Genomic DNA, 212,783 nt, shown 5'->3' with positions numbered 1-212,783 from the left:
ATCACATGGACGCACGCAAGTAGATTTCAATCTCAACTGATGTAGACTAAATGCAACTCTAAAAAACCCTAGAATGGTTATATTGAATTTAAGTGTTTGGTTTCGCTTGTGTTATTAAATAGCTTTAACTTATTGAAACCGTATAATAATGATTAAATGTTACATTTTTAAGAACTTAACAAATAGCCTAAATGACACTTTAATCAGTAATAATATTAATAGTAATAATTATAAGTAAAAAAAATATTAGCCTAACGGTAACAATACAAGTCAGATGTTTCAAAAAACAGAGTACGTTCTCTCCACCTTTTGTATTCATATTTGAAATTATTTGCCAGAAAAACTGACATGTTGAATTTGCCCGGTTTAAGTGAAGAATGGGGTTATAAGGTTTCCAGCAATACACGTTCAGACGGTGTGCTTGTAGCGCAAATGCACAGATAGGCTACTTTTTCACAACCATGCAAGAGAGGGTTTCTTGCTTCTGTTCCGCCGCCCGCATTTCTTGGAAAGCAGGTTCTCTACACTGCGGAGCAGCTCGTTCTTAACTAGTTACCAAATATGTTTCTCCATTTCTCATGAATGTCTTCCATTTATCACTTTCTCTTTTGTATCTGGACAATTTTGGAAATGCCTCAGCGATATTTGACTAACTAGCTGGTCGTTTGCGTTTTTTATAAGACAGGAGTTGATTATAGCCTACGTGGCTTTTTTTCCCTCGCCGCTGTCAATCGCCACTGGCTTGCATGGTTCGGGACCCATGGAGCTATGCATCGATGGATTTGCTTTTCAGTGTTTGGACTCTTAGCAGTGAATATTAAAACACACTATAATACTTAAAAAAAAAAACCCTGCAAAAAGCTTATTCCAAATTAATTGGGATCACCTTTCTCGGTCGGAACGAATCCAAAATGTTCCCAGATGTAAGATTTTGTTTTCTAACAAGATTCATGGTTGAACTTGAATTTGCTGAATCGCGCCTAATGTTATATGCTAATAGACATGTAATACTTGGCAACATAACGGTATTTTGTCTTTTAAAGTGCGTGACATCACGTACTACCAATGGACAATGGCAATGGACAACCGCGGTGGTGACACGGTTGTCACCGTGACCGTCACAGCCCTAAGTAGGAGGTGTTGGAGGTGCTGGTGGCTGGTGTTATTGGCTGGTGAACAGTAGGAGGTGTTGGAGGTGCTGGTGGTTGATGTTACTGGCTGGTAAGTAGAAGGTGATGGAGGTGCTGGTGGTTGATGTTACTGGCTGGTAAGCAGTAGGAGGTGTTGGAGGTGCTGGTGGCCGATGTTATTGGCTGGTGAGCAGGAGGAGGTGCTAGTGGCCGATGTTACTGGCTAGTGAGCAGGAGGAGGTGTTGGAGATGCTGGTGGCCAATGTTATTGGCTGGTAAGTAGGAGGTGTTGGGAGGTGCTGGTGGCCGATGTTACTCGCTGGTAAGTAGGAGGTGTTGGAGGTGCTGGTGGCCAATGGCATTAGCTGGTGAGCAGGAGGAGGTGTTGGAGGTGCTGGTGGCCGATGTTATTGGCTGGTGAGAAGGAGGAGGTGTTAGAGGTGCTGGTGGCCGATGTTATTGGCTGGTGAGCAGGAGGAGGTGTTAGAGGTGCTGGTGGCCGATGTTGTTGGCTGGTGAGCAGGAGGAGGTGATAGAGGTGCTGGTGGCCAATGTTATTGGCTGGTGAGCAGGAGGAGGTGTTAGAGGTGCTGGTGGCCGATGTTATTGACTGGTGAGCAGGAGGAGGTGTTGGAGGTGCTGGTGGCCGATGTTATTGGCTGGTGAGAAGGAGGAGGTGTTAGAGGTGCTGGTGGCCGATGTTGTTGGCTGGTGAGCAGGAGGAGGTGATAGAGGTGCTGGTGGCCAATGTTATTGGCTGGTGAGCAGGAGGAGGTGTTAGAGGTGCTGGTGGCCGATGTTATTGACTGGTGAGCAGGAGGATGTGATAGAGGTGCTGGTGGCCAATGTTATTGGCTGGTGAGCAGGAGGAGGTGTTAGAGGTGCTGGTGGCCGATGTTGTTGGCTGGTGAGCAGGAGGAGGTGATAGAGGTGCTGGTGGCCGATGTTATTGACTGGTGAGCAGGAGGAGGTGATAGAGGTGCTGGTGGCCGATGTTATTGGCTGGTGAGCAGGAGGAGGTGTTAGAGGTGCTTGTGGCGGATGTTATTGGTTGGTGAGCAGGAGGAGGTGATAGAGGTGCTGGTGGCCGATGTTATTGACTGGTGAGCAGGAGGAGGTGATAGAGGTGCTGGTGGCCGATGTTATTGGCTGGTGAGCAGGAGGAGGTGTTAGAGGTGCTTGTGGCGGATGTTATTGGTTGGTGAGCAGGAGGAGGTGTTGGAGGTGCTGGTGGCCGATGTTATTGGCTGGTGAGCAGGAGGAAGTGTTAATGGCTGTTATTACAGAGTCTTCACTCTTTCCAATATTTTATCTCACCTTCAAGATCTAAAGAACCCTGATAATTTGCCATCATGCAGCAAGACCACATCTGATTGAGAGTGTCTGCTAAAGTAAGGGGAACAGTGGAATCCTAAATGTGGTACTCTTTAACTCGTCTGATTGCATGTTCAACAAGTATGCAAAGTCTGGCAATGGCCTGGGTTCTTTCAGTTTCCGCACAGCTAAACTGATCAAAGTGCTTATAAGGGGGGATGGTTAATTTTGCAATAACGTCCTCCAACAACTTCCCAATGAGGAAGCCTTTATCCGCCATCACCTCATCACCTTGCTCCAGTAAGCCCTTATTCCAGTAAGATTCCTGACTGCTTGGTCAACTCCTTGTCTGAAATAGCGCCAGTAAAATAGCTTTGATACAAATGTGATTGTACCACAGGGTGCCACTCCAATTAAACCTTTTAAGGTGGTATGGGACTTGTAGGCTGAGCAAGTTTCAAAGTCGAGGGTAATTGCCTCTGGGCATTCACATCTTAACTCTGTGCAGTCAATAATGATCCTCTCATTTTGGCAGTACCGCTGAAATTTCACAGGCATTGTCCGTCGCACCTGCTCCTGGGTCATCCAGATTTTAATTGATCCCAACACAAGGTACAAGTAGTTTGACCATGTTATTACAATGTGACTCACTGTAGAAGTGCTCACTTTAAACATTTCAGCCAAAACTCTCTCTCTAAGACCAACAGCAACACGCAGGCGAAACATGAAAAACTCATCAATGAGTTGCATCTTGTGCTTGGCATCACAACCTTTTCCCCTGCAGTTGAAATTCCAATCCTCTTAGCTTTGGAAAAGTACACAATATAGGATGCTGATAGCTCAATAGATCTCCGAAAAACAAAAAAGATGTTTTTGTTTGGAAACCTCGTGAAGTACTTGAAGTCTTCATCAGACACGCACCATGTATCTAGCAGGGCTCAAGAGATAGTAAGGCTTGTCACCAGTTCCTCCAGCTCCTTTATTTTTTTCCAGTGCCTTATCAACAGCACCTAATTTTTTAAAAAGTGTATACGGTAAATGTTAAACATGAAAATGTATTATTGGGGAACATTTCTCATAAAGCTAAAAAAATTGGTATTTTATTATTACAGTTTTGTGCAATTTTACAATATAAACCATGACTGTAAATACTTAATTAAATTATTGTACTGTTCAATTCAATTATTATACATTTGTTTTCAACTTTACATATCTTTGCTGTCCCCTATCAGTGTATGTGAATATTCCCCAACATTGCAATATTTGCATGTGACGTTAAATGAACTGTTTACTCCAATCTGGCAATTATTTCATAATTAACTCACCCTCAGGTTTTTCCAAGCCTGTATTTATTTATTTATTTGTCTGAACACTACAGAAGAATTGGGTATTTTGAAGAATGTCAGTAAACAAATAGACATTAAATCCGATTTACTACTATAATTGATGCATTACTGACATTCTTACAAATTTGCCTTTGTGGAAAAACTGGGCATGAGTATATAATGACGATTTTAATTCTGAACTATGCCTTTAATTAAAATGCCTGAAATGAGTGGTTCAGGTAGTTTAAAGCAGAAATGACGAAAATGTTATAAGTAAGGTTAAATGTACTAATGGTAAGTTACGCATTTTAGCTGGAATTACTAAAATAGTAAAGTAACGTTTATGCAACACATTACCAATGCTCCACGACATAACTATGCTAGTAATTTCATATTGCTAAATATAATGTAATATACTTTCTGTTTAACTAACAATTAATTACTGTGATATCACTCTTGACGGTGGCGTTTTTAAAATTTTTGTATTAATGTGCTGCTGCACTCACCCGGAGAAGGGTGGCTGTTGTTATCGTGCCCCTGCCCCTGCAGTGCCACATCAACACACTCCATTTCAACGGATTTCTTCCACTGCTCATAGCTGACCGTGTTTTTCGCAGTCCTCGTCTGGCGCGATTTAACCTCTCCATAGTTGTTCCATGAAAACTTTGAAGGCACAGCCTGTGGTGTAAGAAATTTGCGACCGGACTGTGGATGGACGCGAACTTCATCCTCCGTTAAATGCAGAGCACACACAAAAGTGCTGCCCTTCCTCACAGTTAACTAAATTCCACCCCTCATCTCTCCAAATAGCTCAAATCCAACGCCTCTTAATAGTTTAATTGCTGGGAAAGCTATGAAATGACAAATATGGTTGTTTCTTTTTGGAAATAGAACAAAAACGTACGCTGCAAGATTGGTTACTTTTATTCTTCTACCGGAACAAAGTTTTCCCTACTTCCGGTCTCGATCGCCATTTAAAAAAAAAAAAAACTTAAATGGTTTTCTGCAATGTTTTCTCAAACAGTTTGAGTTAACTAATTGGGTTTACAGAGTATGTAATGTCCTCTTGCATTTATTGACTGATTAAAGATGAAGCAATTTTCTCTGGAATATATTTCTGGTGAATTTGAAGAGGGCAGTCTTGTTCTTGGCTGTATAATGTAAATAGATACATGTCAGAAGGAGCCCACTTGCCCCCAAAATAGATCCAGTAGATCTGTCATAGACCATGGCTTTAACAACCATGTTTAATTATAAATTAAACTTAATAAATAATACATACATAATAAATATATAATAAATTATACATAATAAATTATATATTTAATTAAACATAGTATATAAACTGAATATACTAAGTTATACACACATATATTATTTGTGTTGATATCAGCAAATGTTTAGAGTATTGGTAACTTAAACATTTTAAGTTCAGTTATCAAATCGAGTTCAGTTAATAGAACAAATTAAGTCCAATTAGAACTATATAGCTACTCAAATGGCTTGGTATTGCTTCAAACATTAGATTTAAGCAAACACAAAAATATAATTAATCAATTCACAACTCATTAGGTTTGAGTTCTGCTTAATATAATCAGTTTATGAGTTACCATAACTCATTTTCATTAGGTCAAAGTAGCGTTTTTTTAAATTCTATGTTAAACTAACTTATTTCATTTGGTGATTTTCACTGTCAGGTTTTACATTGTAGAGCTGCCAGCAATCAACTTAAATAACTAATATCAAAATGTATTTTTTTTTTGTGCACAAACATTGCACTCCACTTACCATTAGGAAATTAAAGTGACGCAACTGAATGCTATTCAACCTATTATAGCATTGAATACCAATATCATCTTTTTTTACAATGCAGCCGATTCATTCTTAAATTTAAGGGTTAGTTCACCCAAAAAAAATAAAAACCTGTTATTAATTACTTACCCCCATCATATCGTTTCAGACATTCATTAATTACCGGAAAACAAATTAAGATACTTTGTATAGCCATATATGATATACTCATACAAAATGCGCACCCTGATATGGGACACAATACTTTTTAGGCGAACAGTAATTTTTTACAGTTTGGTGCACAAAATTGTTTGTAGATCTTTGTATGAATATTGTTAAACTACTTGTGACAATTTATGTCTTTAGAGGGTCAGAGAACTCACTGATTTCATCTGAAATGTCTTAATCTGTGTCCCAAAGGTGAACAGAAGCCTCACAGGATTGAAATGACAATAATAACATGAATGATCTAATCCTTTAAACACAGCAAAGTGTTGCTCAGAAAACCACAACAATTCTGCTGTGGATTTATTTGAAAGTACTTTCACAAAAACATTGTTGGCTATTGTGTGTTTACAATCATGTTTATTTCTGTGAAAATGTCTCACAGGCTCTTGTGATGTTGCTTTTTTGGGGGAGAAATTAGACATGAACCGAGACCATAACATAACTCGTAAGATGCTTTGGATAAAAGGATCTGCGAAATGAATAAGTGTAAAATGTAATTGAGACCAAGACCAATCTCTAGCACAACAAAACCAGTGTGCATAGTGTAACTGAGGTTTTAATTTAACACTGATTCGGGTGTATCTGAATCCCTGCAGACAGTCGGTCAGAACTGTTTACTGTCATCTATAAGAAATTCACTCAGACTCCATTTCTTAGTCGAACATTTACTGATGATAAGTTGTGTTAATTTGCATGCAACGTGAGCAGAAAAGCAGATAACTTTAACTTTGCAGTGATTTCAGTTTGGGCTCTTTGTCTGCTCTGCACACCTGCTTCTCTTCCTTCTCTAAGTCTCACCCATTAAAGTGACGATGCACTTGCGTATCAGTCAGCAAGAGAATGTTCCAGAAGCCTTTTGAACAGCCGCCCCCGAATTCAATAATTGAATTTGCACATTTACAAAAGGTTCTTTCCTTAAAGTGGATCAATCTTCAACAAGGGTTGGCAGCTTAACTAAACGTGCTACGGGTCGGGTATATGTTTTCCTTCCAACTTGTACAGTGGCTGATCTTACTCTGTCATCAGCTCCTGGATGTACTTGCTCAATTTTCCCCACTGGCCATAGAGCTCGAGGGAGCTGAGGATCGACAATCATCACTACTTCGCCAACCTGCAGGTTTTCCTTTTCTGCTTTCCATTTCTGCCGAACTTGGAGACTGGGCAGGTAGTACTTAATAAAATGCCTCCAGAAGTGGTCGGCTAACAGCTGGCTGTGTCTCCAGCGGCGTCGGCTCATCACTCCAGAGTCCTGATACACTACCTGGGGCAGTAAGGCATCTCTGCGGCCAATGAGGAAGCAGTTGGGAGTGATTGGATCTACATCAGAAATGTCTGATGATGTGTAGCTGAGCGGTTTTGAGTTAAGTACTCCTTCAATCTCAGTTAAGACTGTTCTCAAAACTTCCTCTGTCACAGTCTGTGCCCCTAGTGTAACTTGGAGAGCTGCTTTAATTGAACGTATTTCTCTCTCCCAGCATCCCCCGAAGTGGGGTGCTCCCAGTGGATTGAAGACAAACTTAATTTGTTGGGAGGCAAGATGACTTTAGAGCTCGCTGTGCAAGGCGCCAAGAGATTCCTTCAACTCTCGTTCTCCACCTTTGAAGTTAGTGCCTTGATCACTTAGTAACTCGTATGGCTTTCCTCGTCGAGCGATAAAACGTCTTAAGGCCATTAGGAAGGAATCAGAATCTATACTGGTCAAAAGATCTATATACACTGCCCTGGTCGTGAGGCACTTGAATATTATGCCCCACCTCTTCTCATTTCTCCGTCCAATCTTAATCAGGTAAGGTCCAAAGCAATCCATCCCTGTTGAGAAGAAGGCAGGTTTAAAGAGCTGTTGTCTTGCAAGTGGCAAGTCTGCCATCAGGGGAACTTCTTGTTTACCTTTCCATCTACGACACTCTGCACATTGATGCTGATGTCTCCAAACTGCTTTACGTCCTTGTAACACCCAATATGTTCTCCTCATCTCTGCGAACACTCGTTGTGATTCAGGGTGATGTAGCTTCTCATCATAATCCTTAATAATGAGTTTAGTTACAGGATGGTGGGAGTCAAGGACTATGGGGTGAATACAGTCCAGCTCTGCTTCTGTGCTATGTCTTAAACGACCACCTACCCGAATGAGACCAGTGATAGGGTCAAGTTCGGGAGAGAGAGAGGCCAATCGGCTTGTACCTGATACTGGTTTCCCGGACTTTAGTTGGGCCATCTCAGTAGGGAAGGAATCAGTTTGGATTTGACAAAGAACAATTTGTTCCAGTTTTCTTTGTTCATCAGCACATGTAATGTTGGCCGCCCCGTATAGCTGCTGATTACACGCTTTTATGAACTCAGTCATTGTCTCATACTGCTGTGGATTTGGCAAGGGTGTGAATGTAATTGCTCCACAAAACACAGCTGGCCATAGTTCGTGCTTCTGCTCTTCAGCAAGCAAGGATGGCTGCTCTGGCCAAGTCTCTACAGGCAACTTAAGAAATAAGGGGCCTTGATTCCACTGGTTACATTTGACTAGGTCACACAGCTTTTTTCCTCTTGTGATACTATCCGCAGGATTGTCCTCTGATCGTAGGTATCGCCAGCTTGCAGAAGCTGTGAGTTCTTGAATTTCCGCTATTCGTGTTCCCACAAACACCTTGTAACGACAAGAACTTGACAATAACCAGGTAAGTACAGTCGTGGAGTCTGACCAGAGGGTTAAGGAACAGATGGGTAATGTGAGCTCTGTGACTAAGACCTTGGAGAGCTGGGCACCACTTAGAGCTGCACACAGTTCAAGGCGAGGTATAGACTGTTGCTTTTGGGGAACAACACGTGACCTGGCTGCTAGAAAGGCAACTTCAACCTGTCCTTCTGTGCTTTCTGTCCTCAAATAGGCCACAGACCCATAAGCCTTCTCCGACGCGTCACAGAATACATGTACATCTCGTCTGCTAGTTGGTACATCTATGTCTGGACTGGAGTAGCATCTTGGCAGTGTTATCTTGTCTAGCTCACACAACTCTTTCTCCCATGAATTCCATAAACCGAGCAGATCTTCAGGCAGTTGTGGATCGTCCCAATCACGCTTTTTATCCAATAGACGCTGCACCAGTAATTTTGCTCTTGTGGTGTAGGGGATAATATAGCCAAGGGGATCGTATTGGCTGGCCAGGATAGAATAAATGCTGCGCATGGTTACTTTAGTACAGTTCACTTCCCTTTGCTTGTAGTGCAAAGTGTCTGACTGACAGCGTTAGAGCATTCCCAGGGTAGATTCCTGGGTATCTTGCAGTCCCTGACTAAGCCAGAGCTCACAGTTATTCGATCTTCTATCACAGGGAAGGTGAGCGACCACTGTTGGACAATTGCTGGCCCACTGACGCAGTTCAAAGCCTCCTTCATTCAATAGGGCACAGAGCTGATCAACAAGATCTTTGGCTGCATCTTTGGAGGGGAGACTGTAAAGACAGTTGTCAACATAGAATGACTTTTCGATCACTTCCCTCACCTGATCTCCGGGTTGACTGTGGTCTTGTACGTGTTTTTGGAGAGCAAATGTGGCACAGCAGGGACTGCAAGTAGTCCCAAAGGGAAGTACCTGCCACTCATACACTTCTGGGGCTTGATCTACAGCAATGTCTCTCCACAAGAACCGAAGCAAGGATTTGTCTTCCGGGAGCAGCCTCACCTGATGAAACATCCCTCGTATGTCGCTACTCAGAGCTGTTGAGTGTTCACGGAATCGCAGTAACACTGCTAGCAAGGTGGGGCTCAAAGTGGGACCTGGTAGTAGCAACGTATTTAAATTTTGTCCCTCATACTGAAATGAGCAATTGTACACAACACGATTCTTGCCATTGTGGGTGACCATATGGTGTGGGATGTACCATGATTCTGCTGATTTCTCAGCTTCACCTGGTTGTAGTTTCTCCACATAACCAGCATTCTTGAGTCTCTCAATTTCAGCTTTGTAAGCACATGCCTGATCAGGTGTTTTCATCAGCTTACGTTCAATGCTTCTGAGCTGTGGCAGTACAGCTTCTTTAGGCATGTGCAGAGTCGGCATATGTTGTACACGCAGCAGTGGTGTTGCATATCGCATAATTCCATCCACATTAACTCTTACAGTTTTCTCTTGTAGGAGTCTGATGGCCTCATGATCAAGTTTTGACTTGAGTATTGCGACCATGCTTAATCTCGTGTGTTGGGCCTTGTAGTGTCCAGCCTAGTCAAGTTCGTACAGCAGCGGGTCCACCTGGAGGGCCTAGATGAACAGGCTAAATTGGGGTCACCAAGTGTGGACATTCTGAGCCAATGAGCAGTACAGGCTGTACTCTGTCTATTTGCTGCAAGGGTAGCCCTGCTAAATGGCAGTACCTCTTTTGGAGGGAAGCAACGGGGTGAGATTGTTTGGCCAGTCCAAGTCTTTCTGCTGTAAAAGCACCTTGAATGGAGAATTTTTTGTGTTTGTTACTGACAGGGGACACTGTGAATGAGACTGCCGCCCCGTGAAGAACCTGTTGGTCCTGCCTCACCGTCCGCAGTATTAGGTCCTCTGGCTGCCCTTTCAGATTTAATTCCTGTGCTGCGGTATGGAGCAGGATGGTCCTCTCCGACCCGTCGTCCAAAACAGCATATGCCTCAATGGATTTGTCTCCATTGGTAATGATGACTTTGCTCACCTTCAGAAGTACTTTACGGCTATAAACTGGGCGGTCAACATATAGGACATCCTTGGTGGTGTTAACTAGACAGGAGTTCTCTTTAGTGGCTGTTTCAGTGAAATCTACAGTTCGTTCATTTACGTCATGCAATATGCATAGGTGTCTCCTGTTGCAAGTCTTACAGGGGGATTTCAGGGTGCATTTTGAGGCATGATGGCTGCGTCCGCAACACCAACATCGATTGTTTTTCCGAATCCAGGACTCTTTCTGCTCTTTGGTAAGGTCTTTGAAATTAGCACACCCATTCAAGAAGTGATTGGTATTGTCACAGTAGGGGCAATATGCACTTAACCGTCCTTTAAACCTGGCAGATTTAGGTGTCACCTCTGAGGCTTGTGGTTGGCTTATTCTCCCACTCATGGGTTTCTCTGTGCCTAGCAGGATGGTTGTGGGTTTCCTGGCAGCCTTAGGATTACGATACTCCAGCCTTTTCTTGTTGCTGGGGCCTGGTGTGAAACCTGAAGTTTTGGCGCCATCATCCTGAACTTGTAGCTCATACTCTAGCCAGTTAGAGAAATCGATGAGGGTTGGTATGGCTACTCTCATAGGCTGTATATATTTCTTGAAACTAGTTCTCAGCTCATGAGGGAGTTTGCTTTGCAGTCTTGAAACGTGACCCACAGTTCAGTTCAACATTACCTTCAGGACCCAGCTGTTCTAGCATGCTCACCAGAGAACGCACTCGAAGTGCAAACAGCTTGAATGCTTCAACATCTCCAGTTCTGATATTGGGGCCATCCATGACTAAGCGATGTTCTGCAGGACCAGCTTGTGTGGCTGACCATACAAGTTAATGAGAGCTTGCATAGTGTCCGTATAAGGGTGTGTTGAGTTGCAATAAGAGTCTGCTACCAGCAATGCCTCCTCTAACTGTAGATGATCTGTGAGGATTTGATATCGGAAACGTTCAGATGCATCACTGGGTAGGAGATTCTCTAAAGCCATGCTCAACCTTGAAAACTCTCGTGGATCCGATGTTAATAAGAACGGAATAGAAGGCTTAGGTCCTCGGTATGTTCTCTCTTGAGAGTATGGCACTGCAGATGGAGGCACAATCCCTGAATGCTGCATATGGTAGGATTCTCGTTGGTCTGAGTGTGAGGGATAATTCTCTCTGGGCTCATAGTAGTGGATGGGTTCACTATGTGGATGAGGCTGAAGATGAGGAGCTAGTCTTGGATTAGGGGTACGATACCTTGGCAGTGCTTGGGGCTGCTCTACTGGTTATAGGAGAGACATTGCAATCTCTCATCTGCTCTGTTATCTGCTTAATCTGCCCAGAGGGGTACTGGGGGAAATCGTTGCTTTGTGTGGGGGACAGAGGCTGGCTATGAACTGTTAGAGCTGGTAACCGAGCGACTGGCTTATGCTGAATGGCTACGTTTGAGGCTAGCTGCTGGATCTCTTGCTTCATTACACTATTCTCCTCTTTAAGACCCCTTAATGCACTTAAAACCTCTAGCATGTGTCGGATGCAGCTACGAAGCTCATCATTCTCTTGTTGCATCTCCTCCCAGGCTGACTGCTGCGACTGATGATACTGTTCATCCTCTTCTCTCTGTAACACTCCCTGTGTACTTTGCCATTCATCCTGTAGCACCAGATCACTGGTTGGTGAACGTTGACTTATAGGTGTGGAGGCATGAGACTCACGTTCAGTAGACAATAGAGCATATTCTGCATTAACTTCTTCATCACTTGAATATGTAAGTTGCTGGCATCCCCTCTCAGATCCAGTCATACGTACTTGGAAGTCTGCTAGATATGCAGGAGGCTTTATATGTCTTCTGGGGCGAACAGCTGGAGGCTCTTGCTATTTATTCAGCATCCGGCTCGAAGGACCACTTTGTAACTGAGGTTTTAATTTAACACTGATTCGGGTGTATCTGAATCCCTGCAGACAGTCGGTCAGAACTGTTTACTGTCATCTATAAGAAATTCACTCAGACTCCATTTCTCAGTCGAACATTTACTGATGATAACTTGTGTTAATCTGCATGCAACGTGAGCAGAAAAGCAGATAACTTTAACTTTGCAGTGATTTCAGTTCGGGCTCTTTGTCTGCTCTGCACACCTGCTTCTCTTCCTTCTCCAAGTCCCGCCCATTAAAGTGACGATGCACTTGCATATCAGTCAGCAAGAGAATGTTCCAGAAGCCTTTTGAACACATAGGCATGTTAATATAGCATTTTTTTTACACTGTACAATTACTGTTTTTAGGTTGGGATGGAGGTAAAGATTAATAAAATACAGTTAGTGGTTGCTTTAATAATATAATATTAACTTAATATAAATATATATACCTTCTAGTAACAACCGTGTGCACATTAGCAACTGTTCTTTAAAGGGCCATTAAAAATAACAACACCAAATTTATTTGCAGGTTTCAATGTGTAAATGTTGAGTCACAACATGCACACATGCAGTTGGTGCTCTGTTAGTCCCGCTCTCTTATTCAGTTTTGACATTCACAAGATATTAAGACATTGCTGAAAAAAAGAGAACATCTTTAAAGAAATACAATACATCTTTCTGAAAATACCTAATTTATTTATTGTGCAAGTCCTCAAACTTAATATGAAGTATGAAATATGTTATGGGTGTTAAAGGTTAGAAGTTTTTGTTAATTGTCAGATTTGGCTGTATATGTAACAACAATACCCACTGTAATAGAATTATAACAGACGTTTAAGAGCAAAACATCACAGTCAAGTATTTATATAGTTTATTGTGAGGCTCATCCATAAATTATCCAATGGCTAAATCAAACTATGCCAAAAAAAGCTCTCCAGTTTTAGAGGAACCTGAAGGTGTACAATCCCAGCATTCAGCGGGACTTCAGCAGTGTCATGTTGAAGAGCAGCACATGGGAAAACAAGGTGGCAGATGTGAGCACAACTCAATACAACGTAGGTTGAATGTGTTTGTGACTTTTGAGTGAATGATGATGATGATAATAGCGGAACAATTCTGAAAGCTACAAACGTGGAGGAACCGCTGAAAGAACAATAAATATTTAACAGCTGTGTGACCAGGCAGCAATCTAACGCAAAAGAGGAAGTGGACATAACTTGAATGAGATGTTACACAGAGCTCACTGTGCACCTGAGCAGAGAAGGCATGTCTTGTACAATCCATTCGCCGATCCATTCATAACACTCCCACCAGTTTTTAAGCAGTACAGAAACACAGACTAATCTTTTTCCATGGGATCTTCTCTTTATTGTCTCCTCTCCATCATTAGTGCAAAGATCTCTTCAGAATCTTCTATTGCGTGCGACCAGGACATAAGCTTTGGGAATGTGGATCAAAAATAAAGTATTCACTTGTGTTTATTATCTGAACAAACACTTGCGCTTCTTTGAAATGAAACGGGTCCAGTTCACCATGCTGGCAAAATGTAATCCTCTCTAAAAATTAAAATACAGGTCTGAAGAAATGAAAGAAAAATGTTATTCTTCTAAAAATCAGAAGATCAGTTCTACTGTCCAAGACCTTTTCTCTCTATTTGTGTAAGTGACATGTTAACATTAGCAGTCATTCACTTCCACTATGAATTTAATCCTTTTTTTTTATTATTCATCACACTCTTCTTCCTCCTCTTCTTCATCGTCATCCTCAAACTGGTCTCTTGAATCCAGTTCATCCTCATCTTCAATCTGCAAGCAGGACAAAATAATGTCAAAACCTAATACATATAGTAAGGTTATTTTCAAAATACAGCATTATATGAATATAGACCCCCTAGTTTTTCATATTTTTTTGTGCGATTTTTCACGATAAACATTACTGATTTTGTGGTGGTAATTTCCAGACATATGCGGACAATTTTTTGATTAAAAATATATATAAATATAAAAATTCACATTAACAAAATCCGTTAGGGCTTCTTTTACAGTAATACACCTAAAACACAGATTGCCGTAAAAACCTGTGAATGGCAAGCAAGTGTTTTCTCTTGTCAACGGCAGGAAAAGAGTTCAGCTAAATCATTTATTGATTTGATGCACATCATAATAGACTACCAGCCATACATGTAAAGAAAACTGTTCTTCAATTCAGTCACATTCAGTGGCCGTCATTCTTGAACCAATCTCCATCATTGTAAGCTCAGAGTATATGCAGGAATTTCAATACCTTTTAGGACTTTTTAAAGACCTTCTCAGAATATTTAAGACCTCATCACCACTTCAAGTTCTTATCAGTAGCAAACCTTTAACTTAATAAACAGTTTTAGTTAAATAAATTAATGGAGCACAACCATGCAACAAAACTCAGATAAGATTGGAAGAAACAAAGCTTGAAAGAATAAATTATGCGGTTGTTTTCAGCGACAGGCTTCAGCCACTGGGTATACCTTGTCTTTCTCCAACCAGGAGTACACACTTTCCTATTTTGCCGTCTGTTTCGCTCTATGGTTTCACTACATGTGGAGAGTGTCACATCACCTTCCCTCGTTTGTCGCAAATTACGTGACATCACGCGGATGGAGGAGCATGGCTGGACGCGCCCCAGCCTGAACCAATTGTGTGGACTGAGCATGCCGTTGTTAACATTAGGAGGAAAATAAATATATTTATGCTTTATTGGAGTCAAACACTTTGGACAACGCTTGAAAAAAAATTTAAAAAGCGTTTTAAAACCTTTTAAGGGCCTTAATTTTCTCATAAATGATTTATCAGCTTTTAATACTTTTTAAGACCCCGTGGACACCCTGAAGCTGCTTGCTGTTCTGTTTGTTCCATTGCTCTGTCTCTTAGATGTTTGCTCCCACTTTCTTTTGCAGTCTGAAACTCGTTAAACGCAAAATACGCCCAATTCTCGCTATGTTATTCATTTGATTTGCACCACAGGATGTCTAATCGCATCTTTGCATTGACTTCACATGTAAATCACTCACTCACTGCACAGGCTGCAAAACAATTCCACTCCCACCCAACCACCTCCATGTGATGTTTAGATTGTGAGAGCGCAGGTGAGACATAATGTTTCGAGACAATCAAATACATCAATATGCTCAGTATGCTAAGTCATGTAAAACAAATAATTGCAAACTGAAATAAATATAATTTGATTATATGTAGAGGAGTCAAAATTAATTCTTCGGTGCACCGTGATGCAGACACGACAATTTGGCATCGGATATCAGTTCAGCATATCGTCAATGCACCATGATGCACTGAGATATCGAATTGAACCGAATCGATGGCATGATAATAGTAACTGCACCAAACCATGAGACCATCGTAGATTAACTCCTCTAATTATATGGTTTGGAATTGGATGTTTTATGTGATTATATTTACATTTTTTGAGATTATGTTGTGGTTAAATTAAGAATTTTGTAGGATAAAAAAAAAATTGCGACTTTTTGTTGATTTTGCATTGGATTAAGCAATAGCAAAAAAAACATGAAAAACTAGGGGGTTTGATGTTGTGAGTAAAATTATACTCTGAAGAGTCACAAAGCAAATGTACCGGCTCTCCCAAGTCTTTGAGTCTCTGTTTGAGGTTCAAAATCTTCTGGTCCTGGTCAGCAAGGAGCATGAGAAGATCATCTTGTTCTTTTTTGGACTCCTGCACCTCCTGCTGTAACTTGTTTTTCTCTGCCTGCAAGATGGCGGATGTGCTTGTGGCCGAAGCAAGGTCTTTCTCCATCGATTCTTTACTCTCCAGAAGAGTTTTAACTTCACCCTGAAAGACAGCAAGGGGGAGAGAGAAAACACAGAGCGTGGTTTAAAGGTAAATTATGTAACAGAAATCAGTAAGAAAGTGAATGATGTTCACCTTGAGCTTCTGGTTCTCTGTTGTCTGAGCAGACAGTCTGCTCTCCAACTCTGCAATCTTCTCTTTATAGACGCTTTCTTCTGCTGGGACCGCAACCTAAAAGAAAGATCACTCGTATTCAGATCACATTCATATTTGTATTCGGGAAGGGCTCAAGTAAACGCTGCTAAATCTTTTAAATCTTGAAGATTTCTATACTGCTATTTCTGTAAGAAATAAAAAGATTTCGATTTACACATTTTTAGAAAGTAAATATTGAGTATAATTTATTTAATAATATAAATCATCTATTATTCCCCACAGTGCAATTTTATATGAATTACATTACATTATTAATAATTAATACACTGCCTTCATTCCCTTTTAATAATATCCTATACTATTATGCATACAGCACACCTGCATTTACAAACCTATTTTATTTATGTACACATATGCCTAATTTACTCTTCTTATTTCAAGTATCTTCATTTTTTATTTAATTAACAGTTTGTCAGCAAATTTCTTGTGCAAGTAAATATACTTGGCAATCAATCTCTTTCTGATTCAGAATAGTTCTTGTGTGCAGATTGGGAACAATATAGCTGACATTCCAATGATGGGTGTGTAAGAGGTTTTTGTCATTTTTGTAATTGCTTACCAAAAAAAAAAAAAAAAAATTCCAAACACATCTAGACATTCCAAAAACATTCACTGCATGATTAACCTGTTTAAATAAAGTATAAATCAAGTCAAGCATACAACTTATGAAAAAGACGTACATCGCAGTATAGGTTTTTTGTGTTTTTATGACATTGTACGGTTAAGTACTATCACACAAGTGTCTAGCTGATTTTACAGTTAAGACTGAGTATTAAAGACACAAAATGTATGACTTTAAATAAAGATTAAATTATCTAAAAAACACTAGAACTGTGTTTTATATATTTTTGCTGGCTTGTGTACTTACATTGTCCCAAATGTTTTAAATCTGTAATGTTCAAATCCAGAGAAATAAACTCTTTTCTCAGGGCACGCGTTGCAGATTTGCAACAGTTAAAAATTAACTACCTTATTACTCCAGATACATATTTGATGAGTTTTTTTTTTACTCAGAAGTACCACTGCAGGACTTGGTTGTCCATTAGCAACAAACAGTTTCCCCACTTGCACACCAGATGACACAAAAGACAAAAACTGTTTCTTGGAGTACCACATGACAAAGTGACTTGGAAACATGACCTACTCAATGAGGATTTGAGATATTGGATTTGGATCCCATATTGTTTTTGTTGTTGTTCTGCCACTGAAAAGTTTTTTGTTACATTGTTTGAAAAGTTGTATATAAAAAGTTATTGTTCATATCACATTCAGTCGTCAGTGTCTAATTACCACACTGGGCCAATGTTGCAAATCTGCAACATCCCAGAATGCCTTGCATGTGAAGGTCTCTCTAAAAAAAAGTCAGGATTCTATTGTACTACCCCATATGATAATTTTCCCCAAATATCAGATTTTTCCTGTTTCTAAAACTTAATTTGAGCCTGAGAGGGTAAACTAGTGACACAGACCGTGTCCTGTGTAACCATGCTAATGACATCATACATGCTTGATTTCCTGTTTGGATTTATAGAAACTGCAAAACACCAAGGAAGCTTTAATATGCTGTGCATTTTAGTTGTTATTATTTTATTATTAACAGAAGCTTACAATGATTTTAGTAGGATAAAACAGCTCTGCTTCTTTCCCGCATAATCATGACCCAATTATAATCATCAACTCAACAGCTTTTAGCCTGAAATTCATTGCATGCTGAGTCTAAACCTTTCATTAGAAATTTTCACATGTTAAAAAATAAAAATCGCATCTGTACGAAGTGTTTGGAGAGGTGTTCTGACATTTCAGAGCCACCGTACACCGTGAAAGCCAAAATTTATAATGCAGCACTTTATGACAAACTAAGTACGTAATATTAAGGCAGAATGTGGCAGAGGATGGAGAATCAGTGCTATAACATATGCTGTATGTGATTTTGAATGTATGGCGCACACCTTTTCCGTGTTCATAATTTGAAGCCTGAATAGAAACTGACAGTACTTCATGTACAAAAACTTTGTCATGTTACTGCCTTATCACATGCAAAGTACCAAATTGCCACTGATTTATTGTAAAAAAAAAAATGTTGTTTCGGGATAATCCCACTCAGCTTTTTCATTAAACGAGACGCCAACTGTGCCATGGATAAACAATATTTCCCCTTTCTTTTTCTTTTTTGAAAAGAGAAAAGAAAAAAAAAACATCACTGCTTGAATTGACTTGTGAGGAACTTTTCAGATACGCATTTAAAAATTTCAGATTTCAAGGCTGATTTAAACTTCTGCATCAAGTGCACATGTACGGTCCGGTGCAGCCTTTGGGCCGTCACAGCCCCTTGCAAGGTCTGTGATTAGTCGGCTTGGTAGCAGTGACGAGCGCGGGCGGTGCTGAGAGCTGCAAGCCCGATAGAGTGTTTGTTTACAAGTGTCAAATCAAGTGAAGAAGCTCCAGATGGAAACTTTTGTTTTGTGTTTACCTTATGGTTAAAGTTGCTGCACGTCCGCCGGTTCCCGCTGCTAAATGAGTTGAGTTTAAGTTACTTCGTTAGCGTTCACAAAAAAACAACACCAGTGAAGACACTCGACACAGAGGAGCATAAAAACCTACTGCCCCCTAGCGTTTTGGAAGTATTGCAGAGCAACACAAACAGCACGCAGAAGTATAAATGTACGACTACGTGCAAGACAGATGCCATGGGTCAAGCCGATCACTTGACGCAGAAGTATAAACGAGCCTTTAATCTGCTTCATTCTACCATGATATTAAGTTTTAAATATAAACATGATTTTTTTTAACTGTCCTATAGGATGCAAGACAACAACTCCCCATGACTTCACACACTCAAGGTGTCATCAAAATTCACCTTTGTTTGTTGTGAACGTGTGCCCTTTAGAGGTTAAAATGACATAGTGCCTTTAATATAGAGCATTACATTAGCTACATTTCCATCCACCTATTTTTATGCGCATTCTGGAAAAGGCTGAGCACACTGTAAAACATCGCAAGTGTTATTTTGGTCATTCTAAAACGGTGTAACCATCTCAGTATTAGTGTTACTATAATATTAAATACCTCCAGAATCAAGAGCATCTGTGCTTTGTGTCTCACGCCTTCAAACGTCACCACTCATTCATTGCATGCCGGCATCATTTTCTGAGTAAGTAATTTATTAAATAAGGAAAAGATTTTAAAAAGTTTCTCTTACCACAGCAATATCAGTTTTTACTGTTGATATTTGGCAACAGTTAATTAGAAAGTGATGATTTTGTTCTCTTTGACTCATTGAATGGAAACGCTGATTTATTCTTACATCTTTTATGCAATATTCCAGTTTTGCGCATAAAGGTAATTCACATTTTTGGATGGAAACATAGCAATTGTAGACATTAAGCCATTAAAAAGTAGTTCTAAACCAAAGAAAGAGTAGAATATTGGCTTGTCTGAGAGCAACACTAATGTGAGTTTGAATATAACCTTTTTTGAATAAATCATTAGAGTAAGTTCATTGGCTTCTAAATAAATCAGCTGTTTTGTGATTTTACAACCAGATGGTTCACAGGTGGTCTGTAGGGTGGGCCACGTGAGGCCGAGACTACAGTGAACTGGACTGTTCTTTCTGGGAAGATCAATGAGTGCAACACACGTACTGTGGGCTCAGATCCTCGGAGAAGCTCCTGTCTTTCATTCTGCAGTTGTGTGATCTCCGCAGTCTGGCTCTGCAGCTGAGCTTTCAGCCCCTCTACCTCCTGCAACCACACATCAAACACTTTAATGATCTCCGTTCAAAAAAAAAAAAGGTACACAATGTTATTATGAAGACTTTAAGGAATATAATAAAAACTTTGGATCTTGACCTTTCGTAATTCTGTGACCTCTGATGTTGAATCCTCTACCGATGGCACACCCTCAGCTTTCTAATAGGCACAAATCAAAATTTAAAGAAACACTTTTATTACTTTTACTTTATAATTACTTTTAGCATGGATGCAGTCTATTTATCAAATGTGATGGAAGACATTTGGGACATTACTAAAAAAATTTTTTATTCTTCTAAGAACCCTCAAAAAATGTACCATGATTTCTACTAGGACTGGGTGTTATAATATGGTATATATCGTTACTTCTCAAATATTTTCTCGACTGTAACAGATTTTTTAAAACTAAAGCGTTCATAGAATATCACATCAGAAATCTGAACTTTAACCTGTGATTTATAATACTGAATACAGAATAACTCCGTGTACAATATCCCTCAGCAAATTAAACAGTCAAATGTGTTGCGCTACAGCCCCTGCTGAACAGCCTCCCTCTGGTCCTAATGCCTGCCTGGTAACACAACTAATTACCCGAAGACTAGGAAAATTAGTGAAAAATGCACAAATAACATGAGGATCTCATAAAATCCTTAGTCTGCTTTGATTTATTGGTCAGAATATGCGAGGAATTAATTATTTATTTATTTATTAACTGTGACACCAGTCACACAGAGCTAAATTCAGTATCTGCTCTAATAATCTTTTTTGGGAAAATAAAGATTCCAAATCTTACTCTTTATATAACACTGCACAAAAAACACACAGATCCAAAAGATATTGGCATCACAGTATAAAAATTTCTGTATAATCCAATATTGTTATATATATTCATTACTATAATTAACGGTCCAAATAAAAGAAAAATGATTTAAATTTTTTTAAGTATTTAATAGAACCCTTTTATTTTCTAAATCAACTACCTATTCAAAAACTATATTGTGAAATGGATGACTATTGTCAAATAAAATGACTCCTGATAACAAAATGATACCTTTAAACAGAATTTTGGTTGTACCACGCACCAAAACTACTAAACAGCACAATGGTTTTCATCATTGACAACAGTCATAAGAAGGTTTGCTTGGGCACCAAATTAAAATAAAAAACTTTTTATGAAGTATCATAAGACACCGAACATTGGCGTAATGATGTTAAAAAAAAAAAAAAAAAAAAAAGGAATCACAGCTTTTCTAAGCCAGGAAAAAAATTACACATTTAAATATTTTTAAAATAGATTTACAACATTACCATAAAAATATTACAGTTTAATAAATAAATAAAAAAATAAATAAATTAATAAATTAATTCATTAATTCATTAATTTTCAACTGCTTTTTCGGGGCTGGGTCACGGAGCATTAGTCTTAGGAGAGAACCTCAGACTAGTTTTTCTGCCTGGAACACCTCGCTAGGTAGGCATCCAGGAGACATCCGAAACAGATGCCCGAGCCACCTCAGTTGACTTCTCTCAATGTGGAGGAGCAGCGGCTCTACTCTGAGCTCCTCCCGGGTGACATAGCTCCTCACCCTATCTATATGGGTGTGGCCTGCCACCCTGCGAGGGAAACTTATTTTGGGCGCTTGGATCCAAGATCTTGTGCTTTCGGTTATGACCCAAAGCTCATGACCATAGGTGAGAGTAGGAACGTAGGTTGACCGGTAAATCGAAAGCTTTGCATTTCAGCTCAGCTCCTTTTTTACCACAACGGACCGGTACATCGACCACATTACTGCTGCCGCTGCACCAATCCGCCTGTCAATCTCACGCTCCATCCTTCCCTCATTCGTGAACAAAACCCCAAGATATTTGAACTCCACCTGGGGTAAGATCAACCTGGAGATGGCAAACCACCTTTTTCCGGTGGAGCTTCGTGGCCTTGAGGGTGCTGATTATAATCCAAGCCGCATCACATTCGGCAGCAAACTGCCAAAGTGCATCCTGAAGTCCCATGTTCGATGAAGCCAACAGAACAACATCATCTGTGATTAACAGAGATGAGATCCAATGGTCCTCGAACCGTACCCCCTCCAGCCCAAGGCTACGCTCTCTCGGCAATTCCGTTCATAATTTTTATGGACAGAAATTCAAAGGACAGCCCTACTGGAGTCCAAAATGCACTGGAAACAAGTCCACCCTCTGGTCCCCCTTCATAAAAATTGGAACCACCACCCCAATTGCCCAGTACAGAGGCACTGTCCCCGACCACCATGTGATATTGTAGAGACGTGTCAGCCAAGACGCCCCCAGTTTAATTGTATTTTTTTTTTTTAAATGCTAAATGCATGAATAAAAATGCAAATGGTTTCATATTAGGGTAACATACATTATAGCCATATATATAAAAAAATCTATTTCAGGAAACAGACACACACATACCAGGCTGGTTATTAGAGAGTCCTTCTCAGTCAGTTGTGTCTGCAATAGCTGGTTTTGTCTTTGCACTTCCTCGAGTCGTTCTCTGAGCTGACTTAGCTCTTCTGGCTGGAGGCCATTGACATGAGCTGCCTCCGCCTGATTACCTGCCTGCTGCGTATCTTTACCTGCACAATGTGAAGGAGTGAACATACGTTACAGTGATTCTGTTAAAATTGGTTTAAATACTATGGATTTCTATTTAAACACTTCTAATTCAATGGACATTTATCTGATGTTTGCTCGGTACCTAGTTTAAGTTTGAGGATGTTGTACTGATCTTTGTGCTGCTGGATCTGAGAAAGCTGTTGTGTTATGGTGCTCTCCAAATTTTCAGTCTGGGATGTAAGAGCGGTCACTTGTTTTTTCAGCTCGTTTATCTGAGAATCCTGCAATTAAAGAGGGATAAAGAGGGTGGTTTAACAAAGTATGCCTGTTTTTTTTTTTTTTTAGAAATTCTCTTCCAGAAAGCTTGCAGATGAAGGAGAAAGCACTGTTTAATAAGGAGAAACCCATTTTCTTAAGACCTATATTGCTTTTAATACAGAAAAATTGCATTTCAATATGGTTAAGTGTATCAGCTTACAGACGACAATCAGATACTCAAAGAAATAATCATTTAATAAACTCACAGCATGATTACTTATAGAATATTTATAGAAACAAGTCTTCTAATAACACTCAGTGACACTTATTTTAATTTTCAATGAGTGAATAAGATATTGAATAGTTTGGTGCATTTTTACCTGTTCTCTGATCAACTCTTTGTATTGGGTTACAATGCTGTCATGTTGCTCTAGTGTTTTCTTAACCTCTTCCTCCTTTTTCTCTTCTTCGCTTGACCTTAGCACTGCTTTTGTTATCATACCTGTGAACAATCAAAGAGCACCAGATTACGAAAATAGAAACCTTCTGGCCCATCCTAAAGGGTTGCAGTAGTCAAATTTCACATAGTGTTGTGTCTTTAAGGCTGTTTAAAATGTCCCAAAGGGCTTTTTTTTTTTTTTTTTTTTACCTTTTGTGAGTTTAATTTAGCCATTTAGCCACTTAAAAGATCAGCTTCACAAGGGTAAACAAATTCAAATATGACACTTACCTTCCAACTCTTTGACAAGTTTGGTAAATTCATGATCAAACAGCATGTGTTCTGGTGTGGAAAAGGCTGGCTGAGGTTTCTGAGCCGCCCGGGAATATAATTCGTGTTTCGTTATAAAGGCCAATTTCTCCACAAAGTTTTCCTTTCCTATGCGCTTCTCAATCAACTGCTTCAGCTTTTCTCTGTGAACAGAAAAAAAGATATTTTGTTAAACAGAGTGTGAGGTAGAACTGTAAATAATGAGAGAGAGCATTTTTAAGTTTAGTAGTTATAAATATATGTGATATTTTAGGGGAAAGTTCACCCAAACATAAACATTTACACACTATTAACTCACATTTAAGTGGTGTCAAACTTTTAGTTTCTTTATTCTGGTAAATGCAAAAGAATACATTTTAAAGAATGCTGAAAACTAGTAAAAAATTGACATCCATAGTATGAAAAACTTACTTCAGCTATCTTTAAATTATCTTCTTTTTTGTTCAACAGAAGAAAGTCAATAATGGGAGAACTTTAAGGTTTGGGTCAACCATCTCTTTAACATCAATTTAACATCAAAACAAATTTTGCTTAGTTCTGCAAATGAGTTATATTTTTAAATTTGCTTTCTATTGCTCCATGTTCATTACTTAAAGGTAAAAGTTCTACCACCTGCCATTTTATTTGGTTCTCTATCATTATTGTTACATTCCTGTACATTTCTGTGTTGCGTAATTATTATTTATATATATATATATTTTTTCTCGCTAGTCTCTCTCTCTCTCTCCGTGCTCGCTTGCTCTCTACCTCTCTCCCGCTTCCACCTATACAGTGGCTCCGATTGGCTACCGCTGCCCAGCTGTTTGCCGTGCCCCCCTTGACGTCATCCAAGGTCTCCAATCCAGCCGCTGCCACCGTGGCATAAAAGTGGTGACAGGACGCTACACTGGAGGCCCTGAATTGCTGTGTTGTGCTGTGTGTCTGTGGTTTTTGATATATGTCTACTGTGTGTAACAATTTGGTATCTGTCCGTTATTTGTTCTCCATTTGTCTACCGTCGATGTCATGCGCATCTGAGGTTGGAGAGTGGGACAGGTAAGAATGTCGTGCGACATACATTGTGCACAAGTAGCTTGAATATCTTTGTATTAGACACACTAGGTAAGGGGCGTGCTCCACCCACTGTACTTTTGGTTTTTCCATCAAAGATCAGCGTAGGTTAGGTAGTGCGTATTAGACGCGAAGATTCTTTTCAATAACTTCTGCATTTTTATTTTGGATAGATAGGGTAGAGATTGGGCCAAATAGATTGTTTTTGTTTTATTTATTTTTATTGTTTGGATGCCGCCCGCGTCTCATTTCTCCAACTCTCCATATCTGGTCAAACGTCTTATGCATTTGTTATCTGTGAAATTCAATGTCTCTTTGTAAATATTCAAGAATCTTTCTATATACATTTTTTTTGGCATTCATTATTATCACTATTTTTGTAAATAAAATCACGTATTGCATTTAGCTGGTCTTGGTTTTTGTCCCTCATTTATTGATGTTGTGTGGTTGCTTATGTGTTTCACCCAAAAGTTAATGTTACTCCTCTTCCCCTTTATTTAACATCATTTAAATCGTAACATTAAATGGGGGCTCGTCTGGGATAAAGAAAGATTCCCAAAAAAAAAAAAAATTGGAAGTGAAACTATTTGCATCCACACATATATCTTAAGTGTTGGGTGGTGTTGTGTGAGATAGCTGACGCTGTGTGCAGGCATTATGGTCGTATTTGATTTACAGGCTTTTATTCTCAAACCGAGTTGGGAACAAATTGATAAGTGTAGAAAAGATGACTTATTGATTATTGCAAGCCATTATGACATTTCTGTTGAAAAACAGGCTTTAAAGAAAGAGATCAAACGTTTGGTTGAGACACGCTTGGTTGAGCTGAAAATACTGCAGGGGAGTGATGAAGGCGGTGAGGGCATGCGACATTCCAGCATGGAGGCGCGGCCTGCTGATTCCTTGAATGAGCTGGGTGAAGGTTTGGGTGAAGGTTTGGATGAAGTAGATGCCGAGGCGGAGGCTGATGGTAAGCCTGCTCTTCCTCCCTTTTATCCTTTTTCCCCTGAGTCTAGAGAAGACGTACGTTTAAAGGTACGTCTGGCCCGAATGCAAATGGAGACGCAGGAAAAGATGCAGGCTCGCCAAGCTGAATTAGACATGCGTGTACAAATACGTAAGCTGGAGATCGAGGCTGATACGCAAGTAAGGCTAAGACAGCTTGAGCTGGATGCTGCGAAGGCTGCTGCCAGCCCAGCTGCGCAGTCAAGCACTGCGCACAGTCCTGTGTCCCCCCCGCCGTCTGAACCATCCTCGCTTGCCTTTGATGTCAGCCGTTCTGTAGCTCTTATTCCCCAGTTTAGAGAAAGCGAAGTTGATACATATTTTAACGCTTTCGAGCGCATTGCGTCTGCTCTGCGTTGCCCAAAAGATGTCTGGTCTCTTCTCCTCCAGTGTAAGTTGATAGGGAAGGCTCAGGAAGTCTGCTCGACTCTTTCATTAGAAGATAGTTTGCAGTATGACACTGTCAAGTCAGCAGTCCTTCGTGCTTATGAGCTGGTACCAGAAGCTTATCGGCAAAGATTTAGAAACCATAAGAAAAATAGCCATCAGACATTTGTGGAGTTTTCACGGGAGAAATCAGTCCTGTTTGATAAGTGGTGTGCTGCATGTCAGGTAACTGATTTTGCAAAGTTACGAGAATTGCTGTTAATTGAGGAGTTCAAGTCGTGTTTACCAGAAAAGGTAGTAGTTTATTTAAATGAACAGAAAGTGTCCACTGTGTCTCAAGCAGCTGTGCTTGCAGATGAGTTTGTGCTAACGCATAAAAATGTGTTTACTTCAGTGCGTCCCGAAAAGAGCTCATCTGGCTCGCATGTGCAGTCACAACCATCTAGTTCGAATTTCAGTCCACAAACTACTAAAAATGACCTTGAGTGTTACTACTGCCACAAGAAAGGGCACAAATTATCTGACTGTATTAATTTAAAAAGAAAACAGCAACAGCCAAAAAGTGTTGGATTTGTGAATTCGGTTACTGTGTTACCGAGTGATGCTTGCAATAGCAGTTTTGCGCCTTTTCTAATGAAAGGTTGGATTTCTTTATCTGGAGAGCCGCATGATCAGAAAGAAGTTCAAATCTTGCGTGACACTGGCGCCGCTCAGAGCTTTATTCTTTCTGATTGTTTACCGCTGTCAGATAAATCGTACTGCTGTGCCAGCGTTTTAGTTCAAGGATTTGAGATGGGTATTGTAAATGTGCCTTTACACCGTGTACATTTGCAATGCGATCTAATTACAGGATTTGTGAAAGTTGGTGTGCGTTCTTCTTTGCCTGTAAATGGAGTTGACATCATTTTAGGAAATGATTTAGCAGGAGGGAAAGTGATGCCTGTTGTGGAAGTGTTAGACAGTCCGACTGTGTCCTCTTCACCTGACATTTTTACAAAAAACTATCCTGAAGTGTTTTCTGCGTGTGCTGTCACACGAGCGCAAATGCGCAGAGCTGGCGAGGACGCCGCGTTGGATGACACTTTTATGGCTTCAGTTTTTGCAGACCAGTTACCTTCTCCTCCCTCTGATTCAGAGTCAAGTTCAAAGGCTCACTCAAGTTCAGTGTCGGTAAGAGCGCATGCGCCACTAAATTCTAATGCTTTACCATTAAATATCACCAGAGATCAAATGTGTGCTGCGCAACGAAAAGATCCTAATTTGAGTAAATGCTTTGATTCGGCTCTGGATCCTGAGGTAGCTAAAAAGAGTCAGGTTGCATATTTTGTTGAAGATGGTCTGCTGATGAGAAAGTGGAGTCCTAATAACAGAGGAGACTTAGACTGGAGTGATGTGTATCAAATTGTCATACCTGATCTGTACAGACAACAAATTATGAGTTTAGCTCATGATCATCACATGTCAGGACATTTGGGGGTGACAAAAACGTATGATCGTATCATTAGACATTTTTTTTGGCCGGGCATGAAAAAGAATGTGGCTGAATATTGTCGCACCTGTCATACTTGTCAGGTCACTGGAAAGCCTAATCAGGTGATTCCCCCTGCCCCTCTTGTGCCTATTCCTGTGATTGGTGAGCCATTTGAAAATGTTATCGTTGATTGTGTCGGACCCTTGCCAAAGACTAAATCAGGAAATCAATTTCTTCTAACTATTATGTGCCGCGCAACCCGTTTTCCTGAAGCAGTGCCACTGCGTAAAATTACAGCTTCTGCCGTCTCAAAAACACTCGTTAAATTTTTTTCTACATTCGGACTTCCTAAAGTTGTTCAAACAGATCAAGGAACTAATTTTCTCTCTAAATTGTTCTCACAAATTCTAAAAACCCTTGGCATTTCCCACCGTCATTCTAGTGCATATCACCCCGAAAGTCAGGGTGCGCTTGAGAGGTTCCATCAAACCTTGAAAAGCATGTTAAGAAAATATGCAATGGACACTGAAAAAGACTGGGACGAGGGTGTGCCACTGGTTTTGTTCGCAGTGCGTGAAACCGTTCAAGAATCGCTTGGATTTAGCCCCGCAGATCTAATTTATGCACACGGGTTTCGGGGACCTTTGAAAATTTTGAAGGAAAATATTTTAAACACTGACTCAAACGTTAAGTGTAATATTCTGGACTTTGTTAGTCGATTTCGAGAGCATTTGCATGCTGCGTGTTCTCTCGCTCGAGAATCCCTCTCTGTTGCGCAATCAGGCATGAAGAGACGGTATGATACAAATGCTCTCTCTCGTTATTTTCAACCTGGTGACGAAGTTCTTGTTCTGCTGCCTATTCCTGGCTCCGCTCTTTCTGCTAGATTTTCTGGCCCGTACCGAGTTTTGGAAAAGATAAGTGATACTGATTACGTTATTGACACCCCTGACAGAAGACGTCAGTCACGCGTATGTTACATCAATATGCTTAAACCATATCACTCCAGAACTTCACCTATTAAATCCACAGTTCAGATCGCAGGGCCCGCGATCTCTTCTGCTGCAGTCTGTGATGTGTTATCCTCCTCCCTTCATTTGCCCAGTGCAGATGATGATGGAGTGGTTTTGCGCAAAGCATCAGTTCAGTCACCGCGCTTAAGCAATTCAGATATGCTGAAACTTTTGTCCACGCAATTAGTTCACTTGTCTATCGAACAACAAAAAGATGTTGAGTGTCTCATTTATGATTTTCCACAATTATTTGGAGACATTCCTACGCAGACCACAGTATTAAAGCATGACATTAAAATCAACTGCTCTGCTCCGATAAAGCAACATGCTTATAGAGTGAATACCACAAAGAGATCCATAATGCGAACCGAAGCCGAATATTTGCTTGATAATAATTTGGCGGTTCATAGCAGTAGTCCTTGGAGTAGTCCGTGTTTGCTCGTTCCAAAGCCGGATGGAACTTATCGATTCTGTACAGACTACAGAAAAATAAATGCCGTCACTGTACCGGATTCATATCCGTTACCGCGGATAGAAGACTGTATTGATAGCCTTGGTACTGCACAGTTTGTCACAAAATTAGACTTACTTAAAGGGTATTGGCAAATTCCACTTAGTCCACAAGCTTCTGAAATTTCTGCATTCGTTACTCCGGATTATTTTCTTCAATATTCCGTTATGGCTTTCGGCATGCGAAACGCCCCCGCAACATTTCAGAGACTCGTCAATATTGTTTTAGCCGGTGTTCCAAATTGCAACGCATACCTTGACGATTTGGTGGTATATTCATCTGACTGGAAAGAACATATTGCTCTTTTAAGGACAGTGTTTGAGAGGCTAGCAAATGCATCACTGACCCTTAATTTAGCAAAATGTGAATTCGGCCAAGCTACCGTTACATATCTGGGAAAGGAAGTTGGTAAAGGTCAAGTTCGTCCAGTTGAAGCTAAGGTCACTGCCATCTCTGAGTTTCCCATCCCAAAAACCAGACGCGAACTGCGCAGGTTTCTTGGCATGTCTGGCTATTACCGTAGTTTTTGTAGAAACTTTTCAACTGTGGTTAACCCTCTTACTAACCTTCTTAGCCCGGCTGTGCCCTATGTATGGACAGAGGAATGTCAGCGTGCGTTTGACAATGTGAAAGCACTCTTGTGTAGTAAACCTGTATTAGCTGCACCAGATGTGACTAAAGCTTTCAAATTGGAAGTTGATGCCAGTGGAGTTGGTGCAGGTGCTGTCCTCATGCAGGAAGATAATTTTGGTATCGATCACCCGATTTGTTATTTCTCCAAGAAATTCAATAAACATCAGTTGAATTACTCAACTATTGAGAAAGAAGCTTTAGCCCTTCTTCTTGCAGTGCAGTATTTTGAGGTTTATATCGGATCCACCTGCATTCCGGTTGCAGTCTATACAGATCATAATCCGCTTGTGTTCTTGTCAAGGATGTTCAATCAAAATCAACGCCTTATGCAGTGGTCGCTGATTTTGCAGGACTACAACCTAACCATTTTCCATAAGAAGGGAGCCGAAAACGTGGTGGCAGATGCTCTTTCTCGAGCTTAAGTTGATTGCATTTTTCTTAAAATGCTTGTGCTTATTTATTTATTTATTTATTCATTTGTTGTCACGAGTTACAAACATAATATGTTTGTTCTTTAGGGTGAGGATGTTACATTCCTGTACATTTCTGTGTTGCGTAATTATTATTTATATATATATATTTTTTTTCTCGCTAGTCTCTCTCTCTCTCACCGTGCTCGCTTGCTCTCTACCTCTCTCCCGCTTCCACCTATACAGTGGCTCCGATTGGCTACCGCTGCCCAGCTGTTTGCCATGCCCCCCTTGACGTCATCCAAGGTCTCCAATCCAGCCGCTGCCACCGTGGCATAAAAGTGGTGACAGGACGCTACACTGGAGGCCCTGAATTGCTGTGTTGTGCTGTGTGTCTGTGGTTTTTGATATATGTCTACTGTGTGTAACAATTTGGTATCTGTCCGTTATTTGTTCTCCATTTGTCTACCGTCGATGTCATGCGCATCTGAGGTTGGAGAGTGGGACAGGTAAGAATGTCGTGCGACATACATTGTGCACAAGTAGCTTGAATATCTTTTATTAGACACACTAGGTAAGGGGCGTGCTCCACCCACTGTACTTTTGGTTTTTCCATCAAAGATCAGCGTAGGTTAGGTAGTGCGTATTAGACGCGAAGATTCTTTTCAATAACTTCTGCATTTTTATTTTGGATAGATAGGGTAGAGATTGGGCCAAATAGATTGTTTTTGTTTTATTTATTTTTATTGTTTGGATGCCGCCCGCGTCTCATTTCTCCAACTCTCCCATATCTGGTCAAACGTCTTATGCATTTGTTATCTGTGAAATTCAATGTCTCTTTGTAAATATTCAAGAATCTTTCTATATACATTTTTTTTGGCATTCATTATTATCACTATTTTTGTAAATAAAATCACGTATTGCATTTAGCTGGTCTTGGTTTTTGTCCCTCATTTATTGATGTTGTGTGGTTGCTTATGTGTTTCACCCAAAAGTTAATGTTACTCCTCTTCCCCTTTATTTAACATCATTTAAATCGTAACAATTATATTAAACACTGTTAAAGGACATAGCATTTAATAATTACTACTTTAATTACCTAAATGAAGAGGAAATAAAATAAGACTGATTGTGACTAATTTGAAATCAACTGCCAGCCCTAGTCATAAGACTCGTCAACAAAAGGAAGCGTTGAAGGAAACAAAGCAAGAAAGTAAACATACTTAGTGTAGTTCTCTAAACTGTTGTCGTTATAGTAGATACAAATCCCCAACAACAGAGCACAGAGACCCTGAACCAGTCGCTCATCCTCACCCAGATTTTCTGAGATTTGTCCTGTCAACTGAACACAGAATTTAAGGAAACAAAACAAAATAAATACTAAATAAACAATAATAATAAATAAAAAAAGCGAACATTCGAACATGTATATTTGATCTTTAGTCAATTTATTTGTCTTCCCTTTGTACAAGTGGAGGTTTCATGGCATCTGCTTGTATAAAGTTTTTTAGACATGTTTTCTTGATTTTCGCTTTGTTTGTTATTAACAGGGAATAGTCATGTTTTTGTCTGACACAGTGCATAATTTAAACAAAATAGTGATCATTAAAATAAATAAGCAGTGTTAAAGTTGCTTTTAAATGTCTTTAAAATCCTAGGTCACTTTTATTTAAAAAAAAAGAAACTAAATTATTACTTAGTAACTTTTTAAGAAAAGTAATGTGAAAGATTGTCTTGTTATTTTTGTTTCTTTGTTTTAAGGCCTAAGATTATATATCACTTTTAAAGTACAAAAAAATGTAGATAGACTTCAGTGGATTTACTGTGAAGTTTCTCATAGAAATACGATTAGTACAGTAAAGTAAAATTAAAGTAAATCTTGAAACCTAGGATTAGTTTGGGTTTGTTCACTACAAAAAGGGTTAATGTCCTTTTAAACCAATAGGACTGAACACAAATGAACATTTTGGGTATAAAGAGAATCATTAGATTTCTGTTCTTACAGTGTCTTTCTGTGGTTTCTCTAATGCTCTCTAATTCTCTAATTCTTATATATAGTTTATATATCATATTTATTTAGTCATATTTGTATCATGTGTTCAAACCATCTGAATGGTTTGGAACAATTAACACAATTCATGTTTTAGTAAGCCACCTTTAAGCATTCACAGAGAGTTTAATCCGTCAATTATTAACTACGATTTAAACGTTATCATCAAAGTGCAGAACGATAAAACAAGCGGTATGTGTGTATATCAAGTAAATAAATCAGGTTTATCAAAAGGATACAAAGGGAACATTGTCTTGATTGTGCAGGAAGTGCATGACAGCGATTGGACAGTTACTGATCCAGGTGCAGAGCAACATGAGGAGACCGACCTTCGTCTGCACCCTACTGCCCTGTACACAGAAGAAAACATGAAATTATTTACTCACTTATACTGTAGGACACATGGTGCAAACATTCACTTTTAACATCTAAGAAATAAGCAAACATGTTCAGAAAAGACTGTGCTGCAAGAACTCTCATTTCACAGTGTAAATGTCAACTTCCAATATTCCAATATTTCCAATGTTAACCAAATCATATTTGCTCATTCTTAGAGAAAAGTAAAAGAAAAATAGCAAAATTGAGCAGGTGAAGCCCATCTAACCCTTGTCTTTGACCTGTTTTGCTTGCAATTAGATGTACTGTACAGTACAGTAAATAAACTTAAATCATGTAATGTTCAGTACATAAAATAAACTTAAATCAAGTATAAATTTGAATCATTATGTAGCTAAGAGGGTCAAGTTGTATTCATATTGAATCTAGAGCTAAAGAAAGACAGCTTACATTCTCAATGAATAAGCTTAAAGTATCCTTTGGATTTTACAAGTATGAAAGGGTCATTTACTGGATGACCAATCTCATCAACAAAATAGTACATGGGTACTGTACGCCCTTTTAAATATAGGATTTTTTCGGTTTACAGTCCAAAAAGACATGGAGCTGCTTATTTATGACAAATATCATATTCATGATAATTATGATTATTTTGTTATTATCCATGATTTAACATGACTTAAGTGGGCCAGACAAGCAAAAAAAAAAAAAAAAAAAAAAAACAATAAAAAAATAATATATATATATACACACAAGTCATTTATTTAATTTGTGAGATATACATATTATACACACACACACACACACACACACACACACGCACGCACGCACGCACGCACGCACGCACGCACAGTTGAAGTCAGAATTATTAGCCCCTCTGAATTATTAGCCCCCTTGTTTATTTTTTTCCCCAATTTCTTTTTAACGGAGAAGATTTTTTCAACATTTCTAAACATAATAGTTTTAATACCTCATTTCTAATAACTGATCTATTTTATCTTTGCCATGATGACAGTAAATAATATTTGACTAGATATTTTTCAAGACACTTCTATATAGCTTAACGTGACATTTAAAGGCTTAACTAGGATATATAGGTTAACTAGGCAGGTTAGGGTAATTAGGCAAGTCATTGTATAATGATAGTTTGTTCTGTAGACTATTGAAAAAAGGATATGGTTTAAAGGGGCTAATAATTTTGACCTTAAAATGAAGTTTAAAAAATTTTAAACTAATTCCAGCCAAAATAAAACAAATAGGACTCTCTCCAGAAGAAAACAATATAATCAGACATACTGTGAAATTTCCTTGCTCTGTTAAACATCATTTGGGCTAGTAATTTTCAAACCATTATTGTACATTATTTTGTTAGATTAGCTCCAGATTTGGCTTCGGTACTGACTAAACTAATGTATATTGTAAAGCATCCTATAGAACACATCATTTAAATGAGAAATTTATGAGGTGTGTACTCATATGCTGAGCACTGTATGTTTTATGAGACTGCTTTGGCAAACAATTAGATAGAAAACTATATAAAAGATATTAATTAGTGAAAAAGACAAAGCAGACGGTTAAAAGCCAAGCTTTAAGAATTTTCTGTAGTATCTACAGACACACACACACACACACACACACACACACGCACACGCACACGCACACACACACACACACACACACAAACACACAAACACAATTTTTTTAAAACTAATTGGCTTTTGCCGATAAAACGACAACAGGGTGATCTAACAACAATGATTTTAGATTAGCTCTATGACTTCCCATGAAAAAAACATCTAAGTGTAAAATTTTAATAGAGTTTTGTGAAGAAAACACAGCAGTAGGAAACATCAAAGGCAAGCTCGGATCCACAGAGATACTCGCAACACAGAAACAAAGTTTGAAGTGCCTCAGTGTGAAATGTGGTCTAAATACAAAAACAACCTCTAAAGTCAAGACAAGAGTCGCATCGGAAATCAAGTACTTGTACTGCTCAAAACAACAAAGCATTCACCAGTTTTAGTTGACGTCAAGAAATGTCAAGTGCATGTGTTAACATTAGCATCAGCATGATTAGCCTCTCGCATTCTTGAAGAAAGCTGTGACTGCTAAAGGTTTGAAACTGTATATTTTTAAAAGAACTACACAGTCTAGGTAAGCAGAGAACTTCCTTTAGTTTTAAAGATTACAATCAGAGACCTTATTTTATAATTTATTTTAAATAGAAAATAATAGAACAGGCTGCTGCATAATTAGACATTTTTCACAACTTTCACCTCAAAATGTCAAATTCTGCTTTAAACACAACAACCCCCTATCATAAGTGAAACAAAAAACCATAATGTGAAATATTATTACAATTATAGATATATATATATATTTTTTACACTAATTTGATTTTTTATTTTATTTTAAAATGTATTCCTATGAGGGCACCGCTGAACACTGAAGCAGTTTTGAGCAATTTTTTTTTGTCGGTCCATCTCTAATATGTTGCAACAATTCTAGTAACATGTATTATTTGTATTTATTATTATCATCATCAACACTGAAATCAGTTCTTCTGCACAAGCTTTTGTGGAAATCCAAATCTCGCATTTATTAGACGAGAAAGTTTGGTAACTAAAAATGTTTTTCTGCCATTACTGATCAATCAACTGCATCATTGGTGTAAGTTTTAAAAGGGCACCTATTATGTCCCTTTTTTACAAAATGTAAAAAGTCCCTGATGTGCCTAAAATGTCTATGTGAAGTTTCAGCTCAAACTACCCCACAAACTATTTGAACCTGGCCCTTTTATGCGTTGATCCAAATTGTGCTGTTTTGGTGACTGTTGCTTTGAATTCCAATTGGATTGTGCTCTTTTCAAAAGCGGGTGGAGCTAGGCCTGTCACAATAATCAATGTATTGACTTATCACACAACACATGGACATGACCTCAATTATTTTTGGTGATGCAATATATATCACCCATACATTAAAAACAATTCTAGCAACATTTTAGCTGATTATGTGAGATCTCTGTCTCTATTGGAGTGTCAGTATGATTAAAAAAACACTATAGTATTTACTATAAATGGTTTCAGTATTTTTCATGTGGGTGCCTTGACAACTGAAAATATATCTGTCAGCAGATATGGCAGCTTCTTTTACTTTTTACCTTGCATTTTTTTTTGTTAACATTTATTATTATTTATTTAGGATATGCATTTTCACATTGTAATTTCAAAACCTGATAATTTAAATGTTAAAATGACTATAATTAGATGAATTTTTTTTAAGAATGAAATATTATGTGTTCTTTAGAAGAGTGTACTTGCATTGTTTTGCCATTTTATTGTCTCTCTAGCAGACTCATATTTAATGAGTGGCATTAAATGGTATTAAAATGACAATAATATAATTTATCTTAGTATATTTTGGTGCAATGTATTGTACAAAAAAAAAAAGATATCGTGACAGGCCTAGGTGGAGCTACAAATGTCTGTGCTTTGATTTAGCATAGCAGCAGATTAAAAATAGGACTAAAATTTTCTTTGTGAAAACCTGAAAATGTAAAAATGAGGTGTCTCAAAAGAAGGCAGTCCTAGCAGAATCCGGAGTTTGTAATTGACATTTATAATGCTTCTTAGTCTCTGATATTATCTTCAGCAGGTACAGTGTGAAAAGCTCAATGGTGGACGGCTGCTTCTCACTTGGGGCTGTCTATGCTAATGAGGAAGAGATTGTCACTAATGGGCAAATAAATGTTTGGTTGAAGCACTATGGAGAAGATTTAATTTTTTAACTGTTAGTAAAACAACAGAATCCATAAGCACTAGTTAATGTGATGTAAAGCCAAATTTGCTAGTGTTAAAATGCAGTTCTAAATCATGACTCGACAGAAATGAAACTGAGTTAATTATAAAAAAAACAACACTAGGTAAACATATTCATTAAAAACAATTTGCAAACAGCAAAACAGGAAAGTGCTGGGCAGCAGCAGAAGCAATCAGAAATAGTAATTGAAATAGTTTTGAATACTTAATACAACCTAATTAGATTTAGCCTCCACCTTAAAGGGGTGAATATCAGTACAGATTTTACAGATCTAGTCCGAAACATCTGTATCTTCCAGAACCAGCCCGAAAGACCTTGTGGTCCGAAAGAGCATGCGGTCAGCAGTTGAAAATAAAACCGTCAAAGCCAGGGCTGCCGGGGTCAGTAAGGAAACACAACAAACAGGGCAGAAACAGCAAACAGAAGGAACACAAAACACCTAAAAAAGCCCCAATGTGGAAAATGAGGCCAAGCCACACCATCACATTGCCCACGCTCAGATACTCACCCTTCGGTTGAGCTTATCACCCTGCAAAAACCACAATACATTTCACTTTGAAATTCACTCACAACCAAAAGCTACCATTCCCATATGAGCTGCACTACTGCTGGGAAACCTAGCCCAGTTTTGCTGAAAACAAAAAAACAAACAAAAAAAAAAACACAAAAACACCAGAGACCAACTTTTATGAAGGTCCAAGGCTGCTTCATGCTGGTTTGGTGCTGGTCTAGCTTGTTGGAAAGCCATGCAGCTGGTTGAAAAAGGGGGTTTTGATGGTCAGCTGGTGAACAAATTAGCAAAGCAGCGTTCCGTGCTTTAGACCAGCAACCAAAACACAACATGGCATTCAACAGAGAGAGTGCATTATTGACAGGAAAAGGTAGAATTACTGATGTAAAAATGAAAAACAATAGTTCACTAGTCCTGACTGAGTTACATTATCCCATAGGGCTTGAACCCAAATGTAGAGATGCACCGAATGGAATTTTCTTGGCTCATTCTGAGCATTTACAAACAAGAAATATACTTTTAATTCAATTTTTTTATAAGAAAAAATATTCATTAAAGATTTATCTAAAGTGTAAAACAATATATATTATTAAAATAAAAGATTAGCTTCCCCCAAACTGCAACAACACTAACAAAACATGTCATTTTCCCAAATTGTATACATTATGTCTTAATTATTTATATGTATACTTTTTTACTATTATCTTAGACACTTTTTTATTTGTTTTATCTTGTTCTGGTAAAGCATTTGCTGACAACCTAAAGGTAACTACTGTTTTTTTCTCTGTCTCTGAAAGCAGTTATGACTGATATGTATAGCAGAACTTTAAATACCCAGCAAATGTTTCGAAAATAGCTTGAAAGAAACCTTTCTGACAAGGGCCCAAATATGATTTTAAACTACTTAACTGACAGTATTAATCTGTCATAATGAGTATAGCTAATATAAAGGCAAAGAGGTCAATTCGACCAAAGGGAAATAATCTCTGTTGATGATGGACGCTAAAAATAAAGTCCGACTGAAATTGGTCAGCCAGTCACCAGTCAGGCTTCTGATTCTGGTTCGGGTTCTTGGACAGACAATCGATGCATCTCTACCAAAATGTCAACAGATGGATTGTAACAGTCACTGAAAAATCTTGAGATTGACAGATGGTACCTGGGAGAGGATGTTAGTGCACTGCTGAAGAAGAGAAACCGGTGGTTTGCCCAGACTGGTGGCCAACTGTACCCGCAGTAGCTGCTCTTTCTGGGTGAGATTATCCTGCAGTGCATGAGCCAAAGCAACAGCGGCACACCAGTTTGACAGAGAGTCTGCAGAGAACAGACCTCCACACAACAACTGGCCTGCTGAGATAGAGTTTGCTGAAGAGAAAGAAAGAGAGAAAGACATGTTGTGGGTAATGAAGTACACAAACAAGAAATAATAAAAAAAAAATTGAGCATAGGAGCAGATTTGCTCTTATTTTCTGTTTTTGGTTCACTTAATAAACCACATTTGCTTCATTTGGATCAATGTCTCCACATCATTGGCCACAATAATAAAATCATATGTAAAGGGGCAGCACGTTTTACCGATATTTAATTCAATTGATATGTAAATATTAGTCATGTCATTGTCATGTCATTTTAATCTGCTTATCCGGGGCAGGGTCGCGGGGGCAGAAGTCTTAGGAGAAAACTCCAGACTTCCCTCTCCCCAGACACTGCCTCCAGCTCCTCCGGGGTGATCCCGAGGCGTTTCCAGACCAGCCGAGAGACATAATCCCTCCAATGTTCCCCAGGGCCTCCTCCAGGTGGGACATGCCTGGAACACCTTCTAAGGTAGGCGTCCTGGAGGCATTCGAAACAGATGTCAGAGCCACCTCAGCTGAGTTCTCTCGATGTGGAGGAGCAGCAGCTCTACTCCAAGCTCCTCCTGGGTGACATAGCTCCTCACCCTGTCTATACGCGTGCGCCCTGCCATCCTGCGAAGGACACTCATTTCGGGCACTTGTATCTGAGATTTTGTGCCCAAAGTTCATGACCATAGGTGAGAGTAGGAACGTAGATTGACCAGTACATTGACTGCATTAATGCTGCAGCTGCACCAATCCGCCTGTCAATCTCACGTTCTATCCTTCCCTCACTCATAAACAAAACCCCAAGATACTTGAACTCTTCCACCAGGGGTAAGGACTTTCCTCCAACCTTGAGATGGCAAACCACCTTTATCCGGTGAAGCACCATGGCCTCTGACTTGGAGGTGCCGATTCTTATTCCAGCCATGTCACATTCAGCAGCAAACTGCCTTAGTGCATGCTGAAGGTTCATGTTCGATGAAGCCAACAGAACAACATCGTCTGCGAATAACAGAGATGAGATCCTGTGGTTCCCGAAGAACCCCCTTTAACCCAAGGCTGCGCTTTGAAATTCTGTCCATAAAAATTATGAACAGAAATGGTGACAAAACTTAGGATTCAACTTTTTTATTTGATTTTAGATTTGATAGTTTGGTTTATAGTACAATAATATCATTACAAAATATTTATTTTAATTTAATTATCATTTTTAATAATATAGTATTTCTAAATAAATTAAAAATAATTATTAATTTTAGTATATAAATATATTATTTATCACATAGAGTATTTTCCTACCCTTTCGAGCAAATCTATGTAATGAAAAAAAAAACTGCATATTTTACAGCATACTTTTACTTAGAAATTGAGAGTAAACATCAGTCAGAGGAGTCAATTTTGGAAATTGGGATTTATGCATTATGTGACAATTAGGAATCTGAAGATTAAAAAGAAATACAATAGTCAAGGCAAGTTTATTTGTATAGAACATTTCATACACTGTGGCAATTTAAAGTGCTTTACATAAACAGAAAAAAAGAGACAAGTAGAAGATTAAACGTGTTAAAACAGGTTATAAAATAATGAAAAAAAAAGAGAAAAACAATAGTGTGATCTGCCGGACGTAGCACAGTGCTCATTCAGTAAAGGCACAGCTAAACAGATGTGTTTTCTGTCATAATTTCAATTTTAAAGGTGATTTTCTCAGTATTAAATTAAGTTCTTAGCCATGCATATTACTGAACAAAAGGGTTTTTATCTATTTGTGAAAATAAATCTACCAAATGACTTTTCTTAATATTCTAATGATTTTTGGCAAAAAAAGAAAATGTAGACCCATACCATGTATTTGTGGTGTTGGCAAAAGTATCCCCAAGTGATGTAACATTGGGTTTGTGGAACCAGTAAAATGGTATTTTCCTCCTCTGGAAATCTTTTATTTACAACTTTGCAATTGCAGTATTTTTTATTTTTTTCTGGTATTTTGAAAAAAGTAAGAATATTGACTAAATTACTTACAATTTGTATTATATCATGTTTGATAAAATTCTAAATAATTAATGATGTGTTTAGGTGAGAATGTGTACTACAGCTTTCCATGTAATTCTGAATATATTTGGTTACAGATCACTGTATAAGTATGATAATACACATTTTGAACATTTTGTCCTCCTGTTGTCAACGTGTCAAAAACAGTGCAACTACATGCAATCCATTAATCATGATGATTCAAGACCAATGCACTAAACTCAGAACTAGTTGGGTCAAAACTTACCATCAATAGTGGAGGGCAGCAGTGTGGCAACAATCTCCCCCTGTCCTTTTTGATTCTTATAAAGAAAGCACTGAAAACAGTAAAGTACAGCACAGCGGAGAACAAACGGCTGTCTCTCATTCACCATGGACATGAGAAGGACCACAATTGCAGGCCTAGCAAAAAAAAAAAAAAAAAACAGACGTAAAATTCTCAACTCTTCACAAGAAAATATATTTTTTGTTTTGATAATATATTTTTTTTGTATGGTTTTATCAAATAGTGTAAAGAACAAAACAGACCTTGGTGGGTTAGATGGTGCATTAACAGATGCAAAGTAGTCCTGATTCACTTCAGAGCCTCGTATGACCTCTGACACAGTATTGATGGTCTGCACAAGGACAAAGAACATCTTAAAACACTTTTGGTCAAACAGTCAGAAACCATGTGTACACAGTTTCAAACAGAAACATTTCTCGTTTTGATGCTGAACAGTTAGTGAACATTCATACACAACACCTTTTTAATATTCCATTGCAATACTTTTCAGTTGTTTTTCTAAGACGTTTGTTAGCATTGCGCTCACATCTTTAGCAGCATGTCACATAAGGACGCCATCACCTTAGAATGCAACGCCAAGTCAAAAAGTATTTTTACCATTTCCTTTAGCTAAAATGGTAGTTGCTACAACATGCAAGTTGATTAATAGCCTTTGTTTCCTTATGCCAAAAATAATGGTTTTATTTAAATATATTTATTCATTCGTCAATTTTCTTTTCAGCTTAGTCCCTTGATTAATCTGGGGTCGCCAAAGCTAAATGAATCGCCAACTTATCTAGCACGTTTTTATACAGCGGATGACCTTCCAGCCGCAACCCATCACTGGGAAACATCCATTCACACACATACACCACTGACAATTTTTAGCTTACCCAATTCACCTGTACCACATATCTTTAGACTTGTAAGGGAAACTGGAGCACCTGGAGGAAACCCACGCGAACGCGGCGAGAACATGCAAACTCCACACAGAAACGCCAACTGACCCAGCCGAGCCTCGAACCAGTGACCTTCTAGATGTAAGGCGACAACACTACCTACTGTGCCACCGCGTCGTCCATTTGAATTTATTTAAAAATGTAATTTAATCCTGTTATTTCAAAGATGTTTGATTCCCAGAAAAACAAACAAAAAAAAACTAAAAAAACTAAATGTTTTCCCTCTAAGAAGTGCAAGTCATTTTGGTGAAAAGTGTGTGAATGTATACAATGTAAAAAATATATATATTTTTAAAATTGCCAAGTGCTAGACAATGATCCACTTTTATTGAGCAGTGGACTCACTCGAGAGCTGGTGATCTACATTAGTAGCTATAGTAATGACACAGACAAGATAACAAGTGGACTGAACAATGTAGGAGCAGCAAGAATGATAAGAGCAGAAAGACTGGAATTTTTTCCTTTTATTGCCCATCATGGCTTCTCATGAATTATATGAGAAAACATGGAGAACTAAATTAACTGAAAATTCTGAATTCTGAAAATTCTGAAACACTAAAAACCCCTTCACAATGTGAGAATCAAATCATTGTGCACGTGGCCACTAAATAGTTGATCCTGCCGAGCACATACCTAGATAAGGATGCACCCCATTTTCGAAATGATGTACTTTGTTGCTGACTTATTCAGTATTGGGCAAGAAAAGTGGCAGATCAAAGCCCAGCTTTTATGTATTACCATGGGGAATTTGATTTCAGCAAATCAGTTCGCATGAATACAGACAACATGATTTATATATAATATTAATTAATATCTTATCAGTATCATTACTCTTTTTTTATTTTTAAAGAGCCCATATTATACATGAAATAGGGTCATATCTTGGTTGTAAGGGTCTCCAACAACAGTCTAATATGCATGCAAAGTCAAAAAACACTTTCATGGTCTTATAATCTGCATTTATTTTTACCTAATTATCCCAGCGACTCCTGTATGAATCGTCCAGTGATTCATTTGTTCCCAAACCCCTCCTTAGCGCGAAGCTAATCTGCGCTGATTGGACCGATGACAGTCTGTCACGATTGGTCGACTGCCTTCAGTCAGAGAATGAAATGCCCAATAGCTAATCAGCAATATAAAAGTAATCACAGTTCATACGCACTCCATAGTGTAGGCGTGGATTTTAGCTGCCACACACACACACACACACACACACCTCTGGACGACAACGCTCCCGCTTCCGCCCGCACCCGCCAGGTTTAGCCTGAACCCGACCGCTCCCGCTTATATTTAGAATTTCTTGTCCCGGTGCCCGAACCGCCCCGTTTTCTGCCCGCCACGCCCGATCCCGCTAAAGAGCGGGGGAGAACATAACCGAAAATCACCCAGCTAAACAGTCCAGAGACAGCCAGACAGAGCTCTCTCTCTCTCTCTCTCATACGCGCGCACTAACACATACACACAAGCGCCAAGCAGACACACAGGCAGGCAAAGCTCTGTCTCATTCGCATAGCAATATCCACGATATTGCTAGAAAGCCCGCTCCCGTCCCAAATTAAACCTGTTACCGACCGCTCCCGCGATTGATTCGGAAATGTATTCCCGCGCCGCAGAAATCTGGCGTGGGGACAGCTGCGGGAATGCAGACCTCTACCACGGAGCTCCGTAAACAAACAGTACGCGTCGCGTTTTTAACGTGACTTTGCACGCGATAAGAGAATATAGCCAGTTAAGCTGATACAGTACACGCGGTTACAAGTAACAAATCACAACTAAATACATTTGCAAGCTAGAGTCAACGAGGCAACTTTAATCGCACGTACTTACATTTGAGAAATGGAGGAAGAAACTCATCCTGACGTCCATTAGTAAGTTACTCTTTACTGATCCTTACTTTAACAAACGCAGATGAAGTATTCTTTGTAGCCTGTAGTTTCCAGAAGTTTCCAACTGCTTGGTTATAATGCTGAGGTTTCATCTCTGGGTAGAGAATCGATAATGTCCATCTGCAGTGTGACTTCAATCGACCGGCATGTTTGTGTGTGTGTGTGTGTGTGTCTGGGTTTCTGCGTCAGAGGGCGGGACCTCAGGTTTGAAATCTCCCGGGTTTGCGCGTGCACGTGAATAACTTGGTTTCGTTCGTACGTCATGGCGAAACACCTAATGAATCGGTATCAAGGCGACTCGTTTGAAGCACTATGAGTCGACTCTTTTATAGATGAATCAACCGTTTTAAACACTGTATTCTTACAGATTTAAGCCTTAGCTGGATACTTCACTTCACTTAGAGCTGTGTTACACACTACATGGAGGGGAATTTTCAAAAACCCATAATATGGGCTCTTTAAAATTACCAGCAATTAGGCTTGCAGCTGGAAGGGCATCAGCTACGAAAAACGTATGCTGGATAAGTTGGCGGTTCATTACACTGTGGCAACCCCAGATTAATAAAGGGACTAAGCAGAAAAAAAAAAAATTAAATGAAAATGGCTAGCGTGCCCCAAAACAGTGACAAAATTCACATTTAGAAGATCTAAAACTGATATAAACATGTAAAGCTTGTAGTTTGTCACTTCAGTTTAATTAATTAATGGTTTTATTTACATCACTTATCACACAGATTCTTACCAAATAATAACCAATCAAATGCTGTCTAGTATCTGACATGCCCCACCCCCTTCAAGACACTTCTCATCTGCTTTTCTTTTGATGCACTTGAGCTCAACCACTCTCACTGGCATAGTAATGATCAAACAAAATGCTATTAGCGTTTTTTTTTTTTTTTTTTAAACGAGGAGGGTCTACACTATGTCCCACCCTCTCTTCGTGTTTCCATTGAGATTATGTCAAACATTGAATAAAAATGCAAATTTTTAAGCCTTTTTCACGGCACCTTAAAAGGGATATTTCACCCAAAAATTATTCTGCCATTATTTACTCACCCTTTACTTGTTAAAGTTCTATTTGAGTTTCGGTCTTTTATTCTAGACAAGAAGATATTTTGAAAAATGCTGATTGCTGGCTCAAATTGACTTCCATAGTATTTTTTTTGCTATTATGCAAGTCTATAAGTGGCAGCAACAAGCATTTTTTCCAAAAATCTTATTTTGTGATCAACAGAACACACTCAGTATTGATGACTTCCTTTACATTAATCCCTATAATTACAAGAATCACAAACATTCTATCTACAGTTCATTTGACAAGTTGAATCATCATCAGAGTCTGCTTCTGCATGTACACACCAGTACAGCATGCAAACTCAAAGGTTGTACAAGCACAAACTCGTGCGCATGTTTAGATAATATGAGAAAAAAACAGCCCACTAGATGGGTCTGAAAGCAGTCTGACCTCTGTGAGGATGTCTGCAGGAACTCCTGTGGCCATAAGGATGGTGCAGAGCTGCTGGAGGAGACCACACTGGAACATGGCCTTCTGACAGCTGGCTGTGGCCCCTGGAGAGTTCACTGGAGAGACCAACACTCGCACCAGCTATAGGCACAAAATAGATTTCAACTTAAACACTCATGGACTAATGAGCTGTATCGATAAAATATTAATATTATTAAAGTTATTTCTACTACTACTACTACTACTAATATAACCAAAAACATTCATTTAAATTATACACAAATCCATCTTTATTTGTACATTGCTTTGTTTTAAAGCAGCTTTACTGTAATAAATGGCAGCTCTGAAAAAACAAATGTCATTGTAAATAAAAATCTGTTTAGTATTGACAGTTTAGTTGAGTAACTGTGCAGTTTATGACCATTCGCTAAGCCACCCCAAAAAAACGCCATCTACCAATCGTGGCTTAGCAATCGTAGCTACGCGCATGGGTTCTGTCAAGCTTTCTGTCGAGCGAGGGAAACAGACCAACGCGTTGTGCATATGGATTGTGCAAATCTGATACCCGGTATCCTTAAAGTTTGGACAGGGTGGTAGAATTTTCTCCCTTCAAAACCAAAAACCCAAATGAAGAAATGCCAGCGTGGATCAAGCTCTGTGAGGGGTGCTAAAGGAGCGGAATTTAGTTGGTTTTGTTCAGATAATCCTGACACATTCAGTGATAGACAGCAATAACTCACACACCTCTTATCCTAAACAGATCTAAACTGTTTTCTACAAAAATACAAAACAGGTTATGTTTCACAGCTGTCTTTTTCTTTTTTACTCGATATTATGAGTAATTGCTCCGTTTAAGCCTTCGCCATAGTAACTTAGTCATACTAATATCGAATGGGTCATAATGACACGAGTTATTGATCCGGCAAAAACGAATCTGCAAAATCTGTTGATAACTTTACAGAACTTCATATTTCCATCTATTTCAAGCTACGAATATTTGAAATTACAAATCAGCAGAACAAAACTGAGATATAATCACAAACTGAGCCCTTGCGATCAATATACTTTACCTGCAGCTGTTTTTCAGTAATTTATAAAGAGCACACAAAAATACTGACAGCTATAGGTAATTTACTGTACGTTGTTATGAGTCAATGATGCTAATATTCAACACAAATCCATCAGTTTCCCCTTTCTGGCGGTTCTTTCCATGAATGAACTATGTAAAAGCACTGTCCATGCGTGTTTCCTCGTCGGTTAGTAACGCTATATTTCATTGCACAACAATTAATCTATCAGTTTTTTTGGCTAAAAATAGAGAAATCATTTCACCTCTCCTTCTGAGCATGAGCTAAGCTGTTGAATGGTTAGCGTATGAGGCGGCTAAGCTAGCTTCAATTTTGATTTAATTATTCTCTAATCGGTTGCCTATTATGTCGCGAATATAACCTGTAACGCATACTGCAGTCCTTCTTTGTCTGGTTTTCTCAAATCTTTCACTCGTCAAAAATGACATTATATTCTTGGCAATGTCTGACACCAGCGCACACACATTGTAAAAGTCGTGCCAGGCATGAAAGCTTGACAGGCATGGCAACAGTAACTAAGTAGGGTGGGACTTAGCGAAGAGTCAATTCAGTGACAATCATCTCTCTACATAAAAAAGCCACAGAGTAAAGTCAATGCTGATTTTAACTGCGTCATGATTCAGCTCAATTCAATTATATTGTCCAGTCCTTCCAGAATTATGTAGTACATTTTTGTTAGATATTTAAAGCGTAAAATGACAAAATTTGTCATGGTGTTTCTCAATTTGCAACTTTTCTGTGGTCATAAAAAACAGACATTCAAAGTTTAGTTCTAATATATCAATTAGAAGCTTTGAATGTAAATATGACGTGACAACATGATATTACATATGAGAACCATCAGAATGACTACTATGGATGTTAATATATAATTCTAGTAGTTCCAGTGTTGAATTGCTGACATAACTTTACACAGGTTTACCAATTTAATGCAAATATCACTGATTTTAAAAAGCTAAACTTCCATGACCTGTAGCCAATGAAAAAAAGGCTTTAAAACATTTTGCTTAAACATCTTTCTGCATGACCCTAATAGCCACTATGAGAACAGCAGTAGATATTTTAACTCACTGTTGTGACAATGCTCCCTTTCCCATATTTAATAGCTCAATTGTAGCTTTACAAATGTTATTTTTAGCTTTTTCCTTCTCCTATTTTTTGACACCCAATTTTTGAAGTGGTCATTTTGAAGACAAAGCTCTTAAAATGTATATTATCTTGGCATACTACGCCTAGCTAACAGGTATAGTTTGGTGACTACATATAATTTAAAAGAGCCCTGAAATACCGCAACTTTTTTTTTGTACGGTTCTCTGTGGTCATCTAGTTTTGGGCGTGGCAGCCTGTTGACTGAGGTAACTGCCCACTTCTTTGATTGGCTGGCTGTTTTCATATTAACAAGGATGAACTGGCAGCGAAGTAGGTGTAGATGTTGATTGTCTGTGGACGCGAGGCTTATCCACTATTGCATCGGTGGAGAACATTACATTTCGCATTATTTTAGCAGACGGCCATTAAAATAAGCTGTTTCTAGTGTAACAACCAAGTTTTAAGCTCTGAAACTTACAGGATATTTTTATAGTACTAGTATAGTCTAGTACTGTTTTCTTAGTTCATGACCCTTTTAAGAGATAGACTGTTGATTAGCAAGAACGAAATGAAAGGGAGTAGAAAAACAGACTAACCATAACAACAGGTGTGAAACAGTGGGATAGAAAAAATACATTTTAATAAATGGAAATTAAATGTATAATAGAGCTGGGCGATTAATCTAAAAGTAATCGAAATCGACATTCAGAACCTATGATTGATCTAATTTTTCCAGGTCAATTTTTCTATTATTTTCCCTACCCCGCTCTGGCTGGTTGATACTTCTGCATCGAGCGCACATGTATGATCCAGAGCAGCCTTTGTGTGATCGCATACCCTACTATACTATAGGTGCCCTATATCTTCTCTGTTTAATATGAAAAACATTGAAAATAATTTATTTGTTTTCAAAAGTGTAAGTTATTTATTTTTATTTTCAGTGACTGATGGTTTCAGGTAATGTGTATTTTAATTTCATTTGTTCAAAGTTGATGTTCAGTAAATAATCATAGATAGTAGATAGTGTGTGTTTCCTTCAATTATCTTAAAATCAATTAATCCACTCTTCATTCAAAAAATGTCTTACATGTAATATATATAATAATATTTACAGTACAAAACCTGTCAGTGAACAACAAAGGCAAAAAAAAAATTTATAAAATAATTGTTTATTAATCGTAATAGAATAAAAATGTTCAATCAATTGAGATTTTGATTTCAGGCCAAATTTCAGCCAGCACTAATGTAAAGCGACAAACACAAATTCATGATATTCCATGACTTGGAAAAATAAATAAATAAAATTCTTGAATAATTTAAAATATATATTAATATCTGAAAAATTCCAAAATTTCCATGACCCATTGAAACCTTGTTCACAATCATATAATGTCATATTGTGAATTTAATATTATATAATAAAGTTCTATTTCCAATCCTGCTGGTGTTTTTTTTTACAATTCATTTTAAGCATTTTTATGCTTTGTAACACAAATCAAGCACAAAAAATGTAATGTTTTTTTTTTAAATCAGACCTGCAGCATTAGATGGAGGTTGGTGACTTTCTGTGCCGACCAGCCAGAGTTGTCATCCCCCACCTCAAACCACGGCTTCATCTTTTGGATATAAGAGCCTTCCTTGAAAAAATTCTGGTTGGAGCTGTTGTTCTTCAGCAGGTTTAGCAACAACAGTAGACAGTCCTCCACCACAATACCTGTGAGGCGAAGATAAAGCCTAATTAACAATCCTGCCATTTCTGGAACATTTGTGGTATACTTTTCCATCTCCAAAACAAAATGGGTTTGTTAACCGTTTACCTCCATCACTTGAACCCTCCTCAGTGATAATATCAAGAAGCCTCTCAAATGCATTTTCAAAAGCCACAATTTTCTGAATTGCAGCATTCCCTTTGGTAAGCTGCTGCAGTAAAAGGAGACCCTTAATGGGGAAAAAGCATAATGGTTAAATTCAATTTCAACAGAGACTTCCTGTAGAAACACTCATGTTAAAGTGCAACAAAAACACTTACATCATTACGTATAACTTCTCTGGAGTCAGCAAGAAGATCCATTAACCTGGATACTCCTGCATTGAGACAACATTAAGATTAACAATACAGTATAAAAAGAATCACAGCTTAAAAAAAAAAAAAATGGTTTAAATGCAGTGTCAAATCACCAATCATCACAGATATCTGCACAAATTAAAGTAGATAATAAAATACTCATATGAAGGGTATTAATAGTTCAAATTACACAAAAAATACACTTTTTTTCATATTTCTAGTGGCCAAAGCAATGGGTTGTGAATATTTAACACAGGGGTCATATAACATGAGGCTGCAGAGGGTCTGCAAGACCTTAACTTCATTCTTTTGAAACAAAAAAAAAACACAATAAACATTTACAGAGCTTGCATTTGTTTTATTTAAACACACATTTGATTGAGACACATTAGACTAATTTATATTCTATTTGCTGTATTCACATTGTAGGAGAAGCTGTCACTCCAGACACACCCCAATCAGCATAAATTAAAGCCTTTAACCACTAAAAGCTGCCCTCCGGGCTCATATTAATGACACCTGTAGCTTCCTAAATTTTTGGGAGTGGCGCCTATTCAGGGATTAACCAAACAAAAGGGTGCTGCAGTTTTGTTGCATGCAGTACAAAACAAAATAAATCGCAAACCACTTTAAAAAAGGCCACAACAGCTTTTGTTGTCAAACTTTTAATTATCACAAGAAGATGTTTTTAAATGTACAGGTTTGTAAAAGTAGATTACTAAATGCAAAGTTTTAACATTTCAACCTTGCTTAAATGTTGTAACTTGAACATTTTGTTAAAGGTGAGGTTAGGAGTCAACAAAGAATTGAATACTTTGTTTGAGAATCAAATACTTTTAAAAAAAAGTAAAATCTTGATTTCTCTTATCGATTCCTATGTGCACGTTTTTATTTTTTCACTTGACAATTGGCCAAGACCTTCTGACTAATGAGATACCAAGACCTTGAACAATGATCTAAACATTGATTAGATGGACCACATAAAGTGCTTAAAAGTTTGGCTACATTTTGTGAAGAATAGTGGCAAATCTAAGTGTAAATATTGTATAATATGTTGCCAGCAAGGTGTCACGACCAATATGACCAAGCATCTGAGGTTAGTTCACCCCACCAAATGAAAAGAATGCAGTTAAATTCATTGCATATCCCAAGTGCAACGAACAAGTGTTGTGTATTTTAGTTTTTTTGAATGTGTAGCTGAGCAGTTCAGCACTGGTTTATGTTTGTAATTTGAAGTGAAGCTAAACACTGCATTCTCTTCTGCAGATTTAAACTGTCAATGATAATCTTAGGTGTTGTATTGAAGTTGAAAAAAAAAAGTAGAAATAAGAATGTTCCTTTAACATTTCTGAAATGTTTAATCTTACTCTTTTGCAAAAAAATAAATGCTTATATGGCTGCTTAATTCTTTTCAGCAGCTCTCCAGCGGCCCTAAACTAGAGCTGTACAATTTTGGATAAAATGAGAATCACCATTTTTTTGCTTTTAAAATAAAGATCACAGCTTTTTAATTTGTAAGATTTACCCCTCAACATTAGGTTTTCAAAAAAATAAAAATATGGCCATAAAATGAATACAGTGCATCCGGAAAGTATTCATAGCGCTTCACTTTTTCCACTTTTTTTTTAATGCAGCCTTTTTCCAGAATGGATTAAATTAATTTATTTATTCAAAATTCTACACACAATACCCAACAATGACAATGTGAAAAAAAGATTTTTTGAAATTGTTGCAAATTTATTAAAAATAAAAAATCTGAAAAAAAAATCACATGTACATAAGTATACACAGTCTTTGCTCAATACTTTGTTGATGCAACTTTGGCAGTAATAACAGCCTCAAGTCTTTTTGAATATGATGCCACAAGCTTGGCACACCTTTATTTGGGAATTTTTGCCCATTCCTCTTTGCAGTACCTCTCAAGCTCTATCAGGTTGGATGGTAAGTGACGATGTACAGCCATTTTTTGACCTCTCCAAAGAGATGCTCAATAGGATTTGGATTTGGGCTCTGACTGGGCCACTAAAGGACATTTACAGAGTTGTTGTGAAGGCAATCCATTGATAATTTGGCGGTAGGCTTTGGGTCATTGTCCTGCTGGAAGATGAACCGTCGCCCCAGTCTGAAGTCAAGAGCACTCTGAAGCAGATTTTCTTTCAGGATGTCTCTATACATTGCTGCATCTTTCCCTCTATCCTGACTAGTCTTCCAGTTCCTTCTGCTGAAAAATATCCCCACAGCATGATGCTGTCACTACCATGCTTCACTGTAGGGATGGTATTAGCCTGGTGATGAGTGGTGACTGGTTTTCTTTAAATGTAACCCCTGGCATTTACTCCAAAGAGTTTTAGTATAGTCTTTAGACCAGAAAATTTTGTTTCTTTTGGTCTGAGAGTCCTTTAGATGTCTTTTAGCAAATTCCAGGAGGGGAGTAGCTTCCGCCTGGTCACTCTACCATACAGGTCTGAGTGGTGGATTGCTGCACAGTTCTATAAGGTTCTCCTCTCTCCCCAGAAGAACGCTGAAGCTCAGACATCAGGTTATTGATCAACTCCCCGACTAAAGCTCTTCTCCCCCGATCGCTCAGTGTAGATGGCCGGCTAGCTCTAGAAAGAGTACTGGTGGTTCCATATATCTTCCACTAATGGAGGCCACTGTGGTCGTTGGAACTTTCAGAGCAGCAAAAAATTTTCTGTAACCTTCCCCAGCCTTGTGCCTCGAGACAATCCTGTCTCAGAGGTCTACAAACACTTTTTTTGTCCTTTTGCTAGGTTTGTGCTTTGACATCCACTGTCAACCCTGAGATCTTATATAAACAGGTATATGCCTTTTTAAATCATGTCTAATCAACTGAATTTACTACAGGTAAACTCCAATTACGCTACTGAAACATCTCAAGAATGATCAGTGGAAACAGAATGTACCTTAGCTCAATTTAGAGCTTCACTGCAAAGGCTGTGAACACTTATGTACATGTGATTTTCAGGTTTTTTATTTGTTTATAAATTTGCAACAATTTCAAAAAATCTTTTTTTACAATGTCATCATGGGGTATTTTGTGTAGAATTTTGAGGAAATCCATTAATCTATTTAGGAATAAGGCTGTTACATAAAAAAAATGTGGAAAAAGTGAAGCACTATAAATACTTTCCGGATACACTCTATGTCGTTATGTAATGTAGTAAACAAGTACATAATTGACATTTTTGAGTGAATAATACCTTATAAATAATGATTACAAATGAATCAGGAAGCTCTACCATGGGATGAACTGGTGTTTTTCAGACAAAAACTCTTTGTAAATGTTTTATTTCATGTGTATAGTCTTTAATGTGCTTTTAATAAATTTTCTTCTATTCAAAACAATATTCAGGGATGCGAATATGTCAGATGATGGCTTTTCATGTGCTGGACGATAGGTATTTTGTTTGGGGGTGATCAATAATTAAATCTGGAAAAAGCTAGGCATAGGTGAAGAAGTTTAGCACATAGCAATGACATATCACAAGCCTCAGTTGTTTATTCGATCTGCAAAATCCCAGCTAAAAAAACAAGGAAAATTAGAACTAAAAGGTTGCACACAGTTTGATTAGCCACAACATTTTCTAGTAATATTACCTTTTTTTCATTGTGTTACTATGTATATGGGACTCTTATTTTGAAAAGAAAGGCAGGGAAACTTAAAGCTTGCTGCACCACATTTTTAAATTGGGCACGGCTGGTCAGAATGACAGATATGGCCATTTTAGTAGTTAATAAAAGTAGTAATTAAAATTCTACAGAACTTCCAGAATTTTAACTACTAAACTACTAAAATTGCTATGGCGGTCATTCTGACCATACGTGTTAAACAATCTCATATGCGAATCTTGCACTGATATTTCTCTAAATACATGAGAAGAGGAGATTCTCAAACTCACCCATTGGGCTGACCAGGACGATGCCCTGGACTTGAGCACACTGGCTTTTCAAAAGTGCAGTTAAAAGCTTCACACCTGGCCAGCGAACATGGAAGTCAAACTCCTAACAAAGACAAAACAGTCAACATATGTCAAGGGAGTATGGAAAGCAACAAGAGATCTCTTCATCTGCCAGCTTTTCTGTCTGATAGAATATCAGTTGGAGCTTACCTCCAACAGTGTAAGAAGAAGAGTGATGTTTTCTGGCTCCTGAATGAACTTGTCAGTGAACTGAGCTCCCAAATCATCCTCCTGCTTCTGTTGGTTCTCTTCTGAAAGAGAAAATTATGTGCAGAGAAATGTATTTTTGTTGCTTTTAACTTATCTGATCAGTTTAACAGAGACACTACAGAAAAAAAGGAGGAGACAGATATGGAAAGATACCAAAACATACTAGGAAGGGCAGGGAGGATTTATGATAAATCTTATCACACTTTAACCGCAAAGAGCCAGAAAATGAACTTTTCAGTGCATGTTATCAAGCATTCAGATGGAAGTGCAGTGTAACAACTGCTGACAGAAAGTGTATTAATCCAAACAGAAAAAGCACATAAACCCACAGATTAGAAAACTGAAAAGCAGTAAAAAGCAAACAAATAAATAAAATCAGAAAGCACAAAAACCACACCAGCTATAGCTTAATACTAACCCAGTGCTTGTTCTGAAAAGACTTATATTCAGCCTCAAAGAACACCATGCAACGGACTGACCAGCACAGATTTTACAACAGAAATTTGATATGAATTTCTTAATCAAAAGTAAATAATAAGGTTATCTACCTATAAAGAGGACAAATAATTGTTGATCATGGTCAAATTATTGTTATTACATTATTATTTCTTTATTTTCTAATATGAAAGTGACATTTTTATATATACACAACTTATGAACCGGACAGTCCATGCAATCAGTGCAGACTGGGAGAACAAATGTTTTAGCAGATCTGGAGTTAAATTAGCCAATTAAAAAAAGAAGGGAGGACTAAAATAGAGGTCTGCATTGCCGCTACTGTCCTGCGGATGCCGCAGGACCCGACCAGATTTGTACGGCGCGGGTATAAATTTCCGAATAAATCACGGGAGCGGTCGGTAACGGGTTTATTTTGGGACGGGAGCGGGCTGTCTAGCAATATTGCTCCCGACTCCCGAGTGAGCATGTGTATGTATGTGTGTAAATGAAATAGCGCGATGCTGTGTTTAGCTTGTTTGTTGCAGTGTGTGTGTGTGTGTGTGTGTGTGTATGTATGTATGTATGTATGCACGAATGAGAGGTGTGTGTGTGTGTGTGTGTGTGTTTGGTGCTTATGAGTGTGTGTTAGTGGGCCGCGCACGAATGAGAGAGAGAAAGCTTTGTCTGTGTGTGTGTGTGCTTGGTGCTGTGCGTGTGTGTGTTTATACAGACAGCTTGTTATAGGCTGTCTGGACTGTATAACTGGGTGATTTTCGGTTTTGTTCTCCCCCGCTCTTTAGCGGGATCGGTCGCGGCGGATAGAAAACGGGGCAGGTCGGGCAGCGGGACAACAAGTGCTTAATATAAGCTGGAGCGGTCAGGTTCGGGCTAAAACCTGGCGGGTGCGGGCGGGAGCGGGATTCAAAATTTAGTCCCGCGCAGATCTCTAGACTAAAATACCTATCGTTAATAAATTGATTTTGGGTTATTTTCTCATCTACCAACAATCTTTTATTCACCCTCATGATATTTCAAATTGTATCTTTTATTTCACGTCATGTCAGCTTCATTCGCTTTTTTCACAACAAAAACAAACACTTTATAATATTACAAATATAAAAATATAATTTAAAAACATTCAAGCAAACAAAAAAGTTGTATTACATGAAACTTTTTTACATTAATACAAGATGAAAAATTTCACTAGGTTCTTTAAGCGAGTTATTTATTCTTTTTCAAACAGAAATGAAGAGATGTATATTTAAATCAGAGAGATTTCTACTATTCCACCTAAAGTCTATTAATACAAGTTAGCTGATTAATGTTTACATATAATAAAATCTTGTCTTTTTAAAATCATGGTATTAAACAGCTCATTTCAAGTAGAAACATTTTTGATATCTGCATACATTGTGAAGAGTCACAGTTTTGGGTGAACAAACATTCAATTCAGACATGATTTATTTTAAGGATGAACAAAAGCCACATGGATTTGGAATGACATGAAGGAAATTAAAGGATGACAATTTTTTTAAGCGAACTACAACAACTTTGACTAAACCAAGCTAAACCAAACTGCTGATGTCATTACACTGTAATACAGTTCTCCAAAATTAGCTGTTTTATGGGATTGGTGCCAAACATACAGTAGGGGAGGTATTCTACAGGAATGGTTGGGCTAGTGGTTAGACAGCATCATGCACAAAAAAGTGCTTTACCTTCAGAATCATCTGGCGGATTAAACATGGAAAGAAAAAGGAGGAGGATCAGATATACAATATTTCCCTGCTCATCAAACAGTAACTGTAAAAGGGAGACTGGTAAAAGACTGAAACAAGGCTTCTTAAGAAAAATTTAAAGAAAACTAGGATCTTGGAATTAAAGAATAAGATGAGAATTATCCCCATGATGCTTTATGGACAATGAAATGACTCAGAATCCCAACAGCAATGTCAGAGGCAGACTTAATATAGAATCAAAACATACCTTGTTCCTCTTCTTCATCGTTGCAAACAATGTTGTACAAAGTGTCCAAAGCATAACCTAGGATTTCAGTGTCTGACCTGTTTCAAATAATCATGAAGTCAAAAAAATAGCACAAAGCAATTCACTAACAAAACACAAAAACAAAACACAAAAAGATCCAATGTAATGACTTAGTTACAATCAATGTATTAGTTTGAACCTACCGGTCAGTTTGCAGTATACGAACCAAATGGTCCATTGACATTGTCCCAACCTCCAGACGATATTTCTGAAATAAAAAAAAAAATTATTTTACATGTTCCACAAACAACTATTGCATAATAAACAACAAGCATCTATATATATATATATATATATATATATATATATATATATATATATATATATATATATATATATATATATATATATATATATATATATATATATATATATATATATATAATTTAACAGTTTTAAAAACTAATTTCTAATAACTGATTTATTTTATCTTTGCCATGATGACATGAAAATATCTAGTCAAATATTATTTAAAGACACTTCTATACAGCTTAAAGTGTCATTTAAAGGCTTAACTAGGTTATTTAGGTTAACTAGGCAGGTTATTGTATGACAATGGTTTGTTCTGTAGACTATCGAAAGAAAATATAACCAAAAAGGGGGAAAATTTTTGACCTTATATAGGTGTTTAAAAGATTTAAAACTGCTTTTATTCTTAAATAAAACACAAAAAAACTTTCTCCAGAAAAATAAATATTATCAGACATACTATGAAAATTTCCTTGCTCTGTTAAACATCATTTCGGAAATATTTAAAAAAGCAAAAATCAAAGGGGGTTTAATAATACTGACTTCAATTGTATATATATCGTGCTGCACAATTGGAAAATTCTGACATTGCAATATTTTGTTTTGCTGCGATATTTATATTGCGATTTAAATATCATTTCACCCAATGATTTGAATAACTTTATTTGGGAAGATTTTATTAATTTAGATCAACTGAGACGATCAAGTCTTTTTCTATGCAGTGCGTCTGCATAAATTATAATAAATTGCAAGCATATATAAACATGACAAAAACAAAAGTTAACCAAACAGCGCTTTATGGTTTTCTGGGTTGTCAAACCATTTTAAAGTACAGAAATGTAACTTCAATTTTTTGTGTATATATGTGTATATATGTGTTTATATGTATGTATATATATATATATATATATATATATATATATATATATATATATATATGTGTGTTTATATGTGTGTGTGTGTGTGTGTGTGTATATATATATACATACATATATATATACACATGTATGTATATGTGTATGTGTATATATATATATATATATATATATATATATATATATATATATATATATATATATATATACACACATATATATTAGGGGTGTAACGATACACAAAAGGCACGGTTCGGTTCACGGTTTTGGAGCCACGGTTCGGTACAGTTCGGTTTCTGTTTGCTGTGGGGTTAGGGTTGATGTCATGTTAACAGCAATGCTAAGGGACAATTCACTTAATAACAAGAACATCTTACCTTTTTCTTTATTAACTTTGTCATCGCATTTTTAGTACAGTCAGGATACCCGAGTAAACAACTAGAATTAAATAAATACCTCCAATATAGACTAGTCAGAAAAAAACTATTCTCTTTAGTGCAGCCATCTTAACTAAGTAAACTAAAATTAAATAAATAACTGCAGTGTAGACTAGTGAAAGATCTTCTTCAAAAACACCATAATATCCACATTCTCCGATGAGAGGCTTGATCTCTCTGCTGACACAGACGCTCATTTTTGATTATATGGTTTCATTTAGATAGATAGGTTTCCGTTTAAATTAATGAAAAATATACATATAATGTGTTTGTAAAGTGTTTTTTCATGACATATTCACCAGTAAAATACATTGCGGTTGTGTCTGAAACTAATGTTAGGGTTGTAGCCGGCTGTATGTTTGCCTAGAAATCTCTCTCTCTCTCCCGCTCCCTCTATGCCGGTCATTTATGTAAGTCCGCCTTCATGACAGCTGATGCCTGTCATTTCTGTAGGCCCGCCTTTTTGACAGCTGATTGGTCAGGAGACTGATCTATCATCATTTGGCGACGCAGCGCGGGAATGTAAAAAGCATGTCAGGAAGAGCGGGAGAGAGAGCGTTTTTCCTTTGATCTCGTTTTTCGTGTATTTTTCTCACATGATTATGATTTTCGTTGTTTTTGCTTAACTTCCGTTTGGGTAAAATTATTTTGCATTACTTTTGCCCACTTTAAGAAATTTTGTGAGGTTTGTACATTTTTATTTCAATTGATTTGTATATTATTTTTAGCTCCCCTCCTTCCCGACAATATAGCTGTATCTCCTCAAGTTCAGTCTTAGTGTAAGGTGGATAGGGAAAATGTCATACGATTTCCATTTTGCAAACACGTAGAAAATGTATTGTTAAAGACATCAGGTAAGAGGTGAAGGTCATCTTTGTTTATTTTATTCAGTATAGGGAAGAATGCGGCGCATGGCGCTGAAGACCTTTTTTTTCTTTTCATCAGTTTTAGCGAGATAAGAGGGGTTATTCATGAGTAAGAATTGTTTTATTATATTTATTTCTTTTGTTTGTCTTCACTATCACCCCCTTGCTCGAGTTTAACTAATTTTTGTTTGATACTTTTGTTTGAATTTGTTACTTCATTATATTATTTTTATTAGTGTAAATATTTCTCTTTTTTGTATATTTGGGCATTATTCTGGTTTTACTTTTGTACATTAAATCACTTTTGTTGGCAGTTCTGTTGCTTACACCCTCACACTGGGAAATTACCACACTTTTTAAATGTTTTTCTTTACAAGTAAGTTTCGTGAAACAGTTGAGACAGACAGGCAGGCGCTTTGTCTACGACACGAATTCTATTCCTGTACTCAACTGGAAAACCAAAATGTTTCCACACAGATAACTTAAATGTGTCTGGGTGATCTGCAATTTCAGTACTATGTGAAGCAGCCATCCTGCGTTCAGTAGTAACGAGTGTGATGCTTACTCAAGTCACATGACATAACATGGACTAAAATACTAACTTTAGAATATAATATTTAGAACAAATCCTCATCATTACTAAAACAATTTTATCAAATATGATATTAAAGATGTGTTTAAATTGGTTCAATTAGTTAGAGACAAGTGACCTCAACCTCAACAATGGGCAGCAGGGGGCGTGAGAGTACCGCGGTACGCCACGAGAGTTTCGCGATACGTATCGTGGTTGGTGTATCGCGATATTTCGGTTCGGTTTTAATATAGTTACACCCCTAATATATATATATATATATATATATATATATATATATATATATATATATATATATATATATATATATATATATATATATATATACGTACGTACGTACGTACATACATACATACATACATACATACATACATACATACACACACACACACACACACACACACACACACACACACACACACACACACACACACACACATATATATATATATATATATATATATATATATATATATATATATATATATATATATATATATATATATACATACATACATACATACATACATACATACATACATACATACATACATACATACATACATACATGTATATATATGTATGTATGTATGTATGTATATATTTACACACATAATTACCACCTGTCAATCACTTTTTTTCTTGTGAATAGGCAGTGATCTGTGTCGTTATAATGGTGTCGGTAAAAAAGGTGCACAACCAACAGGAACCAGCCAACAGTATCTGAGGTGTTTGCTAAAATGACTAGTACTAGTGTGAAAGTAAAAGATTAAAGCAGTCTTAACTAGGTTAATTAGGTTAACCAGACAGGCTAGGGTAATTAGACAAGTTATTGTATAACGATGGTTTGTTCTGGAGACAGTCTGAAAAACAATTAGCTTAAGGGGCTAATAAATTTGACCTTAAAATGGTTCATAAAAAAATTAAGAACTGCTTTTATTCTAGCCAAAATAAAACAAATAAGACTTTGTTCAGAGGAAAAAATATTATCAGACATACTATCAACATTTGCTTGCTCTGTTAAACGTCATATAGGAAATATTTTAAAAAGAAAAAAACAACAAAGGGGGGCTAAAAATTCTGACTTTCACTGTATATATATTTACAGTATTTTTTTTTACGTTTTTAAGAAAACTTATTCAGTTCATTAAGGCTACATTTATTAAATGTAAAAAATGTTAAATTGTTAAATATTTTTTAAAACTTTAAATAACTGCTTCGTTATTGTATGTAGTTTCAAATAAAATTATTACTCCAGACATTATTGCTTTTATTACTATAATAAGTATAATAATAATTAGTATTAGTGATTTCTGAAGGATCATGTGACTGGAGTAATGAAGCTGAAATTTCATCTTTAAAATCACTGGAATAAATGAATAAATTAAATGATAAACTACTTTTGAACAGTTATTTTATAGTGCAACATTTCATAATTTGTATTTATGATGAAATAATTGCAGCCTTGGTGAGCAGAAGAAGCTTAGTTTAACATATTTAATCATAATCATACAAATGTCTATGTGTCAAAGCACCATAAGATTGTATTTGCACACAATTGACAGACAGTCGCAGCACGCAGCTCTGGCTCGATCTGTCAGGCATCAAGGCACCACTGTACACTGGCCCGAGCGTCACGCACGCTGGCTCCGGGCTATCGGGCAGTCCTTATTGTCGAGCCCTGAAGGTTTAAGCTCTGTAGATGGGTCACCTGCGTCTGCACAGTTCAATGAGCACTTTAACAAGCGTGTTTTTTTACGCTTGGCAAGCCAAGCTGACGTGACATGGGGGCGTGGCAGCATCGACGATTCTATTTTTTGATTCGATAATCAAAATCGAGCATAAATTGATCGATTTCGATTAAAAATTGAAATCGTGACACCCTTAATAAAATATATATATATATATATATATATATATATATATATATATATATATATATATATATATATATATATATATACACACACACACAATTGAAGTCAGAATTCTTAGACCTCCTGAATTATTAGCCCCCGTTTATATTTTTTCCTCAATTTCTTTTTAATGGAAAGATTTTTTTCAACACATTTCTGAACTTAATCATTAATAACTGATTTCTTTAATCTTTGCCATGATGACATTAAATAATATTTTACTAGATATTTTTAAAGACAACCTTTTAAATTGAAATTTAAAGGCTTAACTAGGTTAATTAGGTTAACTAAGCAGGTTAGGGTAATTAGGCAAGTCATTGTATAATGAGGGTTTGTTATGTAGACTATCGAAAAAAATTGCTTAAAGGGGTTAGTAATTTAAACCTTAAAACTTTTTAACAAAAATTAAGACTGCTTTTATTCCAGCTGAAAAAAATAAATAAGACTTTCTCCAGAAGAAAAAAATAGTATCAGACATAATGTGAAAATTTCCTGACTCTGTTAAACATTCAGGAAATATTTAATAACGGAAAAAAAATTCAAAGGGGGCTAAAAACTCTGACTTCAACAGTATAAGGGCTGCACGATTAAAAAATTCTGTCTTGCACATTCCATTATATTGCACAAAAACATTTTTTCACAATGTCATAGCTCAGACCTCATAGCAGATTGCAATTTTAGTTGCATAGTAACATTGTGTTTAGTCAGGGATGTTCTTTAAGTGGAATGATGACATTAAATTAACTTGTTAAGAATTTCAACAAAGCAGCATTTAAAAGCTACAATACAATCACAATATGGCATGGAAAAAGAGGTTGTTGTGCATTAATGCAAACAACAGTATTTATATTCCTCAACTGAACTATGCTGCAATTTTAGCAAGCATAGTTGCTATAAAAAGTAGTGTATGATTTTAATTCATAACAGATTTTGAACTTCTAATTATCTATACTGAACAGTACTAGTTCTAGGCACTGTGGTTTTGTAAAGATTCTTTGAATGAAACAGATCAAAAGCATTTGACAGACATTCTACTTACACTATTGCTCAGTTTAATGGAGTGTTATTGTGTATAATGCTGTGTATAATTAAAACACCTCAATGACAAGCATCAACATGACAAGCATTAACTTCTGGTCACCTTGGACAGGGATTTTAGGGCACGAACAGCATCTCTTCGATCCTCCAACAGGGTTGATGAAGCCACACGATCACACAGCTTCTGAATCTGAAGATTAAATCAACAGAAAGACACAAAAGAATGGTTCGTAATTGCCTCATCATAGTGTGGCAAACCTTACTTTATTTCAAGTATCCAATAAGTTCACATAGAATGTATGTATGTATATATGTATGCATGTATGTGTGTGTGTGTGTGTGTGTGTGTGTATATATACATATACACACACACACACACACACACACATAGAATGTATTTATGTATATATGTATGCATGTATGTGTGTGTGTGTATATATATATATATATATATATATATATATATATATATATATATATATATATATATATATATATATATATATATATATGTGTGTGTGTGTGTGTGTATGTTAGTATGTATGTATGTGTGTGTGTATACACACACACACGATGGAGAACATTAAAACCATCAAATTACTAAAAACGACTGTCATATATGCCATTTAAACTAGCTTTACATCAGGGTTGTTTGTCATTTGATTAACAAGCAGTTAGTCTCAGTAATCTGCAAGCTGAGTTCATTTTTTATTGGTTTACACGCATAACGTCAGATGTATGTGTTTATGCAGTAAATTAGCTCACTGTTTCTGCTCCAGTCGGCTGCGGGCCTGCTGGTTTGCTTCCCATTACTCCCCTCAGGAAATCCATCGTTCTGTGTCCGCTTTACTAATATTTTCAATGTTGATCACAAGGCAGACTAAACCTCAGGTGAAATAAACTGATTTTCCAGGAGAGATAGACAGCAAATGTCATTAAACAGCAGCTGCCTGATGTTGATCTCACAACACACCAGCACCCAGCCCGGAACTGACAAGGACACGCATGCGCATAAACGTGGCGATACGTGGCTGACCACAGTGTCAGTGACGATGTCTTAAAGAGACAGATGACACAAAAACACGATGTAAATGAGTAACTTCTAGTAATAGAAAAACGCCTTTTCGTGTGCAGTAGTGTTTCAAACAAGCAAGCAAACAAACGAATAATAAATAAACAAAACCACACATTTTGGAAATATGGTAATAACTTCATTAATAGAATAGAACAATAAACAGGAATTTTGCACAGGATTGAAATTCATTATAAAATGTTATTAATAGTTAGACCGCGATCCATAAAGGCAGCATTTCAATTTGCTGCTTTTGTCATATCTTTTTTTGTCAAAAAACATTTCATATTTTAAAAAAATGAATCTGCTAGCAAAGTGTGATTAAATTTTCCAATTTTACTGTTGACCTTCTGAAAAAATGTCTAATTAATTTTTTAAATATTTTATAACTACAATGTTGTGTTGCTAAATCTATCCGAAAAATATATTCTGTATTTTCAAGAAACGGGTTAAAAAATGAGCTTTTCTTCAAACATTTTAGCATGTTTTCAGTTATCAGTTTAAAACAATCACAATTTAGTCAGATTAAATCACAAACTGTATTCCAATACAATAGGTGTTTTATCTATCTAGCAAACATTGCATAGGTAATAACAAAGGCCAGACAGAATCTGTAGACATTGTTTGCTATTTCTGCTGAAAATATAGTAAAAAAAATCTGTGGATTTATGCAAAATGATTTGAAGAGCGTCATAACTAAAAACGTAAAATATATAGTAGAAAATAAATTTTAAACGTTTTATTAAACACTTACAATTCAAATCCATCTAGTTCCCCTCATTTGGTTAACAAACCAACTCTTATATAAAATATGTTTTAAAAAAAAAGAAAATATTACTTTACAAACTGTATTGTAATTAAATCATATGAACATTTTTATATTACTATTAATATTATATCACAGTAATATTAGAGGGGCATATATATATATATATATATATATATATATATATATATATATATATATTTATGTATGTATGTTAACAATACAGGTTCAATCCTATGGCAAAATATTCACTGTTAGAAGGTAATTAGAGGCAAAATGTGCTACACAACACTTAACCTTCATCCTACATTTGATGGTGCACTGGACAGTTTAATAAAAAGAGAGCAATTAAACTTCAAAAAATGTTGTAAGGGTCATAACTCGGGTAGCGTGAGTGTATTTGTGACATAACTAGCACATCTTTAATTCAGCCACATGACCAACATGATTTGAGATATATATATATATATATATATATATATATATATATATATATATATATATATATATATATATATATATATATATATATATATAAAATAATAAAAATATTGGATTTCAGAAAAAAAGCATGATCTCCTAAAATCAGTTTGTGAATTTTAAAAATATAAATTGTGTTAAAAACAGCAACAATGTGAATAAAAACTTCCAAAACAACAGCAAAAAGCAACAGTAATAAGCTCATCATGAGCCTGCACAGTACAGTAAGGTGGTAAATTAAAGCCATGACACTTGTAATGAACAGCACAGATTTCTGTTTATTGTATGTGAAGTCTAACACATTGAAACTGAATGAAAACGAAAGAAAAATTACAAAACGTAATAAATAAACACCCAGCTGCAACGTATTCTACTCACACAAATATGCAGTCCAAGTAAAATAATGTTAACCATCTGCTAATACAAGTCCATGTTCTTGTTCCACCAAAATAAAACCACATCAACGAACCGAGCCGCTATAATAACTTTTAGAGAAACTGCACGGAAACCAATCAAAACAGTTTGCATTAGGATCAGAGGGTTAAAAGAATCTGATTATGAACTAAACAAAATAAATCAGAAGTCTGATGCATATTTTGGGATGAAAAGCACAGTTATTTGACCAAGCCCTATTGTGTAATGTCTTATTTTTTTTCTCCCCTGTGAATCAAACGCTCAACGTATTTGGCTGATTGAAGTGCTTTAAGTCTAAACAGAAAGGCCATTGTGGCATTTATATACACAGTAATTAAAACGTACCAGTTCCCAAACTGAAAACATGTACGAACTAGGTAGAATGGATGGGGAAAGAAGTCTCTAGGCAGGAATTACTGATATACTTTCTTCCAAATAGTAAAAGTATCTGTAACCAAAATGTCTTAGTGTGGAGAACAAGTTGTCCCCAAAACTACTGAACAAATCAAAAATGCAATGTCCCTGATGAGGATTGTCCTAGAAATACTGCAAATAGTGCAATCTACCTGACACGGAAGACATTAAACATCAAAAATAGCGCTACATCAAACTGTACTTACAAAATCAGTGCAAATTTAGACTTTTGAGTAACACTGCAAAAAGAAAACAGTGTCTACTCTACTGTACCTATGGTTCCTCCAATTCATGAAGAACGGCATTTACGGGTTCTTCATTATGACCAGACAAAGATGGACATTTGGTGTAGATATTAAAATAAAAACTCTACTTGAAAACACAAATGTATAAAACGTTCATTAATGAAGCCTCTTCCATCTCATGTGTTTCAAACTACGTTTCTAATCAGTTCTGTTTTTAAAATGCTATTGATAACAATAACTTCAGTTTGAATGCAAAACTAGTCTATTTGGGACAATCAGAAATACACCAGCAAGGTTTCTCTGTACCCTGTATGAATACTGTCATGAAAAAACAACAATGGCTTGGATGTAATCTGAAATGCACATCACAAAAAGAGATTTAGGCTATGAAAACTGATATAAAAAAAGAGATTGAAAATTTAAACTTCATAAAGTGACTCTGCCTTAAGAAAAAAAAAAAACATTCAAATCTGGAACGCATTTGCACAAAAATCATGGTACCTTTACAAACGCACCTATTACTGCTCCATTTACTTTTTTCAGGCAGACACGAACATAAATGCTGCCAAACCTGTACAATAAAAAGAAAGATTTATATAGAAACAGAATTGGAGAGGACAGTGTATTTTCTCCTCCCTTACGTTTTTTTTTATTTCAGATTACAAACTTAAATCATTTCTTTTCTTTCTTTACAGTTTTATAAAGCTGAAATCGTGTTAGCTCACAGTTACAACTTCAGGTAGCATTTAGCTTATTAATGAGCTATTCAGTGTAATTATTTAAAATAATATGGATTAAAGGCTAGCCTGAAAAATAAAACAAAATCAATACGATGAAAAGAAAAGGCCATCTCTCCATCTGCACAGTTTGCAGAAACTAGAAGGTTATCTAATACAAAATGCCACAGAGCAGAGGTTAAACTTCGTACGGCACTAAAAACACCCAACTTCTTTCCCCACAAAGTTTGCAATTGTTTCCATTTGATAATCAACAAACCAGAGGATTTGCAGCACGATTCCAATTTAAAGTGAATAGTGTGTTATGAGTCATTAGGTTGTTCAAGTTGTTGAACTGCTTCAACGGAAACAGTAGACATTCCAAAGGCAAAAATGCAAGTGTAAAACAAAGAGTAAGGAAGATTATATAAAATAAAAAAAACCTGAAGTATGTATATGTTTTTTTACATAGACTTCTCAATATCAGAATAAATGAAGACCGTACTACTTCCAAACTACAGGGAGAGCTCCTCTCAACGCCTCTGAGCATTAAAACGGCCCTCATTGGAACCCGAGCCCCTTCCGGAAGCCAAGCCTGGCTTGGGTACAGTGGCAACACGTGAAGGCGGGCCTCTGCTGTCTCGCTCTCGCATCATGTTTCCTCCAGCGATGCCCCGCGGCCCACCCGGCCCGCGATCACTGCGCCTGACGTCTCGACGATCGTCTCCTACTCCACTTCTGGTTTCCCGCTCACGCATCGCTCTCGTCTTTTTCTCCTCAACATTCAGACGAACTTCTCCACGGAACATGATTGGCTAAAGACAAATGACAGAAACAAGCACAAACATATTTACACATGAAGAAACTTACAAGCAGGGATGCATCGATTGTGGATATAACAAAGGAGGGCCGGTGCCCTGCACAGTTTAGCTCCAACACTAATCAAGCACACCTGAACAAGCTAATCAGTGTCTTAAGGATCACTAGAAATCTATAAGCAGGTGTGTTTGATTAGAGTTAGAGCTAAGCTGTGCAGGACACCAGCCCTCAAGGCCCGAGTTTGCCCACCCCTGGCCTAGGGCCTCAATACATTACAGATATGCTGACTGAATACAAACCTAACTCAGATCTTTAGGATCAAATAAACTAGAAATTCCAAGAGTTCAGTCAAAGCAGGTTGAATCCGTCTTCAGCTACTGTGCACCCCGATGCTGGAATCAGCTTCCAGAAATGATCAGATATGCTCCAACAGTAGGCACATTCAAATCAAGACTGAAAACAGATCTGTTTAGCTGTGCCTTTACTGAATCAGCACTGTGCTACGTCCGACAGATCGCACTATTACGTCTTTCTTTTTTTTTCCATTCTTTTATAACCTAGTTTCAACACATTTGAATCGGTTAATCATTTTTATTATTTGTTTTTTTATTTTGTTATACGGGTCTCTTTTATTCATGCTTATGTAAAGCACTTTAAATTGTCACTGTGTATGTAATGTGCTATATAAATAAACTTGCCTTGCCTATAGAAACCCCCATACTAAAATTTTATTCAGTGTAACAATATTCATTTACCCAAAAATATTGTCAGCCAATTTTTAAAACAATATCTGTTTGATGAGATAGCAAGTTTCTATTAGCCAAATAATAATAATAATAATAATAATAATAATAATAAGAGTAATAATAATTTGATTAACCCTTATGTACAAAGGCAACGTTGTTTCTAATCTTTCACGTTCAATACTGTGATTAAAGAAAAAAAAAAAAATAAAAATCCAGTCCGCAACTACTTTTTATATTAAATATATGTCTTTTTGTGTGTGTGTGTTTTTATGAATTTGCCAATTGAAGGATTTAAATAATGTAATTTTAAAACCATTTAGTAGTTTTGACCAGGACTGAGCAAAGGACTTTGCAACATCAAGCAGCGTAACAACCACAGGGCTGATAGTGGAAAAAATTCCTGAGCCTGAACTTTTTTTCCTTGCCCCTGAGGTGAGTAGGGGTGGGGGTACTATGTATGCAACGCACTTTTAACACATAACTTGTGGGCCCCTGGGCCCAAATATATTAACAGCCTATGTGTAACCCTGATCATCATTATTGTCAAGTGGCTCTTTTTAGATATTTTCCTATTTGCATTATGCCCCCAGTATTATTCAAGAAAACAAAGCATTTTCTTCTCAATATGTTCAGTGCCTAGATTGACATTATTAGCCCATCTTAGAACAATCACTGGAAGTAAATGCTACAGATGCTACAGCCATACCAAGACAGGTCAGTAAGTGGCAATAATAGTACTCCAAAGTACACAGGAATTGATTAACTAAAGGACATGAAAATGACACACATTCATTTTTCTTTAACAAATTTAATTGCAAAATATGCACCATTCAACTGAAAAACCATAATAAATAAATATACTGTAAAAGACAGTATGGGATTAACAAAAAAACATGTCTCCTTTCCTTTATTTTTTCCTTTCTGAACTTAGTTTTTGGTCCAAAACATGCAAATGGTGACCACTGAACTGAAAAAACAAAATAAATAACTCAGAGACACTCAGAGTGTCGTGCTGCATGTCACTGCAGTGACATCGACACCCGGCGAAGCTTATGACATTAATTAACACGAGCAAAACCATATTTAATCATTACGTGACTTTTAACCTAATTTATCGCGTCGCAAGTTAGTTTATTTGCTGAGCTACTCCACGATGTTTTAATTTAAACGCATTTATTTTATGTATTCGTAGTCATACTTCCGTACGTAATATAGTCATTTGACAGTACATGTCACTCAAATTTATTGTGGCATGCTTATGTATGGGAGGGGTAACACTTATCTGTTGTACTGTATATTATTGCATCCTGGCAGTTCCTTTGTTCTCTACAATATGGACTTCTCTGTTTTTAATTCATTCATTTATTTTATTATTTAACTTATTTTCATTTTAAGGTATTTTAAATAATATCCTTTAAAAAGTTATAATAAAATGCATGTTGAAAACTCATAACATATATGCATGTAAGATAACAGGTGTCATTTGCCTAATGATTTTTAAATATTAAAGCAAAGAGACTTATAAGATTAATGTGCTTATAACGTTCTTATACTGACACCTACTGGCACATGTCACAAGATCACTGACACTGACATGTGTCACTGACATTACTGGCATGTGTCACTGACATTACTGGCATGTGTCACTGACATTACTGGCATGTGTCACTGACATTACTGGCATGTGTCACTGACATTACTGGCATGTGTCACTGACATTACTGGCATGATGTGTCACTGACATTACTGGCATGTGTCACTGACATTACTGGCATGTGTCACTGACATTACTGGCATGTGTCACTGACATTACTGGCATGATGTGTCACTGACATTACTGGCATGATGTGTCACTGACATTACTGGCATGTGTCACTGACATTACTGGCATGTGTCACTGACATTACTGGCATGTGTCACTGACATTACTGGCATGATGTGTCACTGACATTACTGGCATGTGTCACTGACATTACTGGCATGTGTCACTGACATTACTGGCATGTGTCACTGACACTGGCATGATGTGTCACTGACACTGGCATGATGTGTCACTGACATTATTGGCATGTAGCTGCAGTGTCAGCAACACAGCGTAATGATGCTTATAAACAAATCATTAGGATGCTGTCAAACATCTGATTTATTGCATCGTGAGTTTGTATATGAGATAGTCTTCTATGTCTTTCAACTAACACTACAATAATTATTTAACCTTAGTTAATGCATTAGTTTACATGAACTAACTATGAGCAATGTTATGCATCGTTTAGTCTTTGTTAATATCTAACTAAACTTTTAAAAAGTTATGCAGTTTCGTTATTAAACAATAACTTCATTCATCATTACATAATCTTTACCATTTTTATACCTAATATCTGAAAATCTAAAGTTGCCCCAAGCACCGGCAAAAACAAATAACAATGAATGTGTCGAGGAAAGAGTAAGGACATCTCTTAATTGTTTATTAATAAACTTATTCCCAGTCAGTGTCGCAAAGATCCTGACCGGCAATCTCCTCTTGGACTCGCCTTTAGAGAGAAATTCATCTTTACGGATTACATGAAGGAGTTTTTTTGTTTTCGATTTGTTTTATTTCGTTAAGTAATAATTTAAAGCTTTCTATAAATATATTTATTATGTCTGTGAGGCATATACATTTTGCTTCATTTTGTTAAGCGCTCCTGTTCAAAAACCAGACGACAGAAAGCGCATAATTTTGGTTTTCTTTATTTTATAAAAACGCTGTAAAGTTTTTTGATGTATTACTCGTACTTTGTGAGCAAAAATGACGGATAACTTTAAATTGCTCCCACTGAAAAAATGCAAGTGATTGCTCTGGCGCCTCGATGTCCTGCAAGCTTTTCATAAGCAAACTATGCGCCTAATAGCACACATTCTTTAACGTTTAAGCTACCATTGTTTTATACTTGAACTGTTTTATATATTTTATTTTAGGCAAGTCGTGATGATCTGAGAAGGCAAACTGATCAAACAGACAATGATGGTCTTCCGCTGGGCGCTGTTCGTTAAAAAAACAAACTTATTTTTAACGAATAAAAAATGCTCCAAACGTTTTTCTAAATAAGCTGAATAAAAAACAAAACTAAATATAAACACTTTGCCATTAGGCTACATACAAAACTGAACTATTTCATAGCTGAAACACTAATATGTTTAAGGAGAAGGGGGAAATATATTTTTGTTCCGTCTATTGCTTCACCGTTATTTCGAGAATAAACCCAGCGTAAATATGCAGATGTCATTCCCAAAACATATCAGCGTATATGTGCCGAAAACGAAAGTTTCATACAAATTCTGAATGGATTATAGCCTGGAAAGTGCAAAGCACGCTCCTCTTATTATCACTAAAAAGCGTCACTAATCTTAGTTCATAGAGATCTCAAAGATCTGTTATAATTTATAAAGCTCTCTAAATTACACAATTAATCTTTTATTTACATGGCGTCTACACTCAAAAGATGATTCACGAGCACACAAAATGGCACTTAATAAAAACCAATTCGGCGCTTTCAGCAGTGAGTGAATTCTGTGAATCTAGAGAAATTACAGATCAATATCCGTGAACCTGATTTTTTTTTCCCCCGCAGCCACAGTACGCCGGAAATCCGGCGTGGTGCCGGAACGCTATCACCCCTGCAACCAGCTTTTAATGTCTAAAAATGAATGTAATTGAATGAGACCGGGAGTCTCGAGCAAGAAAGATTCAAATGGCTGTGCCCGCTCGTCGGCAAAGAATAAGGTGAATAACTGAAATAAAAGTTAATCAGCAATTTCTAGTTTACATTAACTTTAAAGGTCATGGTACAGCTCCAAATCTATACAGCTCTAAATATCATTTGAATTCTTTATAATTTGCAAGTATGCTTCAAACCATTAGGTTTTACAGAACTCTTAGAAAGTTAGAAGATTTTAATGACATGAAACATGACAAAATCTAGCATGACAGTTTATTGTTGTATTTATTAGTATCTATACAAAATATATAGTTCATTTTTACAAAAACATGATGGCTTTTTATGTACATGAATTCACTTTTAACTGCAGACACCATTATGTCATGTTTGTAGTGATTATTCTAATTAAGGTTTTTGTTGTTTACATTTTTTTATAATTAAATGTAATGAATATTTCATTTTAGTTATTTTAATACTTTAATACTTAGTTCATGTTTTGCTTTGTATGTCAGCTCTGCAAAACAATTTTAATATGTTTAAAAAATTCAATTAAACAACTTAAATTAAGTAAAAATGTTGGTTTTGTTAGCAAATGTTGGCAAAACCTTCAATATATTTGTAATGATATTTTAAAGCAGTGGTCTCAAACTCAATTCCTGGAGGGCCACAGCTCTGCAGATTTAAGCTCCAACCACCTCCAACTCACACCTGCTTATTGTGAGCGTACTCACAATATGCTATCCAAACCATGCCCAGGCCTGTTTCCCGAATCGTTTAAGAAGTGTGAGTGCTCTGAATAAAACAATATAACTAAAGAAATCTCCACTGTGCTGAGCGAAAGCGCTTACTGATCAGCGCATCATCGATGACGCAAGCATGCTCAGGCCCAAATGTAATGTGAGTGTAGGCCGTCAGGGGAGACATCAGGGGGACAAGCGTGCTTTGGCCCAGTTCAAGGCAACTGTACATAGTGTGAGGGCCTACTCGCACTATGCCATCCGTACCCTGCCCAGGCCCGTTTCCCAGATCGTTTGAGAAGTGTGAGTGCGCTGAATCTGGCTCAAGCACGGTTCACTTGGCCGGCCCTGGCCCGGTTGGAAGAGGTGGGCCTAAGCGGTTCACTATTGCTTTGGTACGTTTGTAGTGTGAGTGCAAAGCGCGCCAAAGCCCGAAACTGAAAGCGAGACGTGACTTTTAAGGGACTGTTTCATATGGATTTATTAATCATTCTGACTGTTCAGTGAACACAAACTGCCGTAGTTTATTAAAGACGCAAACCTCTCACTGCACGACAGCTGCGCACCTTCAGCAGACCTCCTCATTCCTGCAGCACGAGTGCTTTATGATTATGACCGCCAAAAGTGGCGGATCTGTTCGGCGAAATATCTGACTGCGTCACCACATCCCTAAGGACTGTTTGGCGAAATATTTGACTTCATGTCACTGCATATCAAACGACTAAAACGATACAACTAGAGAAATCTCCACTGTGCTGCTGAGTGAGAAAGCGCTTCTCACTGAACAGCACAGCAGCGATGACGTAAGCGTGCCGAGGCCCGATTGTGGTGTGAGTGGGGGCCGTTGGGGGAGACGGGAGGGGGGACAAGCGTGCTTTGGCCCGGTTCGAGGCAACTGTACCTAGTGTGAGTACGGCCTTAGTCTCTAGTACTCTTGAAGACCTTGATTAGTTGGATCAGCTGTGTTTGACTAGGGTTGGAGCAAAACTGTTCAGAGCTGCGGCCCTCCAGGAATCCAGTATGAGACCCATGTTTTAAAGCAAGGATATATGTTGTTGCAGGTTTACTAGATCCATTTAAAATTATTTGATGTTTTATTGCTGTATCATTTTAATATTTAGAGAAAATAGTGTGAAATTTAGTTATCAAATGGACAGATGGATGGATGCTTTAAAACTTTATTTACCAAAACATAAATAGCTTTTCCTTACCTTGACTCCCAAAATTCTTTGCACCGGCTCTGAGTCATCAAAGACAACGAAGCCAAAGTTGGGAATCTTTCCTCCAGTGCTTTTGGTGTTGATTCGTAACTCAACAACATTTCCAAAAGCTTAAAAAGAGAGAGATTCAACAAACAAATGTTAAGATCAAGAAATATCGGAGACTCTGGATTAATGCAGGGGTTACCAAAACTATTTCCGACAAAACACACACACACACACACACACACAAAAAAACACATACTCATGAAGAAGTCTTTGAGTTCACTTTCATCTATGTCATGAGGGAGATTTCCAACAAACAGCTGATGACTGTCTGGATAGCGGACCACCCTCCTGCTGTCCATTTCACTCGACTCGTCAGCCCTTCCTAGGTAACAAGATTTCACCTGCTTTGACTTTGTAGGGATCAACACCATTTTGTCGGCATATTTAAACAACAGCACTGAGCAAAAAAAGATGACATTTACCTTTATTTACGAAGCTGAAATGTGGTTTTCCTGCTTGAGGTTCAGAAGATGGGACACCATCTAATGGTTTAGGAAAAAGAAAATCTAATTAGTGTTAATGAAGTGATTGAAATCAAAACTAATCTCAGTATTTTGAAAAAAAAAAAAAAATTAGTGAGAGGAATCCATTTATAATTTTGTGCATACTGAACATTACAATAAACATGTCACTAACCAAAGTTTATTGAACTTAATTTGATACACAAAAATTTGTTCCAAACCTGTCCAATTAGTGACCGAACGCAGTGACCATATTAACTCATCTAAATAAACAACATTTGCCGATTTTTTAAAATGAAAATCAATTTGGTTAAACCTTCAGTGCTTTAATAAATATGACATTTAAAACTAACTGAGGATGTCAAGTCCCTGTCATAAATGATTTCATAAATGTATCAATCAAACAGTTAGTTCAAAATGGCTGATTCCTTTAGAAATGTTCCAAATAAATCATTGTCTCAAATGCTCACTAAAACAAAAACCTGATTAATGGGTCATTCAGTGGAGAGGAGAGAGTGATAGAGCCAATTCAGTGGATGGGGATGATTGAGAAGCTGTGATGGGTAAGGGCAGATGGAGAGATTTTGGTCAGAATAGCGGGGTTACAACCCTAACTCTTTACGAGAAGTGGCATGAGATATTAAATGACCACAGAGAGTCAGACTCATCTAAAAGACAATGCTCACTGACAGTGTATTGTCTCCAGCACATAACGTGTCTCCAGCTGACCTCACTAACACCACTTTTCAACTGCAACATAGTTTTCCCATATGATCTCCCATCCAGGTACTAAATAGGTTCAGCCCTGCTTAGCTTCAGCGAGTAACTGGTGGGTGCAGGGTGATATGGCCGTAGGCATTTCTGACAAATAGAAAAACCCTCTGACAAAATTGTGTCTAAAATGTTTCTCACTCAGTAACTTGTGTGTATGATCGTAATATGGAAACCACACTGATACTTACACACTGGTATTAAGGAAAGTATGCTCTAGATGGCATGAAATTTACCAACTACATATTTATATCAAACCCTATAAAAAGTAAAAAACTTTTTGGTTTCATAACCTCTGTAGCTCTTGCAGAATCCAACAAAGGATCTGAAGGTTCTGATGGTAACCTGTTGCGAGTGTTGCTTCAGTAAAGCAATTCTATTGGGTTATGTTGTATTTTCTTTCTTTATGTTAATTTATCATTAATTTATTTAGTTATTCACTTATAATTATTATTTATATAATTATAATGTAATAATTATTAACATTTAACCATTTGATTATTTGTCTTTTTATTATGTTTTTGTATTTTTTAAAATGTTTTTTCCAGAATTAATGTTTTGTTATAATTGCCTATTTTGTCTTATTGTTTTAATCTTCTGATTGAGTGGATTCAAGAGAAACTTGTTTTTTAAGGGAAACTTGTGGATTTAGACAATACTCAAGATATTTTATTTTAGAAAAACATTTCAGATCAACTGCCTAAAAAACAAAAATACTGTTAAAGCCTTGATTCTTGTTAAAAATGTTAAATTAATACAACAAGATCTATAAGAAAGCCACATCAAGTACAGAGAATTACGACCCAAGTATTCTAGATTCTTACCAGATCTAGGTCCTCTTGAGGTTACTGGAGGTCTGTCACGGATTCGCTGGTCACGTGGACGGATTGAAGCTGACAACATCTCTGGCTTGGTCTCAACTCTGGGCTAATCATAAAAAAAAAAAATCAAAAACACATGCAGATGAAACATGGATCAAGTAACTTAAAATGAAAATAAATGATATTGATGCATTTATAAATTGGCCTTGACAAAACACCCATAGAAACAATCCTCTCTCTATGCACCAGACACTACTTAAACTCCATCTTACAAGCACTGAAGACAGTAAACCATGTTTACTTGTGAATGTAGCAAAAATCAACTTGCACTATTTACTTTTTTAACCTGAGAGAGCTATTTTGCACAATATTGTTTCAGTTATATGTAAAAAACTTATATATTATGTCTTATGTAGGTTACGTATGCATTTAACAATTTATAATGCATATATAATTAGATTACTGCTCCATGTTACTTATGCATAGGCTTAAAAATTTCTCTCATGTCCAGTGTTATGTTTGCATTGAATATTAAATATAGGAATGACAACAAACCTCAACTTGACTTAAACGTATAAGGACTTACCTGTGTGTTAGGTGCTTTAACAACATGTGGTTGACCTCCAGCAGATGGAACAGTTCCACTAAGAGGCAGATTTTTGCTGGTCACAGAAGCCCAAGAAGAAGTCTGGCAGAGACAAGACAATTTAATATAACTTCTCAGTAACAAATGCAATGATACTAAAAACTAAAAATCGCAATCATTTGGTCAGCTTGGATGTAAAATAATCTACGTCTAAATTTGAAATGTCAGAAAAGGCAGTAAATGTCTAGATTTACTTTTGGTGGTTCTTGTATGTTGGGTGGTGATTCCAGTGGAACAGGAGACAGGGCTTTCTCCTCAAACTCCTCTACATCCTTCTCTTCTACCTTGAGCTTCGACTCCTCGATCTTGGGATCTGGAGCAACTTCAGACTCTAGGTCCATAACAGCTTCCTCATGAGCTTCTTCCACACCATTGTTACAGCTGAAAGTAAAAAAAAAACATATTAGAGTAGTGGTGTGTATTATTGGCTTAAATATAGTCAAAAATGATTTTTTATCCATTGATTTTTAAAATTTATTTATGCTGGTTGCTTGGCTGTTTTAAGCATAGATAAACCCATATAAAACTAAAACCAGTTGTAACCCAGGTTACTAGTGGGTAGTATACAGCAATAGAGCAAATAGAAATATAAGGAAAAAACATTGGCAGAATACTCGATTAAATAATATACATTAAAATTATTTACTTATATAAATAATTTATAATAGAGTATTATACAGCATTCAAGGGAATAGTGCTTTAGAATGACATCATCGTGCCTTACACTACAGCAGCAGATCAGCTTTCCAAACAATAACAAATCTCGCTTGTCTGTTAGCTTGTGTTTACCGTTGCTATGGTGATTCAGTGTTCGCAAGGGAAAGCAGAGATGTAAGTTGTTATATTAATAACAGCAGAAAACTATTAGATTTACATCTTTTAATGTTTTAATGCGTATTAACTGTGAAAATTGACCATTAATAAGATGCTGACATGATTTCAATCATATATTTTTAATGAAGGATTGAGAGAAAAAGACAAGATTTGTCTCTGAGAGTGAAATCTGCACACGAGTGCCACCTGGAGTTTTCCTATTTTTTTCGCTTTGATTTTGAATGATTTCCTTGGTGAGTTCGTGTTTTTATTATTTATTATTGTATTCATTATAACATGATTTAAACTAGTGTCGAAAAATGTGTTTCATTAATTAACCATTTGTTTGGTCTAGTAAAAACAAAGTATTATACAGAGTATTATACAAGTGATTGTGTAAAGTTTAAGTGAGAGAGTTTAAGTAAAATGCTGTCATTTGTAAAAAGAAAATGCCAAATAGGAGAGAGAAATAGGAAAAACACAGAAATTCAGCAGAGAGAAGCATATACATGGTTATTTACTGTTGCTGTTTATTTAGAAATGTGTTTATCTGAGATAATGCATACACTGTAAAATGCTAATGGTTTCTTTGGCCTTGTGTTTTCAAGGCCAGGTTTTTTTTTTTTTTTTTTTCTTTTCCTTGGTTTTGTTCGTTTGTGCATCTTCTTCTGATTTTTCATCGGTGAGATGTTCTATTGACGTCAGTTGCTGGATGTGATCTGCTCTGGATTCGAATTAATTGAAGTTTGAACTCTTTTCTGGATTTGGATTGTCTCAACTTCCATCGGTGCGTGTCTAATTGTGGAGTTGGACTGGCGAGCCTCCCATTGAGTGGATTCTTTGGATACACCTGTTGAAAAGATACAAAGTAAAACCTATTCAGCGTCATGGTAGGAGTGTAAATTTACAACACACTCACAAGTGTAACATCCTGGATCTCTGGAACTGAATTTGCAACCTAGTTGTTTTGCAAAAGAATCTTTTTGAAAGTTTATCACCTTTACTGGACCTTTGGAACATTTTGAAATGTTTTAAGTGAATGTTTTATTTTCATTTTTATTTTATTTGTACATTGTTCCTTTAGAGTGTTCATTCGTTGAAATTTTTGAATCTTTATAGAGAGAGGTTAACTGATTTAAGAAGGGAAATCTTGATTATATGTTAAATAATAATACAATTTTAATATTGTATTATTAACTTACACTTGCAAACCTTTAATATAGTACTGTTATTAGCATATTAATATTATATTATTGTTATAATAGTAACCAAAATATAATATTAGCCTTAACAATAGAAAAACAGAAAAAACAACAATATTAACTTACCTTATTAGTGATATAGCCTGTGAAGAAAGAGAAGTGTTATTAGAGAGTGTAAATAAGATTGAGGTCATTAGATAAGTGTGAAAAAACCTAGAATTTGTTTTATTTATTTATTTTTATTTATTTATTTATTTTATATTTCTGTGAACATTTTACAATACAATCTTTTAATATTCTTACCTCTGTGTCCGAGTCCTTCACTGTTGTTGTATCTTCTCTCTCTTTGGAGGAATTTAGACTTCTGAGCATCTGGTCCATTGATTAAATCTTATAATACATTTGTGTACCGAGGGTTACATACCAAAAAGTGGCGAGAGCCAGCCAGGAGAGAGATTGCAACAACAGTGTATAATTACAGTATTCGAGTTCACTATAAATATTACAAATTGGAGAGAACTTTAACGTCATGGATATCATAGAAAAAGAGAATGTAAATATCTCAAAAGCAGTAATTGTGGGTGGAATGACACTGACTGAGGCAGACTCAGATTTAGAGTCATGGCTTTTAAGATATGGTAGTATTAACCGACATCTTCTCATTGATGACCCTGACTGTGAGTTTCATCGATATGCTATCATAGAGTTTACACATAACTCCGCGATAAAAACATTGATGCCTCTTTTGCCTTTAACTGTAGTTAGTATGTCAAACCCAAGTACCACTTTTATGGTACGTGCTTTAAGCTGCGTCTACCCCCATATTGCTAGTGATAGTGCTACTAATGGATATCTGGAGGAATTGCAAAACATTGCTAGTTTTAGTGGGAAATCCATTGAGGAAGTACTCCAAACAGAGTTACTGAAAATTAAATTTGGTCCTTCTCATGCTGAGTCACTACCTGTTTTGGATAAAAAGCTTGAATTTTCAAATGTAGCACGTTCTCAAATACTTGATCGTAGCACAGTCAGTTCACCAAATAGACTGCTGTCTCCAGTCATATCACAAAGTATGATTACTGAACAAACAGCTTTTCCTTCATCCAGAATTTCACCATTTCATGAAGTTGAATCAACAAATTCAAAAAACCTGCCCAAGGAAAACCTTAACCATAGAAGTACTAAACCCACAGTAACAGTGTCATCCCATCCAGCACTTACCATGGATATAATTGATCCTCCTAGCGTGCAAAAGGTAGTAGTTGAGCACATTGTCCGCACAAATGACACAGCTCATATGCACTATACCTCTTTTCGCCTCCGATCTTTCTCTGGAAAAATTCCTAGACCTGTTAATGAGCCAGACTTTGACACTTGGCGTGCCAGTGTTGATCTCCTACTGACAGATCCTTCTATATCTGACTTAAATCGAGCCAGAAAAATCATAGACAGTCTGCTTCCCCCTGCTGCAGATATTGTTAAACATGTCTCCCCTAACAGTTTACCTGCAGTATATCTGGAATTGCTGGAGTCTGTATATGGCTCTGTAGAAGACGGAGATGAGTTATTAGCCAGATTTATGAATAGCTTCCAAAACAATGGTGAGAAGCCTTCAACTTACCTGCACAGATTACAAGTACTCTTAAGCACAGCTATTCGACGAGGTGGGATATTTGAAGAAGAGAGAAACCGATATCTTTTAAAGCAGTTTTGTCGCGGCTGTTGGGACAGTTCCCTCATTACTGACCTTCAATTAGAAAGGAGAAAAGCCACTCCTCCTTCATTTGCAGAATTAGTAGTTCTCATCCGTACAGAAGAAGATAAAAATGCCTCTAAAGAAGAAAGAATGAGAAAACATTTAGGGCTAAATAAACACTATCCTGCCCCCTCGAAATTCAGACTGTCAGCTCACCAGATATCTGCCCACCAATGTGAAACGCAGGATGATCAAACTGACACACCTCTCGCAAAGCAAGTGTGTGAACTCCAAACTCAAGTTGTTGCACTGCAAAACCATTCAAGCCAGAAAGAAAAGAAAAAAAATGCAAAACCAGATGAAGTGAGTGAGCTGAGAAATGTTGTCACTGAGTTACAAGCACAGATTACAGCCATGCAAACTACAGCCACTCCAAAAATTAAAAGTGATGTAGAAGCAACTGAAATTGCTGACTTAAAGAGACAGATTGCTGATTTAAAGGTTCAACTGACTGCCCCTGATATGTATAGAAACCGCACCAGAAACTTGCTGCCTGAACCTAGAGCAACAGATTGTTACAGAGCTAGTAAACTACCTGAAAGTAGACCTCGTCCGGGGTATTGTTTTAGATGTGCGGAAGATGGTCATCTTGCCAGCAGCTGTAGTAATGCTCCTGACCCTACTAAAGTTGCTGAGAAAAAGCGCAAGTTAAGGGAGCGACAAGCCCAGTGGGATACCCAACAAGTAGCAATCATGAATCCTTTAAACTGAGGATGGTCTCTGTAGAGGGGCATACAGAGACTAAAAGAAATAATAATTGCCCTGAGAAACGTAAACAATTGTTCAACCAAAATGCGTGTGACGCACCCCCTTTGAGAAATTTACCAAGAGGATTAGTGGGAGTGAAGTGTACTGCCCAAATAACTGTTGGCAATAAAAGAGTTTCCTGCCTTCTGGACACAGGGTCCCAAGTAACTACTGTTCCCTGGTCATTTTATCAAGAGAATTTATCAAATTGTCCACTTAAATCATTGGACAACTTGCTGGAAGTGGAAGGGGCAAATGGTCAAACAGTGCCTTATCTTGGATATGTGGAATTGACTCTTAAGTTTCCCAGAGAGTTCCTTGGAACAGAGACAGAAGTGCCCACTTTAGCCCTGGTAGTCCCAGATTTGATGAACACTCCCCAAGTTCTAATTGGCACAAATTCATTAGATGCTCTTTACAGTAACTATGTCCAACAATCTGCTTCCTTTCCTCAATCTAACTTCCATGGTTACCGTGCAGTGCAAAAAGTTTTAGAAGCAAGATACAAACAAGCAAGTGCTGATGTAGTGGGCTGTATCAAATTCAAGGGACATGTTCCAGAGGTAGTACCTGCAGGATGTACAGTGGTTCTTGATGGACATGTTCTAGTTAATTGTCCTCACGTAGGAAAATGTGTAGCTCTAGAGTCACCAACTTCACCCGCTTTACCTGGTGGTTTGCTAGTTGCCAGCTGTTTGCATTCCTTACCCAGCAAAAGGCATCAACAGTTACCAGTTGTGTTACGGAATGAAACTCAGACCGACATTACCATCTATCCCAGAACTATAATTGCTGAATTGCGGGCAGTCCAAGAAGTAATAAAGAGTGGGCCAGTAAATTCCAGCACTGTCAATAAAGAACTTTCTGCTTGTTCCAATCTCAAATTTGACTTTGAAAATTCCCCATTGACACCTGAATGGAAGAAACGAATAACGGATCAATTAAATTCCATGCCTGAAGTCTTCGCCTTGCATGACTTAGATTATGGACATACAAACAAAGTCACTCACCGAATAAAGCTTAATGATGAGACTCCTTTCAAACACAGACCTCGACCCATACATCCTCAGGACATTGATGCAGTACGAAAACATTTGCAAGACTTGTTAGCAGCTGGAATTATCCGAGAGTCAGAATCCCCCTTTGCCTCCCCCATAGTAGTTGTAAGAAAGAAAGACAATTCTGTACGTCTTTGCATTGACTTCAGAAAGCTGAACTCACAAACCATTAAAGATGCCTATGCCCTGCCTAATCTGGAAGAGGTCTTTTCAGCACTAACTGGTTCGAAATGGTTCTCTGTCCTTGACTTAAAATCAGGATATTATCAGATTGAGATGGAGGAAGCTGACAAAAGTAAAACTGCCTTTGTGTGTCCCTTGGGGTTCTGGGAGTTCAATAGGATGCCCCAAGGCATTACCAATGCCCCAAGTACGTTTCAAAGGCTGATGGAAAGATGCATGGGTGACTTGAATAGGAAAGAGGTATTGGTCTTCATCGATGATCTGATCATTTTCTCTGAAAGTTTAGAAGAGCATGAATCAAGGCTGATGCACGTTTTGAAAAGGCTCAAAGAATATGGACTGAAGCTATCGCCTGAAAAGTGCAAGTTTTTCCAGACTTCTGTTCGATACCTTGGTCATATTGTCTCAGAAAATGGAGTGGAGACTGATCCAGTGAAAATTGAGGCCCTAAAAACCTGGCCAAGACCTAGAAATCTCAAAGAATTAAGATCTTTTCTGGGATTTTCTGGATACTATAGGAGGTTCATTCAGGATTATTCCAAGATAATCAAACCTCTTAATGACCTCACAGTAGGGTATCCACCTCTTCAAAAACGTCACCTACAAGAGAACAAGAATAAGCAATATCTGGACCCCAAAAAGGAATTCGGAGACAGATGGAATCAGCCCTGTCAACAGGCCTTTAACATGATTATTGAGAAACTCACCTCTGCACCTGTTCTGGGATTTGCAGACCCAAAGCTTCCTTATGTTCTGCATACTGACGCCAGTACCACTGGGCTCGGGGCAGCCTTATACCAGAAACAAGAGGGACAAATGCGGGTCATTGCTTTTGCAAGCAGAGGGTTGACAAGAAGTGAAAGCCGGTATCCAGCTCACAAGCTAGAATTTCTAGCTCTTAAATGGGCAGTCACATCTAAATTCAGTGACTATTTGTATGGAACAGAATTTGTGGTCGTAACTGATAGCAACCCTTTAACTTACATTCTGACATCTGCAAAGCTTGATGCTACCAGTTATCGCTGGTTGTCAAGTCTGTCCACTTACAATTTCAAGCTCCAGTATAGGGCTGGAAGTCAAAACTGTGATGCAGATGGCCTTTCAAGACGACCACATGGTGAGCTTTTAGATGACCCTGCATCTCAGAAAGAGAGAGAGAGAATTAAACAGTTTACCCTTCATCATTTAGATGAATTTGGAGTTGAAGATTCTCTTATCCTCCCAGAGGCCATAAAAGCCATCTGTGATCGACATCAGATTGGAAATTCCTCAGATAAATGCAAATTTTCCAACCCTTCCATTGCCCTTGTTGAGTCCTTAGCCCTGCATGCAGATGTATTACCAAATGAGTTTGAACAAGAAAATGAGCATGGTCTTCCAGTCATTCCTTACCTGTCTAACGAGGAGTTAAAGAGACAGCAGAGAATGGATCCTGATCTCAAATTCATTATCGATTGTTTACAGCGGAATGAAAAACCTTCTAGTTCAAAAGACCAGTCGCTTGCTGTTACTCTGTGGATAAGGGAATGGAACAGATTAGAATTAAGGGATGGATTGCTTTATAGGAAGAAGCAAGATCAGGAAAGCACTCACTATCAATTAGCCTTACCTGTAGCTTTACGTGGAACAGTGTTGAAGAGTCTCCATAATGATATGGGACACATGGGCATGGAGAGGACACTTGACCTTGTCAGGACCAGATTCTTTTGGCCAAAAATGTCATCATCTGTGGAAGAGAAAATTAAGACATGTGAGAGATGTGTACGTAGAAAAGCCTTTCCTGAAAAAGCAGCTGAAATGATGAACATCAAGACTACCAGACCATTGGAGTTGGTCTGTATGGACTTCTTGTCTTTAGAGCCAGATCAGAGTAACACCAAAGATATATTAGTTATTACAGATCACTTCACCAAATATGCGGTGGCTGTGCCTACCAGAAACCAGAAGGCACAGACTGTGGCTAGATGTTTATGGGAAAACTTTCTAGTACATTATGGATTTCCGGAAAGACTGCACAGTGATCAAGGACGAGATTTTGAGTCAAGCCTCATCAAAGAGCTATGTCTCGTCGCAGGTATACACAAAGTGAGAACTACTCCTTACCACCCAAGAGGAAATCCAGTGGAGAGATTCAATAGGACCCTTCTCCAAATGTTGGGTACTCTTGAAAACAAAAAGAAGTCGTGCTGGAAGGAGTTTGTCAAGCCTTTGGTGCATGCCTACAATTGCACTCGAAATGATGTAACAGGATACACTCCCTATGAACTTATGTTTGGTAGACAGCCCAGGCTGCCAGTCGACTTAGCCTTTGGGTTACCTGTGGATCGTTCTACCAAATCCCACTCTCAGTATGTAAAAGATCTGAAAGAAGGTTTAAGAGAGAGCTATGAAATTGCCATCAAAAACTCTGCAAAAGTAGCCCAACGTAACAAGCGCAGATTTGACAAACATGTGGTTGTTTCTACTCTTGACGTGGGAGATAAAGTCCGTGTGCGAAATTTGAGGCTAAGAGGCAAGAACAAACTGGCAGACAAATGGGAACCAGATGTCTATGTAGTTATCCGTAAAGCTGGAGATCTCCCAGTATATGTAGTCCAGCCTGACGGAAAGACCGGTCCAGTTCGAACTTTACACAGAGACTTACTTCGACCTTGTGGATATTTGTCTGAAAATGAAATTGAAGAAATGAGTCCTCCAAATGTTCAACGTAAGCCCAGAACTAGGTCTAGCTCTGCTCTAGAATATGCTCCCAAAGAACATCAAATGAGTGATCAGTCAGAATCTGAGGATGACTCTCTATATATTAGAAATGCAGGACGCCAGTTGGAATCCATTACAACGACTGTGTTACCTTCATCACAAAGTCCAGTGCTTGTAAGGAACTTACCTGGCATAGAGCCCATTGAACCACTCCCTGTCGTGGTGAACCCTGAAAAAGAAACCTTACCTGATTCCAGACTAGAAGAAGACTTAACAGAAAATCAAAGAGATGATGTCAATGAGAATTTCTTACCTGTGCTGAACCCTGCTGATATTGACCCCAAAGAAATTGAACCTGAAAGAAGTGGAAATAGTGTTGAAGGACAGATCCATAGAAGGGCGCTTGAATTAGATCCTGTTGATGTATCCCATTCTAATGATCAAAATCCACATGTCAAAAATGTTTCAAGTAACCAGCCAATAGTGGATGAAGACCTAGATACAAGTGGCCCTAGACGCTCAAAAAGGCAATGTAGACCTCCTAATAAGCTTGAATATCATAAACTAGGAAATCCCTTGACACTAGTCATTCAGTCCTTACTACAAGGTCTGAGTTCTGCCTTTACCACATCGTTAGAAGAACCCATACTCACTAGAGATCAGCCCTTTGTTGTGCCAGACCCTTTTCCAATTGCAGTGACAACCCAACCCCGTACATGCCCGAGGACGTGCCTGAATTCAGGGGGGGAATGTGTAACCCAGGTTACTAGTGGGTAGTATACAGCAATAGAGCAAATAGAAATATAAGGAAAAAACATTGGCAGAATACTCGATTAAATAATATACATTAAAATTATTTACTTATATAAATAATTTATAATAGAGTATTATACAGCATTCAAGGGAATAGTGCTTTAGAATGACATCATCGTGCCTTACACTACAGCAGCAGATCAGCTTTCCAAACAATAACAAATCTCGCTTGTCTGTTAGCTTGTGTTTACCGTTGCTATGGTGATTCAGTGTTCGCAAGGGAAAGCAGAGATGTAAGTTGTTATATTAATAACAGCAGAAAACTATTAGATTTACATCTTTTAATGTTTTAATGCGTATTAACTGTGAAAATTGACCATTAATAAGATGCTGACATGATTTCAATCATATATTTTTAATGAAGGATTGAGAGAAAAAGACAAGATTTGTCTCTGAGAGTGAAATCTGCACACGAGTGCCACCTGGAGTTTTCCTATTTTTTTCGCTTTGATTTTGAATGATTTCCTTGGTGAGTTCGTGTTTTTATTATTTATTATTGTATTCATTATAACATGATTTAAACTAGTGTCGAAAAATGTGTTTCATTAATTAACCATTTGTTTGGTCTAGTAAAAACAAAGTATTATACAGAGTATTATACAAGTGATTGTGTAAAGTTTAAGTGAGAGAGTTTAAGTAAAATGCTGTCATTTGTAAAAAGAAAATGCCAAATAGGAGAGAGAAATAGGAAAAACACAGAAATTCAGCAGAGAGAAGCATATACATGGTTATTTACTGTTGCTGTTTATTTAGAAATGTGTTTATCTGAGATAATGCATACACTGTAAAATGCTAATGGTTTCTTTGGCCTTGTGTTTTCAAGGCCAGGTTTTTTTTTTTTTTTTTTTCTTTTCCTTGGTTTTGTTCGTTTGTGCATCTTCTTCTGATTTTTCATCGGTGAGATGTTCTATTGACGTCAGTTGCTGGATGTGATCTGCTCTGGATTCGAATTAATTGAAGTTTGAACTCTTTTCTGGATTTGGATTGTCTCAACTTCCATCGGTGCGTGTCTAATTGTGGAGTTGGACTGGCGAGCCTCCCATTGAGTGGATTCTTTGGATACACCTGTTGAAAAGATACAAAGTAAAACCTATTCAGCGTCATGGTAGGAGTGTAAATTTACAACACACTCACAAGTGTAACATCCTGGATCTCTGGAACTGAATTTGCAACCTAGTTGTTTTGCAAAAGAATCTTTTTGAAAGTTTATCACCTTTACTGGACCTTTGGAACATTTTGAAATGTTTTAAGTGAATGTTTTATTTTCATTTTTATTTTATTTGTACATTGTTCCTTTAGAGTGTTCATTCGTTGAAATTTTTGAATCTTTATAGAGAGAGGTTAACTGATTTAAGAAGGGAAATCTTGATTATATGTTAAATAATAATACAATTTTAATATTGTATTATTAACTTACACTTGCAAACCTTTAATATAGTACTGTTATTAGCATATTAATATTATATTATTGTTATAATAGTAACCAAAATATAATATTAGCCTTAACAATAGAAAAACAGAAAAAACAACAATATTAACTTACCTTATTAGTGATATAGCCTGTGAAGAAAGAGAAGTGTTATTAGAGAGTGTAAATAAGATTGAGGTCATTAGATAAGTGTGAAAAAACCTAGAATTTGTTTTATTTATTTATTTTTATTTATTTATTTATTTTATATTTCTGTGAACATTTTACAATACAATCTTTTAATATTCTTACCTCTGTGTCCGAGTCCTTCACTGTTGTTGTATCTTCTCTCTCTTTGGAGGAATTTAGACTTCTGAGCATCTGGTCCATTGATTAAATCTTATAATACATTTGTGTACCGAGGGTTACACAGTCAATAGCAAGTCACGGCTTAATGGGCTATATACATGGCAAGTGTTGTTCTGCACAGCAATAAATGCGTGTTGAAAGGTTAATGGGTCGGTTTTCAATGTAATCATTGTAATTGAATTCAAATATAACTGCAGTCAGTCGAATAGACCTAAGAATTTATTTAGTTATTCAAGGCTAAAACAAGATGAAAGCTGTTTAAACACAAGCATCTTTAGGAGCAACAGACAAGCTTAAAAACCATTGAAAAAACTATGGTAAAATTAATTTCTGTATTTTAAATACATGGTGTGAAAATAGTATTTAATGCAGTGCTTCTTTTGCAGGAGGTGATCTCAATCAAGCTGTCACGTCATTGATTTTAAATGAACCAGATCTTAATGCGGTGAGTTTATAATAACAGGACAGTTCACCGAAAGTTCCTGAGTGGGCTTATTCAAAATGGCAAGTCTCTGTGCATATACTCCATTCATTCAGTCCCAATTTACTTTAAGGGTGTACTCGCACTAGGCACGGTTGCCTTGATTTTTACCTTCTGAGCCAGAGCAGACTTACGTCATCGATGATGCGACAGTTCAGTTTAACAGAAAGAGAAGCGCTCTGGCTCATTACAATGGAGATAACTTTAGTCAGTTTAGTTGAAATTGTTTTGTATTATTTTCATTTGTCATTTTTTCATTTATTATTTTCATAGAGTCATTTGGGATGCGATGACGCAGTCAAATATTTTGCTTAATAAATGTACCACTTTGATGCTCATAGATTTTGTATTAGGTGGTTTGCTGAAGCTGGTAGCTGACGTGCAGTGAGGGGTTTGCATATTTGATATACTATGACACACAAAGGGCTTGACATTAACACCTGCCAGAACGCAAAACGTGGGTAGATTTCAGCAGTGGCTCGTTAGACAGACACCCCCCACTAGCTACTTTGGCTGGTTAAAAATATTTTTTTAAGTTGCCAGAGCTGCCTCTTCCCTGAAGATTAGAGTTTAAGACTGTTAAGATCTTTAGTTTAAGACCGGTCGTCAAGATGCATGAAAAAAATATATATTAGAATTAAGAAGCAGCACATTGATAACTGTTCGCGTGAGCAAAAGAAAGCAGGTGAATACTGAATGAGAGGGTGATTGGGCACACGTTGAGACACAGGCGATCCTCGCTCACTGACACTGTGGGCGAGGCACAGCTGATGAGAAGCACGTGAGTGCTTTAAATCTCCCGCTTCCTTGCGCAAAACAACTGTGCCTAGAAACGCAACTGGTGCGATCGTTTCTTTGAAACAGATTGAAAAAAAGAGGTAACACTTTAGAATAACTATCCTTTATAACTAGTTAATAGTCCATTAATAAACTGTTATTTAATGAATTATAAAGGACTTGTTAAATAAAAGTTAATAGTTTGTTAATTATTTATAACTGTGCCTTATAGATAGCCAATAGATAACTTACAAGCAGTTAGTTAACAAGTTATAAAATGACTTGTTAACTGTATTTTAATGATTTATAGCTATACCTAATAAATTAGCAATAGATCATGAACAAGCTGTTCAAGCTGTTAAGTCATGTATAACTCATTAACTAACAGTTTATTAATGGACTTAACTAGTTATTACGGATAGTTATTCTAAATTGTTACCACATTTCTTTAATAGAAGATTAACTTCTTTAGTCTGGACAAACTACTGTGTATAGTTTTATAGCATTTTTTTAATTGGCAATTAATTTTAAACAACATTTTAGTTGATTAAAAGTTTATGCTTACAGCTATATTTAGCTTGTTTTGACTAAAATTGTGGCAAGGAAATAATTAGTTGAAAAAATGGTAAACCCTTAGTGTTGAGCCCTAAAAAGTCATGTGAAAAAGTTAAGGAGGCATGTGGACATGACACACAATTTAAATCAAGTAATTTTGGCAAGCCTAAGTGTAATTTATGCATATAAAATATATTTTCCTAACAACAAAATTGTGGCTAGTGAAAATGGTGAGCGACTAGTAACGTTGGAAAACTACTAGCTACTGTGGCTGGTGATGAAAAAAGTTAGTGTCAAACCCTGACTATGACTGTTCACATTCATTAAAAAGAATGAATGATTAATAAATCCATATGAAACAGTCACTGAAATGTGACATTGCAGCTTCAGTTTTGTGCCCAACTTAACTTCTGACCCTCCTCTTCCAACCAGGCCATCTGAACTGCACTCAGGCATGGTACAGAGCACTCACACTTGTTAAATGAACTGTGATATGGGGGTCAAGTGAACTGGGCCTGTTCAAATACCGACACTTGTGGTCAACTCGTCTACTTAAATGACATCTTTCTTGTGTTTGGCAAGAGCTCAAGTGGGATTGAAGGATTGAAGCCCCAAACAAAAATAAACGTGTTTTCATCTGTTCAGTAGTTGCTATAACATAACTTCTACTTCATATGGCTTCTAATTCACATAAAAAGTACATAAAGTTACAAAAACAGAAATGTACAAAACCTTTGTATGAATATTAAATGTAAAACTTTAACCAACTTATATTTAATTTACATAAATTAACAGTAGAATGCTTTTACTGACATCACCAAACTTGAATTGTAAGCACACACACGATCCTGAATGCAGTCAGATGGCATATGCTTACTACAAAATGCCAGGTATAAAATCAGGTAGAGTAGATTTAATGCATGCCGGGGTATTGAACTAGTTTCTAAAACCTGGGACAGTGTTGCTCATTTTCTGTTACCAGTACCTGCTCTAAAGGGCCAACATTGAAACTGTGGGTTTTTGGACAGATCAAGTTCATTTTAGAATGAATAGAACATAAAATGTAACTCACGTAATATTCATTAATTTGGTAAACTGTGGTATAAAATCACGATTATAACTGTGCACTGAAAAGGTTTGAAAAACCCTGATAAATAGAAAAACCACCCATCCATACAGGGATATTTCTGCTTTCAAAGATGTTCAAACTGCATTCTAATAGGTTTCATTTTTACAGTTATTGTTTTCAACTCCTCAGACACACTTCTGTTTTTTTCTAAAGTAAGTGAAATACTCAATTACTGTATGTCAGCTTGTGCACTTAGAACAACAATTACAATATTTATATATGATAAATAGCACACACCTCTACATTACACTACTGTGAAAATGAGAAGCAGGTATTCAAACAGAGCTGGGAATGAAGATTTTCAAGAGAACTACCCCAAAGGTGTAGAGTTAGCATGGACAAGGGTGATGGGCCCCCAGCAATATCCACCAATTAATAAATCGGTCCCCACCTATACTTTAATACCAATAATTTAATAAATAAAAGTCTGTCAACAGTCATCAAACTAAATGTGCAGAAAGGATTAAATCATGTTCTCTACTCAAGTCCTACCTCTTCCAAACACACATGACACTGTGAGTAGCTGCGTCTTTCCCTGATCTCATGTAAGGTTGTAGCTAGTTTGGATGTAAGCAATGCCAAAACTGCAATTGAAATGACACAGTTCCATACGAGACATACTGTGCACAACATGTGTAACACATAGGTGTCAAAGTCACTTGAAGTAAAGTTAGTTTTATTTAGACCTACAATAATAAATATGATAAAAAAAACTGATTCAAAAAAAAAAAAAAAGATTACTGAATCATAGCTTGCTCCCTTTCCAGCAGTCAGCATTTGTTTCTCTGCAAAGCCTGATATCATGTAAAATCATGTCATGTGACTTTTGCAGCATAGGACACAGTTATTGACATGTATAAGATATAATCATATTTTTAAATGTGTAAAAGAGAACTTATGCTGCGGGAGGGGTTAGATTCATAAGTGCACACAAATATCTGCTAGATTCCTACTGGACTAAGAATCCTCTGTGATTTTTAGCTCAAGTAGGTTTTCATTCAAGTTCAAACTGAAATGTGGGTTACCTCACAGGATGGGGTTCATAGCAGTTTGCATTACTGGGACTGTCCTGGAGGGGTTCAGGCGATGGTTGTCTGTCTTCTGGCTCATCCGTCTCCTCCTCTGACTCTGTCAGGGTATATTTTGAAAAAGGTGAACCATTGGGTGAAAAAAAAAAAAAAAAACTAATAAACAAACAAGCTAGCAAACACCATCCATAAGGCAAAATTAATAGTTTATATGGTTTTATTTCCGGTCATCCACACAGAAATAAAGTTGCGTGAATTCCAAGAACAATTTATTTAGACTCAATTTGAGGTGCACATGCAATAATTAAAAATGTTCTTGTTAACTCCTAGTTCTAGTTTGGTTTGTCCAGCCCCTTCAGACTTTCTTTGCAAAAAGTAATAAATAAACAAAAGTTTTTTTTTAAGATATAACAATGGCGTTTAGTATACAGAAGTATTTTCCTTTGTTCAAACTGTATCAAAATAAATGCATAATGTATCTAACAAGACTATTACATTTTTACAAACATAAACATCTAAGAAAGAGGTACATAATAGATCAGATTCATTAGGTGAGAGATTCATTAGACGATTTGTAAAGCTTTGATAGAAAATGGTACTTACGCCAATTTGTAGTTCATATAGAGAGAGATTTTTGAGTGAAAAAGAAGTTTCTAGCTCAAATGCAGCAGCAGTGCTGATGTTTGGACTATTGCAATTTTAATCACTAGTTGCTAGGCAACAGTACATCACATCCATTTCAAAATGACACAAAATATAAATAGCCACAGATCATTTATGCAAGCACGCAAAGTAAAGTGAAGTGAACTGAACCAATTGGATAAAAAGTTCAAAGTGAATAAAGAATAAATGCAGACACAAATGCAAATCACGGGTCACAAGTGAATCACAAGAAGAATGTAAATATGACTTAAAGGTGCAGTTTACCCAAAACTCTATATTCTGTCATCATTTACTTACCTTTTACTTATTCCAAACCTGTTTGACTTTCTTCTGTTAAACACAAATTAAGATATTTTGAAGAAAGCTGGAAACCTGTAACCATAGTATCAACTGTTTTCTACATTGAAAGTCGATGGTTTACTCTTACCCAACGAAGGTAAAAGGTTTTTAGCTTTCTTCAAAATATCTCCTTTTGTGTTCAGCAGAAGAAAAAAATCTTCAAGGTTTTGAGGTAAATGTTCAACTATCCCTTTTAAAGTGTAACAAGGTTAGAACAGCTTAGCCAAAAACAACTGGGTGGAAATATCAATGCCAAGACACGCATGCTACAATTCTTTTTTAGGATAGCCTGCCTATAGACGCTTTATCTATGAATCAAAGTAAATGTAATAATCTTTAATAATTCTCAACAAACCTTCATCAAGTTCAGCCTCAGAGTCCCCAAAGACCTCGTCCTCATATCGGAAGATGTCGTTGTGAACATAAAACTTATTTGCGACAGAACCCTAGACACCAGTTAAGACAAAAGTCAGTAAATTTAAAGAACAAATTATTATTAAATTGATCATTTAAATATTACTATGCTTATTATTAATAATTCATTGATGAACATTCTTATTATTTTTTTTATTCGTGTTTTTTATTTGATGACAATATTCAGTGTTTGTCGTAATGTATCTGTTACAGGCCGCTATAAAATACACTATGCATGAAAAGGTCTTTTTCCAAGTAGATTTGTTTTACAAAAAGAAAACAAGCCTAAGAATACTTAATAAAATCTTTAAATATATTACATGTTGTAAGATCAGGAGCATAAACTGCTAGTTCTAGTTAAAGGAATCAATCAGTAGCTACTAAAGGGATAACTCACCCAAAATTAGACACTAATAATCATTTACTCACCATGGTATTGTTCTAATGCTGCATGCCCTTCTTACATTTTTAAGAAATAATAGCTCAGAATTTTTTAAACTGCCCTGCTTGTGTTCTGTGTTCAGGATCAGGCCAGTTAAAAAAAGACCCACCTCTCACTTACAAAAGGTCAAAAATTTGTCTCATTCATGAGATCATTTGTCTAATTTTGACTGCTATGCAATCATAAATTGTGAAAATAATCCATCGAAAAAAGGGTTTAAGACCAAGTGGAATCCTTGGCTCTTGGCTTCGATGTGAAATCAGCTAATCAGTTTTGATCAATGCAACCAATCATTTTTCTTGAGTCCAACATCCAGCCGAGCAAGAAAACATACAATCTGATGTAAGTGAAGTCATCTTTCACGGCTGCATTGTTTTAAATGGAAAAAAACATTTTACAAACAGCTTTTATTCCAAATCTTGGTCCTTATTCCTGAAACAAATAAATTACAAATAAAAAGGTATGAAGCACCAAAAGGGACCCATATAATAATTTATTTAAATACTATTTTGGTGAATACTGTTATTGATAAATATTAAAATATACTTTTTTTAAGATAGAAAAATTGAGAAGCTCTACATTACTATTATTATCATCATCATCATGTTTTAATTTGTATTATTCAAATGGCTAAATGTAGACTGAGAAAAGTTGAATGTGTTGGCCAGTTTGTTATTTGCCTAATAAATGACAACAGACCAGATTCTTATTTTCTTATTTTTTTCTAATGATAATATGATAAATTTGTATTTTAAAAATTGTTCATATTTCTTTGTTCTAAATCTTTAGGCAATGTTTTTGATACATCAAAACATGTGGTTATGAGGACAACTCGACAAGTTAATTCAGCTGAAAGTAGTGCTTACAATGTCACAAAAATGCACAATTGAATAGAAAATGAGGAGAATATCCCAAAAAAGGTCTACTTTTTCAAGGAAAAAAGAACCACCCCTTTAATCAGGCTGGCTACGGGCCTGTAAATAATGGTAGTTAATAGTAAAAAGTATTTTTTGGGGGGGGAATATGATAGCGAGACTGACACTGTCATCAGCTGTTGTATATTCATGACAGAAAACAAGATTTTAATTGGTCTTTGTCTAATAATCTTGATTTTGACTGGATTAATCTTGAAACGGTGTATGGTCCTTTTTAGTTATTTTCTGGTCTAAAAAAGGAGAGGGCATTCAGCATTACAACAACACCAGGATCAGTTAATGGGTTTGGTTAAACAATCCTTAACACAGACAACCTTAATATAGTGGCTGTTTACACAAGTTAAGACCTATAGCAAAGTGAGAGTTCAAATCTCTTTTTTAATTGAGACTTTATGGGTGTATTTGAAAAACAAAACAAAACAAAAGGCCTTACTTGCTTTCTCTTACTAATCTGACAGAGCTTCAATAGTTCTGCAAAGAAATTCCAGTGGCCAGATGTGCAAATCTCCATTCATACTCACAAATTCAAGTTTGTGCTTTAACAAATTAAATACTAAATGTTGGATGAATTAATTAAAATATGTAATAATAATGGTATATTGTAATCCTACACACCTCTGGGGCCAGCACAAATGTCTGTAGGAATTTCCTCATGGGTTGTCCATTATTGGAAAGCTCTCCCATCACCTGAACAACCACACCATCACTCAGCGTGGCATGGGCATCCACATGCCGGATTTTAGTGTGGCATTCGCTGAACTGCAAGGACATAACCTTTTTGTGTATCTCCTGTAGATGGGAAAAACAAATGAGTAGACGTACAATTCAGCTTACCTGAACACACAACAATCTTTTAAACTTACTGCTTGCCCATAGACTGCTTCTGAAAGTTTCCCATTCGAATCCAGTCCGCCATGGACGTAAGATGAGTTTCGTCCATAAAATCTGCATCACAAAAATGTTTTGAATAACTTGTATTTTAATATGATAAAGCCATGTGAGGAGACATTATGAAATTATGATTTTGTAAGGCATACCTGTGCAGAAAGTCCGGTGCTTTATTTAGCAGTGTGTAATACTGTCTCACAAACTCCCGCCCTACCAGCAGGGGACTGGGCTTCTCCATCACCATTTCCTTCCTAAAAAAATATTTTTTTCTGAAAGAAAAAATATTGTTACTGACAACCACTGTAACAACAACAATATATAAACAAACATAAACTACTGACAAAAATAAAACAATTAAGAAATAAAAAAAAACAGGTCACTTTCACTTTTGCATTTTCATTTATGTATTTAAATGGAATCAATACTCCAAAAAAAAGGCTTTAAATGCATCCCGTGTCATTTATTATAATCATGCCTACATGAGGGCTGTATTCAATGCAATTAGATAACAAAGAAACTGAGCATTTTAACTTTACAATCTGAAATCTGTCAATAGCGTCACAATCAACCTTTATTACCCGCATTCACACAAATTTATTTATGACTGATCAGAATGAATCCAGTTAGACTAAATAGAAGTGAAGCATGTCGAAATCAACAAAATGCTTAGAAGACCTATAGATGTGTGGCACTTACCTTTTTTCTGGGATGTATTTGATTGGTCTAAGTGACTGAATAATTCTGAAAAATTATTCGATTCGTCTGATATATTTAGAACAGCTGTTTTAGTGACAGCGCCAGCTACTTGAAACCACAGAGAGATAGAAATAGCATCTATGCGGTGTTATTATTGGAAATGCTGCTGTTTGGATTCTTATTGTCTAACCCCTGCGATCTGGGACAAGAACCCCCGTCACACCAGAACAGCCAATCAGCTTCTTACACTCGACAACACAATTATGACGCTCCTACAACGCATTCTTTAGACCCCTGTCAACAACGCCATAACGGGCAAGATATGCCGTTAAATTCGCGCAATAAATGGTCTTGGATGGTTATAGAACAATAAGGTTTTGAGAGTTTGTTACGAGACGTTATTTACCTATTTGGTCAAGGATATTTCAATTTTACGCACTACGTAGCATTTCCTTGTGTTACATTTATTAGTGTCCGGCTGATATTTTTAAGCTGGTTGATAAGCTCGCATTCCTGATGATTTTAATATATTAATACATAGTGATATTTTTAAAATAATTTGCAGGCTGAAATTTCATGTCGAGGCGCTGTTGGTGAAAATGACGGCGGAAACGAAGCGCTTATGTCGGTATGATTTAGTAGAAACACAAAAGCGTCATTAGAAAGAAATAAAAGAACAGTCGGCAAACATCATTATGATCACCAGTTATCCAGTAGGGGGCACTTGGTGGCTCAGAATGCAAAGCGCTATCAAGCCATCAAAATCCTGCAGAGAAATTTAAGAAATTTACAAATGTTAGTAAATAGAAAACATGTGTCTAAGGCAAGTCCATTAATTTCTAATAATTTGGTACATAATTCTCACCAACAGGTTATTTTTAATCTAACAATAAGAACTGACAAGCAGTAAGAAAAACAACAACTATCACGTGACAAAACCGTTGGCGTGTTGCTTCATCTTTTATGTGAGCAATAGTTTAAATAGGACACTTTTTAAAATAAATATTGTTTTTACAAACAATTTTTAAAACATGCCAAAGAGAGATAAATTAAAATGTAAATTAGCACAAAAACAGAAAACAGATTCATCCGACCAATTAGAGACAACCTCATGGCCACTAAGCCACGCCCTATTGAGGTCCCCATACTTTTCAAGCGCTTTCTTTCTACTTGCTCTATTTTAATTCGATACTATAGTCGGATCATTTCAAGCATTGCTAAGTTAGTTAATTTCTGCTAAGGATAATATCTTGTTTTTTTTTTACGGTTTATAAAAACGTTCCTTAAACAAAAGCTTGAGCACAATCCGGTGTCAGTAAGTTCATGTTGCTTTTGTTAGCTCAGAAAGACTAGATATTGTAGAGTCTGAAATGAAGCTTTTCTAGTGTTATCCGAGAATATAACATCGTAAACTCCATAAGTAGAGGGCCGGGTCATTTTCTTATGTTAAATTAGATAATAATCGCTAAACAATGGCTGGGACAGTAAGTCTAGAGTTAGACCCTATCTTTCTGAAGGGACTGGGGTATCTTCACTCCAAGAGCAAAGACTCGGCAGAGAAACTCAAGGCCCTGCTAGATGAGTCTTTAGCCAGAGGCAGTGACTCCATCTATAGGAATTCAATTAAGGTGATCAAATCAAGAAGGTATTATTTTTTTGTTTTTTATTAGTAGATTTTAAAAAAAATATTTAACTCGTTATCCATTGAATAGGAAGCTGAAGTGAGCAAAGTGTCATTGCCAAAAATGACAAAACAAGACTCCAAATCCTCCTCAAGTTCCTCAGTGTCATCATCCATCACCACCAGCAACAGCAGTAAATCAAGCATCTCAGAGAAGTCCAAGAAAGAGAGCGAGAAAAGAACTTTGGAAAAAGTCAGTTTGCACTAATATTCATTTATGATTGTAAATGTGACATGACTGGAAATTCTCAGCATAATTCACTTTTGAATATTTGTATGATTTAAAGATTAGGGTTGATCCTGGAGAAGGAGTGGAGCCGCCTAAGAAACCTCGTTTAGAGAAGCAGGACAGTCATTCCTCTCCGATTGCTTTTCAAACCAAGGACATTCCCATTCCAGATTTCACAGATATTGATGAAACCAACGCTGATGACTTTGCCATGGAAATGGGTCTTGCTTGTGTGGTTTGTCGGTGAGTGATGCCACTTCTGATGGAGTTTTCTTCGAATAAGTAGCTATATGTAGTGGGAATGTGAGTGTGTTAAAAGTTACAAAAACACACAACTATTGTTGTTTACTAACAGGCATTAATTTACTCATAAAAATCTGTATTCATTTGTTTGTTCAATATTCATCAGTATCTTTCTTTATGTTTATCAGAAGAAAGATACTTCAACTAAAGGTTTAGAGCAAGTAAAGCATGAGTAAATGATAATTTATTTTTTGATGTTATTTGTGAGTGTTAGATAAACTTTTTTGGATTTTTTTTTTTGTGTCATTACACTGATGTCGTTGATGTTCTCTGAATCTTTAATTTATTTTCGGCCATTTTAATTCGAAATGTATCTATATTTCTCCTCTCTCAGACAAATGACCGTCACTTCTGGGAATCAGCTTGTGGAGTGTCAAGAATGTCATAATCTTTATCATCAAGAGTGTCACAAACCTCAGGTTACTGACAAGGATGTGAATGACCCGCGACTGGTGTGGTACTGTGCTCGGTGCACCAGGCAAATGAAACGAATGGTGGGAAGTGTATGACAATGAATTTTATGCGTATCACTGAAATAATAATGAAATATTAACTGTTATGTGTTTTTAATATCTCAGGCCCAAAAGACTCAGAAACCACCACAAAAGCCAGCTCCTGCTTTGGCAACAACAGTACCTTTGTTGAAAGATCCGCTAGTCAAGAAAGCTGAACTAAAGCCAAAACCTGAAACGACAGGTTCATTCCAGGCCTTTAAGAGAACAGAAGTAAAGGTAAGTGTATTCACAGCAGCATAGCAATATTAACTTCTTTTCAATGATCTGATCACAAGTGGTCAGCAGAAGGTCATTTTCACCTGGTATTATCTTAGGTTATAATGTGTTCAGACTTATCTAGATCCATTCTTTTCATTTTGTTGTTTTCTTCACATTGTTCACTTTAACAGCATATTTTGATTACATTTTTATTCCTAGTCTTTTGATTAAAATCAAATTTAGTATTACTAGTCATATTACTAGTAGTATCTATATTCTACTGTAGATTTATTTAACTAAATCTAATAGTTGAGTTAAATCAAATAAATTACACACATCTCAAATTTCTAAGCTTATTATATACTTCTGGAGAACACACTTATAAACATGAACAATATTAAGGTTTGAACAAAAAAGTATTTTGGTGTCGCTTTAGCCCTGTGCAATGGCAAACCGAAACAAGTTCAAGTCTATTCATGTCTAAAACACCAAGTCTACACAAATTTACATTTTTTAAAAACTTATTTTTATAAAAGCGTAAAAACAGGCGAAAGACCATTTAAACCCCAGGCACTGTTATGGCCCGTTTCCACTGAGTGGTACGGTACGGTTCGTTTTGGTACGCTTTTATGGCCGTTTCCACTGTCAAAAGGCATACCGAACCAAACCGTACCGTACCACTTTTTCGGCACCCTTTCGAAAGGGTCACAAACTGCAGAAAGGGTCCCAAAAGGTGGAGCTACATGCGCAGCTGAATGCTATTGGTTAATAGAGATACGTCATTTGTAGACTCCACAAGCCAGAATGTAAACAAAGGACCTGCCATGTTTAAAATACACAGCGAGAGATTACACAAAATTATATCTACATATGCAGCCATAGTCGATCCGGGCTCAAACAAACCCTGTCGCCGTCTTGTTAAACAGCCACAAAGCCATGGAGAAGAGCAGATTTACCCTGTGCCGCGTAGTTTTTTTACGAGCCAGTCTGAAGCCTGAGTGGTTTCACTTTTTTTCCTTGCGCTCGACGCGCGTTATCTGAAATAACTAACTTCTTTAGCTGATAATAATAACATGCGCTTGATTATTGACAAGCTTTGGAAACCCGATCCTGTGAGAAGCTGACAAACGCGAGAGTGACACATTCAGAAAGAAAAGGACAAACGCGGGAGTGGAGCGCGGATAAAACGGCGAAGCCAAGGAGCACGTTATTTCTTCAGCAAACGTGAACAAACTGCCTAGTTTTAAATCTTTATTATTACATTTTGGACTAATATGAACTGGGAATGATGGAATGACTCTCTAACAGAGGCTACATGTGCTGCTGAAGATTACAGACACAGATGAGAGGTTTTCACTGACTAGGCTATACTTTGTGTTGTTATGAACCTAACTAACGACGAAATGTCTGCTTTGTGTAGTTCTTCTGTAGTTGGTAACATATCGGAGACTGTAAGGGGCTGTATGTGTTCATATATGTTCATTTATTTATTTATTTATTTAATATAATTACAGACGTTATAGTAGGCTATTTTGCACTGTCATTGATCTGCAGTTATAATCAACTCCTGTTTATAGAAAAGTTAGTAATAAACATTTATACACAAGTATTTTTGTGTGTAAAGCATCTGTTTTATGAGAAGCATCTGTTTAATGATATGTGAATGACCTGTGCAGCTTTATTGTAGACATTTTCTTGAGCGAAAATGACGTCGACTGAAACTTTGTCATACACCACGCCCACCAAAAGGGTACCCTTGGTAGTAAAACGCAAGCCTGATAAAGGTGACCCGTACTGACCCGAACCGTACTGTACTGTACCAGTCAGTGGAAACGAGCCATTTGCAGCAAGCTAGCACAGACACTCTATTAAGAATACTGGGGTAAAATACATTTCCATGTTTTAAAGACATGGCACGGGAAAAAAAATGTAATGCAGTGCTTCTTGCTTGGGCTGACACCCACTTTATATCATATCTCAATCAGGTAGTGAGGTTTGCTGTTTTGTTTTTATTTAAAGAAATCAGATCTTAAATGCTACAATTTTGTATGGGATGACAATTAATCGGAAGCCTGATGTAAAATTAAAAGTACATGAACATATATCTTATTATCATCCCATACAAATTCACTTTAAGATCTCATTTCTTTAAAAAATAAAACAGCGATCTTCAATCCCTGGTTGTATTTTCAATGGAGTGTCTGTGCTAGCTTGCTGCTAATTACTTTCTTTTGTCTCTTTTTACGCTTTAGCAACCAAATGAATGCTGAAGTCAATTTAACTGATTATATTTGAATTAAATTACAACATTGAAACTGTAAAAGGAACCTTATGAAATTAAAAACAGTAAAAATAAAGCTCCCACTAGAAGTTCATCATTGGCTGAAAAACACTAGCTGTGCATATACAGTAGTCAACATTTGAAGTGGATCATCACCTTTTACCAAAGTTGTCTCAAAACTATTGAACGACACCCATTCCTGTCCTAGGACGATTTTGAAAAACGTTTTTAATTCACTTTGAATGTTGACTACTGTAGTCTGTTCTTATGTTATTTGTTCCGTTTCATACAGTTCCCACACTTTTTGAATCCACAAATGTACATTTTAAATCAACAGTAGATTTTAGTTCACTTTTCATCATTTGTCTTATGATCATATGTCTGATAAAGATCATTGTAGTATTTTAGCATGACTTGTGTCATGACATGAGTGCATTGTAAGACTTTAAGTACACAATTTAATAAGAGTTGCAGAGTGCAAACCCTTGATGTTAAAAAGCTGCTTTTTTTCTTATAATACATCTCTATTATTTATTTAAAAATCTTTTTTTCCCTGTGCAGGCAACTGCAGCATCAGGAAACTCATCCAGCAGCAGTAGCAGCAGCTCGTCTTTGCCTCCGGGTCTTACAGGATGGGCCGCCTTCACCAAGGCAACCTCAAATGTAGGACCTTCCAGCACCAAGTTAAGCACCAGTCAATCAGGTAACAGTAAAACATCCCCAGCTGCCTCAGGCTCCAAACCTGTGGGTCTCTCTGCTCTGGCCAATGTTAAACCAGCTCTGGCCACTAAACCTTCAGGGGGAAGCAGTGCCGGAAGTGGCAATGGAAACAATGGCTCTGGTACGGTACCCTTAAAAGCACCTCCTCCGCTTACTCTAGGTAAACAGGTGTTGAGCCGCTCAGCGAGTGGAGATAGTTTGGGGAAAATGACTGTGACGGGATCATTGTCACCTGGAGCTGCACCTTCTAGCAGCCTGGGTGGCAATGGTGGGTCAGGAGGCAATGGAGCGGGCAACGGTGGCAATAGTGCTGGGAGTAGCAGCAGCAGTGGCAACAACAACAACAATGGAGCAAAAGCCTCGGCTGATGGCAAGGCACCCACTTCCCAAGAGTCTCAGCTCAATGCTATGAAACGCCTGCAGATGGTGAAGAAGAAAGCGGCACAGAAAAAACTGAAGAAATGAGGAGGAAGTAGGCAGAATGTCACGATAAAGAGCACGTCAAATACTGTTTTCAGATCGCATACTTGAATTTAAATGTTACTGGTCGTTCTGAAGCGCTTTGGTTTGGAGATGTGTCTCTTTCTTTCTAAACCAGCCACATTACTGAAAACAAGCTGCTCCTTTTAATGATGTGTTGAATAAATAACACCTTTTTTAAAAAAGAAATTCTTGTTTTTTTTTTTTTTTGAATACAGGTCAGAGATTAAATTAGGCTTTAAACATCCAACTTAAATACAGCTTTATTTTAATAAAACTAGCTAATGAAATATGTAAATTTAAAAAAAGTTTCTCTTCTTGTCAGAATGCATGTTTGCTAAGGGTAGGGTAGGACGACGTGTTGCTGTTAGAGTCAGAGGCGCAACACACAGCATCGTAATGCTCGTAGTTAGCACACACCCTGACCTGATGTCAAAGAAATAGACAAACAGCCATTTTTTTTCTTTTCTTTTTTTTTTTTTTTTGGGAGAAAAGAAATATATTTGGAGTTTCGTATGATTACTGTTTTACCGCTATAGTCACCTGGAATTTAGGTCTCAATTTTGACCATGTCTTAATTTTCCTATGTCCATGTAAAGCTAACTAATCACTTTTAACAAAACTTAATATAACTCTATTTGCCAGTATGGTTTAATTTTCATCCCTACAGTAATGTTTGTTTAAAGGATCTCTGTGTATTTATAGCCCATATGGTGAGGACAATGACCTAGTTTTTAGCGCTGGACCAACTGGGCTATTAGAAAAAAACTCATGTATGAGTCTGTAACTTCATTCATTATGGTCTTAAAAAATCTTTAAATTTACTTTGTGAAACCTGCAGAAACCCTGGGATAGTTTTGCAAATATTTTTGATTTCTTTTCTGGACTTGCTCTTGAATTTCATAAAATATATTTATTTGTGGTCCAAAACGAACAGGTCTCAGTGGGTTGCAACAATCATAACAGAATTTCAATTTTTGGGTGACCTTTTTTTATTGCTTTGGTTCTTTTAATGTTTAATTATTTATTTGCAAAATAGAAGTATTACAGATTTGACCATGTTTAGCAGAACACATCCACTATCTCATCATTATATAAAAATGAGATATTTGATATACCTGTACTTGTACCTGTACCTCCCCTCACAAACAAACAAGGACATTTTTTAAATGGTTATAAATATTTTATTCACAATAGAGCTTTTTTCATATATTATTATCATTGTATTTACACAAAATATATATATATATATATATTTTTTTTTTCTGATTAACAAGTTGATAATTTGTATAGAATTTAAGCAAACACTGTTGGTAGCATCATTTGTAGTGCAAAAGGGTTGTGCATGATTGACCTTCATTAAGCAGTTACCTTCATATTTAAAAAAAAAAATAAAACTTCACTTTTAAATATTGCATGTAAAAAATAGCTTTAGGCGTATGACATCTTTCCAAGGTAGTTTGCTGGAACGTAGCCTTTCTGTCCATTAGATTCAGCAAGCCACCAGTCTTTGTTTCCGCCGAGATCTGAAAACTGAAGGATACGAACGTGTTGGTACTCCTGAAGTGTGAGCTCTTGTTCACAGCGAGCCTTGAATGCATAAACGGCATAGAACTGTGGAGAAAAGAACAAATAAATCAATCTCTTTTTGTTATCCACTCTTTATCTCGGAAAACATGAAAATACAACTTTTAAACATCAGCAGTCATTTGTGTTTTAACTTGACTGACACAAAACCTTGTAGTGTACAGATGAAAAAAAAAATTGTAAGACAGAGCAGCAGATGGCGCCGTCTGACCAAATTTGGAGCTGTTTGTCATCCATTTACTTTTTTTAAAATCAACACTCTTTCATCAAAACATATATAAAGTTTCAGCCTCTGAAACCTTTTTTTTCTAAATATATAAAGTAATGAAAAAAATGACACCATAGCCTATATGTTTCACCCCCTTAATTGTACAGTATGTTTCTGTTTCAGTAGCTATATTCTGTTTCACTTTACATGCCTGTACAACTGTCAGAAAGCTACTTGACATTAGGCAAAAAAACACACACAAACACACACAAAAATCCTTCTGTGATATTGGCTTAGTTTTACATTGCATTCCTCATTTCTTTAGGAAATGGTATATAAAATAAAAAGTTCTAAACACCAAGGATTGGTAATTTAATCAACATCAAAGATTTGTTCAAAATGGATGATTCATTTAGAAATGACGCAATTACTAATGGATCGTTAATTTGTTAACTTCAAATTCATTGACTTTAAAATTAATAATAAAAAATAAAAACAACAGGAAGGAAGGAAATACTGCAGTGTACTCCTGAGATGCGCAGGTGTTCTGTTCTAACTTTTTGTGGAACTATTTTTGTTGGCTGACTATAATTATTCTGTTTAGTAATCAATTTTAAATTTGTGATTGTTTTCTAGTGCTGACATTAGGAACATTTCTGTGATATTAATTGCTAAAAGGTTTATTTCCCCTTTTTCTTTCATTACTTCAGATGTGAAACGTAGTTTAACACTTTTCTTCCAAGTAATATATCTCACACAGGGTTCCCTGAATACAGGGTTATTCTATCACAGGGTTCCCGCAGGTCATGGAATTTCTGGAAAATCATCTGGACATTGAAAGTCAGAGAATTTTATTTATTTATTTATTTAAATGTAACTTTTCTATAAATTCATTAATTAATTTTCTTGTTGGCTTAGTCCCTTTATTAATCCGCGGACGCCACAGCGGAATGAACCGCCAACTTATCCAAGTTTTTATGCAGCGGATGCCCTTCCAGCCACAACCCATCTCTGGGAAACATCCACACACACATTCACACACACACACACACTATGGACAATTTACTCTACCCAATTCACCTGTACCACATGTCTTTGGACTGTGGGGGAAACCGGAGCACCCGGAGGAAACCCATGCGAAGGCAGGGAGAGCATGCAATCTCCACACAGAAACACTAACTGAGCCGAGGTTCAAACCAGCGACCCAGCGACCATCTAGCTGTGAGGCGACTGCACTACCTACTGCGCCACTGCCTCGCCTTTTCTATAAGTTAGCCATAAAAGCTCATTTTTATGCAGTCCACTTCCACTGAAGGCTAAAATCCCCTAAAAATAATTATAAAAAAATGTAATGACAAAAAGTGACGCAGTGGAGGTTGCATGTTCTCCCTGCGTTCGCGTGGGTGTCCTGTGGGTGCTCCGGTTTTCCCGACTGTCCAAAGACATGCAGTACAGGCGAAGTGGGTAGGCTAAATTGTCCGTAGTGTATGAGTGTGAATGGACGTTTCCCAGAGATGGGTTGTGGTGGGAAGGGCATCCGCAGCGTAAAAACACATACTGGATAAGTTGGTGGTTCATTCCGTTGTGGATTAATAAAGAGACTACGCCAAAAAGAAAATGAATTTAAAGACAGAAAAGCTAAATTGTAAAATTTGTAAAACTACTATTGAGCTATCAAATATGGCAGTGGATGGGAGCAATTCACAGCCACTCAAACAAAGTACCTCAGTTTGTAAATCTGAGATGAATAGTTGTTCATTTTTGTTCTCAAAGTGGCAATTACGATCACATGAAATTATATAATGAATCATGTGTCTTACATGTTGGTCATCTGAGGTGTCCAGTTCATCCTGTGGTGCAGACTGGGGAGACACACTGTCTGAAGTGCTAAAGCTCCTCATGCTGCTGCTTCTGCTGGCCGACACAAACAGACTCAGATTGTCAAAGTCATCCGGCCTCTCCGTCACCTCCCGCTGGGGGTTATAAGCCTTCAGGAATGAGGAATACACATATCCCTGCACACCTAAACACACACACAAAGAGAGACACACAAAGAGAAATGTCATTATAAGCAGCAGCAGGAGTCAGAATCACCTAATAGGAGCAAAAGAATGGCGGCTTTGTGAGACTGTAAAAGTGAATGTGATCTCCGACAGATCAGTTTCATTCCTCGAACACACTGGCTGTGGGATCTCTGATTACACTTTGTACATTCTTTAACGAATTAAAAGATCAGTTTTGTAACAAAGTGCTGATAAAACATTCTTTTTAGTATTGCAATTTTGAAATATTTGAAGTAAAAAGTCATTTCAAGGGCTTAAGTGACTTTCAGTTGGTTTATTCTCCATTGTAGGCTTATGATGGTTCAAATTTTCTTTTCAGATTAATTGCTGAAACTTTTGCATCAATACAGTAATATTACGTGAATGATAAAATACCTCATAATGTATTGCTTAATTGTATTTTTTTGTTTATTATATATATATATATATATATATATATATATATATATATATATATATATATATATATATATATATATATATTATACACATAAGAGTTTTAGAAACAACAAATATTAACTTGACATCTAGTTGATCATTTCACAAATAAAGCAGCACTTACTAGTTATTTACTCCATTTAATAAAATGAAATTAGATTATGACTACAATTTTAACATGGTATTATGAGCCATTAACTAAGAAAATAATGTCATCTAAGATTAATAAAACTTGACCTAAATGTTAACTATTGGAGCCTTAATGCACAATGTTAACATACATTAGCCCTTTAAATAGTCACAGAATTTTCAAGTAATATTTTTGCATGTTATAAGCCTGATAACCATAAGAAAATATTATTGTTTGAACTATTAGGCTAAACAATGAAGTGTCCAATCATATGGTGCTGTCATGAAATTAGAATCTGAATATTCTTAAAAAGCACTCTAAAAGTTGAAATAATAAATAATTATTAACTTTTGTGTTTTGAAGTGTCCACTATATCAATATTGTGCATGTTAATGATCATGATATACTGAGTTGTTGAATATCGTTATATGTCTGCTCCACTGACCTGAGCTACCACTATAGATGATAACAGACAAAAAGTCACCTGACATGGCAAGCTTAATGGCGGTTCTGTTGGGAAGCAACAGCTCTCTGTGGAGCTGGTGAGAGGCTAGTTCATGTAGCCTATGTGACTTAGGCTTAAAACCTTACGGGATTTCTTTACTGTCTGCTGTAAGGTTATGGTGTGCTACAGCTACCAACAGATGCATCTAAAGTTTACACTTATTAATGCTTTAATGACATCTCCTGAAAAAGGTCATCGGTTTATAGGTTGTGCTTTAATAGTGTAAATAAGCAGTTTTAAAACAAACAAAAAAAAAAACTGCCAACATTTGTTTTGAAGTAACATTTGTATTAATGTGTTTGATGACAGCATAAATGTATAAAATCTTGGATTATACTGATCAAAAATAATTGAAAGATCAAAAGACCTGAGCTAATATTATGAACAAATACTGATTTATTAATCTTGATAAATCTTAACTTCATTCAGTTTTAATGTTGTATTTCAATAGGCTAATTCAAGCTTTACAAACTAACAGTATGTGTACCACAAATTAATATTAGCTAACAATGTAGAACAGCATATACAAATAAAATAGCACTAACCTTCATTCATAAATGCTGTTACTATACAAACTTACATTTCTGAAGAATCATCTAACCCTGCTGAAAACAACTGCTGGCAATTGAGCTTAGCTCAAAATGAAAATAAACTCTATCCATCCATCCATCTGTCCACACATTCATCCATCCATCTTCTGTTGTCTTATAAAATTAATGTAAATATTCTTTGTTGTTCTAAACTAAACTAAACTAATAGTTCTGAAACTAAAATTACAGTGGTGAAAAGACTTCCACAGCCAGTGGATACTGTTTCCCAACATTCTTCAAAATATCTTCTTTTATGATTAACAGAAAAAAGAATAATGATGATAAAATTTCTGAAAAAGAAAAAAATCTGCTGCTTGTTCAAACTACTTATTTAAAATTACTGTAGATGAATCAACACAAATCGAAAGTTTTTTGGGGGGAATTGATTTATGTTCAATCCACTTAAATCTGTAAAAACAATTAAGTTAATTTAATTGATTTGTGTTGGGACAACATGAAGGAACTGTGTGGAAACCAGCATTTATTTACAGTGTTCAGTGATGATGCTTCTACTTATAGAAGTCTGACAAACTCAAACATACTCACTCCCAGTGTGCACTAGCCAGCGGCTGCTGCTGCCCATCGGGTCTCTGTCCTCCAGCAGAGCCACCAGCTCTCCCTCCAGCAGGCTGATGTCTTTTTCCTGACAGGCATTGCAGTTGCGCTTGAGTTGGTAGAGCTGTTTCACAGGATACTCTTCCAGGAGCCGAGCCCTCTGTTCCTCTGTCTGTCTGAGGATCTCTGGAGCCTAAACAGAACTTTGTCAGACTTTAAAGTTCAATTGAGTTTACCTGTATTTACCGTTTTGCTCTCCTACCATTTTCTTTTCCCGTTTCTCAAAGCTCACTTTGCGCTCCATCAGCTTTTGGGAATTTTCTTTGAAGAATCCAAGGTTGCTCAGCTCTTCCATGATAGAATTTTGGACTTCATTGAAGTTTGACAAGGGAACCTAAGATGGAACAAGCAATATGGTAAATATGAAGAGTTCAGGTGCATCTGAAATGTTATTCTAAAATGAGCATTTTCCTCAGCATCCTGTGTTTGTAGTAGTTATTTCACTTTAAAGGCAATGCAAAATGCATATTATTTGCCATAACAGTGGATTTACTGAACATACACACAGGAGCTAGAGAAAAATTTCAGACGGCATTTAGAGATTTTTTGCATCTGAACTCTTCATATCGTCACCTAAGATTTATACGATTCCATCTGACATTTTTGTCAAAATTGCGTTATTAACATATTCGTATTAAATGACAACTTATTTACATTATGGAATGTTTTTTTATAAATTGTTTACATTTTATTACTTTTTATTTAAAAACAAATGTTACACACATGTTTGCTATGTGGAATGCAAAAACTTTGAAGCTTAATATCTCAAATACATTCAGAATGCAGACAGAACCTTATAATTCCAAGGTGACGATATGTTACATTTAAACATGAGAGAATCAGATCAGTGATTCTCTTCCAGTTCCTCTGAAACTATTCAAATGATGTAATGTATTTGTTCTAACATAATCTTAATTAAACTGCTAAAATGCTCAAATTAATGACATTCCTTTACAATAAGCTATAGAAATAACAACATTATGCTTTCTATTTGTTTTATTCAAACTAAAGTCTCATAGTTAATGGTGAAAAGAACATTGAAAAATTATACTCAAGTAAAAATAGCATTATTTGCCAAAAAATGTAGTGCAAGTAAAAATATCTGTTCTAGTAAAATGTAGTCCTTCTAAAAGTACTCAAAAGTAGTGAGTATAATGATGTGAAAATTATTTCACATTATATCCTTTAAATTAAAAGTTTAGCTTAAGATTGATGCATTTTACTTGCAAAGCGAAATCAGTATTTAGGCAAAAATCTAGCAGTGCCAATATATTAACTCTCAGGTTTTGCACTTTGAACCCTAACTAAACTCTAACTTTGAAACCTTGCTAAACAAGATGCTACAAACCAAGCTCATGCAGCACTAATAGAATACATCAGATTTGTGCATGTGCTTAAAAACGTAACATTCTGTACTGCTTTTAGTTGTTTAAAGCCATTTGGTGATTTCAGTCTTAATTTTCTCATCATGCAGTCTAAACAGCCTCTCAGTCCTTGTGTGTAATAATTTGGCATCTTCTTTGATACATGTAATGCTTCCACAAATCCTAAGAAAAACTACTCAGGTAATATGAGTATATGTAATTCTCTACTTTACACCGCTGCCCAAAGGTACATACTGTATAACAAATGGATTTTTGAATATTTTCCTGTTAAAGGGGGCCTTTGAATTCACAGGAAACCACTGCTATTGATTGAACAATCACAATATTGGTTAAAACATCATTTTAAACTAGAGGTGTAGTTTCAAAAACTTTTGAAAATTGTTTAAAATTGTACGTTTTTAAAAACAATACCATTATAGTATGTGTGTGAACTAAAAAAAAAGAAAAAAAAGAAAACGGTGACATCATGTGCATGCGTATTTCCAGAGTCATTTTAAGGGTAAGTGCATTCTATAGCCTTTGGTTTTTGTATTACAGTTATGTACTTTACGGCATCAGAAGAATGCAGAGTAGGGTCAATCACAGCAAAATCTCCACCTACAACTAAGTTGCATTACAATGGAATTTTCTGGACATCCTTTAAGAATTGGCTGCTGTCTACTTCACAAATTTAAGAAACACTAGGCCACATGCCTAATGATGAATGAAAGTATGTTTACCAAAGCATTTTAGGCTGTCCAGCTTCAAAATGCCAGGATCACCTCCAAAAATTGATGACACAGCATTTTCCAACTGAAATGCTTTCTATGCTATGATTCGGAATTCAATACAGTATTACTAGTATAATACGAGTAATATGTTACTGTCTTGAATTCCAAATTTGAAAAATTAAAAAAAACTTGAAGAATTTTACTAAATTCCAGTAATCAGTAATATTGACTAAAACTCCTTTGTTGTTCAATAGTTGTACAAGTACTGGACAACAGGGTAAAACAATGACTGACAGTGATGATTGCGTTGCTCTACCAAAGTTTTAGTTATCAACTCTTAGCTAAAAAAGAAATGAAACAAAGACAGACCAAACAAACTGCCAGTCCCTCAAAATTCAGTAATTGGTCCCTAATTAGCTAATTAGCAGGTGTACATTTTTCCAATGAAGCTAGTGCCGTCACTGTGAGGGTTAGGGGTGGGGCTAGGTGTATGCATTAAAAGCATTGCATGCAGAGTCATTTCCTTCACACCACCTAACATTAAGATATTACACTTAGAAAAACCATGTTAAGAATCCATTTTTTTTTTTTTACATCTGAACAACTTTATGAAAGATTTACAGAAAGAAATCATTCTGCTGGGGTTTTATAAATGAGGCCCATAGTGTTTCTTTACAAAGTGGCCAGGTATGCACTTAGCATATTTTGAAAATGTTGCTATCTCTTGGTGAATCTTTTTAAAATGACAGATTACTCTATAATTTTTAATACATCGTTGTCATGTGAATTGTAAAAAAAAAATGGGTATACAAATGTCCAGTCCCCATAATGAAAAATCTGCAATGAAAAGGGCTGGGCACAGTTATTTTGCTTGCATATGTATTGCAATACAAATGGCAGGATATAAATGAATTGTGCAACAAGTCATTATACTGGTAGCTGCACCATTATTTAATGCCCCTGAAAAGCAGGTCTTAAGTCATGTGCCTTAACCATTGAACCTGCTGCAGCTCTACTTGATTATCATCAGCTTTGCTATTTTGTGACATAATTTGTGCTGCTTTTGGTTGATTGTGGTGGTTAAATATGCAAATGAGCTGCTGGGTCTTTTTAGTTTGCACATTGTCATTTGAATCATCTGCAGAACTGTCGACTCCCCTCTACACTTTTACGGAAAGGTGGCATCACACTAAATTGCCCTGTTTAATAATAAAGCCACATAAACCCAGAAATCATCATGTAGGCTAGTTATTAACAGAGATGTATAGTAACGAAGTAGAACTACTTCACTACTGTACTTAAGTACTAAAAGGCAGTATCTGTACTTTACTGGAGTATTATTTTTTTCTTCTACTTCCACTTTTACTTAAGTACATATTTTCCATGAGTTTAATACTTTTACTCTGATAGATTTTTTGTGTGCTGCATCGTTACTCGTTACTAGGGGTGTCAAAATGATTGAAATCAGTTCAGTAATATTAGGTCATAACCGGTTATTACGTGATGACGTCATTTATCTCCTAGGCGCGATGTCGCAATACTATGGCGAAGGACGGAGGCGCGAGGGCGAGGCGGCACAGCACTCCAGCCCCTAGTTTACTATTAGGGAGAAATGTTGTAAAACTTCACCTCTGCCTATCTCTCGCTCTCTCACTTTGGACATTTGACCCGCTGGCCAGTTTTTAAGGTAACTTTTCCTCTCTTCTTAGCTGTTAAAGCTGTGGATCTAGACATGAGCGTGCCTCATGTGCAATTAAGTTTTCTCCACTGTGTCTATTACCTGTGATAAACGCGTATTTTTCCCGCCATGGGTGAACAGCGCTTATATTTCTAAAGCCCTTTCTAACCAATCATAGACCCGCCTGTCAGCGCTCAATAAGCAGGCGGGATAATATTGACATGAGTTTATTAGCTGTAAATGCTCGTGCTGTCTTCTGTGCATGAGTTTTGTTTGATACATCCAGAAAGAGTGTTTTCTTTGAGCAGGTCAAATTAAGGACACAGTTCGTATATCTGACTGCTGTATTAAAGGACAAAATTTTATTACAAAAAAAACCCTTTAACTGTCACACCAAGACAAAAGCAATAGATTTTTTTTGATTGCATTTCTTAACTCCTAATGTCGCTAGTTAACACAATCAGTGCATTTTTATTCAACACATCACATTATTTCTAAAATATCAGCCTCTACCAAATGGTTGAGATGTTGGTTTATGGTAAAAGTACCAGAATTAATAAATATATACTACAGAAAATATGAACTGTAAGACCAATTTCATTAAAAACATAATAAAAATAAATAACAATTATTACTAAATCATAGCCATAAGCCATAAAATATTTCAGATTTTCATTTAACACAGTAATATACACATTTTCCTGTTTTTTTTTACAATAAAATCAAAATCAAGTGAATTTGTGAAGCAGGATTTAGTTTGCTTGTTTAGTTTAGTTTCACGAGTGCTTCCAGAAAACAGAACTCCTGTTTATTGTGGTATTAACCAATCAAACTTCAAAACTCCCAAAGTGTGAGTGTGTGTTTGTGTGTGTGTGAGTGAGATTGAATAATGTGTGAGTAAGAGAAAACAACAGTGTGATTGTACCTGTGTGTGCGTCTCTGTGTGTGTGTGTGTGTGTGTAAGAGAGAGTGTAAAAACAATTGCAACCTATGTAATGTCCCCATAATTCACAAAAATGTGTGTGTGTGAGAGAGAGAGAGAGAGAACTGTGTGTGTGAGAGTGTATGAATGTGTGAGAGTGGGGAGAGAGTGGGAGAGAGTGTACATTTAGGTGTGTGCAGGGCAGTGTGTGTGTGTGTGTGTGAGAGAGAGAGAGAGAGTATGTATGTGAGTGAACATGCTGAATTATCTCATCAGTGAAGGCATTTTCTGTGAAAAGGGCCTGACGATGTGAGTTCTTGTACCATAGAAACTATTTACAGAGAAAAACAGTATCATAAGCCATGTTTCTTTTCGTTCTGCTTAATCAAGTACCCCAAAAAAGATATTTAAAATAAACAAAACAATTAGTGTATTTTGACTGCTTTCTTTAATAACTACATTACACAATACTTGTACTTTTACTTTCAGTACTTGAGTAGTAAATTTTGAAATAAACTACTTGCAATACTTAAGTACAAAAAATGTTCAATACTTTTGTACTTCCACTTAAGTATGGTGCTTAAAGAGCACTTCTACTTCTACTCAAGTCAATTTTTGATAAAGCACTTGTACTTTTACTTAAGTATGGGTCTCTAGTACTTTATACATCTCTGGTTATTAAAGTGTTTAATAGTAACATTCTTGATTTCCAGGTTCTGTGGGACCCTATACTCTATATGGATTCAAGATCCTTTATGGTACCAGTATAATCGACTAATGGTTTGTACAACAAAACATTGTAGACTGTAAATTATGATATTTGACAACAGAAGTAACCTGATCAATTTTAAATTAGTTTTGCCATTAAGAAGGACCTTGAGCCCATTGCACAAAGCTGGTTTGGGAGTTTATCCAGGTACGTTTAGTTTGAGCAAAAAGTCAGTTTTCCAGTTTATGATAGTGGGTTAGTTATGATCTGGTTTCATAGCTTTGGTAACTCACATTAAACATGTTCCAGATCAGGTTTAAATATGGGTTAGAGATTCCTAACCCAAACTGGACCCATCAGCTGACAAATAAGCGTAAAGTGATGTTTTTTTCGATACAACAAAGCCACTCCTTGTATCATGCATATTTTTTTGCTCCAAATAAAAGCCCTTTTTTAGCCAAAATGATCTTTTATTGCTAACAATTTTTATTTCCTGATTTATAATTATTTATCCTTTATTATTTATACTTTATTATATTTTCAAATAGTTTTGAATTGCCAATCAATATTAATAATTCCTTTAAATTTTAATTTACATTAAATATTTACATATGAAGTTGCTTTATTTTGTCTTTTAGAAGTTTGTGAACTTGATGATTGTATTGATATGCATCGATATAACTTAAAGATCCCTTAGATTTTTGCTGCATCAACAGTGTTTATTTCCACCTTGTAAGTGTATTAAAATTGATTTCATTATTGATTGATTAAAATTCTGATATCAGTGTCCCTTAATCTTCAGCAAATTAGTGAATAGCTGACTTTAAACTGATCCTCTCGTGTGTTGTGTGATCGGCTGTACGTGTCAAAGTTAATCACAAACTCTGGGTGAAACCACAAGTAAACCGAGAAAGTTTATATCTTGGATTTGTTTGGTTTTGTCAACCCGAAACTTACTCTGCTATACCCAGAATTAGTTCAACAGGCCTTGTGCTTTTCTAGCATGAAAAAAGGCCTCTGTTATTTTCTCAATACTACCTAACAGGTTTGCGATCTACAACAAAGAAAAAGTAATTGGGCCTCAACTCACCGGTAGCTGTTGGACAGGCGGTTGAGCTGCGTCCATCAGCTTTCGTATTAATTTCACTATACAAATCAAGCAGTTGGTGAGTATGGTCCTGGCGGCTTGGTTGAAGCATTGCAGCTCCTCTAGCAGTTGAGCATTGAGGGCCTCGTAATCTCTTTTAGCAAGGCCCTGTTCCTCATTTGAAGATCGGGAATCCAGCTGACTGCAGTAGTCCAACAGTTTATCATAACGCTTCTGTATCAGCTTCTGCGGCGACGCAAACATTCCCAGCAAGCTAGACAGAGGAGCCACAACCAAATGCTCCATGTGTTCTTTCTGAAAAAGAAATATATACACATTGTCTTTTTAATGAGAGAAATTGATATATGGTTCATAGAAGAGGTGTTTAATTTCGGTGTCTGCAACAATTAAATGTAAACATGATTTCAAATACATTAAAAGCATGTTAATGCATTTATCAACTTTATTGTTTCAAAGAAGCTTTGTGAAAATAAAATTTTATATAATTGATCACTGCATGCAGGTATACATCCACAAACCTTGAATTTTACTCACAGACACTACATACACTCACATGTAGAATTTATTGTTATTTATGTTCATTTGTAAATGTTGTCTTTATGTGTGTTTATTGTATGAACGATTCTTGAAGCTTGTTGGTTTCAATAGGCTGTGAGAAGTTTGAAAAGAGATTCATTGTTGATTTAGTCAATGGTAACGTAAAATCAAAGATTAGAGAATTGAACTTTTTGTTTGTGTATCTCATTGAGAAAAGACTTAAATGTGTATCTTTTTGAGAAAAGACTAAATTATCATCTCTCACGTGAAATTTCAATTAATTTTCAAATATTTCATAAATGCTGTTTAACAGAGAGACAGTTGTAGTTTGAACAAATCGTTTATTTATTTTGTCTTTGCTACGATGACAGCACATACACTAATATTATATTAGTTATTAGGAAAGATACTAGTATTCAGCTTAAAGTGTAATTTAAAGGCTTACCTAAGATAATTATGGGAATTAGGAAAGTCACTGGACAACAGTGGTTTGTTCTTAACAGGCTAATGGTATTGACCTTAGCAGAAAAGAAAAGAAATAAGACTTTCTCCAGAAGATAAAAATATACAGTAATAAAGATATTTTGAAATTTGTATCGCTCTGTTAAACATCATGTGGGTATTTGAAAAATAAAACTGTATGTATGTTCCAATGCATTTCAGGCAAAACCGATATGTTTCCGTAATAATTATCCAATATAGGACTACTCATTCCAACCTGGACTTTTTTAAATAGGTAAAAGAATAAGTGATCATGTTAATTTGATGAAAAACATCTTTCTGACAGGTAAACCTTGTCCTTTGAATAACATTGACAAAGTATAAACAATAAACTAAATAAATAAATATACTTTTTACTGATTTGATTATTTGGTATATACCCATAATGCTGTGACAGAAAAGGAAGCATAGTATTTTACTCAGAAATTATATCTTGGGAACAGTTATCACGAAAACCAAAGGGACCACCAATGAAAACTATCTTTGGGCTAATTTGGGTACATTTACGTTCTTGGGGTGCACTGATTATTGTACACGGTCCCTTATTGTGAAAAATAAATAAACTTTAGAAACAGAACATGACTATAACTTAAATCAAAATAGACTCTAGTATTTAGTGTTTAAATCAGAACAGTTGAAAATATTTTTTCAGTGTAGTTAAACTAGTGTCTGGTGATCACTTTGAGCTTGTGCATTACTCTACTTCCCATTGCTGCCAGGTAATGTTAAAGAGGAACTCGGCTCATTTATAAAGAATTGCAATGAATGTGAGATAGTTGTGGTTCATCATAATGGTTCATTTTTGTGGACAGAGAAAAGACTTACAAAGTGTTTGTATGGGTCGTTGCCATTCTTCTTTTGATGAAAGCCATTTGTGTCTATTTTATCCGGATCCTTCATTATAGATTCAAGATCCTGTGCATTTTGAACAGCAACTGATATCATCTCCTACAATATAAAAAGAAATACATTAAAACAAACAAATTAGGATACAGTACTATTTGGCTTTTGAATCATTTAGTGCAATTTGACATCTTAAAAAACTGTAGTCTAGTAGTAGATTTAGATTTTAAAGTTACATAAAGGAGTCTTTATTTAAAATGTTTTAATAATAGCAATGCATTTAGAAGCTTTTGGATTTTTTTCTTCCCAAAATGCTAAAATCATTGCTTGTTACTTTAGCACTGCAAAAAATTAGATTCTAAAAAAATCAGATTTTGAGATAGTTTGGAATTGCATTATTTTGGCTTATATTAATAATTTACATATTTATTAGACTTTATCTCATAAGAGTGCCTAAAATCACATTATAAGCTAATCAATTTTATTTTGGTCTTTATAATTAAATTATTGTTTTCAAGAACTGTTGCTTTAGAAGAAAAATTGTATTTACAGTGCCGAAAGGCCTATTAAAACATGTTATGGGATGTTATAAAATATGTTTAAGGTTTTCACAGAGGTGATTTTATTTTTTTCCCATTTACTTTATAAAATGTGAAAAAACAGTCATAATTGTACACCGTTGGAAAAATAACTGACTAAATAAGTGTTCTATTGACATATGGTTTGTTCTAGGACAATATTTGGCAGAGATACTGTTCAGAAGTAAAAACTATTTTAAAATCTGGAATCGGGGAATTAAAAAAAAAATGAAATACTAAAAAAACATAGGTTTGAAATTGTCCAAATTGAGTTCTTAGCAATACATATTACTAACAATAATAATAACAATCAAATATTAAATGTTTATTTGTTTATACTAAGAATTTTATTAAAGAAAATGCCATCATGGATCTATAGATATGTTGATATTTGAATTATTTTTGGCTTTAAATAAAATTGATATAAATATACCCATAGAACTTGAAGACTGATTGTGTTGTTTATGTTTTGGATATTGTCCTTCAGTTTGTTATGAGAGCAAAATCTCAAAATTAGTCAAACTGATGCTTGCAAAACTCTGGTTCTTGCCTTTATGAGTGTTATTTTTTTGGATACTTAATTTGTAAGTCAGTCACATATACCTGTGTATAGAGCAAGTAACAGCTGATGTTTTTCACTAACTGCCTCACGGCTTTCTCAAGGTTACGGAAAAGTTTTTCCTCCTTGTCAAAAGCTTCATCTCTCACCTGTGAATAAGACAGAAGCCACAACAACACATTCACACTTACTTTACAGCGGCTTGTGTAAAAGCAAACTTAATTTTCTTTGTTTCTTTACTGTACCTGTGGCTCGACACCAGTGAGAATTTTAAAATAGCTGGTCAGGCGGTCAGATTTTTTCCTGATGGAATGAATGTTGAACTTGTTTAGTTTACCCATCAGTGAGGTTTCGTCATCACTCCTCTTATACTTCAGCACTGAAACAACAAGCAATGTATTATTTGCACACTCAAATTACTCCAAAAGAAAAAAAAGTGGATGCAAACTAAATAATTAAATATTCATCAGTGTTTTTGAGAACTTCTATTGAAAAGGTCAACGAAGCAATAAGTTACAATAAGTTGTAGCATGAACAAAGCATTTTGAGTTGATTTAAAAAAAATGAAGTTGATCCAATAGTTTGAGTTGTGACTCTGGCAGCAATTAATGTCAACAGAAAGCACATTCTACAAATATACAAATATTTGAAAATCTGAATCTAAATTTTAATTTTGCATTTAAAGTTGTCTAAATCAAGTTTTGATACATACAGTTGAAGTCAGAATTATTAGCCGCCCTGAATTATAAGCCCACTGTTTTTCCCCCAATTTCTGTTTAACAGAGAGATTTTTTCAACACATTTCTAAACATGATAGTTTTAAAAACTCATCTCTAATAACTGATTTATTTTATTTTTGCCATGATGACAATAAATTATATTTTTTTTAGATATTTTTCAAGACACTTCTATACAGCTTAAAGTTACATTTAAAGGCTTAACTAGGTTAATTAGGTTAACTAGGCAGGTTTGGGGTATAAGGTTTATGTAGCTTAAAGGGGCTAATAATATTGACCTTAAAGTGGTTATTAAAAAAATTAAAAACTGCTTTTATTCTAGCCTAAATAAAACAAATAAGACTTTCTCCAGGGGAAAAAATATTATTAGACATACTGCAAAAATTTCCTTGCTCTGTTAAACATCATTTGGTAAATATTTAATAAAGAAAAAAAAAATCAAACGAGGGCTAATTATTCTGACTTTAACTGTATATGGTATTACATTTACAAAACTATGGATCTTTACTTAATATTTTAATGAACTTTGTCAGAAAAGGAAAATTGATCATTTTGACCATATATCCAACATAAGACCACATATCTCACCTATGTCTTTCCTTCTCTTAAACTCATTAATGTTGATGTTTATGATCTTCACTGTTGTAAGAGCTTCCTGTAAAGGCCTGTGGTCAGGGTGATCTGTGGGTGTCGCATTCCACAGTTCAGCCAATAGAAGTGGGTATTTCATGATGCGCTGGACTGGTTTAATGAGTAGAGAACCCATGTCAAGCAAATTAGGCTTCCCTCTAAATAGGATATTAAATGAAGAAACGGGGAGGGGGAGCAGAAACATTAAAACTTTTTGATTCAGTGGCTAATTTGTATCAATTTGTATGATCTCATTTGTATGTTTTAGTATGATTTTCTCCTTCCACAATAAGGTGTGAGTTAAGGGGCATGCCTCCTTTAAAAAATTGTAGGTTAATTTGAACCGAATCAAATTTTTACAAATTAGCCAAAATTCTTACATTAAGTAAAATAGCTATATTTCCTTGTGAGATCCTCCAAGCCCAATAATACGTTAAATTAAATTTAAATGACACTTTTAAACATTATGGTTGTTTTTGTCCAAATCTGACTCAATGTTGTGTTTTAAAACAAAGCAGAATTTTAGTGGAGTATATTTTTAAAAGTCACAAGTTTAATTACAGTCTTAAAAATGTATTGTTTAAATATGTTCTGCTGCATAAGTATAAAAGCTAACATTTGTGTTGATTAAATATCTATTGGTTCTTTATAACAGTGTTTAGGTCAAGAAATGCATACTCACTCAAGGTCATATATTTTCCTGTGAGAGAAGATACAACACATCATTAAATGTCAGAATTAGAGCCTGAAAAAGACCTGGACTTTATACATATCTTAGAGATGAAGGCAGTTAAAATCATTACTTGAGTGCTGATATGCATCTTCTGAACTGCTGCTGAATGTCTTCCTGGGCTTCATAAGACTTAAGTGAGGCATTAGCTTCATCGTGATGATAGCAGTAAATTTTATATACCTCCTCTATGACAGCTTTGGTTTGGATAAACACTTCTCCTAATAGAACAAAATGAAAAAGTATAGTTGGAGACAGGGTTGGGCAAAAATACAACGAAATGTTTTTATAATAAAATACCAAATACTTTAAGTGTAAGTGTATCAAAATAAACTGCAAAATACAGCAAACAAAAAATGTAGCAAAATAAAATACTGTATTTGTATTTTAAAATACTGTTGTGACATCTATAAGCATTTTTGTCCTGTTTTTGTGTATGTTTCTGGATTATTTCTGCATGCCATGACAGTTTGCTGCCTGACTCAGTCTTTTGCCTATTTTAGGATTAATCTTTTGTGAATTACCTTGGGCACTACTGTTTGCTTCTGTTTTACCCCTGCCTGTTAGATCAATCTATTTGATTAAATATGCATTTGGTCATCACCCCAATTCACAACAAGAGGGTCACTTCTGTGATTTAGCATAATTGCATTAACATTAGAAGTAAAATATTTCCCAGATTTATGCAGACGTAAAGTTCACATGGACACCCGAGTTCATAAAACAGTGTTTACTTAGATAAAACAAACACATCTGATGAAGCAAACAGATATTAAATGAACCCTGGTGAGCACCATGTGAACATGACTGAGAATGCAGTGCAGACTGCGATTTAAACAATTACACAAGACAAGTTTCTAAGCTCATGAAAGTAGATCAGATACATTTATGTTAGTCACATGAGGAGTACAACTTCTGTGATTATATCAAAAATTGCTGTGAAAGTGCATAAGGTCATGGTCCCATTGTGTAATTGTAGCTAAAAATGTCATACCATTTCCCCAAACACAAATATACATATATATATATATATATATATATATATATATATATATATATATATATATATATATATATATATATATATATATATATATATATATAAACATATATATATATATATATATATATATATATATATATATATATATATATATATATATATATATATATATATATATATATATATATATATGTTCTATAAATCAGCATATACATTTGTAAGATTTCAAGAATATTTTATACCATTTGCCATTACATTATTAAAGAAATAATCCATATTCAAATCAATGTATTAATTACTGTTGTAATCTATTAAAGGGATAGTTTATCCAACATTTTTATTCTGCCATCATTTACTCACACTTCAGTTATCTTATGCCTGTTGACTTGACTGTCTTCTGTTAAACAAGACATTTTGAAAAATGTTGAAAACCTTTAACCACTGATATACACGATCCCTGTTTTTCCAATAGATTCCCAGTACTGGGTTGCAGCTGGAAAGGCATCTGCCACATAAAACATATGCTAGAGTAATTGGTAGTTCATTTTGCTGTGGAAACCCCTGATAAATCAGGGACTAAGCCAAAGGATAGTGAGTGAGTGAGTGAGTGAGTGAGTGAGTAAGGGAGTGAGTGAGTGAGTGAGTGAGTGAGTGAGTGAGTGAGTGAGTGAGTGAGTGAGTGTTTCTACTACAATATATGTTAATGGCTACTGGTTTCCGACCTTCTTCAAAATATTTTCCTTTTTGTTCAACAGAGAATTGGAAGCTCAGCGAAATTTGGAACCACTTGAGAAAGAGCAAAAGGTCAGCAAATATTTATTTTTGGAGAAATATCCCCTAAACAATTTAAAATAGTTATTTATACAGGCATACTTGTTTATGATTTTAGGGATATATGCTAAACTGTCTGTAATCCTGGGTCAAAAAGTCTATGTCCTGTGTATTTTACTGTAAAGTACAGGCATTTGTGTGGCATGTTATTGTAGGGCTAAAAATGAATTTTTACATGCATGGACATTAAAGATAATTTCTAATCTAAAGGTAATTTCTAATCCTAACCCTAATCGAATCTAATAATCAAAAATAACAATCAGATTGAATCAATAACACACTATTTATACTTAAAGATTAGCTAATTATTGATGCTGGTGGAATACAATAATATATGTAATAATAATATATTTGAAAATGACCTATAAGCTGTGTTTCAGGGTCAGGGTCAGCTATGGCATCTTGGAGCCTTAGGAGCAGATCGTTAGAGACATCACACACAGACTCAATGTTGGTGAAAAGTCGATCCACATCCACAACCTACAACAAAGTAAATTCATTAGACTCCAATTCAATTAATGCATCAAATATAGAAATGGCATGTCGATGCTTAACAATCCACTATGTTCTAAACCTGTTCTAGTTTTGCAGTTAAAATATAGTGTGTTTAGCATGTAAAGGCCCAACAAACTATCGGTTCAATTAAAATCCACATGAACCAGAAGCTGTGACCATTTTATTTATTTTTTGTATTGTAACACAGTTAAAGAAATAGAATATTAAATGAAACAACAGTGGGCGTGGCTTGTTTTTCTTCAGCGAGCTGAATGGATGTAGTAATGTAGGCATTTCATTCAGAAAGATTGGGAAAAGAGTTTGGGGAGAGTTATTACAACCTAACAGACGCCTCTTCCTCACCATTCCTCTGTTGTCAAACCTGACAGTTGCAGCAGCATGGTTAAATAGGTTAGCCACGCTCATTTGCCAAGATATACGTAATCTGACAATGTAACTGAAAAAGGAGTGCTTTTACAGATATCAATTAAAGATTACAAGGGCAACCAATTTTTTTTCTTTAGGTCATGCACAGATTAATTGTTCACCACAAAGCTAGCAATGTGAGCTGACAAAATCACATGGTTAGTTTTGATTTATTGGGGACTCAACCAAGACAGACGTTTTATGCACAAATCTGTGAGAATGTGGAACTGTGAACATGCCTGTGCTTCTCTCAGAGGAAGCAGAACTTCATTTATGCAAAGCTCTAAGTCCCGTTGATAATCTCCCTCCGTCCTGACCAGCTCCTCAATGACCTTTGACCTTTTTATCATCTTCCTGTGACGGATCTCTTCTGGATCCATGGCTGGAGATGCAAGTAAGGAGAGACCATGGGGGGACATTTTCTCTGATGTTAGGAAGAAAAAGAAGATCAATTAATTTCTGTAGTTTATATTTACAATGAGAAAAAGAGACATTTAAAAAGGTAAAAGAAGATAGTAAATAAAAGAAGGCCCAAGACAAAGCCTTGAGTAACAGGTGAAGAATATGATGATTTAATGATTTAAATATTATAATTTGGACAAACTGAGTGTTAAATATAAACTGTAACAAAATGCTAAGAACATAAGGGTTGTTGTTCAAAAAGTTTTTTTTATATAATTATTTGAGTGTTGTGGTGTTTTGTATTTATATTTTATTTGTTTGACATTGTGTGCAAATTCTGCAATCAGTATTTACACTAGCTTGTGGAAAAGCTGCTTGTGATGAACTTTGCTCCATCATGTGGCTTTCTCCTTCCTTTCTCCTGTTTATTATATTTGTTGTTGGCATACATTAAAGGTACTTAACCGATTTTACCCAGCAGACACACAGGGCCCTATTATACACCCGGCGCAATTGCTGTTTGCTAGTTTCAGCCTGGCGCAAGAGTTGCTTTGTTGTTTTGCGCCACGCTGTTTAAGTAGTAAATGCATTTGCGCTCATATGTGCACCCATAGGCGTTCTGATCTGAAAAGGGAGGCGTGTTAAGGCGCATTGCTGGCGCGTTGCTATTTTGAGAATCTATAATGGTCTGTTCTATAGACCAGAACAAAGCCGGTCTAAAGTCCAGCGCAGAGCGCATTAGTTGAGCACCTCGCTTACACATTGCTTAATACACACAAGATGTAGAGCAGGGGTGGCCAATCCTGTTCCTGGAGATCTACCTTCCTGCAGATTTCAGTTGCAACTCTTATCAAACACACCTGTCTGTAATTATCAAGTGGATTTCAGGTCCTAATTAATTGGTTCAGGTGGGTTTGATGAGGGTAGGAGCTAAACTGTACATGATGGTAGATCTCCAGGAACAGGATTGAGCACCCCTGATGTAGAGCAATACGCAAATATCTTTACATAGAGACATCACACTCAATGTTGGTGAAAAGTCGATCCACATCCACAACCTACAACAAAGTAAATTCATTAGTCTCCAATTCAATTAATGCATCAAATATAGAAATGGCATATTTTAATGCAAAACAATTAAAACACTAAGTGTATATATATATATATATATATATATATATATATATATATATATATATATATATATATATATATATATATATATATATATATATATATATATATATATATATATATATATATATATATATATATGATAAGAATTTAAAGGATATAAATATAAAGGATTAAAATATTCTAAAACATTTTTTCAAGCCTACATAAATACAAAAACCATACTTTCATGCCTTCTTCATCTCGGGGGGATTTTTCAGTTTACTCATAACAATTTGCTTTTGTTTAATGTTATTATTATTAGCAGTATTTTATATTATATTTATATTTATATTTATATTTGTTTTATTAAAAATAAGCTTAGATTTGCCCACCTGTCAGGTTTTAGACCATATGGGGCATAGCATGTGTATTAGGATATAACTTTTTTATATATAAAGTTTTTGAACACACTTCGTTATTATTGTTTACTTTTTCATTTGCTCGAAATTAGAACTGAATTTAGAAATAGTTTAGAAACAAATCTTTGCACTTAACAAACGAAATTAATTATAGGCTAATTGATGTCTGTGGTACAAGGTTTCCCACGAGAGCGAAAGTGAAATTAAACAATGAGGAAGCTTATCTCTCATTCTCACGCTGTAGATGCTCTGTTTAACTGTGTTCTTGCAAGTGAAATGCTCAGTTTTTCCACTTACAAAGTCTGTCATGTAAATAGCAAATGCGCTATGGCGCGACGCAACTGGCTCTAAAAGGGAATGGGAGATGAGACTGACTGGTTTAATCTCATAACACATCTATAACTCATTAAGAAAATAAGCTCAACCCTTTTAGGCGCAAAGCAGATTTTTCCGTCCTTATATTAGCAAAAGTGGATTCTGACACGCCCTGAAAGAGTTTGTGCCCTGCGCTTTGCACATTGCTCATGGATCGTCAAAATAGAGCCCTTAATGTCATAAGACATTAATATTAAGTTATGTTTAGGTCAAGTGACCAAAATTCAATATAAGCCAGCATTTAAGGACAACGTTATTTTGATGTCCAATAATGAAGTCAAATAATGTTAATATAGCCGGTAACACTTTACAATAAGATTCATTAGTTAATGCATTTACTAACATGAACTAATCATTACCAACACATGTACAGCATTTATTAATCATAATTGAACATTTACTAATGCATTATGAACATCCAAGTCCGTGCTTGTTAGCATTAGTTAATGCACCGTGAGTTAACATGAACTAACAACGAACAACTGTATTTTCATTAACTAATGTTTACTAACATGAATAAATACTGTAGTAAATGTATTGTTCATTGTTTGTTCATGTTAGCAAATATATTAATTAACATTAACTAATAAACCTTATTGTAAAGTGTGACCATATAGCCTATGGTTGATTTTATGTTTTGTTGGAAAGTGACCAAAATCCAACATTGAGCCAACATCTTAAATATTGATGTCAAATACTGACATTTATTTGTCAGGTATGGCAACAAAATCCAATGTCTGATAGAACTCATAGTAGTAATGTCCACAAAAAATGTCAAGCTGTAACATCATTAGATGTTGATATTTGGTTGAATTTAGATTGGATGTTGGATATTGATGTCGGCCAGACGTTGGGTTCTGACATCAACCTGTTCTTCATTTCTAAACAAAATGCAATGTCCCCATGACATTGGAGTGCAACGTCAGTTGGACATCATGTGGGTGTTCTGTGCTTGCTAGTAGAAGCATGGCCTGCAGAAAAGGGTTCTTGGATGTACCTGTGTGTGTGTAACTTGTTTTCAGTGGTGTAAAGTAACTAATTACAAATACTCAAATTACTGTAATTAATTACTTTTTATCAGGAATTGTGATTTATTGAGTAGTTTTAAAAATGTGTACTTTTACTCTTACTGGAGTACATTTTTAGTGCAGTATCTGTACTTTTACTCCACAACTTTCCTTCCTCCTGCAGTCACTACTTTTTTTCTTGTCTATGGAGATTAACAAAATCAGTCCTGTGATTTCTGTTCAATCAAATCACATATAGAAGGTAAATAGCATCATAATGAGCGATAGACGATTTATAATTGCAGCAAACTGTTTGGAAGCATTAAAAGTGTCCAAGAAGATGTCCAAAATCAATATCAGTATTTAACATCAATAGGTTGGTTTAAGATGTTGGCTCGACATTGGATTTTGGTCACTTTCTAACAAAACCTAAAATCAACCAAATATCAACGTCATTTAACGTTGTTATTAGACATCAAAATAACGTTATACTTATAGACACTGGCTAGACATTGAATTTTGGTCACTTGACATCACAACCTAAATCTAACCTAATATTACGTCCTATGACATTGTGTACCTGCTGGGCACTAACTACATGCACTACAGAATGTTACGTTTACACACATCCACAAATTACATGTAAACGCATTAGCTTTTCACAGCGTAATATTCACTACTCACTACTCATGAGTAATTTTAAAAGGGCTACTTTTTACTCATACTTTGAGTAAAGTTGACAACATATACTTTTACTCTACTCACACTACATTTTTAGACAAGTAATGGTACTTTTACTTGAGTATGATTTTTCAGTACTCTTTCCACCTCTGCCTCACATTATGCCCACCATTAATGCAGCAATGTCAGTAAATCTTAACCTTGTAGGGACTGTTTTTTTTTTTTTTTGTCCACATGAGAAAAATTGTTCATAAATTATAAATGTAAAAATCCAGAATGTTTTTGTGATAGTCTGGTTTAGGGTAGGCTTGTGGTGGGGGATATAATATACAATTTGTACAGTATAGAAAATAATTACGTCTATGGGAATTCCCCATGAAGTTAGATGTGTGTGTGTGTGTGTGTGTGTGTGTGTGTGTGTGTGTGTGTGTGTGTGTGTGTGTGTGTGTGTGTGTGTGTGTGTGTGTGTGTGTGTGTGTGTGTGTGTGTGTGAAAACTTGAATTAAAGGTCTGATCAGCAATGTGATTTGGTATATAGTTTTTTGTACACATAGATTATAAAAGATGTAAATATAGATTATAATTCGCACACTTTTGCTATAATCTACATGAAGCTAAAAAATGATGTAAGATGAATAAGTTAAACAATGCGGGCATGTAGTCTGGGAAGTGAGATTATTCTTTCTAATCACCTCCATGTGACACTTCCTCCTGACAGAGACAGTGAAAGACAGAGGCCACAGGCAAAGGTGGGGTCAAGTGTCATATTACTTTTTGACACGGTATTACTATGCTGTAAAAATCTCAACCAGGACTTTTATATCTTTACTCCAATCTCAAAAATGATTTAGCATTTAGACTAATCATTATATATAATTTTAATTTTGTCAAGTATGCAAAATGACTACAGTAAGGTGCGTAGTTTCCCTTGCATTTAATGACAATCATATATGAAAAGATCCACATTTAAATGAATGCTTTTAACATTAAACTACTAAACACTAAATATTTTTTCTTCAGGTGAAATGTTTTTATTCTTTTTCAAATATTTCCTATTGTATTTATTACAAAATCATTAGTCCCCATAGTAAATTATGCTCTTCAGTCAGTTACAGAACTGTTGTCCAATGATTTGCCTAATCATCCTTGCCTACCAGCTGTAAATAACCTAGTTATGCCTAATAAATGCACTTTAAGCTGAATACTCGTATCTTACAAAATATAACTCCATGTACTGACATATAGCCAAAGACAAAACAAATTCTTATTAGAAATTAGTTACTATAAGCACATAAATATTTATCAATTATTTATTATTTTTAATTAATTTGTTTTCAACTGTAAGTTTGATTTAATTAAATGTAATTGTAATTGAAATGTTGAAAGATATCATTGTTTAGTAAAGTAGTAAAGACCAAATCATCCTAGAATTTAAAGTCAAAGGTCATTAATTGACACTTTCAGTAATCCCAGTGTCTCTGTTTGATGTTTATTGCATTGAATATTACATTATTTTACAGTAAAATTAACAGCAATGTTAATTCATTTATAAGTTGCCACTGTACATGTAACAGTAGTTTATCTTTATCATCTATTTTTTTACATTTGCATTTTACATAAATTTTTTTCTGTAAAAAAATACAATTGCATTCTTTCCAGGACACAATACTCTCACTCATATGTTCAAGAAATGTGCAACACAAGATAAAATTTGAGGAGCAAATCTTAGACAAAGAGTTTGCTTATATGACAATAGAGGATTGTGTTCCACTCATCTCATTCACACAGACTTATATAACAAATCGCTGCCCTGCAATTTACCTACAGTTGATGTGCTTACTGATGCAGAATAAGTTTGAATATGACACCAACCTAATTTACTACAGTTCATTCAAAATTATAGCAAATGTTGCATAATTCAAATAGTATTAAAACATTCTCCAGTGAACTTGAATTTATCTGACTGAGCAATTGAGACAGGTAGAAGGTTCTCATGAAAGGAAAGCACAAAGCCTTTCATGAGACTTTTCACTGAAGGCAGACTAATGGAAACCTGTGCCGCGCAGAACAGATCACATTTCTGCAGGTAAACGTGACCTGACTAAACTTGATTTACTGAAGTCGAAGTTGCCTTTGTATTGAATCCATAACTATTTAAAAATTATTTTCAATGAACTAAAAGCCTCAAGCAAGACTACAATCCTGCACCTTCTCCGCTTGGTTTGTCTTAATAACACAAAGCAAACACGCATCAAATATATCTCTTATCCACACAAGTGGAACCTGCCCTGCAAGTGCCCATTAAGAGCTTCTGTCTCATGTGATCAAGTGTTTGCTTAGGACATTGTTTTTTTTGTTTTCTTTTTTTAAAGGGAATATCATATTTCAAACACATTTACACAATCATACATCAATAAGCAACTATTACACTGTCATTTTATTTAGTTGATTGTTTCATTACTTAGCATGAGACTTGAGGGATCCAGAACAATCAGGTTTATAAGCGTTTCCTGTTCAGGGATCAACATTTCCTCAATGATGTCATCATATTTGACTTTAAATGTGCCTCATGATAAACAGCTGGCTGTCAATGTCTAATATGTTGTAGAGACTAAATCTCTTGAAAATAAGCTGATGTAAACAGTAATTCCATTTTTTTTTTTTACATCAGATGACCAAAACTAAAAATTAAAGACATTTGTTGCATTACTTATTAATCTGTGTTAACTAATGTTATTTAATAAAAATACACCTTCATTGTTAGTTCACATGAGGATACACTGTAAAAAATGCTGGGTTCCACATTATCGATTTGTTCTGGGACAACATGAAGGAATTAAGTTCACTGATTAGTTTCTACAAGTTTAAGTGGATTAAACATAAATCTATTTTAAAGAGTTGTCTTGTTTTAGCTCATTTAAAATAAGTAGTTAGTAAACAGTGAACATTTTTTGAATGATCAGTATGAGAACATTTAGAAAATTATTAAAGAAAAATATCAAATAATAATTTTTATTTAAAGATTTTTTGTTGTCACTGCTAATTCATGTAACCCAATGAAGTTAGCTGTTGCTAACAAATGAAAATAAGAGTAGTCTAAAATCTAAATATGTTTTAAATATGACAGCTAACACAGTATTTTAAACCTAAAACTAAAATGTGGACATATTTTCTTAAGTATTTCAGACACATTGTTTCATTAAGCAGATTTCTGAACATAAAATGCTTTGTTTACTTTTTAAAGATGAATTGTAAAGTCTCAGAATTCTCCTTGACACGAGTCGAGTTGATGACAGCTCATTTTGTTTATATAAGAGCTATTGTCTGAAAACACTGAAGCTTGTGTGACAAGATTGTCCTCATACCTGTAGCTGTCACAGGTACACAATGTCATGACTTGGCTGCTCTGAAAATCTTCATTCCCTCTTCAGCTGATGTAGATAAACTAGTTGTAAACTTTTTGTGTGTATTAATGTTTTAGTGAGCTGTGTGTGTGTGTGTGTGTGTGTGTGTGTGTGTGTGTGTGTGTGTGTGTGTGTGTGTGTGTGTGTGTGTGTGCGTGTGCGTGTGTGTGTGTGAATGTCTGTATGTTTGCGTGGATCAATGTGTCTATGTGTACAGGAGGAAGCGTACAAATCAGATTATCTGATAAGATTTTGAGAAATATAACAAAACTAAATTTAAAAAATCCAGACAACAAATAGTAACAGAGATATTTACAGCATTAGTAGTGACGATAACATGTATTAATAATACAATCAACATCTATAATAATAATAATAATAATAATAATAATAAAGTGTCATTAAGTTTGTGACGTGGTGAAAAACAAGAAGGTCAGCAAAAATAATGAATACTGAAATAAGATACCTCTGATCCCTTAGCCCATATCTAGTTAAACTAGTTTTCAACAGCTGATGTCATTCTCAAGTTATGATTATGATAACACTCATGTCATTACTACCAGACTGACAGGAAGGTCACAAGAAAAATGAATGAATCAATGAGTACACTCTTAACCCAAATTGTTGCTGGAAAACTGTGTGAAAACCTGTTGCCTTAAACCACTCAAAGTTTAACACAAGGTGAAACTAGATTATATGTTCATTCAGCTAGGACTGTTTAGTTTAACCTTGAGTAAAAACTAAAGTGCTGTATGGCAACAGGTTTTCTAGCAAAGTCAACTATTTGGGTTAAGAGTGTAGCTTTATATTTATTATCCATCGCATGCAAAAAAGTGCAATGTGGGAAAAAACACACTAAAGATTAGATAGTAACTAGCAACTTCCTGATAAAGTAAACAACGTAAGCACTGTGGCTGAGCTTGTTTACGACTATTCCACAACCATGCTCAACACTGTGGCCGAGGAACAGTTTGCATATGTGACATCAGTCCAGTGGGAATAGATCTTTCTTTCTGTAACGTAACAACGCAACAGGTGCTAAGCATCAGCACACACACACACATACACACACATGCCCTCTGTTTTAATTCACTCCATACAAAGATCTAATGGAATTTGAGAGAGGGGCTTTTAAAAGTGCATAATTGATAGAAAAGCAGCTCTGTGCTAACCTGCTGCTCTGCAGGAAGAAGGATGAAGGAAAAATGAATGACAAAGTAATAATGTGTTGCTGTTCACATTACAAAGGCTCAGAGTTTTACTCCAAAAAATGACTAACAAAATTAACAGAACACTGCTTGTGACAAAAAACATAACATCCAGTTTGTGAATAATACAATACATTACCTTTAAGTTTTGAACTGTACTCTGTCTTGTCAGATTGGCTCCTTCTCACCAATGTTGCGATGCTGATGTCACCTTTGGAGGAGTCATCATCCACAATAGTGTCTGTCTTCCTCCTTTCCAGGTATCTTATGAAAAGTCTATTTCTCCTTTTAATGGTTTTGTCCTTTTCCTTTTTCTCCCCTTTTTCATTCTCCCTGTCATGCCCGCTGGCCTGGCTGGGATCCATGTTGACCCTCTCTGCTCCCACTTGTTTGGCTGTCTGGAGTTGAGGTGAAAGAGAGAGTCTGGGAAGAGGAACAGGTGCAGTGTTGCGTCTACTGCTGTGTAAACTCACTCCATGCAGGTAAACCCTCCCCCTCGCTCTGTTTCCGCCATACCTGCCTCAGGAGAGCTATAGCCACTCCTCCGCCATTTTCTCTTCACAAACAAATTACACTATGAAGCTACAGATGAAGTGTTATGGACTTTTGACAGTTTGGTCTCCCCTAAATAGAAGGGAGATGGCTTAAATTGTGATTCGTGCAGGGAATTATCTTGCAGAGTTACTTGAATTTGCAAGGAAACATTTGCATACTTGTTGGGCATGTGGAAAATGACAAAGACAGAAAGAATCAGACCAGCAGGCAGCTAAGCCACAAGTAATATGTCTGTCAGAAAAATGTGTCTATCTATCTATCTATCTATCTATCTATCTATCTATCTATCTATCTATCTATCTATCTATCTATCTATCTATCTATCTATCTATCTGTCTGTCTGTCTGTCTGTCTGTCTGTCTGTCTGTCTGTCTGTCTGTCTATCTATCTATCTGTCTATCTGTCTGTCTGTCTGTCTATCTATCTATCATCTGTCTGTCTGTCTATAAACAAATTTGAAATGGGGTTAATAAGCATACCTTGAAAATCAGTGTCATGTATGAAGCAAAACAATCCACTTTGACTACTGGAAATATTGTTTCGGATGGGTGCAGATAGAGTTAATATTAAACAAGAAGGAGGGTCTGATGACTTCACTCTGAAGGGCATGACAAAGGTCGACATATCAAACAGGCCTGTAAAGTTTTCGATTTGTGTCAACATTTACATAGCATTACGACAACACTGGTGTATATATCAACATTAAGACCAAATGTGTAAACCTTGGGAAAAAAAACATGTGATGGGGAATCTGTGGACTTTTAAATTGGATTGTGTTTTTTTGTTTCTTTTATTTGATTGTGCCATCAAAACTTAAATGTATGTATGTAACTTAAATGTTACTAAGAGGTGGTAGAAAAGATGTTTCTGCACCTAACATGTTTCAAAGTATAAGTTATTGTTTATAGTGGTGGAATCTGGTTTATCTGGAATTCTGAGTTGAATAACAATTAATTTCTCATGTAGATACGTAATGAGTGAATGAACGTATTTATCTGTCGATTACAGAAAGAATCAGGAAAGTGATTCTTGTGCAATGATTGCATTGTGTACACTGATGATACAGATTGGGCACAGAAAACAAGATTAATGTTTTCATTTTCAAATAAAGAAGGTTGCATTAAATGACATATGTTGTACTTGTCCGTGTTTGGTCAATAGCTGTGTTTTATTTATTATAAAGCAAAAGCATTGCTAGGACACTTTTGTGGATCACCGCAACAAGGAGATGAAGTTGAAGGGATTTTCAGCCATGGCTTTATTTACAACACAGCACACTCTCCTGTAGCATACTGCTTTTATATACAGTACAGTATATAAAAATGCTAATTATGTCTCAGGTTTGCTTAGACGGGAGTGACTCTTCACCATGTGCACATACATAATACAAAACATGTTTACTGCACATGCAAACAGGAGTGCTTTTTTATTTGAGCATATGACGAGAACAATATTTCTCAAGCAGACAGACATTTACTGACCAATATTTTTGGAATTTTTAATATTAGAATCGGAATGTAGCCAATCTTAGATTGCCAGCCATAACGGTGTGAGAAAATGTACTTATCATAATCATGTGATACTTCCTACATATCCCGCGGCTTATGTGCAGATAAGCAAAAAACAAACAAAATGCAGATAAATTAACTTTCATCTTATAATGATGAGGGTGTGACAACATAAGTAGAATTCAATTCAAATCATGCTTATTTATGTTGGGCTTTTACAATGTAGATTTTGTCAAAGCAGCTTAACATAGAAGATTATAAATTGAAACTGTCAGTCCAGTTTTAAGAATTTAAATTCAGTTTAGTTCAGTTCAGTGTAATTTAGATTTCACTTCTGAAAGTCCAAACACTGAAGAGCAAATCCATAAATGCGCAGCTCCACAAGTCCTAAACCAAGCAAGTCAGCGGCAACAGTGGTAGGGGACAAACTTCACCAATTGATGAAAGTAAAGGAAAATACCTTGACAGAAATCAGGCTCAGTTGGGCACAACCATTTCTCCTCTGGCAAATCTTCTTGTACAGAGCTGCAGTCTATGCACCGGAGGATGAAGAACACTGAACATTCATTGTGGAGAACTGCTAGTGTGAATAGGTTACTGGTGGGTGATCAGGATTGCCTACCAGATCAATGCGGGACTCGTCTGTCACTGGGGTCTTTCAGGAATCAGTGTCATGGTCTCTGCTCCTTCATGACCGCCACAGCATCAGCTCAGGGTACGGCCTGGTCCAGGATTATGGATACCTTGGCATCATTTCTTCACAGGTCTTGGATCATCAAGGGTGCTGCATAATCTCTAGAGGTCCTGGAATGAGTATCCCCAGGTGGAAATAGGGATTAAAGAAAATTATTAGCATAAATAAACATTGAAACAAACATGTAAAGCATAAGAGTATTTCTAACAAAATGTCTGGTGCTAAAAGACAGAATGATTGTGTTCTACAGGTCAAGCCCATTCACTTGCATGGAGCACACTCATGCATCATACTGTTATGTGATGCATTGTGTATGCTTTACTAAAAAGATAGTTCTTTAATCTAGTTTTGAACTGAGAGTGTGTCTGAGCCACAAACATTATCAGAAAGGCTATTCCAGAGTTTAGGAACCATAAATGAGAAGGCTCAGCCTTCTTTAGTAGACTTTGATATTCTGGGTAATACCAGAAGCCCTGAGTGAAATCTTAAAGAGTGGGTTGGATGGTAGCGAGATAGAAGGTTGCTTAGATAAACAGGAGCTAGATTATTTTAAGCTTTATAGGTAAGAAGCAATATTTTATAATCAATATGGAATTTAACAGGCAGCCAGTGTAAGGAGGATAAAATTGGGGTGATATTTTCTAGACCTGGTAAGAACTTTGGCAGCTGAATTTTTGCAACCAGCAAATATCTTCATCAATGAATATTAAATGAATATAAAAGTTTGTATTTCACAATTTTTTGTTAATTTAAGGTGAGAAAATACATGTTCATATTTAGAACAGAACTATACATCATAGCACACCTGAACTTCTAAAAAAAATATATATTGTTGCAAAGCAGCTTTACAAAACGTACATTTTATTACATTAAAACTCCAAAACGCAAAGATAAAGATGCAGTATACAGGGTGGTTTCTACAGATATTAAGCATATGCATATAATATATTTAATCAGAACAATACAATTTTTCAAAGCAGTGGCACCTACAGTATGAATATAATATACTTTTTGCAAAGAGGTGATCTGGTCAATAGAATAATTAAGAACATATTTTTGTATGGGCGGTTCATTCAGCTGTGGCGCCCCTAGTTTAATAAAGGGACGAAGCCGAAAAGATAATGAATGTATAATTTTGTATGCTTAGTTTGGGCTGTACTCAAAGTCCTTGCAAATTGGTATCACCTCTTCAAAGGTCTTGGAACTGGTTTCATCAGGAGTTGCACAGTTTCTAGATCCCTCTGGAAAGGCCTCCTGAAGTAGAAAGAGTAAGCAAAAAATAAATAAATAAATAAAAAATAATAATAATGAGAATTAGCATAGCTGCTATTCATAATAGTTGTAATCAAGAGTTACATTATGTTGCCAACTTTGCCAGCTTTGGGAAGCCCATTCAAATCACTGAATCCATGTGATCTAATTACTTCCATGGCCACAGGTACATAAAATCAAGCATCTAGGCATGCAAACTACTTTGATAAATGGTTGGGAACAACAGCAACTCAGCCACAATGCAGCAGGCCATTTAAAATCAGTGGAGTCTTGGCATGTTGAGGCAATGCGGCGAATCTGAAGTCAAAAAATACAGATATGTAAAATACATGGGGTCTTCAAATTACCTCAAGACAAGTGCCAAGCAGCGACATCCAAGCCTTAAATCACCAAATTCAATGCAAAGTGTCAGAGGCAATGGTCTAAAACAGGCCAGTAGACACTAGACCAGTGGAGACGTGTTCTCTGGAGTAACCAATCATGCTTTTCTACCTGACAAAATGAGAATGGTTTTGCCTGACTGCATTGTGCCAAGTGAAATGTTTGTTGGATGGGGATTATGGAATAGAGTTGTTTTTAGGGGATGGGCAAGGAACTCTTAATGCTTCAGCATACCAAGAGATTTTGGACAATTTCATTTACCAGATGTTGTGGGAAGTGTTTGAGTTTAGCCCCTTCCGGTTCCAACATGACCACACACCATTGCCAAATCTGGTCAGCAGGGTAATGTTAAAAGGCTGTAGAGCATTAAGACACATGGATTGCATAATTGCAGTAGACCTACAAAAAAAAAAAAAAAGATCTGCAACAGCAAGAAAATGCAATAGTTATACTGCCACGGTTGTAGGTGTGTGCACATTTCTGAGGGTTCTGTTTGGTCAAATGGTTTTGTTTTGGTGTTCCACTTGTGCTTGGTACATTAGTGTTTTGTCACATGCTATTTGGCGTCCAGCTATCCTGATTAGCCTGCCAGCTGCAACTTGTTATATTGGCTATATCTGGAAAGCGTGCTTCTTGTCTCATGTCAGTTCATTGTTAGTTTTGATGTGCTCTCTGTCACATGAAGTTCAGGGCTGGCATGGAGAACCGTCTGACACCCAGAGCTACTTTGTTCCTGTCTGTTTCCCCGATCCTTGTTTGTGCGGGATACCTTATCTTTTGTTTGTTTAATTTCTGTTTTTGGACTTGTTCACATGCTACATTGACTGTGTCAATAAAGTATTTTTACTTGCAATATTGGATCCTTCAAGTACTCTTTTCATGTAACAGAACAAACTGACTATACACATGGATCCAGCAAGTATAGCTCAATTTACTGACCTTGTAAACCACACTAACACCAGGATAGACTGGCAGGAACTATTATTGGCTAATACCAATCAAGCTATTCAGACCTTGGTAGGTCAAATGTCTGCACTCACCACGCAAGTTCAGCAAATGACTGCTGGAGTGGTCTCACAGGAAGCTGCACCATCTCCAGACCCGACGCCAGCACCAGAAGCGATGAGCCGTCTACCTGAACCTCGCCTTCCTGACCTGTCTTGCTAATCCGGATAACTACAGCTTTGTCGATCCTTCTTGTCCAAGTGTTCCCTATATATGACCCTCCAACCATCTTTGTCTACCACTGAGTATTTCAAGGTTGCTTTGTGACTAAACTCCTTTGCAGAAAAGCCGCGTTGTGGAAGACCTCCGTGTGGGAACAAAAACTCCCCTGCTGCTCCTCCTTCGATTTGTTCTCTTGGGAATTAAAGAAGGTCTTTGATCGCGCAGCCTCTGGGAGAGAGGGCACGAGAGTTTTTGCTGAGCTCCGCCAAGAAATTCGAAGCGTGGCGGATTACTCCATAGAGTTACGGACCTTAGCTGCGGAATGCGGCTGGAATAAGGAGGCGCAATGGGACATGTTCCTTCATGGGTTGTTGGAGCGTCTCCAGGATGAGATTTATACTCTGGACCTGCCCAAGACTCTTGATGGTCTTATAGACCTGGCTATCTAAGTGGATGCCCGACTGCTGCATAGGGAGAAGCATGTCCAACTGAGTGCACCCTCTGAACTGGTCCTCGATTTTCCTGTTCCGGAGGCTGGGACCACTGATCCGGAACCCATGCGGTTGGGCAGGTCCCGTCTCTCAGTACAGGAGAGGCGTAGACGTAGGAGCGAGGAACTTTGCCTATATTGTGGAGGAACTGGACATCAAGTGGCCTCATGTCCAGTAAAATACCACACCCATCAGTAGGTAAAAGGTTACTCATGGGTGAGATGAATTTAAATAAACCGTCTGTTACCTTAACCCAACTGCCAGCTATTCTGTGTTGGGCTTCAGAAACTTAGAGCGTTAAAGCCCTTATTAATTCAGGAGCAAAGGGAAATTTCATTGACACTAGTTTTGCCTTTAATTTAAAGTTTCCTGTTATTTCCCTTTCCCAACCCATCGCAGTACATGCCCTCAGCAGGCTTTCTTTTCCTACTATCACTCACTCCACCAAGCCCATAAGACTTATCACTTCAGGCATCTTGTTTCATGAAATTAGATCTCCGCAAGGCTTATCATTTGGTTCGCATCAAAGAGGGACACGAATGGAAGACAGCTTTTGATACTCCCAGGGAACATTTTGAATATTGTGTACTTCCCTTTGGGCTTTCCAACGCCCCTGCAGTTTTCCAAGCACTCTTTAATGATGTGTTGCGAGATATGATAGTGCTTTAGAGGCTGCTAGAGAATGGGCTTCATGTCAAGGCAGAGAAATGCATTTTTCATGCACTGTCTGTTCTTTTTCTAGGATACATAGTGTCAGTCGAGGGAGTGCGCATGGATACAGAGAAGGTTTAAGCTGTGGTAAATTGGCCAACCGCAGAAACGCACAAGGCCCTTCAGAGATTTTTGGGCTTCGCCAGTTTTTACCAGCGTTTTACTTGCAACTTCAGCCAGCTTGCAGCTCCGCTGATGTCTTTAACCTCTTCCAGGACTGCCTTGAGGTGTCAGAGTGCAGCACAGGCTGCATTCACAAAATTAAAGGGCTGCTTTGTTTCAGCTCGCATTCTGGTGGCTTCTAAACCGTCCTGGCAGTTTGTGGTGGAGGTTGACACATCAGAGGTAGGAGTTGGAGCTATCCTGTCCCAGCGAGCATCCTCGGACAGCAAAATGAATCCTTGCACGTTTTTTCACACCGATTATCTCCCACAGAATGTAATTGCCTCATTGGTAGTAAAAAGTTGTTGGCTGTCAAGCTCGCATTGGAGGAGTGGCATCATTGATTGGACGGTTCGGGGGTTTGGACCGATTATAAGAACCTGGAATATATCAAGTCCGCCAAACAACTAAACTCTAGGCGGGCTCGGTGGGCACAATTTTTCGGACGTTCCAATTTATCCATCTATTATCGACCGGGTTCTAAAAACATCAAACCCGCTGCGTTATCCCATCTTTTTGATGTTTCTAAGTGCACTACGTCTCTCGAGCCCATTGTTCCTCAGAGGATTTTTATTTCTGCTGTGACATGGGAGATTGAGAGTAAGATTCGCTTCGCCTTGGAAGGGGTAACGACTAAACTCAAGGCAGGCTCGGTGGGCACTATTTTTCGGACGTTTCGATTTCACCATTTCTTATCAACTGGGTTCTAAAAACATCAAACACGATGCGTTATGCCGTCTTTTTGATGTTTCTAAGCGCACTATGTCTCTTGAGCCCATTGTTTCTCAGAAGATTTTTATTTCTGCTGTGACATGGGAGATTAAGAGTAAAGTTTGCCTCTCCTTGGAAGGGGTAAAGTTACTTGTCATCCGTGGGTGAGTTGTACTTTATTTTTGGTTTAACATTGATTCTGGTGGCCAGCTATGGCTCGGGACATACGTGAGTTTGTTTTGGCCTGTTCTGTTTGTGTAGTTTCTAAGAATTCCAATCGCCCTCCCTCCTGGGCTCCTTCAGCCTCCAGACATCCCAAGTCTCCCAGAAGTTGCAGGAGTATCCCACGAATGCATAGACTCCCGGATGCCCGCAAATGAATGACAATCTCGCGGAAATCGCGCGTCTCCCGCTCGGTCTATTTATACATCACACACCCCTCTCCACCGCATCCCTCCCAGCTCTTCTGGTACGTCGCACGCAACTCACCCCTACCAATCTTCAGGTATGTCGTGCGCAACTCACTCCCACCGCTCTTCAGGTACATCGCGCGCATTTCACCCCCATCGCTCTTTAGGAACGTCACGCACAACTCACCCTCACCGCTCTTTAGGTACTCTCGCACGCACACGCCCCTACCCAGATACTTCCCTCACTCACCACCCCTGCACTTTAGGCACCCACTTTCCCGCAACCTCCCGCAAATCAACTCTTGATCCCCCGGAAATTACTTTTCCCAACTTGGGAAGTCAGTGCCTTCAAGACCCTGGTCGCACATTTTGCTAGATTTTGTCACAGGTCTCTTGCCATCTGCTGGCACCACGGTCATTTTAACCGTTGTCGACTGGTTTTCGAAGGCTACTCATTTTATTCCTCTGCCCAAATTACCCTCAGCCAGAGAGACAGTGGATGCTGTCAATAATCATGTCTTTCGCATTCATGGCCTCCCGATGGATGTGGTTTCTGACAGGGGGCCACAATTTGTTTCTAAATGCAGGAGAGAATTCTGTCGTTTATTGGGGGCGACTGTAAGTCTTTCTTCTGGATTCCTTAGATTAACGGACAAACTGAAAGGGCCAACCAAAACCTCGAACGTATGTTGCGATGTTTGGTTTCTCAGAATCCCACCTCTTGGACTCAGCAGCTTCCATGAGTGGACTACACACAAAGTCATTACCAGTGTCCGCTACGGGCCTGTCTCCGTTTGAGTAGTTTAGGTATTCAGCCACCTGCTTTTCCCAGTCTGGAAACCAAAATCGCGGTCCCCTCCACCCACGCCTTTGTCCAGAGGTGCCAACACGCTTGGAACAAGGCCAGACAGACCCTCCTCAAAGTGGGTGTGCGCATCAAGGGTAAAGCTAATCGCCACCAGTCTAAGCCTCCCGTTTATGTCATCGGTCAGAAAGTGTAGCTTTTTAGAATATTCCCTTGCTTTCCATATGTAATAAACTCGCACCCAAATTTTATTGGCCAGTTCACTGTCACCAAGATAATTAGTCTGGTGGCAGCCAGCCTCAAACTTCCTCCAGCACACAGGAAAATACATCCTATGTTTCATGTTTCCAAATTAAAGCCAGTTTTTTATGCGGCCATTATTCCGCCTACTCTGGTGCTCCCAGAAGGTGCTCATAGGAGAGGAGGTGCTGTCACAGTTGTAGGTCTGTGCGTACTTCCGAGTGTCTGTTTGGTCACATGGTTTTGTTTTGTTTTGGTGTTCCACGTGTGTCTGTTACGTCAGTGTTTTGTCACATGCAATGTGGAATCCTGCTATCCTGATTAGCCAGCTGCGACTCATTATCTCGGCTATATCTGGACAGCACGTCTCTTGTCTCGTGTCAGTTCGTTGTTAATTTTGATGTGCTCTCTGTCTGTGTTCAGGGCTGGCGGAGAGAACCCTCTGACACCCAGAGCTACTCTGTTCCTGTCTGTTTCCCCAATCCCTGTTTGTGCAGGATATCGTATCTTTTTTTGTTTATTTTCTGTTTTTGGACTTGTTCACGTGCTATATTGACTGTCAATAAAGTATTTTTAAATGCAAAATTGGATCCTTCTAGTACACGTTTCATGTAACAGAGACAGGTTGGAAGGATCTACCTACTGTAAATTATGCTTTGCCCAAAGTATAGAAAGTGATGAAGTGAGAACTAAGAAAGTATTTGATGTTCTTATGTAAAATTATAAAAGACAAAGGAGAATTTAAGACCTGATGCATTAACAGGCAAACCTGTAAATAAGATGGGCAACTCTTTCAGTAGGCGGATTGAAGTTCCATCTTGAATCTTCTGGGGCAGCCAGCACAGAGCTGTTTGTGCTATTGCTGGTAGAAAAAAACAATTTGAGCTTACAGAAGAGTTAATCATTGGATATAATGCAATTGGGCTAGATCTTTTGCAACAGGGCAACCATCTTAAGCAATAGTGAAAATGCTAACAACAGCCTTCATAGTAGACAGCATGATAAAAGAGGGTCTCATGAGATTATCCCAACTCTAGTGAGGGAACCATGAATGGGAACAGACAAAAAAATAAGGTGGATAAATATACCACCATGTCATTATATATATACCGCCATCATTGTGTTGCTGAGCTTGCTGATTTTATTTTCAAAATTAGGTATCATCCAGGGAGAGCAACTATGATACAGCTGAATTGTCATGTATGCTATACCCTTTTCACATTTCCAGGTTTCTCTGTAGCGGAAGTCATCATAGTTAGGAAAAGAGCGCAGTGAATGGGAGAGTACATAAAAAATGTTTTTACAATCTTATTTGCTAAAATAATAAATAAAAAACTCTTCGATGGTTTTATTAAGGCTTTCAGAGAAAAAAAAAAAATATTGTGTGAGACTGATGAAGGCAGCCAGAGGAGAGAAAAACGTCAAATTTATTGTTCTCTCCCATAGACGCTGCATTAGAAACACCTCACACAATTGTTAATTTTTTTTTTTGTAATTTGAAGCAAAGATTATATAATACATACATAAATGCATATAAGTGTTTATAATATTTTAAACAAATCTAAATATTAAAAACTTAAAAGATTTAAGATGCGAATGACCATGAAATGCATCATAACAGGCTTGTGAAAAGGGTCCATTAGAGATAGAACTATACGCAACTATATGCAAAAGTGTACAGGAGATGTGAGATTCCATGTCATCAACTGTCAGGGATACTCAGTAACACCATCCAGTGGTTAGTACCATTCTAAACTGTATAGGAACCCAACAACGGCTAAGGCACAAATATATTAGGGGTCATAATAGCTGAAAATGGTGAGGGGTGTGGATGCAGACCTGGTGCAGTGCAATCTGAGCTGCATCCAATGCTTTTTAATGGGCTCACCTAACCCTACCCCTAACCCTACCCATCACAGTGATGTCACTCGCTTCATTGAGTGCATTGTGTCTGAGATTGCATAGCTGAGTGATGCAAATTCGGCTTGCATCATAAAGGCTGCATCCAGATACTACTGGAAAAATGTGGGAAAAATACATTTTATATTTATATTTATACTCCTTAGACCTGGTACAAAGTGAAACAAGAAGATGTGTAGGGTGATGACACAAGTAGCAGATCGGTTATCTAATAGTTTATGTTGAGCTGATGGTACTGAAAACCTACTTAAGGATGTCTTTATCAAGGAAAAAGTAAGGTAATGTGACTGCTGACCTTAGTCAATATTAGTTTCCACTACAATTAACTGTTGTAACAATGACTCACAAATGTTTTTATTGATAAAACAATGTCAAGGTGACATCTATTCAGGTGAGTATAAATAAAAAAGTGAGAGATAAATGGGCCCACCCTCTAATTATTTAATGTTGGATCTTAATTTTTATCATAATCCATTTAATCTTAAAATTCTTTTAGGATTTGGAAAGTTGTGTTGATTAAAATTTATTGCCTTTTTGTTTTATATTCTCTATATTAGGAAATGTTTGTAAGCTTAGTTCCCAATCTTTCCATGGCTTTTACTTTGACTTTGGGAAGATGAGAATATGGGGAAATATTACAAGATGGCATATGAGTTAGTAGGTGACGCAGTGGCGCAGTAGGTAGTGTCGCCTCACAGCAAGAAGGTCGGTGGGTCGCAGGTTCGAGCCTCGGCTGGGTCAGTTGGCGTTTCTGTGTGGAATTTGCATGTTCTCCCTGCGTTCGCGTGGGTTTCCTCCGGGTGCTCCGGTACATGCGAATTGGGTAGGCTATGTGGGACAGGTGATTTGGGTAGGCTAAATTGTCTGTAGTGTATGAGTGTGTGTGAATGTTTCCCAGGAAGGGCATCCGCTGCGTAAAAAAGTGCTGGATAAGTTGGCGGTTCATTTCACTGTGGCAACCCCAGATTAATAAAAGGACTAAGCCAACAAGAAAACGAATAAATGAATATTATGTGTTATGAGGGTTTCTAGAGAGATTGACTCTTCTGTGGAGCCCATTCTAATTTGAAAATAAATGCACCCTGTTCGCTACAATACATATATGAACTTGGTTGTAAAAAATGCATAGTTAAGTATTTTATAGGCCTACTACCCACTCCTGAATTTGGGATTAAATGATTGTTGCATTCAGGTGCTTTGTTTTCAGAAAAAATGAAATGAAGCATCTTTGGTTTACTTATTTGAAATAGAATGTAAAAAAAAAAAGACTAATAAAATAATAATATTGTTACTTAGATGTTTTTCTGATCGTATTGTTTTTATATATTGTGGGGTCTTCTGAAACATAAGGATTGACATTAGTTGTCAGCAAGTGTGGCGAGTGGGGTCTGGCTGCAGACTCAGTGCAGTGCAATCTGAGCTGCATCCAATTCTTTTTAATCCGCTGATCTAACCTCTCCTTTAACCCTACCCATCACAGTGACGTCACTCACTCCCTTGAGTGCATTGTGTCTGACATTGCATCGCTGAGTGATGCAATCTCAGCTTGCATCATAAAGGCTGCATCCAGATACTATTGAGTGTGGCTTTCTGTCGGCCATCTTGGATTCAGAGGAAATTAATTTGCAGTTACAGTGACTGACCACTGAATAATAATCAATGGAGTGGGGCAGTAGAGAGCACTCAACAGGCTGATTTGAAGTGCCGCCAAAGAAACATTGCATTAATGAGAAAATGGCTTTTAATTAGCGGTCCACTGCAGAAAAAAGCACATGGTAAATGCAAAGATAAAGCCATGTGCTGAAACAGAACAAACAAACATGGAAATAAAGTGATTCCTGACAGGAAATCCATGGTGCCATTTATTTGTTTAATTTTTATTTGGTGTCTTAATTCATTTTACACTAGTATTCTGTTTAATTTAATGTTTGGATATGTTATTTTTCTAACTTACTGCACCACTGGAGTTGGTTAAATGATGAAACAAGAAGGATAAACATAAGATGTGAAAGATTTCCCCTGCACACAGATGGATATATCTGAAAGTAAATGTACCTGACAACTGGTTCAGCTTTGGAATTTGAACATCTGCTTTTTTACTTATTGTATCACTATTTCATTGTTTCATTTGTTATTTTATAATTTATCATCTATTGCTTTATAGGTAGAGGTCCAAAAAAGTTTTGTTAAAAGTTCCCCTAATTATTGATACATTTCAGAATTGTTTGTGTAGAATATGTCACATGCACTTTTTGCACAGAAGACCACAACATTTGCAGTTGCTTCACTCTCATGTGTTTAACTATATGTAGGCCACGTGCATTTACAACTTAAGCAAATCATGTAGTGTTCTGTCCTCCAAGGAAAAAATCTTTCAAATGGTTTCCATTAGGGTCATTTTCCTTTGTTGTAAATTACGTTCATGTGACGATAGGTGGCAGTATGGAACAACTAAAAGATTTTGTGACGATGAATGTGTGAGACATTCACTAACAATCAGGAACCGATGTGAGTGGATGTAAATAATGTGTTCAGTTATTATTCGTACTGCGACGAAGTTTTCTGCTGCTTTTATCCCTACACAGTCCTCTCGAAAAAGCAAGTCTTTAATTTCTGCAGCTTCCGTTCATATGAGAAAAATGGTGCATTACTTAACAGAGCAGAGAGGACGTCCAAACTCGACTGACTACAGGATTTACTTAAGTAAGATTGCCCTTCACGTGCTTGACTGACATCTACAAACACGAACATACTTTTAGGTCCTCCACATTTTCTGATCTGAAATGGTTATTGCTAAAAAAAAACATGTTACCTCGCTTCTTAGGGCTAACGGCGGGAGATTCCTGGAAGTGAAAGAGCAAAGGAGTAGAATTATTGTTTTTATACGTTATTAAAGAAGTCTTATACAGAAATATCTAAAAACAAGTACTTTATTGATACATTCGGATCCATTTAAATGTATACATTGTTAAATTAGTAATATTACAATATTTGTTTTGCAGAAACTTCAGATGGGAAATACATATCCCCCTTCCATGACATCCCTCTGTATGTTGCTGATGAACAGGTTAGCATAATGTAAATATGTGCAGCCTACTTCATATCAGTTCCAGTAGTAAATAAATTAATAATTCATTTAGAAACTTTTTTTGTAATCTAGATAACTGGCAGTTTTTACTCTTATTTTTCAATGACATTGTATGTCTCATTTCAGGACTGTGTTGTTCCACCAAAGAAAATGAAAATGAATGGGGTACGTTATTGTAACCATTCACCATTCATCAGGACATTATTGTAAAGCATATGGCAATGTTATTTTTGTCTTTAACAGATAATTTTTAATATGGTCGTGGAAGTACCTCGTTGGTCAAATGCTAAGATGGAGGTAAGTAGATTTTTTTTATCATTGATTCTTGAGACATGGTAAAAATCACGCCCACCAATTATAAATACTCTTGGGTTTAAAATATTATCAATTGGTAATGTTATGAGGGATTGATTACAGAATCCATTTAACAAAACTATCCACTTCAACTTGATTGTCGTTATATTAGATAATTTGTCACACTTCTCACTACATCTAAAACATCTAAGAGAAGGGTCCAGTCATTCGCATGCAATTTAATGTTTAAAAATATGACATTATTATTTAAAAGTAGCTTGTTTGATCAAAAGCTACACTTGATAATTACTCTTATCAAAGCAAGGTTGATTTTCAATAACACATTATGCAAGTTAGATTTTAAATTTGTGTCACCATTTTATGTCTGTATCATCAGTTTTCATTGTAACAAATTAGCCCATATCAGCAGCACTTTTACAAAAGGACGTGTGTCATCACCACAGTGTGTGATGTAATTATTCCAAATTTTTTTATAATTTTCCTTCCCTGTACAGGGGTTTTTTTCTTCATACGTGGATTACTCCGTTAGCTGGATTTGGTTATTGATGATTTGACAGAATCCAGGATTGTTTCGTTTTTCAATACTCATCTGACAGTTGTTGTCATAGCAATCGGTCTGGTAGCTCAAACCTGCTAGGGAGCAGGCTTATTTTGTATAAACAGGATTAGATCGGGTCATTTTAAGCAAAGGTGATTCTAAAAGTATGTATTGAATTCTTTTATTTTCTTACAGTAGTAACCTATAGGTCAGGGGAGCCACCTTCCTGCAGCTTTCAGTTGCAACCCATATCAAACACACCTGCCTGTAATGGGCTCTATGCACGGCGGCGCGTGACGCATTTCCGGTAAAATTTAAGACCCCGAGCCTACTTCCGCCGATCGTACAGTACAGTGCTACAACAGGAGCGCTACTGATAAAAACGAGTAATGTTTTGGACGGTTGTCTTAATGTTTTATGCCATTATAGCCCACTTATATATGTTTATGTCAGCTACATAAATATGACATCTAAACGTTTAAAAGTGTCATTTCAAAGAAGTGAGAACAGTACTTGTAGATACCACTGCTGTGTTCAGCAATGCATAGCGTCAAAAATTGAACTCTTACCTTAGTTTCCACACGTTTCCAAAAGACAAAGTCGTGCAGAAGAGGTGGGTTGTTGATATTAAACGTGAGAATTTTACAGAAACAGAAAAAAACAAGAGTGTAGCTGACATTTTCAGTCTAGCAAACTGATCGAGGCTCGAGTGCCAACAGGATGCAGACATTTAAAGAAAGGAGCTTTTATGGCAAATAATAGTTTGTTTTCATTGCCTTTGAAGTAAAAAAACACTGAACATTAATATACATAAACATTTCTTAAGCTACTTTCTAAGTGCAATTTTTAATTCAGAATAAAGACCTTTATTTTATTCACTGTACATATAAAATATAATTCACTGTATGTAATTTGAAATAAAAATTGTCAAAAAAATGTAACATTTTGAAAAAAATATTTTATTCAGATGAACAGAAACAACGACATTGAATCAGTTGTTTTCTTGAATCAGGTGCTTCTTCTGTAACTTGTGGATAGAGAGGTATTTGGGCTGATACGTATTAAATAAATAAATAAACACCCATCTGTTTCATGGAACTTAACACATAATTGATCCATTCCAAACAATTGTTCATGTGACAACACACATTACACATTTCACAGTAATGGGCTGTCTGGAAAAGCAAAGCAACCAAATGTTTGCAAATCCCACTCTCAGCCACACAAGAGCAGGAGCTATTAACTAGCAGGCGATGGCATGGATCTTCTGACGGATGTCCGCTCCAGGATGAAGTAACACATAAAATTTTCTAGCTCTGAATCTCATGTTACCTAGAAAACAGAAACAAGAATATTAATAGGTTTTTAAAGAGAGTCATTAAAGGCAGTTCACTCAAAACTGAAAATTCTATTTCCTCATCCTTCACTTGTTCCAAACCTGTTTGACTTTCTTTCGGATGTTTAACACAAACAAAAATACTTTGAAGAAAGCTGCAACCACTGATATTCATAGTAGTTCTTTTTCAAACTATGGAAGTCAATGGTTACAGGTTTTCAGCTTTCTCCAAAATATCTTCTTTTGAAAGGCATCTACAGCAATATCATCAGGTTAAACTACACTGTTAATCATTAATTTAAATCATTTAAAAGTAGCTCCCTTTAGTCACACTTTAAAATAAGGTTTCATTAGTTAATGTATTTGCTCACTATTAAAATAACTATTTAATATTTAATAGTTAGCATTGTTAAACTAATTTACTAATGAATAAAAATCCAAAGTCATGCTTGTTAACATTAGCTATTACATTGTGAGTTAACAAGCACAATGAATAAGCATTTGTTCATTAATATAAATAATAATAAATATTGAAATAGACAAATTGTTGATGTGAAATTACCTAATGACACCTTATTGTTTTGGGTCACCCTCCCATTTAATTACAATGTTATCGACTAAATAGAAAGCATGCTATCTACAGGGTTACACTGCATCTGTCATCTCCACTGTTTCAGCAATAAATCTCAGCATTGACACAGTGCTATTTGTCTGTTGTGGATGGAACGGCATTGTATTATTTTATTCCTAATATATCTTGCTCATTAATCATGCTTACAAGCTAAGACAGCATCTGTGTTTCTGTAATTATCCGAACTGAACAGTGGTGGTCACTTTAGAACAGTAAAAGTATGACTGGGACAGAACTTCACATGTATGCTGTCCTACTCTCAGCTGGTGAGGAGACTCCGATTTCTTCATAGATCTATCGGTAGTAATGAGCTCTCACTGAGATCTTATTCCTGCCCTGTTTTTACCTGACACTATGAGACAGAATTACGTACACATATGATTATTTTTACGTGATAAAGCTGCCGATGGACGGATCGTAAGAGTATTAACGCTAAAGTTAGCCTTCAGGCTATAGCTGAACTTACCTTCATAATTGCACAGGTAGGAAGATGCATAAAACTTGAAACCTTTCTCAAGCTTTGCTCTGCGGTGTTGTAGAGCACATCCGGACAATCATTTGCACATCGTTGACCATAATTTACTCGCAAACAGCGAGTAAATATTGACGACTCTGCCATAATACTGTTCACCTCTGCTTAAAATCACCCAGACCGGAAGCTGGACCGCGGCCTTAGACAAAACGCGGAAGTAATGCGTGCATATAGCCCATTATCACGGGGTGTTCAGGTCCTAATTAATTGGTTCAGGTGTGTTTGATATAGGTAGCAACTGAAATCTACAGGAAGGTGGCTCTCCAGGAACAGGGTTGGCCATCCCTGCTATAGGTTATATAAACTTGGGTAAATAGTAAAATAGTTTTTAAAAAATGATATATAATTTTATCATTTATAAAAATTAATAATATTTTATATTAAATAATTAATTATATTTATATAAATATATAAATAAAACTTATGCAATCTGCCTTTTGAAATATAGGTACAAAAACAGGGTGCTTTTTTTAAAATGTATAAAGTAATAATAATTTATGCAGTCATGCACATGTTTTGACAGCTAATATGCCGGTGATTTGATGCTTTGCAAAAGTTGTAGAAGCCTTTACTAATATCAAAATGCTTGATACAAAATTAATTTAAATTTCCTTATGCCAATTAAGAAACATAAATACTTTAATACTGTAAAGAAAATCCGCTCTTAAATGTAAAACTAAACAAATTGCTAAATACTCTTTAAGTCATGAAAGTGTAAAGCCTGCAGCTCACAACAAAGGTAGAAAGTTACTGCGTATCATTTTTAACAAACTATTTAAAGCGAATTTGGTATAATTGAATATTAATCAAATGATGTCATTATGCTGCTGTGCCATCAGCCAAACATTGCATTGCAGATCGTGATTTCGAGGATCGATAGATCTGTCCTTCAAAACGCACGCAGCAATCTCATATCAGTTCATCCTGACATTTTTAATCTGATTCGCGAACTTGTTTGAAGAATCATATTAGCCAGAGATCAGTTATCAATATTAAAAGATCCAGGATCTGCTAAATCAACTTGGATCGTTTAAGCGAGCTACAAAGAATGGACCCCAGGTTGCATTAGCATAGCATCAACAGGAAAGAAAAACTCAATGAACAAAAACAAAAGTAAATCTTGAATATCTAGAATGAGGTTTTTGATCATTGTTTTTCATCATAGTGTCTGATTTTGGCTTGATTTTGCAGATGGGTGGATTTTAACAATGAATCTAATTCTTGAAATTAGATTAAATTAGATTAGTAGAACTATTTAGTTGGAACAATAATGTTATAAAATGTTATATATGTATAGTAATGTGATATATTAATATATATTTTATAGATATATAGCCTAATATCTAAGTTGTGTAAGTTCAGTATTAAGTGCAACATCTATCAATAAAATGTACAGTTTAAAAAAAACTGTTTTGATGAGCAAAACAAAAGTATGTTATATTGTGTTATTCAATTCAATAGTAAGTGATTTAGTGTCACATTTCTGAATGTTGACTAGTTTTTTTTCTCCACAGATAGCTACAAAGGAACCATTAAACCCAATCAGGCAAGATGTAAAGAAAGGCAAGCTACGATATGTAGCTAATGTTTTTCCACACAAAGGATACATTTGGAACTATGGTGCACTTCCACAGGTGATGTTCTGTTTTTGCAAAAATAAATAAAAATCTGCTGTTGTGAATATAATTTTTTATGTTCTTCATATGTTTTGCCAATATGTGAAGACATGGGAAGATCCCAAGCACACTGACAAGGAAACCATGTGCTGTGGAGACAATGACCCAATAGATGTGTGCGAGATTGGCTCCAAGGTTGGTAAAATTGCATGGTTTAATGTGTAATGCAGTTTGTGTTTTACAAAATAAAAGTTATTATATTTTTACGTTTTAAAGTTGTAAAAATATGTTAAATATATAAAATAAGCTTACATATTTTATATATATATATATGTGTGTGTGTGTGTGTGTGTGTGTGTGTGTGTGTGTGTGTGTGTGTGTGTGTGTATATATATATATATATATATATATACATATATATATATATATATATATATATATATATATATATATATATATATATATATATATATATATATATATATATATATATATATATATAATTTTCCCCCCAAACACAGGTAACTTTTTGTTTTAAATCTCTTTAATTTTGACACCTGTTAATCTCTGTCTCAGGTGTGTGTTACGGGGCAGGTGATTCAGGTTAAAGTTCTTGGAATTCTGGGTTTGATAGATGAAGGAGAGACTGACTGGAAAGTAATAGCCATCAATGTAGAGGACCCTGATTCATCAAGCCTTAACAGTGGGTCATTTTTAACGGGTTATATATACTCTAGGTATTGTCTTCATTTATGACTGTAGTCTCAAATGGTGCGTCATTAACAGGTATTGAGGATGTGAGAAAGATTAAGCCTGGACATCTTGAGGCTACAGTGGATTGGTTTAAAAAATATAAAGTACCTGATGGAAAACCTGAAAACCAGTTTGCATTCAATGGACAGTTTAAGGATAAGGTTAGTAGATTGACTATGAAAGTGATGTGTAAATCAGTTTAATGATCAGTCATCTAATGTTCTTGTTGTTATTATCATATTAGGACTTTGCCATAGAAGTCATAAAATCAACACATAGCTACTGGAAAGCGTTGGTGATGCGAAAAAAGATGAAAGATGATGAAATAGTTTGGTAAGTGAGAGATTTTTGATGTCAGATTTATTTAATAACATTAAAATGCAGAGGTCAACCAATATACGTTTTTTGGGGGGGCCGATTTCACTTGATTTGCCTTGCTTGATGGGGCTATATAGCTGCTCTTCAGTAGATTGTCCTTTAACTGACATTTGTGTAGTAACAACTGAACTGAACAGTTTAAATTGAACTAAAACTACATCAACATTCTACAACAATTATGTCCCTGCTGTGATCTGAAAAAAGTTTATGGTATTTTGACTTTACTCAATGCTAAAAGAGTAAAGTTAGAAATCAGGGCAACCAATGACTGATGCATGATACCAGTCTTTTGGGGGCTAATATATTTGGCCGATGTTTACTTTTATCAAATTTAACTATTTAATTACTACTAAAATGTCAAAGTTCAAAATACCTATTTCACTAACAAATAGACTTGAAATTAAGAAATAGTATATTGGATATTAGGATATTGGAAAAAACTGATATTGATCAATTTTATTTTTCTACTAAGACATATATTACAATATTGAATACAATTTCACCAGATGATATTAATAGGTGTATTTGTAAAGAATTCATAATTTTAGGTGCATTGAGATGATTTTGTAAGGGAGTGTATCTACAAAAAAAAAAAAAAAAATCAGAAATTGAACAATTATAATTGCATGTCGACCAATATTCAGATACACAAATTTAATATTACAATTAGGGCTGAACGATATTAGACAAATCTGACATTGCAATATTTTGTTTTACCGCAAAATTTATTGTGATATAAATATAAATTAACCAGATGATTTGAATAGCTCTGTTTTGAAAGATTTCAAGACAGGGATGATCTAGTCTTTTTCTGTGCAGTTCATCTGCATACATTATAATAAATCAAAAGCAAAAATAACTTTTCAAATAAACAGCGCTTTATAGATTTCAGGGCAGTCTAACGGTTTTCAAGTACAGAAATTGAACAGTCAAATGTAAAATAGCATGATCATAATTGCATAAATTATTTTTTTAAATAATAATGTTGTTATCTTTTACTCTAAAATAAATCATATAATCCAGATAAATATCCTAATAAATTCCAAGCAAATATAAATGTGTCCGATCAAAAATAAGTGTAATAAACAGATTTATGTTGTTCTGGGAAGTCTAATGGTATTCAAGTACAGAAATTTAACAATTATAATTGCATAAATAATAAAAAAATGTTTATCTTTTAATCTTTATTAAATCCTATATAATCCTGCAATGTGACTATTGCGGATACATACATTTGTGTTATTGATGCGCAAATGATATATTGTTCAGCCCTATTTCCAATGTAATACAACATTTGTATAGTCTTCATCGTGTATATACATAAATACAACCAATCTTTCTAAATGAGAAATGTAATTCCTTATGCCTGAATACTTTAACCTGACTTAAATGATGATAACACTTTAAATGATAAATGTTTTGTTAACTTAATTATGTGCACAATGCGATAACTATATATTATCCAGCCCTACTTGAAATGATAGCATATGTTGGGTTTTTAGTTTGTTAGTTAAATAGGGATTTTACAAATTAATTGATAGTTGATTTTGAAGTTCTCTGGCAATAGAATTGAAAATGTCGGCTCGATCATGGTTGACTTCTAATGGACTTTGTTAAATTGACATTTTGATGTGCTTATAATGACAGTATTTATGTTGTCCTTTTTTTAGTCAAAACTCGTCCTTGTGCGATAGTCCCTTCAAATGTAGTGATGAAGAAGCCAGTGCTGTGGTTGAAACTGTGAGTTTTTTTTTCTCCTTTAATACTGACTCTTTACCTTTTCCCATTTTTGGAAACAAAAGACAAATACTTTTTTGCTGTTGTAGACCGCAGAATATGGGGAACCCCTTCCTGTATCTCCTGAAGGTAAATATTGCACTTTGTTATCATTATTTTCACATTTACAAACTACTTAGCTTTATTGTTTCTGTTTTGCAGTGGACAAGTGGCACTTCCTCTAAAAATGACAAACTTTTCATATTTGTGAAGTGATTACGATCATAAGAAGATAGAAAAGAGCAAAAGCTGCCATTACATGGGTATTGTGTAATGTACTCGATGTATTTTTGTTTTATTAATGTTTTATTTTTAAAACATTGCTTAATTTATTAGTACAAGGAGCAAGCACTTGTAAATAATTGATCACTTATGAAGTGTATTTTCTTACCAATCATTTGTGTATTTTTGCAGATTGTTTCTGTACATGGTTATTGTTATTTACATATTTACAAAATACATTTCTTTCAGTGCCAAAATCATGTTACATTTCATACTTTGAAGTTTGAATTATTAACAGTCTTTGCAACTTGAGTTTCTAAGTAAGACTGTAATAAATGTTTATTATTAAGGACACATTTAGTATTTGTTTTCAGAAGTGTTCACGGTAGCTGGTTGCAACAAACAAACTAATCAGACCAACTGTTGCAGGTTAGGGTTGTGTTTAGTTTTAAAGGCCATGTTTGGTGATCATATTCTTTAAAAATAAACTTTTTTTTTGTTTTGCATTCCAGTGTTCCAGCAATTTATTTCTTTATTACGTACATTTAATTGTCTTCCAGTTGTTACCAGATAACCTATAACTTTTACTCACAAATGGTCCATAGCAAAGCCATTACCATGCCATGAACATTTTGGTGATTTGTTTTGTACATGGGGAGTTTTTAAATAAAAAAGTTAAACAATTAAATTGTTTTTAAAGAAATAAAAGATTACAAACTGGATTTTTTTTTTGTATTGAAAAAAAACATTACTTGTTATGTTTGGTTCTGAATCATAAATGAAATGGTTTATTCAGTGTTTTCAATTTAAAGTGATGAAATGTATCAAAAGGTCAAGTAGTTTTCATCAGAGAATGTTTTTTTTTTGAAGCTTTACATTTCTATTTTGAAAAGGTTGTGAAATATTAAACATTTTGATGCTTCATTACATTTTACCTCGCACTCTTTATTAGTGTAAACTAAATTGTTTTAGTAAATTGTGAAGCCTGCCTTTTATGATTTTAGTTATTGTGGCATTACTGAGCAGTTTTTGAATGCTGAATATGACCAGCACAAATATAATTTCATCATTCTAAATACACACTGCTTGATTTGACCTTTTTTTAATAAGTTAGTAGGAAATAACTTGTATGAGCAATTACTTATGCACTTGTATAAAGTTTTACTTTATCAATCTTTGACTCGTTAAGTGAGCTGAATTAACACAAAGATTTGAAATGCAAAATAATACAATTATGAGAACATTGTGCAGAACAAGTTTTCACTTTCAAATCAAACCGTGAGTTTTAAATCTCTTCATCACTTCTGAACTCCAACAATACATGGTTTAATTTTTTAAGTATTAGGTCAGTTTGAAGACAATATGTGCATTTCTATTTGCATTTTTGAGTAAAGTGGACAAGCTCAAAATGTGTCATGCCTTGTTTACACCTGTATTTAATGTTATTCACTCATGATTTGATCGGAAGAAATAAACAGCTGTAAGCTACCCAAAGTGTATTAGGGCCAAAAAATATAAAAAATAAATTTAGTAGTTTGAGCAATTTAGTTCAATTTCAAGTAAAATACCAAAATAAATGTACACAATAAAGTCTGTGTTTTGAGAAAAATAATTTCAATAAAAATGTTTAAATAAAACTTTGAGAAAACTAATTACATTTCAAGAATATGCTTTTGTGTGTGTGTGCGTGTGTGTGTTTATTACATTTCAAGAAAGAAAACATGTTGAGAATAAATAGAGGGTTTTTAGAAAGGACTTATAAGAGCTCAATTGTGCTTATTATTACACGACTACTTGTCAAGATGACGTACCTGGATGAGCCTTTTATCAGTTTCAGCTGTTGTTAATAACATACTTTGGGCTATCATAATTGACCAATCAGAATCAAGTATTCCAGACAGCTGCGTAATAATGTTAAATGTCACTAACATGAACAATGTTCATTAACGACGTTAATGAAAATATTGTTGGTTCATGCTAACTCAGAAGGTATTAACTAATGTAAACAAGCAGTGTTGGATTTTAATAATGCATTAGTTAATGTTGAACCATGATAATAAATGCAATAGTTCTTAGTAATTGCATTAAGTAACATTAACTATTGCCGTATTGTAAGTGGCATCAAGCAACATCAATCTTTGGAAGCTGTTTGGACTGAAATATGTGTAGGTATAGTGTGTCTAGTCACGCTGGAGTAATAAGTCTTTTTAACCTATTGATCAATCAATCATCCCAGCGATTTTGACGCCGACCGCAAGGTGACGTAGCAGTGCAGTTTCCACCGTCCACCGATATTGATTGACAGGTGCGTATTATGTATTAGTGTCTATTAACTCGTATACTCATGTCCACAAAACAGGATTGGCAAATTAACTGGGATTACAAGATCTGTTCCAACTCTGTGATCCAATTGCACTTCAAGATGCAGTAAGTGATACTCTTTGTATTTTTATAGCATGTTTGAGCTACAAACCGCTGGAATAATCAGTTGCATGGTGTACGTTATTCTACTATATAGGGGGACCTGGACGTCAAACCAAGGTTATTTTGTACAGTAACTTAGCTAAAAATGGATCTCTATACTGCAGCATACTTATCCGTTTGGTGGGCTCCTGTCAAAAAAAGCACGTGTTAAACGTGCTTTAAAGAGGTGCTTCCTCAAAGCATGTTAACACTTTATCATAAAGGTACTTTAACTTCGTATTAATAATACTAAAAATAATAATTTAAATAATAACAATTATAGCAATAAAAATTTCAAAGTTAATATGAATTAATTCATTAATTTTCTTTTCGGCTTAGTCCCTTTATTAATCAGGGGTCGCCACAGTGGAATCAACCGCCAACTTATAGCATATGTTTTACCCAGCGGATACCCTTCCAGCTGCAACCCATCACTGGGAAACACCCATACACTCTCATTCCCACACATATACTACGGACAATTCAGCTTAATAAAAAGCCATGCAAACACAGGAAGAACATCTACTCCACAACTTAATGCCAGCTGACCCAGCCGAGGCTTGAATCAGTGACCTTTGTTGTGAGGCTCATTGCTACCTACTTAATAATAATAATTATTATTAATAATAATATTGCTAGTTCAACTTCGAGACAAACATACCTGAGCCTCTTTCTGAAATTCAGCTTGTAGCTTTCCTTTTTTTTTTTTTTTTTTTGTCTTATAATTTTGTAAGCTGTCAAATTCTTCTGGGGTTTCATAAATAAATCTTGACATAGAAAGAATGAACCTTTGGCTGAATTTTAAAAAAAAATTTTTATCATACATGGATCATATAATTATTTTAAGTTGTTGAATGAAGTAAAAATTTACTTTAAATATATTTACTTACAGCTATGCACATTCTCCCGTCAAGTAATTTTTTTCACAGTATGTGGTGTATGTCTATCCCTGTATTGCATGCACACATTAGGTAGGACTGTCAATCTGCAAATAACTCGTAATTTAATAATATTACACATATTTTCAGCGGAATTGATAATGAGTCTCCATCTTCTACTAATGACTAAAAACATTTTAGAAAAAATAATTAGAACACAATGAAGAAAATGACATTTATAATATTATGCTGTGGCATTTTTCTTTTTGTTTGAAATGTTGCTGTGTGTAAATAACAGTAAAGGGCTAAACTGCTTGTTGTTTAGATAGCTGCTATTTACACAACTGAACTCTGACCTCTAAAGGCCTTTGCTGGTATCTTGTCCAAATGACTACAGGACAAGATGTATTTGTTTTAGGAAGATAAAAACTAGCTCAAATTTTGTAGACTGAATGTGAAGTTCTTTAATAATTTAAAGACAAGGGGCCCTATCATACACCCGGCGCAATGTGGCGCAAGGCGCGGCGCAATAGTCTTTTGCTACTTTTAGCTCGGCGCAAGGGTCATTTTGAGGCATTGCGCCACACTGTTTAAATAGCAAATGCATTTGCGCTCATATGTGCGCCCATAGGCGTTCTGGTCTAAAAAAGCAGGTGTGTTTTGGCGCGTTGCTTTTTTGAGAAACTGTAAAAAGTCTGTTCTTTAGACCAGAACAAAGTTGGTCTATTGTCTGGCGCAAAGTGTGCCTGGCTTACACACTTCACACAAGATGTAGAGCAATACGCAAATATCTTTATATATGAAAAAGATATAATATATCAAGGATATATATATATATATATATATATATATATATATATATATATATATATATATATATATATATATATATATATATAATAATGATATATATAGAATATAAATAAAAATGATTCAAATATTACAAAACATATTAATTTCTAACCTACATGAATTTAAAAACCACTGCCTTACTTTCTTCATCTCGGGAGGCTTTTTCAGTTCATTCAATTTGCTTTTGTATAATGTTATTATTATTAGCAGTATTATTTATTGTATCCATATTTATATTTCTTTTATTAAAAACAAGCTTAGATTTGTCCACCTGTCAGATTTTAGACCATATGGGGCATAGCAAGTGTATTTAAAAATAACTCAGTATTTTGACCACACTTTGTTATTATTGTTTATTTATTAATTTGCCGGAAATTAGAACTGAATTTAGAAATAGTTTTGAAACAAATCTTTGCGCTTAACAAACAAAATTAATTATTTATAGGCGAATTGATGTCTGTGCGGTAAGGTTTCCCTATCCACGAGAGCAAAAGCGAAAGTGAACTTACTTTACATCATGTTAATAGCAAATGCGCTTATGGAGCGACTCAGCTGGCTCTTAAAGGTAATGGGAGATGAGACTCTGATTGGTTTATTCTCAAAACACACCTATAACTCATTAAAAAAATATACGAATATTAAGAAATAAAGAACTGAACTTAATTGAATACTTTCTCAAAGCACTGAAAGAAGAATGGTGTTCTACATTTATTATAATTTAAGTTTTATTGGTTATTGTGAAAATTATACATGCTGTGCGTATAACAGGTATTCATCCCTTGGTTTGATAAAAACAAAAAAACAAACAAAAAAAATGTTGTAAAAGAATGAAACACGAAAACTTCCAAGGGTTGAATACATTGTATTTGTACCATTTGCAAATTATAAATAAAACATGATTTATGTTTAAATGTGTTCACTAAAGAAGCCAAAGTAATTAGAAATTGTACAGATTGTACAAATGGTACTAAAAATGCTTGAAATAAATATACATTTTATTTAAAAAAAAAAAACACATTTCAGCAATATTAGGAATGATAACAATCAAAAACAAATAGCTTTCAAATAAACTGCATTCAGTTCTTCAGTACATTACAATACTTACAGTAATCAAAGCCATTCTTAATTCAATGTTTTAAGCATTACAAACTTTAAGGGGATAAGTACAAAAGAGGCAGAAAATCGCACATTTAAACCTTTAGTGTCTAATGGAAAAATACCAACATGTGTACATAAACTGCCAGCTCGATGTAAAAGTTGATTCATTGAAATCAGGAAATCATTCAAGTAAAGTTGACTCCACTCAGAAACACTCCAAAACATTTTCAAGTATGGCTATTCTTGTCACTCACTAAATTTTATTGACCCTTTTCTCGTGCTTCATATACACAACCTGCTACTCAAGCTGGGTCCTGTACATTAAACTTTAACATCTGTTTTAATCTACTGTAAGCTGCTTCTATTCAGCTTCTTCTATTACATCGAGGTGATTTCTAGTAGAAAAAAAATTGTAAACTTCCCGGTTGTAAGGGGAAAAAAAACACCCGACAAGACAAAGAGCTTAGGGGCTAAATTATTAGATCTGTGGAGTGATGGTATTTTTAACAAACACTGAATTTAACCTTCGTATGTAACATAACTTAATAATAAAAAAAGAATGGACTTAAATGTCTGCAATGCAAGCATATGGTATATACAATGTGGCACAAACTATTTAAAACATTTACAGTATTCTAACTAATTTAAATGTACATATTTTTGTATGATTTTTTTCTGAAAAACAAATTGAAGTGCTATCTTTTTATATATGTCCAAGTGGAATGAGTTTTTTTTTTTCATTTCATTACCAGTAACAACACTTTAGTACGGGAAATGATTCTCACTTTAACTAGATGCTTATTAGATGTATATTGGCTGTTTATTAGTTTGTATAAAGCACATAATAGTGCTTCAATTCGTATGAACAAATCTAAGATCCCTTATTCATAGCCCAGTCCCAAAACATCTACAATGCCTTACAAACTAATATTTAACATTAAATTAGAAGTCAGAATTAATAGTAAATATGTGTTCCCCTTATACTAAAGTGTTACCACAGTAACTCGTTAAATACTTAATTCAGTGGATAGGGGTAGTGTAAGAGGCATTAACATTTAGTGGTTGTATTTACATTTAGCCTCAAACTATACATATGCAACAAAATGTGCATGTGGTAATTTAACTGACTTGGTCTAACCTTTCAGTAAAGAGCAAATACATTGCTTTTATATATATATATATATATATATATATATATATATATATATATATATATATATATATCATGACACTTTCCCTTTAATTAAATCAGTGCATGTTAAAAGGTTAAAATTGCTATTTGAAATTTTATCAGCATTCTGCTTCAACAGTATACAATTTCAGATTCTTTCTTAACAAAGTTAGATGTGTGTTTGTTTGTGTGGGGGGAACTGTATATACAAGTAGTTTAGAAGGATTTTAAATGCAAAGGCTCAAACCTGAATTAGAAAAGACAACATGAACACAACTGATGACAAGCGATGCACAGAAATGAGCTGATACAGTATATCCCTGATTTTGCCATTCCATTGAAACTTGAAGTTCAGGTAATACTTTCTAGAAGATCAAGTATAAAGAAAGTAAGAAATGAACTTTAGGATCAATAATGGCCTTAAGGTCTGTGTTATATTTGCTACAAAGAGTTTGGAAATAAAAGAACAGGAACACATTGGTATTATAATTCTATTGCCAAACTACTTCTGAGGTATATGATAAGTAGGTTTTTCTACATCATTCATAAGCCTTCTCAACACCCTTAAAGATACTCACATTATATTTATAGTAGGTCAAGTAAGCACCATTTGAAATAAGATCAATTTAAACCCAAAGAAATAGTACTCTTAGTTACTAAACTGTTATCTAAGCATACATTCAAAAAAATTAATTTACTGTACAAATCTGAACTTTTTTTAATACAGCTAAAGTTGCATTTATGTCAAAAAATGTAGAGCAAGCCAAGCCAGCTGCCTCTGAAACAGTGAAAATGATGTAAAGGTAACCCTGTAATGTGTTCCTTGATGCACATAGTAAGTATAAAGGATCTGTGAAATTGTGAAAGCACCTCATGAAGCACCTTTTAAACGATATTCAACTATCCATTGTGTGGAACTGTGTCTACAGTTCATCATTGTTGTTTTCACATTGTGAATCTAAAATAAATGCAGTGTAATGAATTGTCTTTCAGATTTGAGGGCAAAAATTGTCACCCTCACTATTATACAAAAGTGCTTTTAAAACACTAAGTAGGCTAGATATTGTCTAAATTGCTCAATCCCAAAAAATGCTTTTATGTATCACACAAGGTGTTTTGTTGCGAGTTGTTTAAGAAAGGCATTTAAAACACTCCCTAGCACCATAAAAAGTGAAAAGTTTAAAAAAGTCACCAAATATGAATATATCTTTCCAGTAATATGTCCAGATTTGTCGGACTGCAAGCACCATGGATAAAGAACAGTGTGTTATCATAAGAGAGTAATTAAATAATAAATAAATATTTCCAATTGTTCAAACAGTAAAGCTTGAATTAAGAGCTTTTAAGAGCTTAAAAACCCACGTATGTTCTATTTTTCCATATAGCAAGCAATATAACAGAGTCATACTGCTATCGATAATCTCATACAAACTGAACAAGCATTATGGGTTATATGGCCAGTGGCAATGAGGTCTGCTGTATTGTAGCACCATTTCACATTTCTGATCTCACTCTTGTTCTTGTCTATGTGAGCACTCTGGACTTACAGATGTTTCTACATGAAATTATTGTATGGCCCAGTCACCTTGGTAAAGGCATAGGGAGATGTGCTTACGTATGTATTGGTAGTGCAGGACATTGACCGTTCGGTAAGCATGAGAAGGAACTGCTTATATGGAGGCTCAGAAGGTTCAGAATGTTCTGAATGTTCTCGTTTCGCCTTCTTTCCTCCGCTCTTGCTGGAAGTGTTTTCAGCTCCATGCTTCTCAGCATCTTCTTCTTTTTCCCGAGCCTTCTCTGCCATCTTTGCTTCCCACAGAGACAGTCCGTGTTTTGCCTCATTTAAGTTCTTGTGCTGATAAAACACCAGAGAGATACGGGTGGGATGGTTGCGATCAGGCTTCTTGACTGGCGTGGTAGCATGAAGCTCCCGCTTAGCACACTCAATAATAATAGACCCATGACTAGGTGCCACTGCCACTCCTCCAATTTCAGGATCAAGGAAGTTGTGCTCACTATCAGACCACACATCTTCCTCCTTTTTTTCTGAAACCTGGGGTAGCTGTGTTGGGTTGCCAGCCGGGTTATGGGCATTTTCATTGGGAAGCTTCAAGCTTGATGGTTGGTTAAAGTTGAAGCATTCCTTTCCCAATGGAGGAAACCCCTGAGAGATACCGTTTGCTTCATGCATGCTTATCCCTAAATCTTTATGACTTTGCATACTTAAGGTATTCAGATTTGGGGAAAACATATGAGGATTCTGGGAAATGTGAGGTTTGGGGTATGCATTGCCAGCAGCTGCATAGTCCAAATGTAGATGGGCTGAAGGGGGCCTGGCGAATGCATTCGTTGACATATTAGAATCAAAGCCTGGATAGTGTCCCATAGAGTGTATTCCAGGTCTCATGTTACAGTTGCCATAACCATTAGTTGCCATAGCCTCTCCATAATGTGGTGGATAGTTGACTCCATAGTGTTGAGGTGCATTGTACTGCTGCTCAGAATAAAGTGGATTTCTTTGGGGATGAAACATATCTGGATGCTTTAGATTGGAGGAGTGGTAAGGATGATAGTTGTCCATGGGAATCCCCCCATTACATTGGTAGCCATTGTAGAGAGGGCTGGGTGCAAGAGATCTTGAATAGGGTGAGGGAGCATTAGAAGCATTGATGTAAGAGTTTGGTGCATGCAAAGGAGAGGCATAGGGATCCACAGAAGGTGTTTGAGGATGTGGGGTTGATGGTTTAGAAGCATTTGGGAATCGAGTGAATGGTGGGGAAGCGTAAGAAGGATTGGGATGAGTTTGTTGCGGGAACTGCTGCTGAGGCTGATGGCCAGCATGAGCTTGTGGAAGATGCCCAGAGTCAAGATTTGTTCTCATGTTACCTCGTCCTAGAAAAAATAATAGGATACAATCAAAATGTAAACTTCAATAAATACATTGATAAACAGTTAAGGCCAGATGTTCTAAACTAACAAAATTATTTTCAGCGTATTGAGAATAAAAAGCATTGTGGGTGACAATTTGAACACAGGTGGAGCAGCTCTGTGCAGATCTTAATCGGATGCTTTTCAAGGCCCAGGCATATGCTGTGAAATTTTGATCAGCAATTTGGCTTGTGTGTCTCTTCTTGAATTGGGCATAATTTCTGCTTTGTCTTGCGTCGTTTGTCATGTTCTGTTTGTGCAGTGTAGCCTACAGGGGTATGAAAAGGCTCTGTAACCTCTCTGTATATATTTCAGAATGCACAAAAACAATTAAAAGAGTATAAGAAAAAATCAGTTCATACAGTTGAAGTCAGAATTATTAGTTAGCTTCCAGAATTAATAGCCCCCCTGTTTATTGTTCCCCCAATTTCTTCAAATTTTTTTAGGGCGACGCAGTGGCGCAGTAGGTAGTGCTGTCGCCTCACAGCAAGAAGGTCGCTGGTTGGAGCCTCGGCTGGGTCAGTTGGCGTTTCTGTGGGGAGTTTGCATGTTCTCCCTGCATTTGCGTGGGTTTCCTCTTGGTGCTCCGGTTTCCCCCACATTCCAAAAACATGCGTTACAGGTGAATTGGGTAAGCTAAATTGTCTGTAGTGTATGAGTGTGTGTGTGGATGTTTCCCAGAGATGGGTTGCAGCTGAAAAGGCATCCGCTGCGTAAAAAATGTGCTGGATAAGTTGGCATTTCATTCCGCTGTGGCAACCCCAGATTAATAAAGGGACTTAGCCGAAAAGAAAATGAATGAATGAATGAGATTTTTTAACACATTTCTAAACATAAAAGTTTTAATAACTCATTTCTAATAACTGATTTATTTTATTTTTGCCATGATGACAGTAAATAATATTTTACTAGATATTTTTTGAGACACTTCTATTCAGCTTAAAGCGACATTTCAAGTCTTAATTAGATTAATTATGTTAACTAGGCAGGATAGGTTAATTAGGCAAGTTATTGTATAGCGATGGTTTGTTCTGTAGACTATCAGATAAAAATATAGCTTAAGGAGGCTAATAATTTTGACCTTAAAATGGAGTTTGAAAAATTAAAATAGCTTTTTAATCAAGCTGAAATAAAACAAATAAGACTTTCTGCAGAAGAAAAAAAATCAGACATAATGTGAATATATGTTTGCTCTGTTAAAGATAATTTGGGAAATATTTAAAAATGAAAAAAAAAAAAAATCAAATGGGGCTTTCTGACTTCAACTGTATATGTGCAAGATACTGATCTGATTAAAAAACCTAGTGTTTTTCATTTTCTTTTGTTCCACTCAAGCTTTACACTCCTTTCCATTAGGTGGCGTAAATGTACCATTTACTGGTTTGCCAACACCATTAAATGAAAAAGAAGAAGGGGGTGTGATTTGTTGATTTTACACATAGGTTTCATCTCAATCAGCACCCTATCTCCCTGAGGTCATTCTTCAGCAGGACTTGTGCACTGGTTCGCGCACTGATAAGAACAGTAATTGGCTTGGTTCACTACACATTGGAACAAACTAAGTGTGACATGAAAACGTCCTCATTGTACCTCAAAACTGGAATTCATAAATCGGAGCAAAACTTATATGTTTCATATTCTAATTTTACTATGTTTTTAAAAGTACATTATAGCTAACTAATTTGATTGTTTCATATCTCAGCAACATTTAAACCTTTATATAATATGAATTAATAAAAATTAAAAAAAAAAAAATAAATATAAAATATAAATTGTTCTTTATTGCGTTTGATTTAGGTCACATGATTCATATTTTGAAAATTCAAACTTTCGTTAAGGCGGGAGGTACACATCAATGCCCTGATTTTTATGGTGCATTGTGGCACCTTTGATGATATGAACATTTTAGTGCACTGGAAGAATTTTGTGATTTGAGACAGCACTAAAAATGGCTGATGCACTAATCAGTGCACTGACTCCTGAATAAGGGTGTTGACAAAGACACACTAAAGCTGCGGTTACACTTGGCTTTTCCTCCCTTAGACTTCCATTTATACGCACGCGAATGCGTCAGACCGGAAACGTGGGGTCATGCGTCAAGTTTCGCAGGTTGCTGCGGTGCAAAGTTCAAGCTTAGTGAACGCTAACCTGCGAAATCGCATCACTTGACTGCGTGAGAACAATCGAGGATCAAAACATGATATCTCTGGACAGAAATTTAAAACATGGAGCAATCCCTCGCTTTTAAAAATGTCTAAAAACCTTGTTTGATCCTGCCCCTTTTCGCAGCGCCGCACGACAGAATATTGCATGCTCAAACTCTAATGTGACCGCAGCTTAATAGTGTGAGCAGTCAATTTGCTGCTGACCAATCAGACTATATAGCATGTGCACATGAATTGTGAGCTTTGACGTTACACCGCGTACCATCTTCTTATAAAGTGTAAGTTGGTACCTTGCTAAAATCACAGAAATTTTCACAGTGTATTCCTGGAATAACAAGTGCTGCCTGTAATGGCCCATTTCCACTGAGTGGTACAGTACACTGCTGTAAGGGTAACAATGGTACTCTTTTGGTGGGAATTGTGTATGACAGAAAGATTTAGTCAATGTATTTTTGCTTGAAGTAATGTCTACAGTAAAACTGTATGGGTCATTCACATATCATATGAGAACAAAACAGATGCTTTATACACATAAATACTTCTGGATAAATGTTTATTACTAACCTTTCTATAAACATAATTTGATTATGCTGATTAACTGCATCAATGACTGCAAAAAAGCCTACTGTAATGTCTGCAATTATATAAAATAAATAAGTAAATCCAACATATCTGAACACGTACAGGCCTTTACAGTCTCTTATATTTTTTTAACATATTCCGTCATTCCGAGTTCATAATAGTCCAAAAGGTAAGGTAAGATAATAGGTAAACATGGCAGTTTGTTGATGTTTTAGGCTTCTCCTTTGTTTTTCCGTGCTTCACTCTCGACAGAGAGTCACTTCTGACAGGATTGGATATCAGACGTGCTTCAATGATCACGCGCATGTTATTAAGATGAGCTTAAAAAGTTCATTATTTCAATTATATGTGCCCGGCAAGCTCTCTTTAGACGGGCTCGTAAAAAAAAAAAACAATGAAACACAGCAGATTTTGTTCTTCCTGGTTTTGTTGCCATGTTTATTATGATGACGACAAGGTTTGTTCGAGCTCGGGTCGACAATGGCTCGTTATTATATGTATATATTATTCAGGTGTTATCTCTCGGCTTTGTAATTAAAACATGGCGGTTCCTTTGTTTTCATTCTTGCTTGTTGCGCGAGCGAATGACGTAAATTTGTAAACCAATAGTGTTCAGTACAGCCAAAAAAGCATACCGTACTTTACCGTACCGTACCGCTTAGTGGAAATGGGCCATAACACAGGAACAAAATGCGTTTAAGCACCAGTTTTTGGGAGTTAAAAAATTGTATAAATTTATGAGCATTAGAAAGGAGAGCTCCTACAAATACATGTGGTATAGGTCAGCCATAAAAATTGTAATAGCTGTGTTTTTAGTAAATGCTGACTAATTCATGCTAAACGAGGGACTGCAGTGGTGCAAACAGATATTAAAACATCTGGCCATGGAATTGTGGTTTGCCATATCATATATTTTATAAAGATTGAAAACATTACCTGTCACTGTTGGGTTTTCATAAGCAGTCTGTTTCTGCTTTGCTTGCTGGGTGTTGTCCGTTTTAGAGTTGGGTGTGTTGTTGTTTGGTTTGTTAGCTCTCTTGGCATCCAGTTTCCTTTGACGGCAAGACTTTGCAGGCTCTGGTAGCATACGCACCTGCCTTCGAAAGGAACTAAGCACCTGAATGGCACCAGTCTTGGTCTTTTCCAGCTGAGCCTCAGCACTGCCAAACTCATCAGTGGATGAGGGCTTGTATAAGGGAAGCACATGCAGCTGCTCATCCTCAGGAATTTTTCCAATCTCGCGATTATCCTCTCTTGTTAGCGTGCAGACCTGCAAAAGGAGCATGGAAAGGGAGGTTTGGCCTGTTTAATTTGTACTTTTGTGGCCACTACTTTGTTCTACTTTTAGAAAATATTAATGTACAGGTCTGTTACAGTTAATTCCATTTTTAGCAATATTATTATTTTATTAATATGAACATTTACTGTAATTCTTACCACAGTACTGCCCCCTTGCATGTTGTGGAGGTCTCTGTGAGCATGAGCACAGAAGTCTAGACAGGCGGTCACTCCTGAAAATGGCCGTCCTTCTTTTAGGCCCAGCCGGCAGTCGGGAGCTCTGTTTTCGTGCTCTACCTATTAAATATCAATAATAGATTGATAGCACCATAGAGTATTTAAAAAAGACATTTGTAGATGCTCCTTAGAAGATATATGTACTATAACTGTACTGCTGCTGCATATCATAAAACATCTCAGGAAACTCTGATTTAGAGAAAATCCCATGTATAGTTGCTAACTGAGTGAGATCTGAAGTAGAGAGCTATACCTGATTACTATAAGCATCAGGTGCCATTTTCTTATACACTGGGGCAATGTAGGTTGCAAGACCTTGGAGATTTTGTTCAATTTTCTCTTCCTGTAAGGCAATCAAAAATACTCTGGTTATTTCTAGCTTTGAATGTAATTTGTTGTATGTTTGTGTGAGCATCTCACCTCCTTGGGATCATCAGCAAGCAATTTGAACTTGCGAGGAACTTTACTCCTTGCAAATTTGCAGCCATTATAGTACATGCTCCAAGAGCAACCAAAAGAGAAAGAAGCTCCGCAAGCATCAGCTTCCAAACCCTGACACGCACATGTTCTCCTAAGGACAGTGATCGAAATGACAAAATGTTAAGGTTTAAGATGAATACCATTAATTAAGAATCTATGTAATATTTTAATTTGCATGTTTTCAAATTTTTTTTACAGCAATAAGCATTTGCTCTTACTCTTCATTAAGAGCACATCTGCGGTTGGTCAGGGCTCCATGTTTTGTTAAAGTATCACTTAGTTCCATGTAGAGACGATCAGCCAGGCTGGTTGGTATCCCTTCCCAAATTAGGATGACAACTACTACACAGGATGTCTCGCACGAGTGACCAGCCCTCTCTCGTACCAAGACCAGGATTTTCTCGTCTTCATTTGCTCTCCGTATTACCTACAAAATATGTATAAAATATATTGAGAACTGTTTTTTACAGAAAGCACTTTGAGACATTGCTTTCAATGGTGGGTTTTGTTGGCAATGAATATTTAATAACTCAAGGGGGCAAAAAGAGGCAATATTATCAAAATAGGACACTGCAAGAAAATAAATTTACCCATTTAGCAATCGGGCAACCCAGCCCACTTTTGCCCTCCTTGCCTGTGTACAAAACTTTTTCAATTCTAATGGCACTTCCAGTCATTCCAGATCTGTCAAGAAAAATGCAATGTATTGTAAGTGAAAATAGAGCATTTATTTTGTGCTTCAGTGGAGTTCATAAAAACATACCTTTCTTCCATAATTTTGCGGATGCCTGCAACATTTGAAGCTGATCCTAAATGAGTATAATATGGGCCTTCGTCCCTTTCACTAATTTGCTCTGTGGATTAAAGAATATTAGAATTTTGCATTCTGGAAAAGGTTTTTACTTCTACATGTGTACAAAAATAGCTGTGTGAAGTCTCTTACCAACACAATGGCATGAAGGTATTTCATACTGTGTCTTCAGAGGTGTATCCATCAAATTTTTTATTGGTGTATTAAGCAACTTCATGGGTGACTCCAGAAAGCTTTGTAAGCCAGGTTCAATCTTTTTAGGTGGTGTAAAATGTTGTTGTTTGCACTGTTCCTTTGCATTCCCTTCAGCATTGGTTGAGATCACAGTCACAGCTCCAGCCATCTCCACTTTCACCTTATTGGGAGACTTGATTACCAAAGACTTTTTTTCAAACACAGGTGAGAGTTGGTATTGTTTAAGCTGCTGCTCCATGGTAGCTAGAATACTTCTCTGCTGGTTTTCATCACATGAAGAAGGAGGATGCTCTTGTTTTACCACGGCCTTTAAGACTTTGGTGTGGTCTTCATGTTGCCTTTGCACTTTCATAGGTTGAGCTGAGATTTCAAAACCTGAGCAGTTTTCACTTTTTATGGCTGGCATCATTTGTCTAATGTTGTTGGGGCTTTGCCGTTCCTGCCTCTGCAGAAGGTGCATTCGCAAAGCTGCATGCCTCTGAACATCCATTTGAGCACCATTGCTTGAGAGAGACTCTCTCTGGATTTGGGCAAAGGACTCATGGAATTCAGCTTTGGTCAATGTCCGAACAGGTATCTGAAGACCATCAGAAGCTTGTGAATGTTGTGATTGAGAAATCAGTGACTGTGAGAATTCTGAATGATTGTATATCCTATGTTGGAGAGGTTGCTGGTAGATTTGTTGTCCTGTACTAATGTCCTGTGAGCACTCTGTGTTCTGCTGGAGTTTCCTTTCTGTTAGAGCTTCTACTTCTTTAAACAAGGATGGTGTGTTTGACTTGGATGAGTCTTGAAATCCAAAGTTTTCTCTTATAGCCTGACTTGAAATTTGAACTTGTGCTGGTGTTTTGATACATGCAGGTAACATCTGGAATTCTGAATGAAGGTAGTCCTCTGTTTTAAGCTTTTTTAGGAGTGGCTCAACTTCTTGACTACGGGAAGCATCTCGTGATAGTGGAGATGCTTGCATATTCTGCCTATCCTGAGGGAGCTGATTGGAAAATGTGCTGGTGGCTTGCTGATGAGTTTCAGTAGGTGGTAACTGGGAAAGGAAGCTTGGGGATAGTATCTGGTCTTGATCATTTTTGCATAATTTCTGGGACATATGTTGCGGGTTGTTAAATTGCATGTTAATATGATTGTGCATACCAGAATTTCTCTGTTGACTTTCAGGGGCAGCACTATGGGGAAACTGTGTAGGAGGTAGCATGTTTTTGTTCTCTTGTGCCTCAATTTCATGTGAGGGAAAACTGGAATTACTGAAATTGTGAGACTGAAAGTTGTTTGGGGGAATGGAATTTATACATTGACTTTGACTCTGTGGGACTGTATGTTGCTGTATGTGGGTCTGTGGAAGGAACAAATCCCACATCTGGGAGTGTTCAGTAGATGGTGTTGAAGCAGAAGTTGAGTTTAAATCTATCCATTCCATCTGGGATGATGGATCTGTACCCTTTGACAGTGTTTTTTCTAGTCCTAATTTAGACTTGTTGTCTTGATCATTGTTTCGATTTTGAGAAGGGGAAGTACATGCCTGGGGAATCAACTTGCTCTCTACTGCTTGTGGCTCATGAGTCTGTTGCTGAAGCAAGGAAAAGTCTCTATTGCCATGGAGGTTTTCATCAGTTGTTTTTTTCTGTGGCACTTTAATCTGTGGGTTATACTGACCTGTCTGAGAGGTTTGTGAGGGGGAACCTGCTGTCACCGGAGGCAATGTATAAGATCCATGACTTAAATTCTGATTGGATTTGGAGAACATGTTTACACACTCAGAGTCATTTGGAAGGGCTTCTCTATCTTCTTGAATTTGTGAGGAACCATTGACGACTGTCTGTGATGGCACATTAGACTCTGAATCTTTCTGACTTAGCTCTGGGAGATCAGACAGAGAATAAGCAGGCTTCTTTTGCTCAGCTGCAAAACTGGAGTATCCATTTACTGCAAGTTCAGGGTTATAGCCATTGCTGTTTTGTACTTCGGGAGGTGCCTTGACAAGTGTCTCTGAGGCAGATATTTGGGGTGAAATAGGAAAACCTGAGGTAAATGAAGGTGAAGAAGTTGCCTGATCAGGCAGGTTGCTGGTGACCTGATCTACTTGAGATGAGTTGGTTTGAGGTGCAATGGACACATGCTCTGGGTAATACTGAGACAATGTTTTCTCTAAGAGGTCACCAGTTGTACCCTTTACTGAAGGAGGACTTGTTGTAGCACCATTGGGCATTTGAACTTGCTTGTTCCGTGACAGTGAGAATAAATCACCATTTGTAAAGTTACAGTTTATTTTAGCATGTGTTAAATCCCCTGCCTTGTTATGTTTGGGAAATACCTCTAATCGGTTTTCCATTCCTGCCTCACTTTTATCCCAAATTCTCGGGTTCTCGTTTCCATTCACCAATGTTTTGGTCTGGTGAAAGTCCAAAAGTGCCTGTTCACTAAGAGCGTGTTTCATCTGTCCTTTCATTCCAAACATACTTTGATCAAATATCCCCTGCAAGTTAGCAGGGACCTTCTGCTGAGACAAGACTTCGGGTGACTGATCTCCATTTTGGTGCTTGGTGAGAAAGTCTGTCTGCTGAGTGGCACTGATTTTTGCAAGTATATGACTTTTTTCCGTCTCATTGCTGGTCTTTTCTGTTTCCATCTGGTCTGCTCTGGGTCCATTCACAAGGCTGCCCTACACAGAAGAATGGAAAAAATACCAATAATTGTAAAAATATATCATTTACTGTAGTTCTTATGTAATAGTGAGGCAAGGGCTAACGATCTGAACTGTTTATACAATTGCAAGCTTATGGAAAGTAGAAACCTTATCAAGACCTTAAATTTACTCAATCTAATGTATTCTAGATATGGCATTTACATTACTCTATTTGTGTGTACAGAGATCATGAATTATGTTGATATATGCTGAAAAGGGATAAGCAGGGAAAACAAACAGAAGGAACAGCTTTTGCTCCCTCTGTCTGAAATAAGTCTTTTAAAATTGAAAAACACTTGTCATTTTTGGCATGCTTTGGGTTTTCCAGTAGCTCACAGGCATGGGTTGGGTAGTACATATACCCATTCTAATGGCTTGTACTCTAACATGCTATTGAATCTCGCAGATTCAGTTAAAACCATTGCCCCAACATTAGCTAAATGTTTAATTACAAATAATGGTACTAGGCAACTCGGTTTTTAATGTTGTCTCCATGTCCATGTCCCCTTGTTGAGTATTTAGATTTGACAATATGCTTAAAAGTTCCATATATATATACATATATATATATATATATATATATATATATATATATATATATATATATACATATATATATATATATATATATATATATATATATATATATATATATATATATATATATATAGGCTCCTGATACGATATTCATCCTTAAAGGACTAGTTTCCCCAGTGCTGAATATTCTATTATCATTTACCCATCTTTCACTTGTTCCAAACTTGTTTGGCTTTCTTTCTTATGTTGAACACAAAAGATTGTTTAATACAAGCTGAAATCTGTAATCATTTCATCTGCTATATATGTCAATGGTTATAGGTTTACAGCTTTCTTCACATTATTTCTCCCGTGTTCAACAGACGAGTGATATTCACAAAAGTTTGAAACCACACACAGGTGAGTAAATAGTGAGTTCATTAATTTTTGGGGGGTGAACTATCCTATTAAGTGTCTTAGGGAAAAGAAAGCTTTTTTGTGCTCTGGTCATGATGAATTTATTATACTAACTTGCATTTACCCTTGCTTTAGTTTGTAGAAAGTCAGTCCTCTGCAGAACATTTACATTTTACACGCTTCAAAAACACATTTCTCATTTTTGTCACTAAATCTACAGATTCATATAAGAAATGACTGACACAGATGTCATGAATTCTTTATCAATTCTTTTCATATGTTTAAGTACAAAACATCTTTGAAATGGACTGCTCCCACTTTACCATTAGGTGATTATGATTTTGATTTAGTAGAGTAGTAAACATGTCCACTGTAGAGCAATAACAGCAAAACAGATTATTAATCTTTTATTATATTATATTATATTATATTATATTATATTATATTATATTATATTATATTATATTATATTATATTATATTATATTATATTATTAAAAACATTGCAAAGTACCTTGTTGTGAAATTCATATTGTACACAATCAAATTGAATATTTTTTATTAACTATCCTTAAAATGTAATATGTAAATACTGTAACCAAGTACTGGATGATTGTAATAACATTTATTAAATTTAATTCTATTCTTAAAGGAGATTGTGACTGGTTAGGAGCTTGCATGTGTGCTATGTTAAGCTTGAATATGGATCCATTCCAGATCCGTTTCAGAGCTTCCAAACAGCTGACAAAAGCCAAACAGCTTGACACAGTTGGATAAATCTACACTGAAAGCAACACACACAGACACACACGCGCACAAATCCCTAAGAAGGAATGACATAGCACGAGATCTCTGCTGAAAGCTTTCTTTATATGTGTGATACACTTTCAAACAAAGAGACTGCATTTGCTATATATATATATATATATATATATATATATATATATATATATATATATATATATATATATATATATATATGTGTATGTGTGTGTGTATATATATATATATATATATATATATATATATATATATATATATATGAAGTCAGAATTATTAGCCCTCCTGTTTTTTCCCCCCAATTTCTGTTTAACAGAGAGAAGATTTCAAAGAAATCAAAGGGGGGCTAATAATTCGGATTTCAACTGTATATATCTGATTACAAATAATTAAAAAAGGAAGACATTTTTATTAAAACAGACTTTTTATTACAATATGTGATATCAGAAGTTCATTGGATAATCCAGGGCCTGTGAGTGCATCAATGAGTCTTACTGGTATTTAAAACACAGCCAACAATTTTAAACAAATTCTTATCTTCTTTATCTTGTCACTTGACAAGTAGGAGTGGCTTTGAATTCAGTATGTTGTCCACCCAGTTTTTCTTTTCTCCTTTGGAAATTCTATATATGTATTTTAAAATTATCTCTTGTTATTGTGATCTCCCAACACATATGCACTTGTACAACTGAACTGTGCTTTGGTTGGTGAAGCAATACAACCAAGAAAGCATATAGCGGCTACAGCAATGGCATTTGTTCTTAACTTATTTAACAGTTCCTTTAGCCTCAGGGTTGCATTATTTAGTCAGTTGGGAGTGAACTTTCTGGTTTTAAATGATTTAAGTTGACCCTACAATACAGACAAGTGAATGGTTAATAGTATTATTTTATCACGACGAGGCAGGAGTTTGTGTTTTGAGAAGTTTGTGATTAAAAGTCAGAGGTTTCCAAATACAATTGGGGTCTGATAGTAAACCTGACTTAATGATTATTTAACTTTTACGTCAGTTTCACAGTCAGCACTAATAAGAAATGTAACCCACAGACTACAAAACCAGACTTATGTTGCATTGGAATATCTTTGGCAATAGCCAAGAATATACTGTACGCGTCAAAATAACACACACAATACATTTAATTTCCAATATGGCTGTGCGATTTAGGGAAAATATCTAATTGCGATTTTTATGACAAATATTGTGATTTTAATTTTGTAGTCGAGCTTCAGCTCAATAATCTGTAAGCCATGTTAACAATTCTGTGACAGCTCTTAAAAATGACCTGTTTTTGTTTGGTGTCTGTGATTTTGAATCCAAAATACCAATACCAAAATGTTAGCGATGTTTTGTTTTTCTTTAATATTATTGGTCTGTTAATACTTTTAAAGCAGCAGATCCCATTATCCTAATTGTCCGCACTTTCCTGTTTGTTTTAGTTCTGTTGCACAATTCTGATTGATCAATTGGATAGTAAGGCTGTCACACACAGACAGCAGTCACACATTTGCTCTGGGCGGGGAAAATTAAATAATACATATATATTTCATATCACAGCCTTTTGCGATAAGCAAATTGCAATGATCAGATTGCGATTCGATTAATTGCACAGCCCTTATTTACAACAATTATTAGAATATTAAGTTCCATGACGATTTCCATGAACCTTTGACTGATAAGATTATTACAGTAATTGCTAAGAAGTTCATTTGGACAATTTTAAAGGTGATTTTTGTATTTAGATTTTATTTGAACCCACACAACATAAAATAGTTAATGGTGAAAAAATGTAACAATGGTATTTTTTTCTGGTCCATTGTTCCAAATATTCAATATTTGTCATATTTCAGTGTGTTTACTCAATATGTGTTTGATTAGACTCGATATTTGTTTGATTGAATTGAAATGACAGTTCTGTTGAATATGGATCTGCACAGTCTGTTTTCTTCCATAGTATTAAAATAAACTGACCATATTGAAGTCATTCTTTAAACTTTGGAAGCATTGTTGGATTGATATAAATATGTTAAATATATAAATGGATAACTGCATGTAGCATGATGTGCATGTGAGCTTTAGTAAACATGGTGCTGCTGAGTGTTTGCCTTGAGTGAAACTTCATCCTTCGGTTCCTCCCACTGTAATTTGATCATAGAACTCATGTGCAAGTGTGCTTTAAATGTCACGCATGCAAGGTTGTAAAAGTGTCTTTCTCACTCTTCTGCTCCGATCATTAACCAGGCTTTACATACAGACAAGGAAACAAGTTTAGCAAGTATGACAGCCTTCACAGTCGACTTTTAATTATTACTTTGACATGAGCTTAACAACTATGACTTAAAAACATGTTTTTCAAATTGGTATATAGAGTAGCAAAAGAAACCGCAAGTCAGGAAACGTAATCAGGATCGGTGTTTCTGTCCCTTTAAAGTTTCATGCTGCCGTTGGAATGCGTTTTTATTTTAAGAGGGGGGAGGGGGGTGGGGGGACTGCACTCTCACACCATTCAAAACATCAGCATTATGATCAGGAAACAAAATGATTAAACCTAACAAACTATTTTAGCTTGGGCTCTAAACACCACAGCCTAAGCCTTAAAGTGCTGCCAATATCCGTGACATTTTCTTATTTTCTATAAGAAAGCAGAAGACATAAGCATAAGAATGGAAACAAAGGAAATAGCCCTTTGAAATGAACCGGTATTTGTAGAGAATCAGCATGTGTATGGGGGAAGGTATGAGCCATGTCTCAGAGAGAGAGTTTGAAGGTGGGAGGTTTGTTTTTGTTATGTATTGCTCATATGTATAATATTTAGAATATATATTCAGAAAAAAAAAATAAAGTTGTTGTATGATTTTAAAGTTGCTGCATTTTTTCTTTCCTGTGCACTCTTTGTTCATCCCCAATGACATTTCAAATCCTCTTTGTGAGAGAGGATTTGAAGAGAGGTATTACTTCAAAAGCTGGGCAGATATACACTTCTGTTTGTAATTTCACCCACAGCTTGGTCCCCTCTGAAGAGTCCGGGCTATGTTGAACCTGCCATTGTCCTTTGTTGCTAATAGAAGACAGATGGGTCTGTACTCTAACATTTTGCAGTCACTTGAAGTCTTTGTGCTCTCGTTCACTCCAAATGGCCTTTGTATGACCTGCAACTTATGATTATGTTAAAGTAAAAAATTTTTGTCATTATTACTGGTGCCAAATTGGTGAAATGTATCTAAGTTCATTGCAATTTTTGAGTGCTTAAACATACTTTACATAATCAAGCTGACCTAAAAAAAAATTAGCAACCTATAAATGTTAAAATTAGACTTTGTTTTGTAAAAATGTGTGGTGCCAAATTGACAAACTGTATTGCAAGACATATTAATAAAGGATTGCTAAATTCAGTTCATAATTTTTTTTTAAAAATAAAAAAATCAGAAACATTAAAATCAGAAACATTTATCAACATATATCTAGCTGAACATAAAATTAGATTTGTTTTTATTTCTGAATTTCTCACAGCATATTTATTTACATTTTAGAAATAGAAGACGTGCAGTTAATGGGGCTATGTTTGAAATTTGTAATCTCTTAATAGCTTTCTTTTATTACCAGTGTTTGAAGAGCTTTAAACTTTAGACCTTCCCCAAAACAAGTCCGTGGACTTTGTATGTTTGTAAGTTAAGGACTGATGACATTTTTTGACAAGAAAATCTAAAGGATGTGCTGTTTATGTGTGTTTCAGAGAGCCTTTGTCTGTTTTCATGAAACATGAAATGCTTATGCATTGTTAAAGTAATGCAGCAGCTCTTTATTGGAATGTTTCATGCAAAGAAAAGGAGTTATTTAAACTATAGCCAGATCTGTGTATAAGCAAAGTCTGCATTTTAACACATTTTATTATCAAACTGTCTTAATAGTATAAATTTGATTACCTGTCAAAACAAGTGCAAATCTTGTTCATATTAATATGATCAAATGTTTTTTTTTTTTTTTTTTTTTTTTTTTTTTTTACGGCTGTGTTCCTTATTCATTTTCTTGTTTGTTTATTTAGTAATTAGTGGAAAGAGTGCAGCACTTATTTGCATATTCATCTAATCATCACTGTGTCTGGATGTTCATCTATTGCTGCCAAGGTATTTCTAAATTTCACTTCTAACGAACGTCCATACGTCAAATCAAAATATGAGTCTTTTTTTTTTGTTACAATAGTTTAGTTATTGCTAAAACAAGGGTTAACAGATAGAATTGAATGTTTTGGAAGATTGTTTGTGCTGGTGTTAGTCAGTCCCAACATAAATTCTGGCTAGGCGCATGCTCAACTAGGAGCTGATAAACAAAAGATTGAGCTGTAGTACTCTATTTGGTTATCTTTCCTTCCCTGTTGTGGTTTAAGAGTGTTTGATAATTAACCCAGCATAGGTTGTAACTGACAGTAGAAGTCTAGCTGTACCGGTGTGAACCTACTGACCCTTTTGGTTCAGATGCAAACACTAACAGGAGGCACAGTAAATGCAGGCAGAGATTACTACAGTGTGATTCACGTGTAATTGAGCACATTATGCCATACAACACCCTGCTTTTCCCAAAATTAACTTTCAAAATACCTCCATTATACATTTCTCCCAGCTTCTTTCTTTCTCCTCTTATTCCCGCTGCTTCAACTCCATGTCTTTGTGTCTGCACCAGTCAATATATCTGGCTAATTTGATGAACTGTGCTCAGCGCAAAGCAAAATTTTTTTTCAGAGAGTGTGGTAGCCATGGTGATCATTATATTGGTTCTGCATAGCCATCTGCCCTAAACATTAACCGAGCATGACTGACTGACACAGAGAGAGAAAATGTGAAAGAGTGAACGCATGTGCTGAGCACATTGATTCTGTTGTGATCGAATCTTTTTTATAGGTATGTGACAGAGTTTTATTTACTACCATCACATACTACCAAATCTCATCTTCCAGATCTTCCATTTTAGAGGTTGAGGCCTTTAATTGCCCTTAAAGCTACAAAGCAAAGCTAAAATATATTATTTGCCCATGGCAACATTTTAGTAAAACTAAAACATAACACAAACATAAATGCAGTTCATGGCATTTTCCAGCTGATAAAAAAAACAGAGACAGTAAAATGGCATATCTTTTCCCCTTTTCGCACAAATTATGATTACACGGTAGAATATCATTACATTATTATTACACGTCTGAAATAATGGTTCTGACTGGTCACTTGCTACATTTCAAGGTATGTTATTCCAAGATAACAACCACTGAATTTAATAACATCAATATAATCTTTACTGTGAGGGAATAAATATGTTCATGTTAATAAATATATGCTTGTCTGTCAGACTGCTGTTTTTAACTGTTTAGCGCCTTCTTGTGACTGAGTAATATGTAGGTTAGTTTATGCAACAATCAGCTGTTTTCATTTCTATCAGAATTGCCTTTACATAATTAATAGACTATTACGACTTAGAACAATGTTTTGGGTCCATTTTGTAAATTTTTTTTTATTGGCAAATAGCCATGTAGTAGGTGGAATAAAGTATGTCCTGGTGATATTTGTGTCAGCCTGCCAATGAATCTGTTAGCCTTAAATTAAAAAATTGCCTCTCACAACAGACAGACAGACAGACAGACAGACAGGCAGACAGACAGACAGACAGACAGACAGACAGACAGACAGACAGACAGACAGACAGACAGACAGACAGACAGACAGACAGACAGACAGACAGACAGACAGACAGACAGACAGATAGATAGATAGATAGATAGATAGATAGATAGATAGATAGATAGATAGATAGATAGATAGATAGATAGATAGATAGATAGATAGTATTGGTGAATAATCAAAAGCTTTAACTGCTTTCATAGTTTCAGAGTGCCTAATAAACACACTACTATGTAATCTTCTAACATAAGGATTTTTTTTCAAGTTTGGAGTGAAAGCATGTTATTATATGTGGTCATTTTACATAAAGCATTTACTAAACATAGTTTATTGAGATGCTATGCAAACAGTTGTCATTTCTAAAATATCTAAAACATTTTTAAAACATTTAAGTTTTGTTCAGCAATGTTTAAACTGCACAGTAATTTTATTTTAGATGGGATTGCAAATATTTATTCTCCATTTGATATTGTTTCATCTTGAAATTAATATTTTTTGTTATGAATAATTTATACAAGACATTAAATGTCATTTATAAGGGATTTAAAAAGCATAGTTCTCACTTTAGATCATGTTTTAATAAAGAATTTATTAACATAAAAAGTACCCATAACAACATGTGCTTGAAAACCACCAACTATACTCTTAAATAACTGGTTCGTAAATAATCCAATACATGGTTTAGTAATGAAAAATAAATCCTTAACAAAGTGTGAAAATGCAATCATTAAGCACATTATAAATGGGCTTGTCACGGATTCAGTATTTGTAGCTGTAGTTATAAACTGCTTACTATGTCTTTTAAGGTAGAATTGAATTCTTAACAAATGATTAATGACCTATTTGCTATAATGCTTGATAAATGATTTATAGTGTGAAGTTGTTATAAAGTTTTACCCATTTTTTATACATTTTTTATTGCTTTTCCACATGAGAGGCCATACAAAATCCCCAGACATCATTTACAATAGAACAAAAAGTAACTTTTTAACCCGTGTTACCCTATTGTTTTAATCTGATACCACATAAGTATAAACAGAGTTTTAATGCTTGCATTAGATCTACTTTTATATGTATGGACTTTTCATTGTAAAAAAGGGTAAATTACATTTTAGGACTCGATCGGCAAGTGTCTAGCATACTCATAGCAGCTCTGTGGGGCCGGCAAATCATGGCGACGAGAGTGGATGTTAAGCAAGAGAACAGAATCAACAGATTCCGAGAGGCACATTGATGTTCTAGCCAAGCATTACAGTTGTTGGGTTAAATTTATAGAGCAATAAAGATATCTCAAGTGCAAATCCTCCTCTCTCATAGATGTTTCTAACTTGCATTGTCAATTTTTTTTTTTAATCTGTTTTATTATTTTCAGTAAAGTTGCTTCTGACCATAACATGTCCACACTAAAGGTGATAAGAGATGTGTTTAAGGGATTATATACTATCTTTATTTAATTTCTTAGGTAAGGTGAGATCTCCACTTAAGTTTCATACTTGGAGGGAAAATGTGCTTTATGCGTTATAAAGCTTGAAGCATTAGAATCAGTACTCAGTATCAGCTGTTCACCATGACAGGGACTTGGTATTCGTATCGGCTGGAAAAAAAATCCTGATTGGAGCATCCCTACTGTCGTGGTATATGTTAGTCTACAGTATGCAATATTTTTACAGTATTTAATTTTTTTCCACAATCAGCTATTTGACATCCAAAGTTTCTGAGAAAACTAAACATAACTCAGCACCACACTTCAGACTTTCATTTTGAAATGTCAATGTATTATCATTTTTGCTAAAATATTGCCATAGGCATATATTTGTAATGCATTTTGTTTGTTTGTTTCATGGTATGAAGAATTTAATTCAAAGAGATAAGAGATATGACTGAGTTATGCTGGTGGCCAGCCATATTTATCTGTCTACTATCAAATATTTAGCACTGAACCGGAAAGCTCTCACTTTCTTCATATTTCATATCTGAATGAGTAGACACAGGATGAAAAAGCCCTTCTGATGTTGCACTTTACATAAGTATTTGGCAAATAAAATATGCAGTTTAAATCACTGGAAGTGCCTATTATGGCCAAATAATAGACAAAATAATATTTGATTTACACAGACTTTCTCAAAAATTGTGCCCGGTTTGTAAGAATGAAGACTGTAACTGCATTCACGCTTGATCGAGGGCGTGTCTGAAGTTGGAGCTGATGCGATCATCTTAGCAGCCTCAGCCAATGAAATTAGTCTGCATTCGGCTACTGTCTGAGCTGGGGTATTTGCATGAAGCGATCCAATTGGCTGATGCTTTCGTTGGCGCTTGAAAAGTTGAGAAATTTCTAACTTATTCAGCGAGCAATGCCACTGAAGCGGTGCAGAAGGTCCTACAATGCAGTTCGGCAATGCCTGACGTCACCCATTCAAAGTGAATGGGAAGTGTTGATGCTGATGCCCTGTGTGAATGGGATGTAAGAATGTCTTCATCTCCATTATCATATTGTATGTTTACGTCTTCATAGAATTTACGCTGAAAGTACATCTGTCCTATGATAGAGTAATTATAACTAATTTTTTCATTATAGTTATACAAATCAGCTTATTCACAACTACCAATTTAGCAGGAGCATTGCTTCAAATGCTAAGCCAACATTTCCAATCAAGTTTTGTTGATTGGTGCAACAACTTAAAAGTAAAAAAGTTATAGCCAATCCCTGAAACCTGCAAGGTCAGTAGGTTATATTAATTGTATCAAGTTATTTTATTTATGCATCATGGTATGCTAATGGTTTGCATCCACATAGTCAAGGCACTGGAGAACTGAGCCAACAACTGCATTTGTTTGGGTATAGTTTAGGGCTGCATGATAAATCGACATAAAACTGCACTCGTGATTCAGCAAAATCTGCAATTAGCAAGTACATCTTGCCAGAAAAGCAGTAGTACATCTCCTCCAAAGGCAAAAGGGCACTCTCTAGTTGTGTGTAAACACGGAAGATGCTCTAAAATAACTCCTACTGGTTAGTGAATAAACAGAAGATTTAACTCTTTCATTGCTTCAACATGACTAATAAACAAAATTACGACAACACATGGTTTATCTAAGTTTTTCTTATTATAATTTTCCTGATATTAATGTATTTAAGAATGGAATGCCTGTCAATGCTTAGAATACCATGAAATATGTTGTGTACTTTTATTTTCAAACATACAACTGAAGTTATGAAGTGAATTTATAGTAAAAACATGTCATTATATGTGATTTTCCACAAGCTTTTTGATGTAGCAGTATTTACTTTGGGCCACAGTTCACAGAGAAGCTACACAAACAGCTGCCATTATAGCAGCATGATAATCTGCGGATTGATTATTTCATGATTATATCGCATGTGATTCAATTGTGTAGCTAGATTGTGTAGTAAATGCTTCTCCATCTGAACACACATGCTGGAAATTTACTGCTGATTACAGGACCGGCTTTACTAACACAGAACAATAATATTCTATTTGTTGTACAGCCCTTGGTAAGTTTACTACTGTATTCATTTATTTATTTATGTTCATACAGTAATGTGATGTATAGACATTGTCTATACAGTAATGTTGTACAGTAGTCTAGAATGGAGGGAATGCATGGCAGCCATAGTGTACCAGATCGGCCTCCACACACCAATCCAACATTCAGTAGAGATGAGACAGAAAGTCTACCTTTTAAAAAATATGTAGCAAATCTTGATGATGGCAAAATATGCTACCCAGCAGATTGTTTTACCAGTGTTATTTTGAGATGCACTGGTGTGATGTGAGCCATAATATTACCTAAACTCTAACCCCAACCTAGAACCAGGGTTGGGTAAAAATACATTGAAATGTATATAAAATAAAATACCAAATATCTTAATTTTAGGTGTATCAAAATAAACTACAAAATACAACAGCCACAAAATGTATTAAAATTAAATTAAATATTAAAAATACTACAAAATACTTTTACAAAGGAGCATGACATTTCTTCAAATCTATTCTTCGCATCAATGACCTATTTGATGAATTCCATTTCAAGTAAACAATGCTTGATAGCAAATGTGTGCCATCATCTCTGTACAGTGATTATTCATACTTTTAATAATTTAAAAAGGTGTTAAATAAAGAGTTTTTTTTTTTTTTTTTTCGCAGAATTTTTCTGAAATCTTTTTGTTTTTGTTTTGGATTCCTCAATACTCTATGTAAAAACTGTATTAGGAGTTTTGATTATTAAATATTCGTGATGGCGATGCAGTGCTTTCGCCTCACAGCAAGACGGTCGCTGGTTCGAGCCTCGGCTGGGTCAGTTGCCATTTTTGTGTAGAGTTTGCATGTTCTACCTGCGTTTGCGTGGGTTTCCTCCGGGTGCTCCAGTTTCCCCTACAAGTCCAAAGACATGTGGTACAGGTGAATTGGGTAGGCTAAATTGTCCGTAGTGTATGAGTGTGCAGTGATGTTTCCCAGAGATGGGTTGCAGCTGGAAGAGCATTCGCTGTGTAAAACATTTGCTGGATAAGTTGCCGGTTCATTCCGCTGTGGCGACCCCGGAATAATAAAGGGACTAAGCCGAAAAGAAAATGAATAAATATTTGTGACATTTTAAGGCATTTTACATATTTCCTCTTCATTAACTATATAGGACACCTACTGGCATTTGAAACAGCCAATGAAGTATTATAGTATTTCAGTACTATATTTCATAAACCCCATCAAATACAAATGACAAAATACTATTTTGTATTAAAATACGTATTTAAAATACATTTATCATAAATACTGCCCATCACTATCTTGAACCATTCAATTCTAGTGTCGGAAGCACAACATGATGGGTAGTTTAAATGATCACAACGTCGTTCTGTGTACGACAGGTGATTAGGAGTCTATGATTATTTGAGGTTTAAGATTTGACATGATAGATCATCATCACTTTGTTGGTGCAAATAACAGTGTGTCGGGTGATTTCGGGTGAAAAAATGGTTTCCACAAGTCGCAATCTTTTGTCCTTTTTTTTGTACCTGCATTGTTTTAGTGGTATTATCCATAAACATGTACTGCAAAAAGGTTTATGTACACTTACTAGCTTAAAGGCCTGCTTGACACTGCTCTAAATATTGTTGAAAACAGACAAATTCAAAATGACTTTGTTTATACCTGTATTTAGCGCTTTCAGCAGCATGTCCCACAGTGTTTAAGAATTAGGTCAGTAGGCAGAGAGGAGGCCTTTAGTGGCTGTTCAAACACATTCAACCTCATGAGTGCTTGCACAATGAAAACAGTCCGGCCAAATGTATTTTTGAATGCCTCTAGAAGGGGTGAAAAGTGGACAAGTTCAAAATGATTCACACCTCGTTTACACCTTTATTTAGTGTTGTCCGTTTGTGGTTTTATCATTATTATTTTAATAATATTGTTTTGTTTGGTTTTAAAAACACTCTAAAAGAACGTGTTTTACATTTAATGTTTGCTAGGAATATCTTGACTACATTGAATCACTCTCTGCCTGACCCAAATTTCATTCGATAAGATTCAGATCAACCTCCTGGTCATCTTTCACCTCTAGAAATGGATTGTAATGTCATGCAAGGCTTATGGGTAGTTTACAGTCTTGAATAACATTGAGATCCAGCTGTCTCTGTTGTAAATCTGCTGTCAGCAAGGTTACTTTAGGTTTACTAACCAATGGTGATACACTCCTGATACACTTAGTTCTCTTCTTTTCACAATATCATTGTTTTGAAAATGACCTTGTGAAGATGTAGGTAAAAAAATATCCGTATATATTTCGGTCAGATATTACAATATTAGTTACACCATATTAGTTTATGTGTTTTCTGACATTAACTATAGTATAAACAATACTTGTGAAGCATTTGAATCTTAGTTAATATACTGACTCATGCTTTTTTATACTCTTGTTACAGAGTTGTTATTTATGCGAGTTAACATGAAGTAACAATGAACAACTGCATATTCATTAACTAATGTTAGCAAGCATGAAGTAATACTGTAATAAATGTATTGTTCATCGCTTGTTCATGTTAGTAAATGATATTAACTAACAATAACTAATATAACCTTACTGTAAAGTGTTACCTAGGTTTCATTTGTGCTGCAATGAGTGCATTGAGGCCATTTTGCTTGTGAGTAGCCTGATTGTGATTAGTGTGTCTGCTGGTATTGGATGTGTGCACACAAACGCTTGTGGACTTTCTCTCTCTCTCTTTCTCTCTCTCTCTCTCTCTTTCTCTCTCTCATACACACACACACACGCACACACATACACACACAGCAGGTTTCACAGACATATGCATCAACTCTTTTCTTAGTTGTCTTATTTCTGAGAAATTCATAGGTAAAAATTCCCCACAACCCCAAAATGACACCACAATTTCTTTTTTAAATTAACACGTGGCACATGATCTTTTTTTTCTGAATCTTTGATCATCAAGGGGGAAACCCATCACCCGCTTGAACTGGAAAAAGAACTTTTTAAAACCACATTTATAAATGCATCATCATGCCAGTGACCTCACAGGAAATCAAGGTTTTTCTAAAAAGTGCAAAACAAATAATGGCTTTATTTTAAAAACTAAGCAAGTGAACAAGTACTGTAGTTTTAATTTTTTTGTTATTTGCTGAGTTTACAAAGATATTCCGCCGATTTCTCTTTAGAGTTCTAAAAACTTGACAGTACAGTGCCAGCCATGTGCCGCGAGTTTAATTTAGATAAAGTCTTTTAAATGCAGACGTTCTGGAGAGGATCTAAATTGGTGTGGTCAATGTGCTGGCTTTCCAATGAGTTCCTTCGTCCGTGTAAGTATGCTTCTCTACCTAACCGTGTGACTGGGTTGTGAGGTAGTGTTTGTAAACAGAGCGAGCATGTGCGCTTACGCACGTGGAGTTCACTCTTCATTTGATGCCCTTGTAAATTCAGTCCAAGATTAAATCGCTGCAACAATACATACACTAATACCTCCTCAGTTTGCGGCGTAGCTAACATCGAACATTTACCGACATTAATACTTTAAACCATGAGACAAAGATATGGCGTTATTATCTAGCTTTAGCAATAATTTGCACTTAAAGATTTGCAAAACGGCAGGTAAGGGCAAAACAAGTTATAAAGTAAATTGCCATGCTTTAGTAAGTTATCATATTTAAAAAAAATAATGTTCCTTGTACAGTTTGGTGAATGGCTAAAGTCAAACATTTACTAGCTTATTTAAAGATGAGACAAAGACATGGCTTAATTATAGTGACTTATTACTCTTACTAAATAAAGTGAAATAGTTACTATGCACTATTAAGTTATGAAGTAAAAGACTGTTGTGGGCCAAGTGTTGTAATAAGTTATGTAAATTATATGCTATTTTTATGAAAAACTAAAAATTGTTATTTATCTATTCATATCAACATAAATATTTTTTACTCACAATTTGTAAAATATAATTATATAATTATATAATATAATTATAATTTATAAAAAACAAATCACGTGAACTATTTTATCATTGAAAAAGTATTTACAAAATATTCAAACATGTTCTTTGGTTGGATTGGAAGTTTATACAGTATAAAGGACACTGCACTTGACTCTTTCCGGGTTCCTTCATTGTTGTTTGTGTTAGCATTCGCACCACCTTTCTGTTGTGTTTATTGACAACACTCAATAAAGCATCCCCTTGCAGGCATGGGTTAACTTCCACACTTCTCAACAGAATGTCAGAATACACAGCCTAAATACACAAAATAAGGGCACAGGACTTTTATCTGTATTATGATGCAAATTCTAATAGGGCTGTTAAAATCAGTTAAGCAAAGGTGGCGTTTGCAATTCATTAGCACTGATAAAAGAGTGCTGTTGTTGTCTTTTGTAACAGTTGGCTTAAGCTAATACATTTGATTGCTGCATGTCAAAAGCAACAGTGATGTCAAAAATGTATCTGAAAAATGCAGACTTCATTATATACAGCCTAATATTGACTTTATTAAATCAACGGCCAAATTTTAATTTAATGTCAAACATGCAAATGTTCCAGGCAACTATGACCCACCATGGACTCTGAATATAGTAACACTTTAACTTAATCAGTGTATTAATTAACAGTGAAAAGTAACATTTTACACTTTTTGTTAAAAATACATTTATAGTTCAATAAAAATCATTGACTTTTGATTTTAATAATTAATACATTTCACATTTAAATATGATTAATAAATGTTTTTTTTTCAAGTATTTAACAGTAGACTTAAAATTCTGAACAAATTGAACCAAGTTGGTACAGCAAAAAAACACTTAACATTTAAGAAACAAACAAAATAATGGTTTTGGTGTACAAATTAAAGTGGATATACTATTAATGTCAGTCAAGGCAAAAATTCCTCTCTCCAGTGGCCCTCATCTAATGGTGTTATGGGGTTGGGTTTCAGTTCTTTTTAAGCTTCTGACCTTGTGGGCTTCCACCACTCTGGTCTTCTGCTTTTTTTTTTTTTTTTTTTGCTAGCCTTTGTGTCTGCTTGTCATTCACTGATGAATGCAACGAAAGCAAGGAGCTCTAATATTCCTGGTCAAACTCCCACATTGACTTAATGCTCATAACAATTGAAAGAGAAATTTAAAAAATAAGAATAATGTCATTGTAAACCTTTACCAATTTAAAGAAAGGTGTTTTGTTCTGTGAATAAATATTAAAGCAAACTTATTTTCACCTCCTTTTTTTTGTAACTGCACAATACAGATGCCGGTGGAGACTGAAGAGATAAGATAATTTTGTTAGCAGTGTGACTGTTTAGTCTTGCTTCCAGCACACAAGATGCATTGAGAAATAATGCCTGAAGAAGAATTGGCCAACAGCCTCACAAAGATCACTATTTTTTTCAGAGCAGGCACATTCCTAAAGCTGTCTACCGCACATTATCTTAGATAAAAAAACAACAACAAAACAAACGAGATTTAAATGCTTAAAATACTGTTGGTTGCTGTGAGCCAACACACACAAAAAAAAGAAACAGGGAGGGAGAAAGAGAGCCAGAAAATGTCAGCCATGTTGGTGAAGCTTTATCTAATATCCTTTCATTATTATGTCAACTCACGGTTTTTAAAAAGACAGTACAATGCCAACCAAGAGATGGAAGCCATTAAAAAGACCCCAAGGGCCAGAGGGAAAAGAGCACGAACAGAAAAATACTCTCTCACCTTGTTTCAAGTCCCTCCACTTTGTAGAATTCCAACAAACCGTCTAGGTCTCCTCTTAAACAAATCCTAAAGGGCAGCCATCTTGCTTCCTTCTGTTCAGTCTATGAAACAGACTACCTCCATATCAATATTCATGGGCTGGTCTGACGTCTGCTTTCATCATCAGCAGCAGAAGCCCTGCGTTGCTGTTGGCTTTCAAAGCGCGTCCAGACGCAGCCCGTAAACACACGCTTACTCTTGTATGTGCTTGTAAAGGCAGAACAGAGTGAGACAGTCCAGTGTGCAAGTGTGTACATAACAGAGGAACTCAGCCTGCTTTGCCGGCAAGCTGAAGTAATTGCAAAACCACTTTCCTGTTGGGTCCTCTCCACACAAAGAAACTGGGTTTCTTTGCTTCCCCCTCCTTTTTTGCTCTCTCTCTCTCTCTTTTTTTTTTCCAGCCGCACACAATAGTGCACACTTTACTGGCTGCCCTGAAGCACCGAACTGGATTGCACAGTCCATGTCTTCGGTGACCAATGGAAATCAAAAACTTACTCACGTCATACTTATTAATTCTGAAACCTTTCTGTTAGTCTTTCTCTTGATTATAGATCAGATCAGTGCCTTTCCTTTTGCAAAGCCTTGATGAGCTTGGGCTTATTTTAGCACATAGTGGTTTGGGGCTGTTTTTAGACCAGATAGACAACACTTGAAAACTCTGAAGAGTCCATTTTTCTCTGATACGTAGGAGCAGAACAACCCTGTTAAATTTGTCACTGAGAAATTTGCTATAAAACGATATTTGGACTAATGCTCAGTGTCTTCTGTACTTTAGTAAGTTCAAAGCTTGTCATTTAACGCTCTGGCCCCTGTGTGCAGTCATGTACATGTGAAAGCTAGCACTGACTCTTCTCCTCCTCCACGCCACGTTTAGAGCTTTTAAACATCCCTTTTTTTGTTTCGTCCAGATTTTAACAGGTGTTTCTTGTAGAATCTGCCCTTGGCTCCTTTCCAGTTGTGAAAAGGAGACCCCACCTCTTTCTTGTGGGCTGCAGCCTGACTAGAGTGACGTTTGTTGACTCAATAGTTTCAGGCAGAGAGCAGAAAAGGAGATTTGTTGTTACACCGCATGGAGGAAGGGCAGTGGGGGAAGGCAAAGCAGGCTTGCATGAGCAGTAATCACCAGAACTGGCCATTCCACATAGATTCCACATAGAGCGCATGCTTCATAATTGTATCCTCCAATCAGTTTTGGTGGAAGGAATAGGCTTGAAGATAATAGTTAGCGAAGAATATTTCAGTGCATCCACCATTTTTTTTAAAGAAATGTAAGTGACTTGTTTTTGTCAACTTTCATTGTTTTATTTATTAAGACATTGTAATAGCTACTGAATAACACATTTATATTATCGAACTTATACAAACAATACTGTTACTACAAGCTAAAAAAGAAATACATATATAATTAATTAATTCATTTTCTTTAATTAGTCTCTTTATTAATCTGGGGTCGCAGAATGAACCCAACTTATCCGACATATGTTTTAAAGAGTGGATGCCCTTACAGTTGCAATCCATCATTGGTGAACAGCCATACACACTCATTCACACACACTTATTCACACACATACACTACGGCCAATTTAGCCTACCCAATTCACCTATAGCGCTTATCTTTGGACTGTGGGGGAAGCCCACGCAAACACGGGGAAAACATGCAAACTCTACACAGAAACGCCAACTGACCCAGCCGAGGCTTGAACCAGCGACCTTCTTGCTGTGAGACCAGCGCTTTCTACTGTGCCTCCTTGCTGCCCACATATAAAATTGAATTACAAATATATAAATATATATAAATATGTCTTGGTCTCTCTGGAATTGCAATAGAATTTTCCTTTATTTGGAGATTCAAAAACACTTCTGGGGCAAAAAGTTCATATTCCTATTTTAACAGATGCATGAAGACACTACGATCACAACCAAATTGCCCTTGTTGTAAATACAGATGGAAGTATGGTCTAGAACATTTTGATCTTGTCTACTTTCTTCCACTTCCGTAGACAACTGAAAAAGCAAATTCCTTGAAATACTCTTGGTTGGTGCAATCCATGAAAAAGCATAATAGTGTAAGCTATGATTACATTAATCATAGTATAAACATTCAACTAAGAATAAGTTCATACTGCCACACCAATAAAAAAAAAAAAAAAAAAAACTCATCTGATCTTAGATTTGAGTGAGATAGGATGTGTTGTGGCAAATATATCAAAATAGTGTCCAGCAATCTTGTTAGAAGTTTGATTCTAAGGGCGTACGCACACTATTTACAGTTGCCTTGAACTAAGCCAAAGTATGCTTGTCCCCCTCCCGTCTCACCCGACAGCTTGCACTCACATTATAATCGGGCCTGGGAACGCATACGTCATCGATGATGCGCTGTTTAGTAAGCGCTTTCACTCAGCACAGTGGAGATTTCTTTAGTTATATTGTTTTAGTAGTTTGACATGCAGTGACACAAAGTCAAATATTTCGCAGAACAGATCAGCCACTTTTGACGCTCATAAACAATCATAAAGTCCTCGTGATGCAGGAATTAGAAGGTTTGCTGAAGGTGCAGCTGTGGTGAAATGAGGGGTTTGCATCTTTAATAATCCACGACAGTTTGTGTTCATTGATCAGTAAGAATGATTAATAAATCCAAATGAAACAGTCCCGTAAAAGTCAAGTCTCGTCTTTAGTTATGGGATCTGCCACGCTTTGCACTCAATCTATAAGCGTACCACACCAAAGCCCAAGTGAACCGCGCTCTGGCACACCTCTTTCAACCAGAGCAGGGCCGGCCAAGTAAATTGTGCCTAAGCCCGATTCTGAGCTCTCACACTTTTCAAACGTTTCGGGAAACGGGCCTGGGCACGGTTCAGATAGCATAGTGTGAGTAGGCCCTAACTGTAGATCACCTGCGCGAAGTCATTGCTGTTGCCCAAAATGGATGATGATGTTCTGCACACTTCTTTGTTCAGAGCTCTGAACGTAGATTAATATTCCATCAGATGGCTTTTAAAGCTTGTTATGGCTGTATATGCCCTGTTTGTGTTTGTCAAGCATTAATTTTATAAGAGTAATGTTAAGCAGGTTGCACTCAATCCATTTTAAAACACAACAAACATTGCATGGAGGGTAATGTAATCAAAATAGATGTTTGACTGCAATCATGAATTCAAATGATTTAAAGTGGGGTGTAGGCAAATAATAATAACGATAATAATAGTAATAATAATAATAATCATAATAATCATAATTAACTTTGACTTTATTGCAACAAGCTTAGTGGCCACAAGAAAAACATTTAAATTCCAGGTGGAAGTGTTTCTTGGTTGACCACCTAGTGACGCATCACTAAAAAACTTAATAATAGCTGGAGGAATCATGAGGAAGTGGCTAATGGCCTACTCACACTATGCCATCCCTACCCTGCCCAGGCCCGTTTCCCGGATCGTTTGAGAAGTGTGAGTGCGCTGAATCGGGCTCAAGCACGGTTCACTTGGCCGGCCCTGGTCCGGTTGGAAGAGGTGGGCCTAAGCGCGGTTCACTTAGGCTTTGGCACGGTACGTTTGTAGTGTGAGTGCAAAATGCGCCAAAGCCCGAAACTGAAAGCGAGACGTGACTTTTAAGGGACGGTTTCATATGGATTTATTAAACATTCTTACTGTTCAGTGAACGCAAACTGCCGTAGTTTATTAAAGACTCAAAGACCTCTCACTGCACGACAGCTGCGCACCTTCAGCAGACCTCCTCATTCCTGCAGCATGAGAGCATTATGATTATAAGCGCCAAAAGTGGCGGATCTGTTCGGCGAAATATCTGACTGCGTGTCACCGCATCCCTAAGGACTGTTTGGCGAAATATTTGACTGCATGTCACTGCATATCAAACGACTGACACGATATAACTAGAGAAATCTCGACTGTGCTACTGAGTAAGAGGCCTTCTCACTGAATAGCGCAGCAGCCATGACGTAAGCGTGCCGAGGCCCAATTGTGGTGTGAGTGCGGGCCGTCGTGGGAGACGGGAGGGGGGACAAGCATGCCTTGGCCCAGTTCGAGGCAACTGTACATAGTGTGAGTACGACCTTAGACACAAAGGGCCCTATCATACACACGGCGCATTGTGTCGCAAGACGCAGCGCAATAGTCTTTTGGTAGTTTCAGTTTGGCGCAAGAGTCGTTTTGAGGCGTTGCGCTACGCTATTTAAATAGCAAATGCATTAGCGCTCATTTGTGTGCCCATAGGCGTTCTGGTCTAAAAAGGAAGGCGTTCTGAGGCGGACCGCTGGCGCGTTGCTATTTTGAGAAACTATAATAGATTTTTCATTAGACCAAAACTTACCCGGTCTAAACTCCTGCGTAGAGTTGTGCCTCGCTTACACACTGCTTAATACACACAAGAGAGCAATAGGCAAATACCTTTACATATGAAAAAAATTTAATATTAAGGATATATATAGGATATAATAAGAAAAGATATAGGATATAAATATAAAGGATTAAAATATTACAAAACATTATTTTCTAGCCTACATAAATATGAAAAATCACTGCTTTTTCAGTTCATTCATAACAATTTGCTTTTGTATAATGTTATTATTATTAGTAGTATTATTTAATATATCCATATTTATATTTGTTTTATTAAAAACAAGCTTAGATTTGCCCACCTGTCAGGTTTTAGACCATATGGGGCACAGCAGGTGTTTTTGGAAATAACTCAGTATTTTGACCACACTTGGTCATTATTGTTCATTTATTTGTTTGCTAGAAATTAGAACTGAATTTAGAAATAGTTTTGAAACAAATCTTTGCGCTTAACAAACAACATTAATCACGCAAAGCGAATTTTCCCGTCCGTAAATTAGCAAAAATGCGTTCTGACACGCCCTGAAATCGTTTGCGCCCTGCGTTTTGTGCTCTGCGCATGGACCGTCAAAATAGAGTCCCAACATTGCCACAGCCATGCTACCCTGCAGCCCAAGACTGGTTAGTCACTAAAAGGCCCCCTTTACACTAGTGCGTTTTAGTTTTAAAATGAAAACAATCTGCGTTCACACTAGCGTTTCACCCAGCATTTCTGAACAGCTCTCCGTCTACACCAAAACACTAAAAACGCACATCACGTGACCACACACACACTCTGCCATTCGCTGCAGCCTATCTAGCTAGATGAGAGCTGTGCTCGTCGGAGTGTTCATCAAGAATCTCCCGCTGGATCTAATCTCACTATATTTGTTAATCGTGATATTTAATTCATCTTGTTGTCTATATCTAACAACATATTCTCCGACTTTGGTCTTTTGAATATACTACTTGTTCTCGGGTTACGTGTTTTGGCTGAGCGCAAAGATAAGTTAATAATTAATGTAATCACGTACATTCTGTATATTGAATAATTGCTTGCCTTTATTTACTATAATGTATAAACTTATTTTACATTTTACGTTTTTAATGGCCATTATTGATTTTTAAAACTGATATTCAGCAAAAGTGAGAGTGTTTTATATTTTCAATGAGAATGAAAAGAAGCAGTGATGTTATAGGCTCCGTTTTGTTATGAATACACATACAGTGAAGATGACGCTCATATATGCAGCACGACGTCTCAACATTTCTGCTGTCTGTTAAGTTGTTAATATCTAAATAAAAATATCAGTTCTTTTATATCATGTTTTCATTTTATTTTTAAGATAGTGAAACAATGTAGCCAGGATGATGTGTATAAGGTTATAAAGTACACAGTTCCCTTTGAAGATTTACCCAACATGTCCTCGGGAGTCTGATTTTCATATCAACCTTGCGAAGTCTGAACTCACAAGGAGTGGATGCATGACTGGACTGTGTGTGTAGGATACTTAATATTGAGGAAAAGCCCCTATCAGAGAGGTGAATGTCAGCAGCCCCGCCTCCATTTTCAGATGTCTCCGCTTTCCCCCATCCACACTGAGACGGAGCAGTAGCATTTTAGAATGAAAAGGGTCTCTTCAGCGTTTCCAAAAAAACTCTGACATAGTGTGGACAGATGGCGTAACCGTAACAAAACTTATGCGTTTTCAAACTAAAACGCATTACTGTAAACAGGGCCTAAAGCTAAGCAGGGCTGAGCCTGGGCAGTAACTGGATGGGAGACCACATGGGAAAACTAGGTTGCTGTTGGAAGAAGTGTTAGAGAGGCCAGCAGGGGGGCACTCAACCTGCTGTTTGTGTGCGTTCTAATGCCTAATTATAGTGAGGGGACGCTATACTGTCAGTGAGCGCCTTCTTTAGGATGAGACATTAAATCGAGTTCTGACTCTCTGTGGTCATTAAAAATCCCATGGCACTTTTCGTAAAGAGTAGGGGTGTAGCGCCGGTGTCCTGGTTAAATTCCTTTCATCAGCCCTTATTGATCATGGCCTTCCAATCATCCTTATTCACCTAACTGGCTGTATCACTGTCTCTCCACTCCACCTATAGCTGGTGTGTGGTGAGCACACTGGTGCCGTTGTCCTGTGGCTACAGTTGCATCATACAAGTGGATGCTGCACACTGGTAGTGGTGTGGAGAGATCCACCTCATGATTGTGAAGCACTTTATATAAATATACATTTTATTTTATTTTCATTCATTCATTCATTTTTTTTTCGGCTTAGTCCCTTTATTATTCTGGCGTCACTACAGAGGAAAGAGCCGCCAACTTATCCAGCAAATGCACGGATGTCCTTTCATTTATTACAGACAATTTAGCTTAACTACTTCTCTTATAGCGCATGTTTTTGGATTTGTCAGGGAAATTAGAGCACCCAAGGGAAACCCACGTGAACATGGGGAAAACATGCAAACTCCACACAGAAATGCCAACTGACCCAGCTGGGGCTTGAACTAGCGATCTTATTGCTGTGAGGCAGTTGTGCTACCCACTGTGCCACTATGCTGCCCTTTTATTTATTTTATTTTATTTTGCTATTATCAAAATTTAGTTTTCCCCCTAAAACTAATTATGTAAAGGTTGCCCAATACTTTGTAATTTTTTTACAGGTTCTGGTTATTGAATGCTTCATGCTTATAGTTGAAGATGAATGTTTAGGTTGCATTGTTTGTGCATTCCCAAAAGAACCTTTCAGTGAAACGTTCTTAAAAGAACAATTTCCCCCCTTTTTTGAAATGATTTTAAGGATGATATTAAAGGTTCATAATCATCATAAGAAAAAAATGTATATTCGTGTGGTCTATTTATTACTGAAAAAGTATTACAAGTTGTCAAATCAATTAATTGAAAAATAAGGCCCTTAAAAGGTATTTAAAACTCTTCATTGCATTTTTACAAGGTCTCAAATTTTGTTCAAGCGTTGTTTAAAGTGTTTGACTCCAAAAAAGCATAAATACATTTATTTTCCTCCTAATATTAACAATGACATGCTCCATCCACGCCATTGATTCGGGCCGAGGCGTGTCCTGCCAAGCTCCAACATCAGGGTGATGTCAAGTAATTTGCGACAAACGCGGGAAGGTGATGTGACGCTCTCCACATATAGCGTAACCATAGAGCGTAACAGACTCAGACTGCGTACTCCTGGTTGGAGAAAAGCAAGTTTAAACAGTGGCTAAAGCTTGTCGTTAAAAACAACAACATAATTTATTCTTTCAAGCTTTGAATCTTCCGAGCTTATCTCAGTGATGTTGCATGGTTGTGCTCCATTGATTTATACTGTTTATTAACAACTGTTTATTAAGTTAAAGGTTTGATTCTGATTAGAACTTGAAGTGGCAATAAGGTCTTAAAATATTCTGAGAAGGTCTTTAAAAAGTTTTAAAAAGGTAAAGAAATTTCTTTTAGGATTCATGTATATACCCTGCAAAACCAACATATAGCTGCCATAATGAGCTATAACTAAACTAAGCATCCCTCCTGCTAGCCTCTGCAGAAATGTTATGCCTCTTGAAGAAGTGTCAGAACTGACAAATCATCCTTTCACATCACTCCTCACCTCTTAGGGGGGAAACCCCTCACTTTGTGTGTGAAAAAGAGGCTGACCCCACACCACTGGGGACAAAGACAGAATGGACACTCTTTTAACAAGAGTGACCTCACAAGCCCGGTTGATTACAGGCGTTAAAGAGGGTTTTAACTGCATTATTTTGAAGGCTGGAGGGCTTGAAGCAACATTTGTGATGCTTCAGGTCTAAAAGAAAACTTAAGAGAGATCCTAGCCACATGAGACCTGACATTTGATGTGCTCTTGAAAACAAACTTAAAACTTTTATGGTTGTAACATTAAGTGCAATAAATCATCTTCTGTGCTAATACACAACTGACAAAAGAACCACTTCTGCACTTATCTTACGAGACTCGTTAGTATAAGAACTACATTTCCTAATTACCACAGGCTCTGCAGGAGGGCGAGAGATTCAAATTGGGGAGTTTGAGAGGGTACAGAGAGGACAAGCAACTGCAGCAGTAGCAACATCACCAATCGACAGAAGAATAGCTGAACGAGTAGTGAAAATCCTCACTATTAGTTTTTTTTTCTCTAGTTCAATTTCCAGTTTTATTTTTCCCTAGCAGTTTTCAGTTTACTCACTAAGTGGTTGCTTGAAGAGAAAAGGTCTGAAGCTCTTTTCACGCATTTTGAATACAGGTGCCTGCTTCTCTCTCTCTCTCTCTGTAGGGATGCAGGATTTTACGAGGCTCTTGCCACAAAGGCTTATTATTCTCTTAGCACAGACACAAGCCACTGAGGGCTTGAGGGGATGAGACCATATTGTGGCCACTGCTGATTCTGTCTTTTCCCGAGAAGTTCCCGTGATCCTCTGTGCCACTTCTGCTTTACAAACTCTAGATTAATATTTTATTCTCAAATGAACAAACAGAGATTATTTATACTTTTGAACTGAATCTCAAAACCAAAGGTGGTAACTATAATACTTTATTGGTGCCATTATTTAAAATGTAATATAATAACAATGTATTATTATTATTATTATTAATTATTACTTATTTTATTATTTATTTATTATAATTATTACACAATTTATAAAAAATATGAACGTTCGGTGCTCATATTAGCTCAAATCTATCAAAAAGCATTTAAAAAGTTAAACTTTTTAGTGAATTGATTTATTAGTCTTTAAGAAACAAGTTATGTTTTTAATAATTGATTATTAAATTATGTTAATAAATTCCATCTCTAAGCAGAAAACATTTTAAGCTCATAAAGATTTATTTTGTAATTTTACACAGTGTATGTGGGAACATACTGTTAAAATACAAAACCTTTTGTTGTTCCACATTTATTGGTGTCTAGTATAAATTCTTATGCACACTGCTCATGTTGTGATTTTAATCATGGTACAAAGTCACATGAAATTAATGAAGTGTCTGTAAAGATTTATCCCTTATGTACTCCTGGGTATGTTTTCATCCACTCTGGGGTGATTTTGAGTCTTAATTCGACCATAACTTTTTCTGTGTTTTAGCTAGCAGAATGTTTTTGGTGACAAATCTTTTTTTGACACATTTTTAAGAAAAAACATTATAAACAAAACATTTAGTTATGTTAGGGATGAAAAAATCTTCTAAACTAAGCTGCTCTAAAAAGGCATCAGATAAAAAAAATGATAAAAAATCTATTTCTGTTTAATGGAGATATTTTTTTCAACACATTTCTTAACATAATAGTTTTAGTAACTAATTTCTAATAACTGATCTATTTTATCTTTACCATGATGACAGTAGATAATATTTAACTAGATATTTTTCAAGACATTTCTATATAGCTTAAAGTGACATTTAAAGGCTTAACTAGGTTAATTAGGGTAACTAGGCAGGTTAGGGTAATTAGGCAAGTTATTGAATAACGATATTTTGTTCTGTAGACTATCAAGAAAATATATTATTTAAAGGGGCTAATAATTTTGTCCTTAAAATAGTGTTTAAAAAAAAGTAAAAATTGCTTTTATTCTAGACAAAATAAAATAAATAAGATTTTCTCCAGAAGAAATAATATTATCAGACATATTGTGAAAATGTCCTTGCTCTGTGAAACATCTTTTGGGAAATATTTAAAAAAGAAAAAAAAATAGGGGGGCTTATATTTCTGACTTTAACTTAGTACAGTATGTGTGTCTGTAAGTGTGTGGAGTTACCTTTGCGCATTTACCTTGATGTGTCTGGGAAAATCAAAATATGCATCTCAGCTCTCATTCATTCATTCATTCATTCATTCATTTTCTTATTGGCATAGTCCCTTTATTAATCTGGGGTTGTCACAGCGGAATGAACTGCCAACTTCTTGCTGTGAGGCGACAGCGCTACCCAGCTCTCAGAACTACATGTAGTAAATAAAAACAAAGACAGTGTATTTATGCACCATCAGATGTGATTTATAATGGAAGTCAATAGGGCAAAATTAGCCACCAACAGTAAATTAGGGAGAAAAAATTAAAAATTAACAATGCATCAAAGTCAATATTGATGCTACTTGTTGCTACTTTTACCACATGTCCAAGACTGTGGTCCAAGGTAAAAAAAAAAATCCAGTTCACTACTTTTTATATAGAAAATACATCATTTTGTGCGTTTTTTTTTATTTTTTTTTTTACAAAATCAGTGACATCATTTGTGAAATTGGTAATTAAAGTGGTAAAATTCTTTACTTTTCTAAATGGTTTGATAAACAGATTTATGCAAATAAATTAGAAAAAAAAACCCATTATCCTAATGCATTTTTACATTAGTTTAATTTAGTGGATGTTTTCATCCCTAACATAACAAAAGGATAGTAAGTTTAAACAGTGCCCAAGTGTTAACAAAGTCAAAAAACGCAACAATTATTTTATGGAAATGTAATAAATTCTAATCTGAAAAGAATGTTAGCAAAATAATTTGTTGTCACTTTTAAATATCATTTTTTTACTCAATTACAACAGAAATATAACCTTCCAAAAATAATTTTTTTCAGATTTTTACAAATAAGAAATTACCTGCGCACACATAATGTTTCCCTAGAGGAGGTTCTGCCCTGATGCTGATGATTGTCTCACACAGTGCAGGGGACAAAAACATCAATTATCTCTAATTTATGAAAGGTTATTTGCAGCTAATGCCCTCACTACAAAGATGATCAGAGAAGAATGGGAACGAGAGTTTGGCATCAAAATTTCGGAAGAGATTTGGCAGAATAGCTTAGAGGACATTGATAAACAATCAATCAACACTAGATTATGCCTCATCCAGTTCAAGGTCTTACATAGGCTACATTTCTCCAAAAAGAAATTACATAGGATTTTCCCCAACATATCTCCCATTTGTGATAAGTGCAAATCAGAAGAAGCTGATTTAGCTCATAGTTTTGTATTCTGTCATAAAATACAGGGATTCTGGAATGAGGTCTTTAAAGTGGTTTTAGATGTTCTTGATCAACATATAGATCCTGACCCAATGCTTATTATATTAGGACATTCTGATCATACATATTCATTGAGCAGTCTACAACAGAAATTCCTTGCATATTGTTTGATTACAGCCAAAAAGCTGCTATTGTTGTATTGGAAAAATGTTAATCCTCCAACTGCCAAACTATGGCTTGGAGAATTTATATCTACTCTGCACCTGGAACGAACAAGATTTATTTTAAAAGGCAATATTGGACAATTTCAGAAAATTTGGGGCCCTTTCTTTTGGAATTCTTCCCCCCAAAGCAATGTATTGTAACTAAAAGTTGTTTTGATTATCACTGTAGTGTATACTTACAGGCTGGGCTTGGGGTGTTTTTTTTTTTTTTTTGTAAATGTATGCATATCAGAAAACTAATCCTGTGATTATTGTAAGTTAATTCAACGACCAAATAAAAAACTTATTTGACAAAAAAAAATCATTTTTTGGGTGCAACACAAATATCCAGTTTTATTCATAGGAACTCGCCATTAATTTTATTTACTTAAAATATAGTATCTGAATAAAGAAACACATTTTCCCAGGACTTTTGGCATGAAGGGACAGTTTGCCCTCAGTCTGTAAATATACAACCAGATAAACATCTGCTTCAGAGTGCACGGAAATGTGACCTATGACATTTTTCAAAGGACAGAAGAAATGTGCTCCATCTGTAGGCTAACTATAGTCATTGCAATAATCTAAGATTACAGCAGAAGTACACTGACAAACCCTTAATTAACACTCATATGCCATTTACATATGTTTGAAAATATAAATATTTATAAATATGTATTCATTCAAATATTTGACCTTAAAATAAAAAAAGCAGTTTTCCCTCTATGGACCCTTTTCACAGTGATGACTTGTCATCCAGCGTGTCTGCGGGGTCTTAAAAAGTCTTGAAATGTCTTCAATTTTAGGCCTTAAAGTTGATCTTAAATCATTTTAAACTGGTCTTAATTCTACTATGTCCATGTATACTCTCTCAGGCAAAAAGTCATCCAATCACCAACAATCCATCCCAGTAAAAAATTTAACAAAGCTTTATTTACAAATAATAAGAGATAATTTAATAGCTTTCTAACCATTATGGTTTAATTAGCTTACAATAAAATTTGTTTGAACGTTCTACATGTATTTAAAGACCATATAGGTGGAGGACACTAACCTTCTTTTTCCTTTTTTTATAACCTATTTAACACATTTAAATCTGTTTTTATATTATTTGTCTTTATTTTTTCTTTTTGACGTGTCTCTTGTATTCCTGTTTATGTAAAGCACTTTGAATTGCCACTCTGTGTAAAATGTGCTATATAAATAAACTTTCTTGCCTTGGATAGACTGTTATGCATACAATTAGTTTATTCTAGTTTTTAAAGAGCTTATATAATGTTGAAAAACATTCTCATGTATATAAATAGGGGTTGTTTGCTTGTTTGACATTAGGAAATAAGTAATGATTTTTGTTTGATGGGTCAAGTAAAAAAATGTTTTTACTAGGCCCTCTGGGTCATTAGAAAGAAAATCCTTAGCCAGTAGACCTGTAAGTCTAAAATATCATTCATAATGGTCTTAAAAAGGTCCCAAAAAGTCTTTAATTTGACTTGGTGAAACCTGTAGAAACCCTGTCATTAGCATTTTAAATTCTTGACATTTTTTTTGTAATGTTTTGTATGTACCTTTACACAGATATACTTTGCATTATATAATCTTTGCATTAAATTACAAAAAACTTATGTGAGGAGTTTCTAAAGTATTGTCTATAGGCGGTACAGTAAATTTAGCATTCTTCTCTTTTCTGTTCTGGCTGCAGTTATTAGTCTCACAATGAAAGTCACGGAAACACTATTTTCTGTTATTTTCAGAAACACAGTTATTATTTTACTAATTGAGTGAAAAGGAATGCAAAAAAGTTATTTGTTGTACTCTCCCATTCATTGCTCATCAACTACGATGAATTCTGCTGCTTAGAAACACAAACATGTGAAGAAAAGTCTGTTGTCTACTATGAAATATTTAGGGTAGAAATTCCTTACCATAATTGTATCTAGCTTACTTGCTGGAAATAAGAAAACGAGACCAAATGCTTAATGCATGCAAGCTAACACTAAAACAATATATCGGCTTGGCATTGTTACCAATGAATCAGCTCCAAGTCAACAGAAGGGACTCTCATGTCTGTTTCATTCACATACATTCCATAATCTTCTTGATGATAAATGAAATAGGTTTTCAAGTTTTACTTAATTTTCTCATTTCAGTTTATACATATTTACAATTCAATTTTAACTATAGCTTCTTTTTTGAACATGTTTAGAAATATTAAAAATATTTAACTACAGTTTAACTATTCACTTTCATGGGTTCACTTGGTGCCACATGAGTAGCTGATTTATGGGAACATCGCTCAGGTGTGGCAGGTATATAAAGTTTATATGAAATCATACCAGTTCGTTACCTGATTGAAATATTATCCCCGGGGTAGAACACAAGGTTTTATCTTCGTGTCCTGACCAAAGGCTGTGCCTGAAGGAACCCATTGAACTGCTTGCAAGTTTTAATTTTAAAATCACACTGTCTTGTTTGAGGTTTGTCCAGTTTTTTATTTATTTATTTATTTTTTTTTAGGAATGAATGGACAGATTTGGCTATGCCTGTTGTTATAGTTTTCTGATTGCTGAAGTGCTGCATGAGATATATTGGGGAAGTTTGGGGAACCTGTGTTGAGTGTGAGGCAATAATAAGTAAAGGGACAGTCTATACTTTTTGTTCACTCTCCCTAGAGTGTGTACAGTGCGTTCTCTGGAGTTTGCCCATCGGGAGGAGTTCGAGTCTGTAAGCTTATGATGCAATTTCTTTCAGATTGTCTACAGTGCATCCCGAAAGTATTCATAGCGCTTCACTTTTTCCACATTGTTTTATGTTACAGTCTTATTCTAAAATGGACTCATTTATTTCCTCAAAAGTCTACACACAATATCCCATAATTACAATGTGAAAAAGGAATTGAGCTTATGTACATTCTGTTGACGCTGATCATTCTTGTGATGTTTCAGCAGCTTAATTGTTCACCTGTGGTAAATTCAGTTTATTAGACATGATTTGAAAAGGCATACACCTGTCTATATAAGGTCCCAGCGTTGACAGTGCATGTCAAAGCACAAACCAAGCATGAAGACAAATAAATTGTCTGTAGACCTCTGAGACAGGATTGTCTCGAGGCACAAGGCTGAGATAGGTTACAGTAAATTTTCTGTTGCTCAGAAAGCTCCAATGAGCACAGTGGCCTCCATCATCCGTAAGTGGAAGATGTTTGGAACCACTAGGACTCTTCCTAAAGCTGGCTGGCCATTTAAGCTCAGGGATCAGGGAAGAATGGCCTTAGCCAGGGAGGTGATCAATGTCCCGATGGTCTGAGCTCCAGCATTCTTCTGGGGAGAGAGAAGAACCTTACAGAAGGACAACCATCTGTGCAACAATCAGACCTGCATGGTAGAGTGGCTAGACAAAAGCCACTCCCTGCCTGGAATTTGCCAAAAGGCATCTGACATCAAAAAGACATTACTCTCAGACATTAAAAAAAAATCTCTGGTCTGAAGAGACTAAAATAAAATTCTTTGCAGTGAATGCCAGGCATTACGTTTGGAGAAAACCAGGCACCGCTCCTCACCAGGCTAAAACCATCCCTACAGTAAAGCATGGTGGTGGCAGCATCATGCTGTATGGATGTTTTTTAGCAAAAGGGACTGGAAGACTAGTCAGGATAGAGAGAAAGATGAATGCAGCAATGTACAGAGACATCCTGAATGAAAACCTGCTTCAGAATGCTCTTGACCTCAGACTGGGGCGACGGTTCATCTTCCAGCAGCACAATGACCCAAAGCACACCACCAAAATGTCAATGGAGTGGCTTCACAACAACTCAGTGAATGTCCTTGAGTGGCCTAGCCAGAGCTCAGATCTAAATCCAATTGAACATCTCTGGAGAGATCTGAAAATGGATGTACAATGTCACTTCCCATCCAACCTAATAGAGCTTGAGAGGTACTGCAAAGAGCACTGGGCAAAACTTCCCAAAGGCAGGTGTGCCAAGCTTGTGGCATCATATTCAAAAAGACTTGAGGCTGTAACTCAAAGATACATCAACAAAGTATTGAGCAAAGGCTGTAAATACTTATGTACATGTGATTTTTCAGGTTTTTATGTGATAAATTTGCTACAATATAAAAAAATGTTTTTATATTGTCATTATGGGCGATTGGGTGTAGAATTTTGAGGAAATAAATGAAGTTAATCCATTTTGGAATAAGGCTGTAACATAAAAATGTGGAAAAAATGAAGCACTATGAAGACTTTCCGGATGCACTGTATTTTTCTGTTTATGTTATATTGTGACTTTTGGTTTGGGCTACCAAACATTTGTTTTACAATGATTTGTTACTTAATGTGATTATTATCATTATTAATATTTATTGATATTTAATATATCCACAAAACATAGAGATGCCACACTGACAAGAGCAATTGTTGTCTGAGTTTGTAATTTAACACCAAGACATTGTTCTTGGCTGGACACATAAACCAGGTTTTAGGTTAAATCTGTACTCACTTGTTCACTTTTCTTTGGCTTATTCCAGACTTTTAAACAAAAACTTTCCTCTTTTCCCATGGCTGTTGCTATTTCTAGCCAAAAATTACTGATCATCTAGTTATCTCGATGATCACGTATCATAAAGAGGTTTGTACAGTCGAACCTGTTTTGTACAAAATCTCTTCTAAGGGTTTTATATTTAACTCAAATACGCACCGCGTGAACTGTTTGCTCAATTCTCAAAAAAAAAAAAAAATCACGCGCCCCGCCAGCTGAAATCATGTTGCGCGCACCCAAAGCAAACCACGTCGAGTAAAAACCAGACTTTACGAACTGCCAGTTACTTTGACAATCGTGATGCCATCATAGTGCAACCCCCAATTCCAGGAAACACCCACAAACTCATCTGTTTAAACACTCACTAACTCGCACTGAACATACTATAGCCAAAGCAATTTACAAATGGGGAGCCATTTAGCGATTCAACAAGAAGAGGCAATACACACAAAAAGTGCTAATTATACAATTGGACTGTTAGTGCTCAGAGATTTAAGAGCTAGAGTAAGAATGGGGTGGTTTTTCTCAGGTATTCAGGTGATCGCAGAAGAGATAGAATTTTGGTTGTTTAAAATGATACTAGTGACTCAGCAGTTGATCTGGGAATGAGACGTACATTCCACCAGTTGAGAACATTAAATGAAAAAGTCTTGGAAGGTCTGTGATTCTACCACAAGATGGTGCTCACTTACAGGCTGGAGGCTTTAGGAGGGGATGCAGAGAAGGGGAGGTAAGGGGTGCAGTGCCAGTACTTGTTCTGCAAGCAATCATTAATGATTTGAACTTGATGTGAGCCTCAACTGTAATCAGTGCAGAGAGTTAAGGCTAATTTATACTTCTGCGTCAAGCGCACGCGTATGCTACAGCACAGCCTGCGTTGATGCATAGCCCTATATACACAGACCGCAACATTCTGGCTCATCTGTAGAGTCCAGCTAGGAGAGCATTGAAGTAGTCTATCTTTGAAATGACAAGATCTTTGACTAAATATTGTACAGCATGATCTGATAGGAAGAGTCTGATCTTTCTGATGTTGAAAGGTGCAAACCTGCATGAGCAAGCTGTGTGTGCTAATTTAAGAACAACTGATCCTCTACTGTACGATCACCCCAAGATTCTTTATTTAATTACATGGTGTGATAGTAAAAGGTCCCAGTTAGATTTAGTAATTGTGTTGAATGTGTGGAGTTTCTGGGAAAACAGGTAGTTCAGTTTTTGCCAAATTAAGCTGTAGGTGGTGGTCTTTTATCCAAGCTGAGATATCCTCCAGGCAGTGCGAGATCCTTGCAGCTTCTGTTGGGTCATCTGGATGAAAAGAAAGAGAGCTGTGTGTCATTGGCATAACAATGATTAGAGAAACCATGTGATTGGATGATCGTTCCGAGTGATAAAAAAGAAGGGGACCAAGAACAGATCCCTGGGGTACTTGAGGTGAGTAGCTGATGAGACTGGGATACCTCTGCTCTTCTGGCAACTCTAAATGATCTGCTGGTGAGGTAAGACTGCAGTGAGTGGAGTTACAGGGATGCCCGTTGAGAAGAGTTGACAGTAGAATCCCACCATATCAAAAGCAGATTCTGCTTTTTGGTTCTGTAAAATCGGAATGGTTGAATTAGAACCTGCTTTGGCAATCTGCAGGGCTCCAGTGACCAAGTGCAGTGTAGTCTCAGTGGAATTTCCACAATTGAAGCCTAATTGGTTTACATCTAGCAGGTTATTGTGTGTTAAAATTGTGGAGATTTGAGTTGAGCATGGTGGAAAACAGACTGATAATGTAAGTGTTTTATGTGTGAAAAAGGAAGCCTTATCATCAGCTTATTATGAAGAAAAAAGGGAAGATAAGGCTATTAAATGTCCTGAAACTCTATGTAGGGGTCAGAAGTGCTGTTCATTTTGTTATGGTATTATTGGGTTTTGACTTAACAGATTTGGGAGGCAAATGATGCAAGCTGGGGTTGATACCTACTACTGTAAGGTCAGTGGGGGCTTTTGGTTTGCACCATGCTCTCTCTGCTCTCTAACTACCTGACAGCCAGGGTTTAGAGGGACTTGTTAGAGGCCTGGTGAAGAGAGTACAGATCTCAACTAGGCAGCATATTAGCATATTAAAGTGGAGCAGAACGTTTCTACTGCACTATTAACATCAACAAGTGCAAACTGGGTGGGTGAAGGAAGAGAGTATTTAACAATGGGGGAGAAGTGTGTAAAGGGTGGCAGTGCTTTTGTAAAGAAAACAGTAGTTGAAAGTAATTGTGTAGTGTGCAAGTTTTTTTTTTTATCTCATTAGTAAATCCCTTAATTGTTTTAAAAATGTCAAGGAGGTTTATCTATATTTCAGGAAACTCTATCGCTCATCAGTTAAAATGTTGTTTCATTCAAATGATAATATCTTTGCAATTTTCATTTTTTTGGAAATTTGCCAGATTGCACAATAGTATCTGACTGCAGATTTGCATATGCAAGCTGAAACACGTGGTCTCAGACATTCAATCTCAGACACAATGCCCTCAGTGAGCTAGTGACTTCACGGTGAGAGGTAGGTTTAGGGGCAGGGTTAGGTGTGCACATTAAAAGCATTGCATGCAGCTCAACTTGCATCTGCATCCAGTTTGCAGCTTCACCCTTCTCGATCTAAAAGACCTATAACAAATATAGGTTAATTTCTGTTACAATTTCTTTAACCACTTTCTTTATTATCCTCAAATCGATATTATTCCACTCACAATACCTATTATTTTACTCTACTGCTGAAAATACATTTTTACCAGATGGTTGATCTATTTAACTAATTCTGGACCCACATTTATAAGGAATTTATTAAAACAATTTATTTTTTTATTTTATTTATTATTTTATTATAATTTTTAATGAAATATTCTGGGTAACTTAGTACCATTTCTAATAACAGTATTTAGAATATTCTATAAGCCTTTCAAATTATTTTTAATCAAAGTATTAATGTTATAAAAGTATTCCCTTTTACATTTTCTTATAATAAAGTAATTTATAATTACACATTTTATATTCATTTACTGCATCTGGGGTATGATACTTATTTTATTGTCTATAATTCCTAAACTCAAAGAATAATTTCTTGCAATGTAAGGGAAATTTGTATGGTAGCAGGTTGGTCTCTCCCTTTTATTAAATTTTAATGTCTATGGGCTTTATTTTAACAATCCAGGTGCAAAGTCTAAAGCACATGGTGCAAAAGCGTTAAGGGCGTGCCCGAATCCACTTTTGCTAATTTAAGGACGGAAAAATATGCTCTGAGCCGCGGCGCATGGTCTAACAGGGTTGAGTCTTAATGAGTTTTGGGTGTGTTTTGAGAATAAATCAATCACATCTCCCATTTCCTTTTAGAGTCAATTTGCTGTGTACATGGACTTTGTTAGTGTAATGAGCTTCACTAGTGAGAAAACTGTTAAACAGATCCTCTGCAGTGTGAGGATAAACAATGAACCTCCTCCATTCGGCCTTTACTTCCACTTTCTCTTTCTCACTTTCGTGGATAAGGAAACGGTGTTGTATGCACAGACATCTATTATTACAATTAGTTTGTTTAGCACAAAGATGTGTTTGAAAACTGTTTCTAAATTCAGTTCTAATTTCCAGCAAATGAATAAATAAGCAATAATAACATGTGGTCAAAAATTGAGCTATATCCAAACAAGCGTCCTATGCCCCATAACCAAATCTGACAAGTGGAAAAATCTAAGCTTGTTTTTAATAAAACAAATATAAATATGCATAAAATAAACAAAACTGCTAATAATAATAACATTATACAAAAGCAAGTTGTCGTGAATAAACTAAAAAAGCCCCCTGAGAGGAAGAAGGCATAAAGGCAGAGGTTTTTATATTTATGTACAAAGTAATAATTTTTGTAATATCTTAATTATTAGTATTAAGTATTAGTATAAGTATTATCTTAATTCGTAAATTCTTTTTTATTTGTAAAGATACCTTAGAATTATAAGGTTCCATCTGACATTTTTGTCAAAATTGAGTTATTGACATATTCCTACTAAATGACAACTTATTTACATTATGGCATGTTTTTATAAGTTGTTTACTTTTTAAGACTTTTTATTTAAAAAAAAAGCAAGTCTTACACACATACTGTTTGCTATGGAATGCAAAAACTTTAAAGATCAATATCTCAAATACAGTAAGCAAGGTGCACAACTAATGTGCTCTGCGCTGGACTTGGTCTATTGCACTTCACTTGGTCTATTTTTGTTCCTCATAATAGCAATGTCAACAATGGGCCATAACACACCTCTTTTCTAGACTGGAACACCCATGAGTCCATAAAGTGGTGCAAATGGATTTGCTATTTTAACAATTTGGCAGAAAATTGGAAAATTTAGGTTGCGTAGGTCTGAAAATAGCAACACGTCAGGGCAAACACATCTTGCGCCTTATTGTGCCGGGTGTATGATAGGGCCCTATGTGTTCATCCAAGTGCTGGTTTCTGAAAACGTGCCAGTTCTACATTTTTGTCATTTGCACAATTGTTTTCATGGACTGGTAAACTGACACCAAATTCATAGTATGTTCATACGTAGTACAGCTGTTGTGTTATATTATATTAATATATTATATTAATATTAACATTTTGCCAGCTTTGGAAACAATATATTAAGTAAATTTATAAATGGGAATGTCATGGCTTTGTTTGTATCCTTGGCTTTCTAAATGGTAACTAGACATTAGTTTACTGTGCTACAGACCAGTTACAGACACTGCTGCAGTATATATAGTGTATACTTTACTGAACTTTTAAAAAAATTATTAGAAATTTATTATAAACCATATGCCTGGAGGGGCAACAAGTGAAGTAAAACCTATGCCATTTGCAGATTATCTCAAATACAGTAGAACGGTTGATTTATAAAACCCTTTAAACTGGGTTTAAAATCAGTTTCCAGACTAATAAGCATCTACAGCGTTTCTGCTAATTCTCTCAGGCAGCTCTTTTGATCTTGGTACCATGTACTTCAGTCACTGACCAAACCAAAGCATTTATTTGAAGTTGTGACCTTCCCTTTAATGATGTTCGACTAATTTGCACCTAATTTGACTAAAGTGTGTACCTGATTCTTACTTTGAACTTTTGATTTAAGGAGATTCTTATGAACATGCTACCTTTACCTGAACATCTGTGATGACAGAATGTGTCATCACATGAATGATATTTATTGATTTTTGCATGAATGATTAATAAAGTGATCAGGTTGATGTGTGAGTTTGTCACAAGCTTCAAAACCAATTTGATCTTTTGATTTGCACAATGTGTGTATAATCTTTCTTGTTTTTGTACATCCTATTCATGAATCATTTTCTTTGTTTTAAAGATCAGGTTTAGAATCAATCAATTTTAAGTCCTAATTAGGAGATGGTAAGCATAGGAAGTTTGTGTCATGCAGCTTATATTTTACAAACCAAAAAAAGCCATCTCCACTATAAAAATATGCATAAATTAGCTTAACATTTGTAATAATTTAAAGTGATATATTGTCTGCCAGTACATGTTCTGTTATTTTACATATTCTGTTATTTTACTTATTTCTCTCTCTATATATTTTTTATACATTATATTACTTCAAACTACAAAAATGTCAATAAAAGGCACATTGTTGAACCGTAGAGATAAATTTTTAACATCAAAAGTTGACAGAACAGAGATCGAGGTCCTATAATGCAATTCACAATGTTTTTTTTTTTTTTTTTTTTACTGTGAAAGGGTTAGAGGGCTGTTTTAGAACAATGTTCTCCAGTCCACAGTTAAGTAGGGTTGGGTATCGTTTGGTTTTTTTTTGATACCGGTGCTAAATCGATACTTTTAAAATGGTACCAGTGCCAAAACGGTGCCTGAATTGATACCTTTTAGCCACAAAATTAATCGACAAAAAAAAAATCATTATATATATATATATATATATATATATATATATATATATATATATATATATATATATATATATATATCACTATCATTATAATAGAACAATATAAATAAATATTTATAATAAGTTTAAAGTAAACATCAGTTCATATTTTATTTATTTGAATTGTATTAATATATTTCTTTTGATCATTTGTTTATTAGCATAAATGCAAGATTTGCATTATGCTATAAACATTACATTAGCTTACCACTAACCTGTGGAAAGCCTGTCATCAAAATCAGAGAGCAACTTTTTTCTGGGTTTGGGGCTTGTGACTACTTTTACATGGACATCAGTGATCTAATGATTTGCCTTAATCTGAATAAGACAATAATATGTTTCAGGTGTTTACATGAGTTGCTTTTTGAATGTTACATTCATGATTCCCAGCTACATGTTATAGCACATAGATCCATCAACGTCATTGTGTCACCAGCCTGTAAATGTTTCCTCCGCAGTTTGTGACTGTGGTCCTTTAAGATGTTAAAAAAATCACTGTTTACGTGGTAGACTCTTGATCAGAGTAGTGTCTTAATCATATTAAAATCAGAGTATTGGTGTCCATGTAAACGTACTCGGATAATGTGTCAGATGATGTCACAAGCTGTCAGAGATGGTCCATTCCTCACCTTTAAGGTGATTCCATGAGCCCTCACATTTTATAAGTTTGACGTGTTTCTCTCTTAAACGCAACTTTTGTAACATCTGCTGCATGTTGGTGTGTCAGAATCCTTGCTTGTAAAATATAGCCAAACTGTAGAAAGCTTAGTTTAAGCAAATTAGATGAATGCGATCATGCGTGTTGATGAAGTGAGTTGCTAGCCGCATGCGCTGTTCTGCGCACTTTGCCTGACATCGCTGACCGTATCCCTCAAAGCTGTTTAGAATTAAACATTTAGAGATTGTGTGACACAAGGCTTACTCACGTGTGTATTTAATGCATGCACCCCTTTATGCTTCTTAAGCGCGTCACACAGCAGATGCGCTGCTCAGAGCCGCAGCACGGCGTGCACATGACAGTTAATAGTATCACACACCAGACGTGCATATTCGCATGTTATTTAAAATGAAACTATTCAGATGGCGCTCTTTGGCATGGCAGCAGTATGTACAGTCGCTGTCTTGCCGCTGACTTGCGAATTCTAAACGCATGGCGCTGCGCGTCCCTGTGCGGCACTTCCGGTGCGCGACTTGCTTTACATTCTTGTTGCAGAACCGAAATTAGGCACCGAAATTCATATGCTGATTTGATCCGCTGCATACCGGAGTTTCGGTACCCAACCCTACAGTTAGGGGAAGGATAAGGGAAATTTAGAGTAGCATTACAATATTTATATAGAATATTCTATCTACAAAAACAACTGCTTGTTCCGCTCATTGTGCCATTTGTACACTGTCACATGCACACATTTCATGTTCTCTCAGTAACGTGTAAAGGTCCAGGCGACCCCTTCCAATAAAATCAAAATGCAAATTGTACTGAGCTCTGTTAAAGTGATCTGATCTGAGGTGCGTTTCTGAAAATCATCGTTAGCCAACTAAGGTCGCAAGCTCCATTGTTACAAACATAGTTCGTTGATTTGGGGTATCCCAAATCCATTGTTCCAACAAACATTGGCAAACTGTGTTGCAAACTTGTATGCTTGCAACTACACCTCTAGAGCTGTAGTTAGAAATATAGTTCCTGGCTGTGTTCTATTCCCAATTTTCGCCCCTATGAACTATTCGTTTAGAACATTCTAACATTTAAACTTTAAAATATAAAAAACAAAAAAAGCCTTAAAGTCATTACTTCTAGGTGTAATTTGCTTTCATATTTCAAGAATATCCTGCTTAATAATAATAATAATAATAATAATAATAATAATAATCATTAATATTATTATTATTATTACTATTATTAAAGTATAATTTTTTTTCATTTCCTAATAAATAATAAATATAAAATTGAATTTCTTAAAAATTGCTTCATTATTTATTTTTTTATTTTTTTTATTTATTTATGATTTATATATGAGATTAGAATAGGTGTTAACATTTGTAAGTGATTTTATGTTTTAGAATAGAATATGAAATGTTCTCAATAATATTTGTAAAGGAAATATAGACTCTATATGTTCCATTTACATATATTTCAATTAATATAGAAAGCGAGTGGATGTTTTTACCAAAACTAATTTTTTAATGCCTGTGCGTGTAAAACAATATAATTTGCATAAAGAAATTATGGGGTTCTTCTCTAAAGAAGTTGTTACCACCCCATTTAAACATAATTATGGGTGTTGAACGTTATAACTAACATGATTCAAACGATGGATCTGCAACAGAGAAACTACAGGTTTGGGGAAAACACTCTTTCCCAAAAGATGCATCGCAATATGATAGTTCAGCCGCAAGTTATGTCGTTGTTTGGGAAACGCACCCCATGTCGGGTGTTTGTAACTGTGTTTAATCTAATTGAATCATAATTTTTTTTAACAGATTATTGCATGTAAATATAACCAATGTCATCACCACTATCTACACATCACATTTTCTCACAGCTTCAGAGTGATTAACCACATCATGATTTATAGAACTTTTCTTGTTAGCAAGAAATGTTAAATACAAAAATACACAAAGAAATAGCACTATTTGGATTTAAAAGGCATTATCACCAGTTTTCTAAATATTATTTCTGCACATGGCAACAAGTGGTGAGCACTGTTGCCTAACAGCAAGAAGGTTGCTGGTTCGAGTTCTGGCTGGGTCAGTTGGCGTTTCTCTGTGGAGTTTACAGGTCAAATCAAATCAATCAAATCACTTTTATTGTCACATCATCAGCAGCACATGTGCTATGATGAGTGAAAAGCTTAGGTGCTGGCTCCAGACAGTATAAAATGATAGTGCAAATACAATGACAGTGCAAAATACAGACAGTGCAAATACAACGACAATGTGAAATTGACAGCGATATGTGCAATGAATAGGTGTCCACGTAGTTGTAGGCAGTATTGTTTCAAGTATGGATTAGTTAAAGTGCAGTGCATGCTACATATTGATGGTGTGCAGTGAGGGGTATGGTAGAGTCTATGTGAGGCAGGCACGTGCACACATAGGGCTCAACCTGTGCAGAGCTCATGCCCTTTTTAGTCTTGGATAGAAAGTGCCCTTCCAAAATGATCAAAAGTGCCCCCACGACGCGACACACCCTCCGTCCCGCCCTTCAGTAGGCGCGCGACAACACCGCTCTTCAGTACGCGCGCGACAACAACAACACCACCACCACCCCCCCCCCTCTTAAAAAATGTATCCTGCACATGCCCTTTGTTTGGACAGTCTCTGCACGGGCCTGGTGTGAGGT

General features: G+C 36.1%; 6 protein-coding genes and 1 long non-coding RNA gene across 23 annotated transcripts; 3 read left to right on the top strand and 4 right to left on the bottom strand.

The window, feature by feature from the left end:
• Positions 1 to 13,199: 13,199 nt before the first annotated feature.
• On the bottom strand, positions 13,200 to 62,741 carry uso1 (USO1 vesicle transport factor). Of its 3 annotated transcripts, NM_200155.1 has the most exons (26): positions 62,515 to 62,619; positions 61,853 to 61,939; positions 55,920 to 55,984; positions 55,717 to 55,793; positions 55,449 to 55,460; positions 53,233 to 53,333; positions 53,023 to 53,125; positions 49,067 to 49,122; positions 48,855 to 48,975; positions 48,573 to 48,751; positions 44,861 to 45,001; positions 40,814 to 40,902; positions 40,533 to 40,687; positions 38,077 to 38,282; positions 36,915 to 36,935; positions 32,491 to 32,601; positions 31,425 to 31,543; positions 23,683 to 23,864; positions 23,333 to 23,454; positions 22,837 to 22,975; positions 22,551 to 22,714; positions 20,214 to 20,273; positions 20,007 to 20,105; positions 16,285 to 16,380; positions 15,976 to 16,191; positions 13,697 to 14,156 (listed from the first exon to the last, which is right to left on the bottom strand). In NM_200155.1, exons 1-26 carry the CDS (start codon positions 62,578 to 62,580, stop codon positions 14,073 to 14,075), a joined length of 2,871 nt encoding a protein of 956 aa, NP_956449.1. In that variant the 5' UTR covers positions 62,581 to 62,619; the 3' UTR covers positions 13,697 to 14,072. The 3 variants fall into 3 exon arrangements, with proteins under 3 accessions (XP_087091432.1, XP_087091433.1, NP_956449.1); XM_087235306.1 differs by lacking the exon at positions 55,449 to 55,460 and having other exon boundaries at positions 13,200 to 14,156; positions 62,515 to 62,741; XM_087235307.1 differs by lacking the exons at positions 36,915 to 36,935; positions 55,449 to 55,460 and having other exon boundaries at positions 13,200 to 14,156; positions 62,515 to 62,741.
• A 1,584-nt stretch (positions 62,742 to 64,325) lies between these two features.
• g3bp2a (G3BP stress granule assembly factor 2a) lies at positions 64,326 to 96,277 on the bottom strand. 5 transcript variants are annotated; one of them, XM_087235746.1, is made up of 14 exons: positions 96,085 to 96,277; positions 95,923 to 95,985; positions 94,673 to 94,792; positions 94,499 to 94,580; positions 94,251 to 94,424; positions 92,200 to 92,290; positions 90,840 to 90,942; positions 76,018 to 76,204; positions 75,764 to 75,865; positions 75,181 to 75,283; positions 73,547 to 73,606; positions 73,321 to 73,446; positions 73,068 to 73,186; positions 64,326 to 66,671 (listed from the first exon to the last, which is right to left on the bottom strand). In XM_087235746.1, exons 3-14 carry the CDS (start codon positions 94,765 to 94,767, stop codon positions 66,390 to 66,392), a joined length of 1,524 nt encoding a protein of 507 aa, XP_087091872.1. In that variant the 5' UTR covers positions 94,768 to 94,792; positions 95,923 to 95,985; positions 96,085 to 96,277; the 3' UTR covers positions 64,326 to 66,389.
• Positions 85,294 to 101,815, top strand: ints12 (integrator complex subunit 12). 8 transcript variants are annotated; one of them, XM_087235513.1, is made up of 10 exons: positions 85,294 to 85,328; positions 85,460 to 85,564; positions 85,919 to 86,200; positions 87,259 to 87,317; positions 96,932 to 97,093; positions 97,188 to 97,372; positions 97,767 to 97,926; positions 98,011 to 98,163; positions 100,988 to 101,129; positions 101,307 to 101,815. In XM_087235513.1, the coding sequence occupies exons 5-10, from the start codon at positions 96,965 to 96,967 to the stop codon at positions 101,609 to 101,611; spliced, it is 1,074 nt and encodes a 357-aa protein (XP_087091639.1). In that variant the 5' UTR covers positions 85,294 to 85,328; positions 85,460 to 85,564; positions 85,919 to 86,200; positions 87,259 to 87,317; positions 96,932 to 96,964; the 3' UTR covers positions 101,612 to 101,815.
• A 972-nt stretch (positions 101,816 to 102,787) lies between these two features.
• Positions 102,788 to 131,205, bottom strand: arhgef38 (Rho guanine nucleotide exchange factor 38). Of its 2 annotated transcripts, XM_087237219.1 has the most exons (14): positions 130,896 to 131,205; positions 122,384 to 122,568; positions 121,586 to 121,703; positions 119,463 to 119,610; positions 119,342 to 119,359; positions 118,618 to 118,817; positions 117,538 to 117,671; positions 117,337 to 117,441; positions 116,138 to 116,260; positions 114,257 to 114,568; positions 107,965 to 108,096; positions 107,694 to 107,895; positions 105,242 to 105,444; positions 102,788 to 103,240 (listed from the first exon to the last, which is right to left on the bottom strand). In XM_087237219.1, exons 1-14 carry the CDS (start codon positions 131,119 to 131,121, stop codon positions 103,058 to 103,060), a joined length of 2,289 nt encoding a protein of 762 aa, XP_087093345.1. In that variant the 5' UTR covers positions 131,122 to 131,205; the 3' UTR covers positions 102,788 to 103,057. The 2 variants fall into 2 exon arrangements, with proteins under 2 accessions (XP_087093345.1, XP_087093346.1); XM_087237220.1 differs by lacking the exon at positions 119,342 to 119,359 and having other exon boundaries at positions 119,448 to 119,610.
• Positions 131,206 to 144,262: 13,057 nt separating this feature from the next.
• On the top strand, positions 144,263 to 153,474 carry ppa2 (inorganic pyrophosphatase 2). Of its 3 annotated transcripts, XM_087235357.1 has the most exons (13): positions 144,263 to 144,291; positions 144,403 to 144,486; positions 144,786 to 144,850; positions 144,998 to 145,036; positions 145,115 to 145,168; positions 149,738 to 149,857; positions 149,948 to 150,034; positions 150,416 to 150,542; positions 150,626 to 150,753; positions 150,837 to 150,925; positions 152,641 to 152,710; positions 152,797 to 152,836; positions 152,909 to 153,474. In XM_087235357.1, the coding sequence occupies exons 2-13, from the start codon at positions 144,414 to 144,416 to the stop codon at positions 152,929 to 152,931; spliced, it is 915 nt and encodes a 304-aa protein (XP_087091483.1). In that variant the 5' UTR covers positions 144,263 to 144,291; positions 144,403 to 144,413; the 3' UTR covers positions 152,932 to 153,474.
• A 1,765-nt stretch (positions 153,475 to 155,239) lies between these two features.
• LOC147846848 (uncharacterized) lies at positions 155,240 to 163,605 on the top strand. The gene is made up of 2 exons (XR_015476619.1): positions 155,240 to 155,395; positions 162,805 to 163,605. It is a non-coding gene; the product is annotated as an uncharacterized LOC147846848 (long non-coding RNA).
• On the bottom strand, positions 157,875 to 187,775 carry tet2 (tet methylcytosine dioxygenase 2). Its single transcript, NM_001443441.1, is given in 10 exon segments — positions 157,875 to 162,322; positions 166,042 to 166,375; positions 166,543 to 166,680; positions 166,874 to 166,963; positions 167,041 to 167,191; positions 167,319 to 167,527; positions 167,691 to 167,784; positions 167,864 to 167,954; positions 168,044 to 170,780; positions 187,394 to 187,775. Coding segments are annotated over 9 exon segments (5,148 nt in total). The 5' UTR covers positions 170,748 to 170,780; positions 187,394 to 187,775; the 3' UTR covers positions 157,875 to 160,985.
• Positions 187,776 to 212,783: the final 25,008 nt, after the last annotated feature.

This window comes from Danio rerio, chromosome 1 (genome assembly GCF_052040795.2).
Source record: "Danio rerio strain M-AB ecotype USA chromosome 1, GRCz13ab, whole genome shotgun sequence".
Classification (NCBI taxonomy): Eukaryota; Metazoa; Chordata; class Actinopteri; order Cypriniformes; family Danionidae; genus Danio; species Danio rerio.
The sequence above is the reverse complement of the archived record's forward strand: the minus strand, read 5'-3'. Positions and strand labels throughout refer to the sequence as shown.

Bases quoted from the DNA above. Each gene is read 5' to 3' on its own strand.
- uso1 (NM_200155.1), bottom strand. From the start codon at position 62,580: ATGGATTTCCTGAGGGGAGTAATGGGAAGCAAACCAGCAGGCCCGCAG. The intron at 61,940-62,514 runs GTGAGCTAATTT...TTTAATCTTCAG, and splicing joins AGCCGACTGGAGCAGAAACA to ATTCAGAAGCTGTGTGATCG. The intron at 45,002-48,572 runs GTCTGATTTAAA...TTGTGCCTATAG, and splicing joins ACCTCCATCTAATGCTGCAG to CTGGTGCGAGTGTTGGTCTC.
- g3bp2a (XM_087235746.1), bottom strand. From the start codon at position 94,767: ATGGTGATGGAGAAGCCCAGTCCCCTGCTGGTAGGGCGGGAGTTTGTG. The intron at 73,187-73,320 runs GTATGTGTTTTT...TCTCTTTTTAAG, and splicing joins ACTCAAAGACTTCTTCATGA to CTTTTGGAAATGTTGTTGAG. The intron at 66,672-73,067 runs GTAAGGAAAAGC...ATTTGTCTTTAG, and splicing joins AAAGAATTTTGGGAGTCAAG to CCAATCATGTTCCGTGGAGA.
- ints12 (XM_087235507.1), top strand. From the start codon at position 96,692: ATGGCTGGGACAGTAAGTCTAGAGTTAGACCCTATCTTTCTGAAGGGA. The intron at 96,848-96,931 runs GTGATCAAATCA...TCCATTGAATAG, and splicing joins TCTATAGGAATTCAATTAAG to GAAGCTGAAGTGAGCAAAGT. The intron at 97,373-97,766 runs GTGAGTGATGCC...CTCCTCTCTCAG, and splicing joins CTTGCTTGTGTGGTTTGTCG to ACAAATGACCGTCACTTCTG.
- arhgef38 (XM_087237219.1), bottom strand. From the start codon at position 131,121: ATGGATCCCAGCCAGGCCAGCGGGCATGACAGGGAGAATGAAAAAGGG. The intron at 122,569-130,895 runs GTAATGTATTGT...TCCTAACATCAG, and splicing joins GTACAGTTCAAAACTTAAAG to AGAAAATGTCCCCCCATGGT. The intron at 119,611-121,585 runs GTCATTTTCAAA...TTGTTCTATTAG, and splicing joins CCCTGAAACACAGCTTATAG to GAGAAGTGTTTATCCAAACC.
- ppa2 (XM_087235358.1), top strand. From the start codon at position 144,309: ATGTGTTCAGTTATTATTCGTACTGCGACGAAGTTTTCTGCTGCTTTT. The intron at 145,037-145,114 runs GTACGTTATTGT...TGTCTTTAACAG, and splicing joins AGAAAATGAAAATGAATGGG to ATAATTTTTAATATGGTCGT. The intron at 152,711-152,796 runs GTGAGTTTTTTT...TTGCTGTTGTAG, and splicing joins CCAGTGCTGTGGTTGAAACT to ACCGCAGAATATGGGGAACC.